Here is a 288,358-nt window from a genome sequence, read left to right on the forward strand (position 1 = left end):
GGCACCATTACATCGCACCTGGAGACATAAGCTAGTACCTACAGCACACTGGCAGTGTGAATACATCTGAAAAAAACTATACACGTGAATTCAATCAAAACGATCATTGTGGTCTTTACTTTCGACTAAAGTTTACGACTAGAAGGCAAAGCGACACAAAAGGCTTAAGCATACCATTGTAACAACCAACTTTGAACACATGAACACTTGAAGCTGCTTGTGTGTGAATACACAAAAGACATCTGAATATGTTACATTAAAATGTTTCGCACACTAACACATCACAGGAAGAGCTACGGCTGACTGTGAGAAGGCAAAATAACAGACTTGAAACAAATGACTTTACGTAAATATATACAAGCTTTAACACACGTCTTTCACCGCGATTAAAATTTTATGAAGAACCAAAGTAGGCTTGCCCGAGCTTTTTGTCTTCGATATATATATATATATTTTCATGTTTGCCAATTATTCTATAAAATAACAACACTCAACTTAGCTAATAATTAACAAGACAAGATTTAAAAAGTTGTCGGGCATGGCGAACACCTGAACCATATATTTCTGAAGAGCAAGGTTTGCTTTCTTCAGAAGTAAGCTTGTTAAACTTTTGTGTAATGAATGCAGCTTATCCCCTGGCACAAGTCAAGAACAAACAGTACACCATTTGATTATGTTAATTTGGGGTACAGAAGAGTTTGTTGGTGGCATTTCCTCAATTTAGTGAGCTCATTTTGAGGTAATTTTTCTGAAATTGCACAAAGCTAGTTACGGCACTTGTAGGGGCCTTTTTCCTTATACCCAGCAACTAAGTGGTACCTCAGTCAATAAAGAGATAAGGCAAGGCTAATACCTTGAACGATAAGAGAAAACAAAATTATTTAACACAGAAAACTGGCAGTAACACACGGCTAACAATTCCAAACAGCCAAATAAATGGTGACCTCCACTTGCAGTATCAAGTAACCTAGAAATAGTCATAAAAGATGAGAAAAGGTTGCAATGACTGGACAGCCACATTCATTAGTGGGACAGTGAAAAACGCAAATAAATGCGTATACGAAACACCAATGACCTCAATTGCGCAGGTAAAATGCTACCAAAATTTCATTGCATAAAATACATAAAAGTTGTATGAAAATTGGGACAAATCAGTAACAAAGACGGAGGGAGATACAGCACCCGTGATGAAAAGAAATTACAAGTGATATACCTGCATATTTAAGCTCAGGACAATTTTTTCTCCAATATATACAAAAAGAACACATGCACTTCCCGCATAAAAAAGGTTCCTGCACCTGGAGAATGCAGCACATTACAAAGCAGCGTCATTAGAAGCGAAAAGAAGAGCTTAGTATGTTTAAACACTACGAATGCTTGCATAACTACAATCAGGCATGTGATATGTCATGCCTTGAATGGATGAAATTCATAAATCTAACACACAGAGGATGTTACGATCACTCTTATTGTCTTCCTCAGAGGACTCCTTGAAGTTGAACTAGAAAAATGTACATCAGTGTTAAAAACAAAGTAAAGATAAGACCCTATAGCGTCCTACCTGAAATAAACAGCGAAAATAACTGCATGTATCAACTCTATGGACACTTCGCCAATTGGGTGTACATTTATATTTGACAACCATCCACACAGACGAGAAGGATGAATTAAGGTAGGAACACACATGAACGCTAACTCAACTAGAAGTTTATTCGTGAAGACAAATATTTTAAACACACTGGCCAACTTCACAAAGAAAAAGCCATGGATACGCAGCAGAAACAGCCCGGCACAACAAAAAGGACTGAAAGACGTCCTGTAGAATAAACATGTGGGCGAAAAACTAACAAAAACATGAAAACTGAAAGGTTTGTCTGGTAAGTGATATTAACGAGAAGTACTGCAGAAGCTCTTTCCCACTAAGGGTCACAGAAATCTTGCTTATGAATTTTTCTTCGTGATCAATAAATAATGCTTCCATAAGTCCTCTTATGTTCTGGTCTTTGTGATGAAACAATCGTTCTTTCTGGTCTATACCGCAACACCAGAGGAGTTCCAGAAGCAATATTTATTGATCACAAACGAAACAAATGCATAACCAAGTTATCTGTTGCCCTTAGTGGGAAAAAATTGCAGTTCTCAAAAGAGTATTTCTCGTTGAGTAGTATCGCTTACCAGACAAATCTTTCGGTTTTTCGAAAGATTTGTCCGATAGTTCTCGTTTTTCACGCACGTTTATTCTACATGACATGGCTTTTTCATATTTTTTCTTGTCGCACGTGGCTCTTTCTGCCACGCATGCACGGCTTTTTACCCTTGTCAAGCTCACCAGTGTCTTTAATACCTCAGTCATCAAAAGTAAACTTTTCGTTGAGCTTGCGCTCACGTGTGCTCCTACCTATTTCATCGTCCGCCTCTGTTTGTGCTGCTGTTTACAGTACGCACCTATCACTTGGTTAGGCTGGTAAACATTTTCACAAACAAAAGTAAATCCAGAGCAAATCGAAAGTAAGCCTTCACAGCGTCCATGCGGCAGCTAGTACACCACAGAGCAGAGCAAAACATAATTGAAAATCCCACTTGATGGAGAGTGGCAACAGAGATGCGAGCTTGCTAGTGAATCAGCCACATATCAACGGGTGTCTCTTGCACGACGCCAAGGTGCTGCTGATGTAGAACCCTTTAGCACCTGGGAATTTGCTGCATGCGTAACCTGTGCGAAGCGAATGCACACATAAATTGAGATTACGCGGATTAAGAATCTGCCACACACTGCACATAGCTACGCACGAAATAGAAGTACACACTATACTGCCAAGTAAAAATTTGCGACTCTTTATGAGTGGCGTTGAGAAAAGGAAGAAATGGGTTGCTATGGTAAATGTTAGCTAAAACACGCACAGCGATGTTTTACAGCGGGGAAAGATATTCCCGGCTCTCTCGCAGAACCAAAAACTACGCGACAGTCCATAGCCGTTTCCAAGCAGATATCGAATCTTTGGGTAGAGGTCCAGCAGAAGGACTGACCTAAAGATACGCCGAGAGGGTGCCTGTACGAGTGAGAACATGTACCGCTTCTTTGAAGCTAACCGCTCCGGGGTGGCTCCGATCACCCCACGCGATTTGCGTGCAGAATGTCGCGTACACGCCCTTGCGCGTTTTGCGCGGCAGTGCCTGCGCAGTGAGCTAGCTTCATGCACGCGTCATCGCCGCACAAACGGTGCTCGAATGCGACGCTTAGCTCGAGGCGACAACGCGCCGATCGCACTCCTTTCGCTTCTGCAAGCAACGCACATTCGGATCGGTCCAACTCAAAGAGGCAGCAGAAAACGGTGGCATGTTTCGGTTATCGCCTATTAAAATTGTACAGTACGCCTTCAACGGCAACACGTCGCGCTGGATGAAGATGCTTACTGCGGTAGTTTTGGCAGTGATAGGCGATAAGGCGAGCCCGTCGGCGGCTGTGTTCTTTGCCGACGTCGTCACCACATCTCTGTTCATTTGCGCTGTGTATCCGAGTACAGTCACCGCGCGGACATCATCATCATCATCATCATCAACCTGGTTACGCCCCCACTGCAGGGCAAAGGCCTCTCCCATACTTCTCCAACTACCCCGGTCATGTACTAATTGTGGGCATGTTGTCCCTGCAAACTTCTTTATCTAATTCCGCCCACCTAACTTTCTGCCGCCCTCTGCTACGCTTCCCTTCCCTTGGAATCCATTCCGTAAATCTTAATGACCATCGGTAATCTTCCCTCCTCATTATGTGTCCTGCCCATGCCCATTTATCTTTCTTGATTTCAACTAAGATATCATTACATAAGTATACTTTAGTTTACATTACTTTAGTTTTCCGCAGATTAATTTTTAGACCCACCCTTCGGCTTTGCCTCTCGAGGTCAGTGAGCATGCATTGCAGTTGGTCCCCTGAGTTACTAAGCAAGGCAATCTCATCAGCGAATCGCAAGTTACTCAGGTATTCTCCATTAACTCTTATCTCCAATTCTTTCCTATCCAAGTCTCTCAATACCTCCTGTAAACACGCTGTGAATAGCACTGGAGAGATCGTATCTCCCTGCCTGACGCCTTTCTTTATTGGGATTTTGTTGCTTTCTTTATGGAGGACTATGGTGGCTGTGGAGCCGCTATAGATTTCTTTCAGTATATTTACATACGGCTCGTCTACACTCTGATTCCGCAATGTCTCCATGACTTCATCTCAATGTCTCCATTCAATGAAAGCAATATATAAAGGTTGGTTATATACCGCACATTTTTCTATCGCCTGATTGATAGTGTGAATATGGTCTATTGTGAATATGGTACGAGTGTGGTACAAGCGTAGCACAGCTGCACACCTGCTGCACAATTATTTCTCGCGGTTCTCCTAAGCTCGTAGTGCCTGCCTATATACCTTGAAAGGCAGCGCGCCTCTCACGTATCGGAACGCGATAACAAGCGCTTAGACGGCCCACGTGAGCCCCTATGAAAGATGACATGGCCACTGTACAAAATTATCACCGCGCAGAGAAGCCGATCCTTATGTTCTAAATGTGTTGACTCATACAAATTAAGATAACGGTATCGGACAGGAACAGATGAAGCAATGCAATTTTAGGCAAGTGATCGCCGCTGCCTCTTCGCCTACCATTATTTCAAACGAAGTGACGGCGGCAGCGACCGTTAGTAGAGACTTTTAGATCAGCCGGTGTACGTTTCGCTCCGCTCGCGGTCTCCACCGTTGCGCCAGCGGAGCGGCTCGCGAAAAAAGAATTTTAGCCCGGCGGATCACTCATCCGCTCGAGCGGGGTAAAGAGCGGGGCGCTCTGCTGCCCCGCCTAGTGGTCCGAATAGGAGTTACTGAGAAATGAATTTGAATTACGCTTGCTTTTATTATGCAACAAATGTTGAATAAAGATATGTTACATGTTCTCAGTACATTATTTCTTAATAATGTACGGAGTACTAATGTACGGGTCAGTGCCGCAGTCGCCGTCGTCGATGCAGAACTACCGGCGTTCATGTTCGCGGCTGCCATCTTGCGTTTCCCATACACGCCCGCGCGCGCTTACGCACGCTCGCGCGCTGCGTATACCCACCGCTGGGGAGTGCTTCCCAGCGGACGTAAACGCTGCTCCTTAAAACCGCTGGCCGCCTCAGCGTGGTGCGCATGCGCAGTCGCGTCTCTGCTCGCCCGCTCCGCTCCGCTGGCCGTAAACGCGCGAACCTGGGGTCGGACCACGATATCCTCAATATTACGATCAGGGGGCCCGCGTTCAAGGCCCGAATGGGAACAACAAAGATAACTGACTGGGACAAACTTCGAAAAAGGCAAGCAGGCGATGAAGACGAGGACACGAACAGCACCAAACCGCATGGGGAATGGGCTAAGGAACAACTCGAGCTGGTAGAAAAATACACCCAGAAAATTGCGACCACACTGCAGACACCCTGTGTGGACGCAAAGCTTGCCCACCTTTGGGCAGCACGACACAGCCTCACCAGACGCTGGAAGAAACGACACAACAAGAAACTTCGCAAACGCATCCATGATCTCAACAAGCAAGCAGCTCAATACGCGTTCAAGCTGTGCAGAGAGAACAGGCTGAGCGTGTGTGATGGACTGCAGAGCACCCTTTCTACCTGGAAGACGTGGTGCCTCCTTCGTCACCTGATCGATCCTCTTGGCAGCAAGAGCGCCACAAATCGAAGCCTCACGCGCACCCTCAACAAATATGCTGGGGGTGCCGACAAACTCATCAACGACCTGAAGGCCAAGTACCTGAAAACGGAGAAGGGTGATATCGCACCTCCCGACTACGCAGGACCTACCAATGAAGCGTTAGACAAGCCATTCACTGACACCGAGTTGATTTCGGCAATCTCCGAGAGCAACAGGGGCAGCGCGCCGGGACCCGATACCATTACCTACAAGTTACTTAACAACCTCGAGCACAAGGCCCGCAGACAGTTGCTCGAGTATATAAACCGGGTCTGGGAGTCTGGCAAGCTTCCACACGAATGGAAAGAGGCAGAAGTCCGCTTCATACCCAATCCTGGGAAGGCTCCTCACATCGACAACATGCGGCCGATATCCCTCACGTCCTGCGTGGGGAAGGTCATGGAACGTATGGTACTTAAGAGGTTGCAGCGACATCTTGATGCCACCGATAAGATGCCAGAGACAATGTATGGCTTTAGGCAACACCTGGGCACCCAGGATGTTCTCGTACAACTCAACGAACTGGTAATTAAGCGAGCAACGAAGCAGGCGCCGCCAGCGATACTAGCGCTAGACCTCACAGGTGCCTTTGATAACGTCACACATGAAAGTGTCCTCCGCAACCTGCGCAACACGGGTTGTGGAGTGAAAACTTACAACTACATCCGAGACTTTCTTCGTAACCGAACGGCAAGGATCAGAATAGGAGAGGAGACATCCCAACCGATCTCCCTGGGGAATCGACGAACGCCGCAAGGTTCGGTCCTTTCCCCCCTCCTATTTAACATGGCTCTCCTGCCGTTGCCCAAGCTTCTCGAATCAATAGATGGTCTGGGCCACGCATTATATGCCGACGACATCCCCCTCTGGACTACGAGGGCAGGGTCGGATGGCTGGATGGAAAACAGGCTCCAAAAAGCGGCTGACACGATCAATAGCTATATGAAGACATGTGGCCTTTGCTGTTCGCCTCAAAAATCGGAGCTGACCATTGTCAGACCACGTGCATCAAGGACACAAGCAGAAAACATAGAAATCACTTTGGAGAGAACCGGACCCTCCCGGTGCCTCAACTCAGGATCCTGGGCCTCCTGATTCAGGCAGACGGCAAGGCAACAGCCATGATTAGAAAAATCAAGCTCACGTCAGACCAAATCTTGAACATGATCAGACGAGTGGCCAACAGGCGGAGGGGTCTGAAGGAATCGGACACCTTGCGCCTCGTTGAGGCCTTTGTTATCGCACGAATCGTCTACGCAGCGCCGTACCTGCAGCTCCTCAAGAGGGACGTCTTACAACTTGACGCAATAATCAGGAAAGCCACGAAGCAGGCCCTGGGTATTCCCGTAAATTCATCCACGACAAAATTACTTCAAATGGGAGTCCACAACATAGTAGCCGAGCTCGTAGAAGCCCACCTATCCAATCAAAGGGGCAATCAAGGCGGGCAGAAGCGTCCTCCGCAAGCTAGGATGGCAAGAATCGCACTACACCCGCCACGACCAATTACCCGAAAAGTTGAGTGAGAAGTTGGAATGCAAACGACTACCACGCAACATGAACCCCACAAGGCATGCCGGGCGACGCGACGCCTGGGCAAGAGCCATCTCCAGGACCCTGGAGGAAGTCGACACTGTTTTATATACAGACGCCTCTCTATCGAAACGCTCCACGAGGGCAACAGTCGTGGTCACCGGGCTAGAAAAGCTGGTCACCTGCGCATCAATCTACACCCCGTCTTCGGGCGAAGCAGAAGAAGCAGCGATAGCTTTCGCACTCCTGCAACCAAACGTCGCCAAGATCGTCATGGACTCACAAGCTGCACACAAGAACTACAGATCTGGCTGGGTGTCCCTTGTGGCACTAAAAATCCTTAGTAAAGCTACGCCTCCTAAACAAGCAAAACAAGCACTCCTCAGTTGATGGCAATGAATATGCTCATCAACAGGCCCGAGCGCTAAACTCCCGGGCCAACGAGAAAGAGGCAAGGGGAGGGCAACCCATCACGAATTACAGAGATATAGTCAAATATTACAGGGACGGCAGGAAGACCTTCCCGCACCCCCACCACTCCTTGACGAGAGCCGAACAAACAATATACAGGCCAATCCAGGCAGGATCCTTTCCCCACCCCTGCCTCCAGAACAAAATATACCCAGAGAGATATAAGAACACATGTCCTCACTGCAATGCATTAGGCACCCTTCGGCACGTCACAGGAGAGTGCAATTTTTCCATAGACCACCCCCCACCTATACCCATAACTAACCCACCTGCTATCCCCACCCTTTACGAGCGATGGGAGATCATGCTGTCCAGCCCCGCCCTTATAGACCAGCTCCGACTGATCCACAGGGGCCAGGCGGCCCTGGAAGCATATGGAGCCCGCGAAGAGGGAGCCACCCCATCAGACGCTTAACGCGTTTCATTTCATAATGGACCAGTAAAGTTGTTTCTCTCTCTCTCCTAATTATTGTATACTGGGCTCAACTACTACAATACAAAGAAAACTAGAAAAGTCTACACAAATTACCCAATAAATTCTTTATTGAGAATACTCAACGGTAATATTGTTGAGCAAGAGTTGAGTGAACTCAACTGCTCTTGAAAATTTGTTGAAGTCCGTTGTTTCAACAATTGCCCAACAATATATCAATGGTTAATCAACAGTCATTTTTGTACGGGATGACATTGTCACGGTCAGTTTGATCATTTTATGTCATCCCTGAATTGCGTTTATGTAAGTAGAAGATGAAAGAAACACATTTTTTTCTCGCAAATTTACCAACCTACATGCTATAAAGGATACATACACTTTAGAATAAACACTGCTAAAGTAACATACACGTACTCACTGCTGAATATGCTTAACAGTTGTACACCTAGGGACAAGAACATCAAGGGTGACAGCTAGACTAATGCATGAGCAACTTTGCTCCCAAGGACAGGTGACAAATGAGCAGAGATTGTTCTACATACACCCCTACATACGAGATGCATTCAACAAATGAAAAAGGGAAGAAATTTAATTAAGTAATCTTCTCACTTTTCAGCGCAGACATCCTGCTGCGAATTTTTTTTTCAATCACGACTCAAATGTATATAACAGATACATTCAACGTAGACAGCAACGATGTTTTGCAGGCTTGAAACTAAACTGTGTCACCAGTGAAGGCACTCTAAAACTTGTGGGAGTCTCATGCAAGATTAAATGTTAAGTAATCATGTTCTTTTTTTGGAAAGGGTGCTCCCTGCACGAAGTCAGAATTTTTTACAAGCCAAAAAAGTGAATAATCATAATGCTGTCGCAAACTGGATAATGGTTCGACTTGAAAGATGGGCTTAAAGAGACCACAGCATATCAGTTCCAGAGCCGCATTTGTCTCTCAGTAAAGACAGTGCATTGATTGTCCATCTAACTCCACACCATTTGCCGATGCTGTTAGGCCAGTGAATCTTCTAGGCAGAGAAAAATGTTGTGCGTATGTTCTGTAGAGCATAACACTTTTGGCATATTTCTTGGTTTCCAGGTACTTCGAGAGATTAAAGAGGCGGCTGTTCGACAGGCCGCAGCTCTTGAACGCCTCGCCGACGAGGCCAGCCAACAAAGAGCTGCGGTCAACCGCCAGGCTGCAGCTATGGAGCGCCTGTTGCAGCAACATGGCGAGGAGTTGCGTGAGCTCCACCACATCGGTGTCGTGGCGCAGGCCCTCAGCACGTCTATCCAGCAAAGCAGTGCAAGGAGGGTATAATCAAGCTTCGTTTTTTTTCCTCTTTTCGAGCCAGGGACTACACGAACGAAAGGCCCAAGCGGGCAGTGCAATGTTTATTTTCTGCTGGAATAGGGCTACCATGCCGAATCGTTTCGTTTTTATCCTGTTTTTGTATTGTGCTGTAACTCCAGCCAACTGTTAGCCGAATCATGACAAATGGCAGATGCTAGTTGAGAGCTGGTGCGACCCTCTAAATGGAAAAAAGAACAACGTCCTTGCGAACTCACTATATTTTATTGAAAAGGACATGTGAGACACATGTGTATGGTTGAATCGATCTGTGTGTGTGTTCTTTTTTTGCGATCTCATGAGCATCGACAAATGCGATGCAATAATTACACGTTTCTGTGATACATCTGAACATGTTATGTCCCCATTGAAAGCCACTGAATTTCAATACAGCCTTCTGCTGGCTTCATATTCTGGTAACTGTGATCTTTTTTGTAGATGTTCCTCATTCGTGGTCCTACTGCTTATTATGCAGCATGCTGTTGCAAGGCTGTAGGTGTGTGATGCTAAGACATACGTTTTGTATGGCAATGTTTCAAACTAGTCAGACTGACTAGTTGCTTTTCCAGCCCTGACGCATGAAAAATCTAGTCGGAAATTGTACTTGCTGTTAAATGCAACGGAATGCATTGTGTTCGACAATAGTGATAGCCAGCTGAATGTGTACATGAATAAAACTGGAGTAGATACTTTATTCATTCAAGTGAGAGGGATCGCATTGCGCTCTAATGGGGTCATGTAATGCAAGAAGCATGTTTGTTCAGTCTAAACAGATGTATCTGAAGCTGTAAACAAGAGACAGTAAAGTATTTGCAGTGTTTTGCATTAATTCTCTTCCAGTCTTCAAGGAAAACACTGGTGCATATACATAGGCAGCAGCTGCAAGAACTTTGCGGCACACATGCTATACGACCACTAACTGAAGGAAACGCCTGACAGAATCCACAGCACCATACTACTTTGCTCTTAAGCACCTCTGTCCACCTATTATGCAGATGTGTGCTACGTCGCAGCCTAGAATTTTAAACTCAGTTTTTCTATTTTAATGACGTCTGATCCCACAGAAACACCCGTTATTGAGTCCTACTCTGGACGCCCCGCTAAATTGTACATTGTTAACAGTACCTTGTGCAAGACAACTCACCAGGCAGCTACCTGAAGATTACTCCTGTGCTGCTGACGGGACTGAAGGAGGCGGTGGTACAATGTGGGCAGCATGCGCGCTCCGTGGACCTCGAAACAGGTTAACCACGTCACTGCGCCGCTGCCTACGCCTCAAATAAATGTCCCGTGGTGGTAGCACCCGTCTTTCTTCAGGCAGCCCAGGTACCCTGGGCACAGCTGCGGCAGGCGGCACATCCGGGCACACGTCGTTGCCCTCAAACATCAGTTCTCCTGTCTCCAAAGCAATGTTGCGGAGAGCAGCGCAAGCACCAATGATTGTCGCTGCTCGATCGGGGCTGTACAGCATCGTACTGTAGCGCTGCACGCAGCGGAACCTGCTCTTCAGTACCCCGATGGATCGCTCCACAACATTGCGCATGGAGGCGTGCGCCCTGGTAAATCAGCCCTCGGGGGCATCGCCAGCGGGGTGTCCAGGCACTGGCGTCAGCAGCCAAGGCTCCAAGGCATACCCAGAGTCTCCTGTATCGTAAAAAGATGACACGAGCTCTCTGCGCGCAAGACGTACACATTTCCATTACTTACCTAGTAGATATTAGTAGCTCTGATGCGAGACGGCTGCACAGAGGGTTCCCCCCCCCTGGAAACGGGGATCGATCACCAAGATTCGCAGGTTTGCATCGCACACCTATGCAATAAAAAATGGGTGCAAAGTGGTGTTACAAGATAGCGTGAAAGCATTTCTTTGTATGGGCTTTCCCAAAAGTAAGTTAATGTGCGTATACTGAGAAAAAACAAATTTTTTCTTGAACAGAAACTAGCTATACAGCCTAAAACTAAGGTTTCAGCTAGCACATCTCTCCTAAAGGCCCTGACAACCGCAAACCCGCTTGAATATAGGCTGCAAGTTAGTTCTAGCTCATTACTTCGTAGTTATAAACCTTCTTGCCAGCCATTCGAAGTATCGCAATTAGTACTTATTTCATCCCATGTACTACAATAGCTCAAAGACGCGTAATCTAAATATATGCAGTCGCATCGCACATCAAGGTTTAAATACTTATGCTGTGCTATCAAAGGTACACGTGTTGCTAGAGATAACGCCCATTGAAACATGAGCATTAAACCTCATTGAAGACGCACATGATCCGAAGCACCAACAGTATTTTGTCACGTTATACTTGCATCAACAGTTAATGTTGGAACGGGCCGAGCAGGAAAATAAACGTAAAAATTTATACAATTGGCAAGTGAGAAAGCCGACCACGGATTGTAAAAAAATTATTTCTATGATACTCACGACCATGGTGTTAAGTGCATAATAAACCTTGCGGGTCATGAAACTCTCGGTGTGGCCTGGACTGAGGGCTTGTGGCCGCTGTATGGCAATCAGTGTGCCGTCGACACTTTCAAGCACACCGGGATTCCGCCCGCGCCGTGCGAACGCCGCCTTCCCCCTCGCCTTGGCATCTGGGGTCAACGGGAAGCTCACCCACTTCTGTCGGGTGCCGACATCGATTATGGCCTCCGGGACCTCGTGAGTGGTATCGCTGACGGTTGACTGCGCCATGCCTATCATTTCTTCCGAACAGAAGCTCTGCTGGACGCTGCCAGTACCAAAAAATCGCAATGCGCACAACAGCTTTCTTTCCGTGGAAATGCCGCTGGCACGCTGACATCCGAAAATAGGCTCGAGCTCGTCGCATAAAGAAAGCGTTGTCCGTTTCCAAAGACGAAAATGACGGCGGAATTCTCGCTCTTCCATTTCGTCAAACGCATCATGCACTTCAAATCGTCGCCTCTGCGCGAGCGCGCCCATGGCACAGGCAACGGGAATGTTCAACGACAAAGGGAGCGCCATTTTCTCAACAAGTGTGCCGCACTGGATTGAATTGGATACAAACGTACCCTTCCAAAGCAAAATGTCCTTTTCATTAAGCTAGTCAGTACGCTCGGATCGAATCCGAGCCAACATTAGTCGTCCAATCTCCGTCCGCTCCTAACGGACGGACTTCGCGCCCGTTCTACCCCTAGCAGATGAAACGTTCGAAGTCTGAATGATTGACAGCAGCGTTTCGTCATTTTGACGTCATCAAAAAGTTATTTAAAATTGATGACTTCCATATTTCTTATTGTTTCATAAAGCACCCGTTTTTCTCTAATTAGAGAAGTCCCAAACATCATCTTGTTAATTTTCATTCCCCATACGATTTCAGCTTTACCCTAACCTTTTCTCTACAGTTTTTTCTCTCCCGACCCTTTTACCCACCGGCTTTTTTGGCCGAACACCCGCAGTGGGTGCAAGTGATAATATAGGTAGCAAGCAAGCTAACCTAGACCTTTCGCGATCAGCATTCACCATCTCCCATATATAAACGTGTCTCGCTATAGCAGCATCACCATAATAATGTTGGTGGAGCTGCTGGGTAACGTCGCAGAATCCATGGCGAACGATCGCGGAAGCGGAGCACCTGAAGCAACGTCAAAGACGCCGAGTGGCCGGACTGCCATCGATTTCATTCCAGATCAACCCTGACGGCGACAACACACGGACTTCGTCTGGCATTACCTAGCAATTGTACTTGGCGTCGCGGACTTCCGCTGGGAAATTAGGAGAAAACGTTGAAGATTGGCGAAACCACTACAACAGGGTAAGTGGATTATAGTAATCATGCAGCTGACCAATATGGTACTGTTTCTCCAGTGAAAGGCGCTGATATGGTTTGAAAACCACGATGCGACTCATTTCACATGGAAAGAGTTTCTGGACGAAATCCACAAGCGCTTCGGAGATGCACCTGTAAAATAGAAGCGGGCTGAGCAAACTATATTGCAACGTGCTCAATTCCCCGATGAGGCTTGCTGGACTTTACCTGGTGGAAATCTTGAAATTATACAATTTTATCGATAGTTTTATATGAAAGAAGGTGACAATGTGAGCCACATTCTCAAAGTAAATGCCAAGGACATCTACGACTTCCTCAAAGAAAAGAATGTCTTGCAGACACTAGCCAACGTCATCAAACATTGTCGCACGTTTCAAACTCTCATTAGTTGGCGCACCATAACTAAGTTTCCTCGACTCAGCAATGTGACTGCCCCCGCAATTGTCGTCTGTTCTACCATCCGGGCTTCACTATACGACCAATAGCCCCGATGAACTTGCTCGACCTGAAGCTGCACCTGCGCGAAATGCACGCTTCGATGATGCTTATCAGCGGCACAACGAAGCTTGTATGTCTGTCAAGGCCGTGCGATTTAAGACACGCCACGAGCAAGATCACCGCAACGGCCACCTTACAATTCACAACCTTGCGATGATCCGCAGAAGGTCTTCAACAGTACACACGTCTTGGTCGCAACCGCCTTTCTTCAGGCAGCACACCCGGTACTCTGGGCACAGCTGCGGCAGGCGGCACATCCGGGCACACGTCGTCGCCCTCAAACATCAGTTAATGGACTTCGATGGACTTCCTACGAATGTTTGAATACACACTGAAGCAGCTCTTCCTGTGATGAGTTCCATATTTAAATATTAGCTATGACAAAAAGTGGTGTTTCAGCGGGAGAGCTGTCGAACGTGACGGGCAGTGAGTGGGGAATCGCTAAGACCTATTGGTGTGTGTTGTAACCATCACATTTGGTACAGACGTCTCGAGTACATGGAGCGTACTGGAAGGTTCGGTGCGATTCGCGAGCCACAGGCGTGTTTTCTAGGCTGTGTCCGTAGAGGTGTAGCTTCATTTTGCATTGAGCGCCAACGCGTGCAACAATCATATTACGAAGGACCACCGGCATCTTCTCGACGCAACAGCTGGCACGGTAAGACTCGCTGGACTCTGAGTACGAACATCAGAAATGGTCTTTAGAAAACACCTGCAGCCACTCACCTGTCTCTGTACAAAGCTTGACGCCACTGACTGCAAGAGAGCGCCTATATAAATCTTCCAGTCGCCACCTCACCTACGAACAGCCCGGAAACTAGATGGTACGGTCGATGGAGGTGACACAAAGTTTATTTTATATATGGCGTGTTTGCGGACTGGGCTTCCGCCTATGTGTCCACCAGGAGGTCTTGCCTCCTATAGCGGCCTCCTCGCCATGCTGGATCGCCCAGAGTGGCTCGTCCAGGGCTGAGCTAAGCAGCGGGGCTTGCCAACTCGCACGGAGGCTGTCGGTGGAGGCTACGTTATCATTACTGTATATCGACCTCTGGCACTCCCATATTATGTGTTCTAAGGTAGCTCCTACATCGCAAGGTTTGCACTTATTAGTCGTGTATTGCTGGATCTATAGCATATAGTAGTACCAAACTCTTATGAGAATTGGTTTGGAACTGTCGCCATTGAACAGAATATTGAGTTGTAGGTGAAGTGGTCCGGCCGATGTTTTCACTACACCCTCGTAAGTCATCACAAATTTTCAGATCGCAGGATAAGTTTTCCTTGCTTTTAGATGGACTTCCTACGAATGTTTGAATACACACTGAAGCAGCTCTTCCTGTGATGAGTTCCATTTTTTAATATTAGCTATGACAAAAAGTGATGTTTCAGCGGGAGAGCTGTCGAACGTGACGGGCAGTTAGTGGGGACTCGCTAAGACCTATTGGTGTGTGTTGTAACCATCACATTTAGGTGCAGATATTTCAAGGCAGAATTGGCCTAGTTCTGCCTAATTCCACACAAGACGGCATTTTATGAATCAATATTCTTTGATAGTGTGGTGGTATTGTAGATCTGGGCGCTAGTGACGCTTTGTTTTCTTCTGTTACTGTGGATTCCGTGCACTCTTCTGTGACCCTCGCCATCATTGTGGACGTCCTGCTGCGGCCACAGCCAATGGCGCAATGCCGGTTAATGCCTCTGCTACGGACGCTCGCGCTTTTGATGTCCTCATAGAGACGGTTTCTCTCATCAGCGCTGATAATACGCGTTTTGCTGCTTTACGTTCTTTCTGTTACTAATTGAAGATACGAAATATGGGTTTAGAGTGCCGCCTGACATCGGCAAAAAAAATCTAGACAGCCAGAGGGGCGATACTGTCCATCGCTCCAGGTGCAACGAAATTAGGAAGGCCCACTAAGCTTCCACAAAGGCACTCCCTCAGCAGAACAAGAATTGGCCACCCTGGGGCAGTGTTCGGCCATTGCGTCCATCATGACCTCTACAATTAGCCAGTGGCCCTCAGTTTCCAGCGGCGGCGAAGCAGCTGGCCAAGGCGGCGGTCAGACCTGCGGCGCGGCAGAGGGTACTAGGTATCTCTGGATCCGGACAGGTCGCCACGGGAAACTGAACCTGGCCACGTTCAAAACACTTACCCTCTCGAGTGAAGCTAGCTTAGCAAAGCTCTTTGATTAATTATCAGGCATTGCATCAGCTAATATTGGCCTTAGCGTGGCTTATACAGTGTGCAGTAACGGCCATGTCCGCTGCTACAGAGGATTTCCAGATAAGAGACAATACGGAGTACGATGTCTAATTCATTACGATATAGTGGGCAGCATTGGTGAATTCTACAGCTGTAATGAATGGCTAGCAGTAGCCGTAGCTCAATTCGAGATATGGAATAAAAGTAGTACGAGCCTACGCTCGAACCTCCAGTCACTATTTCAAAGAAATAGAAGAGCTTTATGAATAAATTTAATTAACGACAAGAAAAGTGCAAACTCAGTATACTGTAGTCGTGGGCGACATCAGTGCGCAACTAGGGAAAAAGCAGGCGGGTAAACAAGTAATTGGCCAATACGGCATTGATTCTAGGAGCACTAGAGGAGACACGTTGGTAGAATTCGTGTAAAGTGCTCCGAGGTTTATTGACGGTCAGGAGGAATCCCAGTTACGTTGGGTCCAGCAAACAGAGCAGATGAGCAGTTCCAGCCAAGCGCCAGCGCGACCGAAAGCAATGACACCGACTCTTTGGTCTTTGTCTTCCTCACTTCAGGAGCCATGCGGCCGCAGCAACGCTTGCGCTCTCTTTGTCAATACAATGGCCCCACGAGGTAAGAGTAGCCTTCCTGGCGACTCACGGTGACGACACAATAAGGGGATCATATTACGGTTTAAGCCCGCTGCCATGCACTGTCTCACGACTGCGACGTCGCAGGTCGTCAGGTAGCGTCGGAAGTGCGACCACATAGTTTGCAGCAGGTGTACATGCAACGATCTGGTAGGGTCCGTGGTATTGAGTGAGCAGCTTAGAGAAAAGACCGGAGACCTGATGCGGAATCCATACCGAAACGAAGGAGCCGAGATGGACACTTCGCGTGCTGTAGCTGCTGGCTCAACATATCAGGTGAGATGGTCCACACCAACGATTCTGCATCGGTTTCCAGACGCAGTGCATTGGAGTGGACCGTGAAGGTCTATGCCCAAGTGATCGAAAGGCCGCGCACGGCAAGGTAAGGGTTCTAGAGCGCTGGTCCACCGCTTTGGAAAAACATTGCGTTGTTGACAGGCTTCGCAGACACGGTTATACTTGAGGACAAAGCCGTACATTCTACGCCTGTCTTAGGACGATAGCATGAAGCCATGGGAACTTGCCAGTAACCAGATCGCAGGTTCAATGACGAGAAGTACTCGGCGCTTTGTAAACAATCAAGTACATCATCAATTCGGGGTGAGGAGTGGACGTCCTTCCATGTTACTTTTTGAGGCGTCGGTAATAGACATAGAAATAGACGCGCTAGCGCCACTGGAGAAGCCCACGGACTCTGGGGTGGTTGAATGACAAGACGCTCGAGCATATTTGATTACACAGCGCCCCGCCGTTGAGACACAGGGGAGGCTGGGACCCGGTGTCGATTTGGTGGGAAACACTGTCCGTACGATCCAAGACGTGTTCCGTACGGTCGAAGGAAGAGCCAAAATACCTAGAAGAGACAGGAGTTGCTCGCGGTGCTCGACGGAAAGGTTGGCTTCCACGCACGAATGAAAGACCTGGTAGCAAATTGGGAGTTCTTCGGAAATGGTGTCATGGCGTCGAGCGAAAGTCCAGAAAGGAGCCCGGCAAGTCCAAACACGCAGACATGCGGATGGACTCGGCACAGCGAGCGACTCGTCAAGAGGGGAAGTGAGCGGGTATGCAAACTGTTTGTGCACTAGCATAATTGTTGTACCAGTGGCTAGATCAAGAACAGCGAATGGAAATACTAAAAGCTGCGGTGAAGAAAAGCAGTTGGGGACGTGAACAGTACGCGAGTGTCGAGCTCAGATCGAGAAAACAAAGAGACCGTGTTGAGGTGCTCAGCGGCAGATTAGTATCGGCGGTGACAATAATCTTCAGGGGGCGCGGGAGGCGGCCGGCAGAATGTTGTTAAGGGCAGACAGAGAAACTTTGGCACGGGCGCAGTCGATGACGGCAATCTGGCGCGAGAGAAAGTCCCATCCCAGGATGACATTATGAGAGCAGGAAGGCATCACAAGGAACTCAATCGTGTAAAGTACATCCTGAATAACCATCCCAGCAGTGCATGCGGCTGAAGCATCGACGGGTTCCGTGGTTGCAGTACGATCGTACAAGGCCAGAAAGTGATATGATGACCTTCCTGATCTTACGGATCTTACGGCAAATAGACTCACGTAGGACGGAAATGGTAGCGCCCGTGTCGACAGGTGTGAATGTAGCTACTCCTTCAACTTGTATTTCTATAATGTTTTGCAGTAATAGCGGAGGCCTTGGGCACTTCGACCTCCACCGTATCTCCACCAAATGTCACGAGGTTTATTTATGGTTAGCGGGGATCCTTGTCACGTCGGATCCAGCACAGAGACCAGGCTAGCAGTTCCAGCGAGGGCCAGCGTGAGCAAAAGCAACAACACCGAACCCTCTTCCTAACTTCAGGAGCCATGCCGTCGCAGCAACGCTTGTGCTATCTTCGTCATTACAAAAGGAATAAGCTCCGAATAAATAATACCTGCTCCGCCAGTTCAGAAACATGAAGCCAAGCTGGGAAAGACCCAATGGAGAAAAAAAAATGAACTGCATTTCATACTCTCCGCCGATCTCAGCGTAGTACAGGACGTAGAAGTGTTAGGTTGGGTCAAGCGCAGTGATCATATGTTAGTGATATCTAGCATTTCCGTCAGTATGAAAAGAGAAAGAGCAAAATTAGTCAAGAGACAGGCCAGTCTAGACGCCGTAAGAGTAAAGGTTGCCCTGTTCAGGTTGCTGTTTACAAATGAATATGCAGCTTTAAAGCAGAGAGATGAAGATGACAGAGATAATGAATGAAAACGTAACTAGGCTGGTTTCCGGGTGCAGCAGTTGAAGTGGGAAGCAAGGCAGCAAAGCAACTAGTAGGCACTGAAATGCACTGAAATACACTATAATTCAAATAAAAATAAGCAAAGTAATATGAACAGCAATTTAGAAGATACAGTAATTGCAAAAGAAGAATTATATAGTGATATGCCCAGTACCCAGAGCAGCCACGCTACTGTGTTCTTACTCTGTTGATACGCTACTGTACTTCATTCGAAGTAGTAAAGAGTAGTATACAGATGCTGATTCTATAGGTAGCGATGAATTTATAAGCGCTTCCCAACATATGACACGGGGAAAAGCAGCCGGTGAAGATGGAATAACAGTTCATTTCATCAAAGAAGAAGGAAATATCACGCTTGAAAACCTTGCATATTAATATTCGACCCCACACTGACACTTTCTCTGTTAAGGTCCTCAATCGTTTCTTGTAATTCATCCCCAGTGTTGCTGAACCGGACAATGTCGTCTGCAACCCGAATGTTACTGAGATATTCGCCGTTGATCCTCCCTCCTAAGCCATCCTAGTTTAGTAGCTTGAATACCTCTCCAAGCATTCAGTGAATAGCATTGAAGTCGTGGGCGATGCCTCGCGACTTCAAGTGCACTAAAGAACTGGTAGAATGCCAACATTATACTATCCACAAGAAAGGAAGGTTAAAGAACGGAAAAATATGGCTACGTTAGCTTTCTTTTGATATTGTTTAGAATATTCACCAAGATAATTTGCAATAAAATGAGGACAGAACTTGCCTTCAACAAACCAAGAGAATATGGTGGCTTCAGAAAGGAATATCGTTCAATGGATCACGTGCATGTCATCAATAAGGTAATCGAGAAATCTGAAGAGCACACTGAAGCCCTCTTAATGGCTTTCTTAAATTTTGAGAAGGCATTTGATTCCGCAGAGACACTAGCAGTCATACAACCATTACACAATGAAGGGCTGCAGGAAGCGTACGTGAATATATTGGGAAATATCTACAAAGTTCCCACAGTTAACTTCGTTCTCCGCAAGCAAAGTAAAAAGGTACCTGTCAAGCAAGGAGTCAGGCAAGGACACACAATCTCTTCAATGTTATTGGAAGAAGTGTTCAAGCTATTAAACTAGGATGGCTTAGGAATGAGAATCAACGGCGAATGTATCAGTAACATTCGGTTCGCAGACGACAATCCGTTTTTCAGCAACACTGGAGACGAATTACAACAAACGATTGAGGACCTTAACATAGAAAGTGTCAGAGTGGGGTTTAATATTGTTATGCAGAAGAAAAAGACAATATTGAATAGCCTCGCATGAGAACAGGAGTTGAGGATCGCAAAACCAGCCTGAACTGTCGGTGTAGAGTAGGTTTATATAGGTCAATTACTTGCAGCAGACCCTGATTACCAGACGGAAATTTACAGAAAAATAAAAACGGGCTGGAGTGCAAACTGCAGACATTGCCAGATTCTGAGTGGGAGCTTTAGCACTATTACGGAAACGGAAGGTGTACAATCATGGCATTCTACCAGTGCTAACACATGGGGCAGAAACTTCGATGCTGGCTAAGAAATTTGAGAACAAATTAAGGACCGCGCGATGGAACGAAAACTGTTAGGCGTAACGTTAAAGGACAGGAAGAGACCGGTAGTGTATCAGTGAGCAAATGGGGATAGCGGATATTCTAATTGACATTAACAGAAAAAGGTGGAGCTGCCTAGCCCATGTAATGCGTAGGTTAGATAACTGGTAGGCCATTAGAGTGACAGAATGGCTGCCAAGAGAAGGGAAGCGCAGTCGGGGGTGGCAGAAAACCAGATGGGGTGATGAAATTAGGAAATTCCCAGGCGCAAGCTGGAATCTCTTGGCGCAGGACAGAGGTAGTTCGAGATGGCAGCGCGAGGCCTTTGTTCTGCACCAGACATAACTATTCTGATGATGATGTTGAAGAACATGTGTTTTGAATTCTCCTTGGCAACCTTTCCTTCTACGGACCGAAATGCGCCTTGCACTGTTTCTACAAAATGTCAGCAGTTGTAATTGTGGTCCTTAAGTTACAAAGAAACAGGTTCCGCCTCTGTTACTTACCTTACACAGGCCAACTTACAGATTATAGTGAACAAGTCGTTACCATCAGACAATTGCCAAGCATTGCTCCATGTTCTCGCCAAGCACGCACCATTATTCGGTTTAGGTAAGAGCTTCGAACAGGCTCGCGTACCAGCGTCCCAGACTCGTAACGTGGTTGACACCGTATCTGCTCATCCTATCGGCAAGAAACCATACCGCGTCTCAACAGCAGAGCGCAAAATGATTGCTCAACAGGCAGAAGACCTGTCAGGAAGAGTAGTATTTAGGTGCCATGTAGTCTTTGCGCTGCACCTGTTATCATTGCAAGGCAAGGCAAGGCAAGGCTCCTCCAGGTTTTGTGTAGACTGCCAACGTCACAACTCAAGAAAGAGTGCCTCCACGCGTCGATGACGTCATTAACTGCTTCCATTGAGCTTCGTATTTCTATGTGAACCTAAGGCCTGGCTTTTGGCATTTTGTTATGCATTAAGAATATAGCGAGAAAAGGGCCTGTGCAACATCACACTGTCTCTTTGAATATAATCTGATGCTGTTTTGTCCTTGTAAAGCCCCTAGAATGTTTCAGCGGCACGCGCGCAGCTTTCTTCACGGACTACAGTTAGAAATTTGTCGTTGTTATCTGTACGATATTCTGATATCTGACGGTTTATTTAACGAGTACAGCCATCGTGTTGACCATCTCCTCACGTGACTTGAGAAAGTTACGCTCAATGTTTTCCCAAGAAATGCCACTTGGGACACAGAACTCCGGAAATTTTCAAGCATGTGCTCACCTCCGCCGTTACGTGTCCAAATTTTCCAACCTGGAATACCGTATAATTTCCCTACTGAACAAGGATGTACCTTTTTAATCACATAAAAGTGCGATTCGTCAGTGTCACAACTCAAGGTCGTGCTTAATATGGGGCCCATATTTTGCCACTTTAAGCAGTCTCCTGCCGCTTAAGTACATACCGACGTCAGTGCAATTGGACTAGGTGCGGTGCCAGCCCAAGTTTATGACAGTGTAGAACACGTGGCTGCCTATGCCACCGCTTTTTAAGTAAACCAGAGCGCAAACACGCTGTAACGGAGCAAGAGTGTCTTGCAAGAGTGTCGATGATGATGATTACATCATCATCATCATCATCATCATCAGACTGGTTACGCCTACTGCAGGGCAAAGGCCTCTTCCAGACTTCTCCAACTACCTCGGTCATGTACTAATTGTGGCCATGTTGTCCCTGCAAACTTCTTAATCTTATCCGCCCACCTAACTTTCGGCCGTCCCCTGCGACGCTTCCCTTCCATTGGAATACAGTCGGTAACCCTTAATGACTATTGGTTATCTTCCCTCCTCATTACATGTCCGGCCCATGCCCATTTATTTTTCTTGATTTCAACTAAGATGTAATTACCTCGCGTTTCTTCCCTCACCCAATCTGCTCTTTTCTTATCCCTTAACGTTACACCTATCCACCCCATAGTAGCCATCCCATAGCAACCGTTCCATAGCACCTTCACCGTTTAGGAGCGTTGGTGCCTATGCTCGGCCTTTTTTCTCGATCTAACAAAGACAACGGATAGATTTCTGCGTCGACCCCTTGACACCCTATGCTAAAATATCGATACCTGCTGCAAAGGCCGCTGAAATTTCGCATTTTTTGCTGCCGTACAGCAATTTATGCTTTGGATCGCTTCGCGTGATTATCAGTTATTGTTGTCAGCATTGCCAATGTCTTACAGTAGGTTCTCCACCTTTCTTTGTTTCAGATTTGGCATGCCACTCCATACCACCCGCCTACTAAAGGGTTAACCTAACAGACTAACAGGATACTCATCGATATGCTTTCATCATGATCATTATGATCATCAGCCTGACTACGCCCACTGCAGGGCAAAGACCTCTCCCATATTTCTCCAACTACCCCGTTGATGTGCTAATTATGGCCATGTTGTCCCTGCAACCTGCTTTATCTCATGTACCCATCTAGCTTTCTGCCTCCCCCTGCTACGCTTCCCTTCTCTTGCAATCGCATCCGTAACCCTTAATGAACATCAGCTATCTTCCCTGCTCATGACATGTTCTGCCCATTTATTTTACTTGATCTCAACTAAATCTCACTAACTCGCGTTTGCTCCATCACCCAACCTGCTCTCTTCTTATCCTCCACCCTCAGCGTTAAACCCATCATTCTTCTTTCCATACCTCGTTGCGTCGTCCTCAGCTTAAGTAAAGTTACTTGTGGAATGCCAAATTTCTCTAGAATATTCCCTCTTCCATTATCGTCGTGGGTGCCAGTGGTACTGTATAAATCTTTACAGAACTCCTCAGCCACTCCAACTATCTTATCCATATTAGTAATGATATGGCCGGCTTTGTCTCTTAACGCATACAGCTGATTCTTGTCTATTCCTAATCTCGTCTTCACTGCTTTTAGGCTTCCTCCATTCATGAGAGCAAGCTCAATTCTATCCATATTATACTTCCTTATGCCCGCTATCTTACGCTTATTGATTAACATGGAAAGTTCTGCCAGTACGTTTAGTTCTACATGAAGGGTTAGAGGCTTTCATAAATTGGCGTTTCTTAATCAGATCTTTTGTCTCCTGCGATAGCTTACCGGTATACTGTCTAACGAGGTTACCACAGACTTCTATAGCACACACCTTAATGATGCCCATAACATTGTCGTTCATTGCTTCAACACTAAGGTCCTCTTTCTGAGTTAATCCGGAATTCCTCTATTTTCCCTCCTACCGCCAACTCATTGATCCATTTCTCATGTAGCAGTTTCTTCCGTTCCCTCCTCAAGTCTAGGCTAATTCGAGATCTTACCATCCTATGGTCACTGCAGCGCACCTTGCCGAGCCCGTCCGCATTTTGTATGATGCCAGGTTTAGCGCAGAGTATGAGCTTTATTTCATGTCTAGTCTCGTCATTCAGGCTTGTCCACGCCCACTTTCAGTTATCCCGCTTGCGGAAGAAGGTATTCATTATCCCCAGATTATTCCGTTCTGTCAACTGTACTAATAGCGCCCCCTGCTATTCCTAGAGCCTATGCCATATTCCCCCACTGACTTGTCTCCAGCCTGCTTCTTGCCTACCTTGGCATTGAAGTCGTCCATCAGTATAGAGTATTTTGTTTTGACTTTGCCCATCGTCTATTCCACGTCTTCATAGATGCTTTCGGCTTGCTGGTCACCATGACTGGATGTAGGAGCGTAGACCTCTACGACCTTCAATTTCTACCAATTATTAAGTTTCAAAGCAAGACCTGCCACCCTCTCGGTAATACTATGGAATTCCTGTATGTTACAAGCTATATCCTTATTAATCAGGAATCCGACTCCTAGTTCTCACCTCTCCGCTAAGCACGGGTAGCACAGGACGTGCCCGCTTTTTAGCACTGTATATGCTTCTTTTGGCCTCCTAACTTCACTGAGCCCTATTATATCTCACTTACTGTCCTCTAATTTCTCCAGTAGCGCTGCTAGACTCGCCGCACTAGATAACGTTTTGGCGTTAAACGTTGCGATGCTCAGATTCCGATGGTGGCCTGTCGGGAGCCAGGGATTCTTAGCACCCTCTGCTGCGTCACAGGTCTGACCACCACCGTGGCCAGTTGCTTCGCAGCTGCTGGGGACTGAGGGCCGGGGGTTTGATTGTTGTATTCATATAGGATGTTGTGGCCAATCCTGCTCTGATGAGGGAGCGCGTTACCGGTTCTCGTCACCGGGATCGGACCGCACTCCAGGCATGTTTAGGCAATTTTATCAACACGCGGATTTTTTTTTTATATCCGGTGCAAAATTCCGCGGCACCGGGACGTGAACCACGGCCCTTTTGCCCGCGAGGCGGATGTTCTACCTCTACGCCACCGCTGGAACCTATGCTTTTAAAATATGCTTTCAATGTTATGTCAATTCTAAACGCAAAAAAAGGAGACATTATCTTGCCTTTCATGCCTTTTGCCTAAATGGAGAAAAATATATGACCAACGGATACAGCTTATTTTATCTTTTCTACCTCCGCCAAACCTGCAGCGCTCTCGATTCTTTCATTTCCTGAACACGATGCTTCTGTTACTTCTGCTGGGCATAAGAGGCCCATCGTATCACCCTTATCCGTACTTTGTCTTATATGACGATTTGAAAACTTCTTATGACGAAGGTTACCAGCATGTTTACTATGACAAATGTGATGACGTGACTGTGGACACCACATCGCAAGCGCTAAATTTTCCAAAAGTTTCTCGCCCGCTTCAGAGGCTATTTCGTCGTTCTGGCACGTCTCAGTAATGTCACGTTCATGATAGGTCGCCTTATGTGATTGGCCGCTGCTCTAGCTGGTCCGACATCGTTCATGTCGCACGTTTTAAACGTTTTCACCACCGAAACTTCGACTGACTCGCCCCATGGGCACTGACTGCAACTGGATAAATGATACGCTGCCGTGGATGATTCGTGAAAGACGGAAATGAAATAAGCCTGAACGGTCACCTGCTCGACAACTAGGCCTTCCGCGATTACCATTCACCCTCATCCATTCATAAATGCTTCTCACTCAAACAGCATCGCCATAACAATATCTTAGATATAAACAATAAATAAAATGGGATCTGGGAAAATACCTTGTGGTGCACCTCAGGTGAAAGGTAATAACGACATGCTATATAACGTTAATATATTGACTATGACATGTACTTCGATGTCCTTAGCACACGCACAATACTTCACGAACTATTTGCGGGCTCTTTCTCTACGTATTAATACGTTTGCATTCTTAGGGTACTTCAGTCACGGACTTTTAGGGGTTACCTATCTATCTAGACAAGCTTATCTCGAACCGTTCTCCCGCCAACCTGGTTCACAGTGTAGTCCATGATCGAATGGTAAGACCAAGAGGCTGCTGTGCGGAAGGAGCAGTATTCAAAGCCTACCTATGGACTAACTTGAGTCACTGAGTATGTTAGAATGTGCGACACTTACAGTGTGCCATCCTTGAGTATGTTACAATGTGTCGTCTTTAGCAGAAAATCTTAGACGCCGACTTGGAGCACTGGTTATGTGGTCTGTGCCGCGGTTCAATGAACCTCTTTAATAAGCCACTTTAATTTAGTTGCCACCTGGGGCAACTCTACAATGACAAAAAAACACCGCCTATGAACTCCGTATAGATGGTAAACCAGCAAAGCTGAAATGCGCGGCCCCGGTGTTTCTGTTCAAGTCGACGTTGTCACTGCTCTGCCTGGCGGGCCGGAACCGTCGGATCCTCGGCCCGACATCGCCGCTGGCGATCTTGCGCGGTCGCGGCGTCGGCGGCCTAACGTTGCTGCTTTAGCTCCACTGATTCTCAGACCGCCTGCAGGACTTTAGCACAACGGAGGGTGACACCCTACACACACCACACCCTTACATGATTACACCCCACAGCGGACACGCCTCTCTCCATGGTATTGAACGCGCTAATGCGGTAGCCCGAGAGCTCCAATTGGGGAGAAAAAAGTTAAGAGCCACAGACACAAACAGTATTTAATGCCTGATATTGTAAATGCATTTTCCAAGGTTTGACGGGTACGTGGCTTTAACACACAAATATATATACATAGTTTAGAAGGGTGCAGCACACTTTCCAAAAAGGCATGCTTACTCGGGAAGTAAACATGGTATTTCGTAAGTGCGGCACATTTGCTAAATAAATTATGTGCATGTTTGACACCTACAGAACATTATACTATATATATATATATGTATATCCATATATATATATATGTGTATATGTATAGTATAATGTGCATTTTGAACCTACAGAACGTTATACTATATATATATATACTTATATATATATATATATATATATATATATATATATATATATATATATATATATATATATATATATATATATATATATATATATATATATATATATAGCTGAATGGCATAAAAGTATTTCTGAGTTGGCAGAAACACGTACCAGCAACATTTTACCAGGTCAACGTAGCCTAAATAATACTTCGCCTTCATTCATAGCCGTCTTAATTATTGTATCTCTTTATGGGCGAACACGTCCCCAGCGCACTGCAATGCGTACCAAGCCAAGCTATTAAAACGCTAACATTCTAATGTTTCACATCTAACCCAAAGCTTCGTGATACTCTCCATGTATAAATTCGCCGAGTTTGATATCACCATTATCTTCTTCAAGTCTATAAATCAGTTCACTGAACCAGATTTGCGTCTAATAGGAATCTTTCGTAGTCTTTTATACACTCCAACTACGTAAGGCGTTCTGCTTATTTTGCTGCGTTATCATTGTGGAATCGCCTCACATCACACATTAAACATTCTCCCCATTCCTAACGTTCGAAAAAGAATGGCTCCCATTTCCGAACAATACCTTTGACTTTGAGTTTTTATCATGAATTTGTGGCTTTCCATTCTAAAGCTGGATGATTTAACAGTCATTGCGTTTTTCTTCCAATACTTTTACTAGCTGTATTTTCTGAAGTATTCTGGCGGTACTCCATGTTTTTTGCTTATATACCTTCCTGAGAGGAGGTCACCATGCAGCCTTGTGTTCTGCAACCTCGTTGTGTAAATGTATTGATGTATTTTTTTGATATTCGTGATATAAAATGATTGCTTAAAAGTACGAATATATGAATTTTTCCTCCCGCAGTGTGGAAAGGGCTATCAAGTGACGTTTTATTTGTAATCAGGCGATGAAACTGGAACAACATCCGTTTAAGCAGCTGTTTAGGAACAGTGCAGTCGATGAGATAGACGCACCGCCGGAGCCACGTCAGAGCGGGTACTTCGCTACCATGTATAGCCCATAGTTTCCTGAAATAAGAGAAAAAAAGACTATTCAAGCTTACAGAGAAAAAAAAACCTTATCAAACATGCTATATTTTACACATTGCTCCCACAAAGCCCGTCGACTTTGCTTTGAAAGCGCACATCTATTTCTGCACTAAACAATCGTTATCATCATCATCATCACCATCATCATCATCATCAGCCTGGTTACACCCACTGCAGGGCAGAGGCCTCTCCCATACTTCTCCAACTACCCCGGTCATATACTAATTGTGGCCCTGTCGTCCCAGCAAACTTCTTATTCTCATCCGCCCACCCAACTTTCTGCCGCCCCCTGCTACGCTTCCCTTCGCTTGGAATCCAGTCCGTAACCCTTAATGACCACCGGTTACCTTCCCTCCTCATTACATGTCCTGCCCATGCCCATTTGTTTTTCTTGATTTCAACTAAGATGTCATTACCTCGCGTTTGTTCCCTCACCCAATCTGCTCTTTTCTTAACCATTAACGTTACACCCATCATTCTTCTTTCCATAGCTCGTTGCGTCGTCCTCAATTTAAGTAGAACCCTTTTCGTAAGCCTCCAGGTTTCTGCCCCGTACGTGAGTACTGGTAGGACACAGCTGTTATACACTTTTCTCTTGAGGGATAATGGCAACGTGCTTTTCATGATCTGAGAAAGCCTGCCAAACGCACCCCAGCCCATTCTTATTCTTCTGGTTATTTCAGTCTCATGAGTGGTCACTACCTGCCATAAGTAGATGTATTCCCTTACCACTTCCAGTGCCTCGCTACCTATAGTAAACGGCTGTTCTCTACCGAGACTGTTAAAGATTACTTTAGTCTCCTGCAGAATAATTTTTAGATCCCACCCTTTTTTTGGCCTCTCCAGAGCAGTGAGCATGCATCGCAATTGGTCCCCTGAGTTACTAAACAAGGCAATATCATCAGCGAATCTCAAGTGACAAATGTATTCTCCATTAAATCTTATCCCCAATTCCTCCCAATCCAGGTCTCTGAATACCTCCTGTAAACACGCTGTGAATAGCATTGGAGGGATCGTATCTCCCTCCCTTACTCCTTTGTTTATTGCGATTTTGTAGCTTTCTTTATGGAGGACTACGGTGGCTGTAGAGCCGCTATAGATATCTTTCAGTATTTTTACATACGGCTCGTCTACACCCTGATTCCGTAATGCCTCCATGACTGCTGATGTTTCGACGGAATCAAACGCTTTCTCGCAATCAATGAGAGCTATATATAACGGTTGCTTATATTGCGCACATTTCTCTATCACCTGATTGATAGTGTGAATATAGTCTATTGTTGAGTAGCCTTTACGGCATCCTGCCTGGGCCTCTGGTTGACAGAAGTCTAAGGTGTTCGAGGTTCTATTTGCGATTACCTCAGGAAATACTTTGTAGGCAAGGGAAAGTAAGCTGATCGGTCAATAATTTTTCAAGTCATTGGCGTCCCCTGTGTTATGGATTAGGATTATGTTAGCGTTCTCCAAGAATCCAATATGCTCGAGGTCATGAGGCATTGCGTATACAGGGTGGCCAGTTTTTCTAGAACAGTCTGCCCATCATCAACAAATCTGCTGTTACCTGAACCTCCCCAGCTGCCTTCCCCCTTTGCATAGCTCCCAAAGCTTTCTTTACTTCTTCCGGAGGTACCTGTGGGATTTCGAATTCCTCTAGATTATTCTCTCTTCCATTATCGTCGTGGGTGCCACTGGTACTGTATAGATCTCTATAGAACTTCTCAGCCACTTGAACTATCTCATCCATATTAGTAATGATTTTGCCGGCTTTGTCTCTTAATGCATACATCTGATTCTTGCCAATTCCAAGTTTCTTCTTCACTATTTTTAGGCTTCCTCCGTTCCTGAGAGCATGTTCAATTCTATCGATATTATACTTCCTTATGACACCTGTCTTGCGCTTGTTGATTAACTTCGAAAGTTCTGCCAGTTCTTTTCTAGTTGTAGGGTTAGAAGCTTTCATACATTGGCGTTTCTTGATGAGATCTTTTGTCTCCTGCGATATATTACTGGTATCCTGTCTAACGGAGTTACCACCGACCTCTATTGCACACTCCTTACTGATGCCCGTAATATTGTCGTTCATTCTTTCAACGCTAAAGTACTCTTCCTGAGTTAAAGCCGAATACCTGTTCTGTAGCTTTATCCGGAGTTCCTGTATTTTCCCTCTTGCCGCTAACTCATTAATCGGTTTCTTATGTACCAGTTCTTCCGTTATCTCCTCATGTCTAGGCTAATTCAAGTTCTTACCATCCTATGGTCACTGCAGCACACCTTCCCGAGCACGTCCACAACTTTTATGGTGCCAGGGTTAGCGCTAAGTATAAGGTCTCTTTCATTTCTTGTCTCGCCATCGGGCTCCTCCACGTCCACTTTCGGCTATCTCGCTTGCGGAAGAAGGTATTCATTATCCGCATATTATTCTGTTCTGCAAAGTCTACTAATAAGTCTCCCCTGCTATTCCTAGTGCCTATGCCATATTCCCCCACTGACTTGTCTCCAGCCTGCTTCTTGCCTACCTTGGCATTGAAGTCGCCCATCAGTATAGTGTATTTTGTTTCGACTTTACCCATCGTCGATTCGACGTCTTCATAGAGGTTTTCAACTTCCTGGTCATTATGACTGGATGTAGGGGCGTAGACCTATAGGACCTTTAATTTGTACCTCTTATTAAGATTTACAACAAGACCTGCCACCCTCTCGTTAATGCCATGTTACCAGCTATATTCTTATTGATCAGGAATCCGACTCCTAGTTCTCGTCTCTCCGCTAAGCCCCGGTAGCACAGGACGTGCCCGCTTTTTGCACTGTATATGCTTCATTTGGCGTCCCAACTTCACTGATCCCTATTATATCCCATTTGCTGCCCTCTAATTCCTCCAATAGTACTGCTAGACTCGCCTCACTAGATAACGTTCTAGCGTTAAACGTTGCCAGGTTCAGATTTCAACGGCGGCCTGTCCGGATCCAGGGATTCTTAGCACCCTCTACTGCGTCACAGGTCTTACCGCCGCCGTGGTGAGTTGCTTCACAGCTGCTGGGGACTGAGGGCCGGGGTTTGATTGTTCTATTCATATATAGTAAACTCTCAATCGTACGAACGTCGGTTTATCGAACATTTCAGAATAACGAAATTTTTAAAAATCCTCGGCAGTTTTCTCGTAGATTCTATGCAAAACCGTTTCACTTAAACGAATTTCAGAACAGGAAATATTTCAGTTTATTGAACTCGCTCAGAGGACCAAGAATTTTTTTTTATGATCAGAACTGATGCCCGCCCTCAGCAAACCGCCGCTCCAGCGCCAATGTAACGTCGCTGGCGCTGCAGCGTCCCTGGGGCTGAGCGGCGGCGCGGAAAACGAACGGTAACGAGGTATGGCCTCCGCGATCGCCCGCACAAAACAAGCAAGCATGTAATCTCGGAGGCCATGAATAAAGTAACATCGCTGGCGCTTACAATGCCGTGAGAGCTAAGCGGCGATCTGTCGCACCACAAACCACGCGGTATGCGTTTTTATCCGACCGGCTAGTCGTGGTATGGTCGTCATCTCTTTCGAAGAAGTGATGAAGAGGCAACTCCCGAGCCAGTTTCAAGCCCTATAACTCTAGCTGAGGTTGTAGGGTACATTGGAAAATTGAGACACACTGTCTCAACAGCAAGCTGTGCATGAAGAAATGTACAAAAACATTGACTCTTTGGACAGTTTTGTTACTTCCTGTGCTTTAAAAGTACAAGTGCAGAAGAAGATTACCGATTTTTTTTTTCTATGTGAGAAAGGCAGCATTATAACTGTGACGAACCTTGTACTTGTTTATATGTACACATTCCATTTCACGCATTTCTAACACTATGGATAAAATGTCTTTTGATCCATCAATTGCACTTCAAACTTTTGACTTTGTATGCCATGTCTTATGTTGGTCTAGTGAATATTCAGTTTAATGAACTTTCAGTTAAGTGAACTATTTCCTTCGATCCCTTGAGGTTTACTCAAGTGAGAGTTCACTGTAGGAGGCTGTGGCCAAGTACTGCACCAGGGTGGCCAGCCCTGCTCTGGTGGGGGAGTGCGTTACCGCTTCTGGTCACCGGGATCAGGCCGCACTCCAGGCCTCTTTATGCAATTTTATCAACACGCGGATTATTTTTTTAAATCGGGGTGGGAAATTGCGCGGCACCGGGATTCAAACCACAGACTTCTTGCACGTGAGGCGGATGCTCTACCTCTACGCCACCGCTGCACCAAAGAATAGACTTAGGCAATGTCCCTGTAGCTGATCAACAAAAACCACAGCGATTCGCCTGGAAAGATGTATCGGAATGTGTTCTGGTGATTCACATGTGCTTGGCTCCGGCGATGAATTGATATGGCAGTTAAAACGGCCCAATGAGTCGTGATAAAGTGAAACTTCACATAGAAGTTCAACGCAATGCACCCTCGGAAAGCGTCGTCGCCTGACGTGCTTCGTTGCCCAGTTAATAATTTTCAGCAGTCGCTGCAGAGTGCACTTAAGCGCGTTCCTTGCTGCGCGTATAAAATAATAAAAGCAGTCGTAATTTCGCACGAAAGGCGAAACATTGATTGCAATAGCAAAATTGTGGACATCTGTAGTAAGTGACACTAGTAGATTTATCGGCCATACGAACTTGTAAATAATCGTACACTAAATTAACAAACATTGTGCTACTCGCTCACAAGTAAACATGAACACTTTTCACTCGATGACCGCAGAAGCTAGCTATAGAAACCATCGACGATTACGGCATTGCCTAATGCGAAATTTGAGCGTAGCTGTATGCGAGTTTTTATTTCGAGGGTCAATATTTTGTATGATGATTACACAGGTACTCGTTTATATTATCAAGAGAACGCTGTGAGTAGCGTAGCTGGCACGGAACATCTGTCTTGTACAGCATACTGCAAACGGAGTTAAGTTTGGCGCGACTGCCTCGCTAATTGGGAGACCGCGAAAGGCGGCGCCTGGCTGACGCGTAGACGCGATGCACAGCAGCCGCTGCACACAGACTTCCGCTCATGCAGAGCTTTGTTTCCATACAGACGACGCTCGCTGCCCTGGCACCATGCCGTAACCATAATCTCCGCACAGCCCGTCTTGCGCGGCGCTACACTGTTCACGCTTTCGTTCTACCAAAGACGAGAGCGGTCCTTCGTCGCGGGGAAATCGTGGCGTTAGTGTCGGCGGCGACAACACCCAAGCGAGCATCACATCGAACCTTAAGGTTCTTTCACATGGAGCGATTGGGCCCTAAAAAAATCGTCCTGCGGCGCACGTTCCAAAGCGATTTTCGCTGACAGCTTTCACATGCGTTTGCGGCAGCGAGATTTCCGTCCCAGCGAACAGCCAGGTTTCCCCCTGCTCACGAAGTATGCATGCCTGCATCGTTAAATACAATCAACATGGAAAATAGTCAAATATTCGAATTTTCCTATTATTATTTAATAATTGAATGAGTACACCATTTTTCAACATTTAACTACGTTGAGTTTTTACGACAGCTTTCAGATGCGGTCAGTCAGACGCTGCATTACACCGAAAGTATAAGCGTGAGGCTTGTACGGCGTCGGTGGGCTGGTTCTGTTCAGCGTACTCTAGTTTCGTGGTTACTATGGAATCCACGTTTTTTCCTGGAGGAGTATTTGCTTTTGCAGAAGAACAAGATACTATTGCGCGTGCATGTATAAGCAGCTGGCACAATTTATAGCGATGAAGACGTTGACGACGGTGGCAATCAAGTGTTTGCGTGTCGTATGTTGAGGTTGTTGTTGTTGTTTTCCTATGTGGCCGTGACACATACCCACAGTGGGGGATCGGCCAAGAATCGGGCGGTTTAATTAGGTGCCTAAAAATAATAATGATAACAAGGGAGTTAACAATTTGGGCGTGTGAGCTTAAAAGTAAACGTTTTGTGTCTGGAGAAAAAAAAATAGATAATCAGATGAAAACCGGGTATAAGAAAATAATAATAATAATAACAATAATAATTAATAATAGATAAGAAATAAAAGAAAGCTATGGTAGGGAGGGAGAACGATCAATCTAACATGGAAAACGATTGGTTTCAATTAGGTGATTTTGGATCGCCAAGGAAGCATTTCTGTGGCTGAACCCAACAATGGAGGCTCCAAAAGATAGGATCACAGGCACTGATAAAGTTAGACCAATAGAGCGAAGCGGCATTTCGAGCAGTCGTTTTCTTATAATAGAAAAACGTCTGCAAGACAACAAGAAATGGTCGATTGTCTCTGCTTCGCCACAGAATGAGCATAATGGTGAGGGGACCAGACCAGACCTGTGGAGGTAGAAGTTCAATGCAGGTATACGGCAGCGCAGCTTCGTGATGGACACTTCAATTTGCCGTGTTCGGCAAAAATCTCTGTTCCAAGGGTGCAGGAGATGTCCGCAATCCTCAGAGTTAGTAATTGCGGAGCCTGATACGGACTGTATAATGATACTCCTGCGAAATCTAGCTGCAGTAACATAAGGAGTCAAAGGGCAGCAAGGAAGAATCGGGCCACTTATCGATGCCTTGGCTAGAGAGTCTGCAATTTCATTAATGATTAGTCCTTTATGGCCAGGCACCCAAATCAAACGCACGCTTCTCAAGTAACCAGGTACCAATGATTGAAATGTCCTCATCACGCGAGAATCACTAGAAGCAGTAAGGGATGAGCACAATGATAAAGAATCAGTGACTATCACGGCTGACGTAATTGATGGTCCTAATTTGCGTAATGCCAGCACCACGGCCATGAATTCAGCTAAAAAAATCGGTATGAAATGTGGCAGCCGACGAGAAAATGTCCAATCGAGAATCGGGGAAAATATTCCTACACCTAACTTTTCTTCACATTGTGAAGCATCTGTAGCAATGACAACGTTTGGTTGAAGGTATTTCAGGTGATATTGTAATATACCGTCGAGAATACGGTGTGGAAGTAATTTTGCATTATTAGGAAAGATGTCATCAAATTGAATATCCGTGGCAACAGCTCTGTCGGTAATAGGAAGTACATCGCATATGCGCACGCCCAAAGAGTCAAGTAATTGTTGCACGAATATAATTTGCGGTTTATGCAGTCGCGGCCACATGACACCAAAAAACAACGCAGGTTGTGAAATAAAGATTATTTGGGGATGACGCAGTGGTGATTCGTAAATCCTTAAGAACGTCTGCACCGTCAAAAGCCGGAACCTGCACGAAAGTGGCGGAACACGGGATTCTAGATAAAGAATAGAATTTGCAACAAATTTAGGAAGACCTAAACACAGACGTAATGCCCCTCTTCCTAAGAGGATTAGAGGACGGGACATGTAGGCTGGAGCTCCACAGAAGAGCACGCAACCAAATTCTAATACAGGGCGAACGTACATAAGATATATCATTAGGAGTGTATCTCTTCTCAATCCTATTCGACGACTGCTCAGCCTACGCAATATGCCAATTGCACGGGTACCTTTCCCAGTCAACAGATCTATGTGTGAGCGCCAGTTGAGAGAGGCGTTATAAATAATTCCGAGGTATTTAACAGATTCCACCTGTGGTATGTCTTGAAGGTGGTAAGACAATGAAATGTGCACTATGTCACGTATCGGAAAAACGAGAACAGCACATTTGCTGGCATTGATTGAGAAGTGACTAGCATCTAACCACCTCTCCAGATCATAAAGGTAAGTTTCCAGTCGTTGGCATAGCGTGTGGATGTCGTTTGCAGATGCAAAAAACGCAATGTCGTCTGCACAAACATAAGTAGTTATTTCTTGATGACAAGGTAGTGTGCTCATGAGAATATTAAAAAGTACCGGGGAAAGCACTGAGCCCTGCGGTACGCCTCTCGTTTGTTTGTGTTTAGAAGAAGAAACGCCGCTTTCGTAGCAATAGAATTCTCTTTCACCTAAGAATGACTGAATCCACGCTACTATATACCCAGGAACACCACAGGAAGTTAACCGATTGATCAATATAGTGTGCTCCACAGTGTCGTATGCTTTAGCGATATCGAGCGTCACTAAGGCAGCGTATTGCTTATGACATCGAGCGAGTTGTATTCGGCTTTCTAAGTCGACGTGGGTATGCCAGATGGAGCAGCCGGCCCTGAAACCAATCTGACAGGGACTAAGAATGCAATTATCATTAATAAATTTCATGATGCGACGGTGAAGAAGCCTCTCAATAAATTTTACTACGTTTGATGTAAGCGCAATGGGCCTAATGTTCTCCAATACATACCTTCCTTCTTGTTTCTTAAGCATCAATATTACCTTGGCAAGCTTCCAGTGCAACGGAATCCAAGCATATTTAGTTGAATAATTCACCAGGTCTAAAAGAACGTTAGGTTATTCCTGTAACAATATTTTTAACATTGCATTTGTGACGCCATCAGGGCCAGGGGCTGAATTCGGTAAACATAGTGCAGTCTCATTTAGTTCAGCTAAGGAAATTGGAGTAAAGCCATCCCAAGGACCTAATGTAGAATGAATAGCCGGAAGCCTGGCCGTAAATCGATTTTCTAAGCCTTCGGCAATCTCTTCTAGGGAGGCGCTCAGTTCCTGCGGGGTCAAAACAATTGAATCTAATGTTAAGGGTGTTGGTAGCACCTTTCTAGCAGGAAGGAATGCAAATAAAGCACGCTTATTTTTTGAATTAGATAGATAATCGTAATGTCTAATATCGTATTCCTCTTTGGCTCTATTAACAGTACGCTTAAATACACCAGCATGAAACTGATAATTTTTCCAATTTGTCGGGCACTGATTCTGCAGAAGCATTTTCCAAGCGGCTTTTCTTTTTCTATAGTCCCGCGTACACTCATTATTCCACCAACGACAAGCGGTGCCTTTAGCCGAAGGGATGACAAATTCAGCTTGCTGCCGGGAATCCTCTAGAATTCAGCAAATGGTTGAAGCGATTTCCTTATCATTGGCATTGGCAAGTTTCGAAACGGCAGAACGCAAGAAAGTCTTAAATTTCGCATGGTCCCTAAATGTGCATGCCTGGTATTCTAAAGATGTTATTGGACAATTGATTTTAAATGACACAGGAAGATGATCACTGTTGGTTGCTGATTCAACCGCTACCCACGACAAAACCTTGATGCCAGCGGTACAAAATGTCAAATCTAACACTGAACGGAAGGGTCCTCTAACAAACGTTACTTGTCCTGTGTTCTGACATGAAAGGTGGCTATCAATCGTCCACTCCCATAGTCGCTTACCGCACACATCTGTTTTTTGCCCCCATGACACGTGATGCGAATTGAACTCCCCTACAAACAAAATTTCTTTTCTACAGGCAGCCACAGCCCTATCAAGTTGACGTGTACTTTGCACGCCGCTGGGGAAATAAGCATTTATAATTGAAAATGGATGGTATCCTGGGAGGCATAAATCTATGGCCAAATTTTCACAGTCGCAGTCCATGATTTGAAAAGAAATTTTTGCCTTGTGACAAATTTTACTGGAAACAAGTATCATTAATCCTCCACCTCGCGAGTCTCTATCTAATCGGAAGGACCGAAAACCTTTTAAATGAAAATTTTTCTCTGGTGAAAGCCACGTTTCCTGAAGAAGTAAGATATCTGGATTGAATTGAATAGATAGGCAAGATAAATCTGTGGAAGCTGAAAATATAGAACGACAGTTCCACTGCAGTACTTTCAACTGTCCAATGGTGTAGAACGCACAGCAGCGGCAACTGCCGCCTTTAGAATACTTTCTGTAAGCACAGGAGTTGGTTGACTCTTTTTTGATTTTGGTTTCATAGTTTTTGAAATTGGGGACCCCATACGTTTGGGAGCTCGAGTGTCAAGTTCCATGTCTGTGGCAATAACAGTGTCTGAATAAGAGGGCTCATCCTCGCGTGTTTGGACTACCGAAGTAGTGTCTGTGGAATATTCTGCAACTGTGGAAGGCATCCCTACCTCGTTGCTAGGCGTTCGAGGTGTGGCGTTAGATACTGGGCACTGCATTGGTGTCTTATTGGCCTGCAATATTTGCATCATGTGGCTGGAAATGATTTGTGCTAAGCAATCACAGAGACTGGATATCAATTTGTCCATAGCTTTAGCCATTGCTTTTTCCACAGCAGAGTCAATTGCTTCTGAGAGGTTAAGATCCATGCTTGGAGTGTTGCGCGCTGTAACACCAGAGTATCCGAAGGCTCTGTCTTTGATAACTGAAATTGCATCTCTTCGGGAGCAACGACGGCGGTCGATTATTTCAAGAATTTGTATTTCTTAAGCGCGAGCTGAGCAGTTCGAATAGTCTGCTGGGTGTTCTCCCCCACAGAGGCAGCACTTTTGAGATTGAGTAGAGCATTCACTTGAAGAATGACCATCCCCACAGGTGCGGCAACGCAAGCTAGACTTACATCCTCCTGCGCTGTGCCCGAATCTCCAACAATTCTTACACTGGATTGGACGTGACGCAAGCGGCTCTACACGGAACACAAGAGGCCACACCTTTATTTCAGATGGACATGATGTGCCCACAAACGTTGCAATAACAGATTCTGTCGGAACCCTCTCGTTATTGGCCAGTCGATTGCAACGGTAGATGGCAATGACGCCTGCTGCGGATAGCTTGTCCAGGGGTTCAGTAGGACTTAATCGGTAGTCTACGCCCCGTACAAGACCCTTGGTGCACGCAAGGTGAGGCGGAATAAAAGCACTCACCGGGGTGGAAGCGAATGAAGTGCATTTCAAGAGGTCTTCTACACAGGTCTGGTCGGGTGAACGACACACTATACCTCCCCGTCCGAACGCTCGCACATCAGTGATGGTCTGGAAGTGGTTGGACGTGGCCTTAAGTGTCTTCTGGACAGCCTGTGGATTCGTGATCCTGATGGAACCTCCATTGGTAGGCACAAGCGCCCAGGAATGGTGCTGACGCCACTGCGAAAAAATAAATCTATGGGCAATTCATTAGGTGGCAGGGATGCTGACCAGGCGGATCGCGCCTGGCCAGGAGAACTGGTCGACATCAGCTCAAGACGGCTGACGCAAGGAATGCCAATCAACCAGGAACTAAAATGTGGTTATCGAGACACCTTAAACCACCCGATACTCAGCCAAAACACCACTGCAGGTCAACGAAACGGTCGCTCTGTCGAGGCCAGCAGGGACCAGGGACCAGCGAAGGTCTCGAACGCTGGTTTCATAGCGCGCAGCTCGTCCTTTTAAGCGAATTGTGTAGGCGAAAGAAAAAAAATCTTTATGAAGCGCCTAAGCCGCAGGCACTGGTGGGTACGCCCTATTAAATCATAACGACTGGCACGCGACATTGCCCCACAGAGCTACCAACCAGTGATAAAACAGCAAAGCGCGTATTTTGACGGCGCTTCGTATCATCGCACGCATTGCCCCCCCCCCCACCCCATCGCGCCGATCGCTGCGACTCAGCGACGGCGCGACCAACTTGTTGGAATTCAGTCGCGGAGAGCCTATGGCATGGCGGCGGAGCTGAGCGACGGAATTCGCTGTGTCGTTGAGTAAAAATCGCGTCATCTGAAACAGCCTTTACTCGTAGGCGCTCACCACTGCGTTTTGCAGGAGCTGTGAACCTAGTCGCGTATTTACATTTGCTAGTAGGTACAGCGGGGCGTGGCACTTGCGAATACGCTGGACATGTGCACGCATGCGCCAGTAAGAGCGGGTGCGAGAGAGGAAATGTGGGGACTTTTGCTCTTTGAATGTATGACTCAGCCTAGGCACTACGGAGGAGTTTCTTAGCCCGTGTTGTATGCGTTTTCCCCTGGGGGCGCGGCAGGGCTGAACTTAGCTTCGCAGGTTGGCGGCTGGACGTAATTATATTTATTCAATCGTGTTTTTTTTTTTTTTAGTAACTGAAACAACGTGTCATTATTCTTCATTACTAGCGGCGCCTCCAGGACGCCAAAGTGGCCACGGGGACACAAAAGCTAGAACCCTGACTAGTCCATGGGTCCGCTGTCCGCGATAGCGGACAGCCAATTTCTTATGCGAACACCCACTGGCACGCTTCGGCCTCCGCGGCCCCAACCCACGGCCCGCGCTGCTTCCAGCTTTGATGCCTCCGCTACCCCTTGGGTGCCCAGGAGATCCTGCGCCGCCTGCTTTACTATAACCTCAAGTGCTGTTCTGAAGCCTCCGTTTGCCGGTTACATGTGCCCTCCTGGAGCAGTGCTCGTAAAGAATGCGATCTATCGTTGCGACGAAAAAAGTGACCTGCGACTTATACAACACCAGTCGGAACCTTGCCCCTTCAGACACAGCGATCACCAAATGGGGCGTCCGTGCCCACTGCCTCACTGCGCGGGCAGCCAGCGGCGGAGCGTAAACAAACGCGACCGCACTCTGCAATGTCGGCATGTCTAGGGGACAAGCGCATACAACACGCGCTAAAAGCCTCCTCCGTAGTGCCCAGACAGTCACATATTAAAGGAAAAAAGGCCGCCAGATTTTCTCTCTAGCACCCCCTCTAACTGGCGTCTGCGCAGAAACGTCCAGTGCCGTGAGAAACGCCACGCCCTGCTGTACCTACTACCAATTAAAAAAATGCAACGCGCTCACAAACGCTGGTTCCGCGGACTGACATGTGCAAACAAGCGTAGCCCTCGCCACCACACACGAGCACTTCATAATTTGATTTCTCCACTCTTTCTGCGCATGCGAGAGGAGCAGTAGTCGCGAGAGAAAGGCGGGGACTTTCGGTCCTTGAAATTTCTGTTCGCCTAGGTACTACGGAGAAGAAAGTTGTTAGCACCGTTCTTCCCTAGCCGAGCTGGCAACACAATCGACAGAATGCTTGGCCGGCAAGGCGAAGAAGCCGTGTCGAAAGTGAGTTTCTTGCTATTTTGTTGCGACGGTAGCATATTAAATTTTTATAGTCACAGGGGGATACGTTTGGACGTGAGGCATTTTCTCGGATGACTTTAATGGCAAAGCATTACGTCGCGCCGATACATTGTTCATTCGTGCCGTTGAACACACCACACATTTCAGGGGAATCGCGGGAACGGAAACAGTTTACGAATTCGACTGCTGTGCCAATGCATTAGTTCTTAATGTAACTGAGCATACAACACACTTGGAGATTCGTGGGAATGGAACACTTTGTACTCTGTATGTGGAAGTACTAAAACTTGCGTCGACATGCAATCTGAGCCGTAGATCGTTGTGAGAGCTCTACAGTAACACTGGCAAAGCACTATGCCCTGCGGATGAATACCGAACAATACGAACAATGTGTGTTAACGTAGTGCGTATTGTCAAGATTTATTGCAGTACTTAACGCCAATTCACATTGAAAAACCAGAATATTCGTTAAGAAAAGCTTGATTCAATTCACCTGCGCTTGCCACATGCCTGCTCTTTTTACTCTGAGACCTGCTGAAGGAATTTGCCCACGAGCGAGGAGCCCACACACATTTTAGGGCCTTCGGTGCACTGAAAAGCCAAGGTGCAATTTGAAATTGAGGGTGGATTGGATCTCTTTAGCAACGTAGTTTTATCAGCAGTATAAATTTGGAAACATGAGCTCACTAACAGAATTAACAAGAATGGTGGCAGCGCGGACAAGCAAACATGCAGCAACAGGCAGCGAAGTGACCGTGTGGTCTATCGCTTCAACGCAGCAGCGGCGACAACACGGCGCGCACAAAGGTATGAGCAGTCTGCAGAGCTCTTTCGAGATACGGCACGCGCAACCGCACGCGGCCGTACAAACTGCGTTCTGGTGGCAGAGTAGAAGTCGCCCCCTCCCCCTTCCCTTCCGCGCTGCCTTTCCACACCCCTCCATGTATGGCACGGAAGATTGAGCCGCGGCCGTGACTTGTCCTTGCGTCCAGCGGACTTTCTGCAAGTCGCAGATGGCTTTCAAGACACATCGGCCCTAGCAGGGCGCACCGCTTTGAGCAAAACAACTTCCCCACACCCTCTCTTCGTGCCTACGGCGGACCTCGTCCCCGTCGCCGATGGCTTTCAATTGACAGCGCTCCAAGCGCCGGCTTTCTCCGACGCCCGCCGCCCGGGCCTCTCGACGTGCCGTGCGCTGTGTGTGCCAGTCACGACGGAATACGCACGAATCCTCTCTTTTTGCGCCGCTGCCAACCGCTAAACCTACATCCGTACCTTCTTTTGGACCGTATCGATGTCGGAAACTCTGTTCCTGGCCAGCCGCCGCACTGGGTCTTGCCTCGCTATAGGCTAGGCCAATTACTGGTAGCGCACCCACCCCCAACAGCCATGGAGGTGCAATCGCAGGGCGAAGACCTCGACCCGACAACGTTCAGACTCAGTGAGTGGACCACAATAGGGAGGCAAACCACAAGGGAGGCAAACCAAGCCCGGAAACGCTGGTAGTGCCTCCTCATGCAGCTTCTGTTTCAGATAAGCCTGCCGCGCCCGCCGTCGGTGCTCCGGCCGACACTGCCCCTGCGACCTTCAAGCCGACATACCGTGCTCAACAACAGCAGCTGCGCGTAACACACGCAATCGCATTGCGAAGTAAGCAACTTGCTTCACTCCCTCCCGGCACTATAAGGGTAGTCTTCCGACCAAGAGGAGGCCTCGCTTTGAACGGAGCCATGACGCAGCCACTCATGAAAGCTCTGCGAGTCACCGCCGCTGACCGGGACCTAGGAGAGTTTCACCCCCGGATTCACCCGACGAATAACACCTTCCCAGTCGCTACACCTCATGAGTGAACGGCCCTTCACTTCGTCCAACTCAAGAAAGTGGTCCTTCAAGAAACCAGTTACCCCGTCTACAAGACCTCCAGAATCGCAACCCGGAAGCTGATATCATCGCAGCCCGAAGAATGGGTAGGACGCTTTCCATATTGATCACATTTGCGCATGGCCCAGTGCCTCACACCATACGCTACAGAGTGTAGTGCATAGATGCACGCCGTACAAGGGAAGTCCAGACGCGTGCACAAACTGTCGTCGGCCGGGCCACAGATACGACGTGTGCCCCCACCCCAAGAGTGGTCTCCGCCCGCGGTGCGGGGACAAGCACGAACCGCAAGATATTCCCTCCAGCATCCCGATCTGCATTCTCTCGGGGGGCGGGGGGGGGGGGGGGCAGCATCTCACGGGCACCGCTTTGTGCAAGGCAAGAAATGCCGCCACCAAACGACTTAGCCCACCGCCCCAGAAGACAAAGTTCCCTACCAAGAAGGACTTTCCCCCGCTTAGCACGACCCTCCCGTCACATGGGCTTCCAAGGTTACCAAGACGAACATCATGACCTCCCAGGACTCGAACGTGAAGGCTCTGCGGAATGAGGTAAGGCAGCTCAAGGCAGCCCTCTCTACATCCACTCCTGCTCTACCCCCCCACTCCACCATCCCCATCTTCCTCATCCACCCCATCCGACCAACCTCCTCAGAAAAAAAGGAGGCCTGACGAGAGCCCAGTCCAACCTATAGACCTGGAAGCCAAATTTCAGGACCTCGCCCAAAACCTAGAAGCCAAGTTCACAGAGTGCATTACTGCGCAGGTCACTGCACAGTGCCAGACTATGACTGAAGCTACCATTACCGGTATAATGCGTAGGGTCATATCTAGCATCATGGACAAGGTTGAGGAGCGTTTAGCTAACGTTATGCATGGACTCTCAGCGGCCTCTCCTCCCGCAGTCCCACCTTCTGCACTCCTCCATCGCCCCGCCACCCTTCAACATGGCTCCTCCGAGGCACCATAATTCCTTACAAATTATTCAATGGAATTGCACGGGCTTCCGGCGAAAGCGCGACTCTCTGCAGCAGATTATCGCCAATTCTTTGTCCCCACCAGACATTATCGCAATCGAGGATGCCAATGTTTGCAGGCAACTGACAGGATACGCTGTTGTCCCCTCTGACTCCACTGATCTTCCTCGGGTGGTTACATACGTCTGTAACACCTTGCATTACGCGGAGCACGACGTTACCTCCCCTAATTCTCATACCTTCATCGAAATTTTACCCCACACCCCTGCACAATCTCCCTTGTTCATGCTTAACTGCTATCTTCTCCCACGACAGCCGATTGACCTACTCGCTCCACTCCTCAAATCCGTAACTCAAATGGCCGGATCAAACCCCCTACTGGTTGCCGGTGACTTTAACTGCGCTCACGTGGACTGGGGCTATCGACGCACCAACCACAGAGACACAGTTTTGTACAATAATGCGCTATTACTTCACCTGACCATCTTTAATGATTTTAGCCTACCTACGCGGGTTGGTAACAGTGTTACTGCCGATACTAGCCCAGACCTCACGCTTGGTAGAAACTTGGCTCACCTACAGTGGGAAAGAACGCAAGTCACACTAGGCAGCGACCACCACATGATTCGCATAGCGGTGAACTATCGCCGACCTCAGCGCAAATTTACCGCTAGGCACACTAATTGGGATCAGCTCCGTAAATTTAGGCAAGTGCAGCCAGCACAGGACCCCTTCGACCTAGACACCTGGACTACTCAGTTACAGAAAGACATTCGCCAACATACCCAAACGCTCGATACTACCCCAGACACCCCTGTTATCGACACTAAGCTCGCCCACCTTCTTGAAGCTCAAGAGAACATAACGCGAAGGTGGAAAACTCAAAAGCACAACAGGGAACTCAAATTCAAGCTTGCCCAGCTTCAATCCCAAATAGAACACCATAGTGCCGCTCTTTGCAAAGCTAATTGGGCTCAAGTTTGTGACGGCCTCTGAGGCAATCTCTCCACAACCCGCGCTTGCCACCTGTTACGCCATATGCTCGATCCCACGCAATCTAAAACTCAGACGCGTCTTAGCATTCGCCGCCTCACTCATAACCATCGGCAGGACACCGACGCCTTCGTCGCGCAGGTGAAATGCACCTATACCACCCCAGGTCCTCCTTGCAAAAATCCCGAGTACACGGGCTCACCCCAACCACAGCTTGACGCTCCCATTACAGAATCTGAATTTCGCGCAGCCCTATTGAAATTGCGAACTACCACACCCGGGGAAGATCAAATTACCAATGATGCCATCCGAAATCTTGGTGATGTCTCCATATCTCACCTCGTTACCTACTTTAACGAATGCTGGGAGACAGGTACCCTCCCTGCCTCCTGGAAGCATGGAAAAATTATATTTATCCCAAAACCCCACAAGCCCATCACCCTCGAGAACATCCGCCCCATTTCTCTTACATCTTGTCTCGGCAAGACCTTTGAGCATATAATCCTTGCCCGACTGGCAACGTACATGGAAGAAAATCACCTTTTCCCCCACAGTATGGTGTGCTTTCGTGCGCATCTATCTGCGCAGGATGCCCTACTTCAAGTTACGCACGATGTGCTTGATGATACCATCCGCCATCTTACTAAAGCCATCCTGGTGGTTGACCTCACTATGGCATTTGACAGAATTCGACACACTGCCATCTTACGGGAACTACAGGAACTACAGGTAGGCCCTGAGACCTACAACTACTTTCGCGCCTTCCTCTATGGCTGCAATGCCTCCTTGCACATTGATCAGCTCAGTACACCCTCTTGTACACTCGGTGAATTTGGAAGCCCGCAAGGCGCGGTCCTCTCCCCCCTTCTATTTAACATTGCTCTCATCCCCTTAGCCCACAAGCTCAATCTCATCCCACACCTAAAACATACTCTGTACGCTGATGATATTACCGCATGGACCACTCATGGCTCAGACGGGGAAATTGAGGAAACTCTACAATTAGCAGTCGACACGATATCCGCTCACGTATCATCTATCGGACTCGAGTGTTCCCCCTCTACGTCCGCGCTCCTCCTAATTACACCAAAATCTGGCGCTAACTCACGCATACAAATCACTTTACAAGGATCCCCTATCCCCATCACTCCCACCCTGCGCATCCTTGGCCTCTACCTGCAGGATTCCGGACGCAATGACCATACCGTTAAAACACTCAAGGCATCCACGCAATCAGTGTTGCAGCTTCTACGCCACGTATCTTCCCTGCACAAGGGTTTAGACGAAGCAGACAACATGAAAGTTGTACATGCTTTTACGCTTAGCGGCATTCTGTACGTCACTCCATATCTCAAGCTGAACTGCACGGAAACCGAGCGCGTGAACGCCATGATCCGCCTTGCAACTAAGGCAGCCCTCAACCTACCTCGCAGTACTAGCACAGCCAAACTCCTTGCACTAGGCATGCATAACACGCTTCCTGAACTAGTTGAGATGCATCTTCAGACGCAGTATTTAAGACTTGCCGCGAGCGCCACTGGCCGCCATATCCTCGCCTCCCTTCGCATCAACACACCCGCTAGTCAGTCAACCCTTATAACCATTCCTCGACACATTCATACACCCCTTGTAGTGAAACCCCTTCCTCGAAACGTCCATGCCCAGTATCACATCTCTCGCCGCGTAGCTCGCTCAAATGCCCTGCACAAGTATTACGGACAAGTCGACAAAGCCATCTGCGTAGACGCCGCGTGCATAACGCATGAAGCTATAGCAGTTGCTTACAGCCCAACCTTACCTCGACCCCTAACTCACCATCTTCCCTCGGGCTCTACACCTGAGGAAGCAGAGGAGACCTCCATCGCCTTAGCCCTTGCTCTTTAGGATGCTGAATACATTTTTAGCGATTCAAAGACTGCTTTGTCCAACTTTGCCAGAGGCAGAATGCACAACGCTGCCGGGAACTTGTTGAACATCCCCACCCAGAATTTTCCACGCAGGGTAGAGCTCCGGTGGGTGCCGGCTCACTCTGGGAACCCCGGAAACGAGGCTGCCGATAAATTGGCCCGAGGTTTAATTTGCCGGGCTCAGCACAGCCTCGATCCGGGTTTCTCGAGGGAGCGGGTGCACAGCTTTGCGGAGCTCACGCAAATACCCCGTTTGCACCGTCGGACTTACCCTCCCCCCCCCCCCCTCATTGACGCACTCCCAACAGATCCTCTGGAGACGCCTCCAGACCCGCTCTCTCCCATCCCCTCAGCTACTATCCCTCTACTGTGACATCTCCCCTACGTGCTCCCCTATGCGGAGACCCTCACGCCGCACTCTCCCACATCCTTTTTGGCTGCCCTGCCGATCCTCCCCCGCAGGGACAGCCCGCCATCTCAAGGTGGGAGGACTGGGAGGTCCTGCTCTCGTCTACCGACCCGACATCGCAGCTTACTGCGCTGGATCGGCCTACCGACGTCATGAACAAAAGGAGCATGAACGTCTCGACGTAGTGCGGGACCGTGCGGTGGTCCAGGGACCCAGAGGAGTTCAAACTCACTTGCTATGAATAAAGCTTTTCTGTCTGTCTGTCTGTCTGTCTGTCTGTCTGTCTGTCTGTCTGTCTGTCTGTCTGTCTGTCTGTCTGTCTGTCCAGGCGCCCAGAGAAGCGACACCGCTACCCCTCTCCCCCGCTAAGCATTACGTGTTACGGAAGGCGGCGCGCTTCCTCTCTTCTGTGAGCTAGATTCAGCCGCGGTCGCCGGCTCAACCTGCTGGGCTTTCGCTCGCGCATCTAGCATACGGCGAGCGGAGAGCGGCGACGATTTCATCGCCTTTGGTCTTTATACTGAAACTCATGGTGACGCCAACGGCGACGGCAGAAATTCGCTTCGGGAGTCCGTATAATTCCTATCGCAACATTACCTACGCCCTGTTTGCGCTACATTGCATACCTTTTTGCGTCCTTTCGTATACCCCGTGGTTTGTGTCGTCTAAGTGTGCGCGAAAAATAGAACTTGAATGCCTCCCGAACACCTTCTGTACTCAAGAGAAGGAAACATTAAAGTTCATTCAAATGCATTCACGTCAAGTTTCTTGGTGTACTTGATGTACATAAATGTGTATTATTGTAGTTAAAATAGCACTAAAAGGTTGTCTAGTGTCACTTAGAATGTACTTGAAAATTCTGACAAGTGGAAACAAAGTTTTCACTTAAGTATGCTCATCGGATACAAGAGGTAGACCCTTTGTATCCTAGCAGCAACGTGTTTCCACAAAGAAGCGCTGTACCGGAGCCTCTGTACAGTGCCTGAGGCAGCAGCATTTTATTTAACCTTTGTCATTGCCTATTAGAAAGGTCTTGTTGATTACGCTATTTAAAGAGCTGAAAGTTTTGTGTTTAGTATGCCAGTATTGAGATACTGTACTCAGCTACACTACTCTGTACACCAGTGAGATTACTTTTACTGTGCATAATTATGTCCCGTGTTGTTCTTCAGTCACATATGGTGACTGAAGAACAACATTTGGTGGAGTGTGTTATAGGCTTATTTTCACTTGGGCCTTTTGATCAAGAGAGATCTCCGTCTTCTAGAGTCACGATAGTGGAAGGTCACCACTGAACCGATACACTAAGGTAAATTTCTGCACCCTGTTGGCCAATCAAATTGTTTTTGGAAGGCCTGTTTGATACATCTCTTCAGCTACATCAATAATCCCACAGCTACACCCATTACATCTATTTGGGTGGCTGGCAGAGGCAGAGGAAGATGTTGCGCTTTTGGAAACGTCACTCATGACTTGAAATATTAATGACCCAAGCTTCGTGAGCATATCTCCCACAAGCATACAATAGCACCAGTGTGAAATGGTGCCGCACGCGGTTGCATATGCAGGATGGTCAGCGGTTGGGGGATTGTTGAGCTCTTTGAGAACAGTAGCATAGAGTTGCTTGGGGAGAACAAGCAGAAGCTCCGGAAATCGGAAGTGGTTCTATGGCGGTAAAGAATATCCTCGTGAAGCTCAAAGAGACGGAGCGATGGGGTGGGCAGACGATAATGGAAGCAGCCGATTATCGACTCTAGCTTGTCGCCGCTTTTCTGTTCAGTTTCGATGTTGTCTAGATCTGAAATAAGCATGACAAAGTCACCGTGCTACGCTCGTCGGTGTAAGAAGTGTCGACAGGGTAGCGTGATAAAGAGACAGTATCGTGGTACATCCGGCCCAACTTGTATAGAACATCTCAATACCGTGCCTCCCGCTTTATCTTATCGAATTATGACAACACTATCAGCGTTACTAACTTGAAGTCACCTATTGGTCTACCCCTTTTAGCATCAAGACGCATAATTTCGCAACTCTGCCTATTCCATAAATTGTACTATAACTTTCCTGACATTCGTTCCTCACTTTTATTTCCACCCATTTGCTCATCACATCGTCTATTCAAATTCTTTGTGTATCCAATGCCTTCATGGTTCTACAAACACTTTCAACAAATCATTCCTTCCCTCTTCAATAGAACAATGGAACTCGCTCCCGGAATCCATTGTTGTAGAGCGAAACCCTTCGAAATTTCGAGTTACTAACCACCCATATTTGCAACTAATTATGCAAAAACCGGTTCTTTAGTGCCATTTCAGTTGTTGCCTTTTTTTGCTTTGTACATGACTATTCCTTCGATGTTTGTATTATTGTTTTGCCTCCCCCTTTTGTAATACCCCACATGGGGCCCTTAAGGGAATAATAAATGATGATGATGAACGTCAAATGTGCACTCTTGGAGCTGTAATGTCCAATGACCCAGCCTTCCGTAGTATCCTTATGTGACGAGAGCGAGCCAAGGGCGTCATGGTTAGTGAAGACAGAAAACGTGACAGAAATGTAGGGGTGGAGTTTATTTATCTATTTATTTATTTGAATACCTACCGGGCCCAAAGTGCAGTACAGATCGAGGAACGAAAGAATGAAAGTGTTGGGGTTAGTGTCACAACGAGGAACAAACACTTTATAACGATGGGCAATAAGAGATGATATGAATGATGGGAGGGAAAGTAATCCTTGCTTAAGACGATGGTCAGGGTAGTAAACCTTAGGAATTAAGGAGAGACTTGTTATATTCCTGCTTAAGGAATATAACAAGTCTATAACAAGGAATGCATGGTAATTTGAACTGCAGGAGACCAGTCGCACATTCAATTATGGCAGAATGGGTGCCTAAAAAGTTCATACCAATTATAACATCATAAGGACATTACTCAAGAACGGCAAATAAAACAGCAGCTGGTTGTCGGGTGATGGTGATGCGGGTGGGACAGCGAGAATTCCTCCATCGGCCACTCTTACAACCCGGGATAGAGCAGATGTGTCCACCTTCTTTATGAGAAGGCGAAGCCCAGAGCTCGTGGCAGAAATATAAGCCCCGGTGTCGACAAGCGCTGAGAAGGTGATTCGATAAATCTCAACTGAGTCGGGAGAGTAACAGCGAGTTTTGGGGCACAGTCGTTGATGCAGCGTTACCTCCCGATGCTGCATCGTCTAGTTTTCCGGAGTGAATCAACCATGTTTACCCGGTAGCGTCATGCGGCGAGGCGGCGGGGAGCGAGAGGACGGAGAGAAAGTTTGCGAATGCGATTGGTGACCTCTAGACGACGGCGAGCAGCTGGACCATCTCACGGCAGTGTCAGTATTGTATGCATGTGGCGTAGATAGTCGCTCAAAAGGGCTGAGCTCAAGACGGCGAACATGTGCACTGGGTAGAGTACGTTACGGTAACGACCAGCGGTTGCTTTAGTAGCGAGGAACGTGTCCGGCTCGGCGGCAGTTGAAGCAGATAGGCCGATTCCCTTTAGTTATCCAATCAGCGTGGTCCGAAATCGTGAAGACAACGATTGATAAAGAGGGAACAATGTCGGGGCCGCAAATGTGGACTGACCACGGTGCAAGCAGCGCGAACCCCCCAGATTGGCGAGTTCGTCTCGCGCCATGGCTTGGACGAATGAAACCTGTGGTGCGTTCGAGTCGCAGTGTTACAATTGGCAAAGAGGCAAGCTGGAACCATCGCTTATTCGCGGTGGACAATCCTGTCAATTCGGCCGAAGGCAATGAAAGGTGGGATGTCAGCCACTCTACACACGAGTGGTCGCGGCGGTTTTGGGAAGCCAGCCAATGGCCATTCAATACGACGACTCTTGGCCTGTTAGAAGCACTGGATCTCCTCAATGACGGCATCGACCGTAGCACAATTTTTGCACATGAGCACATTGAAAGCGTCGTCCGCTGTCCCCTTCATAATGTAGCCAACCTGGTCAGAAACGGGATTCCCGCTTTCTGCTTTGCGGCGCAGTGCACGTGCATTCTGTACGACAGGTATGACTCCGTGACCGTCGGCGCTCAAATTGGCAGCTGTTTCTTCGCAGCGATGTTTTGACTGGTGTCCTTATTGAACACGTCAAAGGGCTTTTGCTACAATGTATCCCAGCTGCCAAGTTCCGCCTCATGATTGTTATACCAAACTTCAGCGTTCCGCTCAGATAAAAGACCACATTGGCCAGCATGACGGTCACGTCCCGGTTATTGTGATCGCTCGCCCGTTCATATTGCATCAGCCACTTAACTCTGGCGTCACCGGCCCCTTGAACGTTACAAGGACTGGAGGGTGGGCTAAGAAATCATGACCTGCGGCGCAGAAGCAGATTCCGGCCAATCTGCTATGCTGGTCTCACGTCTGTTACGACAAATTCAATCTATGTCGTCTCACTAGAACAACTCAGCAATGTGTGACGGTATCTCAAATAGATGGGAGTAATGCGCTACTTCTAAACAGAGACTATATAAAATGATCGCCAAGACGGTTCCACACAGGAAACGTACCTGTGATGGTCGTATCCTTCCTTAATCCGAGCAGGTGGCTCCTACCAATATGTTTTTTTTGTTATGTTGATGACGTAAATGTTATCATTCAAACACGTGACAGCCGCTTTCAGCGCCTCGCCACTGTGCTTGTGGTTTTCCTAGCTGCCGAACTTCAGCTCAACTCGTCGAAATGCCGCTTACCTTGCCGGGACAATAACATGCACAGGAACATCGTCAACGCTGAAGGTAACTAGACCTGACCCGGAAAAAATTCGCGCTTTGCAAGACTCTCCGATCCCATGATCCGCTGAGGAAGTTTGAAGCTTCTTTCGCCTGTGTTCGTATTTCCATCGCTTTGTTTGAGTTTGCTGACACTGCTCGCCCTCTCACGGAGGTTTTATAGAAGGAGGCCGGTTTCTCGTGGGGACAACTGTACCCAGACGCCTTCTCAACATTGATCAAACTCTTGATGACTGCCCTCTCCCGAATTTTATTTTGACCCCTGCGCAGCTACCGAGGTCGGCACATATCCTAGCAGTCACGGCATTGGCGCTGTTCTTGGGCTGATTCAGCATGGCCATGAGGGCGTTTCGCTTACGCTACCGCATTCTCGCCACGTCCAAGCGCAACTACTGTATAACAAAAAAGGAAAGCCTCGCGTTAGTTTGGGCAATTGCGATATTTTGCCCATACACATATATGTCCACCAATTCCGCGTAATTACTGACGACACACTCTCTGAGTTGTCTGTTTTGGTTGAAAGACATTACAGGGTTCTTGGCAGGGGGGCGTTGCGTGTACAAAAGGATATCTCCGTCGTGTACAAATCCGCACGTTTACATCAGGACGCTGACTGCTTGTACAGCGAACCTGTGGACCGTCGGGAAAATGCAGCCGTTGACTATGAAATCTTCACCATTTCAATCTCTAACTTCCTTCACATTGCCTACGAGCAGTGCCATGACCCTATTCCGCATACCATCGTGGATCGTTTGGTCTTTGCGACTCCTACTCCTTTCGTTCGCTTATTTTGTATTCGTGTGTCCTCAATGTGCCGAACTACTGTTTGCCTTGCTGGGGCACCTTCAATTGTCTGTGTTTCAACAACTCGCCGACACACCTACTGCTGGGTAGCTCGTCGTTACTCGCATTAAGATAAAGTTCAATCGCCTGTCGTTCTGTCGGGTTGTGCTGGCAGGCCACGAAGGAGTGCAGCATGCGAGACCACAAGCACACCCTTTGAGAACAAAACGCCAAGGCCAAATGTTTCACTTGTCACACGCCCCACAGTTTGTGCCCAGAGGGCATCACTGGTCAGCTGATATGTAGCGACCAGTACATCTCCCCCCTTAAAGGGAAGCTGAAACACTTTTCGAAAAAAATGAGTTCTCTGCGGCATTCTACAGTTTTGAGTCCCCTGAACACGAATATTTGGTTCAAAAAGGGCGGAAACAAACGCAAGCGGCAGTTTTTCCAAGAAAACGCGCCCCAGCGCCTCAGGGCATCGCGCGAACGCCGCTGTTGCCCGTGATTGGTCGGGGCCGCTGTGACGTCGTTGGCGGTAGTCGCCGGTCGGCGCCGCCGCATGTCTCCGTTTCAGAGCGTAGCACCATTCCTTTCTCTCTGGTAGTACGCGGTTCTGCTGTTCTGGCTTCATAGCTGAGTTGCAAGATGGAACGTTCTCGCTGTCTCCGACAGCTTGTATTGTCCCCGTACATGTTTGAACCCACAGCCGATACGGAAAACGATGGCGGCAACAGAGTCAACGACGATATTGAGTGTGCCAACAGCGAGAGCGATGTGTGCACCTTCTCGCGCGCTGGAAATCTTAGCTGGTACGCATTTTTTTTTTTTTCATGTAGCTGCACGTTGCAATGACGGGAGAAAAAATGCGCTAAAGTGTCACTGGGAACATGCTGCTGGAAGAATGCCGAAGCACTAACTTCTCATTAGATTTACACGAGTGCAATTCCGCGATGTCAAGCACCTTGCCGCTGCTTGTCTATAAAGTCCCGTGGTTTTTTTCAGCGTTGATACACGATTGCGAACATAAGTGCCGCGTTTCAAAGCGCGCACATGCAGTGCTTGGAGGTACAGTCATGGAAGTTGCTTATCATACACATCCAGAGATGACCAGAGGTATTATATGTGCAATATTCATACTATGGTTCGACGACTTTGCGAGTGTGGCTCGATCAAGAATCGGTATGCGTGCTCCATGCTAGTGTGGACATAAAGATATTAGGCAGTTTTAGCACCGCCGTGTGGTAAAAACGATAACTGTACCGTACGTCGAATGTCACTAGGCAAGCCTACACTCCATTTGATACCTCAGGTGCATCGCTGTGGAAGCTACGCTCGAAGTCCGGTCACCAAAATTTATTACTGCGCGCGTTTCCGTCTATGCTTCGCAGCGTGCCAGCGGCGTTTGGTCGCGCGAGCATGCACGTGAAGCTGCCGCGACGGGCTGCAAATAAAAAATACCGAAAAGAATTTTTTTAAGAGAACGTGTTAGCAGCCGTATAAGTACACGGATGGTTTCTATGGGTAAATTCTTTTTTTCTTTTTCATTCCGAACTGAGCTTATATATGGAAAGCTTTCTGAAAAATCGGGTCAAGAAACACCGAACATTTTCTAAGTGCGAACGCCGCCACTGCAAGAAGTATGTCAAGCCTCCACAGCGTTGCACCTGATGTATGAAACGGAGTATAGCAACGCTAGCAACAACGCGTTTTCGCATTTGTCGTAAGGCTATCCGGCTACGCTAAAACTGTGTTACCAGACGTTAATGGCTGCAAATGTTCGTATTTCTCCAGTGCATCAATGTGGGCCTAATCACGCTTTCATTAAACTAGGTGCACCTGCATGTGCTGCGTATTGATGGAAGATGAAGAGAACTGCTTGTGCTGCCAGGAGGTGCAAGAGATTAGGAAAAAACAGAAGCGCACGCAGTGCGTAACAAGTTCAAGACAATTCAGGACTGTGTGCCTCAGCAGGGCAGTACTGGAAGTGGCACTTGCCCAGAAAGGAGTCGAACAGGCTGGACAAGGCAAGAAGTTTACACACAGGTGTGAAAATGATATGGCCAATGGAAAAAGAGTGATGCAAAAGCAATTTTTTTTTTACAGACAGTTGAGGTATGCAGCATACCGCCAGTTTGTCTGGCTAGTATGGAAAAAGTTGGGAAAGAAGAACCGTCGAATTCTGCCAAGCTGTGTACTTGAAGTTGTTCGGGCTTCAGTCGCGCCGATTTAATTGGAATACCGATTGCCCGCATCGTTGTCAAGCTGCGATGATAGTCACTGTCGCGGAAATGGTCCGAGCACAGCACAGTTGATTTCGTCGGCACGAACTTATCTCTCCTCACCGCACGTACCCACTGCGCTGCAAGCTTCTTTTCCTTCGGGAATTTGTGAAACACCACATCGTCTCGCCCGCCTGTGTTCGCGCAGCCGAATGCTGCACAGAACGAGGGCATGTTGGGCGCCCTTGGCTGTAGGCACTCACACAGCACAGAAGGAAAGAACAGTTTACGAAAATCGCAAAACAAACGTGAGCGGCGGCGGCGACGGCAGATCTCTCGTAGCGTCGTTCAGTAAAGCGCAGGACGGAAAGAGGCATGCCAGCACATGTCAGCACGCCGGTCCGCAGCTCGGCTGGCTCGGTCTCCGCCCATGACGTCACTCTCGCCGGTTCTCTCCTCTGCCAACGTCCTCACCGGCGCTCCGGGAAGCGATGGGGGCGTGTCCGCGCGGGTGATTTAGAAAGCGATTTCCGCCCGTTATATTAACAAAACGAAAAAAAAAATTCGGAACCGTAAATTATTAGGTCTGTTCTTCCCAATCCCAGCAATTCATAGAAATTGAAAACCGTTTCAGCTTCCCTTTAAGTCACAAGTTGAAGCGGTCGGGTGGAACGACACGACCGACCACCGCTAAGGGTACACGCAACACTATCACCAGCATCACGTGAAGGAGCAGGCTCTGCCGTCGGAGGGGGTCGCTCAGGTGTTGCTGCCACTTCTATTGAGTGGTTATGTTGATGCAATGGGGTCCCTGCTGACATTAGCACGAAGGTAACTAGGTGTCTTCGATTTCGCTGCAGAACTGTTACATGCTCTGTTTCGACGACAAATGACCTTGGACGCTGTGCACGGCTCGAAACTGGGACATGAACCTGAGCCGGCTGAATCTAGACCTCTTCGCCTGCTTGCAGTGACGGCGGATCTCTGGCCCGATGTCGTCGGTCGTAGTATTGGGCAATGTTTTTCTTCTAAGGTTGATTCTGACTGCTACCTCTTCTCTTAACCGCCAATGTGGACGAAGTTGCTCGTCTGTCTTTGGGACCAGACTTCTCAATCGCCTTCCCATGAGAAATTGAGCACGGCTAAAGCCACTCACCCTGGGTTTGTCCCTATAGTTGAGAAGAGCCATGTGAGGATCACTCACCTTCCGGAGGACGTCTTTTACAGTGCGGATTATTCTTTCTGCCTCCCCATTAGACTGTGGATAATGTGGGCTACTGTCGATATGGTCGAAGTCATAGGAGGCAGCAAATGCGGCGAATTGGTGTGAGCAGAAGGGTGGACCATTGTCTGACCTTACTTGTTGCGGTACCCTGTGTCCTGCAAACACACCTTTCAGCGCATCAATGACCACTTGAGCTGTTGTGCTCGTCAGTGTCACCACCTCCGAGAACCTGGAATAGCAGTCTACTGCCATTAAGAAGGTTTGGCCGTTTAGGTGAAACAAGTCCAGACCCGGATGTTCCCAGGGACGGCCAAGGAGGTAGGTAGGAGTGTTTCGGCTGTATTCACTGGCGTAAGGGCACATTTTTGACAACTGGCGACGAGAAAAGTGATCTCAGTCGCTATGCTCGGCCACCATACAGATTCACTTGTGATCATTTGGACGACCTATTTCTTGATTTCCTTCGTGTAGAAGCATCAATACTGCTGGCCTCAGAGACGAAGGGATAATGAGACGCGTGCCCTTGAAAAGAAGGTCATCACAAACGGAAAGTTCATCCTTCACTGATGCATACTTTAATACGTGAGGCATTCTTTATTTGTTTGGCCAGCCATGCTACTGAACGAAATCAGCGCGCTGCACTCTACATCACAGCTGTGGGCTCTCCTGATATCCTGTATGTTCACAGGCAACACATCTGGAACGGAAGCCAAGACTGCTTTACCAAAAACCTCCACAGTGTCTACTGGTTGTTCCTTCCGAAGGGTGTGGGACAATGCATCAGCCGTAGCCAACAATTTTCCTGGGACGTACGTCATCTGGAACTGATGGGGCATTGTCTTAAGCCTGAGTCTTTGTACCCTCGGAATAAGCACATCAAGTTCCATTTTGCCAACCAATGACGCAAGAGGAAGGTGATCAGTTTCTACAGTGAAAGTGACGCCTCTGATAAACTCGTTAAACCTCTGGATGGACAACGCTGTAGCCGAGACCTCCTTTTCTGTTTGGTTATACTTTTGTTCTGTGGTAGTCACTGACATTGAAGCAAAGGCTACTGGCCTGCGTTCACCATATGGTTATGATTGCAACAGGACTGCTCCAAGTCCAAGGGCGATGACATCAGTAGAGACAGTTGTGGCATAAGATGGGTGATACTTGGCCAAGCAGCAGTCGGACGTGAGAAGTTCCTTGATTTATGTGAATGCTGCTTCCTGTTCAATCTGCCAAGTCCAACTAGTATTCTTCTTTAGAAGGGTGCGTGTCTGTGCAGTAGATTCCGAGACATGTGGTATAAATCTGGCAGGATGATTTACCATACCGAGTAGACGTCTGACACCTGCAAGGTCTGTGGTAGGTGTCATTGCATGACTTGCTTCAATCTTGCCAGGATCTGGCGTGATGCCTTGTGCTAAGACAATGATGCCTAGAAATGATACTACGGAGATCCCAAAGCAACACTTCTCCTGGTTTAGAGTGTTACCTACAGATGCAGAACGAGTCAACACTTGCTGAAGCCCTGCATCATGTACTTGCTTGGTACGTTCAAAAACAAGCATATCATCAATCATACTTACGACACTGTCCTGACCTTTGAGAATCTGCGCCATTTGTTTTTGAATATACTCCCGAGCAGACGTGTTACCGAAGGGCAATCGGCAGAAGAAATAGTGTCCGAAAGGTGTGATGAAAGTAGTCAGTTCTTGAGAATCCGTTGACAACTTGACTTGGTGAAAGCCTCCAGTAACATCCAGCTTACAAAAAACAGCTGCATCGCTGAGAAGACCAAGGACTTGTTCAACTGTAGGCGGAATGTGACGCTCTCTGAGACCACCTGGTTCAGTAAAGTGAAGTCAACACACAGAGGATACTTTCCATTCATCTTAGGTACCACTACCAAAAAGCGGCACACCAGCGAGTTCGTTTATCAATCCGACGAATGACGCGGTCGCCTTAAAGTTTCTGCAGTTCTGGCAGAATGACTTCACGCAGCGGGATAGGTAACCGTCGAGGGGCACTGAGTGAGAATGGTACAGCGTCTTGCTTGAAGGGAATCGTGCACTCATCTTGGAGTGTGCCGAGGAAACGGAACAGTTCCGCATGAAGCGTGAGTGTTCAGGAGTGTTCACGGCACCTAAAGAATTTGACAACCTCAAGGACCTGGAGAGACGGTAGACCCAGTAATGGTACAGAAAGGGATTCAGTGATGTAAAAACACTAAGAGCTTGTCTTTCGCTGCCAAAATAGACGTGCCAAGTACAAGCCCTGCACACGGAGAGGTTGTCCTCCGGGTTCTGTCAAGCCTGCATCAACGCTGTCGAGCTCCGCCGGGACTCTAGGCAAGTCACTTGTGACTGCAGAAACTTCACCTCCTGAGTCTACTTTGAATTTAATTGCGTAATTGTCGGCTGTGACATCAACGAACTTGGCTTTGTCAGGTTACTCCAGAGCATGCAGCTCCATGACACTGAGTTTGGCGTGCTGCGGCTTTCTGGAACGACAGCCTTCACCAAAATCACCTACCTCTCTTGCCATAAAAATTGCAGACCGAGTTCTGTGCTGGGCACTTTGAGCGCGCGTGAAACGCGCAACTGCGGAAGGGAGAAACCACAGGTTCGCGGTGGCAGAGTTGCAATTTCGCGTCCATTCAGCGAGCTGTTCTGGTCTTCGGACGCTGTCGCGAAGTGAACTTTCGAGCTTTTGCGACATTAATGTTGGCCGCGGCTTGCAAGGTAGCCTGCGCGAGTGAGCGTTCCTTGTCAGTGTCTTTCGATTGACTAGCTTGCATCCAAGCTTCTTTGAAAGAGAGCTTCGGGGAGCGCCACAGCTGGTCTGAGAGACGCGCATCCCGCAAGCCGACAATGAACCTGTCGCGAACCAAGCGTTTTTACACCGCCAATGACGGGTAGTTGCATCGTTTTACTAACTTGCAGAGTTCGGCGTGAAACGTATCGACGCTTTCGCCCGGTAGCTGGGCACGCTTATGAAAGCGGAAGGACTCGTAGAGTTCATTAGCAGGTGCACAAAGTGCTCGGTGAAACGTTTCACAAGAGCGTCGTAGGACGCTCACGAGTCTGCGTCGAGTGAAAGGGTGTCCAGGAGCGGACGAGAGCGTAGGTCCATGCAGTCAAGTAGCGTGCCTACTTGGACGTCTTGCGAAGCTTTCTGTGGTCCAGAAGCAGCGGCATATCCTGCGAAACGAGGGTTCCACGAGGATCAACTTGTGGGGTTAGAGAAGTCGAACGAGTCCGGTGGCTTAAGAGCGAGGCCTAGCCACTGATTCAATTGGGCGCTTTCTTCGAGGGGCATCCTGTCGTTGAGGGCCGTTCAGAGACGGAAGTTTTTCACATCGATCAGACGTCTGACACCATGGGCGCTATAACGTAAAACTATTCCAAACTTTTCTATTCCAATTCTGCAATCAGCCCACCACGATTGGTCAAAACCTTTTTTGAACCACTACCAATTTACCTGTCTGTCACGTGACGTCACGAAAACCGCGATAGCTCCCCATATGACATGATGTGTCCACACTGATTATGCATAATTTGATCGAACAAAACAAAAATTGTTATTTCTGATTCGATGCCTTTTATCCATTAGCCCTCGGCCATTGGTAAAAGTTTTCGGGCTGCACCCACTTCACCTGCCTCTCACGCGACGTCACAAAACCGCAAAAACCTACGGCGTCAAAGTGATGTGTGCGCGTTAAAGATACATTAATATTTCAAACAAAAGTGAATTTTTTTCTGAATAGCCTCAGGCTACCCCGTTCCGAAAGGAATAAAAGATGGCAGCTGCAGATCGCTCCGGTACTGGTTACTCGCTCCTGCCGGTGAGCATGGTTTTATTTGCGTATAATCAAACTTTCTGCGTGGCCGTGTAACGTTTTCGAGCACTTTCGGCACGCTTACGACCTCGCTCTGCCAACTCTTTTTTACTTAGGATTCGTTTTAGCGACATTCTTAGGCTCCCGTTGCATGCCGCCGCGATTATAGACGAGCCACCGCAAGCTAAGAGAAAGCGGACCAATCGCAGACGCCGGCACCACCCTCTTCATCCGGTTATCGATATTCAGTGCAGTGGTTCGGCCCCATCGAATCCCTCTCCACTTGACCATGATCCTCGCCTCTCGTGAGGTAATTAGAAAAGACAAGCCGCTCAGTGCAGACAGTTATTCGTTTTTCAAGCAAAAGAAAAGTTACCTCCTATGAACGAGAGGAGAATTTGATTGGTTTGTTCAGACAAGCCTGCGGGTGACGGCGCGATGCTTGCGTCGGCGGTTACGCAAATTTGACGTCAGGAGATTGGAATAAAAACATATTGGAATAATCTGACGTCATACGGCCCCATATTGCGGGGCGTTCCAGTCGGTCCGTGCCGGCAGGCCACGAAGGAGCAGAGCAAGCGAGACGACAAGGCAACCCTTTGAGAACCAAACGCCAAGTGGTAAATTTTTCCACGCGCCCCCATAGCTCGTGCCCAAAGGACACCACTGGTCAGCTGATATGTGGCGACCACTATAAGTTCTACAACGTTTTTTTCTGACCCAATCTGTACCGCTCCGCGCACCAGAATGTTAGTGCCTACAACCTGTGCCAAGGCCGGAAGGTCCTTTCCTTGCCTCAAGCAGGCATCTACAACCGAGCGATATTTCCACCCTGCGCTTCTGTCACATAGGTCCCCACCTGTTTGGCCCATTCCCGATGCCAGCCATCGGCAGCAAAGGGGATGCTTTTGCGGCCGATTGCACCAAACGTTACGCCATTACGCGGCCCCAGCGCACCACTTGCGCTGCAGTCGTCGGGTGATTTTTTCCTGCGCAACATCACCTTAAATCACCGCGCTCCATGGCAGGTCCTCATGGATCGCTGACGTTACTTCTTGTCTAAAGTCATTGACAACATTCTCAGCTGATGCTCTACTGAGCGTCGAGTCTTCACAGATTATCTACTACAGACAAACGGCCTTACTGAAGGACGCTTACTGACATGGTCGCCATGTACATTTTGCAGACTGTAGAAACTAAGACATTTTTCTGCCGTGTGTCACATTGGCTTGTAATTCGTCCGGGCTGGTTATTGTGATCTAGAGCCATTTTGGTACTGTTTGGCTGTGATCAGGTTCTGCGTGCGGACAGCGCAATTGCCTTGTGGAACACAGTTGCCCAGCGCATACACTGGCGATGCAATTACCATGGCAGCACATGCCCGTCAGATGGCCAGTGTTCGCCTCACTGCATCCCAAGTTTCTCAAACTCCAGTTACGACAGGCACTATAGTCGAATCAAGTTTTGGCTTCAGAGGGAAATCGGTTTGAGCCGGTTGGTAAACCATCGTTTTGCAGTACACGAGCACATGAAGTACAAAAGTCAGCTCGAGAGGCAACAAGCGCTAACTTTCAACTAAAGCTGTATTGTTGATCCTGAGCACAAAAGCACACCCCTAATATATATATATATATACATATATATATATATATATATATTGTCACGTGCCTTCAAAGAATACTCGCGCCGTTTAATGAAGACAGCTGAAAGACATAGGGCATGGTTGTCTATGACCACTTTGATTGGACGGCCGTAGAAGTATGGGCGAAACTTCATGATCGCCCACACAACCGCGGGACACTCTTATTCTGCGGTAGAATAGTTCGCTTCGACATGGTACAGCAAGCGGCTAGTGTAAGCTATTACTCTTTCAATGCCGTCTTGACGTTGGACGAGTAATGCATCAAGACTGATGTAACTGGCGTCAGTATGCACCTCGGTTTCAGCGTCGTCATCAAACTGTGCCACGACGGGTGCTGACTGCATGCGTGAACATAGTTCAGCAAAGGCCGCCTGTTGCTCACTTGTCCAGGAAAATGGCGTGTCATCCATTGTAAGGCGAGTCAGTGGTTTCACTCTCTTAGAGAAGTTTTCAAGAAAACAGCGATAATACACACGCAAGACTAGGAAACGCCGCATGGCCTTCTTGTCGACCGAAGGAGAAATTGCTACTACCGCGGAAACCATGTCGGGATCGGGTCGAACTCCTCTGGTGCTTACGACGTGCACAAGGAACTTGAGCTCTTCATAACTGAAGTGGCACTTTTCTGGTTTAAGTGTGAGATCAGCCGATGGGATCGCTTCGAGCACATTGCGCAGGCGCTAAAATTATTGCTCAAATGTTTCAGAAAAGACTACTACGTCATGAAGGTATGCGAGACAAGTCTGCCACTTCAGTTCAGCGAGGACGGTATCCATCATTCGCCGGAAAGTAGCTGGGGCTGAACACAAGCCGAACGGGAGCACTGGAAATTCGTAGAGGCTGTCGGGAGTCACAAAGGCACGTTTCTCGTGGTCTTGTTCGTCTGCCTCAATCTGCCAGTACCCGCTTTTCAAATCGAGTGAAGAAAAATACTAGGCGCGCCGCAGCCTCTCTAACGAGTCGTCGATACGTGGCAGGAGCTACACGTCCTATTTAGTTACGTTGTTGAGCTTCGGGTAGTTGACGCAGAAGCGTAGCGTTTGGTCTTTCCTTTTGACAAGAACAATCGGCGGCCACCATGAGTTCTTGGAAGGTTCGATAACGCCATCTTCAAGCATCTCTTTTATTTGCGTACGAATCGCTTTTCGTTCTTTCGCCGACACGCGGTAAAGCTGCTGGCGTATCGGACGTGAGTCGTAGCATGTGATGATCCTGTTGTTTATGATTGAAGTCTGGCGTACCTTAGATAAATTTGCGATGCATGCCCGCAATTCAAGCAAGATCTCGCGCATGCAGTGCTCGCTGGTTGTCTTTCGATAGCTCTGAATTAATGACGATATTGCCCAGTAACTTTTCAGGCATCGTCTTGACTTCAGTGGCAAAACATTCAGCCAGGTTCTCTATTCGGTTGGCAAACACTCTCGAAGTACCGCGGGAAAGGGTGGCGATGCTCGTTGCTGAAGTTTGTGACAAGCAACTGAGAACGGCCATGACTAAGCTGTAGCACACTCCTAGCCGCACAAACACCTTGCGTCAGTAGTCGGGATAAGTTGCTTTCTGCGAGCACTTCGTCTTCGCGCATTCCACCGCTCATACCTTCGACTAGAACACTGGCTCGTGGAGGAAGAGTAACGTTTTCAGCGGAAACGCGAGGGGCGTCGTATCCCACGAGTGGGTGGTTGTCGTCGTATCCCACGATTGGGTGGTGGGGGTCGTTGTCATTGGGGTGTTGCAGCATGCGGGGTTAGCCTAGCATACATAGCCGGCAATCGTTCCACCGGAGACTCCTATGAATGTCACAGTGTATGCCACCAGGTGTCGAACAGCCCTGTGTCTCAAATGAAGGCAATCAGCAGTCGTTGCGGTCTCTTCCTGATTGCCGCAGGCACTCCGGACCAAACGACGTCTTGAAAGGTCCTGTGCGGAGTACCATTCCTTTCCAGGCTGTCGACCATCGCTTTATTTTCTGCGTCGAACTGTGGGCATATCGAAATAAAATGTTCAATGTCAGCGATCTCACCATAGAAGGTACAGAACGGGGAAGCGCAGCGTCCAGTCTTGAATAAACCAGCCGGGGTGCACGCAGAGTAGGTTCGGATGAGGTAAAACAGCGTTGCGTCTTCCCAAATAAGTAAGTCCGTGGGTCACACAGGCTGGGTATGGAGCATGGTAGATCGCCCTAATGTGATTGCGGATTACATTCTTAGGGTTCTTAAAATCGCTGGCACTCTTACTTTTGGGGCACATGTCAATGCCCGGTTCAAGAGCATCAGCTTTTTCATTTCCTTCCATTCCTGCGTGGTATGAGATCCAGTGGAATATTACGGTAAATATCTTGCTAATTAAAGCTTTGATCAGTGCCAGGGTTTGCCTTGTAAACTTGTCTCGTCGTAGGCCACAGTTTAATTGCTTTAACGATGGTTTTGAGTCCGTCAGCACCACGACGCCACGTGCGGAATCAGTGCGTATTTTTCGATAGGCCGCGGTAATGGTGGCACTTTCTGCTGTTGCTTAGTTGTTTCCCCCAGTGCAAAAACAACATAAAAGAAAAGAGGAGGAGGCCCGCACCACCATGAAGTATAACGGGCTTAGAATGCCAATCAAAATATAAAAGAATGAGGAATCATCGCGAATGAAAATCCAAAATAAATTTAGATACAAAAGCCAATAAGGTAAAAAAAAAATTCGGAGCTGAAGCCAATGGTATAAGTTAGAATAGTATAGGAGTATGGAGTAAGTCAGCAAAATTGGCAGCTCGGATCCACCAAGTAGCGTGCTCCTGTATGTTATATTAAGTATTAAGCTCCGGCAGATATGCGCAGTCATTGGGATGCAGCAGCTTTATTGCGTAAAGATGCGATAGTTTAAATTAGGCCAGCCATCTTCCGTCGATTGTCCATCTTCTGGCCAGGGGACAGATCACTGCGCGCACTTCCTGCTGCTGGGGCCCGGGTACATCGCATATCAGCGTGGCAGGAGGCTACGTCCATGGTAGGCCGAGAGCAGCATGATCTGGTGATTGACCTGAAAGCTCTAAATCAAAAATGCCCGGGATAGTCGCCGAGCAGGCGGAGATTAATGATGCGTGCCAGCATGGGTCTGAAGGCAGTATGTTATCCAGCAACAGTGTGATAGAAAAAGAGATTTGAAGCGGTGGATAGGAAGGGAGGTAATGTACATGGAGCATGCAGTTAGGACCATAAGCAACGGGGTATAGACCCCACCACGGGAGGCATGTACAGTGCTAATGGCACGAACCGACATGCAAAAGTAATATGAAAGCGTGATGAGCGAGGAGAGAGACAGAAGCCATGGAAGAGCAAGGGGAGTTATGAGCCATCCAGAAAAGTGATAGCGGTGCGTTGCGCAGGCACAGAACGTACAATGGCATGGGCTAACTGTAATAACAATGCGCGCTGTCGTTTACTTTGTAGTATCGCCAGGTAGACTGCTGGCGTCACATGCTCAATCCGGGAGTGAGCGCATATCCAGCAGTACGCGGGCACGCAGTAAAATAATGCTCCGCTCCCTCGCACTCCCCAACGCAGGTACACAGATTCGTGGCACTAAGATGAAATCGATGAAAGTAATATGGGAAATGCTTATGCCCTGTGAAGAGGTTAACGAGTAAGCGGTTTGGAGGGAACCAGCAAGGAATTGAGTGAACACTGGGCACCCTGCCCCTCTCGCTGCCAGTATTGGTGCCACTGGTTCGGGGCAATTCCAAAAAAACCGCTTTCGGCTCCAGCAGTGCACGCAGACGAGGCGGTGGTGTCAGGAAGCTCGTTACCCAGCACGCCCCGGTGCCCTGGTACGTGAAAAAACAGGGCACCAGGTCCGTTCCTTGCCAGGAAACGAAGCGAATTCCTGACCCGCCCCATCTGCTCCCCCGCACCACGCAACCGCGACAGGGCCATCAACAGCGACAGACAGTCGGTGTACAGGTATACTGCGTGGTGCAGGGTAGCTATATATGCCAGCGCCTCCTCAAATGTACACAGCTCAGTGCCGAATGCTCAAGAGGCACTAACAAGCGCGCATTTGCTCGCACGGACGACGCGACCACACCGATCCAAGGCTACAAAAGCGGCGTTCGCCGCAGTGGTGGTGCAGGCGCCATCCGCGTATATATGATAAACAGGAGCCCGGGAAAGCATATTAGCCTGTTCAGAGCTGAGGTGCGCTCACTAGGGTGCTCCTTCCATGGGTCACAGGGGAAGTCGAGTAGGTGGGGATGAAAAGTTTCAACACCATAATGAGTCACCTGGCGAAGTGTAAATAGGGAGAACTCTGCCGCCAATCGATCCAACTCCACAGTAAGGGCAGGACAGTTGGCTAACACATGAAGTGCCGCCGTATGCGTCGTGTGCAAAGCGCCCGTCATGGCGACAAGAAGGGACTGCTGGGCAGAAAGGACACGCGTGGTAAGGTGGGCGGAGTGGAAGGGGGGCCACCAAACTGGGGACGCGTATGAAACTGCAGGCAGCAGAACCTGTCGGTATAGTCGGTGAATAATTGCAGGAGGGATCGTGCGATGTAAACGCATAAAATTTAATAATCAAACAGCCAATACCTCTGATTTAGATTTAATGTAGTCAACGTGGGCAAAGAAGTTAAGTTTATTCTCAAAGACCACACCAAAAGTTTGGTGCGATCTTTGCACTGCAAGAAGCGCCATCCAATCGGATGGACGGCCGCCGTTTTGACGTTCCAATGTGGCCGTTGTTAAAAAATACAAAGAAAGATTTAGGGTGACTGATTTGGACCTTGTTCTGTCGAGACTAATTGCAGACCAAGGTAAGGACCGATTCCGCCAAGGCCTGCAGTTGCAAACGCGAAGTGCCAGTAATGAGGAGAATGGTGTCTTCCGCATAGGCCTGCATGTGTACTCCCTCGGGAAGGTTGATATCTAGGAGCGAATGGATGACTACGTTCCATAATAGCGAGCTGACCGCTGGCTGACCGCTGATAGTTCCGAGTCTGGTTTTGTAGATGTATACTCGGGAGTACCACAGGGGTCCGTGTTAGGACCAAGGGCACTATAACGTAAAACTATTCCAAACTTTTCTATTCCAATTCTGCTATCAGCCCTCCACGATTGGTCAAAAACTTTTTTCGACCACCCCCACTTCACCTGTCTGTCACGCGACGTCACGAAGACCCCGATACCTCCCCATCTGATATGATGTGTACACAGTGATTATGCATGATTTGACAGAAAAAAGAAAAACAGTTATTTCTGATTCGACCCCTTTTCGCCATTAGCCCTCGGCCATTGGTAAAATGTTTTCGGGCTGCACCCACTTCTCTTCCTGTCACGCGACGTCACAAAACCGCAAGAACTCACCGCGTCAAAGTGACGTGTACGTGATAAAGATTCATTAATATGCCGAAAAAAACTGAATTTTCTTCGGAACAGCGGCAGGCTGCCCCGTTCCGAAAGGAATAGAAGATGGCTGCCGCCGATCGCTCAGACGCTGGCTACTCGCACCTGCCGGAGCGCATGGGTGTATTTGCGAATAATAAAACATCTTGCGTGGCCGTGTAACGTTTTCGAGCACTTTCGGCACGTTTACCCCCTCATTCTGCCAACTCTTCTTTGCTGAGGGTCCGTTTTAGCGTCATTCTTGAGCTTGCGTTGCATGCCGCCACGATTTTCGACCAGCCGCCGCAAGCTAAGTAAGGGAAAGCCGACCAATCGTAGAAGCCGGCACCACCCTCTTCCTCCGGTTATCGACTTTCAGTCCTGTGGCTCGGCCCCATCGAATCCTTCTCCACTTGAGCGTTCTCCTCACTTCTTGTCAGCCAATTAGATACGACAAGCCACTCAGTGTAGGCAATGTCATTCGTTTTTCAAGCAAACAAAAGTGACCTCCTATGAACGAGGAGAGCGTTTGATTGGTCTGTTCAAACAACCCTGCGGGTGACCTCCCGGTGCTTGCGTTGATGGTTACGCAAATTTGACGTCAGGAGATTGGAATAGAAACATATTCGAATACTTTTACGTTATAGGGCCCCAACACTTTTTCTGCTTTACATCAATGACGTAGCAACCGCTTTAGATAGTTCTGCTAAAATAAAACTCTTTGCAGATGACTGCTTGATTTTTGCGCCGGTATCTTGTTTAGAGGATCAGATTAAGCTCAACCGAAACCTTCAGGCGTTTGGGAGTTGGTGTGACAAGTGGGAAATGCGAATTAATTTTGATCAGACCACATACACGCATATCACTGCAAAAAAGAATATTGTTACTTTTCAGTACGATATTCAAGGCTACAACCTAGTTAATGTTCCTCGTTTCCAATATCTTGGTGTCTCTATTTCGCATGATTTAAAATGGCACAATCAAGTAGAAAGAGTGTGCTCTGCGGCACAGAAGAAATTGGGTTTTTTAAGAGCAAAACTGGGGAGGGCAACAAAAGATGTTAAACTGCTGGCTTACAAGTAAGTCTCTTATTCGACCATCCCTAGAATATGCGTTAGTAGCATGGGCGCCCCATCAAAAGGTATTGTGGGCCAAAATAGAGAAGGTGCAACGCCGGGCGGCGCGCTTTATTTGTTCGAAATATAGAAGGACAGACTCAGTTGCGGCGATGTTAAAGTCTTGCGGTCTTGAATTATTGGAAGATAGGTGCAAGAAGCAGAGAGTAAAAACGTTATTTTGAATAATTCACGGCGAACTAAAAATTAATAAAGATTTGTATTTAAAACCTCCAGGCAGATTGAGCTCCCGCTTAAATCATAGTGAAGCTATTCAACCGTACTTGTCCCGAACCAATGCCTTTCGTTGTTCGTTCTTCCCAAAGTCAATAGAGCTGTGGAACAAGCTGCCTGCAGAAATTGTTCGCAGTTCTCATACTGCATTGTTTACAAATGCAATCAAGGTTCTTTACTAAAACTGTACCACGTGAATATTGTAAAGTGTTTTTCTTTCCTTTTTTCTTTTTCCTTTTTTTTTCTGTTTGTGTGCGTGCGGCAGCTGGTTGAACATTTGAATACATGTCTTATAGTCTGTATATCGTATATTGTATTGTATCCGTAGGACACTGTAGTGCATGTGCATATTTCTTTTGTATCTGGCTGTCTTGTACGAACGTATATGTAACATCCCTCCCTGTTGTGACTCTCAACTGAGGGTTGACAGTATTTCTGAATAATAATAAATAATAATCTCTGAGGGGTGCCAATCGACGAGCGTGCAGTCACCTCACCCGCGTGCGAACGAAAGACAACCGTTCGACCCGTCAGAAAGAACTGGAGCAGGTTGTAGAGGTTGACAGGGCACCGGTGTTTGCGGAAAAAGAAGAGAACCGCGTCGTGCCACGCGCTGTGGAAGGCCCCTGTGAATTCTAACGAGATCAGGAAGGCTGCAGTCTTGGTGGATTTCAGGGCGCACAGCCTCTGACGTAATGCATAGAGCGCCCGAAGGTAGATCATGTATCATCAAGTATCATCAGAGCATGTGTAAATCGGAACTGGCGAGGGAGAAGAAGATTGTGTGAGCGCAAGAAATAGTATAGCCGGGAATTTAGTAGGCGTTCGAGGACCTTCCCGAAAAGCGAGTTCATGACAAGGGGCCTGTACGCGGATGGAAGGTGAGGGGGATGACCAGGCTTCAGTATGAAAATTATTCTGCCAACCTTCCAACATGAGGGGAAATGGCCCAGATTGAGAGCACTGTTAAATAAAGACAGAACAAAGTGGGGATGCTGCTGAAACAGCTGGCGGACAAACATGCCGGTGATGCCGTCCGGCCCCGGCGCCGCACGAGAGTTAAGAAGCGAGATCTATGTTCGAGCTCTGCCATGCTGAACAGACCGTCCTTGCATTGCCAAGGATAAGGGCAAGTGGTGAGTTGCCGAAGGCGCTGGTGGAACTCGTTGTCAGAGGTCGGATCGTCAGTCGCCACATGATCTCGCAAGAGCAACGCGGCGGAGTCAAGAACGTAGACCGTCGATCCTTCCGGAGAGACAGCGAGCGGAGGAAGGGTGTCGGTGCGACATGTTTGCCAAAAGCCAGCTTAAACGGTTCGCCAAAAAGGTGTTTCGCGGAAAGGTCTCGACAGACAGTCTTTTCGAGGCTGTCTTTCGCGATTCGAATATTGTGTTTGTAGACCGCAAGGCCTTGGCACATTGTCGCCTGAAAACCATTCGGAGCGCTGGGTCCCGTGTCCACTGAGCCCGGCGTCGCATCGCGCGCACTCTTGCCCGCTCCACCACGCGTTGGCCGGCTTACCTCGTTGTCGGATTACTCGCATGTACTTTCGAGAAAGTGCATCGTAGATACGGTAAAATTGCGCGAGCATCATGTCCAGCGAAAGGGTCGTGGAGAAGGCATAGCGATTCACCCGCGCAAACCAAGCGGAGCTCTGCAGGACGTTCAATATCTCACATTGCCCAAAAGTGGTCAGACTCTTTACGGTTATGCCGGGATTCGCACAGAGAGAAAATTCAATATACCTATGGCGCGAGAGCGTCTCCGTGTGCGATACTGCCCAAGCGTACCCCTCCCGAGCCAAAGGTATAGACAGCAACGTGACGTCAATCCACGAACTAGCGTAAGGCGTGTCGAAGGTAGGGGCAGATGTGGGGTCGTTCAATATGTGTAGGCCATTGCCGCTAGCAAAACTTGCCAGCTGGACGCCCCGCATGTCGCCAGCTACAGGACCCCAGAGTTCATGCTTGGCGTTAAAATCCCCGGCTATAACAAAGTTCTGAGAGAAATTAAACATTGCCAGAGCTCGTCTAGGATGGGGTCTATAGGTCGATGCGGATAGGCGTGGGTCGCCACAAGGATGAATTCCTGCCCCGGGTAGGCACGGTTGACCGCTACTGCGTGCTGCGATATATATACCGGGAACAGGTCAAAACCGGGAGCCCGTGCCAGCAGCGTTATGCGCGAATTCACCGGGACGTTGAAAGAAGTTAAGGTATGCGGTACGTTGGCAATTTTGCCACCTCAGATGTGCGGCTCTGAGACGATGGCACATGAAAAGGCCGGTCCATGTGGTCAACCAACAACTTCGTCGTATCCCGGGTGTGGTCGATGTTGGCCTGTAGAAACTTGAGGGTGTGCGTCCTAGCCATATTCGATTGAAAACCATTGATACCGGGAAGGAAAGTCTGGCTGCCAGAATCCCGGTCGCAAGCGCGTGCCCAAGAGCCAACGGGTCGCGTTAAATAGTCATGGGTGTGTTTCCTCGTACGCATAGACCCCATGGAGGAGGCCGCATAAATACTGACAGAATGCCAAAGAAGAAAAGGCGGGCAGGAGGCGCAGAGAGCCACCAAGCACGATAACAGGCAGAAGAGAGTAAAGAAAAAGGTGTGAGGAAAAGCGATTGGGGAGAAAGCAAGCAACGCATGAGACCGTAAAGGGAAAAAGATGGAGAAAAACAAATGGGCTCGCCTAAGATAGAGGACGGTGCGCGGCGGCCCCAGTCGCACACTCGAGCCCAGTGGACACGTCCACCAATGTGCGTGAGCGCGGGATCTGCCATTCAATGCACTGAGGCCGTCGCGCGCCGCTCCAGGAGCAATGTGTGGAGCGTTACCCTCAATCTGTTCTAGCCCGCAGGCGGGCTATCCGGTTGGCCAAAAGAGGGCAGAGGCGATCCCCAATGGGGTGTGATCTTGTTTGACCAGCCTTGCGGCACTCATTGCAGCACACCGCCGCTTCGCCCAAGCGGACAGTGCATTGTGCGCCGAGGTGCGGGCGTGCGCATTGCGTGCAGACAGCCATAGCCTCCTACTGTCGCACTGGACAAGCGCGGCGAGGGTGGCCATGGGTCGCAGAAAACGTGCAGGTGGGGACATGGATGTCCTCTACCACAGTTACTGATTTCCAGCCCACCATAACACGCCAGCGGCTCAAGAGGGAGCGGAACGCCAGGGGATTAAGTTCCAGCAAGTGAGAGAAGTTGCCCGAGTGCTCTTTAAAGAATACGCGCACGGAGCACAATGAGATGTCTAGATCTAAACCATGATTGCGAGCGTTGAGTTGCGCGACCAAGTTAGAGGCGGGGAAGGCAGGATCTACTCCCGTTAGCTTAATATGGGGCTTCCGTTTTTGTGCTAATCGGATGGACATGGTGGTGTTAGTCACAGGGTTTCTTTCGAGGGTAGCCTTGACGCTATCCATTGAGGTCTTCTCGTTCGATAGAATTGTCAACCCATGTCGTGTCTTTCTAACAGTGACGTCACCTAGTTTTTCTTTTGCGGGATCGATGTTCGCTTTTAATAGAGTTTTTAGGTCCTGGGCGGCGGTGGAGGTGGAAACGAGAGGAGTTAAAAACATATGTGCATGATCTCGCCTCACGGGGCGTTGACGGCTCTCTCGGCAGAGGTAGACGCCGAGGCCACTGCAGCAGCAGCGGCTCCATCACCAGCAGGTGCCCTTGGAACTGGAGGCGCACCCCCTCGGGCAACGGCAGCGTAGGAAGGCACAGACACGACCCGGGCGTCAGCCCCGTGGCACAACGCGGGACTTACCCGTACCTGGGCCAGCTGCTCTCGCAGTTCGTCCACATGGCCGCGCTATTGCGCCGCCACCGCTCGCATATCGCCACATTCCTGTAAAATCTGCCTCAAACGACTGAGGATTTGAGAGCGATGAACATTGGTCATTTTACATCGTGTATCAAAGAGAATGTCCGTGATTTGTTTCTGGAGCGCGACGGTGCGATGAAACGACGCCGTCAGTGCGCCATCCACTCGGCTTTGCTCGGAGGACGTCTGGTCGGCCTCGCCCGGCAGCGCACCACGACCAGCGATGGCAGCAGGGGGGCCTTTTTCGCGAGACTCCAGGATCACATCGCGGATCGCGCCATCTCCGTCCAAAGAGAAAACAGAATTGTCCGATCGTGGGGAAGAACCTGCCGAAGGGGGATTGTCCCCGCTAGATAGTCCAGCGGCAGGAGGCTGATCAGCAGCCATATCCCACTAGTGGGTATGAGCCATCAGCCTGGCCGCCGTCCGAAGGCCCACCGGCAATCACCGATTTAATCAAAAGTATCGCCCCGCGGCGCAAAACACCGCCACGGCCGGGTGCAGGAGGCACTAATGATGGTCCGCCGACAAGAGAGTGGGCGGCTAGGAAGGGAAAAACCGACCTTGAGCTGAACCTGCGACGAGCGAAGCGAGCAGCAAACAGGCAGAGGCGATGGTGGTGGGACATCGCCTGAGGAACTCCCATTGCCAAGCGAAGTCCCTTTCTCTGCAGTGCCTCCAAGCACTCGAAATTGCTCGGTTCTTGTTATATCAGCAGCAGGTGATAAAGAATGCGGCTTTTCAGTGCAGGGTTCAGTTTAATCACAGAAATAAGATTGTTCCCTAAACGTACACCTGCCATTCGACAAAGTGCGCTGACTCTTTGCACTGATGCAGCTACAACACTTTCAAGGGCGCGTCGCCAGAGTAGCTTGCTGTCGATGGTGATGCTCAAGAATCGAACATAAGCTGCAAGAAGAATTGGATGGTGTGTAATATTCTAGAACTGCTACAGCGGAGCATACGAAGGAAGAAACAAGCCAAGCCGGCCAGATAAAGGAACAGAGCGCTGACTTCCAACTGGTTTAATCAATTATGGGGTTTTACGTGCCAAAACCACTTTCTGATTATGAGGCACGCCGTAGTGGAGGACTTCGGAAATTTAGACCACCTGGGGTTCTTTAACGTGCACCTAAATCTAAGTACACGGGTGTTTTCGCATTTCGCCCCCATCGAAATGCGGCCGCCGTGGCCGGGATTCGATCCCGCGATCTCGTGCTCAGCAGCCTAACACCATAGCCACTGAGCAACCACGGCGGGTCCAGCTGGTTTATCAGCGAGTTGCATGAAATATATACCTACAAGAAAGCATAAGGACAGGTCGTCACAACACTTAATAAAATGTCACACCGATAGAAGGCTACACCATCATGGGTCACAGAACTCGCAATTTCGTCATGCAAGGTTAAACTGATCAAGAAATCTTGCTTCCTGTAGAGATAGGCACAAAGATGGCGCGCTAACGCCCGTTCGGCCAGCCCTTGCTATGAGATGAGCTTCAATGGTCTCCCGTGTAAATTGTGATCGGTGCGTTTTTAGCACTTCACACCGATAAAAATTCGGTTGGCATCCACGGTCGCGACAGTGAATTCCTATAGCCTGGTGCAGATTGTAATCATGTTCCTTTAGCCTTTCATTAAGGCAGCAGCCAGTTTGACCTATATATTTCTTCCCGCATGATAGTGGAATTGAATAAACAACTCCAACAACGCATGACTGAAAACGCTTCTTGTGCGCAGTCGAACAGACAGTAGTGCGAGGATGGAACGCATTTACGACAGTACACAGCCTGCGTAGCGTAACCGGCGCAGAAAACACTACTTCCACGTTACCCTTGCGGCCAATCTTTCTTAGTCTGTGAGAGACGTTATGCAAGTATGGTATAAATACCGGCCTCTTGTGATCACTATTTCTTTGTTGAGCGTCCGTGTCACCATCTTTCTTTAGCTGCTTTAATAGCTTTTCTACTGTCGGCCAAAGGTGAAAAGCCCTGAAAAGCTGGAAATGCGTCGCTTTTCGCTCATTATATTTCCGAGCTTAACCTGAACATGTTCCTATCTAAGAAATTCAGGGACGAAGCGAAGAACATTTCCAGAGGCGCCCAGGGCTTAGAGTCCGTTGGTGATGCCAGTATGAAGCACACAGTCGTATGGTTTGGCAACGTCCATAAAGAAGGTGAGAGTCGAAAGGCCGTCGACGTAATGGTGCTCCATGTCGCTTAGTAAGTCTAAGACAATGTCCTGGGCATTCAACCGTAGGCGAAAGCCGGTCATACTCGATGGCAGTCTATTTCCTTGCTCAAGATAGAAAGTTAACCTCGTACATATTAGTCGTTCAATCAACTTTGATACGCACGCTGTTAGCGAAACTCGCCAATATGAGGCAAGGTTCGCAGGATCATTTCCAGGCTTGAGCACTGGCACCACCCATGCTGTCTTCCACGTTACAGGGATCTCGCCTGTACTCCAGACGCGAGTAAATATGTCTAGAAGCGCTCGCCTTGGCTCGTATGGCAGATTTGTCAGCATTTGATTGCTGATCAAATCACGACCCACAGCGCAGCGTCTATTTAATCTGCTAAGCACCGAATCCAACTCACGAAACGTAAATGGCGTATTCATTGCATAGAATGATTGAGATGACAGAGTAGTCGCCACTTCCGCTGATGTGTCAGATGTGTATACATCTGCAAAATCTTCTGCAAGGGTTGGTCTTCTGCTGCAGAGTCTCGAGCTCTGAGACCGTGATCGGTTTAAAGTGCTCTACCCGTGACGGGCCCTTCGCCGAAGAACCTTTATAGTTGCTGAAGGTGCTGGGTGCCCTTCAACTCTACCATCCTGGAATACCGCACTCGCATGCTACATTCCAGCATACCCTTCACTGGCCAGCAGACGCCCGTTCTCTGTGCTGGCCCTATCCACCAGCGGGATCCTACCATCTTCAGCGGGACGGGCGACAGTCACGTTGAAGATTGGTTTGCGTTGTGCGAGCAGTTAAGCGCTCATATCGAATGGAACAACTGGACCAAGCTAACTAACGTCGTTTTCTATCTTGCGGGTGTGGCCAATCTCAGGTTCAAGAATTGTGAGGCGGATTTCCGAACATGGTCAACGTTCAAGGCAGCATTTACGGGAGTATTTGACCATCTCGCTTTGTGTAAATGCGTCAACCCACCATGGCGGAAGCGCACTGCATTATTCACATCATGAAAGGAATTAATCATGATTCCTTCCAAATGCTACTTGCTAAGAACCCAAGCACTCTTGCCGACAATATTAACCTCTAGCAGAGTCACGACGAGCTACGCTAGCAGCAAGCTTTGACAAGGCCTCCTGCTACAATCCATGCGTTGACCTCCAGTATGGCCATTGGTTTCGACCATGCGTCGCTGATCCCGCTGATCAAAGCCTTTGTCCACAAAGAAGCCGCACGACAGCTGTCCCTAGTACCCTTAACCCAGGTGCCTTCCAGTCCTTTCCCATCCACTCTGCGCAACGGCATTCAAGGTGAAGTCGCTGATGCACTTCCAGTTGCTTACCAGTAGACGCTTGTGGTCGCTACGCTCACTCATGCTGCGGTAGCCGTCAGGCCACACCACGAACTGATACCGCCTTGTCAGCTACCCACACGCCGTGTTCTTCCTCTGATCTGCTTGGTGGGCCCTCCTCTGGCCCACCCACGGAGCACGTACGACATTCTGCCGATATGCTTTGCATGTGCGTATACCCGATCGTCGCAAGGTTCTGCCGCCGTGTGCGAACAGTCGCCAATGATCTACGGGGGCATCGTTATCCGGTCAAGTACAATGCACACTACATTCCATCCGACCCACCGCCAGCTCATACCCAGAATGACCGTCCTCACTTCAGCTGTCGCCTCTCGCTACCCCGCGTCACCGGTCACTTCACCGATGCGTCGGGGGCCCATATCTAATGTAGAGATGTAAAATTTCCTAAAATTTTGAGGCCTGACAGAAAGCCGTTTTCTTTTTCATGTTTTTGTTTCAGGAAAATACGAGAAATGGGGAAAATAACTATCGCGCACAGCGCTATGAAAAACCAGACACATTTATATCTGTAACGTTGACAAGGATATAATTGTCACATTATTGTATTACAAAGGCTCAGTGGAGTTTTCGGGTTCAATATGACGGAACAATTTCACGTCAGGGCATTTATTTCACATCGAAGCCTCAAGACCGACATTTCTATCAATCTTTCGATTCCTTTAAGTTCTAATTTTAAGAGATTTGAACAATTAGGTTACTTATCTATCCGCGCAGTATTATTTGGTGTTTGTAGCCAACCAGACAACTGGTTAACCTTCCTGCGGCAAAGAATAAAGGTTATATTCTAGAAATAGAAGTTAGTCACCCTCTCTTTAAAGCGCATTTGACAACAAAGGTTACTTACGACGTAAACACGTATGGGCTTCACATTATTCATCACAAAATAAACGCCTCCTGTTGAACTGCCCTTCTCAAACAAGCGTGATTGTAGCATGGTTGATTTCCAAAAAGCAAGTCCACTATTCTCCATAATATTTAGCCGAAAAGTGTAAATGGCCGAGGTGTCATTACATTCATTGAAGGTCAGCTCACCGTAATGGGCGTCACCTAGTCGACCTAAGCCAAAATGGACGCTGAAAAAAGACAATTAGGAATTTGTAAGGTGACTTAAAAGGCTAAGAATGCGAGCTAGTGCTGAGAATCTATGGGAGAAAACAGCGCGAAAATTAACACCGACAATGGAGTAACACAGGGTTATTGCTGACTGCTAACTACTAGGGTTTATTGCGTGCATGCACAAATATACCTATACAAAAGGGAGAGCGGAGGTTTGATATCTGGCACTTCATCCGCGCATGCGTCAATTGATAGAATGTGGACAATAATGATGAAATCGGTTTAGCGGCGGAGATACATAAACTCTTTGTCAGTGAGGGCAATGGAAACAGTACTGACGCAGCCATCACCTTTACGCATTATCGAAAGTGCTTCAAATATCTCCTGTGCTGTTTGGTCCCTATACCAGCGCAAAACTCGTGTTTCTTGGAAGATCGAATAGCAGCCACACTATGCAAAGTGGGTGACCACATTGCTCCTGCTTTTCGTATTCCCGTTATTAGCGTGCTCGCGCAGCCGGTCGTTGTGGCAGCGACCCAATTGTCCTACATATGATCGGCCGCACAATGTCGGCATCTGGCACACAGCCTCGCTCTGGCACGGTACATAGCAGGTGGCTTGTTTCTTGGCACATGAAGTGTTGGAGACATTTCTAGGGTTAACTTTTCCGCAGAGGGGGCTTAGCACAATTCGCGTCAATTCGCGTCAGATTACACAAGGTTCAGTGACAACAGATAGTGGATAGAACCCTCCATATCATTAGAGGAACTTCAAATACATGCGGGCGCGTCCTGCGCTGGCGAATATCATTAGTTAATCGGTGAAAACTGGTCACGCGAAAAAAAGGTAAACAAGTACACGTGTCAATACCGTCACATTTTCTTTACAGCACAGCTGTGTGTGGCTAGTAGATCCGTCCGTCTATCACCTGTATGCCCAAAACTCCTCCGGCAGAATCCTATGCGCATGCGCGCAAAAAAAGAAAAAAAAAAAAAGATTGGCGCGGGAGTCGCTGTGCATGTAGTGACTCCGTTGCTCTCCGTCGCAGCCGAGCGTGCGCGCAGCATTTTCATTCCGGCTCCGAAATGGGTAAGCCACGCATCATCAGCACAGCCGCTAGCAGGACCAGGAAAGAGCTCGTCTACGCCGTGTCGACGCCGTAGCCCGGACACAAGAACAGGCTCGTGCAGCCGAGCCCAAGCAGCGACTTCGTACTGAGGATCCTGCGGCATACCAAGCCGTCCTTTAATAAACCGTCGGGATTAGGCAAGTTATAATCACCTGGGCCGCACGTATCATCTTCGCTGGCTAACCATATGTACGGAGTGCTTGGGCCGTGATTTCTTTTAACCAGTAAAAAACGCCTGCTTGAAAAAAATAACGTCATAGGTACGCGTGTCAATGCCCCCTCTCCCCTTTTTTTCAGATAGACTGATCCCGATCATCCCCAAACTTACGAAAATAGTACGAAAGCGCAAAACTGAATCCTGCACAGTAAAGCAAAATAACAAATCAGCAAAATAACTAGAACACTACATCTCCTAAGCGCGCGCGGAATTGCTTAAACCATAAAGTTTCGTACAATAATTACTAGAGGCAACTCTGATCTTGCAATCGTTCATGAGCGATGAGAATGAAAGTATACAGATTTGTGGTGTTCTTCAACATTGTGCGCTCAGACGTTTTTTTTTTTTTTTTTTTTTTTTTTGGCTTCGTTTAACATGTTTCATCAGCCTTCATTGGCGTATATATGCGCAGGAAGACGCACACGAAAAGCTATATACAAGTATATCTACAAGTAAATAGGCCGCACTTGGCCAAGAGGCAACGGCCGGCGCTAGCCTCTAATAGTCGTCGTCTTCACCCTGCTCGCCTCTTTGTCATCGCAAATACTGTTCCGTAGCACTACCACCGGCTGCAAAAGCGCCGTCCCGGAGCGACTAAACGCTGGATTCGGAAGCAGTGTATTAGGTCTTGAGCCTACTTACGTGAACAACATCACTAGATGCCAGAGTAGAGGACGAGGTTGAACGCACAGGATCAAGTTTCGTACGTCACAGGTGTCACCTGGCGCAGCACGCGGTAGGGCCCTGTGTATCGCGAAAGGAGCTTCTCTAAAAGTCCGACGTAACGAAACGTAACGAAAGGGCGACCACAGGAGCACGAGCGCACCAGGCGAAAACTGTACGTCACGGTGACGGGCGTTGTACTGACGCTGCTGACTGGTTTGCGAGGCCATCAGTCGAGTACGGGCAAGCTGGCCTGCATGGCCGGCGAGGGCGATGGCGTCGCGCGCATGCTCGCTTGTTGAGATAGCAGCAGGAGGAAGTGCCATGTCAAGGGGCAATGTCGGTTCGCGACCGTACAGTAGATAAAATGGAGAAAATCCGGTGTTGTCATGCCGGGAAGAATTATAAGCAAATGTGACGTAAGGAAGGGCAACGTCCCAGTCGTGGTGGTCCTTCGAAACCTACTTGGACAGCATGTCGGTAAGAGTACGGTTTAACCGCTCTGTCAGGCCATTGGTTTGAGGATGGTATGAGGTAGTCAGCTTGTGTTTAATGGAGCAGGAACGCACAATGTCGGCGATAACTTTCGAGAGGAAGTTACGACCACAGTCAGTAAGCAGCTGTCGCGGGGCGCCATGAAGCAAGGTAATGTCACGCAAGAGAAAGTCCGCGACGTCAGTGGCGCAACTGGTAGGGAGAGCCCGCGTGATGGCGTATCGGGTGGCGTAATCAGTTGCGACGGCTACCCATTTGTTCCCAGAGGACGACGTGGGAAAGGAACCCAGGAGGCCTAATCCAATACGAAAGAACCGTTCCACAGGGACGGTGATCGGCTGGAGATGACCGGCAGGTAGCACCTGAGGTGTTTTCCGACGCAGACACGGATCACAGGCAGCAACACAGCGTCGGACGGAGCCAGAGAGATCAGGCCAACAGAAGTGGCGGCGGACGCGGTCGTACGTGAGGGTTACCCCAAGATGTCCTGCAGTGGGTGCGTCACGCATCTCAAAGAGCACAGTCTGTCGTAGATGTTTTGGCACGACAAGAAGATCAGATCCGTCAGGGAGGAAGTTCCTTCAGTACAGAATGCTCCCCTGGAGGACATATCGGCGAACGGATGCGTCGGTAGGTGTAGAGCGCAGACGCTCGATGAGGGGTCGCAGAGATAGGTCTTGGTACTCCTCATCGGCGATGTTCGCGAAGGCAGACACAGAGAAAATGCCGTTTGCGCTACTACTGTCGGCGTCGTCAGGCTCGTCTACGGGGTAAGGAGACAGCGAGTCAGCGTCCTTGTGTAGTCGGCCAGATTTGTAGGTGATATAGTACGAATAATCTTGGAGGCATAAGGCCCAGCGACCAAGTCTTCCTATAGGATCTTTCAGTGAGCACAACCAGCAAAGCGCGTGATGGTCTGTGACGACGGAAAAGCGTCGGCCATATAAGTATGGGCGGAACATCGCAACACCCAAACTAGGGCCAGACACATAGTTCTGCTCCGCGACCGAGAGGAGCCTGCTGGCGTAAGCGATAACACGTCGTGGCCGCGCTGGCGTTGTGCCAAAACTGCGCCAATTCCGTGACCGCTGGCATCAGTGCGGACTTCGGTAGGCACTGAAGGGTCGAAACGGTCCAGAACGGGAGGCGTTGTGAGAGGGTCGATTTGAAGGGAGAATGCAGAGGCCTCGTTATCGCCCCACTGGAAAGGGGCGTCTTTTTTCAAAAGCTCGGTTAGTGGTCGTGCTATGGCCGCGAAATATTTCACGAACCGGCGGAAGTACAAACAAAGGCCGATGAAGCTGCGCACATCCTTGATACACTTTGGAACAGGGAAGTGCGTAACAGCATGGATTTTGCCCGGGTCCTGTTGCACTTCATTCGCGTCAACGAGATGTCCAAGGACGGTAATCTGGCGACGGCCGAATTTCCACTTCGATGCGTTGAGTTGCAGACCGGCTCGACGCAAAACGTCTAGGACTGCTGAGAGGCGCTCGAGGTGTGTAGCGAACGTTGGGGAGAGTACTATAGCGTCGTCCAAGTAGCACAGGCACGTGGACCATTTGAAACCGTGAAGAAGGGTGTCCATCATGCGTTCAAAAGTGGCAGGAGCGTTACGTAGACCGAACGGCATCACTTTCAATTGATAAAGAGCGTCGAGTGTTACAAAAGCAGTCTTCTCGCAGTCCAGATCATCCACGGCATTCTGCCAGTAGCCGGAGCGAAGGTCAATACAGGAGAAATAGCGAGCGCCGTGGAGGCAGTCAAGGGCGTCATCAATCCGAGGTAGGGGATACACGTCCTTTTTGGTAACCCTGTTAAGGTGCCGATAATCCACGCAAAAGCGCCATGAGCCATCCTTCTTTTTTACCAGCACAACAGGTGACGCCCATGGACTACATGACGGTTCAATAATGTTCTTGGCAAGCATTTTGCAAACTTCGGTGTGAATAACTTAACGCTCAGCGGGTGATACTCGATACGAGCGGCGATGAATAGGAGGGTCATCGCCGGTATTAATGCGATGTTTAACAGCTGTAGTTTGGGCCAAAGGACGATCGTTAAAGTCAAAAATATCGCCGTAGGAAAACAGAACGCGGTAGAGCTCAAGAGCGTGCTCGGACGGCATGTCGGGCGAAATCATTTTCTGTAAGTCTGTGGTGGTACAAATTGACGACTGCGATGGTAGAGGAAGATCGGCTGAATTGTCAACTGCAATCGATGCTACTGAGTGATCCTCGAATGAGCAAAGCTGGACCAGAGACATCCCGCGTGGCAGCACTTGTGTCGTCAAGCCAAAATTGACCACTGGCAGGCAGACGTAATTCATCGTAATAGATAAAACTGTATAATATACTGTGATCCCGTGTGTAAGGAGGACGTCTTGCATAGGATCCGCGATGTAGTGACCGTCAGAGACTGGTGGGGATGACGCGAAGTCAACGTAAGTCAGTGCCGAAGGTGGCAAGCGAACGGAGTCGACGGAACTGAGGCGACTGGGGTGTGGTTCAGCGGGATCCAGAACAGGCAGGTCAAGGCGGAGAGTACTGCTGGAACAATCGATGAGAGCAGAATGTGCGGAGAAGAAGTCTAAGCCGAGGATGATGCCGTGGGGACAGTGGGCGATGACTGTGAATAGCACGATAGTGGAGCGATCGGCAAAGGAGACGCGGGCGGCACACATACCAATTACGGGGGCTGTTCCGCCATCGGCGACACGGACAACAGGCGTCGTGGCGGGCGAGATTATTTTCCTCAGCCGATTACGAAGGTCAGCGCTCATTACCGACAAATGCGCCCCAGTGTCTATAATAGCAGATACAGAAACACCATTGACTTGCACGTCAAGAAGGTTCAGATGAGTGGGCAACGCCAGTAGAGGACTTGTCGGCGTAGGGAGCAATGCAGCGTCATCTCGAGGCGCTGCATCGTCTAGTTTTCTGGCTGGGAGCAGCGTCCGAAGGGAGTCGGCGAATAGGAGTGACGGGGCTGGGGGGGAGCGTGATTGTCGTAGTTGGGGCGAAGGCGAACGAGAATAGGGGCGGCTCGGCGCAGGAGAATGAGTGGCGGCATTATCGGAGCGGGCGGCATAGGGACGAGAAAGGCCACCGGGGGGGCGAGAGTAGGCGGTATAAGTAGACGGGGTCGGGCAACTCCAGCGACTGCAACAGTGCCGAGAAATGTGCTCGATTCGATGGCAGTGAAAACAAATGGCCTTGTCGTCAGCAGTGCGCCATTCAGATCGGTTGCGGGAGCGTGGTGGGTAAGAAGATGCGGGACGGGGCGGACTCAAATAAGCCGGGTGGGTATCAGGGCGATGGGCCGAGCAGATGGTGTGAAGGCCCATGTTTGCGAACGCCTGGTGGACAATCGCCTGGATCAAGGAAACCGTGGCTGCAGATGCGTTGGAGGGGCTGCAGTCGAAGGCAGGCGGATAAGCGGCCTCGATCTGACGCCGGACGATTCTGGTAACATGGCCAGTGTTGTTGGGACGAGGAGCGTCGGCACAGGAAGATGTCGCTGGGGAGTTGGGCAGACGGGCAAACTGCTGGTCGATACGTCGGCTTTTAGCGATTTCCAGGCGGCGGCACTCTTTTATAACTGCATCCGCCGTCGCCACGTTGTTGAAAACGAGCAAGTTGAAGGCCTCATCGGCAATGCCTTTGAGGATGTGGGAAACCTTGCCTGACTCAGACATGTGTGCGTCAACTTTGCGGCACAGAGCCAAGACGTCCTGAATGTACGTGACGTAGGGCTCTGTTGACATCTGCACATGGTCAGAAAGCGCGTTCTGCGCGGCAAGTTGGTGACCGTAGGGGTTGCCGAACAAGTCTCGGAGCTTTTGCTTAAGTGAATCCCAACTGGTGAGCTCATCTTCGTGCGTCCGAAACCAAGCTCGAGGTAAGTCGCTGAGGTAAAAGACTACGTTGGCGAGCATGATAGTAGGGTCCCACCGTTTATCGCGGCTGACGTGCTCGTACAGGCTCATCCACTCCTCGACGTCATCCCCATCTTTGCCCGAGAATACCCCAGGATCACGGGAGCGAGGAGAGTGATGTAGGTCGTCGAAGTGGCAGCAGTTGTCGGAGCCGGCGGAGTCGAGTTGTCGTCGCCGGGAGCCATGAAGAAAGGCTCGACGTACCGTCCACTGCGAAGCTCCCTGACAAGGTACAGGGAACGTCCACCTCCACCAGATATGTTACGTAGGAAGACGCAGACGAAAAGCTATACGCAAGTATATTTACAAGGAAATGCGCCGCACTTGGCCAAGCGGCAACGGCCCGCGCTAGCCTCTAATCGCCGTCATCGTCTTCCCCCTGCTCACCTCTTTGTCATCGCAAATACTGTTCCGTAGCAATATCAAAGCAAAATATAATTTCTTTAATTTCGAGGAGAATAAGACTTTGCGAGCAAATGTAATTGGTGCCAATATCAGTGGTTCCGCTTCCCGTGAAGAAAATATAAGACGATTGCCTCAGATGAAGATGTGACATCAGTATTGGATGGTTTAACACATATGAAATGAGTATGAATTGTAATCACAGATACCCTTTAGGCTTGTAGCGAAGCTGCAAATAAACGAAATAAAAGCGTCAGTGTCGGAATGGTTTCAATGTTGGCCTCCTGGGATGGAGAGGTCCTGTGTTGGAATACCACTGTCGGACGATTTTATTAATGCGTAATAATTATTACAACGCAGTACTTTTTTGAAACTCATGAATTTGAAATGACACGATACCGTTTAACGCCAAAAGAACGAAGTTTAGGCAAATTCATGTACTAACGATCATTGCCATGTCGGCTCTGCCACCCGGTTTGTTACGTTTCGTATACAGTAGCACCGCAGTTTCCTCTAGTAATAGTATGAAACTTTACGGTGAAAGATATATATATATGTATATATATATATATATATATATATATATATATATGTATATATATATATATATATATATATATATATATATATATATATATATATATATATATATATATATATATATATATATATATATATATATATATATATACCCTTGAGTTGGGACGCTGCACGGCTTGCTCGCGGGGCGCAATCGGCCAGATCATGTAGTAACGGTGCGCGCCAGTCCAATACTTCTTAGGTAAGTGACTTGTGCACTCTTCTGTTTAACATAATGCTACCTAAACCGAAATTTACACTGTAAAGCTCGGCGGTATAAAAACGATGAAGTCAAAATCGTCGCGGCTTACTTGGGAGCATCCCAGTTGCATTCGATGGCAGTCCGGCAAGCTAGCATGACGTCATGGATCGAAGTTCACAGACCTTGGGCTATCTAGCAGGCATTGACCCACCTATCCGCTGTCGGCAGCGACAGTCTATCGCTGGGACGGCTGAACTTCAAGGCCGAAAACATTTTATCTTTTTTTGCCGTAGATACCGCCGCTTCACAGGAACATCACAATAATTTAGTCGCATGGCGAAAGTAGGTCACTGGCGGAGATAAAAAAGTATCCATGTTAGCTGTTAGAGTGCCTGTCCAATTACAAATAAATTAAAGAGCGGGCACTCTCACAGAGCCCAGCGGCTGAATTGACTGTAGCGCACCAAGTGGCTGGCAGTGAAACCGGAACCACATGTTCGGTTTTGGACCTCAACCCAGACTTCGGTGGCGGGAGCTGATTCGTGAGTTTTCGAAGAACCCCGCAGCCTGAAAAGGTGGTACCCACAGCCTGCGCGGCTCAAACTCGAGTGATGCCTCGATGCGCTGCCAACATAGCGCGCATTTTCGCACACTGGTCCCCTTCCGAGGGGCCACAGCTCTCGCACCAGCACAAGGTGCCTCAGACTTGTCTTGGCTTTCGCCGGCACGATGGTACGCCGCGTACACAGATGAGCACATCACAGACACTTAGCTAGACCATGGTAGAGGGTCGCAACTCCAGGCAAATGGATTGGTGCAAAGTCCGTTTTTGGTCCTTCAGAAGACGGCATTTTCGGTGAGCCAAGTTTTTCGTTTTATTGCGATAGCAATTATATGGACACCCTAGGCGCATTTTTGCCGTCACCGTCGTCCTGATGTTCCCTATAAAGTACAAGGGCGATAACACCGTCGCCGCGCGTCGTACGCTGTATGTGCGAGTGAAAGGTTTCGAGGGTAAGCCTGCGAGCGCGGCTTAATCTGGCGCGCGCGAAGGAGGAGCCGAAGGCAAACGCGCTGTCTTCCGTCGCGCGAAAGCCGGTGGAAGGATGCGAGGGACGGTTGGTGGGTGGCGTTTGGCTCTGTCAGCAACTGCGCATTTTGCTTGCGGGCGCAAGGGAAACTGGTGATCGCGGTTTAATCGCAGGGGCGAGAGGGAGAAATGCGGGGAGGCCGCGGGTGAGGCGGCTTCGACTTCGCCAACAAGTGCGTACTTTGCAGGGCAGTGCGCAGTTGCACGCGCCGTATCTTGAAAGAGATTTGCAGACGGCTCATACCTTTGTGCGTGCTGTGTTGAGCCGACAGAGAGCACGAAGGTCATTTTTGCTGCTGTTGCGTTTCCTTACAACAGCGTTTTCACAGCGACTGTCCACGCTCATCCAGGGTGGTGTGTTCATGTTTGCTTGTGCGCACTGACACGATGCTTCTTAATTCACTTAGTAAGCGAATCTTTTCAAGTTTATGCGGCCAATAAAACTACTATCATTACTTCGTATAGCTGTGGAATAATTTGCTATTGCTATCGATGCTATGTTTTTGGGGCGGAACTGCAATTTTTGAGCTCGGTGTAATTTTAGCGCGTTCTGGTGGCGCAAGCAACATACTCCTGTGGTATAAGTCTCGGCAATCACTCGTCGCGTTTTCTACAAGCGTGAGTACCAAAATGAGGTAGATGTTCTTTTTGGGGGGGAGGGGGAGGAATAAAAGCATCACGAATATTTAGTCAACCCAAAACTTACTGCGTCACATTGGCCAGGCTGCTATTCACTATGTGCGTCACAGCGGTGGGTGCGGCCAACTCGCCTCAAAAGTAGCACAACATTTAACAAAATTAGTTAAAATAATGTTGGGGCCAACATAAAGCATCCCAAACATGTGCGAGTACAATTCAGTACACGAAAAACTAACTGCGCGACAACACGTGAGCTAGTTTTTACTAAATGCGTCGCAACGCTCGGTGGCGTGCCGTAAGCTATATTGTTTGAAATGCAGCGCAGACTGTGAAACAAAATGTCTTACCTGAGGGCGCAATTGTGTTTTGTCCAAGTGCACAAAGAACGCGAATATGCGGCAAGAGCCCAGCAAACTAGGCAACATCAAAATAAAAATTGAAGGACGCTTAAGCTTCGCCTTCAAGAGTTGAAGGCGATAGCGTTATCGCACCCCGTTCGCCCCGCCTACTCAAACGCGCTACGCCAGCCAAACGTCGCGATCGGCACAGATAGCCGGGTCCCGACGCGCCATGAAGGCGGACGCGATCATGGGGCGAGTGGCGCGCCGCTTTTCGGGGCAGCGCCATACATTGCGAGGAGGGGGTCTTCTGTGTTTGCCGCAAAATGGCTCTGCGTGTGCGCAAAGCGCAGAAGAAATGTTGCGGAAACGCACTTCGCTACTCGTGAAACTGCGACTTCTGTAAGTTACAAGGCCATAATTACCGATATACACCGCAGTATAACTTTCTACGGCACGTTTCTAAGGCAACACTGCATTCACTAGAGACGATGTTGTCCCGTTTTGAAGGAACGAACTCGTGGCTGAGTGGTAGCGTCTCCGTCGCACACTCCGGGGACCCTGGTTCGATTCCCACCAGCCCATCTTGCAAGATGTTTTTTATTTATGAAGTGCCTTCTGAGATTTATCGCTCACGGCCAACGCCTCTGACGCCGACGAACACCGGCTTTTCTGCGACACCAGCTCCTTAACGCTGTCGCGTAATGTCAAGTGCATCGGGCGCGCCAGGCGTGTCTTTGGCTTGTCGCTAGGTGACGCAAGGAAAATAAGTGGTAAACTATAGGTTCATTTATATGCAAAACGTTATAAGTTTTAGCTGGGAACAATAAAAAACAAAAGGCCGTTACACGGCACTCTGGACATAGCGCTCTTCTCAGCCAACACTCGCCGTGTTCAATGTATGGAGTGCTGATTGGGCTTATGGTGGCTGCGGCGACCTATTCTACACCCGTGGCGTTTCTACCGACTGAAACGTTGTAAAGTGCCGGACGACCGAGCATTGTAGTACGCTTCCGGAACCGCCTACTTATGGCTCTAAAAGGGAGCCTGAGAGCCAGCACCCACTAGGACACGGCACTCTTCTCGGCGGACACTCACTCTGTTCAATGTATCGGGTGGGTTATTTAGAGTACTCTGACTGTTTTAGACGTAGTGTTGTTGTGAGTGTCGTGTCCCATCAACGGCAAGCTGTTTATTTGCACGTGCAATATTGTTCCTCGCCAGTGTGCAGTAATCATGATGAATTCGTTGTTGTTAGAGGGCTCTCTTCTGCTTTCGGAGAAACTACTGCTTTTGTCCGGTGACGTGGAGTTAAATGCTGGCCCTACGACTGGGTCTGAGCGAGAACAGATTTTTAAGATTGAAGAAATGTTGAATGAACTACAGTTAGGATAAGCAACCCTGCTAGAAAAGTTGTCAGACATTGAAAAAGCGCAGAACAGACTTCAGAAAAAGCTGAACGTGATTACTGGAACCAGTGGATTTGAAAAGCGTCTTGCTACTCATTAAAAAACAGAAAGGAAGTTATCTCAAGCTAAAATAAGTAGGAAACAGGAGCCGGGATCTAACTTCGCATACATTGGAATATCAGACAAGCACCCAAAAGAAACCTTGAAAGAAACCTGTGAAAATAGTCAAGACTGTTTGTAGGGACCTGCTCAACTAGCCCACAGTCATGTAAGAGTGATCTTTGTTTTCCCCTTGCTCATTTCCCCGGTGTAGGGTAGCCAACCGGACGTTATTCTGGTTAACCTCCCTGCCTTCTGCTTTTCTCTTTCCTCCTCCTCCATGTAGTAGTGGGGCAACCGGGCTTTAACTCTTAGGTCACCAATCTGAGAGCACCGGAGAAGAAGGTCAACTTGCTCTTCCGTTGCGATATCTAGATGAAGAGCACCTTGCGTTATGAAGCAACTGCGAATCGCAGCAGATCCCAGCAGCAATTTAATTACTTCGAAGCGCCTGATAGGTTTCCGCTCTCTAAAATCAACACCTTTCTCTGTTGGCAAAACTACTACTGGGATTCCGACCGTTCTTTGCTTCCGATGACTCACCACCTTGAAGCCGTCTCTGTCCACTTCCGCCATATGACCCACTTCCTCGTCAGGGTCGACTATAGTTGAGTCGTCCCCACTGAGCGATGATGACGCACTGGACTGGTGATCGTCCCTTATGTCTGGCAGCTCCACGCCTTGCGAGGCCGTGGCCGCCTCCGCCACGCTGGCTTCCTTTGGATGGCGCTGTCCCTTTAAAGATATCGGCGCCGGAGCAGCCTTACGCTTTCCATGGGGACACTACCGCCTTAATGATGCGGCCGTCTTCCAAGGATATAAATACCTTACCTAATGACTAGCAAAGCCTACGCAAAAATTACAGAGCTGAGGTGACAACAGATCAAACAGCGTCGTCTACCACTATTTGAAGGAATCCTATCCACACTCTGCAACACGCAATCGGCACCAGTACCAGTGGTCGCTTAATGTGTGGTTTGGTATTTACGCCGGTGCTATAATCAGCCACATCTGATTCGATTCGATCACACATTGACTGGACAGCGTTACGTGGACGAAATCCTTGAAGGAGTGGCTGATGACCTTCTCAGATACGTCACGCTGTCACGTCTTCCACTTCTGTGGCACCAGCAAGATGGGGCACCTGCACAAAGCAGCAGACGTGCACGAAACTGGCTGGATGCGATTTTTAATGCGCAATGGATTGGAAGGCACGGGCTTGTAAATTGGCCGGCTTGGTCACCTGACCTCTCTCCACTCGATTTCTTGCTTTGGGGTTAGTGAAAGATTGTGCTTACATGGTCAAGACGAACGTCAGATTAGCTCAAGGCAAGTATGACGGACGCCTGCCATAGAATTCGAGCGTTGGTCGTCAAGAAAACCACTGAAGATGTGATAAAGCGGACTGAGTGCTGCATAGCTGCAGAAGGAGACCTATTCGAACACGTGCTCGAGACAGCAGCTGGTATTCAATGGGGCTTACAAATTCATAGGTAATAAGGGCACACTGAAATCTGATGTTGCCTTTTTTGTATTTTTCGTGCAGGCATCCCGATTGCCAATTCATTTAATTTAGAAGTGGTCTATTTTCTTTCCTGAACGCATCTGTTGTGCCTTTTCTGTACGCGCGGGTCACTTCTCGGTCTGTTTGTTTCACTTTTATATTTTGCCACGAACCTGTATTTGCAGCACGCATACATTTTCATGAAAAATAAAGCCATCACTTTAATTTGGCTTCTCTCCGAAGCAATTTTCTGGCGCGAAGTATAGCTGCGCGCGCCCTCTTTTAATGCGGTGCGAGAAGAGCCGGGATTCTGAAACATTCCATTTTTTATTCTATTGCTTTTGACGTTTCATGCGTAGTCAGAGCGGCACTTCGGCCGCGTTATGGGGAGGCTTTTGTCATCATTGTGATTAGTCGGCCTTTAGAGACGGAAAATAAGCGTGCCGGAGAAATGGGAGGATGTAATAGCTGCGAAGCACGAAACCTGTCGTTGGTGCTCCTTCGGTACATTATGGAGGTAATGCTCTGTCTTATCCGGCTTGTGACAGGCAATGCAGTTGCTTTCAATCAGCTTATCTGAGGGCGCTGTATTAAGATGTGGTTAGGAGGGCAGTCACGTGCCATTTTTCATATTCCGTGAGGTTACTTTTCCAGTCGGGAAAATTGTACGCAATTAGTACGTCGCTGAAAACATCGCAGGTAAATGTTACTTGGGGGTACCTACATATGGTCTCCCTGACACTTTGATATTTAGGAAGGTACTTCTCGAGTAGGTAATTATTTGTAATTACCGAAATAAATCTCAGTAACAAAAAAATTACTCGCAGCTGGAATAACACTACTGCTCTTTCTTCAAGTCTGGGTGTATGAGAGTTGCATGATAAACTTAGTAACTGAAATAAGGCCAGACCGAGGTCACTCGAAATTACAATCAACAACCGTCATGCGCAGCAGCGCTTAAACTCGAACTCACAGAAAAATAAAAAAAAAAGAGAGAGAGAGAGGCTGCAGTTTCGCCGGAAAAGCGCAGCAGTGTAAGTGATCTCCAAGTATGCGACAATTACACGAAGGAAGAATGCACTACCGAGAGACGCGAGATTATATATATATATATATGATTAAGAAACGCCAATGTATGAAAGCCTCTAGCCCTACAGCTAGAATAGAACTGGCAGAACTTTCCAAGTTAATCGACAAGCGCAAACAGCTGGCAGAAGGAAATATAACATGGATAGAATTGAAAGTGCTCTCAGGAACGGAGGAAGCCTAAAAGCAGTGAAGAAGAAACTAGGAATAGGCAAGAATCAGATGTATGCGTTAAGAGACAAAGCTGCCAATATCATTACCAATATGGATGAGATCGTTCAAGTGGCTGAGGAGTTCTATAGAGATTTATACAGTACCAGTGGCACCCACGACAATAGTGGAAGAGAGAATAGTCTGGAGAAATTTGAAATCCCACAAGTAACCCCGGAAGAAGTAAAGAAAGCCTTGGGAGCTATGCAAAGGGGGAAAACAGCTGGGGAGGATCACGTAACAGCAGATTTGTGGAAGAATGGTGGGCAGATTGTTCTAGCAAAACTGGCCACCCTGTATAGGCAATACCTCATGACTTCGAGCGTACCGGAATCTTGGAAGAACGCTAACGTAATCCTAATCCATAAGAAAGGGGACGCCAAAGACTTCAAAAATTATAGACCAATCAGCTTACTGTCCGTTGCCTTCAAGGTATTTACTAAGGTAATTGCAAATAGAATCAGGAACAGCTTAGACTTCCGTCAACCAAAGGATCAAGCAGGATTCCGTAAGGGCTACTCAACAATAGGCCATGTTCACACTATCAATCAGGTGATAGAGAAATGTGCGGAATATAACCAACCCTTGTATATAGCTTTCATTGATTACGAGAAAGCGATTGATTCGGTCGAAACCTCAGCAGTCATGGAGGCATTACGGAATCAGTGTGTAGACGAGCCCTATGTAAATATACTGAAAAATATCTATAGCAACTCCACAGCCACCATTGTCCTCCATAAGGAAAGCAACAAAATGCCAATAAAGAAAGGCGTCAGGCAGGGAGATACGATCTCTCCAATGCTATTCACAGCGTGTTTACAGGAGGTATTCAGAGAACTGGATTGGGAAGAATTGGGAACAGAAGTTAGTGGAGAATACCTTAGTAACTTGCGATTCGCTGATGATATTGCCTTGCTTAGTAACTCAGGGGACCAAATGCTATGCATGCTCACTGACCTGGAGAGGCAAAGCCGGAGGTTGGGTCTAAAAATTAAAGTGCAGAAAACTAAAGTAATGTTTAACAGTCTCGGAAGAGAACAGCAATTTACGATAGGTAGTGAGGCACTGGAAATGGTAAGGGAATACATCTACTTAGGACATGCAGTGACTGCGGATCCGGATCAGGAGACTGAAATAATCAGAAGAATTAAAATGGGCTGGGGTGTGTTTGGCAGGCATTCTCAGATCATGAACAGCAGGTTGCCATTATCCCTCAAGAGAAAAGTGTATAACAGCTGTGTCTTACCAGTACTCACGTACGGGGCAGAAACCTGGAGGCTTATGAAACGGGTTCTACTTAAATTGTGGACGACGCAACGAGCTATGGAAAGAAAAATGATAGGTGTAACGTTAGGGGATAAGAAAAGAGCAGATTGGGCGAGGGAGCAAACGCGAGTTAATGATATCTTAGTTGAAATCAAGAAAAAGAAATGGGCATGGGCAGGATATGTTATGTGGACGGAAGATAACCGATGGTCATTAAGGGTTACGGGCTGGATTCCAAGGGAATGAAAGCGTAGCAGCGGGCGGCAGAAAGTTAGGTGGGCGGATGAGATTAAGTTTGCAGGGACAACATGGCCACAATTAGTACATGACCGGGGCAGTTGGAGAAGTATGGGAGAGGCCTTAGCCCTGCAGTGGGCGTAACCAGGCTGATGATAACCAGACTGTGATGACACATCGGGCAGCGGCAGCGGTGGCGGTGGCACGTTGCTGCACAGGAGTGCTCAGACAACTGTTTTGAATTTTACAGGTTAGTTGTCTTTTCTTACTGTTGTTAAGCTGCCAGTGCATGCTGCCGCCACTGCCGCCACTGCTGCCACTGCTGCCCATGGTCTAGTGTCTTGCTTGCAATGTCATCTGAAAATTTTGATCCTTGTTCTGCATGCTACGAAGATATTATAGATGGTGAAGAATTTATTACTTGTGCAGATTGCTGTCAAAGGTTTCATATAGGGAAGTGTGCAGGGGTTGGGGAGCGGAGTTTCAAAGCAAAAACTGCTGAATTAAGAAAAGCCTTGAAATGCTTGACATGTCGATCTTCGGCGTCTCGCACTCAGGATAGCAGCAGTGATGCATCTTCTGCTGTCCTATGCAAACGGCTTGCTGAGATTAGTAAGTCATTGGTAAATCTCACGGCCAAAGTGGATGATCTGACATCTTTGAAGGAAACCGTTTCAAGCATTGAAAAGTCTGTACAACATATGTCTGACACGTATGACAAATTGCTCGAAGTATCAAATAGGCATGACAAGGAAATCGAGCTCCTGCGTAAGAGAGTTGACGACATTGAGGCAAACCAGGACGGGCGGCAAATTCGAAAACTGCGTCAGGAATTGAACGACCTGAGCCAGTACAGTAGGCGGCAAAACATGGAAATACATGGAATGCCTGTGACAGATGGTGAAGATTTACTGAGCAAAGTAAACAGCCTTGCTGTGAAGCTTGACTTGCCCACACTTGTAGCAAATGACATTGAAGGGCTACACCGCCTTCCATCTCAACCAGACAAGGTGCCTGTGGTTTTGATCCGTTTTGCCAACCGATCCAAAAAAACAGACTGGATTTCAAAGCGCAAAGAATGCGAAGATGACATTCGATTCTTTGATAACCTGACGGCTTCTAGCAGGAATTTACTGTGGCTCGCTAAAATGAAGGCTAAGGAAATGAAGTACGCTTTCGTCTGGTCAAAGGAAGGAAAGATCTACGCTCGAAAGCAACCTGGTGCACGAGCCATCAGGATCGCTTGTGAGGAGGACATTGATTAGATGGTTTAATCACTGTTGCTGCGAGACTGCGCAGTACACCTGCTCAACAATGGCTTATTTTACTGCCGAGTCATTTACCGACTTTCTAAAGGATGGTGCTTACAATCCTCGCAACATACTATCTCTTTACCACTTGAACTGTCAAAGCCTCAAAAATAAATCAGAAGAAGTAGAAGCTGAATTAACTAAACTGAACTTTAATTTTGACCTTATTGCCTTCACTGAAACATGGTTTACCTCAAATGCAGATGTCAGCGAGTTTCCTGGTTATAAACCCATTTCAGTATTTCGAGATGGAAAGCGTGGTGGTGGTGTATCTTTATATGTGCAAAATTATTTGTGCTTTGAAGTCTTGTCGGATTATTCAATTGTTTGTACTGATTTTGAAACTGTCTGCATTGCTTTTCATAGAGTTGCTATTATGGTTGTGTATCGCCCCCCTCAAGGAAATTCTGACAATTTTTTTCGCTTCATTGATTGTTTTCTGAAGTTTGCTAACCAAAACAACTGGCGTATCATTGTGCTAGGTGACTTCAATATTAACTTTTTGGAGGATAACGCTCTGAAGATTAACCTAAATGAAATAATGCTGTCTAATGGTTGTGACAATACTATTAAATTGCCTACTCGCATATCCTTGAACTCTGAAACATTAATTGATTTGTGCTTCACTAATTTCCCACCTCAGAGTTGCATATCCGGTGCTTTTTTCTTCTGGAATTAGTGATCACTTGCCTTTCTTTTCACTTTTTCCTGATACGACCAAATTGAATAAACGCGTTCACGCTCGTAGAGTTAATGATGAAAAGAGCATCTCCAGATTTTGTCACTTGTTGTCTACAATTAATTGTGTAGATGTATATGGTGAAAATGACTCGTCCCGTGCCTATGATATATTTATTCAGAAGCTGCTTGAATGCTATTACGCTGCGTTCCCAACTCAAACTATAAAAAAACATAGAAAGGCTAGAAAAGAATGGATGACAGGAGCACTTTTGAAACAAATTAAAGAAAAGAACAAAATGTTCTCTCGTTTTTTGGAAACGCGATGCCCGGATGATTTAGTTAAGCTTAAGAAGTTTCGAAATAAATTAAACTCAGATCTAAAGAAAGCTAAATCTTTTTTCTATATAAATAAGTTTTCGTCAATGTTACACAATCCTAAATTACTTTGGCAAGGTATTAACGTTATTATAGGGAACAGGAAGAATTGTCTTCCCTCTGAGCTGATAGTCAATGGGGTGAATTATGCTGTAGTTTCACTTGCCAATATGCTGAATGAACACTTTTTAGTTGCCGGAGCATACCGACCCTCTGCTAGCTGTCATTCAACTCGGTCTGTTGACTCATACTTACCCTCTTGCAGTACTGAATCAATATTTTTGTCCCCTACTTCAGTGGATGAAGTTATTTCTATCATTAATTCATTCAGGAACACCTGCTCACCTGGAGATGACGAAGTTGCTGCTTTTCCTATCAAATGTGCTGTAAATATTATTGCTGGCCCTCTTACGCATATTTGTAACAGAATGCTTCTTTCTGGTGTATTCCCTAGCAAATTAAAAGTCGCGCGCGTTACCGTTTTATTCAAAGGAGGCAACAAAAATGACCCAAATAATTACCGTCCTATTTCGGCATTGCCTCTGTTTTCGAAGTTAGCTGAGCGTATACTCTATAGGCGACTAAACAATTTCTTACAAGCTAAACATCTTATCTGCCCCCAACAGTATGGCTTTCAGGCCGGTAAATCAACAGAATCTGCTCTGTTAGATATTAAAAACTCTATAATTAACAATTTTGAAACTAAGCTTTTTTCTGTTGGAATTTTTCTCGACCTGCGCAAAGCTTTCGATTCTGTGCAACATACAATACTGCTCCATAAATTAAAGACTTACGGGATCCGTGGAGTGGCAAATTCACTTTTGGAAAGTTATCTAACTGCACGGATACAGTACACTCAGATTCATGATGTAAATCCAGTTTTGGTATGATAAAATTCGGTGTCCCTCAGGGTTCAATTCTGGGACCACTTTTATTTATTCTCTATATTAATGACATTGTAAACATTCCATTAACTCCTAATATCATGATGTATGCCGACGATACTAATGTATTTTTTTCCGGCTCCAGTCTCCAAGTACTTGAACACCAATGTAATACCTGGCTTGAGGAGTTAGCGGTTTGGCTCTATGTTAATCAACTTCAATTAAACGTAAACAAAACAAAGTTTATGCTCTTCCATCCAAAAAACAAACCATTAGATCATCACATCAAACTATTTTTTAATGACTTAAACATCGAGCAAGTTCATAGTTGCCGGTTCCTTGGTGTGTTTTTTCGTAGCGATTTGGGTTAGAGTGATCATATGAACAACATTAGACTAAGGATGGCCAGATCTATTTATGTTATTTATCGTGTTAGACATCTCCTCCCACTACAAGTTAAAAAACAGTTATATTTTGCCCTTGTTCAGTCTCACCTGGTGTATTGCAACCTAGTGTGGGGTACATACAACAAAACTGATTCACACAAATTGCTTTCTCTCCAGAAAAGAGCTCTACGTTTATTAAGTTCAAGTTCATCTGTGGAAGCTAATCTTTTCGAAACATTTCATGTTCGCAATTTCTTTCATTTATACAATTTTAGTTTGGCTCTTCACATTTTTTATAAAGTCAAGCACGACTTTAACTCTTTTTCTAATACTTTTAATTCAAGAAACGTTGCGTATGGTCTACGTTCCGTTGCCCTATCTACTGCAAGACCCAGAACAAATTATGGTAAACAAACAACCGATTATCAAATTATAACATTGTGTAATGCCTACCAGTCTCTTACTCAGATTGCTTTAGAAAGTTATAGTGTGTCTGTATTTAAGAAAAAACTGACGATTCTGTTCCCCCCCGGTTAAATTTCAGCTAATTCTGTATACTTAGTTTTTTCTGAATGTGCATATTATGAAATGTTTTGTTTATTGTTAATGGATATTTATTATTGTCTATCATTAACTATTTTCTATTATGATCATGTTTGCTCATTGTTTTTCTTTTGTCCATTCGGCCCCCGTTTCCATGATGTGTGATCGGGGTTTAGGCCTTGTCAGGAGGTATGCTTGGTCTACCTCCTTTAGCCTCACCTCGAGGGCATAATGTATTGTATATAATATGGCCAAATAAACATACTATACCATATATCAACTTTCAACCTATGGGCGCTGGAAGATCTTCGGCATTTCGACGAACACCAACAGCACCTCCATCGGTTGCTGAACTCGGTTTCTAGGGTAAGCACCAGTGTACGGTCGGTGCTGCGGTGAGAGGTGAGGGGGGCGGGAGGAGGGCATTGTTGGCGTTTCCGCAGTCAGCGCGTTGACGGCGAACCCTCCTAGTCCCATCTTGCGGTATCGGCACCGGTCGTAAAGGGGAGCGATGTCGCGAGCTGTATTGGCGCGCCTCATACATTAAGGAGCGACACATAGTAACATAAAATACATCTTATACGGGATGCTACAGGATGTCTCAGATCGGAACACAGCAGTGAATGACGCACTGCTCACTCTTTAAGTGAATGTCCCAGTGAGTTACTGCGGCCTGCAATCAGCCCCGACCATACTTACGCGTTATAAAATCCAGTTTTTCTCTTGTCTGGGCTAGTGTTCTCTTTGTACTTCGTAACTACAGTAATGACGGATCCACTTCTTACGTGGAAGATGTCGTAAAACTGGTAGTGGTACTGGAAAGTAAACAAAGACTTCAATATTGTCGTTATCGTGCGAATGCTGTGTGTTAACATTCGGCATACTATGTTGTGAAAACATACCAAGCGTCACACGAGAGGTAGGGATACAACAAGCCCTGCAAGTATTTTATATTCCATAAATATTCATGTCCTTATATTTGCAGCGACATCGTGAAAATGTTGTAATGCGCATATAATTACATTTTAGTGGAACACCGAATTTCTCATATCTATCCATTGTTCATGTTGGATTGATTGGGCTGTATGCTAGAAGTTTTCTTTGTTTTTTACACCAACAAATAAGGAAAAGCGTATTTCTCCGTGGTATCTAGTGTGCCCTCATATCTGAAAAAAAAGCGCTGTTCGGCTCCCCCAAGAGCACAGAGGAGGAAAGGAGCCAGCTATTTCAATGCTTATCTGCTTATTTCTTAATCTATCAGCAAAATTGGTACAAAATTCAGCACTATAATTACTTGTTTTTTTTTACAGTAATATTCATTCGCTGTATGGATAAACCAACGATGAAAGGTCATTTACCACCGTAGCCAGTGAAATTCAGTGCTCAGTTGTGTGGGACTGTGGCTAATTGCAGCAGCCTCAGAATACCTACAATGCCACTAAATTATTTCGTTTTGTCGATTGTACTTTATGTGGATGTTCTGACTGGGTAGTTCTGCGTAAAATGAAGTCGCTGAGAGCTATGAACACAGAAGGAAACTAATGAAGCGTAATCTTTGCAATGTACGTCTTTCATAAAAATAAAAAGAAGGATTTGTGACGCCATCAGCACTGGTATTTATGAGAGTGCACCTGACTCCCTGATTCCTTCCAAGGTGTGCCAATCGTTACTGCTGCGCAAAACATCGAAATGTTAAGGAATGCCTACTCGCCAAGCCTTAACAGTGTTATATGCGAAATGGCCGGCTATGAAAGAGGCACTTGTATTCTCAATGAAACGCCAACAAATGTTTTTTCATTACATTCGCTTTATCGTTGAGCTTTACCCGGATCTTCCAGACATGACGCGGTCGTACGGTGTGCTATTTGGAGTAGGATAGGAGTGAGGTCACCTAAAGGTATCCGTGCTTTGTGCCATGTCAAATAACAGCGGTGTCAAATACATTTCTCATAGGCGACATTTCCTGTCTAATAAATGAAGCAGAAGAAGCAGCAGTAAGGAGAATAGTGCCTTCGCTCACTTACCTCGCCAAGATGATCTTGAACAAACAACTGGTCCAACGCGCTTGTGCTCGTGTTGCTATTGTGGGCGCTGCTCCAGGCCACCCAGTGGACTTCCAGGGTTTCCACTTTGTGCCAGTTTTCCTGACCGAAGAGTATGTTGCTCGAAGCCTGGTTCACCTCGTACGGGTTGGCGTTGTCGGACTTTAGATGAATGTTATTGATATATCCCTGCAGAACGGTAAATAAAGCAATCAATGTGGTACTCACAAGCGAATGTGGACAAGTTTAAAAATTATCATAAAGTATAAGTTTCAGTCAGCAGAAAAAAAATTCCAAGTACAACGGACAATTTCAAATCTATGTGAAGTGAAATTTGGATAAGCGGTTAATCAACTGCTAAAACTTTGTTCGTTTCGTTCCTGCGTCCTTGCTGTAAAAGAAACCGGCGTTCGCGCATTCCTTCTTTTGCATCCGCGCTACGCACTTTGGTATACGTGGCGGTAATGTGAAGAGGGTTTGTTGTCGTTGGCACAGAGCAAGTTCATGTGTGAGTGTGGCCCGGTGGTCAGACGATCGGACACCTGTAATAGGCGACAGGGTTCGATCCCACCAATGGGGACGCAATTAATCTTCTCTACAAGCGTGGCCAATTCGGCAACTCAGCAGGAGCATGTAGCATCCACGTAAAGTGCAGGAGAGTTTACAAGAAAAGCTTCGCTTTAAGCTGTGCTCTTGCACTGTAATTTTCGGTAAAGTATCGATTTTTTTTTCACATGAGTTCAAGGATTCCTCGTTAACTACGAGCAAATCGCTGTGCTTCGAAGGAGTATGGTATTTTGTGTAAGCCTACACGTGCGAATCAAGTTGAAGACTCCTCCGAATTATCTCTAACAAAAATTTTCCGTAAGAATTTGCTCTATGAAATTGCACTTCATTATACATTTCTTTAGTGTATACAAATCGCATACAGTAAAACATGGCTTCATCACGCACTGTGCCTTTTACAGGCCAACACCGGAATAGTCATTGCTTGTTCAATAAAAGCAATGTTCGGTGGACAATCTGCTAGGGATGCAACACGGTTTGAGCTTCTAAAAAGCGTTACCAGTCAGAAGGAGCGTTTTCACAGCAAAGCTGTTGATACGGACGCTGTGCCGTCGTTATCGGACTTGGCTGAACCAATCATCATCAGCAATAGCTCGTGCGTTGCGGTCTTCCACTGCTGGCTCGTTGGCGCCCCTCAGCGCAACCGCACCAACGCGCTCTCGCCACTGCTCGCGCTTTCGTCGTCGTCTTTCACAGCTAGATCCATTGCCGCTCGTCATTTCAGCGAAGAATTTCTCTTATGACATCGTTATGGAGAGGCCGCGTTTACGAGAGTATGAGCCATTGATTAATGGGCTATGAGCCATTCATTGTCTTACGTGACTACCAGCTTTAAGTTTTAAGCAACTTAATTTTGAAGAGTCGCAAGCCGCAATGACGGCCGGGTGCTGCTAACCTCGCCACCGAGCAAACTCGAGACATCGAACGCAAATGACGACGGCGGACTGCGGCCATACCATCAGTAACGTCGTTCTCTCCGTCGCTGCCGAACGTATGTAACCCCATTAGGAAACACAAAGACGTCAATCGTTAAACCAATCCAGCGAATCATCAAAGCGATTGCAGTGCCCGCATCTCCAATGGTGGGCCTTGCACCTAATATATGGAGATTTGGATTAGTGGTTCCGCACACTCCATCCTAGCTACAACTATGTGAAGACAACGAACTGCCTACCGCGAGCGTCAGCGAGAGTTGGCTCGTGAACGGGCTCGTCGTCGTAGAGGCCTTACGCGCAAAGAAAAAAGAAACAATGGGAAAAGCGCTAAAAAAGACAGCATTACTAAAGTATGCTCACCACGCAAAACACGCAATAGCGAAAACGAGGCGAAAGAATAGTGAAATAAACATATACAATATAGACTGCGGGCGAAGTTTGACTTGCGTGGTGCAACACTACGTGTAACTAACACATCGTCGCTGTTCGACTATCTACACGGACTGAAAGCGGCGATGATATTTTAAGTCAATCCCATGTGTGTGACGCGAGATTGGCGCTACGGCAGCAGTAAAAGAACGATGACGGCTATGGGATGACGTCTCATTCTATGCCCTCCTGCGAACAAGCGCTACAACCTGATTCGTTATGACTCAGACCGTCTCGTAGGTGGTGCTAACAAAGCTTCTCAATGGGCCTGCAGCCACGAGGGAAAAAATCCTGAAACTGCATGCGCTGTGGCTGATGTGATAATTTTGTATTTAAGTGAAGTCACCCACGCGACATTATGTGGTTAAGTTTCCTGTGACTAGCGGGTCTCCTTTCTCAGTCTGTGGCTTACCGGAAATTAGCGTTGCGCAAATGCCCTTGCTCGTCCTTTTAAAACGCACCAGACATCCTAGGAATTACCCGTACGCATCACCGGCGTGTGCACAAAGATATAGTTTGTGCTTATCGAATGCGGCAGGTTGTTTCCACCCCAGTTGTGTTGTAACGTTTGCAGAACATCGTTTCGACGTAAGGCGCGTCACTAGATCTTCCTTTCTTTTCACAGAGCGTGCCTTTGCTCGCGTGTATTTGTTATGTTCAATATCGATACCCATCTGGGTCCTTAGCGCTTCTGGGCTTTTTTTCCCGATGCGTGAGGCTCTGTGGGCTGCGTTCCCTATGGATCACTGTTCTGTCGTTCCTCCTAATTTTTTTCTCGGGTATTACGAGTAATATGTATTCGCGTGTTGGTTTAGCCGGGAATCTTACCGGTGAATTTAAACTCATATCGCAAGACGTCGCTTCCTTGTGACATGGGTGACAACAATCGTGCCTGTTTTCGACGGCCGAAGTGTGCCTTCTAACTGATTCTTTCAACCTGTTTTCGTCGAAAGAACCAGGGCAGAACTTATCAGGCACTAGATGCTAATCGCTGCCCAGCCTCCTCTTCATGAGCAGCTCATGGAGGCTGAGACCGCTCTTGAGAATCGTCGTGCTGTAACTCAAAGGAGACAGACGCAGCTGCTATAAATTCTTTAGAAGACGTTTCATAATTATTTACTAGTGTTCCTACATGCCATTTAGCTTGAGGAAAACGGGTGCTACTGAGATATTTGCGCCTGTAGTGTAAAGGAAATGCTGCGATTTCTAGCCCAACAAACACAAGACTGTTGTGCGTAACAAGCACTTTTGGAATTTTATGCTAGCTGAAGTTCTTTATCGTTTACTTGGTGACAAATTTCGGAAATGTCACACACGAAAGCGAAGCAACTTCTGGAAATCATCACCAGTAGTTCACGACGATAGCGTAGTCCTTGCGCTTCAGCTCGAACAGGGCTGAAGCAGCTTTACGCTAAGGACGGTCAGATGTGTTCGACAACATCGCTCTCTAGACTGTACCATGTGTACAACGCCTTTGTAGTATTCGGTTACCTTTTCAACAACCACCGCTTTTAATCGGAGCCACAAAACATGCCGTCGGGCTCGGGCTCCGCGTCACAGCATTTACTGGTGTCCCGCGGGTATTTTGGGCATAACTACGCGTCTGAATTTCTTTGAAACTATCAAAGAACCACCGTTCAGCATATCGTGGAATGTGGCGATTATTTTTTGATCCCGTCAGTAAAGCGCACGTTGTGTAGAATTTTGCGCTTGCGACGCCTTACCGCTCACAAGATTGCATAAGAGCGGCATGTGGCTGGTCGTGTTTCTGTTCGTCCATAATGCATTTTAGAAACTGTTCGCAGCGAAAAGTGCACTGATGGCTCCAAGTACAATTGAAGAAACACCTTCAACAGCGTGCTTCTCTGTCTCTAGCGTCGCACAAAGGGCTCAGAATAATTTATAGACAGTAGTAATGCTATTAGCGGGGATAAATTCAACCGTAAAAAAGCGAATCATCCTCTGAATGGTAAAACGCTGCACTCGGATTGACAACTCGTCTAGGCTCCATTTGCTCACAAACGACACGATTATCTTGTGGAAAACCGGGGAAGTAAACCTCTCATGCACGCGCCAGATCTTTTCGGGCTCACATCATCGACGAACACACCATTTCAATTCATGCGCATTTCGACTTGGTTTAAGTTAGTGACCTTATCGTTAAGATTAGCGCTCAGAGTTTACCAGTTGACTGCCATTTAGGAAGGTCTGCTCCGAATTCTTGTGAACATGAGTCAACCGATGCGGCAGTTGGAGCTGTTGTGATGTGCTTAGCCAGGCAGGCAGGATTCAGACGAGATTTTTTTATTCTTGGAAAGCAGCTTCCCCTGACGTGATTCAGCTCCACTTTTCGTTCTTCCGAAATTTTTATCTCATATGTGCGTTTATTTGGGAAACTTCGGGAAAAGCAGGCAACATTGTTGCCCAGCCCTAGGAATGTTCAAAGAGCGGATATATTCTTATGGCATACGCTAGTTTACTTTATTCGTCTTCGGATGTGGTCTGGTTTCGTTCTCTTGGAAGACGACCTCAGGAAATGTCACCGTTGTTGAGCAGGTGACGCTTAAGGTCGGCACTCTCGGTCGGCAGTGCAAAAGAACCGAAAATAAAATTGGGCCGCGCGTGCTTGTGGTGCAAGCACGGCACGCGCTAGTCCGTTTAAAGAGCCCGCTACGCTGCTACCCTGGTTCTGGCGCTCCGCTACAACACCTCCGTTTTGACATTGGTGACTTGGGACTACGAGGTGATCACCCCAGCAACCTACCGCTGTCGGGCAGCCTTCCGGATGACGCTACCTCGCGCCCTCGGGACACCGCAGCTCCACAGCTTCGCCTGCCAACATTCTCGCTCAAAAACCCACAGGTTTGGTTCACCAAGGTCGAAGCCTCCTACGATCTACACCACATTACCTCGGAGCCTTCTCGGTATCGCCAGTTAATTGCAAACCTGTCTCCTGACGTTTCTCACGAGGCGGGGGACGTCATCGCTGCATCTTCTGCTGGGCGCCCCGTACCAGCAACTAAAGCGGAGTATTTTGAACCACACCAACGCGTCTGAGAGTGCACGTCACCAGCGCCTGCTCACCTTCGTTTCAGGATGAGTTTTCGGTAAACCTCCGTTCAGAATGGGTTTCACGCTTGAGCTGCCCCAGCATGATGGCGACCCGCAATTTCACTGTACCTTCTTCACTTCCGCAACCATCTGCTTGGTGGTAAACAGCCCCATACAACTGGCTATTATCCCTGTGCGAACGGCATGGACGAGCGGCTCCACCTCCAGTTCAAGGCTGCTATCACTGCGCGCCTGGATTGGGAGCACTGGGTCGACCCCCTTCCTATGCTGCTTCTTGGCCTACTCACTGTCCTTCGTCGCGACCTCGGCTGCTCTCCGGCCGAACTCGTCTATGGTGCTTCCATGCGGGTTCCTGAAGACTTGTTATTTTGTTCAGACCCCTCGTCCCAGCCACTACAGTACCTTCAATGTCTACACGACTGCACTCAGCAACTGCCTTCCATGCCACCTCGATCTTCGGACCACGGCTGCTTTGTGCACCCGGGACTTGCATCTTCGCCCCACGTCTTTTTCAGGCGAGACGCTGTAAAGGCGCCTCCTACATCCTCCTACGACGGGCCGATGAATGGTCGCGAAATGACTGTCTCGTCAGACCGCCTCAACCCCCCCCTAACTCGAGACGCCTTTCGGGGAACTCACTGTGGATTTCACTGGCGTATGCGCGGATCTCATGTAACCAAGGCAGCACCTTCTTCACTTCGTCGAGGAGCACATTTCACCGTTGCGTCTAGGCGGCAGGCCCTGTAGCCCCCCCCCCCCCCCCCCCCCCCTTAGCCGATACGCCCGGACGCGAAAGGTCGGCGCTCTGCTTCGGCACTGCAAAAGATGACCAAAATAAAGTTTGACGGCGCGTGCTCCCGGTGCAAGCACGGCATGCGCTCGTCTATTCTAAGAGTCTGCTGCACTCTTCCTCTGGTTCTGGTGCCCCACTGCAACCTCTCGGTCCCGGAGAATAGCTTTCTTAGAAACCATTGTAAGTCCGTCAAGAAACACTGGCATGAACTCGACTCGTTGTCACCTTCTCCATACCGGTGAAAAGGCAAGCTTTCTCTCGTGGTGCCTCTAGGCGCCGCTCGCCAAGCCTTGGAGATAGGGAAAACTGAGCCCAGTGAGCTCAGTAGGTGAAGCCGATTACATTAAGTATAACGAAGGTCTCCATTGCAACGACACTGACGACAACAAAGCAAAACGCAAACACAGTCAATACCGTAAGCGAAGCGGTAACGGATTACGTTCCTCTAATTGTAGACAACGAAGAAATAACACTTCTCTCTATTTGTAGAGCGAACACCTCCGACATGAGCATGGATCTTGCCTGCAAGCTAAAAAAAAGTTTCTACCCACTGGACTGAGCTGCAGATTCGTACTGCAGGAGGACGCCCCTAAATCAATTAGGCACATGCACAGCACGAGTGAATATCCGAGGTTTTACGTACGACGGAGATTTAATTACCGGCTGGGTTGTTGAGTTGATTCTTAGAATAACCCTCCTGAAGGCTAATGGAGCCGTCGCGGGTAACGTTAACGACGGCGCACGCCATAGCAAGCAGCAGTCGCAATAGCCACGACAACGCCTTGCGCATCGTCGACGACACATCGCATTACCGCCAAGGACTAGCGTATTAGCCCTTGTGATTTACGACCCATCCGTCCAACATGACGGCATTGCAGAGGCAAATATTCCGCTGCTGCTCGAATGGTAGATGGGCATAGCTCGAAGCATTGTAGGCTGCATGGGAAACGTCCATTAGTTCTACTGATGAATTGAAGCAAGGAGTTTCAGCACGTCCCTCAAGCACAGCTGTCGCTTTCGTCAACAAAATTATTGACTTCTTTGACGTTGGCACATTGGAGATTCCTTGAGCGGCCGTGGCAGATGCTATAAGCTTGAGCACCCACATTCACAATATTGCCGACTTCTCAGAACTGAAGCAGCGACAATTAGGCGGCGTGAGCGATTTCTGTGGGTGCTTCTCCACAAAATTTATTGTGCTGGGCACCAACGCTACAAAAGACCGACGTCGACAGAAGAGTCGGTACAGCTAGTTTAAAAGCATTCATGCCACGTGTCACTAATGGAAGTAGTGGCGATTAAGCAGAAAGAGAAAGAATTGCTTAATGATAAGGTGATTTGGCCTTCGATAAGTTTGTGGGCGTCTCCTATAATTCTCATACAAATGAAGCACAACACCCTCCTCTTATATATAGACAACACACGGCTTAACTAAGTTACAAGACGTCATGTTTACGCGCTGTTATGGATCGATCATACTTTGAAGCGTCTACGCCATGCCCAGTCCTTTACCTAGTTAGATCGGAAGGCAGGTCTCTGAAAGATTGAAATCGAAGAGGGCGAGCGCGGGAAACTTCATTTTGTGACCCCTGACGAGCTATAGGAATTAAAAATCCTCCCATTCGCCTTCTGTTGCCCTACCGCCACATTTCAGCCAATTGTAGACACTGTACCCACCCAATTGACGTGGAAGACGTGTATCGTCTGCTGGACGACGTCGTAGTGTTTTTGTGTACATTTGTTGAACATCTGCCACAGCTGAAGAGCGTTATAAATGCGATCTGCAAGGCAAATTTCAATATCAAGCCTGAAAATGTCGCTTTGGTTTCCAGGAACTCAAATTTCTCGACCACGTGGTCAGCCCAAGGGCTTTTGGTTAGACCGTGAAAGCTGGCTGCTATCGCTGTGTTCCGTCGTCCTAAAGACAAGAAGGCGATTCAGCGCTTTTGGGTTCCTGTGCCGAGCGCCGTTTTTTTCTTCAAGTATTCCCAAGAATTGCTACTTGGTGACGAGATTGACATGCAACGATGTGCCTTTCCTGTGGATAAAAGAGCAAGAACCGTGCTTTGTAGAATTACACAAACGACTCGAAACAGCTCCGATGCTCGCGCATTTTGAGTATGCTGCTGAAACTAAACTTGATACACACGCCAGCCAACCTAGGACTCAGAGGCATTCTTTTTCAATGACAAGATGGTCCGAATTACGTATTCGCTTAAGCTTACGGAACAGCAATATTCCGAGAATGGTGGCCTTGATCCGATTCCAAAGGCTTCAAGAAAGGGTCACGTTTGAGTGGGGGGAGGAGGAGAAAGACGAGCGAGAGAATTCGACCAGCAAGTGGAACGATCGTGGTCTGTTAGACTTTCCCACATGTTTTCTCTACAAAGTCCAAGCACTGTTACAAAAACTCACCAGCCACCTGGAGGGAAGGAACTGACGATGAAGTGAATCATGCATATGATTCGTTTAGAGTGCGAACTCTAACGAATCAGACGCATGCTCGCTATCGTCTCTTCCCATTAGCAAGGGCGACTGGTGAAGCAAAGCCACGGTCACGAACATAAGGCTCCCGTAAGCTGCACGGGAAAATTTTGCGTGGAGATGGGAAGAAAACGAAAGAGACTGTATGAGTAGTGTAAAGAGCATGAAGATCTCTAGATCGCAATAAAAGACAGTGAAGGCAGCCGCGCGTTAGTGCAAACATTGTAACACCGAGAAGGTCATCGATTCAGCGAACAAGCCCTATGACCGAATTCTCGAGCTTCGAGCGTCATCTCATCATAAGACGTTCAAGATATCGACCCAGGAAGCTGAGAAGGCGAGAACATCCCAGCAGACGCTATCTGATATGTCCTGTAGACAATATGCGAAAGAAACTGAAGCGGACGGTGTAAGTCATGACCGTGCGTGCCCTAGCGCTCAGTAGACTCAGCATTGACCAGGCGGACGGACCTCTGGGTGACTTCGCACTTAAATACTGCGATACCGCGATGACCATGCCAACGGGCCGACTGCGCATGAAATACCTGACAGAAGCTCTTGACAAGAACATGGTGAAAATCCGCGTTGATAGGCGAGATGTGAAAGTGAGTGTCATCATCGACGAATCCCCAGACATCGCTGGGGTGCCAACCATCAACACGCTCCTGTGGTACCATAGCCAAAAAACCGTGAAAAAGCAGCTTGCTTTGGTCGACGTCAACACAGTAAATGCTTCGAACAGCTACATGGTGGCAAGCGCAGTCAGCAGGACTCTCCCGACTGTAGGCAAGACGTGGAAAGCCGTTGTGGCTGTAGCCACATAGTCAGCGGAGTACATGCCAAAAATGGTACGAGAAATCTGTCAAGCTCAAGGGATCTAAATCTTGCATGTGAAAGATTTAGCACACCTGATCATGTTAGTGTTGACGATGCCATTTCTTTACCATGCATGTCAACAGTTCGATTCATACTGATCAAGTTTGGAGCGTTATTTAGACACGCTAACAAGCTCTACTAAAAGTATACCAAAATGTGTGCGTCTAATGGCCTCTTTAGACCTGATGTTAAGAAGCCACTTTCGGTTGTCTCGAATAGATGGCAAAGCTTATACAAAGCGCTTGTGGTTATAGAAATGTGGAGCCGTTACCGGAACTTGCTCAAAGCTCGCGTGATGGCCGCAAAGCGGTAGCTATTCTAGCAATACTTTCTGAAAAATAAGTTGTTTATCCGAAGGCAATCTTGATGAGAGACACATTCGGCTCCATTTTAGACGCCCAGAAAACGCTTCAAAGTGGGAAACTTCTGATGCCCAGTTTTTATCACCAGGTAAAAGTCAAGCTGCAGCAGACTGCCAGCGAGCTTTCAACGATAAAAGCGATCAGACCAGAGCAGTTTTGTCTATGTTACGAAAGAGCAGCGCCACATGGTAAAAACACGTAAAGGGTTCTGCATGAAACTCGTCACAAAATTGCACTGCATAGTTGGACGGAATGCCTCTGACAAAGACGAAAACCAGCTAACACTGTGGAAGTTGGGAGCCATCCTGGGTCCATTTCAGAAGCGTCTGTTGGGATACTCATTTGGTGACTACCCACCTCTCTTCATGTCCGTAAACGACGATGTAGATTCAAGTCACGACGACTTAAAGCCGTGCTTGCTGGAAGCAAGCCCCACAAACACAGCTGTTGAACTCACTGAGTATTGGCATGACTCGACCGCTCGCTATCCCAGGCTGGCGAATGCTGCACTGACATTGTTGCGCCTAGCTAATGGGAGCTGTGATTTCGAGAGAACTTTATCCCAGCTGATATGCGTTCAACGACCGGACAAGTGTCGAATGGAATGGATTATCATCTGCATACACGTTGCGCATGCAGATACTCATCTATGTACACAAGGATGTGTAAAAAATAGATAGCTTTTCATGAAAATAGATAGGTGTTCGTGTTTATTTTCCTAGAAGTTATCAATGCTCTTTACTGTCGGTATTACTGATCTATTTCGAAACAAACGCCAAATGTCGGAGAGTATTTGCTAGAAATCCCAGATGTCCCCCCCTATTACCAGCTTGAAACAAAACACCAACTTTATCAATATAGAGTTAGGGTGCTCGTGATACCTTCCGGTAAAGTTTAATACTTAGTACATCTCTAGATTTAGCGAAAAAACCGTATTTGGTGAAGGTTTCACAAAAACCCTTTTTCCCGGATTATCAGTTTGAAAAACAGCACCCGATTTTTACCCCCCGGTTTTCAAAAAACATAAAACCCGAAAACGACAAATCCTACGTATATGCGTACGCGGTGACGGCAGTTCACACCGTCTCAACAGCCGTATGTGTAACCCGTGTACGCGTATGCAGTACAACATAGCGTCACTAATTCTTCAGCTTCAGAGGAGAAGTAGCACTTGATTGTATTCAACAGACAATCTAATAAAAAAAGATGTATTTTCGAGACACTCATATACTAGAACACAGGTGTCAGCAGTGCTAGAATACTATTTTGGAGCTTCTTTCATTATTAAGAGTAGGTCATACTGTGTATAGCACCTGCAGCGTCCTCTCGCACAAAATTTGTAACGATAAAGTTTTGTAATAAATTTTCTCCTATTCGATATTTTATTCGATCTCTATATTTGTTTCATTTCTTCGATATTCGATTCTACATCTACTATTTGGTATTAGCGCACCTTTACAAAAGTGTTATTGACTGCTGGTTATATTTGTGCCATTAGTATACAAGATGGGTTCATGAGCACCTTTTTATACGCGTTGGTTGTCATATATGAAGCTTGTGGATGAGATATCAGTTCCTACATTTTCTGTCTCTCGGAAGTGTGACTGGAAGGTGAAGTGTAATGTGATAAATATGCGACCTGGCAGGTTAAAATGCTGTGCAACTGTTTTCGGAAGTTTCTTGGCAGCAGCCGCACGATTATTGTTTAAGCTAACTTCCACTGACGCTTCTGTTTTGCCAACACACTGTTTCTATTCAAGCATATAAACAAAGCAGGGCGTGAAGTTAATCATGGCTAGTAGCTATGCGTGTGCATCCGTGAACTGTGTACAGCTCCTGACACCAGCGTTTGCATGTTGCCAAGCGACGGACCTTCTGTCAGGCAATAATGCACCATTTTTACAGATACAACGCATACGTCAAGGTGACCACGGCTTTTTTTTTTCCTACAAGTTCTTTCGTATGACGCCGCAGCTCTTTGAGAAGCTATTGAGCTTTGTCGCAGAGGACCTTACATGGCAGCACAACGTTCGAGAAACCCCTGGAACCTGGAGAACGACTTGCTATAGCATTGAGGTCTGTAAAGGCTAGTTGTCCCTACAGAAATAATGTAGGATTGGAGGAATAAAGAATGTGCGGCCTAATGAGGAAACACCGTTTCTTTGTCATTTATTATACGATTTACTTTATTTTACATATCTATATTACCTGCCCCCCGCATTTTGGCAGCTAAAGCAGGGAGGGCAGCCAAAGCATGTTTTGCCTCACAAAACCGTGAAGCAAAACAAAAGAACAAAGGAACTGACAATGAAAGTGAATAAAAATACGAATGCATAATCTGGTTCATTATACACAACTAAATACAACTGATCAGCAAAAATAGAATGGGTGCCATAATGCTGACATAAAAGAAACAAAATAGCAACAGCTACAGACAATGCCGGTCAAAATAATCCCTGAAAAATATAGCACATGATCGCAGAGACTGAAAGTTTGCACTTAGTGCATGACTAGTGTAATAGTTGTCTAACTGAATCGATAAACTTTGCCATCCAGTGGTGTTGCACAAAAGCTATTTCAGCACTTCTCACCTTGGGCAACTTGTAAAACATGCACTGAGGAATTCTGGCACATGTACTATTAACAAAGGTGGTGGCTATCCGACGCAAATTAATTTTGATCGTACGTCACCCACAAAGTGGCCCCATGCCATGGAAATTATTGACTTGAAAAGTCATGTCATCATAGTTATTGTACAAATAACATTTGAGAAATGAGCACTAGTTTTTTTCCAGCTTGCATTCCAGCTACTTGGTATCCGGGCAAGACATAACAGACGTTCGCTTGGCTTACCGTGTGGGGATTGAGACGGCTAGATTCTGCGATGGTGTGTAAGTCATATTGTGACGATAGTGTCTGCAAAGTATTAAACTGCTGCACGGCACAACAGCGGCAGAAATTGCTTACATTTTTAAGCTCATGAATTTTTTAACGCCGACATGCTGTTCCCGGCTCCTTTCAGGCAGCCCTGCTTCCTGCCAGAGAAGCAGAGTGATATATAAAAATGCCTCATTTGCGCACTGCCTTCAATGTCACTAATTGCATACAAAGACTTTGGCTAAACATCTAATGCACAACATGCAAAACGAACTTCGGAAGTGAGCTATGCCACAACCACAAAAAAGAACAGGAATGTGGCTTCTAGACGCTAGTTGTTACAGAGGGAGAAGTCGTCTATGTTGGCAGTGAACCTTGCCTCCTGGCTAGATGATGGCCATACTTTTGACTTTCTGCTATTTGTTCTAATAATGAAGACATTTGAAAAATGGTAGAACGGCCCCGAGAGAACCCTTTACAACTTGCAGCGTATAACTGAAATTTCCAATAGGGACTGGTTGAAGGTCCATTACATTCCTTTTTCTTCACACGCATGTGCAGGAACCTGTAGTTCCACCCTCAAACTCGGGCATGCACAGGTGGTGAACTCAAAAAGGTTGATTGCTGCAATACATGTTCCATGAGCAAGGACAGATCAATGAGATAAACACCTGTCTCACAACAACAAAACTGTAGTTGCAAGTCAGTGTTTGTTTCTGTCTCGTAGGTGTGTTCCTGAAGCATGTTCACAAATCTCTACAGCAGTAATGGCCAACGAACCCGTCCCAGGTATAAAAATTATGAAATTCTTCAATAATTGCGCACAAACATACAAATACAACACAATGTATAATGAACGAAAATGAAGAACTGAGGGCTTTGATATAACACCAATTGGCAAGGACATGTAGTAAAGCATAGGGGAAAAGAAATGTCGTTTTATTTGTAATGCCGACGTTACAAGGAAGAAGGGAAATGAATATCGGCAAAATATAACTTGCCACTGGTGCGAGCTAAACCCAAAACCAAATTATTTCCAGTAGAGGCTATTCCTCCATGAATTTCCTAGGATGTTTATGTGTACTAGATTAGGCTCTAGGAGTGTTGTTGCACGCACAGCACTGGCTAATACTGCCAGGGCGAGATCTAATACATGCACTTATATGCTGAAGAGAGTTTGCAGAGGGACAGCCATTGCCGCAGCTCAATTAATAAAGCAACGCAAGCATAATTTAAAGGTTGCGGGTTCGTCTCCCATCAATGGGAAGATATCTTTTCATTCCTCAATGGTTTCCTTTACCTCATTGTCGGTTGCCTTTATTATACTAAAGGTATACTATAAAAACATTATTCTCTTAATTCCTTCACTACTCGCAACAACTTAATTTACATATCGAGAGGCTTGTCTTCACTGACCCCCCTCATGTATTTCAGCAGAAAGACTGGAAAACTTTCGAGGACATCCTGTGGTTTGCTCGTTTTGATAGCACTTGAAAAATTGCCTAATTCCTTAAGTATTACTTGAATCTCATGCTTGTTTTTTTTCTTTTTCCTTCTCTTGGCAAAATCAACACTTTTTCAGGCTGGGATGCAGTTCTGCGCAGCCCCAACCTCAAAGGACAGTTATGGGCTGCCCAACCGGCCCGCGACGCGGCGGACAGACTCGGCCTCTCTGTCCTCACTAAGGAGCGGCTCGCTGCACGCTTGCGCGCGCCCTAAAGGAACACAATAAAGTTCAATCGTCCATCCATCCATCCATCAATCCATCCATTCATCCATCCCCTTCTTGAGGTTCTCGGTTCATAAGCTCTGCTTCACAACGTACCCAGCTCGCGACTGTCTACTGAAGCCAGCGATGCTTGTGAGTGCGGCCTGCTGTGGTGTGGCTAGCGAGCCTCCGGAACCAGCAATTCGTGAATCACTGGTAACTCAAGATATTCTGAAATGTCCTGAGACCCCACTGGCTTATGCGAGGCCATAGACAGAGTCGATGCTGGCACTTCTTCTTCACCTGACGGTGACGGCACTTCAAGCGTTCAAAAGCGGAAAACCTGCACATCTTCGTTAGATGTCCGCAACGCTTCTCTCCGGACTCGATGGGGGCACTGGTGGAAGGTTGCCAGACGTCCTGCATGTGAGCGTAATAAGGTTTGCACATATTTTGAACGTGCAAATCTGTGACGGTCTGAGGCAAAATGTCTAAACGCTCATCTCCGTCCACATTTGTTTTAAGGTGCCATTTTATTTGCAAACTGTGGGTCAGTTTTTTAGGCAGAAAATTGGCTTGGGTACGCTAACAGAATAAACAATTTTTGCATGCACTAAAGCGTTGCTTCTGTATTCTTTTTTTATTACGATCCAATTAAGCAGGGGGTGGCACTGCGGTCACCGACGGGAGCGGACGTGCTTCTCATCGGCTCCTGCTATTATGCCAATTAACGCAATGTTAATTTACAGTTACTCCGATATATTTGGTACGAAAGTGTGCGCGAAGGTGCGGGGCATCGACCGGTATCAGTTTTGACCAAGCGGTACGTGATTCTCCCGATTTACGAGGACTTTTCTCTGGTGCGGTGCGGACTTTTCACTAAGCCTAACGTAGGCCTACCACGAGTAGGGCCACCGGTGGCGACGGGCCCGGCCGCCATGCCTAACCCGGCGACGAGTACGACCAAGATGGCGTCCGAAATGAAAGTGGCCACGTCGATGGGAGACATGGCGTCAGCGCCGAGCATCGGCAGTCTCGGCGGGCGCACGTGCGTTGAAGTTCACGGAGAGGACATTACACCAGAAGAAGCCGAAGGCTGGTCGGCCTCCGGCAACCGCATCAAACAGATCATGGCCGGCAAGGAAAACGGTGAGTCCGCTGCGATTACTCGCCAGTCTAGACCCAAGTCTAGGGCCAGCTTTGCTAAGAGAGTTGCAGCCTAAGTAACGAAGGCGGCTAGGATGTCGATAGACATGCCGAAAGAAGGCATCAAGATAGTCCTGAGACCACGTGGAGATCTCAACGTAGCGAGAACTGAGGTTTCAATAATTATGTCGGCCGTCATGACGGCGGCTCGAGTAACGAAGGAAGAAGCCAAAGCAGACACCACCTGCACGAACGCGCAGCAAAACATCATCGTGGTCAGTACCCCGGACGAGAGGCGTGCCACGCTGTACTCTCTAAGGTCAAAGCCCTTAACATAGGAGGCAGAACATACGAAGTCAGTGCCTTCCGAACGGCGCTGGACGGCACGGTCAAGAGAGTCATCTGAGGCATAGCCGTAGACGACACCCCGGAGGGGATAGCCGAAAATACCGTGAAACCGTGCAACCCCCTAGCGGGGGAGGCGCACAGAATCGGCAATACAACCACGGTGATAATACTCTTCGCAGGACAAAAAGTACCGAACTACGTCAAGTATGGTTCGATATCAGTCAGGTGCGGGCTTTACCGCAAGCACTTTCACGTGTGCAGGCAATGCGGCAAGGTCGGCCATAGAAGAGACATATGCCCGAATCCCAACACCAGAGTGTGCTTCGGCTGCGGAATCGAGGATCACCCCAGCGACGATCACAAACGCGAATGCAAGCCCAATTGCAAGCTCTGCGGGGGACAGCATCTAACGGGCTAGAGGGAATGCAAAAACAAGTTCAAGGTGCCGTACGTGGTCAAAAACGGCAATGGGAACGCAAGATGGAAGCCATGCGGCAAAACCAGATCCGGAATGCTTTTCGCCGCTGCGGGCGCCGTCTGCCGAGAGACCTCGCGGGGAACTGAGGCCGCGCGACAGCAGCCGCAAGAGGGACAACAGCAAGGGAGGCAGGAGCGCCAACCGCGACAGACCGTCGCAGTCGAGGGAGACAGTCGCCTGGGCCGACGCAGTCAAGGCAAACATGGCAGAGAATGGACAACCACCGGCGCAAAACGCCGCGAAGAAGATCCAAGAAGATAACGGGATGGTAAAAGTCCTGGGAGACGAGAACGAGAAGCTAAAGCGGAGAATTGCCGAACAGGACGCAACCATCGAGGAAATCAACGAGAAGCTAACGACATTAATTGCGATGCAGCAACAGCAGCAGCTGTTGCCGAAGCCCACACAAGAGAGGAAACAAGAGATAACCGAGGACGAACCAGAGGTCAAGGTGGACCCGAGAGCCACGAAAGCGGCGGGACCTACTCCCAAGAGGAGAGCCGTGGAGGGCGCGAAGGAATGAAAGATAATCGAGAGAATCGACAAACAGGACAACAGACTTGAGGCGACCAACAAGGTAACCAACGAACACCTCACTGCGCTTGCGCAAACGGTTCAGCAGATGACAACGAACCTACAGAGCACGATCCAGAACATGATGGCGCAGATGCAAGCACAGATACAGATACAGATACAGGCACAAATAGCAGGTATCGAAGCACAGATCATCGCCAATCTGCAGCAATCATGGACGGGACATCACGTACAGCAGTATCCACGCCACTAGTGAGAGACCTCTTGGTCTGGCACTGGAACTGCGACGGCTTTACCGGCAAGAGAGCGGTGCTGCAGCAACACTTGCAGCTACTAAAGAGGAAACCAGACGTCATAATGATTCAAGAAACACACAGCGAAGAGACGCCGAGACTACCGGGCTACCGGTCGCACGACAGCCCGCCGAGCAAGAGGGACACGTCCAAGGGCAAGGGCAGAGGGGTCTGCACCTTCGTTAGGAAAGGAATCACCTTCATGGAACACGAAATGATCGGCAGAAGCGCCATCGAACACTGCATGGTGGAAGTAATCACGGGCAAGAAGAGGAAGGAGATCACTTTCCTGGTGAACGTCTACAGCAATCACTCCCACGGACAACAGAAGTTCAAGGGACTATTCCACAAGGCGACTTCATTCGCCGGGAGCAATACGCTCGCAGAGACTTTAACGCTCCGAGCTAAGACTGGGGATACCACAGAACGACGGTCAAGGGGAGAGAGCTGATGCAAGACGCCACTGACGTGGGACTGAAACTAATCACGGATCCGGCCTTTCCCACCAGGATCGGCACATCAGTTACGAGAGGCACCACTCCGGACCTTACCTTCGTCAAAACCGACGGAGGATCGAGAGAAGCAAAATTGAGAAATACGGGCCAAGAGCTGGGCAGCGATCACTACATCATGGAGGTCGTCGTACCGCTCGAAGGCCAAGGCAACACCAGCATAAGGAAGCATCGCATTACGGACTGGGACGCCTTTCGAAAGGCGCTACCCGCGGTGCAACTGGACATTACGGACATCGAGCAATGGGCGGCGAACGTCGTTCAGACGACGGAAGGAGCCACCAAAGAGCTAGAGACGGACGAACGGATAGACAAGATGGACAGTCGGCTGGCCCACCTGATAGAAGCTAAACAGTCCATAAAGGCGAGGTCGCAGAAGCGACGAACCAACCGAAGTCTAAGGAAGAAGATCGCCGAGCTCAACAGGCAGATCGAAGTCCACTGCAGGTGCTAAGCACCCAACAGTGGAACGAGGCCTGCAACGAAGGCGACGGAGAGATACACAAGGGAAGACGTGGAACGAAACCAAGACCAAGGGCCACCAACACAACAACCTGGCCAGGATCCTACACAAGGCAATCCGCGAACACGGGGAGCACGAGGTCAAGCGGCGCTTGGACACGAAGTACCTACCGACCACCCCCACAGAAACACACCCGGATTACCAAGGCAACGAGAACGAGAGGCTAGATCGAGACATCCAGACGTGGGAAATCAGAGTTGCCCTGCAGGATCTCAATGGCAGGTCCGCCGTGGGTCCCGATCGAGTGACCAACAGAGCGCTCAAGAACCTCAACGAAGCGGCCATCGAGTGCTGGCAAGAAGGAAGGCTGCCCAAGCAATGGGAAGCGGCCAAGACGATCCTCATCCCCAAGCCTGGCAGGCCACCCAGCATAGAGAACCTCAGGCCGATCTCGCTCACTTCGTGCGTGGGAAAGGTCCCCGAGCACATTCTCATGAACAGGTGGCAGCGTTACCTGGAAGAATCGGAGCTTTACCCAAATTCCATCATCGGGTTTCGGAACAAGCTCGGGACGCAAGACGCCATGATCTTGCTGAAGAACGAGATCATCGACGATACGACGGGCACCAAGGACAACAGAGCCATACTCGGGCTGGACTTGCAGAGCGCCTTCGATAAAGTGAGGCACTCGGCTATCCTGGCCCAAGTATCCAGGCTAAACATGGGCAGGAGGACATACCACTACATCAAAGACTTCCTGACGGAACGGACCACCGAAATCTGCGCGGGAGACCTGCAGCTCGAAGAGAAGAAGCTCGGCAGCGTCGGAACTCCGCAGGGCTCGGTGGTCTCCCCGCTACTCTTCAACCTCGTGATGATCGGGGTGGCCAACCGGCTAGAAAGAATAGCGGGAGTCCGGCACACCATCTACGCCGACGACGTTACGCTATGGGTACCGGGAGGAAGCGATGGACACATCGATACAACGCTGCAAAAAGTGGTCAACGCCATCGAGGAGCAGCTGGACGGGTCTGGACTCGTTTGCTCTCCGGCCAAGTCAGAATTGATGGTGATTCCACCAAAAGGAGCGGGCAGGAAAAGAAAAAATATGGAAGTCAAGTACAAGCGTCCCAAGATCACGGTCAAGACGGCGGAAGGACAAGTAATAACGGAGGTCGAGAAGATTTGAGTGCTCGGGCTGCTCATCCAGCGAAACGGTCAAAAAGCTCGCGGGGAAGGCGGCCGCGGCAATGAGACTCATCAAGAGGGTGTCCAACAGAACAGCGGGGATGAAGAAGAAGGGCCTGGCTAGGCTCGTTCAATCCTTCGCAGTTAGCCACATAACATACGTGGCCGCCTTCCAGAACTGGAGGCCGAGCGAACGCCACCATGCGCAAGGCGTATAAGGTAGCACTCTGTCTCCTCGGGAGCACGAGCACCGAAAAATTCATGGCGCTAGGAGTCCACAACACGCTGGACGAAATAGCCGAAGCAGAGAGAACGGCGCCACTCGAGCGTCTCTCTGAAACGAGAACCGGAAGACAGATAACGCGGGACCTTGGCCTCGAGCCGAGGGAAGGCAAGCAGCAGAAAGACGTACCTATACCGGATAGCATCAACAGAAAGCTCACGGTCTGCCCGATCCCGAGGAACATGAACCCCGAGCACAACAAGGAGCCGAGGTTGGCGAGCGCCAGTGCTCTCGTGGACTTCTCCACCAGAGAAGAAGGCGCCGTCTACATGGACGCGGTGGAGTATCAAAGGAGCAGCGACGCATACGCGGCGGTGGTTGTGTGGGCATGGACGCGTGCAACGAAGACCGCGGCGAGCGTCCGGACTCGAGAAGCGCACCGGACGGAAGAGGTGGCCATCGCCTTGGGCGTCTCCGACTCCGGATGCACTACAGCGTTGTGTGACTCTGGAACGGAAGTGAAGAACTACGCCAAGGGTAGGGGATGTAGTGAGGCCGCGCGCATAGTGCGCAAGGCCGAAGACATCGGACGCAAAAGTGCTGCGGTGATCAAGTGGTTTCCAGCCCACATAGGCAGTGAGGTGTCGGAACGCGGGAACGGGAGCCACAACGAGACGGCCCACTCGGCTGCGCGAGGACTAACCAACGGCGCAGTGGAAGCACGGCCGACTCGGAGTGTTGGTCGCGGTGCAGTGCCAAGGACAAGATGACCACCTTCAACGAAAAAGTGAAGTGGTACAGACTGAACAGACAGACTATGCCGCCACGTCACCCGGGGCTTACCCGAAAGGAGGCAGTGTTATACAGACAGTTACAGACGGGGTCCCTGCTCACCCCAGTGCTAGCTAAGCAAGTGTGTCCGAGTGTGTACGCGAGTGACGTGTGTAGACTGTGCGCCAAGGAGAGAGCCACCGCGGCTCACATCCTTTGGGACTGTAGCGTAAATCCGCGAGAAGCTAGCGAGAAGACGACGATCCCGCCGCAGCTGGAGGCTGCAACGAGGAGCTATGATCAAGAGACACAACTCAAGGCCGTCCAGCAGGTCTCGGCAGCTCTAGAGAGGAGAAGAGACAGAGGATAAACCGAGGAGAAGGGGGCAGCACCCCGAGGAAGGGTGCGGCGGCCCTCTGGGACCCGCAGAAGTAGCGAGGGACCAAGACCTCGAGGAGCACAACGCAAGAGACGGACGTAGTGGCCGCGTCGCGGTAAAAGCTTCTCCTCCCTGCATGGAGGGAGCCTAACCGATTCTGCAGGCATTTTCAAAAAAGCTGTTCTCTGTCTCTCTCTCTCTCTCCAATTAAGCACTTTGTTGGAGATCTGCGTGCCTAACACCTAGTGATACCTTCTACTCGAAACAGTGCGTATCTGGAATGCTTGAGTTCCGGAATATTTAGCAGAATTAAGCATTCAACTACACTTAATCGGTACAACCACTTAATAAATTTAACGTTCAAGGACCTACGCTTGTACTTTCTGAACAGGTAGCATTGATATGTGTCGCTTTAACAAATACTTTTTCTTGTTGTTACAGTTTTTTACTTGAAAAGTTCTTGGCTTGTAACTTTCATATCCTTTCAATTGTTTTTAAACTCCATGTCGTTCTGCAGTATGTTGCTTAATTTAGTGCATGTCTAAAGACAGCGCGGCGGCGACGTGGCGGGTGGAGAAAAGGTGCGTTCCCAGGTGCGTTCCCAGCTAAGCCTAGCTGGCCGGTCGTTCAGCCTCCGACTGCACCGGCTGGGTCTCGGCGGCATGTCGCGCCCCGGCGCGCGGCGTTTACATCTTCCACCAGAGTGATCCCGCACCTGTGCCTTCGCTATGCAGATCCAGGTCGCCGGCCAGGATATTTCGCCAGAAGAAGTGACCGCCCAGTCTGGCTGGCTCACTGCACGATCCCGCCACTCAAAACGCGGCACGGACAACTTGACCCCGACAGATGAATCATGTCAAGCCCCAAGTAGCCGGCCCCGCTCTCGGGTGAGGCAGCCTGTTAAAGCTCAAGTTTTAAAGGCGGGCCGCATGCCGCCGCTTCCGACGGGTGATATTAAGATTGTCATCCGCCCCAAGGGCGCCCTTCATATAGCCAAGATCGGCAGTCCCGTGGTAACCGCCGCCATTCTCCAAGCAGCCAACCTCACGGACGAAGAAAGCTCAGAAGACACTGTCTGGCCGAATACGCAACAAAACATCGTTGTCGTCAGCACACCTCACCCGGACCATGCAGACCGGTACGCTCGCATCCGCTCTACCATCTGAACGGCGTCAACCACGAGGTCAATGCATACGAAACTGCAGCTGAGCACACGACAAAGGCGGTCATCCGTGGGATCCCACTCACGGAGACTCCCCAGCAGATCCACAACAAAATTGTCACTGCCCGAAACCCGACAGCCTTGGCAGCCAAGCGCATCGCATCTGCTACAACAGTGATCATCGCTTTTGACAGACTGGATGTGCCTTACCAGGTCCGCTACGAATCCACGTTACTCCCATGTTCGCTATATCGGAAGCAAATTGACATTTGTTACCATTGTGGCCACCTCGCACACCGTACGGAAGTTTGTCCCTACCCAAATAACAAGATATGCCGGGGCTGCGGTGTCCGCAACCCCCCCGTCGACCATAACTGTAACCCTAAGTGCTCGCTCTGTGGTGGTCCCCATCTCACCGCGGACAAAAGCTGTGCCGCTCGATATAAAACCCCGTACGTCATCCGCAAGCGTATCGGAGAACGACGAAGAGCCAGCCACGCCACCTATAAACAAGCCGACCCCTCCACCCTCAACACCAGAACCAAGCCACGCTCCCGCACACCGTCAAGGGGGAGCCGTTCCCGCTCCAGAACTTCAGGCAACAACGCTCAAGATACCGGTCTGCATCGGCGTCACGCATCTCATCTACCAACAACAGCAAGGTGAGCTTCGCAGACGCTCTCATGGGCACCTCGCGAGAGGGTCGTAAGATCGCCAACACACAAGTCACCTACCCTCCTCTTTCACCAGAAAACCCAGAAATAGCTCAGCTTAAGCGCGAGAACGCCATCCTACGCGATCTCCTAACTAAACTCTCGCAGGAGGTTAGAGACCTCAAACAGTCCCAAACACCAGCCCCTACACCTATCGCACAGAACGTCCCTGCCCCTAGCCAGGAGGGCCCCTCGACTCCCGCCCCCAAGAAGAGAGCCCTGCAAGATTGAGCCACGGGCCAGGTCCGCTCTGCAGTTAAAGACATGCTCATCTCACTTCAAACAACTATTAGCACTTTCCAACATGCACTGGACTCCATTCAGCAAGCCTTCATTGGTACTGTCCAACGCGTGACCAACCTGGAAACTCATATTCTCACGCCTCCTAGCCATGCCGCCCCCGTCTGCGACCCTTCCGGGACGCCGATGGTGACATCCACCATCTCCCATCATGGCTCACACTAATCAAGACGCCCTCATTTGGCAGTGGAACTGCCGAGGCTTTCACCATAAACAACCGGTACTCAATCAATACCTACGCCAACATACCCGCCGCCCGGATGCTATCCTACTTCAAGAAACCAATAACGCCCCGACCACGCTCCCCGGTTATCAAACCTTCCATACCACCCACCCTCTTCGCCGGGTCTCCACCCTAGTACGGCGTCGTATTCCTGTTATTGAACATGATCTCAATAGTCCTCACATCGAACATCTATTCCTCAAATTCCCAATCGTAAACGGAAAGAATGCATCTTCCTTCTGAACATTTACAATAGCCCCAAGGATAAAGCAAGGTGTCGCTTCCTCACGCTCTTTAGAAGGCTCTTCACGTAGCTGGAACGCACCCCCTACTCATTGTCGGTGATTTCAACCTCGCCCATACAGGCTGGGGCTACGTTCGCATGGAAGCTGCAGCTCGCAACCTCTGGCAAGATTACCACGACTTAGGCCTTACGCTCATCACGGATCCCTCCTTTCCTACACGCCTCGGTACTTCCACTACCCGGGACTCTACCCCCGACCTCACCTTCATCAAACATATCAACAATGCACACTGGACCAATACCCAGCAAGACCTGGGCAGCGACCATTATATCCTTGCTCTCTCTTTACCCCATCTCGCTGCCGCCCCTGCCCCCACTAAAGAATTCACCATTACCGACTGGAATGTTTTTCGAAAAATACGCATAGGTTCTACCTCAGCAGAAGGCATTACCGACATTAACACCTGGATGCAAGCGCTACGCACTGATGTTCAAACGGCCACTCGGGTGGTAACTACAGATGCCTCAGTTGAACGCATGGATAGCCGCCTCGCCCATCTTCTAGAGGCTAAAGCCTCCATCCTAGCTCGATGGAAGGGGCAGCGCCTAAACCGTCGCCTCAGAAGTAAGATTTCCAAACTGAACACAGCCATCGAGGAGCATTGTCAAACCCTCAGCCGGCAACAATGGACTGAGCTGTGTAACACGGTGGATGGACAACTTCATCGCCCTTCCTCGTGGAAACTCTTCAAGCATCTGCTTGATCATACCACCACCCGCACCACTCAACGGGATCGGCTGCAGAAGCTCCTTTATACGGAGACCCTTAAGCAAGGTCCACAACAGGTGCTTGACTACCTCTGCACCAGATATATCTCCAGGGGACAAGTCAGTTCACACAGCAATTACATCGGTAGCCCCAACCCTACACTAGACGCCGATTTCAGCGTATCTGAAATACATGCCGCTCTACGCAAGCTTAACGGTCGTTCTGCTCCAGGGCCAGACGGGGTCACTAATAAAAGCCTTCGCAATCTCGATGACGAATCCGTGTCCCATCTGACTGACTACATCAACGATTGCTGGCGCAGTGGTGCCCTTCCAGCCGCCTGGAAGACTGCCAACGTTATCCTAATCCCAAAGCCTGGCAAATCATCTAGCCTCAATAACTTAAGGCCCATCTCCCTCACTTCATGCGTAGGCAAGGTGATGGAACACGCCTTCTTAGCACGCATCAACAGTCACCTCGAGGACAACTCTCTCTATCCCCACACCATCATTGGATTTCGCCCTCACCTTTCTACTCAAGACGCTATGTTGCAGCTCAAACATCAAGTGCTAAACGACCGTTCCCGCAACATGAAAGCCATTCTCGGACTCGACCTCACTCAAGCCTTTGATAACATTTCCCATGCAGCTATCCTTGACCAGGTCTCCAACCTCCACCTGGGAGAGCGAGCCTACAATTACATCCGTGACTTTCTCTCCAATCGCACGGCTACCCTCTCGGCCGGGGATTTACGATCAGACCAGCTTCCCCTTGGCAGCAAAGGCACCCCGCAAGGTTCAGTTATCTCTCCCATGCTCTTTAACTTAGTCATGATTGGCCTTGCCAAGCAACTACAGCAAGTCGACAATATCAACCATACCATCTACGCCGACGACATCACCATCTGGTCGTACCGAGGCAGTGATGGTCAAGTGGAATCAGCCCTCCAAACGGCGATTGACACGGTTGAAGCCTATCTCCAAGGGACCGGACTGCGCTGTTCACCGACTAAATCGGAGCTTCTGCTATACAAGCCCATTCAGCGGGGTCGCCCTCCCAAGCACCAATCTGATCACCGACCCTGTGACGCCATCACCCTACGCCTTCAAGATGGTAGTCCTATCCCACACGTCCCTAGTATCCGGGTTCTCGGTCTCACCATCTCTACCAACGGCTCCAACGCCTTGGCTCTCAACAAGGTCTGTGCCCAATCTCAAAACACCCTACGACTCCTTAAACGTATATCTAACCGACGCGGAGGACTCAAAGAAGAAAGCCTTCTCCGACTCGTCCAATCCTTTGTCATATGCCACATTACCTACGTTGCTGCGTACCCCAACTGGTACCGGGCTGAGCAAAACAAGCTCGACACCCTCATACGAGGGGTCTACAAGGAAGCACTTGGTCTCCCACATTGCACCAGCACTGAACTCTTCAACCAACTGGGAGTTCACAACAACCTTTCCGAACTCATTGAAGCCCAACAACGCTCTCAGCTTGAACGGCTCACCCTTACTGAAACGGGGCGCTTTATTCTGTCCACGCTTGGCTTCACCTACCATCAGCAACAGGGCCCCAAACAACCGATCCCGAACGACATCCGTAGCTGTATCTACATAGACCCTATCCCTAGAAATATGCACCCTGAATATAACAGGGCCCAGCGCCAAGCTCGGGCCGGAGCTATCATAAAAGCCCTTGCCCACGTACCTGGCGTACATTTGTTGATGCAGCCCAATACTCCCATGGCACACGATTTGTGGCCGTCGCCACAGGCGATGGAGTCCTACACCACGCCTGCAGCGTCACTACCCCCACTGCGGAGACGGCTGAAGAAGTGGCCATCGCCCTGGCCACTTTAGATCCCACCTGTCACACCATAGTGTGTGACTCTCGCTCAGCCGTTACTAACTTCAGCAAAGGCCGTATTTCTCCCCTAGCTCTTCGCATCCTCTGCCAGGCACCACACTCTAAAGACAGCATAATCTCCCTAACATGGATCCCGGCCCATGCCGGCCCTGTCCACCCACACCTCCCCAATCTCAACGAGGTCACCCACTCCATTGCGCGAGGCCTAGTCAACCGCGCCGGAGTCACTGGAGATGAGTTGGGCACCAGGGACAGTCTGACAACGTATAACGATCTCGTTAAGGCATTTTACCTCAGTCGCCGAATCTTCCCCCCGCCTCACCCAAAGTTCAGCCGGGCGCAGGCTACCACCCTGCGTCTACTACAAACAAACACGTACCCTTCACCCGCCCGCCTCAACCTTATATTGCCGGACGTCTACACTACCCCCAACTGCCGGTGCTGTGGAATTCACCCGGCTACACTTCCACATATGCTATGGGAGTGCCCAGCACAGTACACCCAGACTAACACCACGACTCTCTCGTCGAGGTTGCATGAGGCTCTGCGGAGCTCCGCCCTCGACGACCAAACCTGGGCGACCCAGCACGCCCGCGAGGCGGCGGCGAGGCAAGCCCTCGACGTCCCTTCGTGGGAGGCTTAGGCTCGGCCATCATAAAGTGCTGGTTCTACAATAAAAGTTTATTCCTCCTCCTCCTCTAAAGACAGCGCGAAGCTGTCTACGTAGTAGTCAGTGCATTTGTTGCTTGTTTTTAGGTATCGTATGTATCATGGGTGTAAGAATGATTGGTGTAACGTTAAGGAATGAGAAGAGAGCAGATTGGGCGAGGCAACACGCGATTTACTGACACCTTAGTTGAAATCAAGAAAAAGAAATGGGCATGGGCAGGGCATGTAAAGAGGATGGAACATAACCTGTGGTCATTAGGAGTTACGGACTGTATCCCAAGGGAAGGGAACCGTAGCAGGGGGCGGCAGAAAGTTAGGTGGGCGGATGAGATCAAGAAGTTTGCAGGGACATGGCCACAATTAGCACATGACCTGGATAGTTGGAGAAGTATGGGAGAGGCGTTTGTCCTGCAGTGGGCGTAGCCAGGCTGATGAAGATGATGACGTTGACTTATGTATAAATAATTTTCGCTATCTTAACACCTGCCTTGTAAATGGTTCTTTGGCCTAGTGAAGCTGATTTTAACCAGCAAGCCCTTCCAGAAGGCTCCTTAAAGCGAAGCTTTATTTGGACTTTGTTTGGACTTTCCCACCACTGCTGCTGCTGTCTTTCCAAATAACTGTTACTGAATTCCTCATACTGATATTAATTTAGTCGTTCAACCATTGTCATCTCAGCTGACTGCTGGCTACCGTCTTGCACAAGTTACCCGTACCAGACACAGTGCAAATACTTAATATAATAATATGATAGGATCATGGTTTTGGCATGTAGAATTCCAGCAATCATTTTTCCACGGTGAAAAATGTGTCTAACTGCATCGTTTAGCTTTTCTTGCAAATTTTTTCTAAGCAGTAACAGCGTCTTCCACAGACATTTAAGCCTGACTTAACCAATAACTACAGCGCTTGGGATCCGCAGAGTAACCGTACGCTGATAATTAGGCAAGGGTACTGCTGCAAAAACCAGCATTGTCAGTTACACAGCTGACAATGCCATCAATACTTAAGACATCCACTCCTACAGCATGAGGGCACTGAATGCATCCTTGAGCGAGCTCGACAATATTTGAGGGTTGTTGATGGACCATTGATTTTCACAGTGCTGGCAAACAAGAAAGCGCAAAATTAAAGCTGTCCAGCGGGGTGCGCAAGACACATGCGAATATTGCAACATCCTATACTCGGCTAAAAATTCCTATTAATTTGCACGCTGCCTTCTAGGATCAGTGCATTGGATCAAAAGAAAACACTTGCATCTAACATTACACATCCATCTTGTGGTGTGTGATGACTATTGCCAAGGTTTTCTTGTTTGTGCATTAGGCAAGGCCTTTTCATTGGTCATGCTAGTTTGTATCTGATGTTCTCTGCACTTCTGTCATTTGCTTTGTTGTGTTTGGTATTTATGCGCTACTTTAGTTGCTTAGTTGGTATCTTCTACCTGAATTTCTGCTTTCTCTGCTCCCGCATGAAAAACCACACTGGTGTTGTGGGTGCCTAAATATATATATATATATATATATATATATATATATATATATATATATATATATATATATATATATATATATATATATACGCAGGAAAGAGACGACGCAGTTTTAGGAATACTTATTTGCTGAACGTTTTCGGCTGGTGGACCAGCCTTCGTCAGCGTACAGCAAAAGATTCATCAGAGTACATTACTTTACTCTTACGTGGAAGGCTGGTCCAACAGCCGAAAACATTCAGTAAATAAGGCTTCAGAAAAGTTCGTCTTCTCTTTCTTGCGTAAGTTACGTCGGGTCCTGTGTGCTGAACTTTCAAGAAACGCCATATATATATATATATATATATATATATATATATATATATATATATATATATACACATATATATATATGTATATATATATATATATATATACGCATAAATATATATATATGCAGCTATTCTACTGCGTTCGTGTCCCCTGACCGCATCCCATTCAATGAAGCATGCGATAATTGGAGTAGCGATGCCGCACAAATCTTTTATCGCCAATTGGACAAAGCTGAATGTAATGCATACTGCGCGTCGACTTACTCATGTAAGCACTCTTTCCATCTAACTTTCCATTTTAGCCGACGTGTTAAAGATCAAGCACGGAACCCTAGTGATTTAGCTTTGTCTAATTGGCGATAAAAGATTTGTGCGGCATCGCTGATCCGATTATCGCATATTTCGTTAAATGTGATCCGGTCAGGAGACATATAAGCATGTACAAGGATAACTTTGTATATTTATTTATTTAGGCACCCAGAAAGCCAGTTTGGCTTTGCAGTGGGGAGTAGACAAAGCAGAAACAGAGGTACAAAATAAAAAGTGAAGCAGCAGATAAAAACACAGCACAATAAAGCACAAGACAGATGTACAAAGTATATCACATACAAACTAGCAGGATGAATAAAAAGAAAGACTTGCATGATGCACACACAAAAACAAAACATCCTTTGATTCTATGAACTTATCCTAGAAGGCAGCGTAGAAGTCAATGGGTAGCAGCCAAGTATTTAATGTTGCTGTATTCACGTGTGTCATGGGCACTGCAATGAACAGCTTTAATTTTGCATTTTGTTGCTTGCCAGCAGTGTGCAAATCTGTGCTCCATCACAGACCCTCAAATTTTACCAAGCTTGCTCAAGAATTCATTCAGTGCCCTTATGCTGTATGAATAGATGCACCATAGTACTGACAGCATTATCAGCTGTGTAATTGATAATGCTTGATTTTGTGTCTGCTCAGCAGTGTCATTACCTAATTATCTGCTTGCGGTTATTCTGCAATACCAAGCGCTGTGGTTACTGGTTTAAATGAAGCTTTCACGATGTTAGTGGAGAACGCTGTTCCTGCTTAGGGAAATTTGCAAGGAAAGACAAGACGATCCAGTTAGACACATTTCCACTATGCATACCATAACTGGAATTTTACAGGCCAAAACCACAATCTAGTTAAATTATTATACATCTTGTATTTGCGCTATGTCCTGTACTGGTCACCCATTCAAGACTGTAGCCAGTAGTCAGCTGGGATGACAATGGTTCAACGACTACATTAAGATCAGTACGAGGCACTCAGTAAGAACTACTTGGCAAGACAGCAGCAGCAGCGGTGGGAAAGTCGAAAGAAGAGTCATAGAACGCTTAGCTTAAAGAAACTTTCTGGAAGGGTTTGCTCGCTAAACTCAGCCTCACTGGGCCAAAACACCCTTTACAAGGCAGATGGCAAGATGACAAACATGATTATACAAAACTACCTAAATAGGAACAGCAAGTATACTGACTGCTACGTACACAGCTTCACACTGTGTTTAGACAGACATTCAATTAAGAAAAAGAGTTTAGAATGAGATGAAGTTTAAAAACAAATGAAAGGAAAACAAAGTTACAAGCTAAGAACATTTCAAGCGCAGAAACTGTAACAGAAAAGAGCCTTCTGTTATAGCAAGACATAACAATACTACTACTCCATGTTTAGAAAGTACAAGCCTAGGTCTTTGAACATAAAATTTATTAAGTGGTTGCACTGATAGTGTTGTGGAATGCTTGCTGCTTGCTGCTTCGAACCTGAAACATTCCAGATGTCATGCACTGTTTCAAGTACAAGGTATCACTAGGCTTTATGTAGATCTCATAAGAACTGCTTAAATGCATCAGAAGCAAAAGAAAGATAAAGAATACAAAAGCTGCACTTCAGCGCATGCAGAAAATGCCATTCTGGTTGTGTATGCAAGCCACTTTTGTGCCTACAAAACTGACTCAGAGTTTGGGCCTTCTTCTCCAATAAAATGACACCTTAAAACAAATGTGGACGGACTTCAGCCATTACATATTTTTGCACGCAGACTGGCGCATTATTTGCACATTGACAATATGTGCAAACCTTATTAGGCTCACATGCACGACGTCCTCCAACCTTCCACCAGTACCCCCAACGAGTGACGAGGTAAGCGCTGCGGACATCTTAACGAAGGTGTGCTAGTTTTCTGGTCTGACAACGCTTGAAGTCCTGTCAGTGTCAGTTGAAGGGTCACAACTGCCAGCATCGACTCTGTCTTCGGCGCCGCACAAGTCTTTGGAGTCTTGGGACATTTTGGAATCTCGTGAATCACCGGTGCTTCAAGAAGTGCTGGATCCTGAGGCTTCCGAGGCGCACCGCAGCAGGCCGCAGTCACAAGCATCGCTGGCTTCAGGAGGCAGTCACAAGCTAGACACGTTGGGAAGCATTGCTTCTGAAGCGTCAACGTCAAGAATGAGAAAAAGGAAAAACAATGATATTGGAGGACCCAGGCAATGTTTCAAGTGCAGTCAAAAGATGCAAAGCACGGGACAATCTCGAACTTTTGCTGTATCTGTGCATGAGAGAGGTCAGTGAGGATAATCATATTGGTATGAAAATTAAATTGATGCAAGTCGTAATGTAATTGCAGGATTAATGTTTTTAATGTGTACCTTTTCTATAATAAAGCCAAGAGACAATGAAACAAACGAAGTCATTGAGGAATTTATTACTTTAAATTGAAATGGAGAAATAAGGAGGAAAGTTAAAGTGGTTGAAAAGATAACTTACCACTGATTGGAGACGAACCCACACCCTTTGAATTATGCTTGCGTTCCTTTACCAGTAGAGCTGCAGCAATGTCGGTCCCTCTGCAAACTTTCTTGAGCATATATGTCCATGTACTAGATCTTGCCTTGGTAGTGTTAGCCAGGGCTACTTGTGCAACAACACTCCCAGAACCTATTCTAGAACACGAAAACGTTCTGGGAAATTTATGGTGGAATAGCCTGCACTGTAGCTCAATTGGTTTTGGGTTTAATTCCCACCAGGGGCAAGTTATATTTGGTCCACTTTCATTTCCCTTCTCCTTGTGACGTCGACATTAGAAATAAAACTACCGTTGTTGTCCTGTATTCTTTACTATGTTTCGTTGTCTGTTGGTGTCATATGAAAGCCCCTCAGTTCTTTTTTGTTCATATTACATTGTGTTGTATTTCTATTTTCGTGCGTAATTATTTAAGAATTTCATAAAGTTGATACCTGTGTGTCTGGTTGGTTGGTCATTGCTGCTGTAGAGATGTGTGAACATGTTTTAGAAACACGCCTATGAGAAAAAATCAAGCACTGACTTGCAACTAAAGGTTAGTTGTTGCAAGACAGGTGTTTATCGCTTTCACCTGTCCTTACTCATTGAACCTGCCTTGCAGCAGTGAACTTTTTTGAGTTCGTCATCTGTGCATGTAGAATTAGTGCATGCGTTTAATAATGGACCTTCAACCAATCCCCATAGGAAATCTCGGTATACGCTGCAAGATGTAAAGCGTTGTCTCGGGGCGCTCTAGCACCGCAAGCATTTTTGAAATTGTTTTATTTTTAGAAGAGATAGCAGAACGGGAAAAGTCTTGTTACCACCTAGCCATAAGGCGAGATTCACTGCCAATGCAGACAACCTCTCCCTCTTCAACAACTAGTGTCCACAAGCCACATTTCTTGTTCTCTTTTTTTTGCTGTTGCGTGGCTCACTTCCAGAGTTGGTTTTGCATGTTCTGCATTGGATGTTTGGCCGAAGTCTTTGTACGTAATCAGCGACATTGAAGGCAATGCGTAAGTAAGGCAGTTCTAGATATGGCCTTACATTTTTGGCAGGAGGCAGGGCTATCAGACAGCAGCCGTGAACAGTATCTGATCTTTGAGAAATTGTTATGCTTAAAGAAAATGACCGAAGTTTCTGCTTCTGTCGTGCTGTGCAGCAGTTTACTACTTTGAAGACACGATCATTTACACACCGTCGCAGAATCTAGCCGTCTCAATCCACACATGGTAAGCAAAGGTAACGTCTTTTATGTCTAGCCCGGATGCCAATTAGCTGGAATGCAAGTTGGAAAAAATTAGTACACATGTCTCCATTGTTGTTTTCACAATAATTATGATGACATGTCTTTCCTTGGCAATGATTTTCGTGGCTGTAGGGGCACTTCTTGGGTGACATACGATCAAAATTCATTTGTGTAGGTTAGCTACCACCTTTGTTTAATACTACATGTGCAAGCATTCCTCAGTGCATGTTTTACCAGTTGCACAAGGTCAAAAGCGCTGAGGTAGCTTTTGTGCGATGCCACTAGATGGTAAAGTTTTTAGATTAATTTATGCTAGCTGCATTATGTATGGAAGCCGACGCCGTTTGCTGCGTATTCTGTGTAGGAAGAGAACTGATAATGTCAAAATCATAATAATTCGTCAGCATAACGTTACGTACAGATCCACCGATCTATACGTTACACACATACAATTTCGGGAAGTGGCGGCGATCGTGTGCGACCACCAAGCTTTTGCGGGAACGGCGACGAGATGTTTGCGTCGCGACGAGTCGTCGCTTCCCATTTTCTGCAATTACAGGAAGAGTAGCTCATTTGAAGCCACTGTATGGTCGAAAGTGAACTATACAAGCAAATTGCTCCGCAAATTCTTGGATTTAGTTCAAAGCGGCCAAACGCGAATGCACGAGCTCATCTGCATTATGCCTTCAGCCGTCACCCAAGGAGAATCGACATTTGCTCGTGTTCGGTTTCGGCGGCTGCAAAGGGTTGAATACTTGGGGCATTTCAGCTACCAAACAATGTTTTGAGTCATTGTGAAGACGAACAAGTGTACACACAAGCGGACGCGTCTCCGTACACCGCTCTGTTGATGCTTACAAACTGTGTTCTCGCTCCACGGCTTGCATTCAAAGGACAGTCGGCAGCTTTTTATCGTCCTCGGCACGAAAGCCTGCACACCACGACGCCTCGTGATCATCGGCTGCTTGTTGTAAGCGAACTGAGACAAAATTATCTTCAACTTACATGGTCTGCCCAATGGTTCGTTCGGAAAACGCGTTTAAAGAGAAAGTTTACAACCAGATACCCAACTAATTCAGCGATCGTATTTTTGTGTTGCAGTACAGCCATGCAGCGTATGTCTTGATGGATTTCTGCAAAGACTAGCAGAGAAACCTTTAAAAAATATTCAGGAATCGTATTGGTGTTTAAAGATGTCCATAGAAGATCCTCAGTTGCATTCAAGATTCGTATTGGTGTTGAAAAATGCCCAAAGACAATCCTGACGGACATTTAAGAATCGTGTTGGTGTCGGAGGGATGCCATCAGATAGCCTTGCTGGATATTCAGCATTCTTGTTGGTATTGGGAGCGTGCCCACATGATTTTCTGAATGGTCGTCACGACTCCTGAAGGCCCAACAAGTTGTGTTTTAAGGATTTTTTGACTGGGATAGCTTATTCTTTGGTTTCTTTTCTATCTGCGACAGTGTTCCTGGTTTGACGAAAGCTTTTTCACCACTGAAATTTGGCCATTCACGACTGGGCGCATTGCGTCATCACTGCAGCCGGACTGTCACCTGCACCGTAGCGTCGGGACATGTGTTTATTTACTGGCGAGTCCATCACATCGCACCGATGTGCACCGGAAGACCGTTTCATCCAATAATCGTCGCCACAGTGTGCAGGCATGCACTTCAGAGCACATGAAAAAGGGCGGAACAAATTTACTGTAGAAACAGCACAATAAACGCACTAGTATCTTTAGGTGCATTATTGTTATTTAGCATTATCAGATCCAACTGTAAATGGCGAAAATATTTTCAACACGTAAAAGAAACTATCACACAAAAAGGTATGAAAATACAAAAGTAAAACACAATTATCGAGGAGAAATTTCGACGAGGAACCCATGACCTCCTTGCAGAGACGATACCTCGATGCCATGACAGAAACTTGCAAATTTCCCTTTCGTATTGTCATATTGACCACTGTATGAAAATGTTAGGGATTTCGTCGTATGTTTTCTGCCAATCTAGGCGTTTCTAAAGCCGATTTTTGTGGATTTATGTACAATATGCTCTAAAATATTGTCCTCTGAGTATTTAACGCTTAGACCAATAGCTTCTCAATGCCTCTATCGTTATAACCGCGAGCCCTCCGCAGTGTAAGCACTGATCGCCGTAGAAAAATTACTATGGCACGTACTCCTCCCTCTCGTTTGTGCAGGTTCGTAGCTCGCACGTGTGATGACGTGAAGATGTGCTTATGATAAACAGCTCTGTGCGTATTTTCACCATTGTATTCTGCAGGTAGGTACAATTGCGGAAATCGGCTACGGAAGGGCATTCTTTTTATGGACCCGCCATTCTGCCGGATCGTTAAGCTCATAAACTGTATTGTTCGTGCATACGACCGCCGTAAGTATAAACGCCTATCCTTTTTTTTTCTTACTTACAGAATGGTTATCACCTGGCGTAACCATATTTTCTGCGTTTCTTGTTCTCTTCCAGCACGGAAGTCTCGAATGTCGACTTTCAAGCTGCCTCTGAATTCTAGTTTTACCTGTGGCAACAACTTTTTCACTACCATGATGACCTGCACGACGTGATAAATGCTGAACTCAAGTCTTTCATGTGAATAAACTTAAATTCTGTGTTTGCTAAGCTGCGAGTATGAAATACCGTATTTCATGTTCTCCAAGCTCATATCGTGGAAGAAATGAAGTAACATACTCTATTATTAACGTTTGCATGTCACTGAGGTGGCTAGTCACCTAAAGTGACTACGAGGCATGAAAAGTTTTACAAAGCTGATTTTTTTTTATTTATGACTCCGTGCTTACTAGTAGAAGTTTATGAAAATACAATCCCATTGTGATGGTACCGCAGAGTATCGCATATCAAATGACAGCAATTCTGACTTTTTAGCTCATAATAGTCTACTAGAACGAGCCGAGCAAGAGCTGGCACGGAAAAATCATTCGCACTCTGTGTAAGCGTCCTGATACAGGGACTAACTAAGGTTTTGTTTCTATCATCACTGCCAAGGGGGCTGTAAGTATGCCTTGTAATATTAACCATCGTGGATCCATTTATCATGCAGTTAGGCTCCATCTTCCGATCCGCAAAAGTCGATTAAGTCAAATTGGCATATTTACCCTTTTCTCGAAGCTGTCTTGCACATAGGCGTTGGTCTTTTAGACAAATGCCTGCGCTCAGCAGCGATGCAAATTGTTTCTGCCAACTACGCTAGTGGAGTTTTTATTGGGAGATCCACGGCCGAGGCGGCCCAGATAATAAACTCAAAGTTTGAGGTAGACACTACCAAACGTATCATCATTATCACCAGCCTGGTCACGCCCACTGCAGGGCAAAGGCCTCTCCCATACTTCTGCAACAACCACGGTCATGTACTAATTATGGCCATGTCGTCCGTGCAAACTTCTCAATCTCATCCGCCCACCTAAATTTCTGCCGCGCCCTGCTACGCTTCCCTTCCCTTGGCAAGAAAGCGGAGTAGCTTCCCTCCTTATTACGTGTCCTGCCCGTGCCCATTTCTTGTTCTTGATTTCAACCAAGATGTCATTAACAAGCGCTTGTTCCCTCACGCAATCAGCTTTTTTCTTGTCCCTTAAAGTTACACCCATCATTCTTTCGATAGCTGGTTGCGTCGTCCTCAGTTTAAATAGAACCCTTTTCGTAAGCCTCCAGGTTTCTGCCCCGTACGTGAGTACTGGTAAGACACAGCTGTTATACACTTTATTCTTGAGGAATAATGGCAACCTGCTGTTCATGATTGAGAATGCCTGCCAAACGTACCCGAGCCCATTCTTATTCTTCTGATTATTTCAGTCTCAGGATCCGGATCCACGGTCCCTACCTGCCCTAAAAAGACTATTCTCTCTTCCATTATCGCCGTGGGTGCCATTGCTACTGTTTAAATCTCTATAGAGCTCGTCAGCCACTTGAACTATCTCATCCATATTAGTAATGATATTGCCAGCTTTCTGTCTTAACGCATACATCTGATTCTTGTCTATTCCTAGTTTCTTCTTCACTGCTTTTAGGCTTCCTCCGTTCTTGAGAGCATGTTCAATTCTATCCGTATTATACTTCTTTATGTCAGCTGTCTTACGCTCGTTGATTGACTTGGAAAGTTCTGCCAGTTCTATTTTATTTCACCAAATGTATACTTCGAGGCAAGCACTGACGGAAAAATGGTGCATTCGATTGAGGCGTGCTGTATGTACTACAAAACAGCCACCTTCATGGAAGGCATGAATGCATGAGAGGTGCAGTCTGCCCTTGCGCTTACTAGGAAACTGGGCTTCTTTTCTGCCCTACACCATAACTGACTGCTAAACTGCGTCGAAGGCTCACCGTGCTGAAATAAAGACGACGGCAAGCCTTTGACGAACCCATTTGCTCACTGGTAGTGGCAACGGATGAAAGGGTTCTACAGTGATCACTATTCTCTGCCTTTGCAGTTACTGCTTTGGAACACTTCATCATCTTCACAGTCACCGCCTGCCTGCTGCAGCTTCCCGATGGCAACCTCTCCCACGTATCAGTCACAGTTGTACGTCATCAGGCACGTCACCATCGTGCTTAATCGAAGACGACGGCAAGCCTTCGACGAACTCACTTGCTCAGTGGTGGTTACAGCGGACGCAACGGCTCTACAAGCATCACTATCCTCTGTCTTTGAAAGTTGGGTTAATTTTATTACTAGCTATTTATAGCATAGAATACTGCGTCTGCCACCAACACTGCTGCACATATTTCTTGTACATTTTGGTGCTGAAGTGTCTTGTAGTTTTTGCTGTGAATCGAAACGTTAGGGTTGTTTTTGGTCTATAATGATCTGCTCCCAGATAATAGAATGGACGCAACATGCTCAGAATGTACCTACGGTTACCATCTGCGAACATGCTCGGGCATAAGCAAAACTGTCTTCAGAGCTAAAGATGACGCCTCAGAAAGAACATGGAAACGTCAAACAAGTCTCGTCTTAGCTGTCCGTAGCACTGAATATGCAGGTGGTAACTTGCGACATTAAAAAGCATTCGAGGAGGTTCTTATTAAGATTCATTGAAAATTAGCTCAGTTACCAGCAATTTAGAGCAGGGTAAATGCCTTTTTGCCAATTCAGGAAACTGTCGACAAAATGAAAAATGAAAAAATGAATGAAAAATGGCACAAATGAAAAAACAGCCTCCAGTAATCATAAGCCTCGAGAAAAGGATCGACGTGATGGAGTCTACTAACAACAATCAGGAAGTTTCTGACTTAAAAAAAACAGGTCACTGCCCTCGAACAATACAGTAGAAGACAGAATCTAGAAATTCAGTGACTGCCAGTTGTTGAAAGCGGAGTTTTGCTCGGCAAGGTGAATGAAATGGCAAATAAACTACGCCTTCCTGAGTAGACCCCCACCGATCTTGAGGCCTTACACAGATTGTCAGCCAAGCTTGGCAAAACCTCGGTACTATTAGTTTCTTTCACATCAGGTGTCATGCCAGATGAATGAAAAACAAGTTTACAGGTACTAATCTGGCGATACATTTCAGAGACAATTTGACGCCTTAGAATAAGGAACCTCTACAGATGATGAAGGCAAAGGCTCGGGAAATGCATTGTGAAATTTTGTGGCAAAAGAATGGAAAGCCTTTCACACGTACGGCATCTGGCCAGCAACCAGCGCGTACCAATTGAGAAGCTAGCTGACCTTGCTAAGATTCGTTGAGTGGCCACAATCTTGCACCACTTATACATTCCTTACAAAGATTTTTCCTTTCGATGGCTGACTTCACTGAAGTTATGTATCACGATGTCTTCCCTTTTACAGCCCTAATGCAAACATTGAGCAGAGGAGGGGATAACATGTCGGTTTTCCATGCAAATATAAGAAGCTGTATAAACAAGCAACAGGAAACAGAGGCATTTTTTGAATCATTTGATTACGATTTTAACTTTATAGCATTTACTGAATTTTTTTTTCAGAATGTTCCAGCTGGGGGGGGGGGGGGGGGTGTACACCTTTCCGGCTATACGTCTGAAGGTGTTTATATGTCTGGTCGTAAAGGGGGAGGAACATCACTGTATATTAAGGATGACATTACCTACGATGTCTTCTCTTAATTTTCTGGTATTAACACGCATTATGAACGAATTATTCTAAACATTACTAGAACAGTTATTGCCCCAGTTTCTAGCCAACTTTCTGGTGAAACTAAAGCATTCCTTGAATATACTAAGTCCTTCTTTTTAATACGTGTTCCTTGCAATGGTCCCTATTTTCTTTGTTGGCAATATAAATATTGATTTATTAACAGACACTTCACAATCTGGGCAATTTTTAGACATAATCGAGTCATTCTTTTGTATATATGTGATACTCTCGCCAATAAGAATGAAAGGAAGAAGTGAAACTCTGTTTAATTTGCGCATAATCAGTCATGTTGAAAGTGATGCTATTCCTGGCATTCTTGCAATTGATTTGACTGACCACTTACCTACTGTCTGTAGCTTTCCTGTGCCAAAAAAAAAAAAAAAAACAAAGTACACCCCCCGCCCCTTGTACTAGCTCAGTTCCTTATCATAGTTTTAATCAAACGCGTCTATCCGATCTTCACTCGATGATGGAGCATGTTGACTACTCAGATATATATAAAAAAAACCAAGCATTACATACGATATATTTCGAGAAAGAGTGAAGGGTTGCTATGGCGAAGCATTTACTTTTCTTCATGCAAAAAAAAACACATCAAAAGTGGAAAAAACCGTGGGTAACAAACGAGTTATTTCAGAGAATGAAAGCCCGTGATATCATGAACCTTCAATTTATTTTTCTAAAAGATATAGCTGTTTTAAACTAATCTAAGTAAATTAAAAACAAGTTAAACTTTGATCTGAAGAAAGCTAGATCTGAGTATTACAAACATATTTTATTGTTGTTTCTGATGAACCAAGAAAATTGGAGTGCATTACTATTGCTTATTGGTCAGCAACAGAATAGTATCCCTGCTGCACTAATTATTGATGATGTCGAATACAGTATGGAGACATTGTCGGATAGATTTAATTTGTTTTTTTGTATCATCTGGCGTGCGTTCGTCTTCCAGTACTCAACTAGATGGAAGGAAGTATATATCCACTCTCAGTACGAATTCTGTATTTCTGTCTGCTTGCAGTGAATTAAAAATAGATATTTTGTTAAGAAGCTAAATAAATATACTGCTGCTGGTAATGATGACATTAAAACTACTCGAATTATTTTCGTTGCTCACCTTTTATCCGCACTTTTGCAACACATTTATAACAAAGCATTGTCAACAGGCATTCTGGCTATTTATATTGCTACGCGCGTGTGGTAATTCATTGTTTGAACGAGGTGCGTGGGCGCCATTACTCGAGAAAAGAGCGAGGGTGGCAATCTTGCATAAAGGTGGTCCTATCAATGATCAGCATAATTATCGACCCATATCGGTGTTAACCTTATTCTTCATGGTGTTGGAGCACGTGATAAAAACAAGACTAACAAAGTTTCTTGACGAACATGAATTGCTTGTCGAGGAAAAATTTGGCTTTCGCGAAAAAATATATTCAGGAAGAGCTTTACTTAATATAAAAAACAAAATCTTGAGAACTTTGACAAGGAGTTCACCCTAGGAATTTTTCTAGACTATCGGAGAGCATTTAATTATGTTAGGCAGGATGAGTTATTTGAAATGTTACCACATTATGGCGTTTCAGAGGCAGCGCTACACTTCATACGCGATTACTTGACAGACAGGCTGCAGCATACGTCTTAGTTACAACCATCGTCTTAGTTACAACCATCGAAATATGATGTACAACAAGGTTCTATACTGGGTCCACTTTTTTTATTACTTACATAGATGATATCGTGCCCGTACCACAAACTTCCTCTGTAGTTGTGTATGCTCATGATACCAACTTGTTTTTCTCTGGGAGCCGTTTAAGAGAACGAGTGGTCGCTTTTTCTTTCATACTGACTTAACCTAATTAGCTACAATCAAACGTTAATAAAACGAAATATATGGTCGCACGGGTAAAAACAGGGGTCGTAGATCACTTTTCAAAAAAAAGCGCAGCGGCAGATCGCCTATTTAGTACAGAGCGCACCTGCGACTTTATAAAAACGCTTTATTCGAGAGCCTAAATAAGCGCTAAGCTTACTCCGTTTCTGCTAGATTTAAAAATAATGACTTCGAGGGTGTCCGTTTGATTATATTTTTGGGCATACGTTTTCATGAATAGCTCAGTTGAACACCGCAAACCAACAAAGCACATGCCTGTATATCTAAGTTAATTTCTGTCTTATGCAAACTTAGGTCTCTGGTACCCAACTGGCTGAAGCTAGAATTATACTACTCACTAGCTCATTCTCATCGCAATTACTGTGGCGTAATCTGGGGTGCAACTTCAATAACGAATATTGAAAGGTTATTAATTCCGCAACAGAGAGCTTTTCGTTGCATAGGAAATATGAAACCAACTGAGCAAACTGCGCCAATTTTTAACAAGCCTATCTTACTCACCGTTACCTAACTTTACATCTGTAAACTCGCCTTTTATATTCGCACCGAAATTTTTTCATGACGTAGGCAGTTATATGGCTCATTGCTATCCTACTAATACTCCCTATCATCTCCGACACGAGTGATTTAGAATTCCATTATTCATAACCATCTACACAAACCAAACATTGTTGTGCCAGATACTTAATCTTTTCCACAACAATAGGTATATCGACGAACTTGACGAACAATGTAGTTCGAAACACAGTTGAAAGAAATTGTTGACGTGTACTTGCTCTCTGGTTCCGTGCCCTAAAAATGCTTTTGAGTTAAGAAAAATACATTTTTCGTGTCCTACTGTCTTTCTACTTTCTTATATTGTCTATAGGTTATAATACATTGCTATGAATTCGTATGTAACGTTCTGTATAGGGTTCGCATTATCTTGTTTTTCCTAATATGTTGCGGGTTATATGTTTTTATCATTCGCGCATTTTTGTTCTTGGAATACGTTATTGCTGTTGCATTATTGTGTGATTGTGTTACATATCTTAAAATTCCGGTTCACGATGTTAGTCCTGCATTTTAACTAATTTTTGTCATGTTCTAATATAAAAATCCATTGCTTTCTTTTTTATTTTTCACTCCTTCTGAGAAAATGTATGGGTGGGATGACCTACTCAGGCAGATTTTATCTTCCTTTAGTCCTTTCAACCCAGGTCGTATATGTCTGAATAAACTGAAACTGAAACTTTTAGTGCCTGGGGGTTACGTCCTCACTCTGTCCGACTGAAGTGTAAAGTTTTTTCCTCATGACGACATCATTTTCTTACCACATGTTGTCAATTTTCAAATAAAAGCGAAGTTTACTTCTACAATAAAGTTGTGTCCATGAAACAGTTATGCAATTTTCATCTACTTTGTAGGATGCCAAAAAGCTTTGTTGCCGATCACACTCACAGGTCCAGACTCACGTTAATACTAATGGCTACACACAGCCCTCGTCACTAAGTGAGAGTCATACTCAAGCCTTTGAAATAGTTATGAGTAAGTACGAGTAGTTATATTCATGAGTATGCCTACTCATGTCGCGAATACAGCCGTTTCGACATAAAAAGTAGCAGCGCGTGAAGATAGCCGGACATATCCTGATGATCTCCTTATGAAACTTCCTCAAGCACTGTGTATGACATAGAAAAGAGGACTATATAATGGGCCGATCGCGGTGAAGAAAATATAGGTGGGTGTATAGGTACTCCAGGGAAAAAATTGCGAGTGTCACAGTCATGCTCGCACCGGCATTTCGTGTAACCGATCCAGCAAGTTGCGGGAATCAAGGGTAGCCTTTCAAATCAAAATACAATAAGCGATTATATGTAACCTGAGATGGGCATATTAGATCACGCCGGCCAGCAAAATGCAACAGTGTTCTAAAAAATGTGCGAGAAGTGTGAAATACAACACAGCGGGTATGAAACTACCCAAGCTTTGGCAATTCGATGACGCATTGTCTTTTATGTGCAGCTCACAAAAGCGCGGAAGAGAAAGACACCATGGAACTCGCACACAGCGGTAACACAAAACTGGAACAGGGCATGCGTGTGTCCGCACTGTACGTAGAATATCACAAAGATACACGAGCGGTTGGGCTCCACATCCAGCAATTTGTATCCAGTGCCTGATTTATTTGGAATGTGCGCCGAAAGTAAACTATTGCTTCGTATTTCTTTTTAAAAATTGAGGTAAGGAGTAGCTGGTTCATGCCTAGGCTGCTCACCAAGCCTTTCGCTCGCTCCTGCAACTTCGTTTTATCTAGAAGGTGCTACTTCACCAATGATCGGCAGTGCGCAAGTCCGGCACAGTTAAACTAATACGCGATGAAAATGATCGTAGTGCTTCCTTGTGTTGCGCTTGTTTTCGAAGCGCCCGCTTCACTCGCAATTATACCATAGGTCGTGATTCTTGGCAACCTCCGAGGACTACACAGAGTTCCAAGGATGACAGAAGTTCATTGGAAGCAAAATATGAGAAGTCACCGATTGGCGGTCAAACAATGTGGCTCCAGCTCATGCTTCAACACAGATAATTGTCTTCTGTCACGGAACTTTATCGCGATTCGCATTCTTAGAGTATATCATGCAATCGGCAGTATGTCTGTATGTTAGTACGTCGATGAACAACCCATTTGCCACCAATTTGAGTCAGATGGTAAAAGGTACCGAGCTGTGGTGCTGAGCAAACTGAGCCCAAAACCAACCGTCAGACTAACTTGGGTCACTTGATATGTAAGACTCGGTTCTTGCTGCTTTTCAATGAGCCTGTTTGAAGCTAACATGTATGCACAGCTCTTCAATTAAACTCTCTAATGCCAACGTTGGTCACATCATATGTGAGTGAGTGAGTGAGTGAGTGAGTGAGTGAGTGAGTGAGTGAGTGAGTGAGTGAGTGAGTGAGTGAGTGAGTGAGTGAGTGAGTGAGTGAGTGAGTGAGTGAGTGAGCGAGCGAGTGAGTGAGTGAGTGAGTGAGTGAGTGAGTGAGTGAGTGAGTGAGTGAGTGAGTGAGTGAGTGAGTGAGTGAGTGAGTGAGTGAGTGAGTGAGTGAGTGAGTGAGTGAGTGAGTGAGTGAGCGAGCGAGCGAGCGAGCGAGTGCGACATTATTAAAGTCTAGTGGAGAGCGCGCAGGACGGCCAGGATATTGGTCTTGAAGGATTGTGTTATGCAGAAGCGTATCCCACTTGGGTCTTGCTGTAACTCAGGCCAAGCAACTCGCACTCCCAGAGCATAGTGCTAACGAAGCAGTCTACCCGCAAGCTGTGCAGGCGGCGTAAGGGAATTTGTGTGGATAGATTTCATTTAAGTATGCTAATGACGGATACGAATAAATTTGGAGTACGCGCAATGAGGCTGCCTGTGCTCTGTTTAGTTTTGAGTGCGGGGAGTGAAAATCATCCTCACCATGTAGTAATATTTGGTAATCTCAATGTGGTGTGCTTGGAGTTCCTTTATGTCCTGCGTCGCCGGCGCTGGTGCCGTCGCCTATTTGTAATGTAGCGCGTCCGGTGAGCGCGTGCGCTGCTGTTTGGGCCGACTCATTGGGGTTCAGGGCGATGCCTTTTACCAAGCCGACGTGCATGAGGAACAAGTAAATGGTGTGAGGGATGATCCCATCGCTGGTGTTCAAGATCGTGGCCGCTTGTACTGATATTCGGCCTTTTTGAAAGGCTCTGACTCGCGCCTTCGATTCGTTGTACACCTCTCCACACCAATCATCCAGCAGAGCAAGTGCGATGGCCACTTGTTCGGCCACCTGCGGGTTCGTTGTGCATATTGTGGCGCAGTTTGTAGTCAAGCCAGTCTTGTCCACGACCACCGTCGTAAACTTATTGCCGTCTCGATATGGCTGCAACGTCGACGAAGGCTCTTGGACAATCCAATCATGCAGAGATTAAAAAGCAACGGAGAAATAACAGATCCCTTGAGCGCGCCTCGTTTTCCTAGCGGTACGTCTTCAGAGAAGTTCTCGACAGGAAGGATATGATGTAGTCGCAAAGCCTGGGCCCAAGTTTAAGGTTCGCCACCGTCTACAATATGAATTTTTGCTTGATGTTGTCGAAGGCCTTCTTTCAACTGTAAGCCAAGAATGACCTTGGTATCGCTGAAGTACCCATCGATGACTTGGTCCCTAATGCGCCTCATTGTGTCCTGCGTTGAAAGGCCTGCGCGAAAACCGTTCATGTTATGTGTACAAATGTTTTCCTACAAGGTAGTCGTTAAGTCTGTTGAGGATCATGTGTTCTGCCACTTTATTCACACATAACGTAAAGGGGATGGGGCGAAGGTTCTCGACACTAGGTTACTTCCTGGTTTGGGGATCAACACCGTGTCGGCTACCTTCCATTCCTCTGGCACCTCACCCGTTTTCTATGCTTCATTGATGAAACTCTTGATCCACTGGGCATTAATCACTGAGTATGTGCCTTGTTTCAAAACAATACGCATATTAAACAAATTATCAAAAGTTACGCAACAATTAAAGCATAGTTTTCTCATTGCTATATTGTCACCAATATCTTAGAAATGCGAATGCACTGTACGTTTTTCTCAAATGCATTTCGCTAAAAATTTTCTTATCAGAAGCTGATCTCAGGAAGAACGCACTTTTCGCTTAATGTCTGCAAAACGAGGAGTAAACTTTACTTCTGAAAATGAGCCAGTGAAAATATTGTTCAAAGTGAGCTACATCTCAACTACAGGATATCTTGGCCCTGACCAAAAAACTCATCCGTGAAGCGTTAAAGCATGTGTTGCTATAAACAAATCAAGCCAGTCAGCCAGCTTACTCAACGCAGCCAGCCTACATGGTGCTGATAGGCAATTACACCAAACAATATTTTTAAAGTAATTTTAACCTCTATTCATGTCCTTCGACATTTTTTATGGAAAGTTAAAGTCGAGCTGGCGTTACACTGTTATGTCACAGTTCGTCATTGTAATGTATATCTTCAACAACACCACATTAAACAGCAAGGAACAAAGAAAACACTGGAAACGTCCTGTTTCTCTCGCCCATCTTTGTCATATGTGGTGGCGCTGAAGGACGACCGCAACGAACTTGCCGAAGCTGTAGCTCTAACGTATTGTGAAATCTCGCAATAAGATTCGTGGCAGAGATAAAACGATAAATCTTGCGATGATGCATTCATTACCGTATTTGACTTCAAAGTGTACACTTTCACTTAGTGGGAGGGCAGGTGATGCCAAAGCACAACTCACGTGTAGCGTATCGCTCCTCACGAAGTAGAAGGAAACGTAGTAGTATCCGGCTGGGAAACCGGCGTGGCCCGATTCCATATAGCCAACCCAGCTGGTTGAAGTGCTGGCAATCGAAAAAAGTCCGTAATCTTTGTGAGGATTCCACCCAACCTGGTAAGCTTTGGGCCTGTCTCCAATCTGCGGGCAGAATCTGCAAGAGAAAGTGGAATATCTGCCAACGATTGGGGATCCGAAATGGCGCAAGCGCCAATGCTCTGCACAAATTGTTGTGGTCACGCACTGGAGCTGTGGTTTATATGAACATTGTTCCAGAAGTTGACAAACTTACAACAGACCAGTTGCAGAAAAAATATTTTGTAAATCTTCAAACACCGCATGCGATTCTCTCACTCATATTAAAGCAACAATGCAAGCGTTTGTGAGCTTAAGTGAAGCACTGACAGCATGCTCCAAACTGAGCATGGTGCGAGCGATGCATGATTCAGTTACGGCTAGATTATGCCACTTTGATGCTTACTTACGATGTACTGAGCCAGGTGCTACCCCACCATTAAAGTAAGTGGGTTTTAGCACATCCGTACATTTTCTCGCGTCAAGCGTGCCATCCTGAAAGGGGTGGCAAACCTTAACACACAGGCAAAAATTACCTATTTCGCGTAGCTTTACACACAGCCTAATTTATTTCCTGAAATGTGGCGTAGGTATTGGGACGATGTTTATAAATGTCATCAAATATTCCCCATGTGGAGTTCAAATATATTAAAAAAAAACTTCAATTCTCAAACTGTATTTATCCGGCAAAACCTTGTAATGAACAGGGCTTACTGCACTCTATCGAAGCAGCAGTTCACGTAATCTTTGTAGAAGGTGGTAAGATATAGTTAGCGCTCAGTTTTCATATATTTGAGCTCATTGGCTTAAATCTCCACAAGCAGTGCACTGTCCTGGTTGGTACTCTCCTGTGCTTTGGGCAGGAGGAAACAGGGTTTATCATACGGGCTGTTGGGTACCAAAAATATGTTTATCGTCGATAAGTATGGGCCGCCATGAGCTTTCACTTTTAACTCCGCACGAGGGGAGGGGGGGGAGGAGGCGAGTTCACTTTTGGTTACATTACATTGCGTGCGCCTTTGCCGCTATAGGGCGCCCATGTCAAGCACTTCCTAATTTGTTCAGAACATTTAACGATTAGGCAGAAATGCCTTGCCTCCGGAAGGGGTAAAGACAAATAGCGAACTTGACGCGGCAGCTTGAGTACCGTTAGACAACCAGCTGGTAAGTCAGCGATGCTGCGGACCTCTTGGCCGGTGTGACAAGACAAAACTCCGCCGATGTTCTCTGCTTACGTTGCTGCTGTAGGCGAGCGACAGTCATAATTTTAGGTGAGGGCGTCTGGAGGAGGGATCGTTTTCTCTATGTCATGCAATGACTACAACAGAACTAGCATTCTTCTGCTGTGGCGTACTTTGCAACGGCATGGTTGAGCTAAGGACGAGTGTAAATTCTAAGCCTGGTATAGTGTTTCCCGTTTGCAGTTGAAGTCTTTGACCCATACATGAGCTCTGGGAATGAGGGTGATGGCTGTTTGGGTGCCTGGTGGTGATTAAAACTCTGTTTGCGTTGTTCGATGGCTTTATGGTGCCCTTTGCTATCACTTTGTCGTTGTCAGTGTTTCCAGGCACGAAGAAAGCGGGCAATGCAGGAACCCGTGTGTAAGCGTCGTCCCATAAGCAGCTCAGAGCAACAGAACACAGTCTGCCCGAGGGTACCTCTGTAGGCCCATTGAAGCAAGATGAGACAGGTCTGTTTTTCGTAGCAAATATTCCGCAGATTGTAGCACAGTCTCCGTGTCGCCGTTAACTTATGCTTATATGAGACAGGTTACAAAACAGACGATGCCACCCACCTTGGTGAACTGAGCGAATAGTAAACACAGATGCCGGGTGCCGTTGTCAAACACCACATAGATGGGGATGCTGTGACGAGCGACGAAGCTTTTCAGGTGGCTCACGACGGAATATCTTGATGGGTAGGGCTCGGGGTTTTTCATATTGGAACGATAATACAAATAGGTGGAATAGTGGTTTCCAGGTCCACACCCACCATTTCCCAGGGTAGCTGGGAGTAGGCATTCGATTTAGCTGCTCGGACTTTTGGTGGTTATATTTAGCGCAGAAGATAGTGCCGGCAAGCATGCAGGCTGTCAATTTCCTGCTTTGCAGGGCTCAATTTGTAGGTATTCCTCGGGAAGACGGAAAAGAATTTCCTTCCTAAAGGCTCATAAAATCACTAAGCATGCTCCGAACAAGTAGCCCTCGTTTTGCGACGAACATGTTCAGCATATTCAGAAAGAAGATAAGGTCGCAGACAGTTCGCGCTTTTGAAGCCATGCGTGATTGCACAAGAGAACGCCTTAACGAATTAAGTCCTCTTTTCACGCTTTCATCGCGGATTCACAAGCAGTGGATATCAGACACATGAGCGCTCCCTTTGCGTAGGCGCTAACCTCGTCGTAGGCCAGCGCTCCTGCTGTCATCGCCATTGACCTCGAGAGAGCGTCGGCTGTTGCGGTGCCCCTCGCGAGGTTCCCAACTTTGTTTTGGTTTCGTAGAAAAATTTTGTATGAGTTAGGCAAATGTCTCTGTACAAAACCTTTGTTTTGCGAGACGCTGCGCGGACTTCGAGAAAATGAGTTATAACTCCCTGAAGTTGGAGACGACCTTTTTTGCAACTTGCAGATTTTTCCTATTGGAAGGCCAATCACTCCAAACCTTAAACAACGTATACTGCCAGGATGTTTTCAGTAATTTTAACTTATTAGTACTGCTGGCCCCAAGAAACTTTACACTGATGTCTCTACAACATTTTCTTTAAAATTCACAAATTTTGCTTTTTGAGAAAGCAGCTATTCTTGATCCTGAGATGAGTGGCTTAGTGGGGCCATTTTAGTCAAGACGACGAAAGTGAAACATTTTCTGACAAATTTTCTAATAACTTTTTGCAAACAAAGGTAAAAACGTTGGGCAGTTACGCAGTTATTTCGTATTAAAATCCAGAGAACATCGAAATTGCAAAAGGAGTGGAAAGGAACAAATTTAAGGACATATATAAGGGACCGAGTTTAGGCCCAACACAACTATGAAACGACCCGAGAACCAATCGGGTCGATAGCCGGAGCAGAAGTAGCTTTTATCCATTATCCTTCACTTTTTCTTCTAATCTCACCGCTCGAAGCACGGAGCACGATACAAGCGCGCTTCCATGTATGAAAGGTGACCTAGGGAGGTGACCATGACGGCTAGAGGGCTCTTCCCCTTTTAAAGAAGTGCCGCGGTATAGCGGTGTCCAAGAAACAGCCTTTGATGGCGAGCGATCGGGTAGATCCGTGGTTTCAGAGGCTGTAAAGTCGGGGAAAGCAGATAATGATGATGAGGTTGCTAGATAGGCTGGTTTGACCCTGTGTAATGGCACCACTTATTTACAACCACTAAGGTCGATGGTAACTGTTCTTTCTGAGCGTGTGAGTACCTTGAGAGCGCCGACATAGGGAGGAGTAAGAGGAGGTCGGACGGCTTGACGCCATACGAAAACATGGCTTGCTGTAGGCACGTCATTCCTGACAAAAACATTACTAGAAGGTGCAACTCTACAAAGGCAAGGGCGCAAGCGTGCAAACAGGAAGCGGAGCTGCTGAACCCAGCTGTCTAGATCGGACACGGCAACAGCAGCTGCACCCTGTGCCATAGACGACCTCCGCAGTCTTTCAACCGAGGTCTTCCTTCAAAGAGCACGCCTACGAGGACGAAAGGAAGATCTTCAGCACAAGAAGAGCGAGCCTGGCGGGCTTTCAAGGTGGCCTTAAGTTAATAGTGAAGGCGTTCAACTATTCCATTCTCCGACGGGTTATACGCGGTCGTTTGGATATTTTAGACGCCAAACAGACACGTGAGTTCGCGGAAGTCATCACATGCGAACTGTCGGCCGCGATTGCTCGTAAGAATGCTGGGGCATCGGAAGCGTGTGATCCAGTCACTGACAAACGCGGAAGCCACTGTACCTTTATGTCAGGGAGAGGAAATGCTTCACGCCAGTGGGTTTAACGGTCTACTCAATTGAGTACGTAGCGAGCAACTTGGGATGGTGGCAGTGGGCCAGCCATGCCGACCTGAATGTGATCGAACCGGGCCTTAGGTGAACGAAGGAAGGGAACTGGCGACTTCGTTGGTCGTGTCGACTTGAAGCGTTGACAGCCAATGCATTCGCGAACACAGCGGCGCGCGTCAGAATTCACACTCGGCCCCACCAAGCGATAAGCAACAAGGCGCTCAGTGGCACGAGCTCCTGAATATTTAGAAATGGTTTAGGGCTAAAAAAATTTGGCACTGATAACAGAATAAATAAAAAGGACAGGCAGGCACTCGCAACTGGTTCTTATTTTTTCTGATGCATTATTTATATGCCTTCAGGTATAAGAACAGGAACCTACACAGCTGAGTTCGCATCAGAGGCGTAGCCAAGGGAAGGGGGGGGAGGGCTTATGAGGCTTCAGCCCCCCCCCCCCGAAATTTTTTCGTGCTGTCATGCACCGCCGACCAAAACGACCCCGGCGCCGGAAACAGTTCTGGATTTTGTCTAGATCGTCTTTCCCACGCTGGAAGAGACATTTAGGCGTGAACATTGCGAACTCGGGCTGCATTTCGTGGCACCTCCCATGCACCTGGAGTCACATAACGCAAGGAGCCTCATCCGAGCACAAAGTTTCAAGGGCGTTTCGATGGCAAGCGGACTCGTCGCGGCATCTCGCGCAGGCCGTGGAATCTATGGAGTGCATAGATTTCATTTCTGAAACTTTATGGGTACAAAGTTCTCACCGACCCCCTGCGGTTGCTTTGAGGCTATGGTGTTCAGCTGCTAAGCACGAGGTCGTGGAACTGAATCCCGGCCACGGCGGCCGCATTTCGTTGGGGCGAAATGCGAAAAGACCCGTGTACTTAGGTTCAGGTGCATGTTGAAGAACCCCAGTTAGTTAAAGTTTCCGGTGTCCCCCACTACGGCGTGCCTCATAATCAGATCGTGGTTTCAGTACGTAAAGCCCCACAATTTTATTAAATTTTTGAAGTTCTTATAAACTTTTGATGCGAAAGATGCATTGACATTTCCAAAGTCGTGGTTTAGATTTTCAATTCCGGAACTTTGTGGGTTTAATGTTGGTATAAACATTTGACGTCAAAGGTGCATTACCTTTTCTAAAGTCGCACATAAGACTATACAACGATACAAGCCAAATCAATACACTATCAGATAAGTTGACAAAGCACGCAGCGAGGTCCTAAGAGAAGAAGCATTGTGGTGGTTCATTAGTGCCGGCGTGTCACAGAAAAGAATATGAACATCTTTTTCACCTGCAACAAAGCATCCGTATCGAGACACTAATGCCAGCAGGAATACCTACGTTCTTGTTTATTTTTCTACATTGACTTTTACTCGCGAGGACATTTCTGTTTCTTTTTTGTTTTCTTGTTCGCTCTGGCTGTAAGAGCCAGCCAGAGCGTAAGTATTTTTCTCGTGTTGCCTCGACCACCGCGCGGCGCACATTGCTGCGCGTTCGTTTTTCGCTGGCCGAATGAATTTTCGCTTTGCAGAGTTATTGATGCTTTCTGGCTAGCAGACGAGAAAAGAACAATGCATGGTTGCTCGCCGCCATCATTACAGGAACTCGACGGATCGCAAAGCGTTCGCTTGCGCGCAACCTCTCCGGAAAGTCTTGTCTAACCGGTGTAGGATACCGAGCAGTGTGCGTACGGTTCCCTGTGGACAAAGCGTCTCACGTTTTCTTCGACATTCCTTCTGTAGCCTCATTACGGGCTCAAAGTAGGCATTCGATTGTGGCCAGCATGCTTTCCTTTAGTTTTATTTTTTTCATTTCGGTGCCCCGGACCCGTAAAAGAAAAAAAGAATACACTGTTGCAGCGCAGCGAATTGTCGCATGGTGAAAGTTCGATACCGTTACTACTTCCTCTTTTGCCGAAAGTAATGGGCCACAGGACGCTTCAATTGCCGGGTACACTTATCATACAATTGCGATAGCAATTATATCGACACGTGTACTCGTTTATCTTTCTCGGGTGACCACGTTTCACCGCTTAACAAATGTTATCACGCAGCGCAGGACGCGTCTGCATGTATAGGAAGTTTCTGGAATGTTATCGATGGCTTCATCCGCTGTCTGTCACCGAAACTTGTGTAATCTGATTGCATGTATGCGCGACGCGAATAGTGTAGAACTTTGTGGAAGACATGCAGGTCCCAGCGATTAGTCTGGAACATTCGATGATTGAGATATAAAAGCCGACAAACTTGACCCGTTGATCAGATTTTCGACGATCGCCGACCGTGTTCGCCGCTACCGTTGTGCTATAAGTGTAGCCTGTTTTTGTGGGCACAGGTTCGCCCAATAAAAGTTAGTTTTATAATTCACAGTATTGCTACTGTCCTCCTCAACGTCACCACCACGTGACATCTGGTGGAGGTGCTTGTGCGTTCATGTACCGAACGCCCCCGCAAAGTCGCGATCCAAGCCCGAAGCCTCACGACAAAACCAACATGGCCCAAGACCAGCGTGCTAGCCGCCGACTCCTAGGACTGCCCCCAGAGAACGGACTTCTTGCTGAGAAGACAAAGAAGATCGTGGCCAAGACAACCCCAATGGCTGCCTCAGCGTCCTTTGTTATCCTGCAATAACATCGGGACCCACCGACCTTCCATGGAGCGGCTACTGAAGACGAGGAATCCTGGCTGGAGACCTATGATGAATCGCGACTTTCAACAGCTGGGACTCCGACGGCAAGCTGCGACATGTATACTTCGCCTTAGAAGGCGCCGCGAGAACGTGGTTTGAGAACCGGGAGTCGACCATGACAACATGGGACCTGTTCCGTAGAGGCTTCCTGTGCACCTTTACGAGCGTCGTCCGCAAGGAAAGGGCCGAAGCTATGCTGGACGCCTGAGTGCAGCTACCTAACGAGAATGTTGCAATCTTTACGGAAGAAATGAGCCGTCTGTTCACCCACGCCGACCCGGATATGCCCGAGGAGAAGAAAGGCCGCCTACTGATGTGTGGTGTAAAGGAGGAACTTTTCGCAGCAATGGTACGAAGCCCTCCGAAGGCTGTCGACGAGTTTCTTCGTGAGGCCACTAGCATCGAGGAGACACTGGAAATGCGGAACCGGCAACTCAACCGCCGCACGAACTCGACAAGCTACGCCGGAATTCAGTCAATGGCCACCGACGACCTGCACTAGACTATCCGAGTGGTCGTGCGGGAGGAGCTACAGAAGCTCTTCCCTTCATCGCAGCCTCAAGTGGCTTCGCCTGCCGACGCCGTACGTGAGGAGCTCCAACAACAACTCGGAGTAGCCCCTGAATTGACGCAGCGTCAGCCGCAAGCGATCACATACGCCTCTGTACCCCGCCGTCACGTTCCCTCTCCGCGCCCACGGCAGGGCTCAGTGACGACACAGTTCCATCGTCCACCACCACCTCAGCCTCCAGCACGCCAAACCGCCACCCCACGCGGCATTCCAAGGAAGACTGACGATTGGCGCGCCCCCGACTACCGTCCACTTTGCTGTCACTGCGGCGAAGCCGGGCACATCTACCGCCGATGCCCATACCGGGAGATGGGACTCCGAAGGTTCGCCATTAACGCGCCGAGACCACAGATTGGCAAACGACCTCGCGATATCGCCGACTACCTCACCGCCACTCAGTGGACCCCTTGACGACCGTCCCGTTCGCCGTCGTCAGGCCACTACCTGTCGCCGCAGCCCCGACCATACGCAGGCCCAGCCCGGGGCCGCTCTGCTAGCCCATATCCGGAAAACTAAAAGCAGCAACGAATAGAGCTGTGGTTGCTGTTCGTCGAACTGAAGAAGATCCTCCGCCGCCGACGAACACGACGAAGAGACCATCTCGACGACATAAAAACGACACGCCGCCGTCCCGACGAAGTCAGGAAGCCGAGACTACACCGATGAAAGACGACTTGATGACGCGACGTTCCAGCATCAGTTAATCACGAAGCAGCCGGGATCCGACGCCAAGACCTAACTGCAACGCCAGACAAAGAACCACCGACCTCAACGTACGTCTTGACGGCCATGCAGTTATCGCCTTAGTGGACACAGGGGCCGATTACTCCGTAATGAGTGGACACGTCGCCACAGAGTTGAAGAAAGTTAACTGCATGGGAAGGCCCTCAAATTCGAACCGCTGGAGGACACCTCATTAGGCCGACTGCAATCTGAACGGCAAGAATTACCGTTCATGACCGGACTTACCCTGACACCTTCGTTATTCTCCAACAGTGTTCACGAGACGTCATTCTCGGCATGGACTTCCTGAACCAACCCAGCTCAATCATAGTCCTTAAGTCAAAATCGGCAACGCTGTCGGAAGATCAAGCGGTGTCACCGGAGAGCTCTCATAGTCACCACGCCTTGAGTGTGCTCGAAGATCAAGTGAGCATCCCGCCGCGCTCCAGTATTGTTATTTCTGTCGGCACCGAAACACCCGCTGACGTAGAGGGCTTCATCGAGGGCGACCAACATCTACTGCACGACCATGAAATTTGCATCGCGAGAGGGATCGCTCGACTCCACGGAGGGAAAGCGGAAGTTATGCTAACCAACTTCAGCCAAGAGTTCAAGCACATCAACAAGGGCACGACAATCGCGTACATCGAGGAAATTGTGCAAACCAGCAATGCCCTTGTCCTCTCGAATACTGCCGCATCCACCCCGATGAGCAAAGTCCCCGAACCAGACTTCGACGTAAATCCAAGCCTTCCTATGAGTAAGCAGCAACAGATCAGAAGTCTTCTCAGACGATACAAAGACTGCGTTTCGACGTCATCGAGGATTCGACAAACACCAGTTGCAAAGCATCGCACAATAACCGAAGAGTGCGCTCGACGACTCCGCCAGAGCCCTTACCGAGTTTCCACGCGAGAACGTAAAGCTATTAGGCAACAAGTCGACGAAATGCTGCGCGACGACATCATCCAGCCGTCGAAAAGCCCGTGGGAATCTCCTGCAGTCCAGGGGAAGAAAAAGGACGGAACCCTACGCCTCTGCGTCGATTATCGACGACTCAACAAGATCACGAAGAAGGACGTGTACCGCCTTCCACGGATAGACGACGCATTGGATCGGCTCTTCAACGCTAAATACTTCTTTTCGATGGACCTCACGTCTGGCTACTGGAAATAGAAGTCGACGAGAGAGATCGTGAAAAGACCGCCTTCATCACGCCAGACGGCCTCTACGAGTTCAAGGTCATGTCATTCGCTATGTGCTCGGCGCCTGCAACGTTTCCGCGCGTCATGGACATGGTGTTAGCAGGATAGAAGTGGCAGACGTGTCTTGTTTACTTGGATGACGATGTTGTCTTCGCCTGAAATTTCGACGATCACTTTAGGCGGCTTGCGACAGTATCAGAGGCCACCAAGTCATCAGGGCTCACTCTGAAGCCGGAAAAGTGCCGCTTCGCTTACGATGAGCTTCTGTTCCTAGGCCACGTCATCAGCAAATCTGGAGTACGGCCCAACCTGCAGAAGTCAGCTACCGTCGCAAAGTTCCCATAGCCAATCGACAAGAAGGCAGTGCGCTGATTCCTTGGCATGTGTGCCTACTATAGGCGCTTTGTCAAGGACTTTTCAGGCATGGCGAAGCCGCTAACACTTCTAACCAAATGTGATGCCGAGTTCAAGAAGGAAACGCGGCAGGCCGACGCATTTCAAGAACTCAAAAGACGCATGCAGTCCCCGCCTTTACTTGCACACTTCGACGAGGACGCCGATACCGAAATCAGCGCTAACGCCAGTAACCTAGGCCTCGGTGCCGTCCTAGTCCAGAGGAAAGACGGACTTGAACGGGTGATATCTTATGCTACCCGGTCGCTGTCAAAAGCGGAAGGCAATTATTCTACGACTGAAAACGAATACCTCGCCATCATTTGGGCTGCAGCAAAATTCCGCCCTTACCTCGATGGCAGGTCATTCAAAGTTGTCAGCGACCGTCACGCGTTGCGTTGGCAAGCTAACTTAAAGGACCCTTCAGGACGGCTTGCGCGGTGGAGCCTCAGACTGCAAGAATATGACGTCATGGTAAAATACAAGCCCGGAAGAAAACACTCTGACGCCGAATGCTTGCCTCGCACCCCCATCGATGCCCCGCCGCAAGACGACGAGGACGACGACACCTTCCTTGGAATAATAGGCGCGGACGATTTCACTAAACAGTAACGACCAAACCCGGAGCTAAAAGGCCTCATCGAGCATTTGGAAGGGAACGCCGACGTTGTCCCTAGGACATTTGAGCGCGGGTTGCCTTCGTTCACGCTACAAAACAACCTGCTCGTGAAGAACTTCGCACCAGTCCGGGCCAGCTACCTTCTTGTTGTACGCCCTACACGACGATCCAACCGCTGGGCACCTCGGACTCTCCTGGACGCTGTCGAGAATGCTGGAAAGGTTTTACTGGCCTCGTGTGACCGCCGACGTCGCCCGTTACTTCAAGACATGCCGGGACTGTCAGCGACGCAGACACCACCGACAAGGCTAGCAGCATTACTACAGCCGATTGAACCCCCTCCCGGACCATTCCAGCAGATTGGGGTTGACTTGTTAGGGCCGTTTCCGACGTCAACATCCGAGAATAAGTGGATCGTCTTGGCGACGGACTATCCCACCCGCTCCGCTGAAACTAAAGCGCTACCAAACGGCAGCGCAGCCGAAGTGGCGAAATTTTTCGTCAGGAAGTTCCTGCTGCGACTTGGTGCCCCGGAAGTCCTTATCGCCGACAGAGGAACGGCCTTTACAGCAGAGGTCACTCAAGCCATCCTGCAATACAGCCAGACAAGCCACAGGAGGACAACTGCCTACCATCCGCAGACGAATGGTCTCACGGAACGCCTGAACAAGACCCTCGCCGACATGCTAGTAATGTACGTCGACGTCCAGCACAAGACGTAGGATGCGGTCCTGCCGTACGTAACCTTTGCTTACAACACGGCGGTGCAAGAAAGAACACAGATCACGCCGTTTAAGCTGGTTTACGGCAGGAACCCGACGACGACTCTCGACGCCATGCTGCCGTACGTCACTGACGAGGAGAATCTTGACGTCGCTACCTATCTCCAGCACGCCGAAGAAGCCCGACAGCTCTCCCACCTGCGGATCAAGAACCAGCAGAGGAACGACAGCCGACACTACAACCTCCGACGACGCTTTGTCGAGTACCAGCCCGGCGACCGTGTTTGGGTATGGACCCCGATACGCCGACGAGGACTCAGTGAGAAACTATTGTGACGCTATTTTGGACCCTACAAGGTCATCCGACGTATTGGCGCACTAGACTATGAGGTCGTGCCAGACGGCATTCCGCATTCACACCGGCGCCGCGCACGATCTGAAGTGGTCCACGTGGTGCGTCTTAAGCCCTTTTACGCACGTTGACGAACTTCCTTAGTTTGTTCTTTCTTTGCTACGGCTGTTTTTGTTTATTACTTTCGTTTGGTTGCAGCATCGGGTAGATGCTTTTTAAGAGGGGGGTATTGACACGTGTACATGTTTATCTTTCTCCGGTGACCACGTTTCACCGCTTAACAAATGTTATCACGCAGCGCAGGACGCGCCTGGGTGTATGGGAAGCTTCTGGAATGTTATCAATGGCTCCATCCGCTGTCTGTCACCGAACCTTGTGTGATCTGATTGCATGTGTGCGCGACGCGAATAGTGTAGAACTTTGTGGAAGACACGCGGGTCCCAGGGATTAATCTGGAACATTCAACGATTGATGTATAAAAGCCGACGCGCTTGACCCGTTGATGAGATTTTCGACAATCGCCGACCATGTTCGCCGCTATCGTTGTGCTGTAAGTGTAGCCTTCTTTTGTGGGCACAGGTTCGCCCAATAAAAGTTAGTTTTGTATTTCACAGTATTGCTACTGTGTTCCTCAACGTCACCACCACGTGACAATATGGACACACCAGGCGTATTCCCGCCGTCGCCGTCTCCCTCATGTTCCGTATAAAGTCCAAGAGCGATAATATCGTGACCGCGCGCCGCATGCTGCATGCGTGACTGAAAGTGTAAAGGAGGAGGGGGTGCGTGGGTGAGCCGACGATGGTGGCTCAGTCGTGTGTGTACAAGGGAGAAAAGCGGAGTGGAAGTACGCCGCCTTCTGTCCCGCGCGATACCTTGGGAAAAGTGAGGGGAAGGGCGTTGGAGCCCCATGTCATTGTGCCAACTGCTCCCCATGCAGAAAGCGACCCCCTCGGTCGCGTCAAAAAGTTCTGTCAGCGACGACAAGAAATTCAGCTCCTCAGGGGCATCTCGGCGTTCATGCACGCGCATATTAGGGTTTTTTGCGCACTACGTGAACAACTTCAGCGCGAGGACCACGACGGAGCCAACCGGGGTCAGAACTGAAGGGGTCTTAGTCCGGTCACGTCACTGAGGTGGCGTGTTACCTTGTAGGGACCAAAATATCGGCGGAGCAACTTTTCCGAGAGTCCACGGCGACAGATGGGCGTCCAGGCCTACACGCAGGCGCCGGTATTGTAATCTACGTCGCGTCGACCCTGGTTGTATCGAAGGGCATCCGTATGCTGTTGGCTCCTCATACGATGCCGAGCAAACTGGCGTGCTTCTTCGGCTTATTGTACGAACTCTTCCACGTGTTCACTAGTCGGGCTATTATCAACCAGAGGTGGCATAGCGTCAAGTGTTGACGGGACGTGGCGCCCGTATACAAGTTCGAACGCCGTAAACTGTGTAGTCTCCTGTACAGCAGTGTTATACGCGAAGGTCACACAGGGTAAAATCTCGTTCCACGTCTTGTGCTTTATGTCGAAATACATGGAGAGCACATCAGTCAGCGTTCTGTACAGACCTTCCATTAATCCATTTGTTAGAGGGTGATACGCAGTGCTCTTGTGGTGAGATCTCTGACTCAGCTGCAGAACGTCCTGCATAACTTCCGCTATAAAGGCTGTACCGCGGTCAGTGATGAGAACAGACGGTGAATCATGTCGTAGGACGATGTGGCGTAAACAGAACTTGGCCACTTCATGCGAGTTCGATTGCGGAATAGCTTCGGTTTCGGCGTGCCGGGTCAAGTAGTCGGTAGTGACGACTATCCATCTGAAGCGCGAAGAGGTCACTGGGAATGGCCCAAGTAGATCCATTCCTATTTCTTGGAACAGTGTTGAGGAGAGTCCACAGGGTGGAGAAAGCCAGCCCGTTTAACGGTTTAACGGTGGTTTCTTGCGGCGCTGACAATCGCGGCAGGTCTTCACGTACCGTTGCACTGAAGCCGAGGCCAGTAATACTTCTGTCGTATCCTTGCTAATGTCTTAGTGAATCCCAGGTGTCCCGCGCATGGATCATCATGGTAGGCTTGCAAAATGTATTAGCACAGCGCTGACGGCGCGACAAGGAGATACGTATTTGGACTGCTTCCGCAGTTTTTCCTGTAAAGGACGTTGTTGTGCGAATAGTAAGATGACAATCCTCGCACGAGCAAGCGGGTTAAAACACCTTCAACGCCTTGAAGGTGCTTGATCAGCAGCAGCAGCAGCTCAGGGTCAGCGCACTTTATGGCGTCGATAACGCCGACAAATGGCAAGACATGGTCAGGGTCCGATGACGTCGTAGGGAGTGGTGCGCGTGACAGTCAGCGTCGCTGTGCTTCCTTCCAGATCGATAGAGAACTGTAATGTCGTACTCTTGTAAGGACAGGCTCCAACGGGCTGGTCTGCCTCAAGGATCCTTGAGGTTGGCAAGCCAGCACAGGGCGTGGTGATCGCTGACAGCCTTAAAGGTTCTACCGTTCAAGTAGGGTCGGAATTGACTAATTGCCCACACAGCCGCTCAGTATTCTTTTTGAGTGATTGAGTAGTTTTTCTCAGCCTTCGTGAGACTGCGGTTTGCATAAGCAATGGTGCATTCCGCCACAGTTTGCCACTGCACAAGAATTGCGCCGAGACTCGCATTGCTGGCGTCAGTATGAATTTCAGTGTCAGCGTCTTCGTCGAATTGAGCGAGTATTCGGGCCTGGCAAACGCTTTCGCAATTCATTGAACGACTGCTGCTGCTCGTCCGCCCAAATGAAAGGAACATCGCCGCGCGTAAGCCGTGTCAGAGGCTGAGCAATTCTGGAGTATCCCTCGACGAAGCGCTTATAAAATGCGCACAAACCAAGGAAGCGTTGGACAGCCTTCGTGTTTGTGGGTATTGAAAACTCGGCGACGGCAGCTAACTTGTCGGGGTCTGGTCGGACGCCTTTAGGACCAACGACATGGCCAAGAAATTTGAGCTCTTGGAACCCCAAGCAGCATTCTTTAGGCCTGATGGTAAGGCCGGCAGTACGGATCGCAGAGAGGACACTCGCGAGTTGTGCGAGATGTTCGTCAAGCGTGCTAGAGCACACGACGACGTCGTAAAAGTATACGAGGCAGGTTTGCCATTTGAGTTCTGCAAGCACGGTATCCATCATCCGCTGAAAGGGGGCAGGAGCGGAACAGAGACCGAAGGGGAGAACTTTGAGCTCATAAAGCCCGTCAGGTGTAACAAACGCTCTTTTTTCACGATCCTGTTCATCAACTTCGATTTGCCAATACCCTGATTTAAGATCCAATGAAGAAAGAACTTGGCGACCTTGTTGTAGATGATCCAACGCGTCGTCGATGCGTGGCAATGGATAAACACCGCGCTTCATGACACGGTTCAACCTTCTGTAATCTACACAGAAGCGTAGTGTGTTGTCTTTCTTTCTAACTAACACTACAGAGTAGGCCCACAGGCTTGTGGACGGCTGGATCACGTCATCTTGTAGCATCTCTTGCACCTGATGCTTGATAGTTTCACTTTCCACTGGAGACACTCTGTAAGGATGCTGACCAACAGGACTTGCGGACTCGTCAGTAATAATGCGGTGCTTTGTGATGCACGTCCACCGCACTTTGGATGACGTTGAAAAACAGTCCGCAATTCATTCAAGAGACTGAGTAGACAATCTTTCTAATGGTCTTGCAGAGCAGCGTTAATGTGAATCCGTTCTTTTAGGCTGGGTAACTCAGATTGCTGAGACCATGCGATTTTCAATGTGGGAATGTCAGTAACATCAATGATTTCGCGAAGAAATGCGATTGTCGTTCCTCGAGATACATGCCAATACTCTTTGCCATGAGACAAAGAGTATCGACAAAGAGTATATCCAAAGAGTATATCGGCGAACAGTATATCCAAGCCCTCTGGATATGCAAATGTGGTTCTCAAAAAGTAGAGTGATTTTTGCCTCAGCATTTTCTTCGGTATCATCCTCCATATCGCATCGGACAAGGGTAAGCACGCGGCACTTGGGTGGCGACGTGACGTGATTGTCAGCTACGCGAAGCGCGATGTCACGGTCGTTGTCATTAGTCTTCGCTATGGCTTGCGTAGTAGCGAAGCTGACACCGTTCGCTTGAAGGAAATTCATGCCGAGTATAAGGTCCTTCGAGCATTCAGAAAGAATGACGAAGCCGCCGATGTACGCGAAGCCCCGAATGTTGACTCGTGCCGTGCACCGACCCATTTGAGCTATGAAGTGCCGTCCTGCAGCATGAATCTGAGTTCCGGTCCATTGCGCCGAAACTTTGTTCAATATACGCGCGAGATTCTGGCTCATACAGACGTGTCGATTAAAGCTGTGACTTCGTGGTCGTTTGTGGCAACTGGTACGTCGCAAGATACTCACAGTGAACTACACTGCTTTCTCTGCGTCTCAATTACGTCATATCGTGGTCGTCGTAGTGGAGGATCTTCAGCGTTCGCAACATCAGCGGCCTCACCTCCGCAGGTCGCTGGACTCAGTTTCCCAGGAGGCAGGGCTGGGTGAGCGACGCCTTGTTGCGCTCGGCGTGAAATGGGGGCAGGAAGACCTGTTTCGGGTGGTTCACAGTGACCGGGGGTCACGGAATCATGGGGCAAACGAGGTCTTGGCGTCCGCGAGGTAGGCTTCAATCTCCAGGGAGCGTTCACAATTGCGCGGGCACGGCACATTCAGTGAAAATGCACGGAGCCCAGCTCGGTGGTAAGGACACGCCCTGTAGAAGTGATCGGCTTCACCGCAATGAGAACACAAGGGCCTCCGCTCTGCAGTGCGCCATACGTCGCTCTCGCGTGGTGGTCGTGTTTCAGCCATGAATGGCGTGCGGCAAGGCCTGAAGTCACCAGTTGCTTGTTCAACGGCGCGCACACCATGAAAGTCCGAGACGTCGTTCACATTGCGAAAAATCGGGGACAACGAACTTCGCGCAGCTTCCGCATACAACATGCGAGTTCGTGGCTGTCGTACCTCGTGCTGTGGTGTCTCGCTTCGCTCTGGGACTTGGACTTCCTGCCTGATTTCCTCCCGGACGACCTCAGCCAGAGCGATTCGCTGTACCGATGGCAGAGCCACCTGAAGCTTTTGGAGCTATTCTCTAACAAACCTAATCAGCTCCCGCAAGGCGTCGGTATTGTCCAAGGGTATAGCGAGAGGGTCACGCGATAGGGTCGACACGTCGCGGTTGTGCTGCCTTGTTTGCTGCTGCAGTACCTTTTCCGTTACTATGGCTTCCGCGAGAAACTCTGCAGCGGTCTTTGGTTGGTTGCGTATTAGGCCACCGAATAACTTTTGCTTGACACTGCGCATCAAGTTCCTGAACATCTTTTCTTCCGGCATGGTTGGATCCGCGCGTCGGGAAAGTCTGCACATATCTTCGACAAACATTGCGACGCTTTCGCACGGCCTCTGTACTCTCGCCTGAATTGCAGATTCAACTCACTCCTTGCGATCGAGGCTGGCGTAGGTGCTGATTAGCAGCCGTCTCAATTCGTCCCACGTCGATAGGGCCACCTCACGGTTCTCAAACCATCTCCGCACATAACCCTCGAGGGCAAAGTAGGCGTTGCAGTAGCTTGCGCTCTGGACTGCAGGCGTTGAATTCTGCGACACACTCAAAGTGATCGAGCCATTTCTCAACATCCGGACGTGGGGACTCGCGGCTGGTTAAGGACGACCTCGGTCGGTGCCGTTTAGGAAGAAGGCGGAGCCGATGTACTTGTCCTTCTGACTCGATTGAGTGCCACCTGAGCCCCAGCCCCTCACCGAGGCTCGTGCTCAGGTGGCACTCAGATGGCAGTCCTTGATGTCGACGGCTTGTCTATACGTGAACAGGAGTCAGCTCGACCGGACTTCGTACTGGGCTTGTAGACGGTGTTCGATTTGGGAGTGGTCTCATGTACCCAACACCTCCACCAGAAAAACTGTAACGTAGATTGAAGACGGAGTATTACAAAACAGACGCTTCCCTTTAATGGCGGGACAGAAGAAGAACGTGCAACTTGCACGCTTCATTGTCTTACATAGCGCCGACTTCGCGGGCGCCGTCCCGCGGTGCGGGAGCCCCACATCAGTGTCAATATGTACAAACATATAAACAAGGTTCTTGAATGACAAAGTTTCAATAAAATATTTGTCCTCAAATTGCTCATCTCACGGCCTTTACATTTTTAAGATCAGTGGCATGCACTGCTTTGCTGGTTTCGAACTGATATTTTTCTAAGGTTCGTGTGATATTTGCTTTACTTATTATATAGGTAGAAAGCATGGAAGCATTGACATCAGTTATCTGGGGCACAATTTTTGAAACACAAGAGTATATTCTTTTATGAAATAAATACATATTTTACTTGTCTTCATAGTGCGTGGCTTTCAAGAATTCCTTTGCAGAATCTTTCGCAATGGCAGTGCCGTTATTATTCATGTATTTGATCTCTCGACAAATTGTATAAGCTGCAACCTGAGCGCCCCCCCCCCATAACAAAATTTATGGCTACACCACTGGCTCAAATTATATAGAAACCATACCTAATCATATCGTATCAGCCAGGAAACTAAACTCATTCCTGTGAAGAGACAACGACGGAACGCTGATACACTGGTAACCAAACTGCAGAGATTGCTACAGAACTACACTGTAAAGGATCTACAGAGAATCCACAGCTGCCTTTCCACAGCTACCAGAAAGGTAAGAAGATACGTATCAAGAAAGGGGTCAGATAAGTAGACATTATCTCTCCAATGCTACTCATTGCGTGCTTGGAAGAAGTATTCAAGCTCCTAAACTGGGAAGGCTTAGGAGTAAGGATCAACGGCGAATGTCAGCAACCTTAGATGCGCCGATGACATTGTCCTTTTCAGTAACACTGGGGACGACTTACAACAATTGATTGAGGACCTTAACAAAGAGAGTATTAGAGTGGCATTGAAGATGCATAGGCAGAAGACAATGATAATGATCAATAGCCGGACAAGGGAATAAGAGTTCAGGATCTCCAGTCAGCCTCTAGACTCTGTGAAGGAGTACGTTTCCCAAGAAAGCTGAATTACTCACTGGAGGCCCTGATCATGAGAAGGAAATTTACAGAAGAATAAAAATGGGTTGCAGCTCATTCGGCAGACACAATGAGATCCTGACTGGGAGCGTACCATTATCATTAAATAGACAGGTGTACAATCAATGAATTCTACCGGTACTGACATACGGGGCAGAAACTCGGAGACTGACAAAGAAGCTCGAAAACAAGTTAAGGACCACGCAAAGAGCGATGGCACGAAGAATATTAGGCATAACGTTAAGAGACGGTAAGAGAACGGTGTTTATCAGAGAGGAAACATGCTTGTTCACCAGCCTGCTTTTTCCCCACATATGCATTGCAGTCGCCCATAACTACAGTACACTGTGTTTGCACTTTTCGTATCGGTAATTCAACGTCTTCGGAAAACTGTTCTATTTCTTCATCATCGTGACTTGAGCTTGGAGCGTAACTTTCTACTACCTTTATTATGTACCTCCTATTCACCTTTATTGCGACTGCTGCTACCCTCTCGATGTTGCTGTAGAATTCGTCAATGTTGCCTGCTATGTCCTTATGGATTAGGAATCCAACTCCGAAGTGCTTCTTATCTGGTAGACCCCTATAGCAGAGGACGTGGCCATTTTTCAGCATTGTATAAGCCTCACCAGCTCTTCTCAGCTCACTAAGGCCAATGATATCCCAAACAATGCCTGATATTTCGTCAGAGTCCTGCTAGGCTAGCTTCACTCGCGAACGTTCGGGTGTTAAACGTTTGAATGGTCAGTTTCCATTGGCGGCCTGTCCGGGTGCAGCGATTCTTAGCACCCTCTACTGCATTACAGGCCTGATCGCCGCCTTGGTCAGCTGCTGGGGACCGAGGGTCATTTGGTAATTGAATGAGTCATTTGGAGGAAGTGGCGGAACACTGCACCAGGGACGCCAATTCCTGTTCTGGTGAGGGAGTTATAATAAATCTCAATGGGTCGCAAACGAATAAACCAGGATATGCTCAAAGCATTTCGTCAACTGACGAAAAAGCACAATCGCGAGTCATCTTGACAGCAAACCGATTCTTTTACCGGACGTTTACAAAGTGCGACAAGCTGACGAGTATAATAAGAAGAATAAAGAGACCTGTGAAATGAAGGCTCCTTCGTCTCACTTAATTGCCGCGAGCAGCGACTCGTAGTTGCACCGATTACGTCATCAAGTAGGTCCCGCTTCTCTCTTCCGCAATGGGCCACGACAAACCTTACAGCTGCTTCAAAACCACAAACGCTTTTGTTTCGCGCCATGCCAGACGACAACGAAGCACACAGAACGTTAGAATAACGCGGTGTCACACAGTCACTTTAACGGGACGCCTCGATTTCTGCCACCGGAACTAGGCCCAGTTGGGGCAGCCAAAGGTCACGATTATTGCTTTTTGTCTACTGGATAACAAGAAGGACACAAGGATTTTCTTATTATATATTCTGACAGTTTACTTACACAGTCTTCATTTTCGTGTTCTGCTGTATGCCATAAACAAAAATACATTTTGTTTTATTGGTGGTTATAATGAGAATAGGCAGTGGAAGGCATGGTTGGCGGACGAAGCCCAGGAGAGCCAATTGGCTCTTCCGAACCAAGCCCAGTAAGCCGCTCTTGCTAATGGGGCCCTGGAATAGGGGCCCAAACCATCTTGCCTTATTTTACTTATTTTCGGTAAAGCATTACTCCCTCACTCACTCACTTACCTTGTCGCGCGATCGCCTCCAATATAGTTACCCTCCGATACAGCGCCTTTACAGCCGGGTGTTATGATACGGCGGAACCGAGAGTGGCGTCAAAGACAGTAGGCCAGTGATAGTGCAAGAACCACAGCTTCAGGTTCGGGACTTCGAGACATAATTATTTACGTTGTCCCGTGGGTAATCAGTCAGGGAATTAAGTTGTACAAAATGCCCATTGATAGCTGTTTTCAATATGTGCTAGCGCACCGTGCATATAATAAGCCAATTCCTAGGTCAGACGTTCCGTTCTTCCGCGCATGGAATGAATTAATTGCTTGTGACAGCCAGACTCTTTCAACACGCTTGTTGCCTTGTTATAGAAAAAGAAGTTTCGCTGTTTGTGTATGGGCCGTGTTATGACGAATTGAATTCAATTCACCTTAATTCCATACGCGAGGTTGTATAGATCTGGAATAAAGCGTTTGTTCTGTAGAATACGGTTCTATGTTACATGCTTTTAAGTGGCAATATTTTGCGCATCTACAACGAGATTCTTTTACTGGGTCTAGGATAGTTTTTTCTCTGTGAAACAAGGACATACCTGGCCAAATTTATCTCGGTTTCATTGTGTGGAAGGTGGATTTTTGAGGAGCAACATAAGAATTTATTGCAAAAAGAATATCTCGCACACCTTTAGCGACGGTCCTTCTCTAAAAACACGTAGCTGACTTTTCCTCTGTTGCGGCGTCGTCGCAATTTTACACTAGGCTGGTGCATATAAACGGCTTCCTCTGCGCTATCCTCGCGTGCCGTAAACACCCAATACATCTCAATCCCTATGGTCCCAGCCACGGCTAAGCCACGCTCTGTTAAACGCTCGACCTGAGCCCCCGTGTGCTCAGGCAGCTGGTGCTTCGACACCGCGACTTCTGCTGACGCTGACGGCCGTGCGGGGATGTAACAGGGTACGGTGAAAAGGGCGCCAGTTTAGCAGAGGTCAGGGGAAGGTAACATTTTATGAGCTCAATCGTTCTGGACGGATAACTAAAAATCCCTATATCATCTTTAAACAGTTCCTGTAGCCCGTGAGGTCCCTGGGCCCTAGATTCTGAATAGAAATTGGCATGGGCGAGACAGGGTGTGACAAAGGCTCAATAACCACACCTGCTGGGCTTTATTAAATGGTCAGTCGGGCGAGTTGGCACACATTCATAATGCGAACAGCGCGAACAAGAAGACGACGGAGTGAAAGGACGCAGGACGAGGGCTAATCCTGTGTCCTGATCCTGAGCGCTCGTCCTGTGTCCTTTCACTCATTCGTCGCCTTGTTCGCGCTGTTCGCATTATGACTGCTTGGCTTCTTGGTCTTCAACTCTGAAACGTTCTGATGAGATTTTGCGTACCTCTGCAAAACCTATCCGCCGCTGTGGTTTAACGGCTATTGCGCTACTTCACACAAGGTCGCGGAATCAAATCCCGGCGGCGACATTTAGGTGGGGGCAAAGCGCAAAAACGTCCATGTCCTTTGCACTGGAGACACGATAAAGATCGAAATTAACCCGAAGACTCCGACTGCGGCGTGCCTCATAATGAAATGGCTCAGAGTGGATTCAGAGTGGCTGTCACAGCAGGTCATCATCTTCGGAATATTGAAATCATCGCTGAAAGAGTCTTGAAGCTTCTGTTTGCACATCCACATTCTGCTGACAATATTGTGATTGTAGGGAATGTTAATGGCCAACAACGAAATATTAAATAACAAGTTTTCTAAAAAATGATTACCAAATGGAGAAACTAGTGAGAGAAGGTAACATGCATCGTGTTACTTAAGTAATTTTTTTCATAAACCTGTGGTAATCTCGCGGTTAATTTATTTTCTTCAAAAGCTCTTTCCGCTTAAACGTATATCATCTTCAGAATTTGCTAATATTTTCAGGCGTGTATGTACGTATGTATGTATGTATGTATGTATGTATGTATGTATGTATGTATGTATGTATGTATGTATGTATGTATGTATGTATGTAGGTATGTACGTATGTATGTAATGTATGTATGTATGTATGTAGGTATGTACGTATGTATGTATGTATGTATGTATGTACGTACGTACGTACGCACGTTATTGATTCAACTCCTAGTTTCGTGTTATATACGCTCACGTATCGTTGCGACGCTAAGGCGTTGGTCTCATGCACTTTGTCCTCCTCTTATATGTGTACACTGTCACACTAGATTAAACTACTTAAGTTCAGTGTAATCCCGCAAGTGACAGAATGCTACTTTATGCTATTTTGTTAATGCTACAGAATGATACTTTGTTAATAAAACAAAAGCTGTTATATTTAGGCCGAAATCGAAACAGTTCAACGCTCCAGCAAACTTAACGTATGGGGGCGAACCACCACAAATAATTGATCACATTAAAATCCTTGGCGTAACTTTTTCCGATAATATGCTTTGGGGTAACCACATCATGGTTTTGACAAAGTTAACTCGTGTAGTTGGCGTCTTATCTCGCCTAAGAACATACCTGCCATTCAAGGTCAAGCTTCTCTATAATTCCCTTTTTTACTCTTATCTAAATTACTGTTTATTGGTTTGGGGCACAACTGCTCAAACTAACTTACAGAAACTTTTTGTCCTCCAGAAAGAAATGGTGAGACTGCTTTATGACTTACGATATAACAGCCATACAGACAGTTTTTTTTTTTTTCAAAAAACAAACATTATACCAGTAAAAAATCTTTATGAATATAAGCTAACACTAGCCTTCAAAGGCGAAGTATTTGAAAATAGAACGTTTCTACGCGACTTATCGCTAAAAGAGAACATTTCCATACACATTACCCGGTACATAGAAAAGTGGAATGTTATAACCCCTCGGGCTAACTACTCTACAGAAAAACTGTCCTTCACCCTGCCCACTCTCCTGAATAATTACAACAAAACTACCACTGATATTTTAAAAATAACTAATGCTGCAATACGGCAACACTATGTATAAGGTATCTAGTCTTTCTGATTGGATGATTTTTGTGTTCATTTCCAGTGTCCATTTCGGTGCCTATGTATATTTTCGATGTTCTTTCCTGTAGCCTTTTTACTGCCGCCTTGTAGAGGGGGCTGCGGGCCGCTCTCAAGCTGCCGTTTGTTCGTGCAGCTTTTACCTGCAGCCTCCTCCATCTTTCTTGATGGGAAATAAACATTATTGTTATTATTATTATTATTATTGTTGTTGTTGTTGTGGTTGTTGTTCTTGCTGTTGTTGTTGATTTGTTAAACAAGCTGCCGCAATGCAGTCTACAACGCATATAAAATAATTCTGCCGCACGTATTTCAAATTTTGCTCACTACTGCGATTTGGTAGCGCGTGATATGGGTTCTGCTAGGTAATAGGGCAGCCGGAAGATTCAGCTATATTTGAAATAGATCTTAAATATTTTAGTCCTTAACGCCGATTATTTTTCATCTTACTTGGCTGATGCTTGCTGTATATTTGGTTGCGGACTCAAAACTTACAACTATTTCCCGGCCAACTGCAATATTATCTTAGTTTCATGCGTGCATGTAGAAACTGCACGAGTTCATTTGTCTCATTATTTTTCTAAATACGTATGAATGAGAACGTGAATGTTTGACTTTTATCACACTTGTTACGCATGCCTCGTAGGTGGCTCGCTTTTCATAGAGATGATTTTTTTGTGCGGTACATGTCGCACAAAATATAGGATATACGGTACAGGTACATAATATCGGACATAGTTTTCTCACAACTCGTGATCCTTTCGAAGCAGTAAGAGAAAGGAGACGCAAAGACCAGCAAAAGGTTTTAGGGGCGCCTTCTTCGTTATACCTTCGCCACGAAGAGGCACCTGCGATTGAAAATTGATAGGAATAGGTTAAAGATTTTGCGCATTCATAGCTAAACTTACAACTTCTCGTAATTGAAACCCACGCAAGGTTAAGCAGACCTTTGTTTTCAATGTTACAGCAACCACAGCACAATCATTCGTTTGAAAAGTCAAATCGCAAAAAATGCAATGGAGCGTCAAATGCAATATGAAACAATTCTTTGAATATGCAACAATGCATATATTTATGAAAAGGCACATAACGCGTCGTCCTCTAATCCCAGAAGTCCAGAATGGTTTAAACCACGATTCCAAAAATTATTCCAACTTTCCAATTATTCCAACCACGTCTAACAACTATTTCGCTACACTGCATGTGTTTTGCCCCAGTTCGTATGTTAGAATGAATGTGTTGAAACAAATAATATGCTACAACGCTTAGATGAAACGGACTAAGTATCGTGCGGTGGTCAAGTGCCAGCACTTTAGCGATGTCTACGGGGTCAATACGTATACAGGCACACAACGCCAGAAAACACACGCGCAAAATTACCCCTTCTTTTTCATTCGAGCTGTAAAAATAATCAGGAATTACTAAACGAAAGTTGACGAAAGGACACATTGCTTCTGGAGGCAGCAATGTGCCACGTGTTCCGCATTAGAGAAACGATGCTGTACGAGTGAGCAACCGCGATTATCATCCTCGTTTCCGCTTTGGCCACTGTTAGCATATTTGCAGCAGAACTAGAACTAGCAACAGTACCGCAGGAGTAGTGGGAGGATTATGACCTTAGTCTGTAAGTTTTACACTATTATGTACTAAATCTATGCCTAACGACCGTTAGAGATATTCACGCTATGGATAGTCTGAAATGGATGCTCAGAATAAGCTGACATTCACACCTACTCTAAAGGGACACAAAAGGCAAATGATAAGTCCAAGGGGACTGTTAAAATACCATTCCAGAAACCTCGCAACGCTTGTTTCGTATCCCTGAAAAGATTTGGTTAACGAGAAAATTGCATCTGTAGGGTCAGAATCACTTTTTATAAAGTCAAATCTCCCGCCGCCCAACCGAACGAGTGGTGACGTTGCATACGTCATCACCGCCTCTGCTGCCGGTGGTGAGTAAAACGGCGCTACGGCTTCTTGGCCAAATCTCAAGCGCGCGGCCATGGAGACACCGAGCCAAGACAGAGCGGTGTATTCGCCGCGGCAGCTGCTTTTTGTTCAAGTGGCGTGGACCGTCCAACCATCCCGCGACATCAAATAAATGTTGAGATCTCTGCTACTTGCACTTTGTGCGAGTTTCGCGAGCCAGCAAAACCAGCGCAGCACTACGCGATACCGAAACCACCCAAACCCGAAAGCGTGGCTGGCGCAGAGTTGAACAAAATATAAACCTTTCGACCACCCGGGTCGAACTCATTGCTAATCTCAATGAGTTCTTTATTATAAAACGAAACATAAGTACACAAATGAGATTTTATTTCTTCTCATATAGCAATACGAGGATCTTTTTTTTTTTGAATGAGTGACTCAGTACTAGTCACAGAATTTAACTGAGGAGTGCTTTCGTCATCGGGCAAATACTTGAATGTCCCGGAAGAGTCTCCAATCGTGTGCTGCATTTACTTAAATTTCTAGATTATTAAGGCTCTGCTGGCGATAATATTGCTGCGGGATAGTATTTCCAATGACGAAGAGCCGAGCAGTAAGAAGACGACGACGACGATTAGAAGCTAGCGCGGGCTGTTGCCTCTTGGCCAAGCGCAGCGTATTTTCTTGTAATTATACTTGTACATAGCTTTTCGTATGCGTCTTCCTACGTAACATATCTGGTGGAGGTGGACGTTCCCTGTACCTCGTCACGGAGCTTCGCAGTGGACGCTACATCGAGCCATCCTTCATGGCTCCCGGCGACGGCAACACGACTCCGCCGGCTCCGACACCTGCTGCCACCTCGACGACCTACATCACTCTCCCCGCTCCCCGTGATCCTGGCGTATTCTCGGGCAAAGATGGGGAAGACGTCGATGACTGGATCAGCCTGTATGAACACATCAGCCGCAATAACCGGTGGGACCCTACTATTATGCTCGCCAACGTAGTCTTTTACCTCGGTGGCACACCTAGAGTTTGGTATCCCACGCACGAAGATGAGCTCACCAGTTGGGATTCACTTAAGACACAGCTTCGAGACTTGTTCGGCAACCCCTACGGTCACCAACCTGCCGCGCAGAAGGCGCTTTCCGGCCGCGTGCAGACGTCAACAGAGCCCTATGTCACGTACATTCAGGACGTCTTCGCTCTGTGCCGCTAAGTTACACCCACATGACTGAGTCCGACAAGGTTGCCCACATCCTCAAAGGCATTGCCGATGACGCCTTCAACTTGCTCGTTTGCAACAACGTAGCGACGGTGGATGCTGTTATAAATGAGTGCCGCCGCCTGGAACTCACTAAAAGCCGACGTATTGACCAGCATTTTGCCCGTCTGCCCAACACCCCAGCGACGTCTTCCTGTGCCGACACTCCTCGTCCCAACAACACTGCCGATGTTACCAGGATCATCCGGCGTGAGATCGAGGCCGCCTATCCGGCTGCCTTCGACCCCAGTCCCACCAGCACATCTGCAGTCACGGTCTCACTCATCCAGGCAGTTGTCCGCCAAGAGTTCGAAAACATGGGTCTTCACACCATCTGCCCGGCCCATCGTCATGATACCCGCCCGGCTTCTTCGATTCCGCCATGTCCCGCATCTTCTTACCCACCACGTTTCGGCAACCCATCTGAATGGCGCACTGCTGACGACAAGCCCATTTGTTTCCACTGCCATCGAATCGGGCACATTTCTCGGCACTGTCGCAGTCGCTGAAGTTCCCCGACCCGGCCTACTTATACTGCTTACTCTCGCCCCCCAGGTGGCCCTTCTCGTCCCTATGCCGCACGCTCCGATAACGCCACGGCTGATTATTCTCGTTCGCCTTCGCCGCAACGACGACAATCTCGCTCTCCTCAGCCCCGTCGCTCCTATTCGCCGACTCCCTTCGGACGCCGCTCCCAGCCGGAAAACTAGACGATGCAGCGCCTCGAGGTGACGCTGCATTGCTCCCTACGCCGTCAAATCCTCTTCTGACGTTGCCCACTCATCTGAACCTTCTTGAGGTGCAAGTCGACGGTGTTTCTGTGTGTGCACTCATAGACACTGGGGCGCATTTGTCCGTAATGAGCTCTGACTTTCGTAACTGGTTCAAGAAAATTATCACGCCCGCCACGACGCATCGATTTCAGTAAACGACAATTCAGCCGATCCTCCTCTACCGTCGCAGTCGGCAACTTGTACCATCGCCACCTTACAAAAAATGAGTGCACCCGACATGCCTTCCGAGCACGCTCGTGCGCTCTACCACGTTCTGATTTCCTACCAAGACATTTTTGACTTTAAAGATCGTGCTTTGGCCCAAACAACAGCTGTCAAACATCGCGTTAATACCGGCGATGCCCCTCCTATTCATCGCCACCCGTATGGAGTATCGCCGGCTGAGCGTCAAGTTATTCACACCGAAGTTCGCAAAATGCTTGCCAAGAACATTATCGAACCGTCATGTAGTCCATGGGCGTCGCCTGTTGGGCTGGTAAAAAAGAAGGATGGCTCATGGCGCTTTTGAGTGGATTATCGGCACCTTAACAGGGTTACCAAAAAGGACGTGTATCCCCTACCTCGGATTGATGACGCCCTTGACTTCCTCCACGGTGCTCGCTATTTCTCCTCTATTGACATTCGCTCCGGCTATTGGCAGATTGCCGTGGACGATCTCGACCGCAAGAAGACTGCCTTTGTAATCCCCGATGGTCTTTATCAATTCAAAGTGATGCCGTCTGGTCTACGTAACGCTCCTGCCACTTTTGAACGCATGATGGACTCCCTTTTTCACGGTTTCAAATGGTCCACGTGCCTATGCTACTTGGACGACGTTATAGTATCCTCCCCAACATTCGCTACTCACCTCGAGCGCCTCTCAGCAGTCCTGGGCGTTTTTCGGCGAGCCGGTCCGCAACTCAACGCATCGAAGTGCCAATTCGGCCGTCGCCAGATTACCGTCCTTGGACATCTTGTTGACGCGAACGGAGTGCAACCGGACCCAGGCAAGATTCATGCTGTTACGCACTTCTCTGTTCCAAAGTGTGTCAAGGATGTGCGCAGCTTCATCGGCCTTTGCTCGTACTTCCGCTGTTTCGTGAAAAGTTTCGCGGCCATAGCACGACCACTAACCGAGCTTTTGAAAAAAGACGCCCCTTTCTAGTGGGGCGATAACGAGGCCTCTGCATTCTCGCTTCTAATCGACCTTCTCACAACGGCTCCCGTTCTGGCCCATTTCTATCCTTCTGCGCCAACCGAAGTCCGTACTGATGCCAGCGGTCACGAATTGGCGCAGTACTGACACAACGCCAGCGTGGCCACGACCCCTTACGCCAGCAGGCTCCTCTCGCCCGCGGAGCGCAACTATTCCATCACTGAGCGTGAGTGTCTGGCCCTAGTTCGGGCGGTTGCGAAGTTCCGCCCATACTTATATGGCCGACGCTTTTCCGTTGTCACAGACCATCACGCGCTTTGCTGCTTATACTCATTGAAAGACCCTACAGGAAGACTTGGTAGCTGGGCCTTACGCCTCCAAGAATATTCGTTCTCTGTCACCTACAAATCTGGCCGACAGCACAAGGACGCTGACTGCCTGTGTCGCTACCCGGTAGACGAGCCTGACGACGCCGACATTAGTACCGCCGACGGCATTTTCTCTGTGTCTGCCTTCGTTGACATCGCCGATGAGCAGTACCGAGACCTATCGCTGGGACTACTCATTGAGCGTCTGCGCTCTACACCTACCGACGCATCCGTTCGCCGATATGTCCTCCAGGGCGGCATTCTGTCCCAAAGGAACTTCCTCCCTGATGGCCCTGATCTTCTTCTTGTCGTGCCAAAACATCTACGATAGACTGTGCTAGTAATGTTTCGTTCGTTCTCTGTCCTCGCTTCGCCGTTGGAACTTGAAGCTTCTCGGACGATGATCGGCAGTTGATCAAACGCAGGCAGGAAGCGATGAGGTCAGATGTACAAGAAATATTTATAGGTACACTTTTCTATATACATGGCAGGTAAAACAAATACATTACAAACTTGAACAATTGAGAAACGCAGTCTCACTCTTCGACGGTCTCAATGACTGTTAGAGCCCAGACTCGTTTTAACGTACATGGTACGGAAGCTCACTGATCTATCAGCAATCCTGATTTCAGCCAAGTCTGAGGGACAGCATGTCGTCCCGATTTTTATAGCACAAAATATACAAAGAAAAAAAGGCGGTAGGGCCGTTGGCCCGTCCTACAGGTTCAGTTGCCAATCAGAGTCAACCGCTTGTTAAGCCACAACCCACAGGGATGGGCTTACTCTTAAAAATAAACATATTGGAAAACAAAGCTCTTTTCCTTTTTCCCCAAAACTCCGTTGCCCTCTCGTTTCTACGTAGTTAGTGACGGGCTCAGCAAAACACGCCAGGCCCGAACAAGTTATCGCTAGACCGCCTCAAATCCCAACGGCGTCTAGGCCGCAAATGTCTCGGAAGCAGGGGCATCTACACCACACAGGCAGTCGCACCCAACAACAAGGCTGGCGATTGCGTTCCGGACGCGCGGCACGGGGTCAAGTGTGCTAAGCCCTTCTTAACCTCGGCGGCGCCTCCAATTAGTCAGGTACTCGGGCGCCAGGCCCACAATACCGTATACAGCGGTCCCTTTCAAGGCTGGTCTGTGTGGACTCGCGTGACCGTCGGCGGACTGCCAACACCCTGCGCACAATACCGACTTCCCGGAATCGGTACTCGCCCTCCTGGCGCCTGCCGCGACGCGTCACCCAACACCGCGCGGTCCGTGACCCCACATAACACAGAAACGGTTGCCCCGCTGACAGAGGGGGGGGGGGGGGGAAGTGCACCCCCTCCCTATACACACAGCACGTGGCCGATTCATGACACTTAAGAATACGAACAATCAGAGCGACCTTACACGTCCCTCCTAAAGAGCATACTGGGCTCACAATGTTCCCAGCTATACTACAAGAGCCAAAGGGCGCTGTATCCTAGAATTTAGCCTCTGAAAGTTCCGTCAAAGAAAATTGACATATGCTGCCCAACACGGGTGCTGCGGAGTCCGTAAGGAACAGGAAAATGAACTGAAAGGACCACGAAAAAAAAAACAATTTTCTCACAGCGATAAAAGAAAAGGGCGAAAGATCAACACATTCATGGCAGTGAGCATGCAAAAGAAATACTCATGTATGTACAGTAACACTCCAACGCACTGCACGGCACAACAGCAGAAAAGTGACCTATGCAGGTTATATACATATATAGTATGCCCACAGTCTTATAACCCTCACACACATGGACGACAACAACCACAAAAAGTTCCATCAAGGCTGAACTGTCCCACGCACACGTCCTTCGGGTGAACGGGAACATTCACGCCTGTCCCAGCTGGCATGGCTGTTTTTGTCTATCCTTTCTTTTCTGCTCTTTACTCGATTGGCTCCCATGAACGATTCGAGAGCCTTGATAATGCATCAGCATTGGCGTTACATGTTCCTTTCCGGTGACGCACCGTTACATTGTAGCGCTGTAGTGAAAGCGCCCATCTTGCTAACTTGGCCCCCTGCGGGGTGCTGGTTGTCAAATATGACAATGGGTTATGATCAGAGACAACATTCACCACTGCTCCGAAAAGCCAGTAGTCGAATTTCTTGAGTGCCCAAATAGTAGCGAAGGCTTCTCTCTCTATAGTCGACCAGCGCGCCTGTGTCAGGTTAAAGCGATGGCTAGCAAAAGCGATGGGCTTTTCTTTTCCGTCCGCTGACATTTGAGCTAAACAGGCACCGGCCGCCGTCGCCGACGCATCAGTGAATAGCCAGTACGGCTGATGAGGCTCAGGAGTGTTCATGGCGACAGCCTGACAGAGAGCTAATTTCAGACTTTCGAACGCGCACTGCGCTTCTTCCGACCATGGAATTGAATTAGGAACCCCTCGCCTTGTCAAAGCTGTAAGCGGGCTAGCCACGTCGGCGTAGTTTGAGACATAGTCCCGATAATACCCACGAAGCCCCAACAGACTTCGCAACTCTTTCTTTGTGTGAGGTGGCACAAGGCCTTCTATGGCAGCTATCTTGGTTTCCCGATCTGTGTCAAAGAGGAGTACTTGGTCCCCGACATTAAATTCTTTAGTCCGTGCCCTCCTATTGTAAACATCAGCATATTTGCTCTGGCACTCGGTGCCTGTCAACTCAGCTACACTCGCGGCTAGGTCTAGTTGCTCCCGCCGCTGCTGCAAATACTTGGCAGGTTTCTCTCTCAGAGTTGAGGGCACCGCGATTTCACCCGTCCAAGTTTGTTGCGCTATTGATAGGGGCCCATTTGGGTTTCTACCGTACAATAGCCTGAACGGCGCCACCCCGGTGGTATCATGCGGCACTTCGCGATAAGCCCACAGAACAAATGGGATGAGCTTGTCCCAATTTCTTCGGTCCCGCTCCATTACATGATACAACATATTTTTGAGGGCTCTGTTCCATCTCTCAACCACTCCGTTGCTCTCAGGGTGTTCGGCAGTGGAGAACCTGGGTGAACAGCCCAGTTTTTCTAACATTAACCGTTTCAGTTGAGATTTAAAGTTAGTACCTTGGTCTGAACAGATCGTTTCCGGCACTCCAATGCGACTGAAAATTTCCAGGAAAGCCTCGCATGTGTCCCTCGCTGTCAGGGATCGGAGCGGGACTACCTCACTGCGTCTTTCTTCTGGTAGGACCAGTTGTCTGACTTTGACTCCCGCTGGAGAATCCCAATGGCACAAAAGTCCGTCTGACACGAACATGCCAGCTTTGTCGTTTCTCGAATCATTCCAGGCCCTTTTTAGGCTTTCATCGGCAAGCTGAGCAGCTCGAAATTCCTCCCGCTGACTGGGCACCCCAGTGACATCTGGTATGAAACTATTCTCTTGCAATTTAGGGATTTCATCGGTCGTTTCTTCGCTTAGACCGCAGTCTGGCTCAGTGTTATCGACCATTTCGACTGATCGGACCCCAACGGAATAGGCTACCCGCGGAATATTTTCTCGTCCAAATTCCTCTTTTTCCTGCGCCTGTAGTAGTTCCCAATCTTTCTTCGACAGCAGGCAGTCAACCCCCTTTGCAAGTTCGTCTGTAACCGCGCATACCAGATCGATCCTCTGCGGTTGTATCGAAGCCCCCGGGCGATGCATGCCTACGTGCAGCGTAGCTAGGTTAGCTCGAACGCTGTTTCCGAATGCCGACTCGAGTCTTACTGTTCCTGATGACTCCTGTACAACGACGGGCAACATACTTTTACGGACGACCGTTATCTCACTACCTGTGTCCAACACAGCTTCCGTTGCTATATCCCCGCACATGATAGGGATAATGTCCAGCTTTGATCTCCCTGAACTAGCATTTTGAGCTAAGACTTGTACTCTAGCACTTAGCACCCTTTCTTGCTCTGGTGGAGGTTCTTCACTTACAACAGCAACCTTCTGTACCCTTTGTTTTTGCACAGTCGGCGCCTTCCCCTGCTGTTCTTTATTTGAAGCTTTTGGGCAGTCTCTGGCTAGGTGACCCTGTACCTGACACACGTGGCATTTTCAATTTGTCCTCTGCGGGCTAGCTAGTTTTGCGTGCTGCAGCAATGAGGCTGTTGCGGCTGGCTTGGTTGCTCATCCTTTTCCTTTAGCTTGCTCGAAAGTCTCGAGCACTTTCGCCACCTCCACTGGCCTAAACCAATCTTCGCCCTCCCGCAAAAGAACATATTCAAGGGCTTCTGAGCCTATACTGGCTTTCATACGGTCAGCGACCATAAGCTCCGTCATAGCTTCTTTTGTGTTTGCATTTCGAGATTGAAGGTAATAGGCCAAGTAGGTTCTAGTGCGGGACGCGAACTGAGCCCAAGTTTCATCCTTTCGTTTAGATGCCTTTTCAAACCTCTCCAAGTATTTAGCTGGCGTGAGCTTAAGTACATCTAATACCGCCTTTTTTACAGTCTCATAATCTGTACATTCCTCGTCATTGAGGCCACGCAACAGATAACGGACCCGCTCGGCCAGCGCAGGCATTATCAAATATACACGGCTGTGTTGTGGTACTTGAAAAGATGAAAACAACTTTTCAACCTCATCAAACCATATCGGAACGTCAGCGTCACATGGCAACCGGTATGCCTTAAGCACTTTCGCACATTGTGATATTCCATCCGTGCTGGCACGGCGGAGATCGCTTCCTTCCGACACCGAAGGCGGCCTGCACGACTGCTCAAGCTCCACTCTCCTTAGAGCAATGCGCTCGCACTCTAGCTGTAGGCGCACCTTTTCTAGCTCCATCTCCAGGCGTCTAACCGCCATGGCCTCTGGATCTGTCGTGCTCGGAGCCTGCGAAGCGCCTTGCGTCTCGCTATCCATTTCAGTATCCGACGTCTCAGACTCGGTCTCTCCGACGCGTTGTAGTTCCTGCCGTCTCTGACCCTCTCTTTGTTCAGATGCCGTATCAATGTTTACGTCAGCCTCAATCGCATTTGCTGTTCTGCGCGTGAACACCATTAACCTCACTAAACAACAGCCATGCCAACCTAGACAAAACGCAAGGAATCCCGCTCACCCGTTGCTGCTGGGGGCGCCGCCTGACGTCCTCGTCCAGATGAAGTGCAACCCTTGCGGAATTGGCTGGTGGCCCTCTGATGCCTTGCGCCTGGCTCGCTGCTCGTTGCTCGTTGTGGGGCTTGTCGATCCTGTCGTGCTGCGCCAGTAAAGTTTCGTTCGTTCTGTGTCCTCGCTTCACCGTTGGAACTTGAAGCTTCTCGGACGATGATCGGCAATTGTTGATCAAATGCAGACAGGAAGCGATGGAGATCAGATGTACAAGAAAAATTTATAGTTGGACTTTTCTATATACATGGCAGGTAAAACAAATACATTACAAACTTGAACAATTGAGAAACAAAGTCTCACTCTTCGACTGTCTCATTGACTGTTAGGGCCCAGACTCGTTTTAACGTACATAGTACGGAGGCTCACTGATCTATCAGCAATCCTGATTTCAGCCAATTCTGAGGGACAGCATGTCGTCCCGATTTTTATAGCCCAAATATACAAAGAAAAAAAGGCGGTAGGGCCGTTGGCCCGTCCCACAGGTTCAGTTGCCAATCAGAGTCAACCGTTTGTTAAGCCACAACCCACAGGGATGGGCTTACTCTTAAAAATAAACATATTGGAAAACAAAGCTCTTTTCCTTTTTCCCCAAAACTCCGTTGCCCTCTCGTTTCTACGTAGTTAGTGACGGGCTCAGCAAAACACGCCAGGCCCGAACAAGTTATCGCTAGACCGCCTCAAATCCCAACGGCGTCTAGGCCGCAAATGTCTCGGAAGCAGGGGCATCGACACCACACAGGCAGTCGCACCCAACAACAAGGCTGGCGATTGCGTTCCGGACGCGCGGCACGGGGTCAAGTGTGCTAAGCCCTTCTTAACCTCGGCGGCGCCTCCAATTAGTCAGGTACTCGGGCGCCAGGCCCACAATACCGTATACAGCGGTCCCTTTCAAGGCTGGTCTGTGTGGACTCGCGTGACCGTCGGCGGACTGCCAACACCCTGCGCACAATACCGACTTCTCGGAATCGGTACTCGCCCTCCTGGCGCCTGCCGCGACGCGTCACCCAACACCGCGCAGTCCGTGACCCCACATAACACAGAAACGGTTGCCCCGCTGACAGAGGGGGGGGGGGGGGGGGAGGGCACCCCCTCTCTATACACACAGCACGTGGCCGATTCGTGACACTTAAGAACACGAACAATCAGAGCGACCTTACAGTGCTCTTTGAGATGCATGACGCACCCACTGCAGGACATCTTGGGGTAACCCGCACGTACGACCGCGTCCGCCGGCGCTTCTATTGGCCTGGTCTCGCTCGCTCCGTCCGACGCTATGTTGCTGCCTGTGATCCCTGCCAGCGTCGGAAAACACCTCAGGTGCCACCTTCCGGTCATCTCCAGCCGATCACCGTCCCTGTGGAACCGTTCTTTCGTGTTGAATTAGACCTCCTCGGTGCCTTTCCCACGCCATCCTCTGGGAACAAATGGGTAGCCGCTGCAACTGATTACGCCACCCGATACGCTATCACGCGGGCTCTCCCTACCAGTTGCGCCACTGACGTCGCGGACTTTCTCTTGCATGCCATTATCTTAGTGCATGGCGCCCCGTGACAGCTGCTTACTGACCGTGGTCGTAACTTCCTCTCGAAAGTTATCGCCGACATTGTGCGTTCCTGCTCTATTCAACACAAACTGACTACCTCATACCATCCTCAAACCAATGGCCTCACAGAGCGGTTAAACCGTACTCTTACCAACATGCTGTCCAAGTAGGTTTCGAAGGACCACCGCGACTGGGACGTTGCCCTTCCTTACGTCACATTTGCTTATAATTCTTCCCGGCATGACACCGCCGAATTTTCTCCATTTTATCTACTCTACGGTCGCGAACCGACCTTGCCCCTTGACACGGTACTTCCTCCTGCTGCGATCTCAACAACCGAGTATGCGCGCGACGCCATCGCCCTCGCCGACCATGCACGCCAGCTTGCCCGTGCTCGACTGACGGACTCGCAAACCACGCAGCAGCGTCAGTGCAACGCCCGCGATCGTGACGTACAGTTTTCGCCTGGTGCACTCGTGCTCCTGTGGTCGCCCTGTCGTCGCGTCGGACTTTCAGAAAAACTCCTTTCGCGATACACAGGGCCCTACCGCGTGCTGCGCCAGGTGACACCTGTGACGTACGAAATTGCTCCTGTGAGCTCAACTTCGTCATCTACTCTGGCATCTAGTGATGTCGTGCACGTCAGTAGGCTCAAGACCTACTACACTACTTCAGACTCCGACCTTTAGTCGCTCCGGCACGGCGCTTTTGCAGCCGGGGGTAGTGCTACGGGATAGTATTTCCAATGACGAAGAGCCGAGCAGTAAGAAGACGACGACGACGATTAGAAGCTAGCGCGGGCTGTTGCCTCTTGGAGAAGCGCAGCGTATTTTCTTGTAAATATACTTGTACATAGCTTTTCGTCTGCGTCTTCCTACGTAACAATATTGATGCATTAGAGATTCTCAAGCACTAATTTATCACATTAGCATGACATCATATTTGACTTTAGTGTTCCTTTAAGTGAACTCTCTTGTAGTATGAAGCGATAATGCCTACAGTGCTGATGCATATTAGAACATGTTACGGATGGATGTCACACGAGTACCGCTAGTAATAGCATTTTCTGTAAGCGGACCTAACATCACAAGTGCTGTCCTATTGCGCGTATGTCACTTCTGCTCCAAACAAGGTATTATGGAGTAGACTGCGATGAGCTTTCGTGGAAACCGCTTATTAGTTTATGGCTACATTATGCACTTGCAGAAGTCATCATAAAGGTGTCTGCACGAACAAGTATATATTCACACGTGTACTTATCTTTATCTGGCAACCACGTTTCGCCGCCTAACAAATGTAATCGCACAGCGTGAGACGCGCCTGCATGTATCCGAAGTTTCTGGAAAGTTATCGATGCTCCTATCCGTTGCCTGTTGTCGCCGAACCTTATGTTATCTGATTTCATCACCTGACGCGAATGGTGTAGAACTTTGTGGAAGGCACGCGGGTCCGAACGATTAGTCTGGAGCATTCGACGACTGCTCTATAAAAGCCGACGCGCTTGACCCGCTGATCAGATTTTCGACGATCGCCGACCGTGTTCGCCGCTATCGTTGTGCTATAAGTGTAGCCTGCTTTTGTGGGCACAGGTTCGCCCAATAAAAGCTAGTTTTGTATTCCACCTTATTGCGGCTTTCTTCACCGTCACTACCACGTGACATCTGGTGGAGGTGCTTGTGCGTTCATGTACCGAACGCCCCCGCAAAGCCGCGATCCAAGCCCGAAGCCCGAGGACAGAACCAACATTGCCCAAGGCTAGCGTGCCAGCCGCAGACTGCACGGACTGCACCCAGAGCACGGACTTCTACCTGAGACGACAAAAAAGATCGTGGTCAAGACAACCCCAATGGCTGCCCAAGCGTCCTTGGTTATCCTACAACAACCTCGGGACCCACCAACCTTCCATGGAGCAGTGACTGAAGACCTGGAATTATGGCTGGAGACCTACGAACGAATCGTGACATTCAACAACTGGGACTCCGACAACAAGCTGCGGCATGTCTACTTCGCCTTAAATGACGCCGCCAGAACTTGGTTTGAGAACAGGGAATCGACCTTGACAACATGGGACCTGTTCCATAGCTACATCCTGCGCTCCTTTACAAGCGTCGTGCGCAAGGAAAGGGCTGAAGCTATGCTGGACGCCCGAGTGCAGCTACCAAACGAGAACGTTGCCATCTTTACGGAAGAAATGAGCTGTTTGTACCGCCACGCCGTCCCGGATATGGCCGAGGAGAAGAAAGTCTGTCTACTGATGCGTGGTGTAAAGGAGGAATTTCCGCCGCAATGGTAAGAAGCCCACCCAAGACCGTCGAAGAGTTTCTTCGTGAGGCGACGAACATTGAGAATACACTCGAGATCCGAAACCGGCAATTCGATCGCCGCACGAACTCTACAAACTACGCCGGGGTTCAATCACTGGCTACCGACGATCTACGCAAGATTATCAGAGTGGTCGCACGGGAAGAGCTGCAGAAGTTCTACCCGAGGACGCAGTCTCAAGTGGATCTAATCGCTGAAATCGTCAAAGAAGAGGTTCAGCGATCGCTTGGAGTCCCTGAGGTGCAACCACGATCACCGCAACCTAAGCCGGAAGCGATGACCTACGCCGCCGTCGCCCGCCGTCAAGGTCCCCCTCCACGACGCCAGGGCCCTGTAACGCCGCAATTCCGTCGTCCACCGCCTCCGCCGCCAGCACGCCCACCCGTCGCCCAGCGCAGCTACGCGAGGAAGACAGACATTTGGCGAGCCCCTGACCAGCGCCCACTCTGCTACCACTGCGGCGAAGCCGGCCATGTATACCGTCGATGCCCATACCGCAACCTGGGATTGCGAGAGTTCGCCGTCGATGCACCGCGCCCTCAGGAAGGTGAACGCCATCGTTACATCGCCGACTACCTCGTCGCTACTCAGTGGAGCCCTCGACGACCGTCCCGTCCGCCGTCACCAGGCAGCTACCTGTCGCCGCAGCGCCGACCATACACTGGCCCAGCCCAGGGGCCGGTCAGCGAGCTCATATCCGGAAACTAAAAGCAGCAACCGATGGAGGTGCGGTTGCTGTTCATCGAACTAACGAAGATCCTCCGCCGCTGACGTAGACGACGAGGAGACCATCTCGACGACATAATCTCGACACGCCGCCGTCGCGACGAAGTCAGGAAGCCAAGACTACACCGACGAAACACGACTTGACGACGCGACGTTCAAGCTTCAGTTCAACACGACGCGGCCGTGATCCGACGCCAAGACCTAATTTCAATGCCAGACAAAGAACCACCGACCTCGACGTGCTTCTCGACGGCCATGCAGTCACCGCTTTTGTGGACACAGGAGCCGATTACTCCGTCATGAGTGGACCCATCGCCGCGCAGTTGAAGAAAGTTAAAACTGCATGGTATGGCCCTCAAATACGGACCGCGGAGGACACCTCATCACGCCGACTGGAATATGCACGGCAAGAATAGCCATTCATGACCGTACTTACCCTGCCACCTTCGTTATCCGCCAACAGTGTTCACGAGACGTCATTCTCGGTATGGACTTCCTGGACCAACACGGCCCGATCATCAACCTGAAGTCAAAGTCAATAACGCTGTCGGAAGATAAAGCGATGCCGCCGGAGTGCCCTCGTAGTCACCACGCCTTGAGTGTGCTCGCAGATCAAGTGAGCATCCCGCCTCGCTCCAGCATTGTTATTTCGGTCGGCACCGAAACACCCGCTGACGTAGAAGGCGTCATTGAAGGCGACCAACGTCTACTGCTAGACCGCGAAATTTGCGTCGCAAGAGGGATCGCTCGACTGCATGGAGGAAAAACCGAAGTGTTACTGACAAACTTCAGCCGGGAGTTCAAGCACATCAACAAGGGCACGACGATCGCGTATATCGAGGAAATTCTGGAAACCAGAAATGCGTTTATCCTCTCGGATTCCGCCGCATCTACAACGACGACCATGGTTCCCGAACCAGACTACGACATTAATCCAAGTCTCGCCGTGATTGAGCCACAGCAGCTGAGAAGTCTGCTCCGACGAAACAAAGGCTGCTTTTCGACATCGTCGAGGATTCGACAAACACCAGTCGCCAAGCATCGCATAATCACCGAGGAGTGCGCTCGACCACTCCGCCAGAGCCCTTACCGAGTTTCGACGCGAGAACGTGAAGCTATAAGGCACCAAGTCGACGAAATGCTGCGCGATGACATCATCCAGCCGTCGAAAAGCCCGTGGGCATCCCTTGTTGTCCTCGTGAAGAAAAAGGACGGAACCCTGCGTTTCTGCGTCGATTATCGTCGTCTGAATAAGATCACGAAGAAGGACGTATACCCCCTCCCACGGATAGACGACGCATTGGATCGGCTCTGCAACGCTAAATACTTCTCGTCGATGGACCTGAAGTCTGGCTATTGGCAAATAGAAGTCGACGAAAGAGATCGCGAAAAGACCGCCTTCCTCACCCCAGACGGCCTCTACGAGTTCAAAGTTATGCCATTTGGACTGTGCTCGGCGCCTGCAACGTTCCAACGCGTGATGGACATGGTTTTAGCAGGATTTCAGTGGCAGACCTGTCTCGTTTACTTGGATGACGTCGTTGTCGTCGCCGGAAATTTCGACGATCACCTTAGGCGGCTTGCAATAGTACTAGAGGCCATCAAGTCATCAGGGCTTACTCTGAAGCCAGAAAGGTGCCGCTTCGCTTACGATGAGCTTCTGTTCCTAGGCCACGTCCTCAGCAAGTGTGGAGTCCGCCCCGACCCGCAGAAGACAGCTGCTATTGCGAAGTTCCCGCCGCCCATTGACAAGAAGGCAGTGCGTAGATTTCTTTGCATGTGTGCCTACTACAGGCGATTTGTCAAGGCCTTTTCACGCATCGCTGAGCCACTGACAAAGCTAACTAAATGTGACGTCGAGTTCAAGTGGGAAACGCCGCAGGCCGACGCATTTCAAGAACTCAAACGACGCATGCAGTCGCCGCCCGTACTTGCGCACTTCGACGAGCACGCCGATACCGAAATACACACTGACGCCAGTAGCCTAGGCCTCGGTGCCGTCCTAGTCCAGAGAAAAGATGGACATGAACACGTGATAGCTTACGCTAGCCGGTCGTTGTCAAAAGCGGAAGGCAATTATTCTACAACCGAAAAGGAATGTCTCGCCATCGTCTGGGCTAGAGCGAAATTTCGCCCTTACCTCTATGGCAGGCCATTCAAAGTGGTCAGCGACCATCACGCGTTGTTTTGGCTAGCTAACTTAAAGGACCCTTCAGGACGGCTGGCACGGTGGAGCCTCAGACTACAAGAATACGAATACCACTGTAACATACAAGTCCGGACGAAAACACTCAGATGCCGATTGCCTATCACGCGCCTCGATTGACCCGCCGCCGCAAGGTGACGAAGATGACGACGCCTTCCTTGGCATAATAAGCACGGAACACTTCGCCGAACAACAACGAGGGGACCCGCAGCTAAAAGCTCTAGTCAAGCATTTGGAAGGGCACACCGACGTTGTCCCTAGGGCATTTAAGCGTGGATTATCTTCGTTCACGCTTCAAAACAAGCTACTCGTGAAGAAGAACTTCTCACCAGTCCGCGCCAACTACCTTCTTGTTGTTCCGTCGGCGCTGCGTCCAGAAGTACTGCACGCCCTACATGACGATCCGACCGCTGGGCACCTCGGTTTCTCCCGGACGCTATCTAGGATACAAGAAAAATATTACTGGCCGCACCTAACCGCCCATGTCGCCCGTTACGCCAAGACATGCCGAGACTGTCAGCGACGCAAGACACCACCGACAAGGCCAGCGGGATTACTACAGCCGATCAAGCCTCCTTACTGACCTTTTCAGCAGATCGGGATGGACTTGTTGGGACCGTTTCGGACATCAATATCCGGAATTAAGTGGATCGTCGTGGCGTCGTGGCACCTGCTTCGCTGAAACTAAAGCTCTACCGAAAGGCAGCGCAGCCGAAGTGGCGAAATTTTTGTCGAGAACATCCTGCGGCGACATGGTGCTCCTGAAGTCGTCGTCTCCGACAGAGGAACGGCTTTTACAGCAGAGCTCATCCAAGCCATTCTGCAATACAGCCAGACAAGTCACAGGAGGACAACTGCCTACCATCCGCAGACGAATGGTCTCACAGAGCGCCTGAACAAGACCCTCGCCGACATGCTAGCTATGTACGTCGACGTCGAGCACAAGACGTGGGATGCGGCCCTGCCGTACGTAACATTCTCTTACGACACGGCGGTGCAAGAAACAACACAGATCACGTTATTTAAGCTCGTTTACGGCAGGAACCCGACGACGACGCTCGACGCCATGTTGCCGCATGCCACTGACGAGGAAAATCTTGATGTGTGTGTGTGTGTCTGTGTGTGTGTGTGCGTGCGTGCGTGCGTGCGTGCGTGCGTGTGTGTGTGTGTGTGTGTGTGTGTGTGTGTGTGTGTGTTTTCATTCTATTTTTGTTATTTGACTGGCTGTAGACGTTTGTGTTGTCTGGAAGTAATGTAGGTGTCATGCATCTTTCATGTTTGTTCATTTTCCGTGAGTGTATCATGCCAAGTTATAGGAAAATCGTTGTTTTCGGAAACAAAGTCGATGAAACGATGCCAAAGATCTGTTGTGTTGGAAGAGTGATTTATGTTCTGGTAGGCGATGGCATAATCAAAGTATGCACAAAACTGTGTGAGTGCAAACACATAAGGAACCACGTGCCAGTTCACAAATAATGCCAATGCGCGGCATAGCATGCGCGCACGATAAAGAAAAAAGAAAAATGCGCCGTGGACAGGCAAAAAGAAAGCAAAAGTAAACGGTGCGCGGGGCATGGGAAAGGGGGGAGAGGCAGCGGAGCGGTCAGCCTAAAAAAAAAAAAAAAAGGACAGCGCTAGGGTGAGGAAGCGCCACGCGGAAGCTGTTGCTGTTGCCATGACAACGTAAACAATCATGTGCGCCGCCATTTTCCCAAAGTATCGCCCTCCTGCTAGGGCCGGGGCGTGGGCCTTGGTGCTAGCTTCGAAAGAACGTCTGCATTAAAACAGCCAATGGCAGCCATGCGGAGATCCACCCCTGGGGCCAAGGTACATGGCGAGAACTTCTAACCCCAGTACGTAATAGTTAGCATCGCTAATGTGCTGTAACACTTTCTAAGGCCCTGTGTAACGCGACGAAGCATACGACAGCGTGAACGGGCACGCGCACACAATCTAGGATGTAGAAACAGCACAAACACGGCTTTGGAGTACTGATTTATGCACAAACCTAACTACTATGCTCTGATTGCTCTGAAAGTTTTTATTGAAAAGAAAGAAGCTGCTGCTTGTAACGCGTTGAATTCTGTGAACGTCGCAGTGACAAAGTGCAATTCCGACAGCGCAAAAGTGCGGACAGCCAAGGCTGACAAAAAAGAATTATGGGTAAAATATTTGAAGCAGCGAAAAAAAAAACAGAACTCTTAGAGCTGACAACAGCCGCTGAAATGAAATAATCAAATGCTTTGATGGAAGGTTGTCCGGCTCGATAAGTATTCTAGCCTCAACAATATAGATACGAAGGGTATTCCAGTGCTGCAAGCTGCAAACTGCAATAATGTTGTGGAGCTTCTCGACAGTAAACTCTGTGGCTCTGTTGAACTGGGAGATATCGCCGCCATAGAAAGATTTCTAGCACGTGATGCAGATAACGTGAACACCATTTGCTTCTGTTCGTGCGATAGGAGCACCGAGATTCTATATTATGCTTGCAAAACACACCTGGAGACTGGCTGTCTTCAATAGGCCCTTTTGCGGTATGAGCATTTGACTGCTGAAAACAAGCAACTCCTTTATTGCGATAGCAGTTATATGGATACTCCAAGCGCATCTCTGACCCCGGCGTCACCGCGAGGTTTCCGTATAAGTTCCAAGGGTGTTAAAATCATGGCTGCGCGCCGTGTGCTGTATGTGCGAGTGAAAGCGTGGGAGGGGGAGCAAGCGATTGCGGCTGAATCTCGCGCACGAAAGGGAGCAAAGCCGGGAGGAAGCGCGCAATGTTCTGTCGGGACGGTAGGGATGGAGGGGGGCATTCTACTTCGGGCGGCCGCGCACCGGGCCGCTGTACCTTGAAAGACATCTGCGGTGGGGACACGGTCCACCGCGCACTATGTTTTCGCAGCTTAGTTCGCGCTGATGCGAGACGCAGCACGAAGGTCAGTTTGTTCGCTGCTGCTTCCGCGCTTCCCCGCTCCAGCGTTTGGGCAGCGGGCTTCCGTGCTCATCGGATGAGGCGTGTTCATGTTTGCTTGTTAATTTAGTTAGTTTGCTTATGTTTACAAGTTTGTGCGATCGATAAAACCACTAGCCTTACTTCATACAGCTGTCCTCTAATTTGCTATCGCAATTGATATGAGGCCTTTGGGGTGAAACTGCAACTTTTTACTGCGATAGCAATTATACGAATACTCCAAGCGGGCTTTTTCCATTGCCATTGCCGTGATGTTCTGTATAAAATCCCAGGGCGATCTCATCGTCGCCGCGCGTCGTGTGCTGTATGTGCGAGTGAAAACACGCGAGGCAAGACGACGGTTGCGGCTCAATCTGGAGTGCGTGAACGAAGAAATCGGAGAGCAACGCGACGTTTTCCGCCGCGCGAAAGGCCTTGGGGAGATGGGAGGGAGGATTAGTGGGGCGGCGTTGTGCTCCGGCAGCCACAGCGCCTTTGGCGACAGTGCGCAATCGGAACTGATGATCGCGGCTCAATCTGGAGTGCCATATATGGAGGCAAGCGGCGGAGGCAGCGCGGGAGGGAGGGTGGCCGGCTGCGACTGCGCCAGCATGCGTGTAATGTACAGCCGCGCGCGGTCGGGCGAGCCGTGTCTTGAATATGATCGGCAGACGGCTCATACCTTTCCGCGCGTCATACCCTTGCGTTGAAGCGGCCGACCGAACGAAGGTCACTTCGTTCAATGGAGGCCACGACGCTAGGGGGCCAAACGGAGCGGTCACGCTTCGCATGAGCTCCTGCCCCGACGCCTCATTACACCTGGAAAACCTCGACGTCGCCGAAGATGCAGTGCTCTATCGTCCTCTACTAATCAAGCGAAACCCATGAATAACAGGCTTTCGACCGTAAGTCCATATTTCCCGTTCTCTGCTTGTTCGAAGATTCGCGAAGAAGAACGCTGCTCTAAGCCTAGGCGGCTTCGGGCCGTCGGCCCGACAGAAAGCTGCTTCAGCTCGTGCTGGACGTGTCAGGATGGCTGACGACGACGCGTCTGCTACGATCGGAGCCACGACGCCGATCGAAAAGAACCCCCAACGCGACGACAACGCTACAGACCTCTCGCAAAAGAAAACCCTTGACAACGGGGGATGGTTTAGCGCAAAATACCACAACTCAAGGCTGATCACTGTTCCGGATACCGGGACCGAAGCGGTCGACAAATCAGCACCGAGCCAGCCCAAACTAAAGGAGAATCCCATCCGCCATGAGAAGCTACCTCCACTGCCGAAGACCGTTTTCAAAGTCATCATTAGACCGAAGAATGGGCTCAACATCAGTCAACTGAGCGCGCATCAGATGGCCCGGGCTATAGCCAACGCATGTGGAAACCCAGACATGTGCAACGAAGGCAACTTGCTTATACGGTTGCGCAACGGATCGAACATCGCCATAATCAGCACGCCGAGCACGGAGACTGACAATGTAGCGCAGGGCGTTCCAAGTCTACGTTTTGGTGCGAAAGACTATGCAGTGACGGTGTACATGGCAGCGCCGGACAATTCGTGTAAAGGTGTGGTTCACGGACTGGACGCAGGTGCAACGCCGACCGAATTACTAGCCCACCTTCGGGTACGTACGCATGGAGTCAAAATACTTTACGTAAGTGAGAGTGACAAGAACTTTATTAGAGTGTCCTGAGGAACTTGACTGGGAGGAACCGAAAGCTCCCCGATCAAGTTGGTGGTTCCGCCCACGACGGGACAGGGAGATGGTGACTCTCCGCGACGTCGCGGGCCTTCTGGACGGCCTGTAGTTGGTTTGGGAAATCCGAGCTGTTCAGGAAGGCGTCTCACTTGGACTTGCTATGAAAGTCGGAGCCCGCGTTGTACGGGCACAGCCAGAGCATGTGGTCGAAGGAGCAGCACGTTTACTACTACGGCAGCGAAACACGTTGCTACCTCTGTCGGTCATCGTGGCAAGTTTGCTATACATGCTTCAAGCCTGGGCATAGGGCGGAGGTATGCCCGACACCTGACGACGTTGTCTGCTCGAACTGCGCCGAAGCAGTAATCGAAGACGGACACACCTGCGAGCCCAGGTGTGCGCTGTGCAAGGAAGCGCACCCCACACAGGCAAAGGAGTGCAAAAAACGACTCTGGAAATCGAGGGCGAGAAAAAAAGAGGAACCGGACGCCGAAGCCAGGGACGCCGGCGGACGTGGCCGGCCCAGGAGACGCTGGTTCAGTAGGGAATGCAGCTCGACATCAAGGTCCAGCTCAAGGTCGATATCCGCGTCCAAGACCAGGCAGGCTCCGGAAACGAAAAACAAGCAGCAGAAGAAGACCACGCACAAGAAGGAAGAAGACAGTAAGGTGAGCTAGAAAGCGCATGTTTTCTCAGCCTCTCCCACTGCTCCAAAGTACACGAACACGCAGAACGACGAAGTAAATGAGCTGAGGCAAACTATTCAGACTCTAAGGACAGAAAATACTGAGCTTTGACAGAAGCTCAACGAGCTCATAGATGAACTTAAGGCACTGAGAACAGGGCAGACGAACTCAAAGCCGGAAACAGACGAAACCCAGTCGGTCACCATAGGCCGGCAGGAATTCTCAACTGCCATGGTAGCCATGAACGATGCACTCGTGAATCTTAGCAACCTCGTTTGTAACATCCGAGAGGAGGCGCGCAAGGATAGAGAACGCGTAGTACAATTTACGGGCATGAAATTCAGAACTAAACCCTATACTAGGCCGTCTGCTGAGTATGGCGAGCAAGCGTAAACGCTCGGTCAAGTTGCAAACCCTCGATATATGGCAGTGGAACTGCCGTGGGATCCGCAGAAAACAGGGTCTCCTTAAACAACACATCACTAACTGCACAGCTCCACCACATATAATCGCCCTACAGGAAACCGGCTGCTCACCCACTCTTGCGGTCTACTCAGCCTATGAAGTGCTCGGCCAGAGTAAGGTCGCTGCGCTGGTTGTCAAAGCTGTCACCGTAATCAGACACGACATCGACGCAACGGATATTGACCACGTCTTTAGTGAAATTATTACCCAAAAAAGAAGCCAAGAAAGCATCTTTCTCCACAACATTTACAGCCTGCCCAGCTAGAAGAAAGCCAACTTCGGCTACCTGTTACGCAAGGCAGCACAAGCAGCAGGCAAGAAGGGTCTTGTCATCCTGGGGGATTTTAATGCCTGGCGCAAAAGCTGGGGCTATGTTAAGGAAACTCAAAAAGGCAGGGACCTAGCAAGAGAAACGGATCGCAGAAGGCTTAGTCTCATCACAGACCACGCCCAACCCACGCGAGTGGGGAACAGTATCAATCGAGATTCGTGCCCAGACTTGGCATTCGTATGAGGGGTAAGGGATACTCGATGAGGAAACGACGGGAAAACGCTTGGCAGTGACCACTTCATTTTGCGCATCAAGATATATACCTTCCCGATAAAGAAAAGACTTTGCCAGGCTAAGCTCACCGACTGGGTACCCCATAAAAAACTAGGGCGGAGTCCGAAGACACTGAGATAACAGACATTACGAGCTGGGTCGCAGGAATCAAGGCAGACGGCAAAAGGCTAGCCCGATTGGTCGCCCTCACCACCACCAAAGACTTGAAAAATTATAGACCGATCAGCTTACTGTCCGTTGCCTACAAAGTATTTACTAAGGTAATTGCAAATAGAATCCGGAACACCTTAGACTTCCGTCAACCAAAGGACCAGGCAGGATTCCGTAAAGGCTACTCAACAATAGATCATATTCACACTATCAATCAGGTGATAGAGAAATGTGCGGAATATAACCAACCATTATATATAGCTTTCATTGATTACGAGAAAGCGTTTGATTCAGTCGAAACCTCAGCAGTCATGGAGGCATTGCGGAATCAGGGTGTAGACGAGCCGTATGTAAAAATACTGAAAGATATCTATAGCGGCTCCACAGCCACTGTACTCCTCCATAAAGAAAGCAACAAAATCCCAATAAAGAAAGGCGTCAGGCAGGGAGATACGATCTCTCCAATGCTATTCACAGCGTGTTTACAGGAGGTATTCAGAGACCTGGATTGGGAAGAATTGGGGATAAGAGTAAATGGAGAATACCTTAGTAACTTGCGCTTCGCTGATGATATTGCCTTGCTTAGTAACTCAGGGGACCAACTGCAATACATGCTCACTGATCTGGAGAGGCAGAGCAGAAGGGTGGGACTAAAAATGAATCTGCAGAAAACTAAAGTAATGTTTAACAGTCTCGGAAGGGAACAGCAGTTTACGATAGGTAGCGAGGCACTGGAAGTGGTAAGAGAATACATCTACTTAGGACAGGTCGTGACTGCTGATCCAGATCATGAGAGTGAAATAATCAGAAGAATAAGAATGGGCTGGGGTGCGTTTGGCAGGCATTCGCAGATCATGAACAGCAGGTTGCCATTATCCCTCAAGAGAAAAGTGTATAACAGCTGTGTCTTACCAGTACTCACGTACGGGGCAGAAACCTGGAGGCTTACGAAAAGGGTTCTACTTAAATTGAGGACGACGCAACGGGCTATGGAAAGAAAAATGATAGGTGTAACGTTAAGGGATAAGAAAAGAGCAGATTGGGTGAGGGAACAAACGCGCGTTAATGACATCTTAGTTGAAATCAAGAAAAAGAAATGGGCATGGGCAGGACATGTAATGAGGAGGGAAGATAACCGATGGTCATTAAGGGTTACGGACTGGATTCCGAGGGAAGGGAAGCGTAGCAGGGGGCGACAGAAAGTTAGGTGGGCAGATGAGATTAGGAAGTTTGGAGGGTCAACATGGCCACAATTAGTACATGACCGGGGTAGTTGGAGAAGTATGGGAGAGGCCTTTGCCCTGCAGTGGGCGTAATCAGGCTGATGATGATGATGATGACCACCAGCACACCCGAGGTGGATAGCATCTTTTACACATATGTGACGCCCGACGGAGGCTGCTAAGAAGATGGAGGCGGCAGAAGCACAACAGAAAACTCAGACTAAAGATGCAATGAGCTGCAATGAGATGCAATGACTAAAAATGCAATGAGCTACAGGGGACCTTAGGCTGGAAAAAGACATGGGCGTTGCTAAGGGCTCTTATAGACCCAACCATGACCAAGTCAGAAAATTGTAAAACGACCCAACGGATCGCGCTCCCATTCCTAGGCACAGAACGGGAAATGCTAGAGAACGTCAAGCAGCGCTACATTGGGGATACAACAGACGTCGACTGCAGCTTGGCATGCACGGGCGAAGCAAATCCCGCTCTAGATGAACCCATTACCATAGAAGAAGTGTGACACGCTGTGATATCCGCCACAAAGAACACCACGCCAGGCAAGGATGGCATCCCCAACGCCATGATAAGGAACCTGGACGAAAACTTCATTAAACGATTTACAGAATTCGGAAATAAACACTGGGAACGGAGGACTATCCCGGACGAATGGAGACATGCGGAAATAGTAATGGTTCCGAAGTCCGGAAAGACTCCCTGCCTGGAAAACCTGCGACCCATTTCGCTAACGTCCTGCTTGGGAAAAGTATGGGAGATAATTGTGCTTCAGAGGTTGGAGACCCACCTGGAGGATAACAAGTTCATGTCACACACAATGTTTGGATTCAGAAAATGCCTCTCGACGCAAGACATCCTCCTGCGGATTAAGGAGGAGGTACCTACTACCATCCCGAAATACGGAGAAAATATCTTCCTTGCACCCATCTTAAGGCGGCCTTCGACAATGTAAGTCATAGGGCTGTGCTGGAGGGTCTCAGCAACATTGGTTGCGGGCAGAGAATACACAACTACGTCAAAGCTTTCCTCAGTGACAGAACCGCCACCATTGGTATAGGAGGCATCAGGACTGACACCTTCAACATGCCCAAAAAGAGAACACCGTAAGGCTCTGTTATATCCCCTACGATTTTTGACATCGTTATGATCGGGTTAGCACGGAAGCTCGAAAAAATTGAAGGGCTCAGGCATGCCATATACGCAGACGACGTCACAATCTGGGTGACCAAGGGATCCTTAGGAGAAAAACAAGACCTTCTGCAAAGTGCAGCAGATACAGTCCACGCATAGACTGAACACTGCGGACTTGTCTGCTCCCTGGCGAAATCCGAGGTGCTCAGAGTCTACAGAAGAGGATAAAATCTGCAAACCTCCATAGACATCTTCATAGGGGGGAAGAAGGTTCCGGAGGTATCCCAAGATCCTTGGCATGTGGATACAATGTAACTGTCGTGTGGATCACACAATCAGACAGCTGGCAAAGACTACAGCTCAGATCACGAGGATGATCGCAAGAATCTCAAACAGATGACGAGATATGAAGAAAGAGGACACATCTAGGCTAATACAGGCCCTCGTGGTCAGTAGGATTGTATACAGTGTCCCCTACCAAACACCGCTCGAGCAGGAAAAAGAACAATGAGAGGCAATCCTTAGGAACGCTTACAAATGCGCTCTCGGACTGCCGGTGAACACCTCGACGGATAAATTCCTTCAATTGGGCATAAACAAGACAGTGCAAGAACACATCGAAGTCCTTCTCACGCAGAAAATGAGACTCATGCTGACTCCAACGGGCAGGAACACGTTGAAGATACTGGGTATGAGCGATGCTTGCAGAGAAATTAACAGCACGGAAAGCGTACCTAAATATATTCGAGAGGTCATTGAGGTCAGCCCGATACAGAGAAACATGCGCCCTAAAGTACACAAGGCCAGAAGAAAGGCAAGATCAGAAGCACACAACAGATATTTCGCGGCGAGAAATGACGTGTGATAGGTTGATGCGACCACATACAAAGAGCACTCCAGGGCGGTAGTCAGCGTTGTTGATCACCAGCTTAGAGAAATCAATTGCGCTTCGATCAACGGCAACAACATCCTCGAGGCTGAGGAAGCGGCAGTCGCACTCGCCATCACCCACCAGGGCGAAGAGGCCACTATAGCAATACTTACGGACTCGCAAGAAGCGTGCAGAAGGTACAGCACTGGGCGCATATCCACTGTCGGCCATCCGCATACTCAAGACGAGAAAAATCACCTTTTCGAGATGCTTCATTACGTGACACCAGGTCATGAGACTGTGACAGGGTACCAGCGTGCCGACGCCAACGCCCGAGCATACGCCAACCGGGAGGCGCACCACGACGGGGAACCGGACACAGTCACCAGGCGCAAATTTAGAAAACCAGAGAGCCCTAAGGAGGATCTACCTCCCTCCCCACAAAGACCTTAGTAGAGGGCAGTCGGTTGCCTGGAGATAACTGCAGACTAATACATACTCCAATCTGAGTCTGCTCAGCAAAATCTATCCATCAACATATGACAATAAATGCCCGATATGCGGGGAACACGCAACGCTTTACCACGTTACATGGGCCTGCCAAAAGCCAAAGGTAGCGCCAGTACACAAAACACCAATACCGGAGCAGTAGGAGGCTGCGCTGTCCTGCTCGAAACCTGAAGAACAGCTCAAGCTGATCGACAGAGCTAGCAAGATGGCAAAGGCCACAGGGGCCCAGGACTAAGGGCTCCACCTTGGCCTGTGTACCCCCTTTGTGAAAATAAAGTTTTTAATTCATTCATTCATTCATTCATTCATTCATTCATTCATTCATTCGTTCGTTCAATGCTGCTGCCGCATTGCTCACTCCAGAGTTCCGACAGCGAGTGTCCGCGTCCTTCGAATGTGATGTGTTCAAGTTTGCTAGTGCGAGCTGACACCATATGTTTGTTAATTCAGCTACTAAGCGAAGGTTTTCAAGTTTATACTGGCGATAAGACTACCATCCTTACTTTCGTGTATATGTGCACTAATTTGCTTTCCAAGTCGCTGCTTCGCCTTGCGGGAGGCACTTCGAGTTTTTTCAAAGGCGCTTGCCCTACAGAAGCGAATGGGCTTTCCCGTAGACCGAAAGAGGTGTTAACAAAGCATGATAGATACTAGATGGACACGTCTATAGAATCTGTTGTGACTATGATCTCATTGTAAACATACCGATACATGTGGAACAAAACCTTTATGACCAATATTTTATTTACTTTATATGATTCCTTGTTGGCTATACTCGCGGACAACTTTTCTTGGCTATAAAGGGAAGGCTACGGAAACTAAGCGCGCCTCTTTCACCGTTGCTAGAAGTAGTCCCGCAGTTTTGTTCACGTTTTCTTAGTTGGCAAATAGAAAACAATATTATTTTTGTTTTTTGCAGCATATAACTTGAAACGATACGTAACATTCACCAGTCAGCTATTGGTATTTTATCGCATCTTTAGTTTGCTCATTCGAGTTTTCGCACACCAGAAACCGTCGCATGTTTTGCACGTTCCTCCAATTTGAAATGGCGCCCGTGTCTTCTGGTGAGTGTACGCCTCACGTAGTCCTTTCTTCTGGGTCGCTAATAAAGCTCGCGAAATACGAAAAAAATCCACGTGATGGAGCACTTGCGCAGTGGTACTGTGCTGCTCTCAAGCGTGCGGTCGGTGAACAAGGTCGGCTGCATCGTGACTGGCGACGAGGAAGCGGCAGGGCGTTCTTGATCTCATCGGCAGCGCTAGGCCAGCAGCATGTATTATCGCCATCATCCCACGGCAGCCGACCTTGTTCACCGAACGCACGCTTGAGAGCAGCACGGTACCATTGCGCAAGTGCTCCGTCGCGTGGCTTTTTTTTTCATATTTCAAGGGCTTTCCTTGCAACCCAGAAAAAAGGACTACGTGAGACGTATCCGAAAGGAAAGAACTCGATCGGTGGTTTCTGCAGGTGCTCTACAAATCTGCGCATCATGCTAGCCAATATTCAAAAAGTTAGTAATTATACTTTTAATTAATCATAGAGTTGTGGGGTAAACAAGAAATTGTCTGAGTTACTATTGGCTTTTGCGAATATTGTGCGTTCGGTTCAATTCGCTTCCGACGAGCCTTTCATATTTAAATTATTGGCTCAAGTTATGTGGGACACCCTGTGTATCTTTTAACACATTGATTCCATGCACAATAGCAAACACTGCTTATTGGCTTATGCGTAATAGCAGTAGACCTTGTTGAAGACAACCACAAAATCTCACCAGCTGACGAAACAAGCAAGGAATGCTATGCTATTGCCGTCAGAGTTGTTTTATGTTCCGTTACTCGTGTAGTAGAACGCGCCCTTATGTACTTTCGGAACTGGCTCTTCTTTAGCCAATAACATCCTCATACAAGTATTTCGTGCTTATTGCCAAAGAAAGGTTGTAAATATTTGAGCATAGAATACCTCCTGTACCTTTATAACGCAAGGAATATAATGGGCAGACCACTTTTGTTTTCGAAATGGCGATTGTATAACTATTCGTTGAATTTGCAAAAAAAAAGAAAATGTACAATACTGAGGCGAACGAGCCAACTACGGCTCTACGAATGGTCTCTGAAAGGTTCTACAAACTTTTTAAATATTTTTGTAGTTGCCAGACCTGAGAAGGTAATTGCTTTTGAGATAACTGACTATTCTGAAAACCACGTATGTAATCTTTGTCTGATATAGCTCCTCTCCTTTCCCGCATCACACGTGGTCGTTTGAGACACAGCATATTACCTAATCGAAAATTGATGACGGGAAATTGTGGCCCACTGTTCCCATTCACATTTCCCTACGAATATCTACTCGTCTAGGATGCGCTCTGATTCGCTGATACCTTTTCGGTACTCCGTACCTTCAGTGACAGACGAACGTTGACGAGACATTTTGTTAGACGACGAGCTGTGTCGAATAGTAAGTGTTTTCAAGGAACTCACGTTGAAAATTAGGTGTTGTCCTTCGGCTTCCCAGAATTTTTTACGGAGAGCGAGTACTTCCGTTGGCATGGGTGGTAGGTCATCATACAGCGTCTGGAACATCTTTTACTCCTGTTGAATCTGTGAAAAGGAGTATGGTATAAGGACAGGAGCAGTTAGTGGCATATTATTCAGTACCATTTTTATGAGCACAACGGGCCTAGCAGTTAGAAGTGATACGCATGGCGGACTACGTCAGGAGCATAGGCTGGTGTTCACATCGGTAACGCTATATTGGACTGAACGCCGCTCGAAGCAGATCAATGTGCCGTCAAGCCGAGCAACCCATCTGTTGACACCTAGCATAGGGTATATGCAGTTTTTGGTACCGTCCTCAGTGTTTGTTTTCTTGCTTAAGGCAAGACAAGCGTACAATTTATTGGACTCTGTTCTTAGTCCAGCAAAGCCTTGTCATTCCTTTTACAAATAAAACGAATAAAATGATTTGGGGCTTTTACTTCACTAAACCACGATATGATTACGAGGCATGCCATAGTGGGGGACTCCGAATTCATTTTGCCCACCTTGGCTTCTGGAACGTGCACCTAACACACGGTACATGGGCGTTCTTGTATTTCGTCCCCATCTAAAAGCGGCCACCACGGCCAGGATCTCAACCCACGTGGATACGCGGCCGCATCACCGAAACTCCCAAGCCACTACGCCATCCACGGTGGCTTTTTCGCTACGAGGAAAAAATTCGCGCTATGATTACGGCACTCCCTAAGGCGAAAATCGAGCGCAGCTCCTTAGTAGTTTTGAATTCCACCGGTTGCGTTCAGGAAACTCAGAAAACAAAGTTCAGAAAACAAAGATCAACAAGGGGACCCGTAGCTCGGGCAGAGCGCACTCTCTGGGGAAGCAGCTGACTTGGCGCATGCGCAGTGAGTTCGAAGCCCACGCCGGCTCTTTGTTTCCTGATATAGTATCGGCGGTCGCAGTCACTGCGTCCTTTTGTGGTGACGTCAACGGTGACCGTTTGACTGTGCACGCTACTGTGATGACATCTCATAGCTGGTCGTCCCAGCGGAACACGTCTCTTGAGACGCTCCTATTTCCCTTCTGATGCTTCTTCTGCACCTCCCTCATCCGCTTTCCTCATCACGCTTTCCTCGCTATCGCCGTCTTTTATGCTTCGCTGCGTTCCGGTAGTTCGTTCTACCGGTTGCGCTGGCGTCGACGTTCAACACAGGAACGGGTGTGTAAAAGCTGCACCCTAATATCATGCAGGCATGGGGTTGAAGAAGCGATGCCCTGCACTTAGTTGTAAAGACAGCCTGTTTTTCTCCACATTTCCCTCCAGCGTACTTGATAACAGCATTCAAAGAGCGTCAGAGGCTGGCGGTGTTAGCCATCGGCGCCGTGTCGATCCTTTGGACATGATTGGCGACGTTAAAGCGGTCAGCAATCTTTCTTATGGTGGGTGTGAAATTAGTAATGATACGTATTATATATTTTGACTACTGCTATCATTTTACTTCGTCTGTTTCGGTGGCGTGGCGTTGGTCGTTGGTCCCCAGTGTTGGCTCTAAGCGAAATTCGCTGCATAACACTGGCGATGCCTGCGAATTCTCGTAGCGATCATACACACATTTGACTGTAGCAGACGACCGCAGAGCAGACGTGCTTTCATACGGGCTCCTTGGCCCGGTGCCCCTACGGCCGCGTTCACTATCTAGAAGAGTCATTACAGCTACATGGTAAACACTGACACTTAGGTCAATATTCCGACTTCATTGCAGCTAAACGCGTGGCGATCGGCTAATAGTTTAGCACACTTGCTTTTTGTGTCTGGACCAATTATCTCAATTCGACCAATTGCAATACATTCAGGTCGTTATGGGGTGCCAAAGAACCTCTAAATTGATATGCAACCTAAGTTGCTCGTGCAGAAGGAATTCTGAGCTAATTAGAGTTGGTCTGCGTTCGTTTTAATGACAGTGCTAAGTATGTGGTCAGCATTCGGTAATACCTACTATATGGACACTGACCCATATTTTTATTCTGCAAATTTTTTTCTCAGAATCAAGGTCCCTTGGAGTGAGTAATTGACCCTGATAAACGTACTCTTGCACGGACTCTAGATGCTCTGTGGCGATCATGTTTTTTTTTTCCTCAGCCTATTCTTTTGCTTTCTGCATCCTACTTTTCGCGCTTTCTCTGTGAAAGTCATCCACCATATATCGCAGTTCGTTCTCACTGTTCCTGTATAAAAAACTGTCATCTGGAAATCGAAGGTTGTTGAGATATTTGCCGTTGTTCCTCAGTACGCACTTTCTTGATACGTACAATTCTACCTAAATTACTACCTATTATTCTACCTAAAGCACAGGAAGCAAGGTAACTGTGCAATGTTTGTACATTGTTCAAGATTCGCACATTTGCCTCCTCTGCTAATCATTGCGCAGTGCCTCGATGACTGACTACTGGCATCTCTTCCGAATCAAATACCTTTCCATAATAGATGAAAGCCGCACAGAAACCCAATTAAAGATTAATTTTCTTCTAAAAGATCTATTTTTCAATTTTATGTTTTCATGCAGCAACGCGCACTACTCTCCCTATCAGGAAAAAAGAGTCATGTCTCTGCCTTGTGTCGTTCAAATTTTACAGGGTAATATGTAGCGTGCACCAAACTTGGTTAAGCCCAAAGTGACAAATTTCTGTTTTACTTTTCCACTTTGGTTTTTTAGGAAGTGAATGTATAACTTATGTATTTCACTCACACCTTGTATGCTGACATTAAAAACAGAATATTTTACAATAGTTTCCTAATATTTTGCTTAAAGCTCACATACGAGTGGTTTAATGGCTGATCGAATCAAAGTGGATGGAAGCGGTCGAGAAAAAAAAAGAGACGGTTAGAGGATAGATGGAAAGAAAAAGAGGTAAGACGTTGATAGAACCGTAGTCATTTTAGGCCTAGGTAACTGTAAAATTTATATAGGCTGATCATTTTTAAGTGTTACGGAATTTTTAAAGATTGCCTTTTGTAGATAACGTAATTCTAGTCCTTGAGCAACATTATGTAAAGGCGAATACTACATATACGAGAACTAGACACACATATTTACCTAATCAACAAAAGGTTGCTAATTAGCTTCCTGAATAATTACATTGCGACAGATATTGAAATTTACAAAATGTATCCGGTGAGTTTGCAAGATATGTACACTCGAAATGAATTACCAGAGTGGCACCACTTCGGGAACAATGCGCCCTCAAAGACGCCGCAAAAATGCGCTGTCGTTGCATTTAATTTTTTACCAAAGCACTCATTCCTGAATTGACGTAAACTGACGTAAACGAAAATAAGGTAACTGTAGCGCTCCTGTATTTCGTCCCACAATTTGCGAAATAATTTCTCGAAACTTGTGGCTCTTCGTTGACTTGTCTGGCTATCCTGCAGTATGGCTTGAGTAAGCTCAGCTGCGAAAGCTGTTTCGTTGTCGGGGATGAGGGCTTCTGGAGCACCATGACGTAGCAACATGTTAGCAACAGTCCGAAACGGTCCGAACAAATTCATCCCCATCGCTAGGCTCCTTCGGCTGCAATAAACCCGCTGTCCTTGTCGGTGGTGTCTTGCGTTGCTGGCAGTGGCAGCAAGTCTTGACGTAGCGGGCGACTTCGGCAGTCACGCGCGGCCAATAGTCTTTACCTTGTATTGCTAGAAGCGTACGGGAAAACCCCAGGTGCCCCGGCTGTCTTATCACCCTGCAAGGCATGCAGCACTTCTGACCGAAGGGCTGCTGGTACAACGAAAAGGCAGTTTGCGCGGGCTGGAGAAAAGTTCTTCACCAGGACGTCGTTCCGTAAGAAAAAGTAAAACAAGCCGCTCATGAATACCCTCGGGAAAACGTCGGTCTTGACTTCCAAGCATTCAGCAAGGCTCCAAAGCCCCCTGCTCCGCTCAATGCTGCTCGGCAAAATCTAGTTTGCACTTACTGTACCTCACAAGACGTCCTCGTCTTAGTCATCGTAGGGAAGAGTGTTTGGGAGATCAAGGCATGCAGTCGGCATCAGAGTGTTTTTGACAGGACATGCTGATTACAGTGATGTGATATTCTTGTAGTCTGAGGCCCCACCACACCAGACATCTAGAAGGGTCCTTTAAATTCGCTAGCCAACACAACGCGTGATGGCCGTTGACAACATTGAACAGCCTGCCATATAGTTAAGGGTGGAATTGTGCTACAGCCCAGGCGATCGGCATCCTTGTCGAAATGCGCAAGTACAAGTGGTAACTGCGTGCGTCGTTTTAGTTAATTGATATGCGTCGGCCTGCGGCGTTTCCCACTTGAAATCGACATCACATTTAGTTAGATAAGCCAGTGGCTCAGCGATGCGTGAAAAGTCCTTGACAAAGCGCCTGTGGTACGCACACATGCCTACGAATGTACGCACTGCTTTCTTGCCGGTGGGTGGCTGGAACTTTGCGATGGCAGCTGTCTTCTGCGGGTCGGGGCGGGCTCGAGATTTTCAGCTGACGTGGCCCGGCAACAGCAGCTCATCGTAAGCGAATCGGCACTATTTTGGCTTCAGAGGGAGCCCAGATAACTTGATGGCATCTAGTACTGCGCCCGCCGCCTAAGCTGATCGCTGAAATTTCTAGCAAATACGACAACGTCATACAAGTCAACAAGACAGGTTTCCCATCTAAATCCTGTGAACGCCGTGTCCATGACGCGCTGGAACATTGCGAGCACCAAGCACAATCCGAATGGCATGACCTTGAACTCATGGAGCCCGGCTGGTGTGACAAAGGCGGTCGTTTCGGGATCCGTCTCGTCGACTTCTATTTGCCAGTAGCCAGTGTTGAGATCCATCGTCGAGAAGCATTTAGCGGTACACAGGTGATCCAATGCGTCGTCTATCCATGGAAGGGAACGTACGTCCTTCTTGATTTTGTTCAGTCGACGATAGCCGACGCAGAAGCGTCGGGTTCCGTCCTATTTCATCACCAAGGCTACAGGAGGTGCCCACGGGCTTTTGGAAGGCTGCATGATGTCCTCGCGGAGCATTTCCTGGGCTTTTTGCCGTATAGTGTCACGTTCTCTCGTCAAAATGCGGTAAGGGCTCTAGCGCAATGGTCGAGTTCCCCTCATGGAATATTCCGCGATGCTTTGCAACTGGCCTTTGTCGAATCCTCGACGATATCTTTGTATCGTCGAAGACTTCTGAGCTATTGCTGCCTACTCATAGGATACTTGGATTGGTGTCGAAGTCTGCTTGGGAACAAAGGTCGTCGTGGTAGGTGCGACAGAGTCTGAGAGGACAAAGGCATTGCTGGTTCGACAATTTCCTCAGTGTATGCGATCGCTGTGCGCTTGTTAATATGTTGAACTCCTGGCTGAATTTTGTCGGCATCACTTTCACTTTCCCTACGTGCAATTGAGCGATCCCAAATTCACGGTCGAGCATTACATGCTGGTCTCCCTCAATGACGCCTTCTACGTATGCGGATGTTTCGCTGCGAACAGAAATGACAACGCTGGAGTGAGGCGGGATGCTGACTTGGTCCTCAAGTACACTCAAGGCACGCTGACTGACTGGAAGACTTCTCCGTCGGTATCGCTTGGTCTCTAAACAACGTTGTTGAATTCGAACTCAGGTCGATGACTGCACAGGGCTGGTTCAAGAATTCCATCTCAAGAATTACGTCTCGTTAGAATTGTTGGAGGATAACGAACGTCGCAGGGTAGGTTCGGTCATGAAAACGAATTCTTGTCCTGCAGTTTCCTGTCGGCGTTATGAGGTGTCCTCCAGCTGGCCGAATTTGACGGCCATGTGAGCCGGGCTCAGCCACTGTATTGTCGGCGCTGCGGTGGTATGTAGCCTCTTGGCGACGATGAACGTGAAGGTCGTCGGGGTCTCGACTGCGTTGTGGCGATGCAGTTGGTGATGTCACGTGGTCGCTCGACAAACTGTGTACTGGACGTGTCAACGGTGACGCCTCACAGTCTGATATCGCTGTATGGGCACCGGAGGTAGACGTGGCCCCTTTCTTAGCAGTGGCAGCAGCGCGGGCGGTAGTCTGAAGTGCGGCATACAACGTTTTTGATTGCGTAGCTGCGCAAGGTGATGGGAGGGTGAGCTGGCAGCTGCTGCCGCAAACGACGAAACTGCGGGGATACCGGACCGTGGCACGGGAATGGAGGATAGCGTGACGGTGGGCTACGGCGGCGCTGGTTATCGCTTCCGGTTGAGGCCGTGGCGATTCGGGGACTCCAAGTGACTGCTGAATGTCCTCGTGGTTGATGTCAACAATGAACCCCACGTGAGGCTCCGTGGCATGGAACAACTTCTCAAGTTCCTCCCACACGACCGCTGTGATAGTCTCACGTAGGTCATCGGTGCGCAGTGATTGAACTCCGGAGTAGTTCAGATCGTACGGCGGTTGAATTGTCGGTTCCGCTTTTCCAGTGTTTTCTCAAGGCTGGTGGCTCCGCAAAGAAACTCTTCGACGGCCTTCGGTGGGCTTCGTATCAAGCTGGTGGAACGTTTTTGCTTCACACCATGCATCAATAGGCAGACTTTGTTCTCCTCGGGCATTTCCAGGGGGGCGTGGAGCGATAGATGGCTCATTACTTCTGTAAAGATGGCAACGTTCTCGTTAGGTGGCTGCACTTAGGCTTCATATAGAACATCGGTCTTTTATTTAAAGACGACGCTCGTGAACGTCCCTAAGAAGTTTCTGCGGAACCCGTTCCATGTTGTAAGGGGGGACTGGCGGTTCTCGAACCATGTCCTCGTGCCATTTTCCAACGAGGAGTACACGTGGCGCAGCTTATCCTCAGAGCTCCAGTTGTTGAAGGCTGAGGTTCTTTTGAAAGTCTTGTGCCAGGTTTCTGCATCGTCTCACGAAGCTCTGCGAATGGCAGGTGGCTCCCTGTGTTATAGAAACACGATGGAGTGCACTGAAGTTGAAATTGTGGTTGTTGACTTGGTAGTGACCTTCCTGGTCATCTCAGGCAAAATTCTTTGCTCTGCGGGTAGTTCTTGCAGCCTGCGGCTACCTCGCCGGATCTTGGTCACATTGGTTCCAGGTTTGGGCTTGGATCATGATTTTATTGGAGCGTCTTCTACATGAAATTACCTTTACCAGATGTCACGTAGCAGTGAAGGTAAAGAACACAGTAGAAATACTGTGAATGATAAAACTAACTTTTGTAGGGCGAGCCTGTGCCCACACAAATACGTTACACTCAACGCACAACGATGGTGGGGTACCAACACAGTCGGTGACTGTCGAAATCTGATTAGCGGGAGATCCACGTGAAAGAATGAATCAGGTGGAATGTCGATCGGCTGTAAGTACCCAGCAGGAAGCGTTGCTGGCTTTTTACAATGTTGAGAGGGCTTGCAAGCATCCACATAACGCCGTACGGAGCGTGCGAGGCCGGCCCAGTAGAAGCGCGCGCAGTCGCAGGCGCGCGCAGTCGTAAGTGCGAGCAAACCCAAGGTGTCCGGCAGTTGGGACCTCATGAAGCTCCTGAAGCACGGTTGAGCGGAGGTGTTGAGGAATAACATGGAGAAGGGGGGGACCGTCAGCATGAAAATTGCATTGGTACAATGTCCCGTCATTGAGGGCGAACCACCGTAACGATGGATCAGTAGGAGCAAATTCCATTTCGTCAGTGAGGGTCCTCAAAATACCGTCATGGCGTTGCTCGTTGGCCATGTCCAAAAGTTGGGAAATGGAAAGATGACTTGGCGGAAGCGTCCATGTCGACGTTGGCGGGCGTGTGTCCAGAATAACGGGACAAGCAGTCGGCGTCCTTCTGTAGGCGAACAGACCTATACACCAACGAATAGGAATACTCTTGTGGCCGCAAAGCACATTGTCCAAGCCTTCCTGTGGGATCGTTTAAGGACGAAAGCGAACAGAGAGCGTGGTGGTCCGTTACAATGGAAAATGGCCTGCCGTATATATAGGGGCGCAATTTCGTCACTGCCCACACAACGGCCAAACATTCGCGCTTGGTAATAGAGTAGTTCCGATCCGCAGTTAGCAAAAGAGGGCTAGCGTACGCGATGACACGTTCATGGCCGTGTTGAAATTGTGCCAAGTCAGCACCAATTTCGTGGCCACTGGCATCGGTGCGCACATCTCCAGGGCTGAAGTAGCGAAGTGTCCTAGAATCGGCGTGGTGGTGAGCATGGTGGGAAGGCGAGAAAAGGCGGTGGCCTGAGAGGATCCCCATGAAAATGGCGCACTTTTCTTCCAGGTGATCTGTGAGAGGGCGTGCTATGGTGGCAGACCGGTGCTATGGTGGAGAGCTGTAGACCGGCCTTGCGAAAAACTGCAAGTACAGCTGAAAGGCGCTCAATGTGTGTGCGAATGAGGGCAAGAACACAATACCATCATCTAGGTAGCACAGACAAGTCGACCACTTGAATGCTTGGAGTAATGAGCCCATCATAGGCTCAAAGGTAGCCGGAGCGTCGAATAGCCCAAATGGCATAATTTTGAAGCCTTAAACACCATCACGCATTATAAAGGCGGTCTTTTCACGATGTAGATCATTGATAGCAATTTGCCAATATCCAGGCCTATAGGTCGAGACGAAAAATACTGTGCCCCGTATAGGCTATCGAGGGCGTCATCGATACGAGGTTGTGGGTAGACGTCCTTCTTGATGCGATTGAAGTGGCAGTAATCGATGCAGAATCTCCATGAGCCATGCTTCTTCTTGACTAGCACGATAAGGGACGCCCAGGGACTTGACGATGGCTCAATGATGTTTTTCGCTAGCACATTGTCTACTTCCATTTTGATGAGGTGAAGCTCCGAAGCTGAAACTCGGTAGGGTCGCCGATGGATGGGTGGATTATCGCTAGTATGTATATGATGTTTGAAAAGTGACGTCGGCCTAAGGGTCGGTTGTTCACGTCGAACATATAGTTGTAGGAAAGCAATGGGCTGCAGAGATGTTCAGTCTCCGCAGGAGTGATATTCGGTGCGATCATTTTCCTAATGTCGTTGTCAGTACACTTGGCAGACTGGAAAGGCTTGCACGAAGCGTCGACGGCAAAAGCCTCAACGCAACGAACTTCTAACATCTAACATCTTTAAGGCAGCTAACTTCTAGCATCTTTAGGCAGAATTTGTTTATCGAGTCCGTAATTCACCACAGGGAGATACATGCGATTGTTCGTGACCCTCATTATTGTATGCGGGTAAGTAATGTTTTGGGTGAGAATTATGGCAGTTATGGGAGTGGAGATGTAATCACCATCGGAAGCTGGCGTAGAAGGCGACATTTCGATGTATGGTGTGATTGATTATGTGAAGTATGTGCGCGCGGCTGTGTTGTACTTATGGCGCCTTTTGGCTCTCGCGGGTGACGTGGAGGTAAGCCCGGGCCCTATGACTAAAGCGCAATAAAGTAAGCTTGATGCCGTGGCAGCAACAGTTCAGCGTCTTGAAGCGACCAACATAAGCCTTTCTGAGTCTATAAATAAGGTCCTGTACATCCACGTCACCTGTAGTTGTTGGCAACGAGAACGACCTTAAACTGTTGACTAAGAGGGTTACGGAATCGGAATCCAAACTTGAAACTTTTGCTTCTAATCATCACGTTTCAAACAAAATACTCACATCTCCAATAATCAGGACAAGGTGGACGACCTGGAAAATCGCTCAAGGCGGTCAAACGTGTTGTTTTTTGGCATTAATGACAGTGATGCAGCTGAGCCTTGGGAAAACTCAGAGCGGCATGTGAGGGAATTTCGCTCTCAAAAGCTTGGCCTTGTTGTTACCTCCGTTGCCAGAGCTCACCGCTTAGGACGTTTTTCGACAGACAAAAAGCGACCCATCATTGCAAAATTTAATGATGAAAAAGAAGTCGAATCTGTCCTTAGCCTTGGCTACAAACTAAAGAACACCAATTTATGTATATCACGCGATTACTCTGAGGCAGTTCGTCTGAAACGCCATGGACTGTGGCAGTTTTCTAAAACCATAAGGAAGGAGGGGGACCGCATTCGTTCATCGTTCAATGAACTTCGTGTGAACAATTATGTTTGTCTCTGGGATACCACTGGCAATCGGGCTGTGCGTGTGTCCGAGTCTTCTACCGAATGACACTATCAAAATCATCGTGATGCTTCCGATCGTGCACCAACATCATTGTCGGGACAGAAGTGTTTAGATAAGATGTGTTTCCTATACACTAACATCAGAAGCGTTACGGCGAAAAGTGTTGCCCTCTCCTCCCTTATTGACTCCACTGGAGCCTCGATATTAGCACTGACTGAAACGTGGCTTAACGATTATATTGCCGACGATAACATCCTTTCATGCGAATCAGGTTTCAATTTTTTTCGATGTGACAGAAAGGCCAGAAGAGGAGGTGGCGTCCGTATTACGGTGACGCAAGAACTGATTACCGTACCAGTTGTTGTTTCCTCTTTTCCGGAATGTATATTCATTTCGATAAAGTGCATTACTACAAATATAATTGCCGGAGTGTTGTACCGTCCGCCCGACCTGTACGATGGGTTTGCTGACAAATTTCGTCGCCTACTGACTGATGTGTGTACGCGTTTTCCAAATTCTGTCCTTATTTTCTTTGGTGATTTTAATTTCCCCAGTATCGATTGGGACACTCTATCTGTCTCTGCTAGTGATAAGGATGCGCACGCTTTTGTGCAGTCTTGTCTAGATTTTCACCTAACTCAGCTCATTACAAAGCCCACGCGATCCGCAGGTACCACTGCCAACATTCTCGACCTGACTCTAACCAATAATCCCGATGCTTCTTCTAAAATATTTCACCTTAGTGGTCTTTCTGACCGTGACATCATTACCGGGTGCATCAATCACCGTATGCTTGACAGGAAAACTACCTCAAAGCTGATCAGGTCTTATAACAGGGCTAACTTTGGCAAGATGAATGTTGAATTAACCACTTTTTCTGGGCAGTTCTTAGCTGAATGTACTTTCCATTCCATTGAACAGACCTGGACGCTGTTCAAAACAACTCTACTTAACCTCATTACAAGATTCATACCTGTTATCTAAATTAGGTGCAGTAAACGAGCGCCTTGGTTCAATGAGCGGCTTCGGAGAGCCAATAAAAAGAAAAAGCGTTTGTATAGACAGGCCGTTGCCAACAACCTATTAACTACGTGGGAAACCTACACGAAAAGCGACAAGGATTAATAAAGAATGCTGAAAGCCACCCGGCGCCAGTTTTACAGTGACGTCTTACCCACTGTGCTATCTCATCATCATCATCATTATCAGCCTCGTTACGCCCACTGCAGGGCAAAGGCCTCTCCCATACTTCTCCAACTACCCCGGTCATGTACTAATTGTGGCCATGTTGTCCCTGCAAACGCCTTAATCTCATCCGCCCACCTAACTTTCTGCCGCCCCCTGCTACGCTTCCCTTCCCTTGTAATCCAGTCTTTAACCCTTAATGACCATCGGTTATCTTCCTTCCTCATTACATGTCCGGCCCATGCGCATTTCTTTTTCTTGATTTCAACTAAGATGTCATTTACCCGCGTTTGCTCCCTCACCCAATCTGCTCTTTTCGTATCACTTAAAGTTACACCCATGATTCTTCTTTCCATAGCTCGTTGCGTCGTCCTCAATTTCAGCAGCACCCTTTTCGTAAGCCTCCAGGTTTCTGCCCCATACGTGAGTACTGGTAAGACACAGCTGTTATACACTTTTCTCTTGAGGCATAGTGGCAACCTGCTGTTCATGATTTGAGAATGCCTGCCAAACGCCCCCCCCCCCCCCCCCCCCGCCCATTCTTATTCTTCTGGTTATTTCTTTCTCATGATGATCCGGATCCGTGGTCACTACCTGCCCTGAGTAGATGTATTCCCTTACCACTTCCAGTGCCTCGCTACCTATCGTAAACTGCTGTTCTTTAGTTTTCTGACATTACTTTAGCTTTCTGCAGATTAATTTTCAGACCGACCCGTCTGCTTTGCGTCTCCAGGTCAGTGAGCATGCATTGCAATTGGTCTCCTGAGTTACAAAGCAAGGCAATATCATCAGCGAATCTCAAGTTGCTAAGGTATTCTCCATCAACTTTTATCCCCAATTCTTCCCAATCCACGTCTCTGAATACCTCCTGTAAACATGCTGTGAATCGCATTGGAGAGATGGTATCTGCCTGTCTGACGCCTTTCTTTATTGGGATTTTGTTGCTTTCTTTATGGAGGACTACGGTGGCTGTGGAGCAGCTATAGATATCTTCCACTATTTTTACATATGGCTCATCTACACCCTGATTCCGTAATGCCTCCATGACTGCTGAGGTTTCGACTGAACCAACCGCTTTTTCGTAATCAATGAAGGCTATATATAAGGGTTGGTTATATTCTGCACATTTCTCTATCACCTGATTGATAGTGTCAATATGGTCTATTGTTGAGTAGCCTTTACGTAATCCTGCCTGGTCCTTTGGCTGACAGAAGACTAAGGTGTTCCTAATTCTATTTGCGATTACCTTAGTAAATATTTTGGAGGCAACCGACAGTAAGCTGATCTGTCTATAATTTTTCAAGTCCTTGGCGTCCCCTTTCTTATGGATTAGGATTACGTTAGCGTTCTTCTAAGATTCCGGTACGTTCGAGGTCATGAGACATCGCGTATACAGGGTTGACAGTTTCTCTAGAACAATCTGCCCACCATCCTTCAACAAATCTGCTGTTACTTGATCTTCCCCAGCTGCCTTCCCCCTTTGCATAGCTCCCAAGGCGTTCTTTCCTTCTTCCAGCGTTACTTGTGGAATTTCAAGTTCCTCTACACTATTCTCTCTCACATTATCGTCGTGGGTGTTGCTGGTACTGTACAAGTCTCTATAGAACTCCTCAGCCACTTAACTATCTCATCCATATTAGTAACGATATTGCCGGCTTTGTTTCTTAACGCATACATCTGATTCTTGCCTATTCCTGGTTTCTTCTTCACTGCTTTTAGGCTTCCTCCGTTCCTGAGAGCATGATCAATTCCATCCATATTATAGTTCCTTATGTCAGATGTCTTACGCTTGTTGATTAACTTCGAAAGTTCTGCCAGTTCTGTTCTAGCTGTAGGGTTAGAGGCTTTCATTCATTGGCGTTTCTTGATCAGATCTTTCGTGTCCTGCGATAGCTTACTGGTCTCCTGTCTAACGGAGTTACCACCGACTTCTATTGCGCACTCCTTAATGATGCCCATAAGACTGTCGTTCATTGCTTCAACACTAAGGTCCTCTTCCTGAGTTAAAGCGGAATACCTGTTCTGTAGCTTCATCCGGAATCCCTCTGGTTTCCCTCTTACCGCTAACTCATTTATTGGCTGCTTATGTACCAGTTTCTTCCGTTCCCTCCTCAAATCTAGGCTAATTCGAGTTCTTACCATCATATAGTCGCTGCAGCGCACCTTGCCGAGCACGTCTTCATCTTGTATGGTGCCAGGGTTCGCGCAGAGTATGAAGTCGATATCATTTCTAGTCTCACCATTCGGGCTCCTCCACGTGCACTTTCGGCTAACCCGCTTGCGGAAAAAGGTATTCATTATCCGCAGAATATTCTGTTCTGCAAACTCTACTAATAACTCTCCCCTGCTATTCCTAAAGATTATGCCATATTCCCCCACTGACTTGTCTCCAGCCTGCTTCTTGCCTACCCTGGCGTTGAAGTCGCCCATCTGTATAGTGTATTTTGTTTTGACTTTACCCATCGCCGATTCCACGTCTTCATAAAAGCTTTCGACTTCCTGGTCATCACGACTGGATGTAGGGGCGTGGTCCTGTACTAGCTTCAATTTGTACCTGTTATTAAGTTTCACAACAACACCTGCCACCATCTCGTTAATGCTATAGAATTCTTGTATGTTACCAGCTACATCCTTATTAATCAGGAATCCGACTCCTAGTTCTCGTCTCTCCGCTAAGCCCCGGTAGCACAGTACGTGCCCGCTTTTGAGCACTGTATATGCTTCTTTTGTCCTCCTAACCTCACTGAGCCCCATTATGTCCCATTTACTACCCACTAATTCCTCCAATAACACTGCTAGACTCGCCTGCCCCTACTTTATCATTTAATTCAATCAGTAAATACAAGTAATTGCCCCTGTGTTGTCCTTGGTGCCTTTCTTTGTGGCCTTCTCATGATATGGTTAATATAAATCGCAACCCTGTTTAACCCCCTTTCATCTCGTTCGGTGTCCGGCTTGTAGAATCGGGGCCATGCTTTTTGAAAGGGGGAATTGACACGCGAACTTGTTTAACTTTTTCGGTTGAGCGCTTTTCACCATCTAACAAACGCTATCGCTCAGCGAGGGAAGCACCTGCATGTATCGGAAGTTTCTGGAATGTTATCGATGGTTCTATCCGCTGTCTGTTGTCAGCGGACCTTGTGTAACGTGATTGCGCGTTTGCGCGACGCGAATGGTGTACAACTTTCTGGAGGACACGCGGGCACCAGTGATTACTCTGGAAATTTCGATGGCTCGTGTATAGAAGCTGACGCGCTGGGCCTGTAGATCAGATTTCGACGGTCGCCGACTGTGTGCGCCGCTATCGTTGTGCTTTAAATGTATAGCCTGTTTTTGTGGCCACAGGTTCACCCAACAAAAGTTAGTTTCGTCTTTCACAGTATTGCTACTGTGTTTGTTACCGTCAGTACCACGTGACAATATATATATACGTGTGTGTGTGAGTGTGTGTGTGTGTGTGTGTGTGCGTGCGTGTGTGTGCGTGTGCGTGCGTGTGCGTGCGTGTGTGTGTGTGCGTGCGTGTGTGTGCGTGCGTGCGCGTGCGTGTGTGTGTGCGTGCGTGCGTGTGTGTGCGTGTGTGTGTGTGTGCGTGTGTGTGCGTGTGTGTGTGCGTGTGTGTATGTGTGTGTGTGTGTGTGTGTGTGCGTGTGTGTGTGTGTGCGTGCGTGCGTGCGTGTGTGCGTGTGTGCGTGCGTGCGTGCGCGCGCGCGCACGGTCTTTTTAAGGGTGCCATACCCGCTCTACTTCTCCCACGTGACAAGCTTGCCAAAGGTCACATGCATCCACTTTTTTGCACTTTTACCCTCCTAATACTAGGCATTAACATAAAATTGGAGACATAAGGGAAAACAAACATAAGAAAAAGAATGAAGTGGCAGCCAGTGCACACACTCGGCAGATGAACAAACGCTAACATTCACAAGCATTCATACAGCGTACAGTAGCTTTCAAAAAGCACAGTTGGTATTTGGTTGCTTTGTGCATACAATAATGCTTACGCAAAGTTCCCAGATTTTTCCTCCGAGAGCGGTGTGCCATCGAAGCGGCTAATAGTAACTCCCGGACCCGAGCGTTGAGCGCGCAAGTGGCCCAGAAGGCGCACTTTACTCCCTCGTCATCATCATCAGCAGCAGCAGCATATTTTATGTACACTGCAGGACGAAGCCCGCGTCTTGCGAAGTCCAATTACTCCTGTCCTGCGCTATACAAGTCCACCTAGCGCCTGCCAATTTCCTAAATTATTCACCCGAGCTAATTTTCTACCGTCGTCGACTGCGCTTCCCTTCACTTGGCACCAATTCGGTAACATTAATGATCCACCGGTAATTTTATCTACGCATTGCACGCCCTGCCCAGCTCTATTTTTTTTCTGTTAATGTCAATTAGAATATCGGCTATACCCGTTTGCTCACTGATACACAACCGCTCACTTCCAGTATCTCAACGTTGCACCCAATATTTTTCGTGACATCGGTCTTTGGGCAGTCCTTAATTGTTCTCAAGCTTCTTCGTCAGCCTCGAATTTTCTGCCCCATATGTTAAAACCAGTAGAATGCAGTGATTTCACACGTTTCTATTCAATGACAGTGGTAAGCTCCCACTGAAGATCTGGGGATGTCCGCCGTATGTACTCCAACTCATCTTTATTTTTCTGTAAATTACATTCTCATGGTCAGGGTCCGCTGTGAGTAATTGACCTACATAAACCTACTCCTGCATAAACTCTGGAGGCTGATTGGCGATCCTGAACTCTTGTTCCCTTGCCAGGCTATTGAACACTATTTTTGTCTTCTGGATAATAATCTTTAACCCCACTCTGTTACTTCCTCTGTTAGGGTGCTCAATCATTTGTTGTTATTCGTCCCCAGTGTTCCTGATCAGGACAATGTCGTCACAAATCGAAGGTTGCTGACATATTCGCCGTTGATCCTCACTCCTAAGCAATCCTAGTTTTGTAGCTTGAATGTTTCTTCCAAGCATGCAGTGCATAGCATTGGAGAGATTCTGTCTCCATACCTGACCGCTTTCTTTATAGGTATCTTTGTACTTTTCTTGTGGAGAATAAATGTATTTGCGGAATCTTCGTAGATATTTTCCAAGATATACCTAAAATTGCATGCCGCGCTGCTAGCCGCTCATATGAAACTCTATATGTGACGCCAAGTCATATCCCACGCAGCAACGTTGTTTTTCGATGGGAGAATTCAAGTGAGAGATAGTGTCATTATGGAGATCAATACACACACTTTTCTGCAGCAATTTCGAAACGAATTAATAGAGTGCTTAGTTTATTAAAAAAAGGAGGACCAAACATCGGTGGAAGCACGTCTCAGCACATTCTGAAAGGAGCTGGGGACAAAAAGACGGAAAAATGGGGCCTAGGTGGCAGGTGAGCTCGCAGTTTAGGGGCGAGATAATATAAGCGAGAGTAGATGAAAGGAGTTGCATTCCAGTGTAGGGGTATCACGTGGTGAGCAAATCATTGGAGTCGCCGCCCAGCATCCGTCCTTCGTAGTGGTATAGGCCCCCACCGTTCTTGGTAATAATCGTTTCCTGAACACCAATGTTAGCAATTATTCTTCGGATATACCTCGTCGCGGATACCTTAGTGGCATGCAGTTAGGATAACAACTGCGCTGTCGCCACAACTTACAACCTACCATGACTTGCGGTTACGGTTGTCATACTTGTGACTCTTGCGATTGCGGGAACGCTATAAATATGCATTTATTGCACAAGTTAGAAAACACAACCTATCATAGCGCGTTTATCGCCTTAAATACGCTCAATTCAAGCACCTTTTGAGCGTGTCATGGTGCTCGTCTCTTCAACGCAGAATTTAATGTACGTGAACGGAAACATAGGAATGCGTTAAACGATGTGGAGCAGTCTTGAGCTTCGTGCGAAACATATCCAAGCCAACACAATCGATTAGCAACTATTTTGTCGTTTCTATGCAAACAGGTCATCATCATCATCATCATCATCATCATCATCATCATCATCATCAGCCTGCTTTATGTCCCCTGCAGGACGAACGCCTCTCCCTGCGATCTCCAATTGCCCCTGTCTTGCGCCAACCGATTCGAACTAGCGCCCGCAAATTTCCTAATTTCATCGCTCCACCTACTCTTCCACCATCCTCGACTACGTTTCCCTTCTCTTGGTACCCATTCTGTAACCCTAATGGTCCAATGGCTATCTAACCCGTGCATTACATCACCTGCCCACCTCCATTTTTCCTATTATGCCTAGCAATAGTCGTTCAATCGCTCTTTGCGCGGTCCTTAACTTGTTCTCAAGCATCTTTGTAAGTTTCGAAGTCTCTGCCCCATATGTCAGCACTGGTAAAATGCACTGATTGTACACCTTCCTTTTCAATGATAATGGTAAGCTTCCAGTCATGAGCTGGCAATGTCTGCCGTATGCGATCCAACCCATCTTTATTTTTCTGTGAATTTCCTTCTCCTGATCAGGGTTCCCTATGATTAATTGACCTAGATAAACGTACTCCTTCACAGACTAGAGGCTGACTGGCGATCTTGAACGCTTGCTCCTTTTCCCGGCTATTTATCATTATATTTGTCTTCTGCATATTAATCCTCAACCCCACTCTTACACGCTATCTGTTGAGGTCATGAATCATTTGTTGTAACCCGTCTGCATTGTTGCTGAATAGAACAATGTCATCGGGAAACCGAAGGTTGCTGAGATATTCGCCGTCGATCTTTACTCCTAATCCTTCCCAGTTTATTAGCTTGAATAAATTCTTCTAAGAACGCAATGAATGGCATTGGAGAGATTGTGTCTCCCTGTCTGACCCCTTTCTTTATAGGTATCTTCCTGCTTTTCTTATGTAGAATTCAGGTAGCTGTAGAACCTCTGCAGATATTTTCCAAGGTATTTACGTAAGCTTTCTGTACTCTTTGATTATGTAATGCCTCTATGACTGCTGGTATCTATACTGAATCAAATGCCTTTTTGTAATCTATGAAAGCCATACAGAAAGGCTTAGTGTATAGTGCGGATTTCTCAATAAACAGATTGATGACATGGATGTGATCCATTGAAGAGTATCCCTTCCTGAAGCCAGCTTGTTCACTTGGTTGTCTAAAGGCCAGCGTTGACCTTATTTTATTGGAGAATATATTTGTAAATATTTTATACAATACTGGAAGTAAGCAAATGGGCATATAATTGTTAAATTATTTAACGTCTCCCTTTTTGTCGATTAGTATAATGATTGCATTCTTCCAGTTTTCTGGGACATTTGCAGTCGATAAACACTTCGTATAAAGAGCCGCCAGTTTTCCAAGCATTATGTCTCGTCGATTTTTGTATAAATCGACTGTTATTTCATCTTCTTCTGCCGCTCTTCCTCGTTTGATATCTTGCAGTGCCCTTCTGACCTGATCGCTAGTTATAGGAAGTGTTTCTGTATCCTGTTCATTACTGTTCGCAATTGAGGTATCCTGACTCCTCTGGGTACTGTACAGGCCAGTATAGAATTCTTCCACTGCTTTTACTATATCTTCCAGATTGCTGATGATATTACCCTGCTTAACTTTTAGTGCATACATCTTGGTTTGTCCTATGCCAAGTTTCTTTCTCATTTATTTCAGGCTGCGTCCATGTTTTACGGCTTCTTCAGTCTTTCTCACGTTATAATTTCGAATACCACTTATTTTCGCCTTGTTGGTCAGTTTTGACAGTTTTGCGAATTCTATCTTATCTCTTCAGTTGGACGCTTTCATTTTTGTCGTTTCTTTATTAGGTCCTTTGTTACTTGGGAGAGTTTGCCTACTGTTTGCCTTGGTGCCTGGCCTCCCACTTCAATTGCTGCCTCTGAAGCCAACCTAGTTACATTTTCATTCATTAGCTCTATATCATCATCATCTCTCTATTCTAAGGCTGCATATTTCCTTGCAAGTACCCGCCTGAATTTGTCTGCTTTTACCCTTACTGCCTCAACACTGACCTGTTTCTTCTTGGCCTATCTTGCTCTTTGTCTCTTAAAAGTGAGGTACATCCTAGCCCTCACTAACTTATGATCACTGCACTTTATCCTACCCATCACTTCTACATCCTGCACTATGCTGGGATCAGCAGAAAGTGTGAAGTCAATTTAATTTCTTATTTCAACATTAGGGCTTTTCCAGGTCCCCTTTCTGCTGCTACGCTTCTTGAAAAAGGTGTTCATATTTCGAAGCTTATTTCATTCTGCGAACCGCTCATACACCTAAACTTTTGCAGCAGCAGCTCCAGTAGTGGCCTGTAGTGAAGCCACCGAAGCCATACTGCTAGACAAAATAATAAAAGGGTCTCTTATGCTATCCCTAAGACGACTTTAAGGGGAAAGCACATGTGGCGTGTGTTAAAGAAGGACAGATGACGTACACGTTTCCTTTATATCGTTTAATCTATTTCGCGTAGTCATCGCTCTCAGTTCGCTTAGTCATTGTCGAAATTTGTTTAGTCGTCCCCCTTAATTCGATTGGTATCCCTCATAATTCGCTTACTCACCCTCTAATGGGCTTAGTGACCCCCCTCAATTCCTTTGGTGAAATTCACTCCTTAATTCCTCTTAATTCCGAAGGTCCAGGGTTTGACTTCCACCACAGGTCACAGGGTAGAGTGCCTTAACTAACTATATATTAATACACGTGCCTTAATTAACCATATCCCAATTATCGGTGTCAATATTAACTTTGCCTTAATTACCACAAAATGTGGTGGGTTTTACTACCACCAAAGGCGAATGCGGTATGCGATAGAATGCGATACGTTTGAAACCTGATTAATTGAAATAGTCTAGGTAAACGTTTGTCGCCATGGTGCTCCCCATTTCAACACAACGTTAATCAAATTCATAGCTATGATCATTGACAATCGATTCCGAAAAACGTGTACGTGAGCGTACCAATCTGCAAGTACGGCCATTGTTATGCTATCGACCACAATAATAGCGGAAACCACACAATTTTGGTTGTATGGCGGCAAGCTGGAATTGAACGAAGTCCATTCAGTGGTAAATCTCGCGTTTTGACGGACCAGTCTCTTTCAATGAAGGCATCTTGCCAGTGGTCCGATGGAGCAAAGAAACACAGAATTTTAAAAAAAACAATTGAACTGATAAAGGGGTAAAAGACGATAAGATGAATGCTCAAGGACAGTCTTGTTAGAAGTCTCAAAAGTATTAGTTCGCTGGCACTTTGCTTTTATGTGTACATTGGAACTTATTCTCCTTATTCTTCCTTTTCCCGAAACGCTAATTTGTAAATTTTCGTTATACGCCATTCTTCATCCAATTTTAGTTATCAAGAATTCCTCTTGAAACTTTGGAGGCTTTATTATGGGTCAGGGCATGTGGACTAAGAATAATAATTCCACTCATAATATTTTATTATATGCCCAGATTTCTCATAGTATCGCGTGGCGAAAAGACCGTCTTTATGTGTTTTCGTTTTTTTGAAAGCTTATTCCCCTATTAGGCATCATATATTTCTTTCTTGTTCATTGAACAGCTCATAGGTAGCCGTACATAGACTCGAAAGCCTTAATAAATAGAACAATTAGTTTCATTCCTACGAATGTTCGCGTGAGGGGCAAATGTCGCAAATTTTAAAAAATGACATTTTTTTTAAGCATTGTACTTGTTTGTTTCAAGTATTTAAACGCACGAATAAAATTTAAATGTGCTTCCTAACACGAAATAGCAGTCACATTACTTTAGCAGCTCACATATCTGTTTTTTTTTTTTTTTTTTCTGGAAATGGCCGTCTCCCCTAAAAAGGGCGATGAAATAGCAAAAGGCTAGATAGCAATATATGCAGTGAAACCTAGACAAAAAAAAAGATCCAACACCCTAAGCGACAACATGTCCCCACCCCGTTTCGACGGGTATTCCATTAGACATCATCGTCCCTGTATATGGGGCGCACGCTGAGCTACTAGCGATACATGCGGAACGAAGGCTACGCACGGGGACAAAAAAATGTAGGCGGTTCTACGTGCCAAAACCACTTTCTGATTATGAGGCACGCCGTAGTCAAAGACCCAGAAATTTCGACCACCTGGCGCTCTTAACGCGCACCTAAATCTAAGTACACGGGTGTTTTCGGCCCCATCGAAATGCGGCCGCCGTGGCCGGGATTCGATCCCACGACCTTGTGCTCAGCAGCCCAACACCATAGCCACTAAGCAACCAGGGTGGGTGTGCGTACGGGAAGTAGCAGCGGAGGTATTCTGGGGCAATGCCCGGTGCTTCATTCGCAAGTGCAATGGAGATGCGGGGTGACCTTTTGTATGGTGCAGCTGCATGCTAACTTAGTTTTGTTAATGTTATTCCACGTTATGAGTCAAAATAATATCTCGATTCACGTTCGCCCTGTTTCCGGAACGCACATATCTAAAAAGCAGAGCTCCTACAGTTTTTATTTTTGCTTAACTTCAGCTTTCTTTCCCCATATATAAGTTATTGTCTGATGAAGATCTAGCCACCGCATTTCTAGCCTCTCCACCCGATACAGCGAACGCCCAATATATCTTAAGCTTTATGTAGAATATCCTGTGATCTTGGCTTGGGAATAAAAAATGCTCAGTTGTACATTTACGTGTTCTACTAAAGTGCAGACTTTTGTTACAGCACATTTTCTTTTCCTTCTATTAAACCAATTTCAAAAAATGTTAAGCAAGTGTTACACATTTTTAAATGGACACAAAAGGCAAACATAAGCTCAAGCTAAAGTGATAGATTAGGGCTCGAGAATCTCTAAAGCGTCAATATTGCCGCGAACAGAGCCTCCGTAATCGGGAAATTTAGGTAAATGCAGCAAATAATTAGACGCTCCCCCGGGACGTTCAAGTACTTACCCGATGACGAAAGCACTCCTGAGTTAAATTTTGTTGCTATTAATCAACTACTCGTCGCAAAAAAACATCCTAGTATTGTATTACAAGACGAAATAAAATGCTGCTACTACAATTCCATTTATTTTAAAAAAAGAACACATTCAACATACTCTTCACAACGACGCGGGCGGTCGAAAGGTTTCGTTTTCGCTCGACTCTGCGCCGCCGACGCTTTCACGTTTGAGTAGTTTCGTTATCGTGTAGTACCGCGCTGATTTCGCTGGCTCGCGACACTCTCAGAAACTGCAAGTAGAAGAGAATTTGACATCCACATGATGTCTCGGGATGCCTGAACCGTCTCCGCCACTTGACCAAAAAGCAGCTGCAGCGGCAAATCCACCTCTCTGTCTTAGCTCGGTACCGCCATCTGTCGGGTGCCGTTTGACTTGCCGACGGCAGCAAAGGGTGGTGATGACGTATCAAACGGCACTACTCCCCCGGTTGGTTGGCGGGAGATCTCAATTTTGAAAGAGGTATTCAGACCCTTCAGATGCAACTTTCTCGTTAACTATGTCTTTTGTTGGCACGAAGCAATCGTTGAGAGGTTTCCGGAATGATACTTAAACAGTACACATCGGCTTAGTATTCGCATTTAGTGTCTCTTTAGGTCGAAAGCCTGATTGGAAACTGGGCACACCTTTTGTAACGACTGAGATACGTTTATGAAGAATTGTGGCAACTGTCCATCGGTGCACACAAGATAACTCACCGAAATCGCCGCACCTACTGTTAGCAGGTCATTGCCGTCAGCGCCGTCGCAGATTGAGGGGCACTATGGAAATGCCGGCATAATGAGCGACCTCGGAGCCAGCTGTAGAAGAAGGCGATGGCGACGAACGCGCGAGCTTTGGCACGAGCGCGTCTCTGTGACCACGCGACGTGTACGATCAGGCACGAATAGGCGCACCCTTACTAAGCCAGAAGCGGGAAACAGCCGTGCTTTCAGGGAAAGCGTGCTCGTCTGGCACCCTGGCTGCCTGGGCTCAATTCCCAACCTCACCGAAATGTAACAAATATTCTTTTCAAGGCTACTAACTTACTTTGTTTACAGGAACCTCTCGGCGAAACGTGACGTCAATAGGAGCATTTGTTGACGCGATTTTACTCGTTGCGGCGTCGGCCATTTTTCGTCACTATGCAATTTGGCCAAGGTCACCGCAAAAGGCGCCGCCAACATAGACGATTAAGGCTTAATAAAAGTTCATGGCATGTCGCTCGTACGCTAACGGTCGCGCTTGGTATCCTTCTTATTGAGTGGCGAATACAAAATGAAATGGAGAGAGCTTACCATAGGTGAAAGCGAGTGGAATCGCTCCTACCTGTTTTTGCCAACTGATACACAAGCCGAAAAGGTCCGACGAAATCAGTCCGGCACAAAATCAAAGTGCTTAAGGGAAGCATTCGCATTCGCCGTGGTTGCTTAGAGGCTATGGTGTTGGGCTGCTAAGAACAAGGTCGCGGGATCCAATCCCGGCCACGGCGGCCGCTTTTCGATGGGGGCGAAATGCGCAAACTCCCGTGAACATAGATTTAGGTGCACGTTAAAGAAACCGAGCTGCTGCATTTTTCCAGATCCCCTTTCTTCAGTGGGCCTCATAATCATAACGTGGTTTTCGCACGTAAAAGCTCTTAATATATATACGTATATACGAGACAAAAATGCACGAATACAAGCTTAAGTCAGGAATGAAATAAATATCCATTGAAACAATTATATCATCAAAGGCAGCGACGTACTGGCTATAAGATGACATCATGAAATTATTCATTCTATGACACTGCTCTGTCGATTATCGATATTATTAAGGCCAGTCTAAGCAGTCAAAGTCAAGAAGCAACAGAATTTTGGCAGTGTAGTATGGTATTTACGAGGTCTACATCACAGTCTTCAACTCTCTTACTGATTATTTTTGCCTACAATACCCGCGAATTAGGCGTTATCATATTGATGATAAGTTCATTCAAGATCTGTAAAATACATTCATGAGAGTACTCATTCATTTTGCTTGCGTCTAACATTGGGCACACTAGACAGAAGCAGGTATCAGCTTTACCAGCAACGCAGTTATAATAAAAGACACCGCTTAGTTCAAAAGGCGAAGTAATGACAGTGAAATAAAATTATTAGTAAACTACCAGTTGTTCGAAGTTTTATTGGTCGTATAAAGTGTTGTAAACACTCGCTTACTAATTAACTAACACACAAAACATCGTGCTCGAAGAGGAAAGATGAAGATATCTCGTTCGATGACAGCGGATACTCGCTCTGAGATTGGCGGTACAATGAGAAGCGGAAGCAGCGGTGAGCGATTCCCCTCCTTGTTGCCTCTGACTGGAACACGCACAATGCCAAATGTTGCCTGGAGGGCTCCTATAATTGCTATTTCAGTAAAATGTTAGCTAGAACAGCAATGCATTATCCAGCGTGTATTGGGGAAACAGTTCCTAGAACTGGTGACAACCATCTTTTCTTGCGTTCTTTACATACTATGCACAACTTCAGCAAAGGAGTTGTCATAACAGTTTTGTCAGCTTCAATATTGTCTTCCGACAATGTTCAAGTGAAACTTGATTTAGTGCATTTCAGTTAATTAGCTCTGGAAACCATCAATAACTCTATTATCTTAACCCCACCAGTGCATAAAGACGTTGCGAAAAACGTCCGGCTTATTCTATATTTCTCTGCAGTCTACAAGCACTATTTTTTCACTTAAATACTCGGTATTATGACAAATAAAACGCATACAATGGTTAAAGTATTCTTGACTTACATTAATGTTTTTTAGAGGAGGCAGAAGCCAGAGATGCGTTGTAGACAGTCCGGGGGAAAAAAGAAAAAAACCGCCTCCTGCGTCCGCAGTTGCAAAGTGCCTACGAGAAGGATCCAGAAAGTGAAGAGTTAGTGAGGAGTGCCTTAACTGAAACCATTGAATTTCGTCAGGCCTCAAGCCATTGTTTATGACCGGCTTCAGAATTACGCAGCTGCTCAATATACAACGTCCTCTCTCATTGTTTTGTCAGTGTTCTCTGCGCATTCTTCTCGGGATAATTTAATCATTGCGAAGCTGAGATGACAGGTCAGGTGTCTCACGTTACGAAGAACTGTACTCGTACTTCAATATTTACGCATCTCTTGGATTAACGCTGTATACAGGAGATGCATCGTCTCGTCGCTAACCTACCTGTGACATCCACTGGACATATGGTCAGCGGGCCCCTTACTTTATCTTCATTTTATCGACACATACAGTGACGCAACAAAACCACGTCATTGCATCGCAAGCAACATTTCAGTGTGAATAATTTTACGTGTTGCCTTTGGGCTAGCAAGCAATCAAAATTTAAGGGGCTCCACTGAGTTCAAAAATGATGGTCATAAGGCGTCTTGCTGTGCATTAGAGATAAAATCCTTGGCAGGAGATCATGTTGCCGCTATTACCGCTCTTTTGCTGAGTAATTGATTCCCCTTCTTCTGCAAGACGTCACTTGAGTTCCATCACTTATTTTACTGTCAAATCGGTGGACCTCGCCGGCACCTCTATTTTAAATTCAAGAGTGCCCTAGCACACGTGCACTATTTATTTATTATAGGGAGCCACTACACACCCGTTAGGAATACCTAAATTTGACTGAGCCCTCAGCGTCATGTTTGTTATAGTTTGTAGCAGTTTGACTTCTAGTAGTAGCGGGGTACACGAATTGCTGTGAAGCTAATGATACCCGGCGCTCAGGAGAGGCTTCCTTCATGTCTTTTAGCAGTCTGTGACTGGAATTCCCTTTAAGAAATATTCAAATGCAGGATAAAGTGCCGACGATCATGCTGATGTCTGAGATCTGCTTCATAGCTGGCACGAACATGGATTGTTGGAGCGGTGCCTGAAAGAAAGATGCGTACTACTCCGATGACTGTGGTATGCTTTTAAGGTGTTTCAGTTAACATTAACTAGAGTTCAAAAATAGGCCAAAGCACTGTATGACGACAAGAGCAAATGCATGTTGCTCACTTTTCTATGTGGTGTGTCACGCTATTTTTTTATTTTGCTTAGTTAGATAATTAGTGAAGATTATTTACGAACTTATGAAGCAACAAAGCTAGGAAAAAAGATCAGTACTCCAGCCAGAACAAACGGTACTACAGCCGATTCGTATGCATGAACATAGTTGCGCAGACGCGTTCGGTGTTTCATGACCATGTTAATTTGACGTCACTTCGCGAAAAAAAAAAAACATTTGCGTAACAGCCCAGGATGGCGTCACCTACGAATTGTGAAGATAAAATCAGTTATACAGGCGTCGAAGAAAGTTCGCAGCAGTTTTGATGCTGTTCACTAATAATTACCACAGCTCGCGAACTCTCGTTACTGGTGAAAATCGCTCGAAATTTATCTTAAGTAGGTCTCGGCCACACTCAGCAGTCGACTGAATATGGAAGACCTTTGAGAGAGGGAAATGCTATTCGATGACGACGCAAATGTTCTGGTCATACGCTTGAACTGTTCAAACACACTGACATAGCAAGCACGGAGTTGGAGTGTTTTTTTCGCTGCAGAGCCGTTTGCAAAACGTCCGACTAAACAGTTTCTGTCTTTCTGTTTATTAAGTATTAGTGTTTTCCAGCTTGCTGCGGATGCCCGCGAAATACAAAAAGTACACCACGTGACACGACCGCTTGCGAGTCGTAATTGCACTGCTCCCAAGCGTTCCGTGCCCAAACGAACATAGCATTCAGCCACGTGTGCTACCGCTGCGTGTGCTTATCGCTATCATGAACAGCCGCGAGGGAAGCACACTGCTGGCGTAAAACGCACAGCCAACGCCTTCGTCATAGCCCTGTCGCCTTTTATGCAACACGCCCTGCCAGCTGTTATGTTCGTTTGCACGCGGACAGTTTGGGAGAGCTGCAATCACGACGCGCCAGCGGGCATGTGACGTGCTATTCTTTTTATATTTGTTTTGTGTATTTCGCGAGCATCCACATTAGGCTAAAAAAAACCAGTAATATTTAACAGATAGAAACTGAGAAACTGTCTAATCGGACGTTTTGCAAAACGCTCTAAAGGTTTCTAATTCGAATTTTGCCTAACTTCGTTGCTTCAGAATTGGCTTTAATATTATTTAATTAAGCAAAATACAAAATATAGCATGACACACTACATAAAAAAGCTAGCAACATGCATTTGGTCGGGTCGTCTAAGAGTGCATTGGCATATCTTTATTTTTTTTTTTTATCTGGCTAAAGTTAGCTCAAAACACCCTGCATAGAAGTAGCAGCACGACCAGCCAAATCATGGTATTTCTTCGCAGCCAACTGTCGCTTCGAACGACGCTAGGTGTACCAGGGATTCCTGTACAATAGGAAGTTTACGCATTCTATCCTTACCAATGGCATCTCTGTGCTCATTGACCGAAAGTGCTCTGATGGCATCGAAAGAGTGGTACCCTTCGAGCAACTAACGGCTTGAAATATTAAATTATTCGAATACTTCACTCTAGCTATCGTTCACTTTTTCACACCCTTTAATATATTGTTTGCAACTGGCAAACTGAAAAATTTTGCTTACACTTTCTTTATCTTACTAATTTATTCGGCATGCTCTCAAGCGCCGAGTCACTGTAGAGGGCATTAGTTTTCGTAATGTAAAGAGGAACAATACCAGAATAAAACACGATGTGTTACAATATATTAGCGGCATATCCAAAATTATAAAACAAATATTCTACAGAGTATAGACATCACAAGACGTATAAAAACTCTAGCGAGGCCTACAATTCCTCCATTACTGCTACTTGCTTATAAACCAATTTCTTACCCATCATTTTCTTTAGGTCTACATGGATGGTTGTGTTACCGGATACTTTTCGGGGATACTCGTTACCGCCTTATCGACCTCGACTGGAACGTTCGCTATCTGAATAAAGATTACAAACTGAACACCTTCTATTAAACGTCGAATTGGCATGAATTGCATTCTTGGCGATATCAAGCACTCACTAATCTCCGTAAGTGAAAGCAGGTGAGAAGGCTTAGGAGGGTACTGAAAACTTTTGAACGGAGGGAGACATGCAACCGTACAGGAACGAAGGGAGCAGTTACACCAAGTACAAACCACAAAGTTTTCCACATTCTCCTCTGGAAACGCTTCTAGAAGCAAGTCATGATCACGGGACCAAAGATTCTTTGCATGCGATCGAAACCACAGTGCATCACACACCAAGCAAGACGAACCAAATTGATCATCGCTGAAGTTGCTCTCGAAGCACTTGTCACCAGCGACTTGCCGTTCCTCGTCGTCTTGGCGAAGCTGACGCATTCGTTCCAGGTGTCGTGCCGTCTTCTGTTGTTCAATAGGTCGAGCTTGCGATTCAGTAAGTGTCACCCTATAAGACCGCTGCCGATCCACTGCTGAATGTCTCCTCTGTTCTTTCTTTTGCTCATCGATTTGTTGTTGCTTATGAGGTACTTCCTCTTGCTGTTCTTCCTTCTTGCGATGTCGATATGTACGTACTGGTTCGGCATTCGCACGACGCTTCCGAGTTTCACCAACCGTTCATTTCCTTGGGCGCACTGAAACTAAACGCCTAACCGTATCCGACCCCTTCAAAGCGATCATACCAATTTATCCAGAACAACCTACAAGAGCACGCCTCTGTGGAGCAGAGAGGGCGAAAGGGTGCAGCACCTGCCGCTGCAGCGCGCGAGGTACTGCGTGAGGGGAGAGTGCATCGCTGCGCTGTCATGTCACACTCGCTATTGTTCTCGCAGTCCTATGTCACCTGCGTTCTAACTGCGCCTCGTTAATCCCAAATTAAAGCGCGCCGAGAGTGTCAACGCGCTCGCTTGCCCGCGAGTAATTCACAACTCGAAGGGTCCTAAGCCGCGTAGAATTGGACATTGGGGCACCCCAGTATCTCAAGTTGGCCCACGCCCAAATTTATAGTTGGGCCACCTAAAGATTTCAAGTTGGCCCAACCCAAAGCTCAATTGGGGCCATTCCCTAATGTTAAGTTGGCCCAATGTTAAATTTCTCTTGGCCCACCCCCAAAGATATAGCTGGCCCATCTATACACTTTAAGTTGACCCAATCCCAAAGTTCAAGTTTATCCAACCCCAAAGTTCGTGTTTGCCCATCCCCAAATTTTAGTTTGCCTACCTCTACAATCAGCTTCCCCATGCAATGGAGCCTTATGTGTATCTATGGAAACTCACTTTTTTTTTCTGTAAATTGTTCCTTATCCTTTGTAAAGATTGCCAAACTTCTACGTTTGCCCTGCTACAACGACTACATGTCCTGAATTTTTGTTCAGATACAAGGCATTACACGTTTCGCATGACACGGCTGGGGAGATCGTCAAACAATACTTACGCATTACAAAGACGGAGGGAGTGGTTAGATATACATGAAATGGTCATGCAGGATTATCGCAGTTAAGGCGCGTTGATATAATACGATCATAATAAGATGCAATATCGTCATGAAGGTTCCAATCGTTGGGTATGTGTGGTATCAAGAAATAAGATAAAGTTTCTATGTTACAGAATATTCATCTGACTGTGTTGATGATCAGTCCGAGATAAGAATTAGTCGCAGGCAAAACAAGTACGTCAGGCAATGGCTAATGAAGGTAGACTTTGTGAAAAAAGCAATGGTGGCGAAACTGATGGCGCAGTGTTAGGTTACCCAATGACTAACTCGGTTTTAATGCTGCGATTCATGATGTTCATTGAGCGAAACGAGAACAATATTAAAGCGGGAGCCCGCTATCACCTTGTTCTTCTTTTGCTCATCGTCTTCAATTTCCATCTCTAGCGTTCCCCCTGCTTTCCTGTGATGTACGTTGGTAATTAGTAGGTAGGCACCGCAAAGTTTAGTCGAACGTCCACATATTGTAATCACAGTGTAGCACAAAGGGCCTTCACGAAGGCAACGTCTTTGTAGTATTTCTTTAAAAAACAGTGGCGGCCCCTTCCCTTCATAGGATGCTACTTAACTCTATATGAAGCGATTTCAAAGACAAAAAAAACAAATACAGAGTTTGGCAAGCACGCCTGCTTGATGGCATGAGCGTCTATGACGAGCGGAAGCATGTGATGCTCTGTTACGTGGGAATCAACTGACGTCACCAGGAATGACCCGCTCCCTCCAAGGTCACAAATGTGCCTGCAGCAGACTTGGTCCTATATATTCCTTGGCTTTTCACAATTTTCTTCCATTTCTTGCTAGTTCTTTTTCTTTTCTCCAGTATAGTTCTATTTCAAATTTTATATTAAGAACCATTTATTTCTACTATTCATTCGTGCTGTGTGCGCCTCCGTAGGAACGCTATTGTTTTCGATTGTGTACTCGTCAATGTTTATTCATCTGATTTCCTCCACTCCTCATTTTTTACCAAATCCGTGCGACGCTAAAGCTACATTTCCAACGAAGCCTAACCATCTGCAATAAGGACCGACAACTCCCTCTGTAAACGTTACTACATTTAAGGAGCGCATAACAATTCAACAGCGCGAGCCTCTTCCTAAAATCCTAGTGATTTTATGCTCACTTGAGCGGCTACCGCAAACCCTAGCACGTACTCTACATTGCACTATCACTCATACTACACTTCAGAGCCTTTAAATTTGCATTTTGCATTTAAAGCGTTATGGGGTTATTCCAATAGACATTCTGGTTGGCGATGTCCGCCCACCCTGCCACCAGTGTGCGTTGCAGCTATCGTCAGGAAGAACTAGTTCTATTTCTCCTTATCTTTCTTTTTCTCCACGGCGGCAGTCTGCTACTGCACCTCTGAGCCCCGCCAATGCTTACCTTCTGGCAGCGGAAACATGCCCTATACAGACGTTCTAGCGCGTGAGGAGGCATGCAATGTAACATGCGCGCAGCGTAGCATCGATACGTGCACACTTTGCATTGCGGTTGCATATTATTACACCAGGTAGCACTTGCATAGGTGGCGCTACAAGGTAGATAGGCAATCTTTGAGGAATGAAAAGAAGATCAAAAAGATTTATACAAGTATGTTGGATTTAAAAACACGCATAATTTACCTTATTAATCAAGCAGGCTACGTTAGTATTTATAACCGCCTTGTTTCAAAAAGAATCCTAATAAATCACCATCCTCGTTATCATGAGCCTCGTATCGTGCCACTTGTCACGCGATTTGAGATGCGCGCCGCGTAGCGTCGATGCGTCGAAACTTCGTATTTTAGTTGTGCTTTCTTACACCGCGTGTCCCGGCACGTAGCAGTTGCATGCAGCAGTTGCATATTTCATGTACCTGTACCTGGTTAACTTTAGCAGGCTAGGAGACCATTCGTCACCGGCCCTTTCTAAAGGGGATGGAAATAAAAAATATTAATCATCATCAACGGCATTGTATCGTGCCACAGGTCGGTGCATGTGACTTGTGCGCCTCGTAGTCTAGGTACTTATGTTTAGTCTTCGGTAAACATCATGGCGCCTTGGTCTAAACCAATACGAACCTTGCAAGGTTCGTACCTCTTAGGTACGAACTGCCGCTGAAGTAGCGGATAGTAGACTTCAGCGCACACCTGCAACCGGGCAACTTCGGGCTCAGCATACCACCCTGCAGAGAGCAGCACTGCCGCAGCTAGCTGTAGGCGCCGGGTGCACAGTTCAGTTTATTCTCGTGAAAACAATGCCGACTTTGCAGTGAAGACCCTGTAGTGCGTGCTGCCGAAAATGTAACTACTGTGGACCCGCTTCTTCAGCTTACGATGTGCCTGTGCTGCGTGTGCCGCGAAGGCCTCCTGTTTTTTCTCTCTCTGATCCTCTCGACATCTGAGCCACTGAAGTAAGGTCCGAATCAGGCGCAATCTAACCCTTGTTACCACCTGACCTGTTATGTTGCCCCTGCGCTTTTGGCTCCCCGCCACCCAGCACTCTCTAGCAGTGGCAGTTCTGCTTCGATAATAAACGCGAAATCGTTACGTCACGAATCGTATGTCTCATTTTTGTGATTTTAACAAGGGATATGATTCTGCACTTTCTTATTTAAAAAGGCATTAGAAGTCCCTAGAATACGGCAACGACTGAAAATGTGTTCAAAAACGACCTCAACATTGAACAGCCATCTCTATGAGAAAAGAAACTGAAATCATGATTAACAGCAGCTATCACTTTCAGAAAAGCACACACTAATCAAGACACGCATTTTTGCATTATAACGGGTTATCTGGGTTGTAATTTATCAACCCCAGCCAGGTGTTTGCCCACCATAGGTGTTTCGCTCACTATACTTAGCCTACCTATCTTAATATCGCAGCAAAAGCTGTAATACAATTCTTATGTTACTGTCACACTCTGCGATGCTTCCATATGCATTACCTGTTCACACACGTGTATTTTGCAAAGTTTAAGCATTACTCAAACAATCCTTTACATCACGCGGGAATCAAAACAGGGTATTGTTTTGCTCTAGGGGGTTGGTTAGCAACAAAGAGGATAAAAACAAAATGTTGTTGTGGACGTACTTATTCCTTGCTAGCGGAGACAGAGCCTACAAAAACAAGACGCAGGTCATCAGACGGAACAGTGCACACGTCTGGCTCCTAGTGTGCGTAGTAAGAAACTGCGTAACAGAAGGATCCAGAACATCAAGCCTCAGCCATTGAATGACATAAATATTCACAGAATTCACTGATGCTGCTCATACTTCATGCTATAATGTTTATGGCCGATTTCCGAAATGCGCGTGTGTCATAGATCTTTCTCGCAAAGCCATTGTTCAATCAATGATCGATGCTACCATAGATAGGCTTATAGTCTCTAAATAGCGAGAAGAAAAATAACTTATGATCCAGTGTTTTTTCTCTCTAGCGCGCATAATTATAAAAATTAAAATAAATTTATGTTAAGGTGTCTGAGATCATAACACACCTGGAGGGACACTCCGTTGAGCCACACTCAAAGCAAAGCGATAGCGGCGAACACGTTCGGCGAAAGTCGAAATCTGAACTGTTGGTCAAGATTGTTGGTTTTGTAAATTAGTCATCGATGGTTCCAGAATAATCGCTGGTGCCCGCAATTCTTACTACATAATCTAATGTACCAGATAATTCCTGTAGTACATACAATCAGATCTACAATACAATCAGCATCGTCGAAGATTGTAGTTCCGGCTCTCTGTCCTCTGCTTTTTTGATGCGCCGGAGGACGAGCTGTCGGGTTTCTCGGCGCGCTAGAGATTTGCGGTAACGTCGAGAATTTCTTCGTCATTTATGTTTGCCAGCATCGAAACTCCTCGTAAAATTCCTTCGGTAAACCATCTTGAACGGCGTGATCTGTGTTGTTCCTTGCACTGCGTGTTTTAAGCAAGGTTTACATACGGAAAGACGGCATCCCAGCACTTGTGTTGGACGTCAACGAACATCGCTAGCATGTCGCCGAGCGTCTTGTTCAGATGTTCCGTCATGCCATTCGTCAGCGGGCGGTCGGCACTGGTCCTCCGGTGACTTGCATGGCTATACTGCAGGATGTCTTGAGTTCGCGGCGAGGGCACAGCATTAGAAGTTGTGGAAGACGGTTTGAGTAAACTCAGCTGTAAAAACTGTTCTTCTGTCAGTAATGACCACTTCTGGCACGCCATGTCACAGCAGGATGTGCTCGACAAGGCATTTCACTGCTTCCACTGCACCGCCTTTGGGCAAAAATTTCACTTCCGCGTAGCGGGTAACGTCGTCTGTGGCCAGACGATCCACTTGTTTCCAGATGTTGACGTCGGAAATGGCCCCGACAAATTCATTGCGATCTGCTGAAACGGTCGGCAAGTAGGCTAGATCGGTTATTGTAATCCCGCGGACTTCGTCGGTGGTGTCTTGCGTCACTGGAAGTCTCGGCAATTTGATGTAACGGGCGATGTCCGTGGTTAGACGCGGACATCGAACAGTAATACGTTCCCTGTATACTCGATAGCGTTCGAGAGATGCCGAGGGGCCCAGTTGTCGGATCGTCATGTAGGGCGCGTTTTCCTCCGGGCGTAGTGCTGAGGGAACAAGAAGGTAGCTGGCACAGACGGGTGAGACGTTCTTCCTTGCCAGTAGATTTTTCTGCAACAAAAAGGTAAGCGATCCTCGCCTAAATGTCCCAAGGACAATGTCAGTATTGCCTTCCAAATACTAGACAAGGCTTTTTAGCTCCGGGTCTTCTCGTTGCTGTTCAGTGAAGTCTTGCGCGCCTACTGTTCTTAGGAAAGCGTTGTCATCCTCGTCGTCTTGCACCGGCGAGTCAATGGGGGCGCATCATAGACTGTCGGTATCAGAGTGCCTCCGTGTAGACTTGTAGACGACGGGGATGTCAAATTCCTGTAGTAGGCCTCCTGAAAGGTCCTTCAAATTTGCCAGCTAACACGAGGCATGATGGTCGCTTACGACTTTGAAGGGCCTGCCGTATAGGTAAGGGTGCAATTTCTTGGGAGCCCAAACGATGGCAAGACCATTTTTCCGTCGAAGAATAACTGGCTACCTCATTCGACAAGGACCGGCTAGCGTAAAGAATGACCTTCTCAAATCCGTCTTTGGTATCACTAGCATGGCACCGAGGCCTTGACTACTTGCGTCGGTGTGGATTTCGGCGTGGGCGTCTTCGCCGAAGTGGGCGAGCACTGATGGTGACGGCAGGCGCTGTTTATGCTCGTCGAAGGCTTCGGCTCGTGGCGCTTACCACTTAATATCGAAGTCTGATTTCGTGAGAAAGGTTAATGACCCGTCGATGTGCGAAGAGTTACTGACGAAGCGCCTGTAATAGACACACAAATCAAGGAATCTGCGCATTCCCTTTTTCTTGGTGGAGCGCGCCAATTTAGAGATGGCAGATGTTTCTTTTTTTTTTTGCGAATCAGGGCGGATTCCATATGTTGTGATGACGTGGCCCAAGAACAGAAGCTCGTCGTAAGTGGAGCCACACTTTTCCGACTTCAAAGTGAGCCTTGACGACTTGATGGCCTCTAGTACTGTCCCAAGACGCCTAAAGGGAAAGTGGAAATTCCCGGCGAAGGCGACAACGTCTTCTAAGTAGACGAGAAAGCTCTGTTTACACACGCGCTGCAACGCTGCAGGCGCCGAGAACAGTCCGAATTGCGGGGCCTTGAACTCACAGAGGACATCCAGTGTAATGACGGCAGTATTTTAGCGATCCCTCTCGTCGACTTCTATTTGCCAGTAGCCATTTGTGAGATCCATCGACGACAGCTATTCACCAGTGAATAGCTGATCCAATGTCGTGTATCGGTGGGAGGACGTATATGTCCTTTGTGATGGTGAGTTTGAGGTCAGGGGGTTGGTCTTGCTGTTGTCATTAGGCCCAGTTAATGCGACTACAGCAAAGCGCAGGACGATTTCACGCGCTGCTGTAGCGGCCAATAACCGGAAACGAAGGACGCAGGTGGGTTCCGCGAAGAGGGGACGCAGGAGACACCCACGCGTGGAAAGAAATCAGATTAGTTGTTTCACCGTAGAAGAGGCGCCCGATTGCACCCTAACTCGGAACAAAAGGGAAGACGGTCCGAGATGAAGGGGAGCGTTCCGGGAGAGCGGAGTTTCGGACTTGGACTCGGACAGACGCCTCGGCGTTTGAATAAAGCGTCTCTTTACCGGACAACGGCTCTTCCTTCGCGCTGCCACCGTGCACTCGAATCATCGGGTGGCGCCGACTTCGGACGTTAAACACCTTCTCTCTTTAACTAATGTTGAAACTACCAGAAGATAAAGGGTGAGGAAATTTCCTGGCGCAGTGCCGACCTTCCGCCCCAGCGTGCTCAAGAACTACGTTGCCTCCTTGCCTCCTACCGGGACATATTCGACCTTGGAGATCGCCCTCTAGGACAAACATCTGTCGTCAGACATTGAATAAACACGGGTTATGTGAGTCCGATCCATCGGCGACCCTACCGCGTCTCGCCTACTGAGCGACACATCATCCAACATAAAGTTGACAAAATGCTTTCTTGTAACATCAGTGAACCTTCTTGTAGCCCATGGGCGTACCCTGTTGTACTAGTTAAAAAGAAGGACCAACATTTGGCGATATTGTGTTGATTAGCGACACCTCAAGAAGGTACCAAAGAGGGACTTCTATCCGCTACCACGCACTAACGATGCGCTGGATTGCCTGCATGAAGCCCAATATTGTTCATCCATCGACCTTCGCTCCGTCTACTAGCAAATCACCGTCGATGACATGGACCGTGAGAAGGCGGCTTTTATTACTCCCGATGGCCTTTACCAGTTCAAAGCGATGCCGTTCGGTTTGTGTAATGCCCCGGCCACATTTGAACGAATGATGGACGCCCTCCTACACGGTTTCAAGTGGTTCATCTGCCTCTGTTACCTGGACGACGTGATCGTTTTTTATACGACTTTTGCGAAGCACCGCGAACGCCTATCGACGATCCTATCTGTTTTCCGTCAGGCGAGGCTGCAACTAAATTCATCCAAGTGCTACTTCGGTTGTCGCGAAATTTCTGTGCTCGGGCATCTCGTCCATTCTTCTGGTGTACGCCCTGATCACGATAAAATACGGGCAGTGAAGGACTTTCCCGTACCAACATGTGCCAAGGGCCTTCGCAGCTTAGTCGGCCTTTGCTCCTACTTCCGTCGGTTTGTCCGAAATTTTGCGGACGTGGTGCGCCCTCTTAATCAGCTCCTGAAGAAACACGCTGCCTTCATTTGGGGCCCTGAGCAAGCTGGTGTTTTCACCGAGCTGATTGGGCTGCTTTCCTCCCCGTCCATTCTCGCTCACTTTGATGCGTCAGCTACAACAGAAGTCTGTACCGATGTCAGTGGCCACGGTATTGGAGCTATCTTGGCGCAGAAACAAGGACGAGAACGTGTTATTGCCTGCGCCAGCCGCCTTCCTTCCCCTGCTGAGCGAAAGTACTCTATCACCAAACGCGAGTGTCTGGCTCTCGTTTGGGCATTGGGCGAATTCCGCCCCTCTTTGTACGGCCCGCAATTCACAGTCATCACTGATCACCACGCTCTGTGTTAGCTTTCGTCCCTGAAAGATCCTTCAGGGCGCCTTGGCAGCTGGGCTCTGCGTCTTCAAGAATACAACTATTCCGTTGCGTACAAAACCGGCCGACTACATCAAGATCCAGACTGCTTGTCGCGCCATCCTATCAACCCACCTGATGTTTCTGCGACTGGAATCCCTTTTACCGGTCTGTCTCTGGCTGTTTTTCGCAATATTGGAGCGGAACAACGGCGCGACGCCCACTTACAAGACCTTATTCAACGCTCACTTCAACGACGCCTGATCCTTACCTTCGCACGTTTGAACTTCACGATGGCATATTGTGCCGCTCTAACATGCGCCCGGACGACCCTGACCGGCTCTTCGTTGTACCTGAGCATCTGCGTCGGACAGTTCTCGCCCAGCTTCATGATGTACCGACTGCTGGTCCTCTTGGCGAGTGACGGCATTATGACCGCGTTCGTCGGCGCTTCTTTTGACCTGGTCTATACCGTGACGTCTGCCGTTATATCGCTGCGCGTGACTTTTGTCAATAAGGCAAAAAGCAGACCATACTGCCTGCTGGCCACCTTCAAGCACTTGGCGTATCGTCCGAAGCATTCTTCCGTGTAGGTGTTGATCTTTTAGGCCCTTTTCCTACTTCTGCTTCGGGAAACAAGTGGATTGCTGTAGCAACAGACTAGGCCACCCGATATGCAATCACACGGGCTCTTCCGACAAGCTGCGCAACCAATGACGCTGACTTCATCCGAGAGAACGTCATCCTTCACCACGGTGCCCCTCGACAGCTCCTCACCGACCGAGGCCGCTACTTTCTTTCTAAAGTTGTCAATGACATTCTACACTCGTGCGCAAGTAAACACAAACTTGCTACTGCTTATCATCTACAAACGAACGGTCTAACCGAGCGTCTTAAGCGAGCGCTTACTGACATGCTGCCCATGTCTGTCTCCGTTTACCATTCCGACTGGGACGTTGGGTTGTCGTTCGTTACTTTCGCCTATAATTCTTCTTGAAATGACACCGCAGGCTTCTCTCCAATCTTCCTCTTGTTTGGCCGCGACCCTCGCTACCTTTCGACAGTGTTCTACCCGCTAGTCTGAATTTCGCATCTGAGCACGCCCGTGAAGCCATACTCAACGCACAAGAAGCGCGCCATATTGCTCGACGTTGACTTGTGGAGTCGCAGGACAATCAGCGGCGCTTATACGACACCCGCATCGTGACGTCCATTACACAGTGGGCACCGTGGTTCTCCTTTGGCCGCCGTCACGCCGCGGTGGCCTTTAAGGGAAGTTACTTTCACGCTACTGTGGCCCTTACCGTGTCTTGCGTCAACTAACTGACGTCACGTACGAAATCGCCCCTCTTGACCCAACCGTGGCTCAGCGTCGCTCCGACGTGGTCCACGTCGCTCGTCTTAACTCGCGTCACTCGCCTCCCTCCTAACCAGCACCGAGCCGGCGCTTCAGCTGCCGGGGGTCATGTGACACGCTGACGAACAAGACGTTTTAAACTTGGAGAGAAGAAGACGACGCTCTTGACTTCACGCGCTGTCTGTCATTTTATACCATCTACCATCGTGCTTTCTGCACTCTTAGGCAAAGTTTCACACTTTGAAGTGTATCTCTGCCACACAACAATATTCGTCATCTAACTTGCTTGCGTTCCCTTTCTTGAAAACGCTGCGCCCGCTACTTTCCTGTCGGGAATGCTATGTCATGCTGACAACGCGCAAGCCGTTCTTTACTGGAAAGTACCAGGCTCGGCGCGTTAAACAAAGGAAATGCGGAGAAGACAGATGCCGATTATTGTTGCGTTGCAAAAGGGTGTAATTTTGCTTAAGAGCGTACCATCGTATATATATATATATATATATATATATATATATATATATATATATATATATATATATATATATATATTGTAACAGATACGAAAGGCACGGACAAGAAGAAAGAAAAGACGAAGAGGACGAGGAGTTTGAGAGGCCGGACTGCGCTACGATAACGCTATGATCATCGTCCATCTCCTGTAAATCAAACCATTTCTTCGCAACTCTTCTTAACAGTTGTGGTGGAAGGTGCGGGGTAATCGACACCCGAAGACGGAGGCTGAACCAGAAGTTCTTCGACGGAGCCGTCGCCTTGCTGGACTCCCACCGAATCTACCGGAGTTGAATATGTCCCACGACGCAGACGAATAACGGCCCATTCCACCTGCTGCGCCGACCACTTCCGTCCTACAACTGAGAGATACGCGTTTCTTCGCCGGAAAATCGGACGAAGACGTCGAGGAATGGCTCATCCACTATCACCGGATGAGTGCCGCCAACAAGTGGAACAGCGCTTCTCAGCTTTCGAACGTCGTGTTCTTTCTAACGGATACTGCGTTGTTGTGGTCCGACAATCACGAGGAAACGTTCACAACATGGGGAAGATTTGTTTCGGAAATCAAAGAGCGATTCGGCGACTCCGAAAGGGAAAAGAAAAGGGCAGAACAGGCGCTACTGCAACTTGCGCAAGTGCCAGGCGAAACCTGTACTACCTACACTGAGGCGGTAATAAAACTGTGTAGGATGGTGGACTCTGGAATGTCTGAGGAAGACAAAGTCGGGCACATCCTGAAAGGAATTGACGAAGATATTTATAATTTCTTCATCGCAAAAGACAACCTGGCTTCCGTCGCTGACATCATTCAGCACCGTCGTACTTTCGAGCAACTAAAGACGAGGCTCATTACGCCGAAGTTTGGCAGGCTAGCCAATGTGACGACAGTTCAAAGCGTGGACAGCAACCAGCCCCTCAATCTCGCATCAACGATCCGACAAATAGTTCGGGAAGAGCTCAGCCTGCACGCGCAAGTGAGCCCTCCAGGCACTCGTAGCTTCCGCCTACCACCAGATTTCGAGCCATACATGGCATCCATCTCACCGTATCCTGTGGCGAGGGGCACTGAGGATTATGAACTCGCTCCCCGCCAGCAGCCACGTCTCTACGACATAGTCCCTACTGATGACTATCGGCCACAACGAGAGCAGCCGCATTTTTACCCCCGAGGCGCTGTGACTTCTGTCAGCCCGCGACAAGAACAGCACCGACCCTACTACCACGACGTGACTTAAGAACAATATAACGGATTTCAGCGAGCAGCAGAGACACGTTATCAACATGACAGCGAACTTGTTCGCCGGCCACAGCAGCCTAGCAGTCGTTTAGAGGAAGATGCTGTGAACCACTACCCTCCCATGTGCTACAACTGCACTTCCACAGCCCATATAGCTCGGTATTGTCGCCAAGGCCGTCAATCACGAAGGACACCACCGATGTCCTCGCCACCCAGAACCCGTACTTCATATGACTTACGGACGACCGATTTTCTTCCAATGGACCACTTCTCACAAGAGACCAGACGCAGCGATTTGCCAGCTTCTGAGCGGAGTTTGACGCCACCAAATAATCGTCCCCGTCGCTCTCCATCCACTCGGAGCCGTTCTTCGTCACCGCTGCCGGGAAACTAGCACCCGCGGCCAATGGAGGTTAGGTCACGGACGGTCTTTGCAAGAAATACCTCTGTCTGTTGTGATGCTCAAAAACAAAGTGAATGTCTCGATTGACGGAATAGCGATCATGGCGTTATTATATACTGGGGCGACTGTGTATGTGATGAGCCTTGCTTTCAAAAACCGTCTAGGCCACAAAGTTATGTTTACTTGGAACGACGGTATTACCTTCCGTGGAGTAGGCGGCGAGTGGCTTCATCCCCTTGGTGTTTGTGCTGTGCGTGTTCTATTGGCTGGGAAAGTTCTTCTGTCGGAATTCCTTGTTCTTTCTCGTTGTTCGCACGATGCTATTCTTGGTATCGATTTTCTTGAAAAGTGTGGCGCTTCCGTGGACTGTGGTTGTGGCGAAATATCATTGAACAAGTTAATTATATCAGCACATTCCCAACAAAGCTCGCGTGGCGAAGACAGGGACGCAGACACACTCAGTGTTCTTGATGAAGTGATTGCAACATCGTGGTGCCTGACGCCCGTTCGTGTTTCTGCAACTACTGTTAACGCTGATTGTGTTGACCTTGTAGTTAGGCCTCTCCGCATAAACTGTGCTAAAAAAGATGTACTTGTGCCCTGCTCTGTCGTGTGCATAACGAAAGGAGTCGCCACATTGTGGGCGCTGAATTGTTCTGCCACGCCGGTTGTCCTTCCCCGCGGTATGAAAATCGCTCTCTTCGATGAAGCCGCATGTAGCTCAATAGCGGCACTAACTACGGACGTCTCTACAGCTTGCTCTCCTTGCGATAATGGCCATATTGAAGAGCTAACGTTTCGCATGATCAGCAAGGCTCTCGCTACATCGGAACGGGAAGCACTGGTGCAGGTCCTTGCCAGGCATGAGTCTGCATTCGACTTCACGCATGAAGATGCACCCCTTCATTTACCGTCGTCCCGCGCTCGTCACAGAACAGATACCTGCTCTGCACACACCATCCGCCAGAAGCCCTACTGAGTGTCATCCTCCGAGCGCAAAGTTATTGCAGAGCAAGTCAAGGAGATGATGAACAAAGGTGTCGTTCAAGAGTCGTCTAGTCCACGGGCAGCACCAGCAATCCTGGTCCGAAAGAAAGATGGCTTCTGGCGATTCTGCGTGGATTATAGAGATCTAAACGCAGTGACGAAGAAGGATGTCGATCCACTACCGCGAATCGATGACGTCATTGATTGTTTACACGCTGCTTCTTACTTCCCAACACTTGATCTGCGATTGGGGTATTGGCAAATACCTATTGACTCTGCCGACAAGGAAAAGACCGCTTTCGTGATGGCAGATGGTCTATTCGATTTTAATGCTATGCCTTTTGGCCTTTGCAATGCTCCTCCCACCTTCGAAAGATTCATGGACACAGTACTACGTGGTCTAAAGTGGGAGATATGCATGTATTACCTCGATGACGTTGCAGTCTTTGGCCGCGCGTTTGAAGAACATAACGAACGCCTCAGCATTGTTCTCGACTGCATCGAGAAAGCTGGACCGGTTGTAAACTGAAAAAATGATGGGTTTAGCGAACGTCAAACACTGTTCCTGGGACACTTAGTCGACAAGGATGGCGTCAGACCCGATCCTCGTAAGATTGAAGCGGTGAGCTCCTTTAAGCCACCGCAATCAGCACGAGAACTTCGCTCATTCATTGGCCTATGTTCGCATTTTCTTCGTTTTGTTCCCCGGTTTGCCGACATCGTTTACCTGTTGACAGGTATTTTGCGACAAAATGCATCCTTCAATTGGACACCAGAGTGTGAAGCATCATTCGCTCAACTGAAGTTTATACTAACCTTAGCACCCCTATTGCGTCACTTCGATCCATCTTGCCCACCTGAAGTTCACACTGATGCTACTGGAATTGGGATAGGAGCGGCGCTTGTACAACGTCACAGTGGCGCAGAACATATCGCATATGCCAGCCGTTGCTTGAGCGAATCTCAACGCAATTATACGATTACGGAACAGGAATGCCTGGCAGCTGTTTTCGCCATACAGAAGTTTCGGTGCTATCTTTACGGTAGACCATTTAAGATTATCACCGACCATCATTCTTTATGCTGGCTGGTCGGTTTGCGTAATCCCTCTGGTCGCCTCGCACGTTGGGCACTGCGCCTCCAGGAATTCGACTTTGTGGTATCGTACAACAGTGGCCGTCGTCACGCTGACGCAGACTGCCTCTCCCGGATTCCTCTTGCGACTACCGACTGCGATGCTGAGAATTTTGACGACTGTCTCGCTGCTGTTTCCTCTACGTTCCCTGACGCGGCAGACTTTCAGCAAGAACAACGGAATGATGTTACCCTCAATCCGCTTTTTGTCGCCGCCTGTACTTCTCAAAGAAGCGATCGCTTTACTGCCCGTGATAAATTATTCTACAAAATTAATTAATCAGGGCATGGAGCGCGTTTTCTGCTTGCTGTCCTCGAGAGTCTCCGCTCCGACGTTCTACGCGCCATGCATGACGATGTGACACCCGGCAATTTCGGCTTCGTACGAACGCTACACCGCACGCAGGAGCGGTTTTACTGACCCAAGATGTACGAAACAACCAAGCGCTATGTCGCTAGTTGTGAAACGTGCCAACGTTACAAGCGACCGACCACCGCAGCGCCGGGTCCCCTTCGGCCATTGACACCGCCCAGTACGTCGTTCGAGCAAGTAGGCATTGACCTTTTGGGTCCACTCCCGTTATGTAACAACAAGAACCGTTGGATAATTGTCTGCGCAGACCATCTTACACGGTATGCAGAAAGTGCAGCCATACCGTCTTCCAACGCCGCTTGCGTGGCTGTCTTCCTGCTGCGTTCCGTGGTCCTTGGTCATGGCCCACCACGTGTCATCAGCGACCGTGGTCGCCAGTTCACGCCTGATGCCATTGAAGAGTTACTTCGTTTGTGCACTTCACAGTTCCGTCATTCCACGCCGCATCATCCACAGACCAATGGCCTTGTTGAAAGGACAAACAGAACGCTGACCAACATGCTTGCCATGTACGTCTCCTCCAATCATAAGAACTGGGACGACATGCTTCCATTCATCACTTACGCATACAACACGGCGAAGCACAAAACCACGAACTGTAGCCAATTTTATCTCCTGTATGCAAGGTTACCGCGAAGCCCTCTGGACACTTTCTTACCCTTCGTTCTGCACAGTGACGATTCTGTATAGAAGATTTTGTGTCTCTCCGAAGAAGCCCGTCGAATAGCTCGCTTTCGTACTCTGGCGTCGCAAAGTCGTTCGAAAGAACGATACGACGAACGACGCGTAGAAGTATCGTTGGAAAAAGGGGACTTTGTGCTTCTTTGGACACCGCATCGCAAGCGTGGATTGTGCCAAAAGTTCTTGTCAAAATATTCAGGCCCATTTGTAGTTGCGGGCCGGCTGAGCGAACTCACTTACGTCATGGCTCGCCTACTGTGCAATAGTCGGCGATCAAGCAGAACTCAGCTTACTCTTATTGCTCGCCTGAAGCCTTTCTACCCTCCTTGTCCGTCCTGACTCGTCCCACTGGCTTCGTCTGCTTGGGGGGAAATGTAACAGATACGAAAGGCGCCGACAAGAAGACGAAGAGGACGAGGAGTTTGAGAGGCCGGGCTGCGCTACGATCACGCTAAGATCATCGTCCATCTCCTGTAAATAAAACCATTTCTTCGAAACTCTTCGTAACAATATATATATATATATATATATATATATATATACATATATTGTAATGAAGCAGACGCGCCCCTGTATGTGCCGTCTGAAGAGGAAGACGAAAGGCCGTGCCGTGATCGCGAGCGAGCCCCGTGCTACGGACAGCCCTTGCAGTGCTTCGATTTATCTAGCGTTCCACACCGTTCTGAACGACACTAAACCTCATCGCATTTGGTGGAGGTTGCTGAGATGCTTCGCCTCGTCCTGGAGCTCTGCACTCGAACCCTGCCAACAAGATCACCCAGCACAATGCCTGATCCCGCCACCTGGTTGCCTGCACCCCCGGCTGCCACTGTCATCTGCGCCGGCGTCCCTCGTCAACGCGACCCACCCATTTTCAGTGGGACTGCCGAACACGACGTGGAAGACTGGCTGTCATCGTACGAACGTGTAAGTGCCCATAACAGATGGGATTACCAGTCCAAGCTGACCCACGTGCCTTTCTACCTAGCCGACGTAGAGAAACTTTGGTTTTTCAACCACGAATAAGACTATACGAGCTGGTCCGTGTTTAAGACTCTGTTTGCTGAAGTCTTTGATCGCCCAGCTGTGTGTAAGCTACGCGCCGAACAGCGTCTACGCCAGCGCGCACAGCAGCCTGGAGAGACATTCCCCAGCTGCATCGAGGATGTTCTCGATTTGTGCAAGCGGGTAAATCCCAGCATGTCAGAGGATGACAAGATTAAACACAACCTCAAGGGCATCGAGGACAGCGCATTCCAGATGTTGCTGGCCAAAAGCCCAACTAGCGTATCAGTCCTCATTAACCTCTGCCAGAGCTTTGACGAGCTGCGCCGCCAACGTTCCATCGCCAGCCAGAACATTCAGCACGCCGATTCCGTCTCGAGCATCGCGGTTTCTACCGAAATAACCAACTCGACCCTCTCGCACCATATTATTCGTGAATAGGTGGCCTGGCAGCTCTCGCTGCTCCCTCACAGCGACGCACCTACGACAGCTTTGCCTCCAACGCTGCAGCAAGCCATCCGAACTCAGATATCTGAAGCGCTTCCTGCAGCTCCTACAACACCACTACCCAATCCTGTGAGTGTGCCGCTGGCCCATACCAACTTTACCACTCACCCTACGTCGCTGCCGCTCACTTATGCAGCCGTGGTTGCGCGGCCACCTGCACAGACAGCTTCCTTTTCATCGCCCATGCATCCGGCTTCATTTCCAGTTGCCCGACCGTCACCACAGTTTTTGCGTCCCACCGAGACGTGGCGCACTCAAGACAACCGGCCTATCTGCTTCGCCTGCGGCATTGCTGGTCATGTAGCGCGCTTCTGTCGCCGCCAAGCACCAACTAAGCGTACCAGCTTTGACACGCCCAGCTACGCACCACAATACGCCACCCCACCTCCATTTTCACCGCGATGTCTCGGCACTGATCGCCGGTCGGAAACTCGGCGCTCTCCTTCCCCTCGTCGGCGTTCGATTTCGCCCCTGCGTCGTCGAGTTCCCACTGAAGAGGGAAACTGACTGCTGCAGTTCCTGAGGCAAGAACTGCAAATACATCGGCGTTCTCAAGACCTCAATCTTCGCCGCAAAGTGTTATTAGCGTTTTTGTAGAGGGAGTACCCGCGGTTGCACTAGACGATACCGGAGCAGCCGTTTCCGTCATTCACGAGAGCCTTTGCCGCAAGCTACGAAAAGTGACTACAGTTCGCTCTGGCCTGGTGCTCGCCACCTCCAGCGCGCAGTGAATTCACCCTTCAGCTGTATGCACGGCCCGTGTCGTCATCAACGACGTTCTGTACATTATCTAGTGTTTCGTGCTACCATCTTGCTCTCACGACCTCATCCTTGGTTGGGATTTCCTGTCACGTCATCATGCTGTCATTGACTGTTCGCGTGCAGAAGTGTTGCTTTTACCGCTATGTGAATCACTGCCGACCAGCTCTCCTCACTTTGCCGAGAATCTCACTGTTGATGCCGACACAACCATACCTCCTGAGTCATCGATGGCTGTTGTCTTGTCGTCTGATGCCACATCTGACGCCACTGTGGTGTTCACGCCGTCCGATATGTTTGCTCAACGCAAGGGCATTGTTCTTCCGTTTGCCGTGCTTACTGTAACATCTGGGTCAACTGTGATGCTGGTCACCAGTACCCGATCAGCCTACTGCGTGGAGAGACCGTAGGATACTTCCAGGCGGTCGACTACGCCGACGACCTCGATGTTCCTACCAACTCCCTCCGTCATGTTGACGCCATCGCTTCGGTGTCCGGCTTATCACCTTCAGTGGTTTTTGACAACGCCATCGACCCTGCTCTTTCCCCACCTCATCGCCGCCAACTTGTCGCTCTCCTCCACCAGTTTGTCAATTCCTTCGACTGTAATCAGATGTCACTGGGCCGTGCCACTGGTGTTTCTCACACCATTGAAACCGGTTCCCACTCCCCCTTGCGACAGCGCCCATATCATGTCTCCGCCGAAGAACGCCGACTCATCACGGAGCAAGTGGACGACATGCTCAAACGTAGAGTCATCCGTCCCTCTCAAAGTCCTTGGTCTTCACCTGTCGTATTGGTGAGAAAAAAAGATGGCTCAATTCGCTTTTGTGTTGACTACAGGCGCCTAAACAAGATAACGAGAAAAGACGTTTATCCACTGCCTCGAATCGATGACGCTCTCGATTGTTTACAAGGCGCAGAATACTTCAGTTCCTTGGATCTGCGCTCCGGGTACTGGCAAGTTCCAATGGCCGAGCCTGACCGTCCGAAAACCGCATTCGTTACATCCGATGGCCTCTACGAGTTTAACGTCATGCCCTTCGGGCTGCGCAACGCGCCTGCTACTTTTGAGCGTATGATCGACACCATCCTTCGCGGTCACAAATGGAAGACCTGTTTATGTTACCTAGACGACATCGTCGTTTTCTCAACGATTTTCCGACACACCTCGCTCGCCTGCATGACATTCTGACCTGTCTCGCATCTGCCGGCCTACAGCTTAACCTCAAGAAGTGCCGTTTTGCTGCAAGAAAACTAACCATATTCGGTCACGTTATCACAAAAGACGGCGTCCTCCCGGAGCCAGACAAGCTCCGCACGGTAGCCGACTTTCCAACGCCCACAATTATCAAAACCCTCAGAAGTTTTATTGGATTATGTTCCTATTTTCGTCGCTTCGTACGCAATTTCGCACCCATCATGGCACCTTTGACAAGTTTACTTTCCGCCAGTAACGGCATAGCAGCGTGGTCACCTGAATGTGATGCAGCGTTTCGGCAGTCACGCCACTTGTTGACCTCACCACCGATTCTTCGCCACTACGACCCTGATGCTCCCACGGAAGTCCATATTGACGCCAGCGGAGTTCGCCTTGGCGCGGTCTTAGCGCAACGGAAAGCTGGCTATGATGAATACGTCGTCGCTTATGCGAGCCGTACTCTAAAGAAAGCAGAATTAAATTACTCCGTCACAGAAAAGGAGTGCCTAGCGATCATTTGGGCTTTAAGCAAGTTTCGCCCATACCTTTACGGCCGTTCTTTCGCCGTTGTTACTGACCACCATGCCGTTGTTACTGACCACCATGCCGAAAGACCCGACTGGACGCTTGGGACGCTGGGCGCTTCGCTTGCAAGAGTACGACATCCGCGTCATGTACCGCTCCAGTCGCAATCACTCCGACGCTGATGCGCTCTCTCGCTCTCCACTGACGCCTGATTTGGCGTCTTTGTCAGCTTCCTCGTCCAACCTGTCACCGTTCACCATCACTGACATGCTCACAGAGCAGCGCAAGGACCCAACCCTTGCAAAGTTACTTGACTACCTTGCCGCTCCGTCTGACGTCCCTTCGACACGAGCACTGAGTCGCCAAGCAACCCACTTTTCCGTGCGCGACAACATTCTATATCGTCGCAATTACATGCCCGACGGACGCAAATGGCTCCTCGCTATACCTCGTCATATGCGCTCTGACGTCTGCACGTCTTTTCACTCTGATCCCCTAAGCGCCCATGCCGGCGTCCTCAAAACTTACACAAGGTTGCGTCAGCGTTATTATTGGTGTGGCATGTAGAACTTTGTGCAAAAGTTCATTCAGCCTTGCATACATGCCAACAAGGCAAGACACCTACCCAGCGTTTCACAGGACCGTTGCAGCCGCTACCAGGCCCGTCTCGTCCGTTCGACCGCGTCGGCATCGACCTCTACGGCCCGTTTCCATGCAGCGGGCGTGGAAATTGGTGGATTATTGTCGGCATAGATCACCTTACTCGCTACGCTGAGACTGCAGCTCTGCCAGCAGCGACCACCCGTGACGTTGGTTTTTTCATTCTTCGCAATTCTGTTCTTCGCCACGGTGCTCCCCGAGAATTACTGAGTGACAGGGGCCGCGTCTTCCTGTCGGAGGGTATCCAAGCCGTTCTCACTGAGTGCAGGATAATTCATCGCAAATCGACCGCGTACCATCCCCAGACCAACGGTCTGACCGAGCGCTTCAATCGCACACTTGGCGACATGTTGCGGATGTATATTTCATCCCACCACTCCAACTGGGTCACCGTACTTCCCTTTGTTACGTTCGCGTACAATACCGCAACGCAAGCGACCAGCGGCTTTTCCCCCTTTTTTCTTGTGTATGGCCCTGAGCCTTCATGCCCTTTGGACACCATACTGCCATACCGACCTGACGCTACAGAGTATACTCCGTTTTCCGAAGTCACCAAATATGCTGAAGATTGCCGTCAGCTGGCACGTACCCTGACTAGTGGAACTCAAGAACGTCAAAAGACAAGACATGACCGTGATCATCAACCACCGCACAACTTTGCTCCTGGTTCGCTTGTGTGGCTCTGGATACGAGCCCACATTCCTGGCCTTTCTTCCAAACTCCTGGCCTGTTATCACGGTCCGTACCGTATCATCGAGGCTACTTCACCGGTAAACTACATCGTCGAGCCGCTCACCGTGTCACCAGACCTGCGTCGTCGTGGGCGCGAGACAGTACATGTCAACCGCCTGAAACCGTATTACGACCCGCTCATCTTTTCCGCGCTCTGAGTCGCCAGGATGGCTACGCTTCGCTCCCGGGGCATTGTAATGAAGCAGACGCGCCCCTGCGTATGTGCCGTCTGAAGAGGAAGACGAAGGGCCGTGCCGTGATCGCGAGCGAGCCCCGTGCTACGGACAGCCCTTGCAGTGCTTTGATTTACCTAGCGTTCCACACCGTTGTGAACGACAATAAACCTCATCGCAATATATATATATATATATATATATATATATTGAGCAGAGGTTTATTTGGGGCTCCTTATGCAAAAGCACAGCGACACGGAACGGCGAGACAGCCCGAGCCCGAAGAACTGTCAAAAAAGACGCCAGCAATCAAGAGTGCGAGCCGAGTCGAGCCACGCGTTAGCGATGCAGCTGTGCCGCGAGACGCGTCTTCTTCGCAATCTCCCCCCGGATAAAAAGTGCCATCCTGGCGCCTTAGGAATCAGGATGCAGAGGCTCGTGGTACGGTTTGAGACGCGAGACGTGGACAACGTCACGTCCACGCCGGCGCAAGTCGTCAGATGGCGACAGTGGCTCAATGAGAAAATTCACCGGGGATGTTCACTCCACCACTCGGTGAGGCCCTTCAAATTTTGGGACGAGTTCTGAGGAAAGCCCCGGCGTTTTGAATGGGTCAGACAGCCACACAAGAACGCCTCAAGCGTAGGTGGTGTTTTGAAGCGAGTTGGTGCGGTTTTCTTTCTGGCGCTGCTGTTGCTGTGCCGTAAAGGAGCGCGCTAGCTGGCGGCATTCCGCGGCTTGTCGGGCGACGTCGGACACAGGTAGACACTAGGAGGCGTCAAGGCGGTATGGATGAGCGTGTCAATGCTCATCCATACCGCTCATCAATCCCGCGCTGTAGCACTTGGTAAAGAAGCAGTTTCGGCGCAGCGTGTGAAATAGTGAACAGCAACTACGATCTACCAATTGTCGTCTGGTGTCATAGGAAGCGGGCCGTGTAGGTCGATGCCGACGCCATCGAAGGGTGTGGCAGGGCACGGGAGTGGCTTCAAGGCACCAGACGGGCATAAAGGTGGCGATTTGCGGCGTTGACAGTCAAGACAGCACCGAACAAACTTCTGTACAAAATTGTACATGCCACGCCAGTAGTAACGGTGGCGAATTTGTTCGTACGTCTTGAAAACTGCGGTGTGGCCACACTGCGGATCGTTTTGGAAAGAGGCGCAGATTTGTGACCTTAAGCTATGGGGAATCACGAGAAGCCACCAACGGCCTTCAGGAGCGCAATTGCGTCGGCGGAGCAGCTGGCCACGAATGGCGAAATGAACTGCTTGGCGTCGGAGGGTTCGGGATACAGGGATGGTCGATGATCCAGATAGAGAGTCGAAAAGAGAAGTGATCCGCGGGTCACGGCGTTGTGCGGTGGCAAAGGACTCCATGTCGAGAGATGACAAGGAGTATGCGGAAGTTGTTCCGCAGTCCGAGTCTGGAGGTAAAGGTGAACGAGACAGGGCGTCTGCGTCTGAGTGTGTGCGCCCGCTGCGGTATACGATGCGAATATTGCACTCTTGGATGCGTAGGGCCCAACGGGCTAGGCCGCCAGTGGCATCTTTCAAGTTCGCGAACCAGCAAAGCGTGTGGTGATCTGTGACCAAGTCGAATGGGCGCCCGTAGAGGTATGGTCGGAGCTTGCCAAGTGCCCATACTAAAGCCAAGCACTCTTTTTCAGTCACGCTGTTTTGGCCTCAGGCCTCCTCATTGTGCGACTCGCATAGGCGACTACTTATTCAGGGTATCCGGGCTTTTGTTGGGCAAGTCGGCGCCGAGACTGACCCCGCTGGCGTCTGTATGTACCTCAGTTGCAGCTCACAGGTCGAAATGGCGAAGAATATGTGGGGAGGTTAGAAGACGACACAAAGTAGCAAAGGCGGAATCACATGCAGGGGACAAGAAGAGAGGGCGGCGTCGTCGCGTAGAAGCTGAGTCAAAGGCGCCATGATCGATGCGAAATTTCAAACAAAGCGCCGGAAATATGAGCATAGGCCCACAAAGCTTCCAAGTTTTTTGATGGTCTTAGGCTTCGGAAACTCAGCGCCTGCCAGAGGTTTTGCATGATTGGGTAGAACGCCGTGCTTGGACACAACGTAGCCTAACATGGTGAGCTCTCGCGCTGCGAAGTGGCACATATTGAGGTTGGAGCCCAGCGCTCGTTAGACAGGTCGAAACATGTCTGAGGAGGAGCAGGTTAGTCGGAAAATCAGGCGAGAAAACTACGACATTCTCGGAGGTAACACAGACAGATAGACCATAGAGTTTCCTACAAAAATTACAAGAGGGAACTCTGGGGCTGCAGTCGTCGTCCTACCATGGGAATGATGGGAAGTACATGGATTTGTCTGATCTTCGTGCTTATGGATTCAGACGTTCTTGTGGCTTTGTATATTACGCTATATAAATCTTATTGTCGTATATTTAAGCGCAATCTATATTCTTCGAAGTGCAGAAGACGCCGGGAAAGCGTACAATTGCTATTAATTGCAACGATTGAGCTTGTCTATGTGCCCAAATCGAAACGTGCCACGCGTCTCAAAGCACTGGCATGCCCGCGATAAATTCATAAGTGCGTTTCATTCACTTGTCGATACATGCATCCGTGGCTTAAAGGTTTCAATATCAGGCTTCTGTACTAGAGTCCCTGTGTTCGAATCCTGCCGTCGGGCACTTTTAATGATGTTTATTTAATTATTACGCAATAAACTGTTGAAAATGACGAGTTTACAAAGTCACAAAGCCGTTTGAAGCCAAAAGGACGAAGTTTAGGCAAATCCATGTACTTCCCATAATTCCCATGCTGGGACAACCGCTCCCGTTGTAGCTCACGTAGACACTGGCGCCAGAGTTCCCTCTAGTAATTTTGTAGGAATCGCTATGAGATAGACGACTTGAGGCCACGCAGCGTGTTGTCCATGAGTCGTTGAAACGCCGCGGGGGTGTTATAAAGCCCTAAAGGCATCACGTTAAATTCATAAAAGCCGCCAGGCGTAATGAATGCGGTTTTCTGGCGATCGGCCGCAGCCATCGGGACCTGCCAGTACTCTGAACGCAAGTCGAGGGACGAGAAGAATTCTGCTCCCTGAAGACTGTCGAGAGGGTCGTTGATGCGCGGCAAACGATAGACCTCTTGCGTTTTACCTTATTTGACCGACGGTAGTCGACGCAAAAGCGAAAAGACCCGTCCTTCTTGCGAACGAGGACGGCAGAAGATTCCCAGGGACTGTTCGAAGCTTGAATAACGTCACGGCGGCGAAGCATACCTGCGACTTGGGTGGTAATGACACGACGCTCCTCGGCAGAAATGCCGTATGGTCGTTTACCTAACGGCTGAGGCGAACTGCGGTGTCAATTTAATGCGGGACTTCCGACGTGCGGCCCAATTGAGGTTGTGAATCGTGCAAAGAACTTCTAAAGTGGTGCAGGAGATCAAGAAGGTCGGCGCGTTCGGCAGGTGTGAGGGTATCGGCGATGGCACTGGAGAACGCATCCCTGGACGTCTCCTCAAGCGCGGAAATCGAAGATGGTTGGCCGTAGCCGACATCAAAAGAGTCTCCGGGGACGTCAACCAAAGACGAAGAGTCGAGGAGTTCCACGAAGCCAAGGCATTCACGAACGAGCAACGTAATACACGCACAGAGGGGATTGCAGAAGTATATGTTGTCAAGCGTTGCGAAGGGTAGTGGGAGAGATTTACGGCTCATGAAGACGTCGGATGCTGTGAAGAGGACCATTGCATCAGTGATGACATCGCAAGAGACGGGTACGAGGGAGAAGCAGCCAGGCGGATTATCTGCGTCTTCGCGCACGGTAAGTTTAGAGGGGCGATCACGATCTTCGTGCAATGGTGCGTAACGCAGAGGGAAAATTCAACTTAGGCGCGTGCGCAGTTAATCACGGCTTTATGACGGGATAAGAAGTCCCATCCGAGGATGACGTCATGCGATCAGGCGTGAAGAACAATACATTCGACGACGTAATGCCGTGAATAAGCACACGTAGAGTACAGGCTGCGTGCGGAGTGACGCGCTGCGCACTTGCCGTAGGAAGCGACAGTCCCGAAAGCGGCGTGGTCACCTTGAGCAGTGAACGGCGCAGCCTGGTGGCTATCACATAAACGGCTGAGCCGGTATCCACAAGAGCGAATGCAGGAACACCGTCTACACAAATTTCGACTACGTTAGCAGGACGGACGCGAGGACCAAGGCAGTTCGAATGGGGCGCAGTTCTTGCCTCTTGAGCTGCGACGCTGAGTTTTCCTGGTCAGATGGTGCGGGTCGCCGACGCGTTGGGGAGAGTGAACGTCGGCGAGGGGATGGTGAGCGACGCGACTGAAATTCTGGGAGGTGAGCACGAGCATACTGTTGGGGGGAAGGAGCGACGTATTGGCGAAAAGGCTGGATGCCGTATTGTAAGGGCCGAGAGGCATCGCCGAACGCTTGAAGGCGACGGCGGCAGTATCGGGTGGCGTGTCCGGGAGTGCAGCAAGAATAACAGATGGGACAATTGTCAGGTGTCCCCCAAGGATTAGCTCTCGGTGTGGTCCAAGATGCAGCATGGGCTCCCGGTAGCACCGGTTGGGACTGGGTCGCCAAAGACGCCGACGGAAGCCAGTGTACTGCCTGCGCGTACGTAAGAGGCGCGGCCACAGGCCGCACTGGCTGCGCATAGGTGAGAGGCGTGGTAACAGGCTGCACTGCCAGCGCAGAGTTGAAGTTTGCGGCTGCAGGCGGCTGATGGTGTGCGGTAGGGACAACTTGAGCGACCTCTTCGGAGATGAGAGTGCAGAGCGTGTTTGGAAGACGGGAGGTGGGCTCCTGAGTGAAAGGGACTAAAGAAAGTTGGCGGGCAACTTCCTCGCGCCAGAAGTCCTTCACCCGCTGAAAGAATGAGGACGGGTTGTACATGCTGTCAAGGCTCGCCAATGAGTCGTCGCTTCCCCAGAGCATGCCGAGTCGAAGCGCATTGCTTCCTCAACTCATCGTAACCTTGGCATAGGCTGACGACTTCGGACACAGTGTGCGGTTTCCTGGCTAGGAGCATCTGGAATGCGTCGTCATCGATGCCTTTCAGTATATGGTGAATTCGTTCAACTTCGGGCATTGCGACGTTGACTCGTTTACAAAGGTACACGACGTCTTCAATGTAGCTCGTGAGCGTTTCTGCCGTCTGCTGTTATCGGGCGCGCAAGCGTTCTTCAGCACGCAGCTTGCGAACAGTGGGTCGGCCGAACACTTCTGTAAAGGTTGTCTTGAAGATTGACCATGTGGATACGTCGCTTTCGTGGTTGTGAAACCAGAAGGGCAACGGATTGGGCGAGTTGGTGTTGCATGGTAACAATAAAATTCAAACAGCGCGAGACGACAAGACCAGAAAGAGGAGGAGACAAACACGGCTCAGCGCCATCTTTGTCTCCTCCTCTTTCTGGTCCTGTCGTCTAGCGCTGTTTGAATTTTATTGTTACTGTGAAACCAGAGTTTGGCAACACCTGCCAGATGAAAGATGACGTGCGTTAACTTCGCTGGATCATCCCACTTGTTGGGCGTGCTCACCCGTTCGTATGACGCGAACCAGTCTTCTACGTCTTCGTCGTCGGCACCGCTGAAGATCTTGGGGTCCCGTTGTCGTGGAACGCAGGTGCAGGTGACGGACTGTGGCGTCGGCGTCGTTTGGGAGGAGCTGTCGGTCATGGCGGGTGATAGTGTTCTAGATCGCAGCTCGGGGATTTCAAGCGACGGGGTTTGAGTCGCAGCAGCTCCACCAATCGAGAAGAGGTTTCTTGGCGGCTCCTAATGCAAAGGCGCAGCGACCGGGAATGGAGAGACAGCCCGAAGCACTGTCCAAAAAAGACGCCAGCAATCAACAGCGCGAGCCCAGCTGTGCCGCGAGACGCATCTGCTTCTCACAATATATATATATATATATATGGTGGCAGCCTAGTAGGAGGCGGGAAAGCCGGCGTAGAGGACGCATGAAAGCACTTTATCAGAGCAGTCAACGTGACGTCGTTGTCGTTTCTGTTTTTCCACTCGCGAGCTACTTCAGCGTCGTTCTGATCGCCTGGCACATACCCGCGGCGACCATATCGGATGGGGCATTTGCCCCCCCACCCCCCTTAGAAAAAAATAGGCATCGTCCCGATCCGCCAACCGCCGAAGGCTGTGCACAGACGGCGCAAAGTTGAGGTCATGAGGAAATGTATGGCTTCATACGTAGCACGTGCACAACCTCGGGCAGATGCCGCCGGCATTTGGAGCAGTTATGGCTGTCGGGGACAACTTAATAATTCACATCGCTGGTGCAGCGCAGAACTGTGTACGGGCCGAAGTACCTTCACCGGAGCTTCTCAGACAGCCCCCCGCCGACGAATCGGAGTCCAGAATCACACCTGGTCACCGACGTTGTATGTGACGGGTCTGTGCCGAAGATTGTAGTGTCGAGCATCGTATTCCTGTTGTTCTTGGATTCGCAAACACGCAAGCTGCCTGGCTTCCTCTGCGCGTTGCGTAAACTCCTCGGCACCAGTCTCGTCGTCACCGCACTCGTGTGGCAGCATTGCGTCCAACATTGTTGTCACTTCGCGTCCGTAGACGAGGTTTAAAGGCGTCACGCGTGTTGTCTCTTGGCGAGCCGTGTTATACGCACATGTAACGTATGGTAAAATCTTGTCCCAGTTCTTGTGGTCGACGTCGATGTACATACTCATCATGTCTGCCAGAGTATTATTCATACGTTCTGTCAGCCCATTGGTTTGGCAAGGATGATAAGCCGTGGTCTTTCGGTGAGTGGTACCACATAGTCGAAACACGGTATCGAGAAGCGCAGCCATGAACGCAGATCCTCTGTCTGTTATGACCACTGCGGGAGCGCCATGCCTTAGGACGACGGCTTCGACGAAAAATCACGCTGCTTCGGCTGCTGTTCCACGTTGGAAAGCGCCTGTTTCGGCGTATCAAATAAGATAATCCGTGACGACGATTATCCATCTCTTTCCGGCAGTAGAAAGTGGAAACGGTCGTAAAAGGTCCATGCCAATTTGTTCGAACGGCGCTTGCGGTATCTGAACAGGATGCAGCAGTCCAGCTGGCTTGGCGGGTAGGGCTTTGCGGCGCTGGCAATCCAGGCATGTCTGTGTGTAACGTTTCACGATCGACGCAAGTCTTGGCCAATAGTACTTTAGCCTAATTCTTGCCAATGTGCGGGTGTATCCCAAGTGACCAGCGGTCGGCTCGTTGTGACAGGCATGTAGGATTTTGTCGCGAAGAGATGCGGGAATGACGAGTAGGTAGCTGTTGCCATTAGGTGAAAAGTTCTTTTTATAGAGAACGTCGTGGCGTAAGCAAAACGAAGGCAGCCCTCTCGAGAATAACCTCGGCACGCTGCTTGTTTTTCCCTCTAAGTAATCGAAAAGAGGAACCAGTTCTGCGTCCTCGCGTTGGTGGCGTCAAACGTCGACGGTATCTAGCACGCCTTGAAAACCCGCGTCATCGTCGTGGTGGACTGCCGTCTCAACAGGAGAGCGAGAGAGGCAGTCGGCGTCGGTGTGTTGCTTCTCTGATTTGTACACAACCGTGAAGTCGAACTCTTGGAGCCGAAGACTCCAGTGCTCAAGCCGACCAGCTGGATCTTTTAAATTAGTCAGCCAGCAAAGTGCATGATGATCACTGACAACGGTGAAACTCCGACCATACAAATATGGCCGGAATTTCAGGACGGCCCACACTACTGCGAGACATTCTTTTTCTGTAGTGGAGTAGTTAGCCTCCGTCCTTGATAGCGTCCTGCTGGCGTAAGCAATCACTCTTTCGGCGCCGTCCTGCCGCTGTACAAGCACTGCGCCAAGGCTGACATTACTAGCGTCGGTATGAAGAATCGTAGCGGCGTCTTCATCAAAGTGTGCGAGCACGGGAGGCGTCTGCAGCCGTTGCCGTAGGTCATCAAAAGCCCGTTGTTGGTCTTCACCCCACACAAAGCGGATATCTTCTCTGGTAAGATGTGTTAATGGCAATGCGATACGCGACAATTCCGCGATGAACCGTCTGTAGTAGGCGCAAAACCCAGAAAGCATCGCACTGCCTTTTTATCTGATAGCGTTGGGAAATTAGCGACGGCAAAGGTATTATCAGGGTCAGGTCGGACACCTTCACAACTAGCAACGTGACCTAGAAATTGAAGTTCTTCAAAACCAACATGGCAATTTTCAGGTTTCAAAGTTAGACCAGCTGAGCGTATTGCTTCAAAGACCGTCTTTAGTCTCTGTAAGTGTTCCTCGAACGTGACGGAGAAAACAATCATGTCGTCGAGGTACACCAGACAGGTTTGACATTTTAGGCCTGAGAGTACCGTGTCCATTAGTCGTTGAAACTTTGCCGGCACAGAACACAAACCGAAGGGGACAACCTGAAATTCATAAAGTCTGTCGGGCGTCAAAAAAGCGGTCTTCTCACGGTCTCTCTCATCAATTTCTATTTGCCAGTAGCCGCCTTTCAAGTCCATCGACGAAAAGTAATGTGCGCTTCGTAGCCTGTCCAGTGAATCGTCGAAACGCGGCAGCGGATAAACGTCTTTCTTTGTGATCTGGTTGAGTTTTCGATAGTCGACGCAGAAGCGTAGGCTACCATCCTTCTTTTTCACCAATACGACAAGCGATGCCCAAGGACTCTTAGATGGCCGAATAACGCCGTCCTCAAGCATCATCTTCACTTGTGGTTGTATTGCCTCGCGCTCTTTCGGTGCTACACGATAAAGATTCCACCGAATTGGTCTGGCATCGGCTTCGGTGACAATACTGTGCTTTGTGAGCGGCGTCTGGCTAACTCGTGACGTGGATGAGAAGCAGCTGTTAAACTAATCGATGAGCTCAAGAAGGCTGCTGGGTTCGACGGGCGATTAGGTGGGACTGATATCAACCACAAGGGCAGGCATAGCCACGGTGAACGTCGCGTGCTCCACTGAGAGGCAGTCCTATATTGAGGTAAATTCGTCGAAGTAAGCAACAGCCGTGCCTTTAACAATGTGTCGACGTTCCCTGGTGAAATTCGTCAGCAGGAGTTCCACACGTCCCTCGTGTACGTTAATTACGGCCCTGGCGATGGAAACGCCTTGACTCAGTACCAGCGCGTCGATGTGTTCAGCGACGCCAGTCCCAGTGTTCAAGTTGTCGCAGATTACAGGCATGAGGGAATAGCTTCGCGGCGAAAGCGTGACGTCGTCGTCGGCGATACGTAAGCGTTGTCGCTGGTGTTCCGCGGGGTCGACGTCACCTGAACTCGTAGAAAATGTGATGACGAGGTCACGGACTGCACCATACTCTCTCAAAAAGTCCATCCCCAATATAAGTCCTTTACAACACTCAAAGAGAATGACGAGGGTGGCGATCAAGGTTGCACCGGCGATTACTATTCTGGCTGTGCATTTTCCAATCGGCGTCATCAACTGGCCGCCGGCAGTTCCAACATCAGAACTTTATTTTTATTTATTTAAATAAATGAATAAATAAAAATAAAGTTCTGATGTTGGGCCCGGTCCACGGCATCTTCACTTTTCGCAGCCTGTCAGCGAGCTTTGGTTGATTATCGAAAAATGGAAACCAGTATCGATGAGAGCGGCCACTTGGTGGCCATCAATGCAAACGACAAGGTCGGCGCTGACGTCGTTGGTTACAGGGGGTGTGGTTGGAGAGAGAGTAAAACATATTTATTAATAAAATTTGAATGGCGAGAGCAGTGTGGGAGGAACCCTCAGTCCAGGGTCCCTAAGATGACACCGGCGCTGTTTCGAGCCCGTTGTATCACAGCTCGGAGGACCTCGGGAGGTCCGTCGCGGAGGGCATCGTCCCACAGCTCTTTGTTGCGTAGGGCGTAAATAAAGGAGAGTTGGCAAGGGAGGAAAGAGGTTTGCAGTGCACTCAATCGTGACGTAGAAGATTGTGGGCGAGCTGCCACAGCCAGGGCAACGATCTGCGTAACAGTGTGGGTGGAATTTATTGAGAGAGACAAGATTTGGAAAAGTTGCGGTTTGTAACTGGCGTAATGCCACTGCTTCCTCCCGCGAGAAGGACGGCGGTGGTGCGGCGTGGGTGTGACGAATGCGTGCATAATGACGGAGTGTGTCTTTGTAACGGACCAAGGGATCCCCCCACTCTGAACTAGTCGCCTCACCACGCCGAGTCGCCCGGAGGGAAATTTCTCGGGCAACCGCATGTGCGCGTTCGTAACCCGGTAGCGAGGTATGGCCAGGGGTCCAGAGTAAGTGGATGTGGGGAGATGTGGTTGGTGTATTTTGCGGGATCTGTTTGAGAATTTGGTGTGCCGCTCTCGGGATGCCATGTCCTGATAGGAATGCCCGGCATGCCTGATGCGAGTCCGTCAATATATACACTTCCTCAGGAACACGGATGGCGTATCGAATTGCAAGAGCAACACCGAGAAATTTCTCCGTAAGCGACATTTGTTCCGCGCATTGCAGCAGAGTCTCTCAGGGATTCGGTGCCGTTGAAAACTACCGAGGTATAGCCCTCTTGAGTGCGTGATGTCTCCGTGTATAAAGTATGTGTTTCTGGGATGTTTGCAAGCATGCGGCCAATGTATCGTACACGGGCTTTGCGCTGCCCTTTGTCATGCTCGGGGTGCATATTACGTGGCAATGGATGAATACTTAGTGCTTGGCGTATCGATGACGACAAGATCGTTTGACGGGTTTCAGACTCAAGGGGTGGGACAGAGTATCCTAGCCGTGTGAGAAGATGGCAGCCAGTAGGAGTGAGTAGGAGGCGCTGGCGATGGCTGACCCAATGCGCCTCTAGCAGCTCGCCTAGTGTGTTATGTGTCCCTAAGTTAAGAAGACGGCGTGTGGAAGTATAATTCGTGAGGCCATGGACCAGCTTCGTCGCTTTGCGAATCATTGCGTCTATGCGAAGTTGTTGCGCTTGGGTCAACCGCTGAAATGTGAGATGGTATGTAAGGCGGCTGATCACGCATGCCTCCACCAAGCGCAGCAGGTCCTCTTCTCGAAGGCCCGAGCGCCTGTTGGAGACCCTCCGGATCCTGGCCAGAATTTGCTCCATCTGTTTGGATAGAAGGGAAACAGTGTAGTTTGACCTGCTATCCCCTTGGGCGTGTAGGCCAAGGATACGAGCACGATTAACCTGTGGTATCGGTGTGCCATCGACGTGCACAGTGATAGGGGGAGTAGAGGAACGGCTCCGGGGGCGAATGATTATGAGCTCCGACTTTTCCGGAGCACGCCGCATTTTCTCGCGCACTCGGAAACTGTATCGAATGCTTGCTGCAGTCGGTCTTGGATGGCTTCGTCTGAACCCCGTGTCTACCAGATAGTAATGTCGTCCGCATAAATAGCGTGGGCGACATCAGGGATCTGGTCGAGTAGCCGGGGGAGCCCTGCGAGCACGATATTGAATAGAGTAGGAGAAAGAACTGAGCCCTGGGGTGTCCCACGTCCTACAAGGCGAGTCGTACCGGATCGATGAGGTCCCATTCCTACGGTGGCTGTGCGATCTCGAAGAAATGCGCGGATATAGTTGTACATACGAATTCCACATTGTGAATATGCAACATTGCGAAGGATGAGGTCATGTTCAACATTATCGAATGTCCCTTTTAGGTCTAAGGCGATGAGTGCTCTCGTTTGGGCGGACGACGGAGGTCCTATTACTTCCTCCCGCAATTGTAAAAGCGCATCTTTGGCAGACAGATGAGCCCGATATCCGAATTGAGAGTTAGAAAAGGATGATTTTTTTTCGAGGAAGGGCTGCAGACGCCGCCAGAGTACATGCTCCATGAGCTTACCAATGCAGGATGTTAGGGAGATGGGTCGTAAGTTTTCAACCTTAACAGGCTTGCCCGGTTTGGGGATCAGTGGGATGTCGGCGTGTCGCCATGCTTGGGGAAGCATGCCCTTGCGCCAGAAATCATTGAAGATATGGGTGAGGTGGTTAATATCCTCGTCACTGAGGTTACGAAGGGTGGCGAATCGGTTGTGGTCGGCTCCCGGTGCCGTGTTGCGGCGTAGGCCTTGTAGGACCACCCGCTCCTCGTCAGATGTGATGTCTGCATCGAGCGATTCGTTCGCCTCGCCTACATAAGGATAGTCAGGGTACTGCGGCAGCGGGCCTGTGGGTATGAAATGCTTCTCTAGCTCTCTGAGGAGTGTCGAGACATCGTCCCTGTACTCGTGCATTAGGATGTGCAGCTGTTGAAATGTTTTTCCCTTTGTTGTGGTGGGATCTGTGACTGAGCGAAGAATCGACCACGTTTTTGCTGTGCTCAATGTGCCTGAGAGGCGATCGCAAAATCCTCGCCAGTTATTCCTCGTAAGGATCTCGGCATACTCCTGAGATTCCCGTGTAATTTGATCTATACGTTTCCTAAGTTTTCCGTTGAGGCGTTGTCGTTTCCATCGTCGTGTCAACCCTCTGCGGGTGTTCCAAAGATAAAGTAAGTGCGGGTCTACGTCTGGTGTCTCGGTTGTGGTGCGCAGTGTGCTCGTGGTGGCCTCTAGATCTTGTGCGAGAGAGCCAAGCCAGCATTCGTACCCTTGGCGCTCAGGTGGGTCCTGGCGACGTTCCCTGAATTTCGCCCGATCGGTTATACGCACATTTCGCTCGGGCCTGCGCGCACCCCGTAATAAAAAGGTGGTCGCCACAATGTAGTGGTCACTACCAAGGTGCTCCTCTAAAGGCCCGTGCGCAACGACTGGGCCACTATTGGGCACGAAGATAAGGTCAGGGCAGGTGTCACGAGATACGCTGTTGCCTATCCGAGTCGGGTGCTCTGGGTCGGTAAGCAGTGTGTATCTCATGTTACAGATGGCATTCCATAAACGGGTCCCTTTAGCCTGCGATTTAACGTAACCCCAGGCAGTATGCGGAACGTTAAAGTCGCCGACCACCACACAAACCCTTCCAAACCTACCAAATTCTGTTAGTAGGTGCTGAAAACAGTGCGTTCGCGAACGGGGGGAACTGTATGCATTGTGTATAAACAGACTCTCGCTGCGCTTACCTTGCGTAATTATTTCCAATATTAGATGAGGAATGTCAATGTTAATGGTATGCATGCGACATGTAACATGTTTCTAAACTAAGGCTCCCACAAGAGGATAGGCACCCGAGAGGCACCCAAGCTTTGTTCAGTGTCTGCCTAGCACGCCGCGGTCAGTTTGGATCCGCTGTAGGGTGGGTCCCGTCACAGGATCTGCAGTGTGGGGTGCACGGATGTGACGGGGTGGGGTTGTCAGTCCCGCACGTTGCGCAAATGACCACGTGCGGCGTAGGACAGTAATCAGCCCAATGGCCGAGCTTGTGACATATCTTGCAGACCAGTTGGCGGGGTCGATGGGGGTAGCAGTGGAGTTCTGCACCATAGAAACGCACGTAGCGCGGCACTTTAAGTCTTTCAAATGTTACCAACGCAACGTTGGTTTGACCCATCATTCGGGCTTGAAGTATTTGAGTTCCAGGAGCCAAAATCTCATCCATTAGCTTGGAAGACTGTGTACCGGGCAAAAGACCAAGAACAAGTCCCTTGCATGAGTTGTCTGGGGCCGCAAAATATGTTGTGATGGGATAGACCCGCTGACCAAGGTTCAGCTCCCTCACCTTTTACAATGCGTTGGCTACGTGTGACTGGGGTGTGCAGATGATTGCCAAGTTCTGCTGAGGTCGCAGTCGGAATATGATGTCCTGACGATCGTCGGTGGTCAAGCCGGCTGCACTCCATAGAGCAATGGCGAGTTCTGGGCGCGTCCACTTATCGAGGCAAAGTACTCCGTGAGGCCGCAGAATTATCTTTTCGTCGTGCAAAGGAAGTGGAGGCAGGTTCTGATTCCGACTGCGCTTGCGTACGGTAGGCTGGGAGGCGTCCGGAATGCCCAAGATGTTCTCAGAGGGTTGCGTCTTTGCGTGCGTTTGACGGATGCGTCACTTATGTATGACTGTCTTCCAACAGCCACCTGTGTCGTCGTCAGTTTTGTCGTCGTAAATGTTCGGGGTAGCATCTTCCTCCATCCTTTCCCCGGTCGGAGTGTCTACCTCTCGCTGTTGGAAGGAAAAATTGGCGACGATGGGATCGGCGGCCACTCCTGCGGTATCCACCTCGGGCGTCTTCGTTGTTGTCGAGGAACGCGCGGCGGCGTTCTCCATCGCCGATTGCGTCTTCTGCTCGTTGGAAAATGGCATTACGGTAGATAAATGCTCCATCGAAACAGCCAGCGGTGAATTGGCCGAAGGCCCTTTGCACGCCCGTTTAGATTATGGGCCCCGGAAGAGCTCGTCGCTTGGCGCTCTTGGTTCATGGTGTAGAAAACACGCCAAGGCAGCTATGGCCCCGGCAGGGGCAGCCGCGTTGGAACTGCTTCAGAGCTGTAGAGGCGCGGGGAGCGGCAAAATATCCAGGGAAGAAAAGGTGGTTGGTGAAAAACGGCGAGAAAGCCGCTTCCCATATGACTCCCGGCGAAAGCGGCCCGGGCAAGGGCGGTCAAGGGCGGTCGGTGAAGGTCGCGTAGTCTCGGTGGTTGCGGAGCGCGCCGACGACACGCCCGTTCACTTTGGCAGACTGATTGGAACTCTCCCTGGTTGGAGTCGTCGGAATTTTAGAGTCGTCGGTCGTCGATTATGGGGGCTTTCGGAAAGCTAGAAGGTTTGCAACCCCACGCCCGAAGGTCGCTGCCTCTAATTTCCCTGGCGCGGGCTAGTGGACCTGCCCCTAGAGGCGTCAGAAAAATTGCGGTGTGTCGGTGGGGTGTAACGAGCCGGAGAAGGGGAATGTGATCGAGGCGTCGCCGAATCTTCCGGCCGAAAGTTTGCAGAATTTTCGTCGCAGGTACGCGTAGCATGAAACACCGGGTAATTGCAGTTGGGAAACCTTGGATACCCAGCTGCGCGGTCGTGGCACGCGCGGTAAACATGTCCTGCTTCACCGTAATGAAAGCATAGCTGCCGGCGGTCAGCGGTGTGTCACAAATCGGTCTTTCGAGGTGGGTAGCAGGCAGGGAATTCGCCGTAAGACCGAGGTGCAGTGACCGCCTGGCGGCGATACGGCGTAGCTGGCGGCGGCTGTGACTGTCGAAAATAGGGCGCCGGGGGTGGCGGTGATGGTTGCGTCGTACTGGTTGGTGGTGTCAGCAGCATCGAACTAGCGGGAGGTGGACGACAGACAGCTTCCGCATAGGTCAATCGTCGCGGCATCGCCTGCCATTCGGGCGACGAAAAGGCCTGTCGAACTTCCTCCCGAACGATATCAGTGACAGAAGCCACCGCTGGTGCCATAGGAGAAATCCCGAGCTGCCGGATCTCCTCTCGCACAATCTCTCGGATGACTTCACGCAGAGACGTGCCGCCGCTCTCAGGTAGAATTGAAGCATTCACCGGCGTGCTCTTGCGATCATATTGGCGGTATCGTTGCTGTAGTGCTTGTTCTATAGCGGTAGCCTCCTTGGTGAATTCGGCAGCTGTCGTCGGTGGTTTCCTCGCGAGTCCGGCAAACAGTTCCTCCTTCAGAGATAGCGTAACTTCTTTTCTTCGGCCATCTCAGGGTCTGCTCCGCGGAAAAGGCGGGCCATTTCTTCTGCAAACATGGCAACACCCTCGTTTGGTTTTTGAATACGGGATTCTAGTAGGCGCTGCGCGTTGTCTTTTCTGTCGCTACTAGTGAACGTGTCTAGCAGCTGGGTGCGGAAGGCATCCCATGTGGTCAAACTTTTCTCCCGGCTCACAAACCACGTCCACGCACTGTCTTGAAGCGCAAAATAGACGTTAGACAGCTTTTGCTGGTAGCCCCAGTCAATATAACTGGCGACACGCTCAAATTGGTCCAACCAATCTTGGACGTCTTCAAAAGCGTCGCGATGGCTACTGCAACTCCAAGAACAACAGGAATACGATGCCCGACACTACAATCTTCGGCACAGACCCGTCACATACAACGTCGGTGACCAGGTGTGGGTCCTGACTCCGATTCGTCGGCGGGGGCTGTCTGAGAAGCTCCTGCGAAGATTCATCGGCCTGTACACAGTTCTGCGCCGCCTCAGCGGTGTGAATTATGAAGTTGTCCCCGACAGCCATAACTGCTCCCAACGCCGGCGGCATCTGCCCGAGGTTGTGCACGTGCTTCGTATGAAGCCATACATTTCCTCATGACCTCAACTTTGCACCGTCTGTGCACAGCCTTCGGCGGTTGGTGCAGCGCGACGATGCCTTTTTTTTTTTCAAAGAGGGCGGGCGGGGGGGGGGGGGGGCAATGCCACATTTTATGTGGTCGCCGCAGGCATGTGCCAGGCGATGAGAACGACGCTGAAGTAGCGCGCGAGTGGAAAAACAGAGACGACAACGACGTCGCGTTGACTGCTCTGATAAAGTGCTTTCATACGTCCTCTACGCCGGCTTTCCCGTCTGCTACTAGGCTGTGACACTGGTGGAGGTGCGGGGTAGGATTGCCTCATGCTCGGCGCCCCTTCGCGGAGCCATACCTCGAAAGCGGGATCACCTTCGTTCGTCGAAACTCCTGTTCACCGGTACAGTCGCCGCCTGCTAGGCCTGACGCCCGAGTTCAACCCTTTGCAGGACCCTGCTGGAACGCGTCTACCTACCTCCACCAGTGTCGCAGCCTAGTAGGAGACGGGAAAGCCGGCGTAGAGGACGTATGAAAGCACATTATCGGAGCAGTCAACGCGACGTCGTTGTCGTCTCTGTTTTTCCACTCGCGCGCTACTTCATCGCCTGGCACGTAAATACGCGTCTGATGGTGAGTTTTACACAGACGCTTTTAAGTCCCATGCAGGGGTTTCTTACACAGCCGTCAGCCCATCTTTCTCAGAATACGGCGCACTGCACCCGGAAACTAGCATATTTACGGCCGAAGGCCATGCACTATTGTTAGCAGCGAAGCATATAATAAAATCATAACTTTGAAAAACAGTCATATTTACAGAATCCCTACGTTGTAAAATCCCTGAAGTCCGTCTGTAAACAAAAACCCTGTACTTATTGAGCTCTACACCGTTCTGTGTAGATCGTACATATCGAACCAGCATATCATTATATGCTGCATACCTGGCCATAGAGGCATCGAGGGTTCTAGCAGGCCAAAGGGCCACATCAATTACATCGCAAGCTACACTTACCCCTGCGGTCCCTGCTGCAGATATGAAGCCTCTCTTACGAAAGAAACTGCGGAACCAGTGGAAACGCTTGTGGGACGCGGAAACAAATAATAAGCTGCATGTAATCAAGCCACAGTTAGGTTTCTGGCCATCCGCAACAAAGTCACACCGAACAGATGTCCTATTCTGTCGTCTAAGAATAGCACACACATTTGGCACACATAATTCTCTACTAACTGGAAATGAACCCGCAACCTGTGGTAGATGCGGGGAGAGGTTGACCGTCCTTCATGTCCTACTGTAGTGTCGGGAAGCCGAAGCTGAGATAGAGAAACATTTTCCTCTGGCATACCGATATTGTGTCCCACTTCACCCGGCTATGTTTCTTGGCAAAGAACCACTTTTTAACACCAAAGCAGCCCTGGGTTTCTTGAATGATGTCGTCCTATGTGTTATTAGTCCCATACCCCGTTCGTAGCGCTTCTTCTCTTCAGAGGATTCCGCTGCTATAGAAGGATTTTATAGCACATGCCTCCAGGCCGTTGTGTCTGAAGGGCTCTGGTGAGGCCGTAGTGCTGTGGCCAATCTTTGCACCTTACATGTTTTGCATATCATATCATTTTTCGCAGTGTATTTTAGGCTCATAGTACACGTGATTAGTCATCGCCACAAGCTTATTACACGTAGATTTTACGCACTTTACTGCGACTATCTTTAGGCGCCTTTACAGCCCCGTCACATCAACTTCATAGAATCCATCACTCCACTGCGAAGTCACTAACACTGGCATGGCTTTCTTTTGCCATACCTGGCCCTTGCTCCACTAAAAACCACACATTCATTCATTCTCAATCATTATAATTAAAATAAAAGTGTAAATGGGACTATTGTAGAGCTACATGAAAAACATCCGATACAGCTTTCTGTTGCTCAATACCTGGTACATTAAAGTGCTTTTCTGAGCGTAAAAAAAGTCCGTCAATACACGCGAAACGGTCGCGCGACCGGCTGCTCGAGGCACTGCGTGTAATCGCAGGCATCTTTCACACTCGGAAAAACGCCTTTATGTAGCAGGTATTGAGCAACAGAAAGCTGTATCGGGAGTTTTTCATGCTGCTCTGCAAATTTCTCAATGACAATTTTCATTTAATTATAATAATTGAGCAGTTGACTAATTAAACTAATTATGTAAGTAGGCGGTACAGCTATAGAAATGCTGGCCAGCATTTCTGAGGCACATTATCCCTCTCTATAACCTTTCTACCACAGTGTGCCACTCCATCTATCACAAGCCGGGAATGACTAGGCCGTCATTGGCGAAGATAGGGCCTCCTATCGAAACGTTGGCCAACCATTCTTAGGCCCCTTATCCTTCTTTATAACATTTATGCCCCCGTATATACAGGTTGTTTCACATAGCTTGAACCAGCGCCTACTCTATCTTTCTCAATGCCAGCCACATACGGCCGATCCAACCGTTCACCATTCTCTCCTATCATCCTTTCCTAGTCTCCGCCGCCGGCTGGCGTCCGCGCCTGCTTTACCGTGGTGGGGGAGAGTACCATCTGGGTGGCGCCTCTCAACGAAAGTCGGAGGAAGACTGAAGGCCCACCCACACGCAGCACAGGATACGCGTCTCGCTACGCGTACACCTAAGCGTACGCGTCTGCGAGCGCGTACGCGGGGGATGAAGGGAAGGGCGGCCAGCCACACGATACGCGCACCCGTGCGCACTTCGCTGCGCGTAGCACAGCGCTGACAGACCAGCGGCTCAGCGTTGCCGGAAACGTTCCCCTTTGGCTTTGGGAAAAGTTTATTCCTTATTTCATTATGGGTAGCCGTTTCTATTTAATTTATTAATGTTGGAGCTAGTATATTGTTTTTAAGTTGAAAATAAGCGCCGTTTGTATCTACACATCCTTATGGCAAGCAAAGCTACATCAATGATCAACATCACGCGCGATAGCGTCTGCTTGCCCACGACTGCGATTGACAATTGCGCGCGACCTCGCGCGACACTGCGGTCGAGCTTTTGCTTAGCCGTTTGCTTCGCCGGCTTCAGCGTTCTCTGCCCGCAATGTACCCCATGAGAAAATTTTTTTTGCTGCTGCTGCTCTTGCAAAGACGGCGGGAGCGCATAAAGCGTCTGCAGCGACGTTGGTGGGTCCGGCCCGTCTTTCAACGACGTCAAGAAGAAGGACTTTACGGCTGTGAGTAACTTCTTTCCTTTCGATGATCTCTACAGTGGTAGAGCTAGGAGCCAGTGCTTGGACATGGGGACTTATCTTCGTCGGGACAGCAATTACTTATCAGCGTTTTTAAGTGCGCACATATACGAGACATAAGTGAAAGGGTTAAAATAGTAATGCGGGATCGTACTCACAGTGCGCGAACGCCACATTTCGCATTACGGCACCGCGTCGTCGGTAAAAGGTCCGTTCAGGTGGATAGCACCCATCGAAACGATAACGTGACGTACGCCAACAGAGGGAACGGCGAAAGCAGGGTGTACTTCGTAAAGCGCGAAAGCATAGGCGAATATCGGGCTGATTAGCCACCGGAGGCACGCAGATCGCGTATTGGACACGGGGGGACGATACTTTACGCCGTCTCAATAGGCGTCTGTCTAACCCGTGTATGCAGTACAACATGCCGTCACTAATTCTTTAGTTTCACAGGGGAAAAAGCACTTCATTCTATTCAACAGACAATCTGTTAATAAAAGATGCATTTTCCAGGCCTTCATATGTTAGAACAGAGGTGTAACAACTGCTGGAATACTAATTTGGAGCTCACTTCATTATTAACAGCAGACTATACTGCTTATACTGAGCTTGTGTAGCACCCTCTTGCACAAAATTTGTAAGAATAATGTTTTGTTATACATTCTCTGCTATATTCAGTATTTCATGAGATATCCAGCTTATTTTTTTTTCGTTTGATTCGATATTCCATTCCAAATCTATTCGCTATTAGCACACCCCTACCAAAAGTTAAGGACTGCTAGTTATATTTGTGCCATTAGTATAACACATGGATTCGAGAACTGGATTCGAGAACTAACACATGGATATGTAACTTGTGGAAAAGATATGAGTTTGTATATTTTCTGTCTCTCGGAAGTGTGACTGTAAAATATGAAATGTAAAGTAATTAAATTGTGACTTGGCCGTTTAAAATGCTGTGCGACTGCTTTCGGAAGTTTCTTGGCAGTGGCCGCACGGTTTTTCCTTAATATAACGTTGACTGGCTCTCCTGTTTTGCTGACAAAGCGCTTGTATTCAAGCATATAAACAAAGCAGTAAAGTTATTCATGGCTAGTGGCTATGCGTGTGTGTCAGTGAAAAGTGTACAGCTCCTGATACCTGCGCGTTTTTGTCGGCAGGGCACGGGCCTTCTGTCAAGTAATAATGCACCATTTTTACAGATGCAACGGATGCGTCAGGATGACCAGGGATTTTTTCTACAAGTTCTTTCGCATGACGCCGCAGCTCTTTGACAAGCTATTGAGCTTTGTCGCAGAGGACCTCATACGGCAGCACCACATTCGAGAAACCCCTGCAGCCTGGAGAACGACTTGTAATAGCATTGAAGTTTAAAAAGGATAGTTGCCCCTACAGTAATAATATGCGATTGGAAGAATACAAAAGAACACCGTTTCATTGTCATTTAATGTATCATTTATTTTATTTATTTACATAATACTGCCCGCTGCCTTTTGGCAGTCAAAACAGGGAGTGGTCACAAAACATTGAAGCAAAACAAAAGAAAGAATGAAGCAACTGACAATGAGCATGCATAAAAAATACTAATACATAAACTAATTCCTTATACACAACTAAATATTTATTAACTCATAAAACATAAAGGATGGGACACAATACATTTATAAATAACAAGAGCAATAGTAATGAAGCTATTGACAATGCGCGTGAAAAAAGATACCTGAAAAGAATTATCACATGATCACAGAGACTGAAAGTTAGCACTTAGCGCATCACCAGTGTAGCTGTTCTGGCTAAATTATTCGAAAAACTTTGCCCTCGAGTGGCATTGCAGAAGAGCTACCTCAGCATTTTGACCTTGCGCAACTTGTAAAACATGCACTCCGGAATGCTTGCACATGTAGCATTAAATAAAGGTGGTAGCTAACCTACACAAAATAATTTTGATCGTATGTCACCCAAGTGCTCCCCCAGCCATAGAAATCATTGTGAAGAAAAGCCATGTCATCACAATTAATGTGCAAACAACAATTGAGACATGGGTACTAATCTTTTTCCAACTTGCATTCAAGCTACTTGGCATCCGGGCAAGACATAAAAGACGTTGCCTGTGCTTCCGTGTGTGGATTGAGATGGCTAGACTTTGCAATGCTATGTAAGTCGTATTGTGATGATTGTGTCTGCAAAGTATTAAACTGCTGCACAGCATGACAGCAGCAGAAATTTCTTCGTAAAATCCCTAAAGTCCCTCTTCTCTGCCAAGTAGCCCTGCTTCCTGTCAGAGAAGCAGGGTCATATGTGCAAATGCCTGATTTTCGCATTGCCTTCAATGTCACTGATTACGTACAAAGACTGGCCAAACATTTAACGCATAACATGCTAAACCAACACTGGAAGTGAGCCATGGAACAGGAAAAAAAAAGAACAAGAAATGTGGCTTGTGGTTGTCTGTGTTGGCAGTGAACCTCACCTCCTGGCTAGGTGGTGATAAGACTTTTCACTTTCTGCTATCTCTTCTAATAATAAAGCAATTTGAAAAATGCTTGCGGTGCTAGAACACCCCAAGACAATGCTTTACAACTTGCAGCGTATACCGAAATTCTCTATGGGGACTGGTTGAAGGTCCATTACATTTCTATTTCTTTGCAGGCATGTAGTACAGGCACCCGTAGATGCATGCACGAACTCTATTGCACAGATGACGAACTCAATAAAGTTCACTGCTGCAAGACAGGTTCAATGAGTAAGGACAGATGAAAGCGATAAACACCTGTCTTGCAACAACCAACCTTTAGTTGCAAGTCAGTGCTTGTTTCTCTCTCATAGCTGTGTTGCTAAAACATGTTCACACATCTCTACAGCAGCTATGGCCAACCAACCAGGCCCACAAATATCAACTTTATGAAATTCTTCAATAATTACGCACAAAAATACAAATACAACACAATGTAAAATGAACAAAAAAGAAGAACTGAGGGGCTTTGATATGACACCCACAGACAAGGAAATGTAGTGAAGCACAGATGAAAACAACTGTAGTTTTATTTCTAATGTCGAGGTCACAAGGCGAAGGGAAATGAAAGCGGATAAAATATAACTTGCCACTGGTGGGAGCCAAACCCAAAACAAATTTACCTCCAGTGGAGGCCATTCCACCATTAATTTCTTAGAATATTTACGTGTACTAGATTAGGCTCTGGAAGTGTTTTTGCACAAGTAGCACTGGCTAACACTACCAGAATAAGATCTAGTACATGCACATATATGATCAAGAAAGTTTGCAGAGTGTAGCCATTGCTGCAGCTCCATTGGTAAAGCATTGCAAACATAATTCAAAGGCTGTGGGTTCGTCTCCCATTAATGGGAAGTTATCCTTTCATCCAATTTCATTTTCCTCCTTATTTCTCCATTCCAATATAAATTAATTAAATTAATCAATGATTTCATTTATTATACAAAAGGTATACTTTAAAAACATTAATCTTTGAATTACTTTACCACTTGTATCAATTTAATTTTCATACCGAGATGCTCATCCTGACAGACCTCTCTCATGTGTTTGAGCAGAAGAGACCGCAAAAGTTTGAGGTCGTGCAGTGGTTTGCATCTTTTGATTGCACTTGAAAGTGCATAATTCTAATATTAACTGACTCTCACCTTTCTTTTTCCTTTTCCTCCCTGTTGACGTTGTCGCTTCCGAAGCAATGCTTCCTAACGTATCCAGCCGGCGACTGCCTGCTGAATCCAGCGATGCTTGTGACTGCGGCCTGCTGTGGTGTGCCTCGGAAGCCTCAGTAACCAGAACTTCTTGAAGCACTGCCGATTCAAGAGATTCCAAAATGTCCTGAGACTCGACAGACTCGTGTGGCGCCGAAGACAGAGTCAATGCTAGCGCTTGTGACTCTTCACCTGACGGTGATGGCACTTCAAGTGTTGCCAGGTCGGAAAACTGGAATATTTTCGCTAAAATGTCTGCAGCGCTTCCCTCCTCACTCGATGGGGGTACTGGTGGAAGGTTGTCGGACGTCCTGCATGTGAGCGTAATAAGGTTTGCACATATTGTCAACGTGTAAATAATGTGCCAGTCTGAATGCAAAAATACATAAAGGCTCAAGCCCGTCCACATTTGTTTTAAGGTGTCATTTTATTAGAGAACGCCGAAGCTGAGTCACTTTTGTAGGGACAAAAGTGGCTTGCCTACACAACCAGAATGAACAGTTTCTGCATGCGCTTAAGTGTATCTCTCGTGTTTCTTTTTTTCTGTTCTTGCTTCTGATGCACTTAAACAGTTCTTATGAGATCTGCATGCCTAAAGCCTGGTGATTCCTTCTACACAAAACAGCTCATGATGTTTGGAATGTTTCACTTGCGAAATAATTAGCAGGAAGCCTTACATGAAATTCAATCAGTAATACCACTTAATAAATTTCATGTTGAAAGACCTGCGCTTACACTTTCTAAACACAGAGTAGTAGTATTGTTAGGTCTTGCTTTAGCATAAGGCTCTCTGCTGTCCCAGTTTTTCTACTTGAAACGTTCTTGGCTTGTAAATTTATTTTCCTTTTATTTGTTTTTAAACTTCATTTCATTCTAAAGGGTTTTCTTAACTGAATATATGTCTAAGCACAGTTTGAAGCTGTGTACGTAGTAGTCAGTGTATTTGTTGTTTGTATTTAGGAAGTTACGTGTACTCATGTTTGTCATCATGCCATCTGCCTTGTAAAGGGTGTTTTGGCCCAGCAAAGCTGATCTTAGCGAGCAAACCCTTCCATAAGGTTTCTTAAAGCTAAGCTTTTTTTGCCTCTTCTCTGGGTTTTCCCACCGCTGCTGCTACTGCCTTGCCAAATAGCTCTTACTGAATGCCTGATACTGACATTATTGTAGTACTTTCACCATTGTCATCCCCGCTGACTACTGGCTACTGTCTTGCACGAGTGACCAGTACCGGACATAGCGGAAATACCTAATTTAATAATGTAACTAGATCGTGGTCATGGCATGTAAAATTTCAATAATCATTTCTTGCACAGTGAAAATATGTTTAACTCAATCATCTAGTCTTTCCTTGGAAATTTTGCTAAGCAGGAACATCGTGAAATCGAACACAAACATCGTGAAATCTTCGCTTAAACCAGTAACCACAGCGCTTGGTATCTGCAGAATAACCGCAAGCAGATAATTAGGCAAGGACACTGCTGAGCAAACACAAAAACAAGCATTTTCAATTACACAGCTGATAATGTCATTGGTGGTATGGTGCATTTATTCCTACAGCATGAGAGCACTGAATGAATTCTTGAGCAAGCTAGGTAAAATTTAAGGCTCTGTGATGAAGTACAGATTTGCACGCTGCTTGCAAGCAACAAAATGCAAAATTAAAGCTGTTCATTGCAATGCCCGAGACATACGTGAGCATAGCAACAGTCAAACTCGGCTAAATACTGCCCATTGACATGCATGCTGCCTTCTTGGATCAATGCACAGAATCAAAGGAAACTACCTGCATCTTTTGGGTTTTGTTTTTGTGTGAGCATCATGCAAGTCCTCTGCTTTTTATTCATCCTGCTAGTTCGTGCGTGATATTCTCTGTACTTTTGTCTTATGCTTTATTATGTTGGGTTCTTATGTGCTATTTTACTTGTTATTTTCTACCTGTATTTCCGCTTTCTCTGCTCCCCACTGCAAAGCCGAACTGGCTGTGTTGGTCCTTAAATAAATAAATAAATGTAGGAAGCTATCCTTGTACTGCTTATATGTCCCCTTACCGGATCACATTTAGCGAAATGTGCGATAATCGGAGCAGCGATGCCGTACAAATATTTTATCGCCAATTAGACAAAGCTGAATATAATGCATACTGCAGATCGATTTACTTGTGTACGCACAATTTTGAGTCGATCTCCATAAATGCAGCGCATTGCCAGCTAAATACAAACATACGGCATCGCCGGTCGACGCAGTAAAGAGAAAGCACTAGAATCTCGTGTTTCATCTTTAACACGCCGGCTAAGATGGAAACTTCAAAATCACTTACAGTCTACACTTCATTGTGTAGCGCAGGAACATCATCTGGTCGAAAAACAGCCAGGTGACGTCGCCCTGAACGTCGTCTGGCACGGTGCGACTCTTTTCTTTCTGAAGCGTCTTCCAAGGCGCCGAAATTTATTCCCCAAGGACTTCCATCACTTCTGCAGCGCTGTGATAACGTCAGCTGCACAGATGAAACGCGTTTTCGACATCTACGAGTCGGCTGATGCGAGGGGCAGCTTATACCGGTTCCCACAGGCTTCCGATCGCGATCGAGCGCGATCAAATTTCTTGATCACGATAGGTTCTACGCAGATTCCGCAGTACAGGCAATCGTGATCACAAAATCCGATCCCGATTGGGCTCGATCGCGATTGAAACTGCTCCGGGATAACGCCCGTACCAAATTCTGAGCACTCACCTGTTGCGTTGCGCATGACGATTCACGAGCACCTCGTCATGTGCTTGGTCTTGTGGCACTTGTGTTTCGCCTGCCACCAAAGCGCAGGTCGAGCCTCAACGCAGGCGATCAGCACTTCGTTGTTGATATCCTCCATAGCCTCGGTGCTCTAGCGACACGAAACCAGCAGCTACTCCCGACGTCTCCGTACGATTCTGAAACTTCAACAACCTTTCCGAACCACCGGAAGTGTACGTGTGGCCCACGTGACGTCTGTGCAGAAGCTTCCACTTCCGTTGCGTACGCTCAGTACGACGTCCAAGATCAAGACCTCCTTGACTCGCGCCATCCCTGCGCGTCTGTCCCCTCTAGACGCATAGGACAGGCGCGCACGGCATCGCAGACGCGTGACGCGTAGCCAGGCGCGCACGATTATTCTCCACAGGAACGGCAGCGGCACGCGCTCAGGCACACACGCAAGTGGTCGTACGTCTGGTTAGCGTCGCATTGCGGCAATTCACTGAACTGAAGCCTGTGATTTCTGGAGCATGCGACGAAGGTCGCAGTCCCAATCCCAAACCGCGACCAACCGGTTGGTCGCAGCGATCACTGCAATTTTCCTTCGAAATTGCACCGAAAGCTATTTTGCGGTTTGTTTTGGGAAATGGCGTCTCGCCCACGAAGAGCAATGCCGGGAGACGTGGACTGCCGAATCCGGTAGGTATACGCGAAGGGAGAATATATAACTTGTCGTGCCGCTTCCATTCTCCCATTTCTATTAGTTCGTTGACACATCATCATCTTCATCAGCCTATGTTATGTCCACTGCAGGATGAAGGCCTCTCCCTGCGATCTCCAATTACCTCTGACCTGCGCCAACCGATTCCAACTACAACCGGCAAATGTCCTAATTTTGTCGCACCAACTAGTCTTCTACCACCCTCTACGGCGCTTGCCTTCTCTTGGTACCCATCCTGTCACCCTAATGGTCCAACGGTTCTCTAATCTGTGCATTACATGACCTGGTCAACGCCGTTTCTTTCTCTTAATGTCAATTAGAATACCGTCTATACCCGTTTGCTCTCTGATCAAAACAGCTCTCTTTCTGTCTCTTAAAGTTATGCCTAGCATTCTTCGTTCCATCGCTCTTTGCGCGGTCCTTAACTTGTACTCAAACTCTTCTGTCAGTCTCCAAGTCTCTGCCCAATATGTCAGCACAGGTAAAATGCACTAATTGTAAACCTTCCTTTTCAATGGTAATGGCAAGCTTCCAGTCAGGAGCTCCCGATGTCTGCCTTATGCGATCCAACCAATTTTATTCTTCTGTGAATTTCCTTCTCATGTTCAGGGTTCCCTGTTATTAGTTGACCTAGGTAAACGTACTCCTTCACAGACTCTAGAAGCTGACTTGTGATCACGAGCTCTTGTTGCCTTGCCCGGTTCTTCATCATTATCTTTCTCTTCTGCATATTAATCTTCAACCCCGCTCTTACACTCTCTCTGCTAAGGTCCTCAATCATTTGTTGTAACTCGTCTGCAGTGTTGATGAATAGAACAATGTCATCGGCAAACCGAAGGTTGCTGAGGTATTCGCCGTCGATCTTTACTCCTAAACCTTCCCAATTTAATAGCTTGAATACTTCTACCAAGCACGCAGTGAATAGCATTGGAGAGATAATGTCTCCTTGCCTGACCCCTTTCATTATAGGTATCTTCCTACTTTTCTTGTGTAGAATTAGGGTGGCTGTGGAATCTCTGTAGATATTTTCCAGGACGTTTATGTAAGCAGTCTGTACTCCTTGATTACACAATACCTCTATGACTGCTGGTATCTCCGCTGAATCAGAGGCTTATTGCACACTGCGGATTTCTCGATAACCTGATCAATGACATGGATGTCATCCATTGAAGCGTATCCCTTCCTTAAGCCAGCCTATTCCCTTGGTTGACTAAAGTCCAGTGTTGCCCTTATTCTATTGGATATTATTTTGGTAAATCTGTTATATCATACTGGAAGTAAGCTAATTCGCCAATATTTGTCAGTTCTTTAACGTCTCCCTTTTTGTGGATTAGTATAATGTTTGCATTCTTCCAGTTTCCTGGGACCCTTGCAGTCGATAGACACTTTTTATAGAGAGCCGCCAGTTTTTCTAGCATTATGTATCTTCCATGTTTGACTAAATCGACTGTTATTCCATCTTCTCCTGCCGCTTTTCCCCGTTTCCTGTCTTGCAAGGCCCTTCTGACCTCATCTCTAGTCATAGGAGGAGCTTCTGTATCTTGCTCATTATTGTTTCGAATGGAGTACTCCCGAATCTTCTGAGTACTGTACAGATCAGTACAGAATTCTTGCGCTGCTTTTCTGATACCTTCGAGATTGCTGATATTACCTTGCTTACCTTTCGGTGCATACATCCTGGTTTGTCCTATGCCTAGTTTTCTTCTCACTGCTTTCAGGCTGCGTCCATATTTTACGGCTTCTTCACTCTTTCTCATGTTATAATTTCGAATATCACTTATTTTCACCTTGTTGATCAGTTTTGACAGTTTCGGCATTTTTCGCCTGTGTCAGATCACTCGAAGCCTGCAGATGTAGTGCACTGCAGACGTCAAATTCCGATACACCATCGTCAAAAACAACTGGGGCGGAGGGGAGGGTTCGAACTTATTACTACCGCATCGCTGCGTAGCAAATGAAGTGCATTACTACGATGTGTTCAATCCCCACGAGACGACATGCCCTTTCGGGGCCGTCACAATTTTCGTTGTTTGAGCAGCACACCAAAATTGTGCGTGTGGAGCCGTTTATAATAACTCCAACCTCGTTAAGGGCAAAAGACAAGGCAGCAAATTACCTGAACTTTCAGCTTTGCGCAGAACGCGCGACCGTTCAGTTGCATTATTTTCCTGACGGTTTTTTCACACGTAAATTTTACAATGCATCTTCAAAGGTTATCTGACCTGAATTGCTTATTAAATTTGACGAGTTAAACGAGCGGGCTATTGTAATGAATTTTATACTATACCATATTTAACCGCGTGGCTTCAATAAAGAGCGTCTTCAATTTGTTTTGGAATATTTTATGCAGGTTAAGTTGTATCTCTACTCTGATGGAGAATTTTTTTTCCTGCACAGAAACCAATAAGCCTTGAGTACGTTGCAGACTTTGTATCCTTATGGCACCTCTATTAACTCTTGCTTTGAACGGTAAATAAGGCTACACAACGTTATTGACTTCCTATGATGCCACAGTGACAACGCACCCTGCCGAAACGCCTTGTATGACTTGTGCAACAATGTGAAAAGAAGCCAAACAGCCTGTTCTTATGTAGGTGAAACAAAAGTAAATCAAAAATGTGCAGTGAAGTCAGTCATTTCCATTCCTTCCAATGAATAGTTGCGTTCTTTAAATATAAACGGTCGTTGCACGTCCGCAACTAATCGAGCGTGAAGAAATATCCATCCGTAACTTGCTTCTAATGACAGTTTCCAATAAGTTTGTGATCTCATTTAATGTGTGCAAACTCTGACGATATCCTCTGCCATTACTACTTTTATAAATACCATGCAACAAGCACGAGCACTTCACCCTGGGATATTAAAAGAAATTTATGCACTTGATCTTTACAGAAAATGCAGTTTATTCAATGGAAGGCCACAAACAGCTTCTATTCAAGGACACACATTACAATTTTTACCAACATACAGACAAGAAAAAAATAAATTTCTCTACAACGATATTATTCTTCAATTTATTCACCTTCCCCTGTGGTTATGGCATTCTGCTACTGCACCAATGTGAGGGGTTGAATTGCTAGGCGTGGCAGTCACCTTTCGATGGGGGTCATAGTTTAAAAAATGTTCTTGAACTTAGATTTAGTTCATCATCCTTTATTTAACCTAAAGGTCATTGCATAAGGGGGGTATGCATGTGCGAAATCTAACAAGCAATGCCAACAGCAACAGAAAGCAAAGGGCCCACTTAAAAAACAAGCATCTTTCTAATACTTCGAATGTGGAAAACATTTATTGCGTCAATATGTACTGTTCAACAGCACTGTACAAGTAAGCATCATCAGGCATAGTACGTACTCCATGAGGTAGCTGGTTCTGCAGATGTATAAATGTCAAAAGACATGAAAGCTCATACTACATACAGCACAATGCAGAAAGAAACGCTTTTTCTGGAATTGTCCCTTCTAGCAGATATAAGTGGCGGGTAACCAGCAGGAACTTTGTTAGAGGTCGTCGTGTAATATCGCTTATGAAAGAATGAATACAGTGAAGAGGCTTTTAATGCAGTACCGCTTGCTACACTAATAACAGGAAAGATGATCAAGGAAATTCGTGGCAATCAATTTCAACGGTAACTTTGTGAAAGACCGAACATTCGAGGGGGGAGTTGGAGGTACATTTGGGCCACGCAAACTATCAATACAAGCATACTACGAGAAGTACTATGGTCTATGGAGTACTAATATCTATGGGAAAGCCATGTTATACAGAAATAAAGAATGCTTCAACAAGCTCTCAACCACAATGCGGACTTTCTCAGCCTGTTTGGCATCCTGCTTTCGGATAAGTGAGCTTATATTTACGTCGGAGATAAGGATAGAATGAAGAACTACTCCAGTTTACACGTTGTGCTTCACATAGCTGGAGAATGTACCCGCAAGCCAACATCTCCGAATCATCAGCTAGTATAAGAACAAGACGGCAGAGCCACCACGTGGCTGAAACAATCATGCCACGCGTGAACACAAACTGTACACCTGGGGAAAATAATAATCTCAATATAGTGTTGAGGTCGATGAGCGGATACCATGCAAGATCGCAGATGGTGTACTTCTGTCCAAGGTGTTATATGTTATAAATTAGAAACAGCGCACAAACAAAGGTGACTCATCCAATACAGGCATACGGGTACTGACAGGTCTTTTCAACTTTACCAAGCTTGAAGACCTATACGAGAGAGAGCGGACAAACAAGCGCCTTGACAGAGTAGATGTGCAGCCTGCGGCACAAATTCTTTACCTAAAGAGGTGGCAACCTGGTCGCAAGATACTTTCCCAGCTAGCATATGAGCTGCAAAGACGACTGCCCCTCCCTTCTGAAATATAACCTCTGGAGCACCTGAACTCAAAACACAATGCGCAATCACGATCGTTTCTCCAGAAGCTGACGCTGAGCATGGGTAGCGCGAAGATTTCGTTGCGCTGACACGACGACTTCACTGCAGCTGACTTCAGAATACAGCATATGCGGTGAGGGTAGCTACATGGGCTTGTTGATAGGTCATCTTGTAAGTTGTTGTTGATATTTTTTGTTGATCTTTGTTGTTGATAGGTCATCTTGCCTTGGGCAGGCCGAACGACATGAACATATAGAAAGCCCACGAGACAACACACAGCGCTGAGCAACAAGCTGCGAACAGCTGTTTACGTATGTCATGCCTCTTCGCACGGAAGTACAAAAACCGCCGTTGCGCACTCCAGCGCAAACTTAAACTTGGAGAGGTTCTAAATTACAAAACACGCATATTATTTGCTCCCAATAAAGACAGGTCAACAATATTATAATCTACACACTTTCTTCATAACATTAAAAGAATAATGCAGCGTGTGCCACAAAACCTGGCAGCAAGCAACCGTGCGCGTCGCACCAGTCGCATTCATGAAATGGCAAACATGGGAAATGGGCCTCTTAAAAATTGCATTGCGAGGTGTGCGACACGGACCGATTTTTGTCGTTTCAGTCGCAACATATGAAACAGCCTTAAGGCGCACCAACGGCTTCTTTTGAGGAGTGAGCGATTGCTCTGACATTGAAAAAATAGAGGAAGCGATGCTTGAACCAAGGGTTTCAAAAAAGCGGCAAACCCAGTTGAATGAAACAAACGGCATTTGATTTGCCGTCACGTGGCGCTCCTTGGAGTACTTTTTATATTCTTTTTAATTACAAGTTAACTAAGAAGAATCATGCAAGATTTTTAATATTCAGTTGAGAGCCAAGTGTGTTTCGTTACGTTGTATAGGGGGTTCAGAAATGACCGATTCAATTTTTTCTGGCAACGTACAGTGCTCGCGGAATGAAAGGCCTCATTTTAGGGCTAATTAGAGCGCATGCTTTCGTTTACATCAGCTGCAGTTCGTCTCACATCAACGTAATTTTGGCGCGTCACCTTTCATCTCCAGATTCCTAGCGACATGACATGGTACTCTCGAATACATTGCACATATGCAGGGTTCTACTAAATGCTCCCTGTCGCATTTCATTCCATGACCACTGTACATGCTGCGTGGCGATTTTTTTTTTCGACTTTTAAAGGCCAACTGGGAAAAAATTCAACCGCGTAAAAAGCCGCAGTTTCGGATAACTTAGTAGCCTTTGTGTAAAATCTTGCGCTTGAAATACAGGTCAGTCTATGACAAAGAACTAGCAAAAATTGTTGCTTTTCATACCGAAACTGAGGGGAAAATGTGCCGCGTAATCGCCCAGCGCAAGTGAACTACAGTGAAGAATGTGGAGAAGCAGCGCCTGTGCTGTCTGCTTTCCCTGCTTGTATTCTGTTTCGGTGTATCAGCGAACTGGTACCGCACATGTTCTAGCCAAAGAGTTAGTATACTTTGTTAGCTGTTTCGTGCACTGTGACAACGCAGTTCTGCACCTGCGAAGTTCTTTTAAAGCGAAGTGTTCTCTAAGTCCAGCCGGTTTTCTCTACCTTGTTGTCATCGTTCAACAGCAGGGCCTCGATGCTTTCTGCTTCCGCTCGAAGAAGGGCGCAATGGGGCAGCCAAGCTAAAAGTGCGATATAGTACGGCTTAACGTGGACGAAACCCACGCGTGGCGCAGTTATGCTACATCGGCGAAAATTGGACGCTCTACAGCCTAATGCGCTGGTGCGGAAATAGAACATGTCATATCGCACGCCGGAGCAGCTGGAACAGAATGCATGGGGCGCTAGCTTAGCTGACCAGCCGCATGCTGTTCTGGTTCACTGAAACGAGCGTGTTGCTTTGGCGCCTTGGGCAAAAATAAGCCCTCACTCGCCGCACTACTGCGGGTCAAGCTTAAAGCGCAGGGTAGAATTTTAGTGAACTTAGCGTCTTGCAGCATGACATATCCGACTTCACCGGCCGCTGCATGGCACGCCGGAAGCGCTTGACTCGTCAACCAATCATACAACTACCGCCATCTGTGTAGTAGCTTACGGGACCTACGGCATGAGGCCTAACGGCCGGGGCGCGAAGCGCCGCAAAGAAGAGCCGGACTGCTGGAGTCGGGGACCAAACAAAGAATGACTTTATTCTAGCGAGGGGAGATCAACTTCCGGTTCGGATGCGAGCGCACGTCTTTTCCTGGCGCTCCGTTTCTTTTCGACAGTTACGCGCGCTGTTCGCGTCTCACCATCTACTGTCGCACATCCTCTTCATCGGTGTCGCTTCGGCCACACGTCGAGACAAGCCTCGGAAAGGTGCGTTGCTTTCTGGCCGTTTTACGGCCGCTTTTACGCGCCAGCGGGCGGCCTTGCTAAGCCTAATGCATGGCCATGACTGCGTTGATGACCGAGCCCGGGTCATCGAAGCTACCTCCATCTGACGACCATGAACAACGCCAGGGACAATCAGCTTTGATGACGCCTGCCCAAGACTGGGTCCAGGAAGCGGCTACGCCACGTCCCGAAGGCGTTCTGGAAGCGTCTACCACAGAACGCTCTGCTGGGATGCATGAAGAACGCTGTGGGCATGCTACCGCTGACCAACAACATAGACGCGAACGCCAAAGACGAAAGAACAATAGGGAACCGAACGAGCGCAGCCGCCGCCGTCGTGATAGAGACCGCTCTGCAAGTCTGTCAACGACGGCCAGTGCGGTATCGAAACGAACGCGGCACGACTCTTTCACGTCATCGACCTACGAAGACGCGTCCGCCCCTTCCAGTGATGAAGACGACATGCAAACACAAGTACCACCGACATCCTCAAGCCTACAGTCTGATGTGACAACGCCACGTCAAGCAGAGACTGCATTGCACGCGTCTCAAGAACTGTTTTCTTACGGAAACTCAACTGAGAAGCTAGAGACAATTCGAGACGCCGGAGCCCTCTCCCAGGACGCGTTTGAAGATTACGGTGACGAAGGAGTGTGGAAAGTGCAACGCCGTAAGCACAACCAAACGCGGCCCGAGAAGGAAACACCGCCAGAAACTTTTGTGCTAGTAGTGAAACCACGGGTAAACGTGGCGCTCACGACTGTACCAGGCAAGGACCTCCACCGCAACTTCATGATGGCCATACCCGCTGCCGTCAACACCAAGCCTTTGACGTACACGTTGCAACCAGCATCTAACACCATACGATTGCTCGTTCACGACAAGAGGCAAGCAGACGGGCTTCTCAAACTTTCACACCTAGACGTGAACCACGGACAGATACCAGTACAAGTGTATCAGGCACCCGGACGAGACATGTGTCGAGGTGTTATGTACAACGTTGACTGCAATGAAACAAAGGCTGAACTCCTGGCAGCCTTGACCTGTGAGCACCGACGTATCCTTGACGCGCGCCCAATGGGAAAGCGTGGGGCATGTCTACTGACTTTTGAAGGACGCCACCCCCCTAACAGAGTCGTGTATTACGGCCGCATCACCCGAGTTTCAATTTACGAGCCTAAAAGCATCGTGTGTAATCGCTGTCATCGCTTTGGTCCCAAGAAGGATGTCTGCCCGCACGAAGCGGTATGTCCTACGTGCGGCAAGACACACGAAGGTAGTACTACTGGCAATGAATGCAAACAGACGACGCCCAGATGCCGCAACTGTGAAGAAGAAGGTCACACGGCGACTGACCCGAAGTGTCCAGCTAAACTGAAGTCCGACGCAAAAATTGCTAAGAAACTCCGCTCAAGGCCCCGCTCTCGTCGTAGAAGGCACGGCGCACACCGATCGAGAAGCCGCACTAGAACTGTCCAGTGCCATGACGTCAAATTGACGCAGCAGCTACTTGAAAGTGAAAACATCTCAACGCAGCCACGTACCATAAAGGAAGCAGTGAACGAGATTGTTTCAAAGAACTGCGCACAACCAACAACGGCAGGAAACGGCTGCAACCTCAACTACGCAGCAGCGCTCAAGCGAACTCAACCAAGTGGAGACAAACCGGCGAACTCTTTACCTTATACCAGACCTGTGCTGCCTTCACCATCGCAGCTGGTTGATACATCGAAAGAGAGTGTAGAAGCTGAGATGGCGGAACTCGCACGACAGAACGTCGAACTGCGGCGGAAACTAGAAGAGAACGAAAAAAGGCATGCAGCACTGCTCGAACGTGTTCGTGCCAAGCGACAGCAGCAGCCATGCAATCCGCAGGAGCTCACTAAAACGCAAGAAACAACCTCTACTACCACACAGCAGACAGACCTGGCTCTGCTGGTACAACAACTTTTGCACCCTCTCCTCCAAGCGTAGGAGAAGCACTTCCAACGACAATATGGCTTGCTCCAACAGCTCTTCGCCTCGCGTCAATAGCCACCCGGCTTCGCGTACAGCCCTCGACAGTCGCACTCCACACGCTTTACAGTGGAACTGCCGAGGGCTCGGCACTTGTGCGACAGAACTGAACCTCTTGTTTGACTGTGTCGGACGCCCCCTTGCGCTTTTACTTCAAGAAACAAATGGCACAGATCGCACACTACGACAGTTCAATGGTTATTACCAACCGTCAATAAAGCATAGAAACAGGAAACGACACCGAAACCCGCAGCACAATGGTATCGCCAGTGCAGCCGAAGAATTTGTAGTACGGGGACAAGCGGCTGTCTTTGTCCGCACAGACATTCCGCAAACGCAGATTGACACTTCTCAGTACTCGACTGCCGTGCAGGAGGCGGTGGCTGTCCGTTGCAAGATTGCAAAGCGAAATGCAGTGCTGGTATCGGTATACATGCGCCCTGAAGTTAGCTCCCGTACACGCGGTTCATTCACGTGGATTCACGCTTTGCGGAGACGTTACCCAAACGACGACTTCCTGATAGGCGGCGATTTCAACGCCAAGCATCCGCAGTGGGGCTATTACTATCACACGCCCCGCGGAATGGCGCTCGCAGATACCACGGAGTCAGCTGACTTAGTGCTCGCAAATGACACCGACTACCCCACCCGCGCCGCCCTGCACAGTGGACAACGTAACACGACCCCAGACCTGACGTTATCCACACCAGCCTACGTGAAAGACTGGCGATGCGATCCGGACGCCTGGGGCAGCGACCACTATCCACTGTGGATTACTTTGAACGTGGGACGAAAGCGTGCAGCCGGGCGCACTGTGCGCACGATCAGATGGGATGCCTACAGAAGAGCATTTGCGGAGCAACCCAAGACTTCATCCGTACGGGAGCGGGCGTCACGCGCCCTGCGCAAGGCCACTACTGAGACTGAGGTGAGAGCTGATGCTCCGGCGCCGGACATACATATGCTAAACCTTTGGGATGCGCGCAAGCGAGCACAGTTGACGTACGAAGCCAATGGCCGACGACATCGCGACCGTGTGCGACTTCGACGTCGCACTGCCATCTAGAAGATACGCCAAGCGCCTGTATCGGGAACGTTGGAGCCAGCACTGCTCATCATTCAACGAAAGAACTGGCCTCCACAAGGTGTGGCACACGTTCAAGGCTATGACAGGTCAGCGTAAAACACGCAGTGCTATTTCAAATGTCTTGCTCAAAACTAGCCAGTCAGTCAGCCAACTCCAAGATGATGCCGCGAACACGTTTTTTCCCCAACCGGCGACGCCCCCGAACGTCGACATTTACCGGAAAACGCCCCCAGTGACCGATGAGGGCATCCAGGCCCCATTCTCACTCTTCAAGCTCGAACAAGCACTTTCTTCCATCAACGCGCGCAGCGCGCCAGGCTATGACGGCGTGCCGTGGGCGGCTCTGAGGAATCTGGAAGAATACGCAAAAAAGCAACTTCTCGAGGAGATTAACGAAGTGTGGATCAACGGTGAAATCCCAGCAGGATGGAAGCATTCGATAGTCACACCCATACCGAAACCAAACAAACAGCCAGATGTACTGTCGAACATGCGCCCTGTATCTCTCACATTTACTACGTGTAAGCTGGCGGAGCGAATGGCCTAGACACGCATATCTCACTTTCTAGAAACAGAGGGTCGCTTTCATCCAGCCCAGACAGGGTTTAGACCAAACCTTGGCACTCATGACAGCCTCCTACTTGTGAGGGAAGGTGTACTGCGTCGAAAGACAGTCGGTCGCGCAAAGCGACACCCGAGCGTCCTGGTGGCGGTGGACCTCCGTAAAGCTTTTGACACTGTGACGCATGAGGCAATCATCGAGGCAGCTGAGAGGCACGGAATCACGGGCCGCCCCCTCAACTTTGTGCGTTCCTTCCTTCAAGATCGCACTTTTTCCATACGGATCGACTGAGACGTCGGGAAGGTTTACCCAAACATAGTGGGAGTCCCACAAGGCTCCATACTATCACCCCTCCTATTTAATTTGACTATGATAGGCCTGGCTGAGCGACTGGAGGCTATTTCCGAACTGGGCTTCACAATTTACGCAGATGACATCACGTTATGGACTGCATCACGACCAATTGATGAGCAGCAGGAGACCCTGCAAGCGGCACTTGACGTTATTGACGGCTACCTGCCACAAACTGGCATGCGGCCATCTCCAGAGAAGACAACCTATGTGGTGATCCGAGGTTCAACGCAGGACGAAGCAGCCCTCACGCTCACTCTCGCAGGCAAAACGCTGCAGCGAGCAGAAAAATCAGTGCGCGTTCTCGGGTTACCTATTGACCGCACAGGCACAGCGGATACGTGGCTCGCAGACCTTCGTCGGACATGGCACAACACTGTGCACCTCATAAAACGAATCTGTTTCCGCATGGGCGGTGCTGGTACCGACGTATGCCGAAAGCTTGTTAGTGCTTTGCTGACATCCCGAGCGATATACGGAGCGCGCTGTTATGACCTGCTTGCTCGGCACTGGACACAGCTAGAGGTACTCCACAGATCAGCTCTCCGTGTTATCACAGGGCTCCCGAAACACACACGTGTCGAGGAGCTACATCGCTATGCGAAGTTGCCTACCCTCCGTGCAACCATCGAAGCATCGAAGGCAGGAAACGAGGAACGCCTGAAGCACACCAGACAAGGCAGGACTCTACTGGCCTACATGGGAAAGGATATATCAACTTTGCCACAACTGCCATCCGACATCTCACCGTGGGATGACATTGCTGTCGTCGACACTACACCAACGCCCCGAAACATGGGTGCCCAACATGCGCACCGCCGGGCAGCATTCGCTGCGCGTCATGTGCAGACATTGGCAGACGCATCGCCAAGCCATGAACAAGTGTACACTGACGCAGCTTTCGACCCACGCACCAACGAGGGAGCAGTCGCCTACCACGTAGTGGGTTCTTGTGAGACACATTCTACCTTTACAACTGCTGATGCTGACGACCCAACGGAACTTGAACTCCGCGCAATAGTCTGGGCATTAGATAGAGTTTCAAGCACCACGCAAGCAAAACACATCGATATATACACCGACTCTCAGTATGCGCTGCATGCCTGCAAGTCGCGCCACACATCATCATCGGAAGTACTCCTCGTCAAGCAGGCCTTCAGGCGTGCGGAAGCCCACGGGGTCACTACAACACTTCATTGGATCCCTGGTCACCACGGCATCGAGGGAAATGAGAGAGCCCACGAGGCGGCACGCGCCCTTCTTTCCAACCGCGTCGTCTCCCGGGATCCTTCAGAAGCCCTCACAACCAGCACAAGCAACACGACAAATGGAGCCCCGTATGACCCAGACAGAGCTCTGAGAGCAGCAGCCAACCAAAGCAAGAGGGAACTCTGTGCGAGTGTGCGCTCAGACCCAGACCCACTTCCAGCGGGTCTTCCCAGGTCGGGGCAGCTGCTGCTGCATAGGCTCCGTTCCGGCTTCGTCCTCACACCGGATGTGCTGGAACGGTGGCGACAGTACCGGCCACGCCGGGAAAGACGCCCTCCATCTCCGTCTCCCAACTCCCTTCCATCGCAGGAACCCGGCCATCCCACAGCCTCCGCGGACCAAGAAGCACTCCAGACGCCACACAGGTGCCCTGACTGCGACATGGCCACGCGGCCATCCGCAGCCCATCTGTTTTGGGAGTGCCAGCGGCACGCTCAGCAGCGGGACCACCACCTGAGGGCGGTGCGAGTGTCGTCCTACGAGGAGTGGATTAGACCGGCAACTGGCTCGATGGATTCTGACAGGGCCATTCTGGACTCGCTCTTGGCTTTCGCCAAGGACGCGCAGCTTCTAGGATGGCTCTGAATACGCCTCCCCCCTCCTCTTCCTATTCCCCATTATAGGCCTTCGCGCCATCCTTTAATAAATACATTTTGTCATCATCATTCTAGCGAGGGCAAACGCCGCAGGTATACTTACAGCGTTTGGCGCTGAGTGGTGCCCTGACGTCACGATTCTAAACCAAACTGGAACGCGACAAAGGATAACACATCACCTCTCCCTTGAGAGGAAAAATGCGCCACTCGCTCTCCTCGCAACGAAAGCAAGAGTCATGAGTTACAGAAGGACACAGAAGTGCAAGCACTACACAATGAAGATTTTGCAGTGTAAGTTTTGGAAACGCTATCAGTTATTATTATACAATGAATAGGATTTTCTACTAGTATCAGTTATGGACATGTATCATTTACACATTCTAGTTGACGTTGGCCAAATGGAAAAATGAACGCCGTGGAAATGCTGCTCCATACATGTCATGTTATTTAACTTCAAATGAGTTGACTAGAGATCACATGTCAGCACTGTAAGACAAGTGCTGATGACATCTTTATACAGTAGAAAATCCACGTACATGTGCGTATCGCAGACTTTTTTGTCTAAGCCGACATCTAGGCTTCCCCATATCTTAAAGAAAGAAGCACACACATAAACACTGAAAATGAACACAATTGCCCTACAGTTCTGAAAAGTACCCGTCTTGAAATGACAACAGTGAGATGCACACATGCACATACAGATCATACATGATAAGAGTTCACCGAGTACAAGAAACAGGCAATGCGAACATCCGTGTGTCCTCTTGGACAACACTGATGGGTGGCTCATTCACTCTGAGCCTGACTCGAGACAGCTCTGTGGCTGTCGTGAATTGAAGATTGTGCGTATAAGGCACGTTTACACTGCAAGATATTGCCGGACCTAAGCAATATGCAAGAGACTTCTTGGCATAAAAATACGCGTTCGTATAGTACTATAGTGATAATGTGCGTACTGCACGTTTACGCTGCAAGAAATGTAAGGTACAAGAGATGTGAGGTATCCTTTCTGTGAGGATGATATGGACTCAAGCTTTTTAACATGTTCATACCACTAGGATCCACTGGTTAAGCTGCACGTGACACGCCGTATAGCAGTAAACGGAGAGTAACTAGGAGACGTGCGCATTGCACCTCCATGTCGCCAGAAAGTACCCCTTTTGAAGGATACAACTTCTTTACTATTTACCTAACAAACATGAGAGGAAAGATATTTTTAGCGTAAGAGCCGAATTCACATGGGTGGGTTGAAACCTCTATAGACAATAAACCAACGCAGAAAGCTACATGGAAACATAATCCTTAAACCACACCGGAGGTAATCTATGACATGTAGACCTACGGAGGACTAGTTCCGGTTGTAGAGTAGAATCAGAGGTATTGTTACTCGTACCAGAACTGAACTGTGTGTCGGTGTCCTCCGACCTATAATCTTGAATAATCTTGAATAGGCCGGAGTATTTAGGACCAGATTTCCGTAAGGTGCGTACTTTGACAAGATCTCCTGGTTGAAACTGAAGGAATTTGGTGGCGCGGCAACCATCTGCATACTTTTTGATATTTTCCTCTTTTTGGCGTGCTCTACTTTGCATTTCGTGACGCGACTTCGGAGAAGGAAATCTTAGATGAATAGGAGGCTCGTTTGCAACATCTAGACGAGTTCGTGGTAGACGACTATGGAGCAGCATAGCTAGAGTCACACCGGTAGTCATGTGTGGAGTAAACTTCTAAATTGCCAAGTATTCTAATACCCTAGTTACACGGGCAGCTTAACCGCGGTTAAACTTAACCGTGATTAACTCGCTCAACCGTGGTTAACGCGAACCGTAGTCCGCCAGGGTTACACGGGCTATCCCGATCACGGTTAATGGTCTTATGACGCGTCACGTGATCTCTTGCGTGCAGGCTTAATTTTGAATAATTTTTCTTCGACATTTGGTTACAGTGGTGTAAAAATGGTATTTTTCTGCGAAACAATTGTCATATTTGAGGATTTTAGCGCGTAAGACTGCGCTTTGCACGTGTAGCTTATTTATTTTCGAAAAAACTGCTCTCAGTTGTAAGCACGCCTGGTGAGCAAAGAACTATATAAAAAGTCAGAATTAAGGGTCACAAATGACTAAACATAAAATAAAATTAAGACCACTGAACAAAAAAGTAAAAAAAAAATTCTTAATGAACAAATTAATGTTTCAACTAACAAACACTCGTTACATAATTGAAGGGAGTACAACTTTACGGTAATGCACCTTGGAACTATACGCTTGCATTTACAAAAAATAAGCATAAGAAAGGAAGAAAAGGCAATGCTTTCAGGTGTTAATGTATGTACACTGCGATTTCACATTGCACAAGTTATCACAAAAAAGTACATGCTAGAAATACTGAAGTTACAAGTTTAAAAGCAGCGCCATCAAATTGTACATGAAAGTGAGACGCACACAAACACACAGCGTCTGCGTGTGTCTCACTTGTCGAGTTTGATTGCGCTGTTCTTACATTTTGAAATTTGTGCGTAGCCATCATGTCTGCGTAGCGGCGCGCGTTTCGACCGCTTGAGCTCAGAGCGGCCAGATTATTTTCCCAAATGCGTATCAGTGCTTCAGTTGTCGCGTCAAGCCAAATGATACGCTTTTTGGAAGATATTTGGGAAGCGCCAGCGCTGCACTCAGCAGAATTACCGTCCGCCATTTTGCCCGTTTTCGAAACGTCGGTTACACTAAACCAAGGTTGCCAAGCTA

The 288,358-nt window shown here is 48.2% G+C and overlaps 1 protein-coding gene and 1 pseudogene across 3 annotated transcripts; one reads left to right on the forward strand and one right to left on the reverse strand.

Annotated features, from left to right (window-relative positions):
• Nucleotides 1-27,607: 27,607 nt before the first annotated feature.
• Nucleotides 27,608-229,833, reverse strand: LOC129385789 (uncharacterized). Of its 3 annotated transcripts, XM_072289193.1 has the most exons (9): nucleotides 229,719-229,831; nucleotides 197,048-197,167; nucleotides 167,662-167,762; nucleotides 143,724-143,913; nucleotides 98,167-98,373; nucleotides 96,842-96,957; nucleotides 94,675-94,779; nucleotides 76,250-76,478; nucleotides 27,608-27,790 (listed from the first exon to the last, which is right to left on the reverse strand). In XM_072289193.1, exons 2-9 carry the CDS (start codon nucleotides 197,147-197,149, stop codon nucleotides 27,767-27,769), a joined length of 1,074 nt encoding a protein of 357 aa, XP_072145294.1. In that variant the 5' UTR covers nucleotides 197,150-197,167; nucleotides 229,719-229,831; the 3' UTR covers nucleotides 27,608-27,766. The 3 variants fall into 3 exon arrangements, with proteins under 3 accessions (XP_072145294.1, XP_072145296.1, XP_072145295.1); XM_072289195.1 differs by lacking the exon at nucleotides 167,662-167,762 and having other exon boundaries at nucleotides 229,719-229,833; XM_072289194.1 differs by lacking the exon at nucleotides 94,675-94,779 and having other exon boundaries at nucleotides 229,719-229,829.
• On the forward strand, nucleotides 113,256-115,046 carry LOC140212810 (uncharacterized; annotated as a pseudogene).
• Nucleotides 229,834-288,358: the final 58,525 nt, after the last annotated feature.

The sequence above is a fragment of the Dermacentor andersoni genome, chromosome 7 (assembly GCF_023375885.2).
Source record: "Dermacentor andersoni chromosome 7, qqDerAnde1_hic_scaffold, whole genome shotgun sequence".
Classification (NCBI taxonomy): domain Eukaryota; kingdom Metazoa; phylum Arthropoda; class Arachnida; order Ixodida; family Ixodidae; genus Dermacentor; species Dermacentor andersoni.

Coding starts and splice junctions, on each gene's coding strand:
- LOC129385789 (XM_072289193.1), bottom strand. CDS start 197,149: ATGTTCCAGACGCTGTATGATGACCTACCACCCATGCCAACGGAAGTA. Junction 98,374..143,723: donor TGAGGAGCGATACGCTACAC/GTGAGTTGTGCT, acceptor ACCGTTCTGCAG/GGATATATCAATAACATTCA. Junction 94,780..96,841: donor AAAACTGGATTTTATAACGC/GTAAGTATGGTC, acceptor TTAATTTGCTAG/GGAATACACCAGAAAGAAGC.